The sequence below is a fragment of the Typopeltis vanoorti genome, chromosome 2 (genome assembly GCF_054136105.1).
Source record: "Typopeltis vanoorti isolate ZY-2024b chromosome 2, IOZ_Tvanoo_1.0, whole genome shotgun sequence".
Lineage (NCBI taxonomy): Eukaryota > Metazoa > Arthropoda > Arachnida > Uropygi > Thelyphonidae > Typopeltis > Typopeltis vanoorti.
In genome coordinates this window covers 123,281,872-123,570,229 of record NC_143550.1, presented here as the reverse complement: position 1 = coordinate 123,570,229, position 288,358 = coordinate 123,281,872, and the positions used below count along the sequence as shown (strand labels likewise).

The 288,358-nt window shown below is 36.1% G+C and overlaps 3 protein-coding genes across 11 annotated transcripts; 2 read left to right on the top strand and 1 right to left on the bottom strand.

Moving 5' to 3' along the window:
* The first annotated feature begins 11,755 nt into the window (after positions 1 to 11,755).
* sha (shavenoid) lies at positions 11,756 to 53,500 on the top strand. Its single transcript, XM_090402319.1, has 7 exons — positions 11,756 to 12,005; positions 23,507 to 23,617; positions 27,828 to 27,973; positions 37,885 to 38,020; positions 42,425 to 42,633; positions 48,966 to 49,049; positions 51,374 to 53,500. Exons 1-7 carry the CDS (start codon positions 11,756 to 11,758, stop codon positions 53,498 to 53,500), a joined length of 3,063 nt encoding a protein of 1,020 aa, XP_090258445.1.
* A 17,676-nt stretch (positions 53,501 to 71,176) lies between these two features.
* Positions 71,177 to 221,508, top strand: LOC150109403 (uncharacterized). Of its 7 annotated transcripts, none has more exons than XM_090412926.1 (8): positions 71,177 to 71,458; positions 93,784 to 93,858; positions 111,563 to 111,604; positions 122,269 to 122,399; positions 144,274 to 144,372; positions 166,693 to 166,827; positions 178,454 to 178,506; positions 217,494 to 221,508. In XM_090412926.1, the coding sequence occupies exons 1-8, from the start codon at positions 71,410 to 71,412 to the stop codon at positions 217,573 to 217,575; spliced, it is 666 nt and encodes a 221-aa protein (XP_090269052.1). In that variant the 5' UTR covers positions 71,177 to 71,409; the 3' UTR covers positions 217,576 to 221,508. The 7 variants fall into 7 exon arrangements, with proteins under 7 accessions (XP_090269052.1, XP_090269045.1, XP_090269038.1 ...); XM_090412919.1 differs by lacking the exon at positions 217,494 to 221,508 and adding an exon at positions 190,404 to 191,016; XM_090412912.1 differs by lacking the exon at positions 217,494 to 221,508 and adding an exon at positions 185,891 to 187,538.
* LOC150109402 (uncharacterized) lies at positions 215,007 to 265,738 on the bottom strand. Of its 3 annotated transcripts, XM_090412965.1 has the most exons (3): positions 265,600 to 265,738; positions 246,802 to 246,919; positions 215,007 to 216,525 (listed from the first exon to the last, which is right to left on the bottom strand). In XM_090412965.1, exon 3 carries the CDS (start codon positions 216,410 to 216,412, stop codon positions 215,858 to 215,860), a length of 555 nt encoding a protein of 184 aa, XP_090269091.1. In that variant the 5' UTR covers positions 216,413 to 216,525; positions 246,802 to 246,919; positions 265,600 to 265,738; the 3' UTR covers positions 215,007 to 215,857. The 3 variants fall into 3 exon arrangements, with proteins under 3 accessions (XP_090269091.1, XP_090269099.1, XP_090269107.1); XM_090412973.1 differs by lacking the exon at positions 246,802 to 246,919 and having other exon boundaries at positions 265,600 to 265,708; XM_090412981.1 differs by lacking the exons at positions 246,802 to 246,919; positions 265,600 to 265,738 and adding an exon at positions 246,178 to 246,791.
* Positions 265,739 to 288,358: the final 22,620 nt, after the last annotated feature.

The following is a 288,358-nucleotide window of genomic DNA, read 5'->3' as shown; positions in this document are numbered from 1 at the left end:
TTCATCTCATTTCATTTCATCTCTTGACAGATTCATGTCAGACATCGAGTATAAAAGAATGTTTAAACACTTCGACAATCAGACAACTCTATTTGTCATATTCCCAATTTCTAGGAGTAAGAGTAATCTTACAAGTAATTGCATATTATTCTTTTAAATAACCAATGGCTTTTCTTCCCTGGGGATTATTTCTTTTTGAAGGATATGGAACGAAGGGAAACACAGTTGTATTATTAGCAGTCTTGATTTTTCTCACCTTGCAACAGTTCTTTGCATTCGATGTAATTGATGCTTCTCTTCTTCTATAGCTTCTTTTCATCCACTGTTGAATATAGGACTTTCCCCTTAACTTTCCAGTTCATGTCAAACCTTTGTAGATTATCACCCCTCCCCCATCTTGTTCTTCTTCTCTTCACTCAGTGCTTAATTTTGACTATCTTTTGTCTGTTAGTCTTCGTGCAAATTGAGATGAACAGCCCATCTCAATTTATACGATTTACAGTACTTTATAATATTCTCAACTACAGTCACCTCTCTAATTTATTATTTCTAAGTTTTCCTTTTTATTATAGGAGCATTCTTCTCTCCAAGGCTGTTTTGGCCACTCGCAAAATATCTTTCTGTTTTTAGTCATTGTTTATGTCTCACTTCCATGGATAAATTTACACTGGTATAATGCAGATATTAGATAGCTTTCTTTTTTAAGCATAGAGGCAAATAAATCCCCTAACAGTTAGCAGACAGTCTTTGTATAGCCAATAAAATGCATCATCTAATGAGTAACTTTTATTATTCGATCAACAACATACGAGGGTTGTTTGAAAGGTTTGGTAAATTTCCAATAGACGGCGACACAATTCGTTCATTCATACCAGTGTCGTCACGTATCATCTTTTTCCATGACACCTGGCAAAATGTTAGCCACGTGCGACGCGTAGTTCTCGTTTGGCAAACATTTAAAACAGGGGTGAGGAACCTTTTTAGTATCAAGGACGAAAATTGCTAATTTAAAAACTTCCCCCGGGCGACTGGCAAATTTTAACTCTTATATATAATGTATGTAGTGTGCTGATGGACATACGCGTACATCAGCAAAGGGGCGAATTGAAATAGACTCGCGGGAGAAATTTCGCCCGCGGGCGAGGGGTTCTCCACCCCTGATTTAAAATGACCGTGTTCGCATTTTTCATAAAAATGGAGAAAAACGAGTTTCGTGCAGTGATAAAACACTTTTATTTGAAGAAGTGGACTGCCGCGCAGATCAAAGCCGAGTTAAATGCAGTTGATGGGAACTCTGCACCAGCATTAGACTTTATTTTTGAATAAATGAGTTTAACGTGGTCGTAAGTCCATCGAAGATGAAGCGCGCTCCGGACGCCCGACTGAGGTCACTACGAAGGAAATGATTGACAAAATCCATGTTATCGTTATGGAAGACCGCCGAGTGAAAGTGCGTGAGATTGTTGAGATTGTAGGCATCTCAACTGAATGGGTGTATAATATCCTGCACATAAAAGAAAAGACGTATGTATATATAAAAGACATATATATATGTCTTTTCTTTTATATTATATATATATATATATATATATATATATATATATATATATATATATATATATATATATATATATATATATATATATATATATATATATATATAAGTGTAGAAAGTATTTTACCTTGGGTATAATAAATGTTAAAAATACCAAGCTATTTTAAACCTGGTTTTACTCCATTTCCCAAGTAAGCAAACAGAGAAACAAGTCAAGTTTGCGCCTGCACGTATTGGAAGTCTAGCTGACCCTCAAAGTAGTGCAAGACCATTAATGCAAAAATTTATATTTTTGCATTAAGGGTAAATATTAAGTAGAATGAGCTCTGATCACTAATCTTAATATTTACCCTTAATGCAAAGCACATCTCCTGGAGGAGATGTATGATGTTTTGTATTAAAGGCAAGGGGCCACTACCCAGATCGGTTTAAAATAGCTTGGTATTTTTAACAATAATATATATATATATATATATATTATTGTATATATATATATATATATATTATATATAATATATATTATATATTATATATATATATATATTATTGTATATATATATATATATATTATAATATATATTATATATTATATATATATATATATTATATAATATATATATATATATATATATATATATATATATATATATATATATATATATTTTTTTTTTTTTTATATTGGGTATATTACATTCCAAGCTTTTGTCAGTCTGGATTTTGAAATCCCAGAGTATTTTAGCTTTTCGTTCTCAATCACTTTTTGGTCAACTTTATGCTTCCAATAGTCTTTAGATACTTTAAACCCGTACTTTTTACATAAATGCCAGTGAATTATCTTAGCTATATTATCATGCCTTTTACGGTACTCAATTTGACCGATTTTGCTACACCCACTTATAATGTGGTCTACCGTTTCTTTTTCTCTTTGCACAATCTACATTTACTGTATTCTTGAATTTTTTTGTAGTTTTGGCTTCGAAACATTGGTTTTAATGGCCTGTTCTTGTGTTGCAAAAATTACCGACTCTGTTTCTTTCTTTATAATATATATATAAATATATATATATATATATATATATATATATATATATATAAAAGGTTTAATGACTATTACCGAGAGAAAAGATGACAAGATATATTTAAAAAAAGATACTACTAGTTTACTAGTTTCGTTACATGATCATCCTCAGGTATCACATTCAAAGAAGTATATAAAAAATTACAGAGACTTAAAATTGTACTAACAGAACAAGTATAAAAAACAGTAGCGTATTTGAAAAAAATGCAAGTATGAGTTCCAAACAAACGAATACTACGCGCTGTCGCGAGTGCGCCAGTACTGAACAGAAGCAACGTGTGCGTCAGAGAGATTGTAACTCAGGCTGTTGTTGATATGAGAGGAATCTAGAGAAATTTCCCTAGATTCAACAATCTTTCTTTCGAGTTCATCGTAGCACACATGGATGTTAGCAGTTTGAGTCCAGTTTACAATGTGCTGGCGGCCTTCGTCTGAGTTAGCTGAAAAGAGAACGTGGCTAGAGAGAGCGCTAGCTCTAGTCCTGTTATAGGAGATATCTTTACGGTGTTCATCCAAACGTAGAAGGATGGATTTAGCAGTCTGTCCATAGTATGGCTTTCCGCAATCACATAAAATCTTGTATACTCCTGGAAACTGAGTAGGAAGATGTTTCTGTTTATGTTTGCTAAGTAATGAACGAAGTTTTGGAAGCGTAGTGAAGCACGTTTTGAAGTTGAATTTCTTGAGAATCTTTGCCAGTTTTGGTGAAAGAGAGCTGATTTAAGGCAAGGAGATGAAGGCTCTTGGGGAAGAGGGATCTTCAGAAGTAGTTGAGTGCCTGGGGGAAAGAAATTTGTCAATTTTCTTTGGAGAGAAACCATTGTTAATAAACGTTTTTTTAAGAAAACGGAGTTCATTTTCAATTTCAGTTTCTTCTGTAAGTAATGATTTGGCTCGGTGGGCTAAAGTGGAAATAATACCACATTTTTGTGGAGGATAATGATGGGAGGAAGCATGAAGGTATCTGTCAGTATGAGTAGGCTTTCTAAAAATTGAGATTTTAATGCTCTCAGCACATCTGGTAAGTTTGAAGTCTAAAAAGGGAAGGCAGTCATCTGATTCCAGTTCGAGAGTGAAAGAGATTTTTTCATGGCACTTGTTTAGGTAGTCCAAAAATAAATAGAGGTTATTGAAACCGTCTTCCCAGATGAGGAAAATATCATCAATATAGCGGTACCAGACTTTTGGTTTAAAGTGAAAGGAGTTAATAGCTTTTTCTTCAAATTCGTTGAGAAATATATCTGCAAGAATCGGAGAGAGTGGGATGCCCGTAGCCAGACCTGAGTTTTGTAAGTAGATCTTGTTATCATATTTGAAGTATCCTGACTTTATGTAATGGGAGAGAAGAGCAAAGAGGGATCGTAATCACAATTTCTAAAATCAAAGACATCAAACTTAAAAAAAACAGATTTAATGGCCAGTTTTGATATTGTTTCTCTCTTTACAAATGTTACTGCTCTAGAAGTCCTCGATCTTCTCAAGAACAAATTATGAAAAAAACTCTTTGATGTGTTCCCATCAAGATATTCCCATCGATGATAATGATATTCTAGCTAGTTTTGACATTATATCTTTATTTACTAACGTTCCTACGGACGAGGTACTTACATTACTACAGGACAAATTATCCAAAAAAATGTTCACTTTATTAAAGCATTGCATTCATTCTGGTTACTTCAGATATAAGGACTCCATTTACCAACAAAAACAAGGCCTGGCAATGGGCAACCCTTTGTCCCCAGTGCTAGCTAACATCTTCCTTGAAGACTTTGAAAAGAAAGCCATATCTTCCTTCTCATTTAAACCAAAAGTTTGGAAAAGATATGTTGATGATATATTCATTATTTGGAATCAAGGGCACACAGCTCTCACAGATTTTCTTCGTCATCTAAACATCCAACATCCTAATATAAAATTTACTGCTGATATAGAAAATAATAACTCTTTACCATTTTTGGATGTTATGCTTACACGATGCTCTGAAAGATTAAAAATCTCTATGTACAGAAAACCTACGCATACCAATAGACATCTGCATAATCTTTCTCATCATTTTCCACCACAAAAACTTGGAATTATATCTACCTTAGGACACAGAGCACGTTCTCTCTTAAATGAACAAGATGAACTACAAAAAGAAATGAATCACCTCACTCTTATTTTTAAACAAAATGGATACTCTGAAAAAACAATTAAGAAATTTCTTCTGAACCCTCCTAAGCAGTGCACAACAGAGACTATTAATTTTAAAGATAGCATCTCCATTCCATACATTAGCACAGTCTCTAAGAAAATAGCTAAAGTCCTTAAAAAATATAATATCAGGACCTTCTTCACCACACTTCCAAAAATCCGCTCTCTAATCAGCCATCCAAAACCTACTACTCATCACAACCTTAAGTACCCTGGAGTATATAAATTGTGGTGTGATTGCAATATCCCATACTTTGGTCAAACTAACAAATCTATTGAACAACGCATAGAAGAGCATAAGAGAGAGAGAGACATCTCATACAAAAGATCTCATGCAACTGCGTTATCCAGTCATGTTCTTTTTTCAAATAATCCTAATGATGACCAACAAAGCCACTCTGTATGCTGGAATAGATCAGAAAATATTTTTCGCTGTGAAGATGAGTTTGAAAGGAAAATCGTAGAATCAAGGGAAATCCTACTGAACCCGGTCCACTTAAATAATAATTTATAACATCCCAGATAGCCATGCTGCAGTTATTCAATATTGGCATTCACGTGAACTTGCATGCACAATTGCAACAAACAATGGCACGCCAGTTGGAACAACTTGAAAAATACAACGTTTTTATGTATCGATTATGTGAGGCAATTTGTACCTGTAATTTCCAGTTTGTTTAAATAATTCAATGTTTATTAGTATTCCTTTCCTTTATAAATACCTGAAGAAGGCTGCTATATGCCGAAACTAGTAGTATTTATCATTAAAATCTTTATATGTTATCGGTCTTGGAGTCATTAAATCTATTTTTTTCAAATGTATAACAACCGAGTAAAAGCTGATCGCCACATATATATATATATATATATATATATATATATATATATATATATATATATATATATATATATATATATATATATATATATATATATATATATATATATATATATATTCATTTATTTTCTGATTTTATGATTTCTGGACTGAAAAAAAAAGAAAAAAATGTGTGTATATATCATCATCATCATCATCAAATTCCTGCCATGTACCCTCAAGGGGTGTACAGGATATGATAGTACAACATGAAAAAAAATTACATCATTATTAATTTCCTATCTACAATTTTCCTCCAAATCAGTCTGTTACTTGTCAAGACTCCAACATTATCAGATCTTATATTTCTATCGTCTAAAGCATTTTGTACCGTATTAATCCACCTATTTCTTGGTCTTCCTCTGGGTCGTTTTGCTGCCAACCTGGCAGAGAACACTTGTTTAGCTAATCTTTCCTCGCCCATTCTGTTTAAGTGACCATACCACCTGAGATTAGCTCTGCTAACACATTCCTAGATGCTGACAATGTCAAGTTCTTTCCTAATATATATATATATAGAAACAATATGATATTCGGTTGCCAGCAGAAGTTTAGATATGATTTGAGGTCACCAAGGGAAGGTTATTTATGAAAGGAGAAAGCGGTTACGCATAAGAGCAGAGACTTGGGCACTTGCATTGCTAGGAAAGTCTGAAGAGAGAAATTTGTCTGTCCACTTACAAAGTGAGGCGAGTAGACCACAGGATGAGCAGTTTGGTAAGCAGGCCTCTATACTGACCCGATTACATGCCCTGGGCATGTTTAAAGTAACTTCAGTATCTTTTCAAATCTTCACATAGCACAAATAATCTTCTTGCAAGCGATGTTTTCTTGTGTCATTAACTAGATGTCAATTCGAATCAAACATGATAAATATCTTCATATTGCATGAAAAATTCTTTCATGAAAACATGAAAGGAATTTTTCGTGTTTTCTTATGAAAAAATTTTATAATTACAAAGTTGTTAATTGTAATTAATCTGCAAATTAATAAATAAATATTCATTTCTTCAATTTGAAAAATTTTACTTGGGTGTCTATTGATCCGAATTTCTTATTATTTTCAATACAAACTGAAAGTTTAAGATCTTCCGTAAAATTCACAGTGAATTTTTTTATTGAAAAATTCACTATTCACTATTTTATTTGAAAAATACGGAGGATTCCCCGTGGCGGAATGCTCTGTGGAAGGGAATAGAGTTGATTAATTTTATCTTAAATTTTATGCAATTATGAAAATGATGCAGTTCGCGACATCGACACATTTGACCAATTGTAGAGAATAATAATGACTATTACGTACACTGATAATTAGTTGTTCTTTCATATTTTGCCATTTTTCGAATTCCTTGACGCTCTGAGTTGTTTGACATTGTGGGTTTTGATTGTCAACGAAGTCAGTATTAGTAAAACCAAGAGACAAATAACCATCGCTATATTTACGAATTTTCCTTTTGACTCAGTTTTAGACGGATCTATTCCCCCTCAACAGACCGACAGTGCATTGTTCACCTCACGATGTACGTTTCATATGCTCCCGTCTGTATAACAAAAAGACAGACAAATGAATTCGAGGTGTAAACTGTAAAGATACACCAATATGTGGCATACACATGAACGCACATCGAGGTGCCACAATGCACTGTCGGTCTGTACAGACCGACAATGTAGACAGTCGGTCTGTATAGTCCGTGGTGGTACATCAGGATTTTTCATAATGTAAAATATTTGTTTTCAAAAATGAATCTCTTGCGGACCCCAGGGATTCCTTGACTACAGATTGGGAACCGACATCTATATAATTTGTTTACAATAATAATCTTAGTGTTTATTATTCATAAACACTAAGATTATTTTTTTTATCTGAAGGGTAGTTAACCGGTTTCATACAGAGCTAGCAATGCAGTCAAACTGACCAAAAGAACACACGCAGTTTTTATAGATATAATACACTTTCCTCAGGACCTTAGTTGCTTCGGCTGATAAATAAAAATAAAATAAATATCATTTTTATATAAAAAAGCAATGATTTTATTTTTTCGATTCTCTTTTCAAAAGAGAATATTATTATAAAACAGTCTCACATCTTTAAATTTGAAGAAAATATCGCTTCGAAAATGTCAACTGATTCTCGTATTCTTTTTTACTTAGTATGTCCCTATCGATATTTGATTCAGGATTTCATTAGCTATTATTCTGTTAGTGATTGGGTGTATTGAATAAGGGTGAAGGCTGGAATGCGTTTATAAAGTACGCGATCTAGGCAAACAGCTTTTTTTATATCATCAAAAAAAAATAGACATGGCAAGCGCGTGCTATCCTCCGTAACTTGTACCGACAGTTGATAGGGAAAAAATTCGCAAGGCCATCATAAGCGAAAAAGAATGGATATAAATGGACCACAACGCAGGAAGTTTGTTGGACGAATATGAGGTCAAGGCAGAAGTTGTAATGAACAGAATGCAAAATGAGTTTGTGGCGTTATTTGTTCAAATAAGACATATAAATGGTTACTTCTAGATAGGTTGGTATGAGTTAAGTGGGGGGAAAAATGGTACAGAATGCGTATGCGGGTCTATTACGGATACTCTTAAGTTTGCAGTAAGTAATGTTGTATTGTTCCATTATTTGGTGATAGAGTTCATTTACTGAGAATATTATCTCTCTTTCTCTCTCTCTCTCTCTCTCTCTCTCACACACACACACACACACACAAAGTATCAACAGTCTCGTGGCCTTAGTTGTTTTTGCCGTAATTTCAAGTAAGCAACCCCAGCCCAACACATTGTATCAAAACTAAGTTTTTAAATAGAAATGTGCCAGAACACTTCGTAAACTAATTCATTTTATTCTGTTCCCTCATTTCTTAAGTGTCATTTATGTAATTATGAAATCCTTTTTTTGTATGTTTTGCACAAATTATAAAAACAGCTTATAAGTTGTTTGGCTTTCTAACCTCTGTTCTTGAAAAAGCTCCTATAGAAGCATTCCATTAATACGAGTACTGATTCATGATGGCTACTAACATTATTTGACAAGTTCAGAAATCTTGGAGGGGTAGACATTTTTAGTATTTTTTTTAATCAATTTCTCTCAGACAAGTCTGAAATTTCCGTTTTTAAAGATACCTAAAAGGTTTCATTGAGTCTACATCAAGACGCATTAATCAATCTGTCTTCGAAGAAATTTCGCTAATAAAGTTCTATTTTTGTGGGAATTTACTTATTGTTATTTTCTTACACATTGCTATAACACCAAAGTTTTGAAGAAACGAACTCAACCATATCTCTTAAAATATTCAAAAACATTCATCAGTTACTGCGATTATTTATTATTTTTTTTTTTTTGAAAAAAGATCCTCATGTAGTATTTCAAACGTTTATTCTGTGTTATGTTACGATTATTATTTGTTAGATCTTTTCAAAGGTGATCAATGGTCCCTTGATTTATTAGATAATTTTTTGATAATTTTTTACAGAGAGAGAGAGAAAGAGAGTCGTTAAATTTTTGCCTGTTCACAACTGTCTAAATAATGGCCAATTAATGTAATAAACTGGTTATGGGCTCTGAAAACCCATATTAGTATAGTTCATTTGCCAACATCAGTCGCATAATGTAAGACCCACGAAATGCATTCCTATAAATTTTGAAAACATAAGATACGTTCAGAGGAATCCACATTAACCTTTAAGATTTTGTTACTAACTTATTCTACTTAGTGCTTTTAAGTTTCCTGAAAAATCACACTTGTAAATTATATATCTAGATATGTGAAAAAGGTTTTCGTTTGTTTGATTATTAGACGCATGTGATAGAGTGCTTCCGTGACAATTATTTTATTTATCGCAGACGTCAGTGGGCGAACCATCCACTTTCAGTAGTAAGATGCTTGCCACAACTTTCAAATATCCTTCATTCTTCGAACTTATGCAGCAAATATGCGAATCGCATTTTCAATCTATGTGTTTATATGAGTGACTGGAAGAAAAAGAAATGTAAACATAAGGGATCTGAATGTTTTGTTTTTTTATCTTGCAATTCGCGCTGAAAGCACATGTTAATAAACGTATAATTATGAGGAGAAGACACAATTATGAATCATACCCGTTCCTGTGGCTCCTGTGGAAATGTCGCCGATCCTCAAGCTACACAGAAATTTATAAATTTATTTGTTATCAAGTACGAGATTAAACTTGCTTTGTTCAGGATAAAATGTCCCACGAAAGGCCAGGGACCTATAGCACAATTACTGGTGACCTGAGGGACATTCTGGGATCTTGCTTTACAGACTAAAATGGACTTTTTCAGGTCTAATAAACAAAGCAGCGTCATACTAGGCGACGATATCAACTTAACGATTGAATAAAGCTCCCTTGTGAAATTTAGAATTCTAGAATTCTATTTTTAAATTAATGACTACAAAGCTTTTGCTAAATTTTTCAAAATATTTTACGCAACCTAACTTTTGCAAGAAGTTGAACATGTCTGACCTAAATGTTCTCATCACCTTTTCACCAATTAAGCGAAAGCTCTAAATACGACAGTTCCTTCACTAATTGTTTTCTAGACTAAAAATATCTGACTTCGCATCAGTAAATATTGCTACTAGTGCAAACTTTTTAATTCAAAAACACTGAATCATATATATATATATATATATATATATATATATATATATATATATATATATATATATATATATATATATATATATATATATATATATATATATATATATATATATATATATATATATATATACTGTATATATAAATTATTTTTATCAATTGTAATTAAGATTTTTATTGTATTCTCTGATCGTTAAATAATTTTATTGAGCCGAATTATATGAATTATAAAGAACTCAGGTAGTGATGATTTTCATCGCAGATGTGACACCACTCTCACTCTCAGCATCCTAAGTTATCAACTTTTTTTCCCCAAAAATGTATTAACAATTCAAAAAAATACATCCCAGTTAAGAAAGCGATAGATAGTTATTTTAAATCCGCAGTGTCCTACAACATGTCGCCCTGTGAGGTTTAAAACGAAATAAAATATAAAATAAAATAAATCGTATTTTATTATTGCTTTAAAGAACAGTTATTTTAATAAGCTACAGACAGGCGATGTCGACAATTTCAAATATTTTAAAAGAGAAAGCTTCTGAATTTAATACCATTCTCATACATTTCAAGGAATTAATTCAATATTATATTTTATTAGGAACGTGATAGTAGATATCTGCAAATTTAGAAAACATTAACAAATATTATACATAAAGAATTCAAAACTGTAAAATATTAGGAGTAAAATTTATACTGGAATCACCAAATAGTTTTCAAAAATATGGATTATATGTTAATCCGCATAATGCTCACATTTCTGGGTTTGAGCTGAAAATTATTTTCCGTATTGTTTTTCCTTGTTCTCATTAAAGAAAAAAAAATTGCAGCTGTTACAACACTACAATATTTGAATGCCTAAATAATGAGTTTTCGACGGATTCCTTTAAGAAGTTTCTTTGGGTTTTAAAAACCCTTCATTGTTGCCGCATTGACATAAAATCATTGACATCTCCACCTTCAGCAAGAATTTTGGAATTTGATTATTGAGTATGACAGCAATGTAGCATGATAGTTATACTATTAAAGTTCAGAAAGCAACGAGAATACACAAATCCTAAATAAATAAATAAATAATCAATACCTCATTGAGTCCAAGATTAACTTTGTTTTCTATCCAGTTTTCTATTAAGGTTATATCATGTTTTGTTTATTTATTTTGCAGAAAACAATGAAACAGAGAGCCCTAAACATTTAGGAATGCTTCTGCGTGGAATATTTTCATGTCGATTTGAAGAAAACTGGAAAATATCACATTTCGAACTTCCCCGTGTAGATGAGATCAATGGAACTTGTTACATGAGTCCCATAATCACGTGTCTTTGTGTTTCACCTCTTGTTGCGATGAACCATCGGATGTGGAACGAGTCAATCACTCTGTTTACCAAACAGAGGCAACGAAGTTGGTCGTTCATCCAGCTACTGACATGCTGGCTTTAGGTGTTGTTATCATCTGGACCGTGGTCCATGCGATTCAGGAGGAATACATTACCGATGTCACCAGAGACAGCTATGGGGACATATTCACCATCTCTAAGGATTTTTGCAATACTACAGTGTGCCAGAGGACATCTCAGCTAGCAGTGTCTCTGCCAGGAGATCCGTGTCGATGTCAATGTGTTCCTTCACATCGCGTCTTCAGAAATGACTACAGAGAGTGCGTCAAAGATATTCGTGGTAAGCTAGACCAATCTTATTTCATTATTGTGTAGAAAAAAATACAACTGAAAGAGTGGTTGAAATGTCAGATAATAGTATAAAGGGTTAGGGTTAGGCACCATGAGATGACAGGAGTTGTATACCATACTCTCTTCCCCGATGCCAAGTAAAATCATTGATAGTCATGAGCCAGCTATCTGTGATTAACAAAGACTGGAGACTGGCTGCCTCCATCCTTCCACCTAAGTTTCTAAAAGTTAGAACTAAAATGGCCTGTCTACTCCCTTCGGAGAAAAAAAAGCGTTAGCAGGTTTATTTATTCTGTTATTTATATTATTTTTATTCAATTTTATTCAAATAAATGATAAATACACATTTATGTTTGTTAAGAAATTACAGAAAATATAACGAAGATACTGAACCGTTGGGACTTTTATGATTAGGTAATAAATATAAAATTTTGTATTTTCTCATTGAAACTTTATCATATCTCTGTTACAAATCAACAAAGAAAGAAATGCGCAGTTTAATAACAATATAAGGACTTTGATCGTTCTTTCATAATCAGAAGAAGTCGATTGCAAAAAGAACTTCCAAAGGAGATATCAGGCAGTTATTTTAGTTGCCTTATAGAATAGATATCGAGAAGTTCACCATTATTAAAGGTAATACGTTAAAATTCAAAAATACACAAGCTATTATCACCTTCATTTATTTTATGTTTCAAAAGCCTCTGAAATGGGTGTATCCAATTTATTGTATAAAATTTCATTATTAATCACCAGTACGTAAATCATTAATAATGATATATTTATTAAAAGGGAATCAATATTAAATTTAGGAGGCATATCTAAAAAACAGATCAACGATAAACAAAGCCTGTTTCTTTGGTATTTACTAGTAAATACCAAAATTTACATACAACGCAAATTTTTGCCTTGTATGTAAATTACAATAAAATATTTCCAAGCAGATAAAATATTTTTATGGAAAAGATCAATAAAAATTAAGTCAAAATCCAGATATTGTTATTAATATTATAATAATGTACACTTACCTGTAACATTTTATTATATCCACTCCTCATCCAGACTGAAACACGTCCAATTTATATAATTTACACGCCTAATCCTAATACTACACTTGCACAATTCCTAAACCTTCGTGGAAAAAGGCGAGATATTATGCCAAAGTAGAACCTCTGTAGCTCAGTCAGTATAGACGAAGCCCTTTGGTCGGAAGGACCTGGGTTCGATTCCCGTCAGAGATGTGAGGAACCTTTATCAGGTCTCTTTCGACTAAAGGTGAGTTAGCCGGTCCTCATAAAAGAGGTATGGATTTTTTTCACCCGGAAACTCGGGTTTTTTGGTCCCCCAGAACAGGGAAACCGGCTCCGTGAACACATGATTACAGTCAAGAATACGTCCCAGCCATATGCCAGTCCCGAGCCCGGATACAATTGCGGGGCTGGGGAAAGCAATGGTGAACTACCCTGTAAAAATATCACCAGGAATACTTTGTGGGCAATGCGTACAAAGTCACCTACGTTCGGAAACGACTGAAAGGGAAAATCAGAATTCTTAAAAGTATTCTATTGAAATACAAGCACGATGGAAATCACAAAACCACGAGAATGTGATGAAAAGAAGACGTAGAAAGAAACTGCAAAACCGACTTATTCTAAGATGATAGTATTAGAAATCTACTGTATATAAACCGATTGACTCATTACTCAGATTCCTGGTTCTTCTAACATAAATGAAGAATGTGTAAACATAATCAAATTAATAAAAGGTTCTTGGGACAAAAAAAATCAAGAGAAAACAGGACTAAAAATTTGGAAAGGTGAAATAGCGACAGCTATAAAAGAAAAACGAAATGCTCACAAGCTACACTTGCAGAAACAAAAATCAGAATCATTAGAAACTTACAGAACTAAAAGAAATACAGTAAAACCCCAAAGTTACGCGGTAGGTGGGACCTACAAAAAGCGCCTAAGTCGAATTCGCGTAACTCAGGGTATAATTTTGCATGCAATTTATATATACAAACATACAATTGGTACCAAAGATTTACAAAAACACCTATACTTTTTAAGAAATATAATCAAAATTGTAGTTTTTCGTACAAAAAAAAAAGAAAGTTTTGTTGTCGATGGTTTCATAAAATCTAATAGATTCATCTGAAGGCATAATGTCTTTTTCTTGTCACGCAAAATTTCTTCATAGCAAGCTAATGATTTTTTTATTCCTTCCTTGTGGCTACAATTCGTTCCTCGTTAGAATCTATGTCCTCCAAAATCTGTAAACCTTTCTTTTATGATTGTTCTTACTGTGAATTCCTGTAGATCGAACTTCTTTGCTAGCTCACAGATTTTCATTCCTCCTTCAAAATCCTTAATAATGTTGAGTTTTGTTTCCAAAGTCAATGTTTTTATTTTCTTGCTAGCAGTAGAAGAATCGGACTTGCTTCTTTTGGATGACATTATTATTTTTTATGTGATATAATTTTTATCAAGAACATAACATTAAACAATCGCAAGGTTTGTAGACTATAAAAATCGTGTATGAATGGAGACCGCGCGAAACACATCAGTGCTTGTTCACAGCATGTGCGACACTGGAGAATGCGTCCGGCGCCTGAAAGATAGTGGTAAGGCATGAAGCTGGACGGGAATACGTACATATAAGAAACCGCGTAACTCCGAAATCGCGTAAGTCGGGGTATGACTGTATTGCAAAAAAAAAAAAATCCTGTAAGGAAAGCTCACCTTATTGAGATAGATTTATTAGTAATTTTGAAAATGGTTTAGAATGGACATCAAAGCACTGCTTATAAATTAATGAAATATTTGAATAAATTAGAAAAAGATATCGCAGAAATTTCAGGAATCTGAATAGAAGAATGGATACAACTATGGTACAATCTATCCCTCATTAAAGAAGAAATAAAAAATCAAAATTTGAATAATACAAGAATAGGTTTATTGGAGATGATGGAATTAGATGCTTTACCTACAACAAAAAGTAGGTGGAGTAGAAAAAAATGAAATTTCTTCAGAGTTACTTAAATATAGTGATATCCCTTTTAAAGTAAGATTCTTCAAGCTGTTATATATATGCTGAATTACCTGCAAAATACCAAGAATGGGGAAAAAAAAGTTAAAATGATATAAGCTTTTAAGAAGGAAGATAGAAGTTTATGTGAAAATTACAGAGTATGAACTTAGTAAATACATCCTGTAAATTATATAGTACGATTTTAAATAAAAGAGTCTACTATTGCTGATAGTTTGTTATTTGAGGAAGAGACTTCATTTAGGTCGAAATTGCATTGATGATATATTTACTCTAAAACAAATCACAGAAAGAGGATGAAAATTTAATTTACACACTCATTTGGCATTTATAGACTATGAAAACCTTTGATCGAGTTAATAGACAATAATTGTGAAATATAATAGAAGACCGAGGCCATCCAAAATATTTATTAAATGCCATGCATAGTAGCAGAAAAAGCAACTATATATATATGTGTGTGTGTGTGTGTGTGTGTGTGTGTGTGTGTGTGTGTGTGTGTGTGTGTGTGTGTGTGTGTGTGTGTGTGTGTGTGTGTGATGACCTGATAAGGCAGTGGATAGCTATAGTAAATCCAGGCATAAATATCAATCAACATACAACAGTATACACAATGTTTTTAGCAGAAGATCAAGAAATCATGCAAAAATCAGTAAAGGACCTTCAAAAAAACTGTTTACCTACCACTTAGAGCAAAAAAAAAAAAAAAAAATTAGTGAATATAATTTACAAATTAAAGAAAACTAAAATTATGGCATTCTGGAGTAAATATTTCATACTAACTAAATAGTAATTGAAAACGAAACACTGCAACAAGTAACACATTTTCAATATTTAGGATGTGATATAGTATTTGATATAGATAATGATGTACATAACAAATTACACCATTTTCAAGAAATGTGTAGCATTATAATTATAAGACGAACAAGAAATGACAAAAAGAAAGGAATCTCAATTAAAAATTTATTAAGTCGTAGCAAGACCAACGATATTATATGCTTCGGAAAGTCGGATAGAGAGGCGTGGAAAAAAGATGAATGTATAATACATGCAATTGAAATGAAATTTCTTGGAGCAGTTAAAGGATTTATAACAATGGATATCATACAAAATGATAGATATGGGCAATAAATATAAAATAAAAAAAAACATCAAACTAATTGAAGAGAATATATACAATGAATAGAAGAGGAAAGACCCCAAAGGAAGTAATAAAATATAAACTTGAACGGAAAAGATATAGAAAGACCTAGAAAGAGAATGAAAGTAGAATTCTTTACGAAAATGACGAAACAGGCTTATAGTATACGTTCTGAAAGAAGAAGTTAAAGATCGGGGTGCCTTTATTCAGTTATGGATGCATATATCGCTAAAACTAAGGAACATTTACACATTTGCAGCGTTCTATTTCTTTGCTAAATTAAACAAAAAAAAAATATTAAAACTAAATCCCGACAAAATTATTAAACCTACAACATAAATGAAAATATGCACATTTGAACTGCAGGTTCCGTTAAGCTTTGCTAAATAAATATATATGTCTATATTTCTAAACTTGTCCAAAATATGGGGAGCATCCAAATCATCGATAATTTTAAGTAAAGCAATCACAGTATTTCGATTCGAAAGCAACTGCCGTCCTGTAAGAGCCAAATGCCATTAAGTGTTTGCCAACTTTATTGCTTTCATCCTTGGGATTCACTAAAAATTTGTTTTGGATATTGTTCAAATTCTGAATTAATTAATTAATAGGAGGGACAGAATACCCTCCTATTAATAGGAGCCTCCCTGTAAGATACAGCAATATAGCTTTCCTATTTTCAGGATTTGATCACGTGAAGACATAAGTCGAAATCCAATTAACTTTTTCCTTCCAATTATTATGGCTTTATTATTGTCATTTAATTTTTCATTATTGTTGAAAAAACTACAAACACTCAATATTAGATGATTTACTTTTCATCATGAGTTATTCATCAGACTTGTATAGCTGTTTATTTTACTTATTAATATTTTTCTTCAATTTCATAAATTTAATTATTTATATTTGGTGTCTTTCGTTTGCAAATGTTTTCTTCTTACTGCTGTTTGCTATATACAAAAATATTTCTAAATGTCTCTCTTCACACATGCGTCTGCATCTCATACTTTCATGACGCCACAGTCATATTCAAGTCAGCCTCCTTTGATTTCTTTTGTGTATTTCTAGCTATTTATATTTATTTCCACCACTATATTTTTAATTTGATAATTTACTTTTATCACAATGTGTTATATTTTTTATTTTCAATACTTAGTAAACTAAAGCTATAGGAACGAATGATTCAAATTTTATGAGTAATTCAATAGTTTGATGACATGAAACGCTTTGGATTGTGAAGAGTAAATTATCTTTTATCGATCATATAACACACTAGCGGAATTTTAGTGTTTCATTTTAAGAAACATATCAAGCTTCCCAAAGAATCGCTGCTTTTAATATTCGTAATTTGTCTGGAAAACTAAGGAAAATGAATTGCGAATATTAACATGATTATTAGATGAAAAGAAAAAAAGAAAGAAAAAAAAACAGGAATCTAAAAGTGGAAAAAGAATATAAATTATAACATTGTGAATGAGAGCCAAAAAAGAGATTAGTGGTAAGAGTAAAGATAACAAATATTGAATATTACTGGGTTCGAAACTGGTGAGATTCTAATCCAGTAATATTCAATATTCGGCCCCAAATCCCGCCGCAGACATGGATGTCTGTGAATGCCTTTAGAGAGGACATACTTTTCATCGCCTGTGTGAGACCACAATTCTACTTATTGGAGGCCTGAAGTGGATTCCAATAATCAGACTAGTGATCAATGTTAGGTCTCTAAGCCATATTGATATTTTAATTATCACGGCTTACTTCCAAGCACTCCCGGAATTACCAAACTCGAGGCCCGATTGGGATCATTAGTGCATCTGGAATATATGCTATTAAACAGTCTTCCTCTTGTGCCTTATCCATCTATTTGGGGTCGGCTTTTTATATGATGCGACTTTACGCGTGCAATCTCAACCGACTTGTCGCAGATCCTGACGTTGGAGGTGGTGGTGGGGAAGGGTTTTATTTTAAGTCTGTAGAAGTGTGTTCACGGCGACGGTTTGCCTGTTCTGAGGGACGAAAACCCCGAGTTTTCGGGAGAAAAACCTCCATATGAGACCGGCTAACTCACCTTTCGTCGAAAGAGACCAGATAAAGGTTCCTCACATCATGGACGGGGAATCGAACCCAGGTGTTTCCGACCAAAGGGCTTCATCTATACTGACTGAGCTACGGAGGTTCTTATATGCTATTAAACAATATTAAACAATTAAATAATATATTTGCTGATTATATTTTTACAAAAATGAAAAAAAAAAAAAAAAGAAGAAGAAACTAATTGTTCAGCAAAATCTTCCAAAATTTTATCAAATTTAAAATTTCATTCTTTGGTATCCGATTGGGCCCAATAAGTCGAATCAGGTCTGCTCTACCCAAATTTCTTTTTCTTTTTTCCCCCTCATTTTTGTAAAAGTATAATCACTAAATATATTATTTTAATATTCTTTAATAGCATACTGTATAAGAGCCTCTTTAGCTCGGTCGGTATTGACGAAGTCCTGACTCCAGCGTTTTTTCTTCTGTGACAATGTACAAATTTTCCGTAGGATGCATTCTGCAAAACAAAACAAAACACTGCATTGCTCATGCAATAAAAATGCAGTACAGTTAATGAGCATGTATTCCATCACCTGGCGTATAGATTTGCTTTGTGCTGTAGTTTGCAAAAATGAATCTATATGCTGGGAGATTGTTTTCTTCAGGAAGGTAAAACTATACTTTTCTAAAGTAAACCTCCCATCTCCGCATGAGACCAACTAACTCACCTTCAATTAAATAATATATTTGCCTTCAATAAGAGTCCTTATAAACCTCTTTCGCGTTATAGGCCGGATTTGAACACTGTTATGTTCCACGAACGCTGTCACCAACTACTAAACCACGGAAGTGCAAGTAATAGAAAAATCTAATAAAAAATCTATGGGAAAAAAAAGTGTTTAAAAGTTTACCGAGTACGCTGGCGTTGAATTTCCTCTGATTAATATCAATTGATAGGAGGACAGAGGCTTTTGCAGTGAAGGTAAAATGTAAAATGTAATTTGTGAATCTTTCCTTTTACAGGAAAATATTACAATATTTCCCCCTCAGATTATCTGAAGGGAAATCAAAGGAAATGCGATGCGGTTCCTGCACACTACCACACTGCAGATGCAAGCGATATGATTAGACAATCAACGAGATATCATTGAAGAAAAGAGACTAGCGACATCTACTGATAAAAACAATAACAACCCTGGAAAAGGAGTAAAGAAAAAAAAGAAGGCAAGACCTAGCAATAGCATTTAAAACATCTTAAGAGTTATATCAAAGAAATGAAAGAGCGATGAAGAAATAATGCAGAGGTAAAATATTTTGAGAACTAAAAATCGAAGAATAGAAATCCTAAATTTTAAATATGTAGGAACACCGGTGGAAAAACGAAAGATGTCATTTAAGTATAAAGAGCTAATAAGCTTCATTTCGGCAATGAAAACATTACTTAAATTTAGGGGATATTAAATCCCACATAGTTTTAAAACCGAATAAGAAACTCAAAGATAGGAATCAGAGAGTTTCTTGCCGATATAGTAAACTATAAAGTATCGGCGATACTAGCGTTAGCCAATGCAAGTGATCCTAGTACGTAGTTCAATACCGGACGACTCGTTGCAAAGGTGGGGGAAGTTCAGATCGCTATTCTTAGGTATTTTCCATAATGTAAATAGTTGCACCTGTTTGGAAAACTCGTTAGCAGAGTACATAAGTTCTTTTCGCTATACACTTTGGTATTAGGTCTAGCTACTCACTGATGAAGCCTCAAAAAGGCTGAAACCGGTCTGGGTAGTGACCTCCCTCCATAATGTAATAACAGCATACATTTCCTAGGAAATGTGTTTTTACATTATGGAAACTACCTAAGAATAGCGATCTGAACTTCCCCCACCTTTGCAACGAGTCGTCCAGTATTGTACTACGTACTAGGATCACTTGCATTGGCTAACGCTAGTGTCGCCGATACTTTATAGTTTACTATATTCGGCAAGAAACTCTCTGATTCCTATCTTTGAGTTTCTTATTCGGTTTTAAAACTATGTGGGATTTAATATCCCCTAAATTTAAGAAAGATGTCATTCTTATGAAAACTGTCGCACTAACTGAAAATAATAAGAGGAAATACAAATGAAGTGAAATAAATAGTGCATTTTTTTCTTTCTATTTAGGAAGATAAAAAACAAACAAACTTTATTCCTCTCTAATCGTAAACTATGTGTCATGGTTTCCTTTCTTCAGATTACTCCCGCAAAGCCGAAGTATCGCAAATCTGTACTTTCTTCCACGCATTTTCTCCTAAATAAATAAATGGTCTTCCCTCACTGATTACAAATCCTAACAATTGCTTTACTGATGATATTACACTCCGTTTCTCTTTCTCTTTTGACAAACCTTGTGATGTTCAAATATTCCAAACTTCATAATCTCCATAACAAAGGCTGTAAAACTTTGATCTCCTTGCCATTCTCCAGTGGGACAACGATAATCTTCTTCAATACTACCAAAACGCAATCCTACGATATTTCTTTCAGTACGATCTCACTTCGCATCCATTTATCTTGATAATTCTCAAATTTCTAAATAATATTAGGTTTCCCTTATCGGAATGATTTAGATCCGTAGCCTTTCCTGACACAACTCATCACACCCACAGTCTATAGCTTCTAAAATGCAGATACCCTTTTCTGCATAAGACGTCACTTCTCACTTGTACAATTGTTTCCTATACAAATCACTCCGCTCGACTTTTGTTTATTGTTCGCACGTTTTTGGGATGGTGCACCAAAAATCTAAAAATGCTTAATATTATAACTTGATATTATCTAGAAGAGAGAAATTCAGTTCATTGGTCATAGATCACTATGACCAATAGATCGCCCCCTCTTCCTAAGGTATTTTTATTAACAATGTCTGGTGAACTGTCCACTATTACACTTCTACTTTCTTCTAAGGCTCAAAAACGCGAGCAATTGATAGTTAATTTCTATTTACTGTTTAGTTCCGAACCTACTACTCTACTCTTGCATTTCATCTGCTATAGTTCTTTGGAATAATCTTCCTTCGCAGTTTTCCTCAAAGACTTTGACCGCTAGCTGTTCAAGAAACATCCACACATTCTTGCTTTCACCTTAACCTCTTGCCCCAACATATGGCACTGACCTGATGTGGATTTTGAAGATATGGAAGCATTTTTTTCCCGCAATTTATTTCGTATCATGCATACAGTTCCTTATTCTCTCCCTTACGTGATTTTCTAATGTCATGCGGAAACTAGAAAAACATAAAGTTGAAGGTTAGTTAATTTTTCCATTGTATGAAATGCAGCAAATGGGGAAAAAATGGGAAGGCGAACCCATGAAATAGAAAAAACTTATAGGAGTTATTAATTTATTACTTAATTAATGCTGCTTTAACCATATATCAGGAATGATTAGCCAAAGATTCACAAGCCATGTATTGGCCTTATGCATTTGTCTTAATGCCTCCGTAGCGTAATTGGAAGAACGACGGTATGTTGCGCCCTTCGATTGGAATAGACCTAAGTTCGATTCTCGTAGTAACGAAAGGAATCTTTATGTGGATTTTTCCAAACGAAGGTGAGTTAGCCGATCTCATACGGTGGCAGCAGGGTTTTTTCTCCCGGAAATTCGGGTTTTTCATCCCTCATACAGACAAATCGGCCCTTCAGAACACACGCAATTTACAGACAAAAAATACTTGTGGTGGTGGTGGTGGGCGGTAGAATGGCGTTGATGGAGATGATTGGTAGTAGAGGTTCGGTGTAGTGGTGGAGACAGTTGTATAGTGGGTGTCCTCCCGCGATGAGTCTTCGAACTTCTTGGAGTCCGAAGACTCATCGCGAATAATAATAATAATAATAATAATTTCGAATGTCTGAAAAACGAGCTAGAAAATGAAAGATCACAGAAAACTCTGAAATACGGGAAGCAATACGAAATTATTGAAAAAAAAGAAATGTGAGAATGAAAATTGTTAATAAATATTAACCTATGGGAAATGAACGCCATTATCATTTTCTTTAATAATAAAATCTTCAAATTCAAATCTGTTTAAGTTGTTCTTTATAATTATGGAGGAAGTTGCCATCTTTAATGCAGGAAAATAGTCATATAATTCTTTACTCATTAACTGGTATGTATGAAGTAACGGTTGGCTACCCTTGCCTCAAGTCATTTCTATAATAAGTTTTAGTAAGTGTTAAAATCTCATATTTTATCACCTACAATATGATTAAATATTTAATTAATTGTTGAATAATTAAACAGTTTATGCACTTAAATCTTCATATTTTTGTAATGAATATTAGTATGGTTTGTTATCGGAAATTTCACCCAAAGACCACAGAATTAAGCCCTCATACTGGGGCACCCACACACCCACACACAAATTATTATTTATTTGTTTTGTATAATCACTGTAAACGGTCAAAAACTAACATAGTCGAAACGTTGTTGATCATCTCGGAGTAGCTAAGAATCATTCGATAACTCTTAGGGCTGTTAACTGCTGTTTTCACCGACTATGGATCTCTACTTCAGATTCATAATGTGCAGCAGAAAGATAAATGGTAAAAGAACTCCACCACTGTACTCGTATGAAACCGGTTAACTCATACCGGCGAAATGATATTAAATAATTAATAATACTCCTTTAAACTTCGAATTTCATATAATAACGCTAATAAAAATTCTTTTTTATACAAAAATTAGAATAAAAACGCTGCGTGATTCTACACTAGAATCACGCAGTATTGTGCAGCAATATTTTCTTCAGAGAGCATTCATTTATTTCTAGAATAATGCTCGTTAATATCTTATATAAATCTTAAATTCAAATCGAACATTCAGAGATTCGATGGGCAACACCTGAACTGGAAAATCATTGGAATGACATTCCTTTTCTTGTAATATTGAGCACTGTCACGTTGAAACATGGGGATGGTTTCTTGTTGGGTTAAGAAAGATCGTATTGTATACTAAGGCGGATTTCTTTTACGATGTGTGGCGGCCATCACCGCTGGTTGCAATACAAGAAAACAGTCATCATGGACGTTGAATTCACCTAGTAATCATATCAATCATATTTCAAGTGCAGCTGTGCGGTTCGTTTTCTACTGAAAACAAAATTGTGCATTTTGAAAAGCGATACAGATGATAGGTTCGGTGCTGATTGAGATGTTATACTTTTATGAAACATTTATCTCATTCATTTCATAACAGGTTATATAATTTTCATTTCTTTGTTACTAGAATGTGCAGTAATGGTTTTTGTCCGCCCTTTCGGTTTGGAAGCTATCCCTTTGGTATCTTTGCCCACTGCAGGACAGCTGGTGTATCCCGAAGCTCATCTGTCTCTTCCTGGTAAGTTCACGCTTTTCACCTTCTCCACATCCGTTTTCGTGTGAAGAAAGAAAAAAAAAAGTATTTTCTATTTCAGTCTAAAATGGTTGCTTAATATTCGAAGATAATCATAACAAATAATTTATATATAGAAATTATTTTATGCAGAACAGCAAAAATTTCACTCGCTTTGTGATGAAGACAGGTAGACATTCACTCCTTATCCTTCAATCTATTTCATATGTCGTTTCATAAAATCACTTAGATTTCAAGTAGTGAAACATTATTTCTTTTAGTCTTTGCTCAGGCGCCCTGGAGAGCGTCATCGAGACAATGTTTCTTACAACGTGTAAGACGGTATTGATGTTCCGTGTCGTGAACATCAACACCGTCTTGAAATGAAATTATGATCAATTTAGATATCTCCGTTGCGAAACCTCAGCTTCAATTTAATTCATTAGTTCGCCCAGAGCAGAATTTATTACTAGCGAATATTGAAGAAGCACGCTTGTCATTTTGAAGCAGTATAATCTAATCGAAAATTGTTGGCCATGCATGCAGAACAGTTCTCTCATTGATTGCCTCAAGGGTAGATGTTATTTGTGTCTTCATGAAAATCTTGAGTTTTAAAATGTATGAGATATTTTATCGCTACCAGCACGATATGCGTAAACGAAATCGAATTAAAGTATCACATCCAAATGTTCGTTTTTTATACCGTTTCTAGATAGCGCATATACTTCTTAAAGAAACTGTATTTGTTTAAAATTACTGTATCTCGTTATTATCAGATTTCTAGGTATCTCCTATTTATGTTTTTTTTAATATATATGTTTACATTTTTATAGTATATTTGGAATCATCATTTGCTTCAAAAATTTAGGCCTTATAGCCAGTGGTGAGCTATGGAAATTTTAACAAAGGGCTCGCATCGTCGAGCAAAAATAAAAAAAAAAAAAAAGAAAAAGGCCTAACTTAGTCCTTATAATACTTATATTGCGACTTTGTAGAGCTTCTGACAGATATGATAATTCCTGTAGGATATCAATCATTAATGCCAGATCTTTTAAAAATTCCAAATTGAGAAGTCAGTTTAAAAAGCCCTTATTTATCGTTCGATGCAAAATGCTTTCTGGGTAATTTCTCCACAAAGCAAGAGCCGTTCGTAAACTGCAAGCTGCCCATCGTGGTCCAAACACACGGTCGATCTTTAAAATTTCGATACCAAGGTCTTTTGCAATCGTATTTAATTCGCGTTGATTTTTTGGTGATTGATGATAAAAAGCATATAATTTATCCATAAATATTTCAAAATGATTTATTTCTTTAATTTGTTTTATCGAATCGTCTAATGCTAAGTGTAAACGATGAAAAAAAAATTATTTTATTTTTTATTACTGGTTCTTGGTTTAATTCTTTCGTTATTTCCTCATTTCCATTCTGATCAAATAGGATATATTTCGCTGTGTTTCTCATTACATAAATCATAAACTTTTAATCTAGTATCTCTTCCAAATAAGTTTAAGCACAAAATGTATTATAACCTGCTATTTTTGTAATTGGCATATTTATGTTCTTTTTCGCTTTTATATGCAATCATGCATCCTAAATAAGTAAATGAAGTAATTCCAAAATATTATTATTTATTAGTATTTTAGTATTTTTTTTCTGCCTAGGTCCTGATCTTTAAGAGATGTTTTCAAGCAATTTTTTGCTATATATATATATATGTGTGTGTGTGTGTGTGTGTGTATGTGTGTGTGTGTGTGTGTGTGTATGTGTGTGTGTGTGTGTGTGGCAGACTGGCCAGCAGAGAAGAAAATCTTTTACATATTAAAAATTATGCTATTTTAACATACCTTAAGATTAAGCTATGAAATGCAAAACAGCTATGAATCCTAAACTATGGAATGTTCCATAGTTTAAGATTCTGATAAATTAAACAAATTTGAACTTCCCATACTAAATATTTGTAGAGTATAGAAATATTCACATTTGCTTTACAGACCATAGCAGATACATGTTTCACGTATCAAAAGTGTATAAAACACACTTTTGAAACGTGACTTTTTGGACTTTTTTAAATGGTCCATTTATTTATGATATTATAATTAGCGCTTCTTCTAATTGAACATTCCATGAATCATTGAGAACGAAACTGTAAAGCTTATAAGATTTCAAAAGCGATCTCAGTCAGACAGTTACTGCTGCTGCTCTGTGCTTCATTAAGTAGCTTCCTTCTAGAATAACCAGATAAATCGCCTTATCCTGATATTAATAATGCTGCCACTGGTGACCAGTGGCAGCATTATTATTAATATCAAGTCCCTTATGGGGTTAATTAAACCAAATTGAATTGGCATTGTCCTTATTTTTTTACTCATCTTAATTTTATTTATTAGATAACAATGGAAGACAGAGTTTTGAGTATTCATATAGTTAAAAATAATCTTAGAATAATCGAAATAATAGGGGGAACTTCATGGAAAATACATGATGATAGCTCTATTACTTGAAATTAGTAGTCCACAATTCTACACTTGTTTAAATGGACTATCTATTTTCAGAAGGGTTATGTAGCTCTGTCGAAATGACATTTGTATCCATTGTAGTGCTAGACTTCCTAAGCAAATACTGTTCTAAGTTAGTGGACCTTTTTCTAAACCTTTCTTCGACCGATTCCCGAGCTATTCAATCTCTGGTACATGCAAGTAAGGTTTTTTTCAAAGCTGAAAATTGATCGGGTTTTTAATCCTAAAACTCAAGAAGATCGACCATAGAACTCATCCTATTTCAGAATATTATATACAGTGTTAAGGTTAGGGACCACGAGTTGTCAGCAGTTGTCTTCATACTGTCTCTCTCTCTCTCTCTCTCTCTCTCTCTCTCTCTCTCTCTCTCTCTCTCTCTCTCTCTTCTCCAAATGCCATTTAAAATTAAACACGGAGTACGTGTTTCGGGGATATATATCACTCGGTGAACTAACTACTCCTTGAATCGTTTCAGTTACTTTAATACCTTATAAAGAAACTTCATAAATCTCTCAATAGGTTTCATCCATTGCAATGTAACACACACACACGCACGCACGCACGCACGCACGCACACACACACACACACACACACACGCACGCACGCACGCACACACACACACACACACACACACACACACACACGGTGTCGCAACTGTTTCCAAGGATTTTATTCACTGAACATCAATTTCATTTCACTCTGTACACTTTTTATGCGGCAAGCATTTCATGACATAGTTTTACATGACTTGAGTATTGCTCAAAAAGTGTTGTTCTAGTTTGGCTATGATATTCTGTGCCACTGAATAGCTAATCTCTATATTTCACCCAGAGACAACCTGTCACTGTTACGAATGTTACTATGCTACATGATTGATATAAACCATACCATTGTTTATATCTAAATGCACAGCCGCTGATTTTCAACGTTGATGTTTTATGTCAATGTTTTCACAACTTTCAGCATGTACTCTTCTTCCTAAATTCTTCATCTTCAACGGGAAGGCTTGCACTTCCTCTTTTCCATAATGTTTTCCTTACATTCCCTGTCCTCCTTTTATTTTTATTATTTTTATATACCAAAAACTACATTAACATGTTCGACGCTACTCATTATATAAATAAATCAGCGATCAGTCAAGTTCTACTCTTAAAGACCGACTATCAACTATCAGAGATAGTGATAGTCGGTCTGAAACGGTGTAAGACCTGTCGATTTTCTCGAATTGCGGTGGTAAAATTCAGTTTCAAGATACGTGAAACCTACCTCCCAGTGTCAAAGATCGACCTAACTCGAGAACAGGTCGAAGAAAGGCGTAAAAAAAGTTCCTCTAGTCGGCGACTACAACGAAATGAATGTTCTTCTTCTTCTTCAGGCGCCTCGTGCAATGAATGCAAACGTCTTTTCCACAGGGCTAAACAGCTCTTCATAATTACATATCATCAAATTTCTTATTTCATTAAATGTCATCAAATCATTATTTTCCTTAATACAAATTTATCAATAATAATATTTGTCACTAATATCAATTTATCAATGGAACTAAAAAAAAACATTATGAAAGTTTATTACATTACATACGTTTTTGAATGCGTTTGTTTCCTATTCGTATTTCCTGATCTTTTAAAAACATCCATCAGTTAATTTCTTAAAGTATTCCACAAATAATATAAAAGGTATTTTTCATTTCCATTTACAGGGGAAGGAGAAAATGCATTGTCTAATATGTTGTGTAACATCACAGTTACAGAACATATGACGTCCAAGGGATGGATACCAATAGTGAAAGAGGAAGGAGGTCCAATGTTTGAATTGTATCAGGATAGAGGAAAAATTTTTATTCAGGTAAAGTCAAAATGTTAGTTTTAAACATACATTTCATCATCATCATCATCATCATCAAATTCCTGATATATTCCTTCAAGGGGATGTACAGTATATTACAGGGGAATATACTGTACATACTGAATATACTGAGTCTTGACAGGAAACAGATTGATTTGGAGGAAAATTGTATTACATGAAGAATTTACATCATAATTTCTAACTTCCTATCTACAATTTTCCTCCAAATCAATCTGTTTCCTGTCAAGACTCCAACATTATCAGATCTTATATTTCTATCTTCTAAGGCACTTTTTACTGTATCGATCCATCTATATCTTGGTCTTTCTCAATCAATGTCATTTTCCTGCCAACCTGGCAGAGAACACTTGTTTTGCTAATCTTACCTCTCCCATTTTGTTTAAGGGGCCATAGCACCTGAGATTAGCTCTGCTAACGCATTCCTGACAGTATCAGGTTCTTTCCTAATATCCTAGTTTTTAATATGATATTGCCATTGATGCCATCTGTTCACGCCTCTAATCTTTCTTAAGACTCTCATATCTGCGGTCTCTAGTCTTTGGTCAAATGTTTTACTTCTAACCTAGCTTTCAGATCCATAAGTTAAAATTGGTTTGAACACTGTCTTATATACATCTAGTTTAGTGTGTTGGCTAATTTCTCTCTCATTCCATATAAATTTATCCAGTTGACTTCCTACCAGCTTTGTTGATTCCGTTGTCTATTTCCATATTTAATTACCATCTTCACTAAAAATCGTGCCTAAGTAGCTGAAATGTTTTACTTGTTCTATAGGTTCTCCATTCACAATGCATTTGATATTTTCAATATTTCTGCCTATTTTCATTCTCTTTGTCTTTTTAATGCTGACCTTCATACCATATCTATTACAACAGTTATTCATTTTGGTCAGGGAATCTTGCAGACTTGTAGCGGATTTATTTAGAAGTATAATATCATCCGCACAAAGCAAAGAGCTGACATTAACATCTCCAATTTTGATATCAGGTTTAATACCACCTTCCTTCATAACGTGATCCATATAGATAATGAATAACAGAGGGGATAATGTACATCCTTGTCTCACACCAGATTTAACATTAAACCATCTTCCTGTACTTCCTTCAATTCTAACTGCTGACCCACAACTCAAATAAAGACGAAGTATTGCTTGATATAATGCCCCATTGACACAATATAACTGTAGCCTTGTGAATATCTTCTCTCTTCTCTCTTGGCACCTTGTCACAAGATTTTCCAGATCTACAAAACTTAAATACAGATCTTTGTTATATTCCCATGATTTCTCAACTATCCGGCAAAAAGTGTAAATCTGATCCTCCCAGCCTCTATTTGGACTGAATCTAGCTTGTTCTTCACCAAGCTTCACTTCCACAATACTTCTCAACCGTTTCTCAAGTATACTTATTATTATTATTATTATTATTATCATTATTATTTGACACCTCCAGGGAGTGCAAAGGCTCATCGAGGGTGGGCACCTGCTCCACAGCTCTGTCTCCATCACTCAATTCACCGACCGACCGCAACTACACCAACGCCATCTACCGCCGACCACCATCACTATTTTTCCACAGACAATCACACACATCCATGTCCACGGGATTCGAACCCGCAACCTTTTGACTGGAGAGCGGATATGCTAACCACTCGGCCAGCCAGACCGGCTAATGCATATATTTACTTGCATATATCTTACCAGGAACACTCAGTAGAGAAATACCTCTATAATTCTGACTTTCAGTTTTATTTCCCTTTATATATATATGGGTAGTATGAGATCTTTACTCCAATCATCTGGATTTTGTCCCTCTGTGCAGGCCTTCTGAAGTATGCAGTGCAGCCGCTATAAGACTTTTATACCTCCATACGTGAGCATTTCTGGTCGAATATCATCTACTCCTGCTGACGTTTTACATTTCAGAGTTTTGATGGCTTTTCTACTTCAAGTATGGAAATGTATTCCTGACTGCATGCCTGTTGAGTGCTTTTGACCACTGTGCTGTCATCGCTGCTTGTATCATTTAGCAATTTTTCGAAGTAATTGCTAAATACTGTAAGGATATCTATTCCTTCAGTTTTCATGTCACCTTTATCATCTCTAATTCCTTTTACAGCACACTTTCCTCCATTTCTGAGCTTCCTCAACAACCTCCAGAATAGCTTGCTACCTTCTTGATATTTATTTTCTATATCCTTGCCAAAGCTACTAAGTCCTCCCATGACTTTTGTGTAGCTAGTTTTGCACAGTATTTAGCTTGTTACATTTCTTTCTGTATTCTCTAAGAGCACAAGTCGACTTATTTGCCAGGAACTTTTGATATGCTTTCTTATTTTCTTTCACTGCCTCTTTAACTTCCTGTGTCCACTATAGAGTTCTCATTATTCTATCCTTACAGACAACCTCACCACATGCCTCTCAGGCTAAATCAATCAGTGTTTTCTTGAGGGCTTGCCACTGAATCTCCAAGGTTTGGTTCCTGTTCTCAAACTCTTTCATTTTTTATTTCAATCATGTTTGTGTATTTTAGTCTACAGTTCACATCTGAGAGCTGCTCAACTTTTATTCGTTTTAAAACTTTCTTACATGTTCTTCTTTTCAATATGAAATTCAGTTTTATCCTGCTTAAGACTAAATGGTGATCACTTCCAATTTCAAATCCTCTGTACACTCTGGTGTCCTGCACCAGAGAGAAAACATCATTATCAACAATAATATAGTCAATGATACTTTTTTTATTCTTTGCCTCTTCTCTCCATGTGAATTTGTGCACATTTTTATGTTGGAACATGGAGTTAGTAATAACCAGTCCATGTCCTGAGCAGAAATCCAAAAAGTATTTGCCATTATTATTAGCTTTGCTCTTTTCTCCAAATTTTTCCAAAATATTTTTTTTATGTCTGACAATCATTTCCTACTCTGCTATTTAGATCCCCAACAAGGACCAACTTTTCATTTTTAATTGTGTCAGTTGCTTTTTTAAAACCTCAAAAAATTCCTCCGCTTCTACCTTAGGAGAACCTTCTGTGGGACCATAGGCACAAATAAGTCTCATTGTCTAGTTCCCCATTCTGATATTTGCCCACATCACTTTACTTGAGACTGACTGCCATTCAAGAAGATTAGCCTCGTATTTAGTGTTGAATACTATGGCTACTCCTTCTTTTCCTTGATTGTCATTGCCTGAACATTTTGTATTTATTGTTCAGAAAGTTCTCACCAGTTTTTGTCTTTTTTTGTTTCAGTCACCCCAATTATGTCGATCTGGTACTTATCTAATTCCTCAGCTAGCTGCATTTCTTTGCCATTCAGGCTTCTCGTGTCGATAGTACCGATCTTCAATTCTGGTGATATTGAGTTGGGGTGTGTTTTAGGAATTGTTTCACTAGCTGACTTTTCGCTGTTCGCCCTGGTTCCCTGGGGGCCTTGTTTAACCGGGAGACGCCCCAGCCGGCATGAAATTCTGTCATGTTGTACCATCAGTTTTTATTTTGGTTTAAGCCAATAAGAATACAATTTGGTCGGATAAATCACAAATTGCCAGCCCATCCTTGTTCATTCAGTATCCAGGTAGACATAATAACCTAAGTATACCTATAAATAAACATAGTATACCTAACAACTTAACAGGGTGTACTACGAGAAGGTGAGGACTGGACATTAGGTCAGAAGCCCTGATCGATTCTTCGCATTCCTTTGAAGGCTATGTAGAGGTCTCCTCTCAGTTATATAGCTTTGACCCTTAAGCACCCCCTATATTCCTACATTCCACTTACAAGTGAAAATTTTCTGTAAAACAATAAAAATGAATATTTTTATTGTTTCACTCTGATATAAGTAATACTTTTTAATACATTAAAAAAGTATTACTTTCCTTTTGCAATAGATTGTAATTTATGTGGGTATAAGATAACAAATAAGTGGTCTATCCATGTCGTTTTAGGTTATGTCATCTTGTTGGTATAAGATACATCACCAAAAATCAAATGCCAGCAACATTACGAGCTGATGGAAATGCATGCGTGTAGCTCTGTCAAGAAATACACACAGAAGGAACTAAACGGTGTTCAGAAAGCTTGGTCCTTGAAAATCTCAAGCACCAAGATATGGAAACGATCAGCCAGGCGTACAGAGAGTCAACAGGGATTCAGAAATGCTGCACTCAGCAGTTGTGAAAAGACAGCTACACGTGCAAGTTATTTGAATCATCTCGTTCAAAGTGTTATTTTCCTCATTACTATTGTTGTTGTCATTGTGGTCGTCACCACAGGACCATCACGTAATCAAGAAACTCCTCATGGAAAGTCTGCTCCAGGTCGCTCAAGTTGATCATGCAATACTTTAAAATAATTCACTCTCTGCACATTCCTATCTTCTTAAGCAATGCATTCCATACTCTCGCCACTCTCTATGCCAAATTTTTTTTCTCTCCTCCCTTGTCTAATTTTAGGGATGGCTCGTTCGTTGCAATGTCTCCCCCCCCCCGAAGTTTAACTCCCTGTTGACAATCAACTCAAGATTCGTAGTCTTCTCTAGCTACCGTAATATAATACCACCAACAGAATACACAACTTCTATCCCTGAATCGCCAATTTTAAAATCTTAAATATAGTAAGATTTTAAACTTGTCTTAGCAATGTCTCAACATATGCAAACAGCTGCATTATTCTATGTCAATCCATTCACAACATCATTAACATAAAAAATAAATAGTAACGACCTCCGTACTGAAAACCCTGGGGAATCCCACTTTATTCTCTTCCTCTTTTTTCACCCGACAAATAATTTAGAGGAAAGCTGTCAATGGGAAATTATTAATAAATGTAAATTTATCATGTGCAGCATCATCGTATCCTGTGTACCTCTCGAGGGTGCATCATCATCACTGAATTTTTAAACGTCATACGACGTACATCATCATCATCCTTAAATTTCATGTATCAGGAATTCGATGATAATGCTTAATAATTTAATTTGAAAGAGTTTTCTAAGAAGTGACTAAAGTACTAAAAAATGCTAAATATCAATGAAAATATAAACCGTGGACACAATTAATACAGTAATGAAATTCATATTTTGCATAAAGGTGAAACTCCCAGTGACTCGAAAATCCATATGTTCTTTAATTCATTATTTAACTGTACAATCATTTATTCATCGTATTAAATTAAACTGACGAGGTGTCAGCGTCACTAAATCGCCGTTTTAGGAAGATATACATACCAATCACTATATTAAAAACTTTTCGATTCTCTTCAATTTCGTGCACATAGTTCAGGAGATATGGGTCGGGAGCACCTTCATTAAATACTTCGGTTAATTGCTGCACACAGGAAGTTCTGTTTGTCCGTACAAGACTTCTCATACCAAGGTGATCTCGTTGCTGACAGATTGTCTTAGGACCACAGTTAAGCCTCTTAGACAGTAATGTGTGTTATTTTTCCGCTGATTAAAAACCCATGATATCTCACCTTTTGAGAAACCAATCAGCTCTGCTGTTTTCAGCATGAACACATGATGAAGCGAGTGTTCTAGGCAACTATTTACCAAATGTTTTGCACATATACGCTGCGTAAGTTTACGTACATCTGCATAAAGATTTCTAATTCAGTGGCCAGTATGCGTAGGTTGACTTAGGTCGTGGGATAAAGGAACGAAACCGTTATAAAGGTCAAAACGATAAATGGAATTGCAGAACTCAGTTATTTCATTATCCCAGATAGACTGAAAATCCCGCATTCCCACCAAAATTAGAACTCTCTCCAGATTTTTAACATCTAGTACCCTTGATCAACCGTATTGTATGCCAATACTGAATTACAAATGAATAAAGCTTAATTTTGAAATAAGCTGATATCAGGCATGATAATCAACTCAAGATAAACTATAAAAAATGTCAACAAAATTAAAATACATCGATATGTTGTTGTTGTTATATGCCATCCAGTTCTTTTCGACTCTTAACGATCTTGTGAACAAAGGTTCCATCCAACTCGGCCTCTTGTCTTTTCTTTTAGCAATTGTAAGTTCAAGTTGATAAGTTCCTTTATGTTGCACATCCAACTCTTATGCGGTCTTCTTCTCCTTCTCATGCCCTCAATCTTCCCCAGCATAACTGCGTTTTCCAATGATTCATCTGCTCGCATATGTCAAAAACAGATTACCTGCTGTTTAGCGATCATCGCCTCTAAGGAACATCCTGTCTTTATACCCTTTAAAACCTTCTTATTAGTCATGGGATTCTTACAGTTCATGGGATTCTTAACAGTCTCCTCCACGCCCATAATTCAAACGAATCCTCCATGACTATCCTTATTTTAATTACCAATGGAAACATTTAGTGAGGATTTTTATATTTTGTAATTTAAAAATGACAGCGATTAACCGAAAATGTTTAACTTAAAAGAATGGTTAAACATTAAAATGAAAAGTTTCTTCAAACGAACTTCTCATTTTAATTTTTAACCATTAAAACTTTTTCATTTATAAAACTATTTTCAACGATCTCTATTTTATCTCCCTCTGTCATAAATTCATCTAAATTACCAGAAGCTATCACTTTTGTTTTGCTGATGTTTAAATTAAGCTCGACTTTGTTGCTTTCCTTCTTAACGAATAGAACCAACCGCTCTGAATTCTCAGTTGAATGAAAGACTGATCCAGAACATAAATATTGGGTTAAGGGATATTACATCCCATATTGTTTCTTAGCCGAATAAGAAACTCAAAGAGTTTCATGCTGCATATAGAAACTATATAAAGTTCGGCGATTCCAAGCGTAAGCAAATACCTGGAAAGCAGCACCTGATCCATTTAGGTAGTGCAAACTGAGGCAACTCGTAGAAAGGGTGGAGCAAGCTCCAATCACTATTCTTGGTATTTACCCATAATGTGAACTTAGCTTCTAGGAGCTGTATTACTGTTCAACATTATGAGAGGAGGTCACCCAGACCGGTTTCAACCTTTTTTGAGGTCTCATCAGTGAGTAGGTAGACCTAGTTAATACCAAGTTTGTAGCGAACAGAACTTACATCCCTTCTATGAGAATTGCCAAGAAGGTGTCTTAATAAATTATTAATTATATGAAGAGCCAAACGCTTCAATTCGGCGACATGAACTTATTTAAGTTAAGGGATATTGCATCCCATATTGTTTCTTAGCCGAATAAGAAACACACTTTCTTGGCGATTCTCATAGAAGGGATGTAAGTTCTGTTCGCTACAAACTTGGTATTAACTAGGTCTACCTACTCACTGATGAGACCTCAAAAAAGGTTGAAATCGGTCTGGGTAGTGACCTCCTCTCATAATGTTGAACAGTAATACAGCTCCTAGGAGCGAAGTTCACATTATGGGTAAATACCAAGAATAGTGATTGGAGCTTGCTCCACCCTTTCTATGGGTTGCCTCAGTTTGCACTACCTAAATGGATCAGGTGCTGCTTTCCAGGTATTTGCTTACGCTTGGAATCGCCGAACTTTATATAGTTTCTATATTCGGCATGAAACTCTTTGAGTTTCTTATTCGGCTAAGAAACAATATGGGATGTAATATCCCTTAACTTAAACAAGTTATATATCGCCGAATTGAAGCCTTTGGCTCTTCATATAATTAATAATAAATGTTGGGTTTTGTTTTTTTATATCAATCACACACATCACAAATCATAGAGAGAGAGAGAGAGAGAGAGAGAGAGAGAAAGAATCTGTTAACATATTTCTTGAAACTGAGATTTTATTCATTCAGAAAAACGATATGTGGAAGCCTGTTTCAAAGCACGGATGTAGATGTTGACCAATACCGTGTTCTTATATGATTAAAGAAATAGAAGTGGCCAGTTTGGATGAGCAACGTCCATGAAAGTATCTAAAAATGTATAATGCATAAACAGAGAGGAGAGCCTCTGATAAAATGAATGGAGGGAGGCTGTGTGAAAGAGAATTCACCTATTAGACAGGTTATCAAAGGATTCTTAGGGAGTTTTGAGTGCACCACCCCAAATTGTGAGTAGTAAATAAACTATTCTAAAATCGTTCAGATTTGAGATTTATAAAATGTTAGGAATTGAGCAGGAGAGTAGTGTTTTGAATTAGAAAAAAATTTTAGAGGGCTGATGAAGTTATGGATGTGATTGTTTATGCCAGGATAAGCTACATGTGAAAGTTAGCCCAAGAGAGAGAGAGAAAAGACAGATCTTGCCTGGAAATCGAAATATTATCAAACATAGGGTCTTTCTTCAGGATAGTAAGAAAATATCGTGTTTTGATAGCATTGAAATTCGCTAGATTATCGATTATTGAAAATGGTGAGGAGATTAGTATTTAAGACAATGGTTATGATAGATCTTGAAGCTGGAATCATTTGAGTAATACAAGGTTTGTCCAATGACGAACAGGAATGAGAGCACCCATCAGCAAAAATATGGATAGGACTCTAGGTTAGAGGGAGAGGGAGAGGTCATTGTGTTATAGAAGGAAGAACGTGAGCGAGAGCACGCTGTGGGTGATCCAGCATTGATGGAAAAATCTGATGAGAGGAATCTATCTACCATGACATGTAATGAACGACCAGAGAGGAAGCCGACAATCCAGTCACAAATAGGAGAGAGAAAGGTAGAACATAAGAAGGTAAGTTGGTAACAATGCCTTTACAGACTCAATCAAATGCCTTGAAAATATCGAGAAAAACCACGTGAGTTTCTCTAAATATTTCCACGACCTGCGTCCGAATGTTAGCAAGGAGGTCTACTGTAGAACGAGACTGGCCGAATCCATTTTGGCGATTGCTAATTAGCTGATGGATTTCCAGACAGTGAAGAATTTGGCAATTAATGACATTCATTACTTTTGAGAGTATATCTAGGTGAGGACAATGGGACTGGAGCTTGACGGCTGGCTTTTATCTCCCCTTTTAGGATACAACGCTTGCTTCGATGCTATTGTCAATTCAGGAACACAAGTTTTTAGTACAGCTAGAGGGATATTTTACTTTTTCATATAACTCTCCACAGGGAGTATCCGGACTCTGGTCCAAACTTGGTCCAGATAGTTTCCCCTGAATGCTGCTCAGTGGCACACTCAGGATTTAATCTTGGGGGGAGGGGGGTGAGTTGAGTAGACGATTTGAGAATACACAGTACGCATCGCATACGACCTATGACTGAGCATCTGCAATGATCGCTAATTCATAAGTAGTATAGAAATAGAAGACTCGACACAACATAAATAAAAAAATGAATTTTAATTAGGAAAAGATTTTTGGAAAATTTTCTAGTGCTTTTTTCCCTTTTTTGTTTTGGGGGACAGGGCCCCTTCCCCCCTCCTTGGTGCGCCACTGATGCTGCTATACGGGAACTTCATCCAGGCAATCGGACAGAACAGACAACAGCAACAGCAGATTATTCACTTGTTCATCAGGATGCATTAACCAATCAATTCGATCCTGTGTACTACTAGCAGCCGGTCTGAGGAAACTGCTTTACTGTTTTACCTTCGAAAGCAGGAAGCTCTAACTTCTTGGTTAATTTATTACGGGGTGTTTAACATGCCCAGCAAAGCCATCACCTGCACTGCATAAGAGAAGAAACGAGGAACACAATCCGAAGACTGTACTGTACAGACAATAAAAGTTATCTTCTGTGTTACCATCATAATTTATTATGCCCATCTGTTATTATTTAAAATATCCTAATATCTTTCATCAGAATATCATTTCCATAATTATATTTCCATCTAATTGATATAATGCAAACTATCTATTTTTACTATTGTGGACTGAGCTTCATATTTGTATACTAATTTAACAGTGTGTGTGCGTGTGTGTTAATTTTTAGAAAATTATGCTTATCGAGTAGTCCCTATATTTAATTTTATTTCTGTTGTGATTTTCAGTGGCTTGGAAGTGAAAAAGATCGTCATCGACTTCAACATCAGTTCATCTTAATCCGAGTACGATGTCGAAGACCAGATGCAATTCCTTACGAAGCCTGCATTTCTTTACGTGTAGGATGGGTGTCAGGAATGACAGGTACTAAATAAATCAAAAGTTTTTTTTTTTTTTGCTTGTATATAATTCTAATTCCATATAACCAGAGTGGAGTAACTACCATACAGTCAAATTCCACAATCTGGAGAATCGTACAGCCCATGAAGGATTAATAAATGTATATATTTCAAATGAATTCTTGTTTGAAATCTGATATTACGTACTTTATATCAGGTTATTTATAATAAAATTTGGGCGTTTAGATGTCTTAGTAGGGTTTATTTTTTCTCTGAAAGCAATTTGGATTGTTGAACGCAGTACATACAAATAAATACCAGCTGGGACGGAAAACGTCATCTCTTAATTTCTTCTCTAGCACGTCTTAGGAATGAATACACTCAGCCTCAATGATGGTGAGGTAAAAACTGGCAGCCTACCGATTTCCATAATATCACAGTGAAATGAAAAAGCGCCACTCGTCCGCTTACGAAATGAAAAGGCTTTAGAGTATATATTCATGTCTTAATCCTTACATACATACATACATCTTCAAGGCTCACCTTTCCTAATTGGGTTGTGGGGGGCAACAGCTGCAAGAGGAACTTCCAATGGTCACGATCCTCTGCCACCAAGCTCAGGTGTTCTGGTTTGATTCCCAAACGTGTCCACCCAAGGTTTTGGATATAATCTATCCAGCGAGTCCTTGGCCTTCCACCCTCTGGCTTGGCAAAGAGGGTCTGCTGAGGGAGCCTCTCTTGTGGCATTCTGACAAGGTGCCCGTACCAACGTAACTGTGATCTCTCAACACGGAGAAGCAGCGGTTGAGTATTGAGGGTTTCCCGAATTGCAGAGTTTCTGACTCTGTCGAGTCTTGTCAGCCCCGCAACCCCTCGAAGGAACCTCATTGCAGCCGCTTGGATTCGTGTCCACATTCTTTCGGTCATTACCCAACACTCATGACCATAGGTGAGGATGAGGACATAGACTGTATTGAAGACAGCCAGCTTTGCCTTCTGGCTTAACTACCGGTTCAGTACTACCGAACGGCCAAGCTCCCGCAATATTGAGCTTGCTAAGCCAATTCAAGTATCTTGCTCTCCGTCCCATTTTCCATTATTCGTGAATATGGACCCAAGGTATTTAAACTTCACCACCTGCCTCATTGGGACTCCACTTACATGTAGAGTGCACTGGGATGGTTGTCTTGAAACCACATGTTTCCGTTTTGGCCACACTTATCTTCATTCCAGCATCTGCACAAACAGCTACAAACTTATCCGTGGTCCGCTGGAGGTCATCTGTGGAAGAGCTAAGCAGAACTAGGTCATCTGCAAAAAAAATGACCAATGCTATATTTTCCAATTCTGACACACTCACTGCCTCGGCTATGCCTATCAATCCAGTCCATAAATATTATGAAAAGGAGGGGTGACAGAACACACCCTTGGCGGAGGCCAACAGAGACTGTGAAATGTTCAGACTTTGTGCTGTTTACCCTGACACAAAACTCTGGGCATTCATACAGGTACTTGATGCCAGCTAATAGTTGTCCATCCACTCCATACACATGTACTACTTCCCAAAGCTTATCCCGAGGAATCCGATCATATGCCTTCTCCAAGTCCACAAAACATGTGTAGACATTCTTGGCATATTCCCAAGATTTCTCAAAGACTTGTCTTAAAGTGAAGATTTGGTCAGTAGTGCTTCTACCAGGACGAAAGCCACATTGTTCTTCCTGGAACATTGACTCAACCATGCTCCTGCACCGTCTTTCCAAGCACCTAGCATACACTTTCCCAGGCAGGCTGAGCAGAGAGATGCCACGATAGTTACTGCAATCCTTCTGGTCTCCCTTCTTGAAGACGTATTATTATGCCTGTCTGCCATTGCTTTGGTGCTCGCCCAGATATCCAAGCAGCCTGACACACTCGAGTTAGCCAGAGAACACCGTCTCGATTTAAGGCTTTTAGCATTTCGGGCAGAATTTCATCATCGCCAACAGCCTTGCCCGATTTTAGCGATTTTATGCTAAATGGACCTCTTCTGCTGTGAGACTAGTCATTGCCCCGATCTGCACCTCTTGGAAGTCCACAACTGCTGGACCACCCGGGTTAAGAAGGCTCTCAACGTATTCCCTCCATCTGTGGAGGATATCATTCTCGGTTGTTAAAAGTGCATCATCGGATGCCTTAATTGCCCTTGCTGTGCACGGTTTCCTCCCTCGAAGGCGGAAGATGGTCTGCCAGAATACTTTGTCTGCATTTGCATAGGATGAGTCTAATCTATCTCCAAAGGATTCCCAAGCCTTCTGATTTGCTGTCTACTTCCTCAGCGGCAGTAAAGACAGCATACCGCAGGAAAAGGCTGAGGCTTTTCGTGCGGTCACCTGAGATGCGTTTGCGGATACCGCAAACGCATCTCAGGTAACCTGGAGGAAATGTCATATGCAAAATTCTTCCTCACAGCCTCATTTTCCAGTGCCTCCCATTTCACCTGGTATAGCTGTTTAGGCCTACCAGCGTTGATGGTAGTATCTGGTTTCTGAAGCCGTAGAGTGCACACAACAAGGTGGTGGTCAGTTGACAGTTCTTCCCCTCTTCTCACACGAACGTCCAACACTGAGGAAAATAGGTCTGCTGAGACTATAAAGAAGTCAATCAGAGACCTTTGTTCTAGAGCATCCCTGTACCAGGTATACTTATGGACTTCTCGGTGCTGGAAGAAGGTATTCATTATGCACATGCTATTAGTACAGCAGAAGTCTAATAATTTCAACCCATTCGCGTTAAGGTCAGGGGCACCGTTCCTCCCGACCACACCCCCTCCATGTCTGGTTATCTGTTCGACATGTGCATTGAAGTCACCCATTAGCAGGACTGATTCCATGTCTGCCACCCTGTCAAAAGCAGCATCCATTTCCTCTAGGAAGGCAGAGTATTCTGATTCCAGATTAGGTGCATAAGCTTGCACCACAGCCAAATTATGGATTTTCATCTGAAGCCTTAACGCACATACCCCCCCCCCCTAATGGGATCCACACAGCAACATAGTCTGACAGCTGGGGGCTTGTGAGTATCCTCACACCCGCCTGAGCAGATATTGTCGGGCTCACACCAGAGTTGTAGAGCTTCCACCTCTTCCCCTCTTCTCACACGAACGTCCAACACTGAGGAAAATAGGTCTGCTGAGACTATATTTCTTCGACCAAGTTCCAGAGCCTCTTCTCTTGGTCGAAGAAAGCCCGACTAAGTCTAGCCGGTAGCGCTTGGCTTCCTTGACCAGTTCCAACTCCTTCCCTGTCTGAGAGAAGATGTACCAGTTGCCTAAAGCCCTAATCTGGTGCCGTTGTCGTTGCCATTTCCGTTCTTTTGCAGAATCATTTCTTTGCGCTGCCTCTAAACACCTCCCCAAACGAGTAGCGGGTCAAATGATGGAGTTTCCTCTAGCAGAGTGCTGAGGAGTGGTGTCTAAGGGAGACTGTAACATATTTTTCGAACGGGTCCCTCTGCCTAAAACCTGAACGCGTCCCTTGGTAACCTTCGTCTTAATCGTTCTCTTGACAAAAAAAAAAAAAAAATTAGAATTACGTTCAACTAACGTTCATCATTAAGTTATTTTTGTCTATTATTCTTACTTGTAAAAACTCCGCGCGGTTAGCTTAGTGGCTTTGCGCTTCGCAACCATATGCCTGGGGAAGGAGTGTCCTGGGTTCGATTCCCGTTGCTGACGTGAGGAGCTTAAGGATCTTCCTCAGCCATAGCCAAGTTAGCCGGTCTTGGGCGTGGACAGCAGGGTTTTTCCCCCAGTTTATCTAGGGTTTTTAATTCCGCAAGCAGGCAAACCGGCCCCGCGAATACACACACAGATCTACAGCCATAAATACCAAACCCCCATGAGGAGGCTCAACTCGCCCCAATAGGGACGGGAGAGGGGGGGGGGAAAGGGAGGAAACTCCATATGAATAAATAAAAAAACTTGTAAAAAGGCGTTGAAATCTGCACCATTCTTGTTCAATGGTTAGATAAGTTGGGTACTCTGGTCTGGAAGCTAGACGCAGTTTTTGCTGCTTCTTAACTCTATTAGGTTGTAATATCTAAAGAATACAAATAAATAATAGAAGAAATCCTAAGTATTTCATATTTCTGGCTAAATAACTATTGATTGTCAATTCAAATATTTACCGACGGATGGAAATATCCACTGTCCTAGGTGGTAGATAGAGATTTTCGTAGCCTGTTGAGAAATTAAATATAACCGTTATCTACTATATTCATTAGAAATCAAAGGATTTACTGTGATTACTAATTACAATTAAAAGGATCATTTAATGTATATTTGTATTTTGTATGTCGTATGATTAGTAAAGAACACATGTATTGAGCATATATAGTACTTCATGAACATTTCACTAAAAACATATTTTTCTCCCCTTTCTCTCCTTAGGTTCTGAAAGTTATTTTAGTCAGATGTCGTTGAGTAAGAGGCAAGATATTCTAATCATTGGATTGTGCCTTGGAATCATGGGTGTGGTGTACATTATGGGACTGCTTATCTATGTCAAAGTGCGACGTTCCAAGAGATGCATTGTGAACAGGTTACCAGAATATGGAAACTTGCGTTCTGGCCAAGATACATTTCAGGGACATTGCAAGGTTGGTTGAACTAAAGAGGTAGCATAATAAGTAATTGCGAATAGAAATCCAGATAAAATGAGGAGAAGAATTTTTTTTATGTTTCTCCCACCCACGAAGGATTCTAAACTTATAGTACATTACAACACTACAGTGGTGGACTAAGGATTTTTTCTATTTTTATTAATTTTATTATTTTTGTATATTTTGTATATAATCCGAAAATCCTTCTCTAGAGACCTAACATGAACCTTTCTTCAAGCCACATCAGGCGTCCAATAATGAAAGTGGTGGTATCACATCAAGCAACGAAATTCACCTCCCATCTAAAGACAAAAATACATATCCACAGTGGAATTCGAACTCGGGGCCTGTTAGTTAGATAGGGAATACGTCCTACTCAGGACCACGATATTAGAAATGTTGGAAAAATCTTAGTTTCTATAACAGAAGTGAAATCATCAGAAGAACAGCATCGTGCATAGCAAATGGAGGATTCCTAAGTAGTCAAATGTCCGAACTTTTTGTCCATAGAATACGAAACCAAAATGGGTTTCGCTGTACTCAATGTTGAAATCACTGAAATATGCAAGGTAAAAAGGATCTCAAAGCCGAGACCAAAAATGATAATTGTTACTAGATAGTGTCAAGGGATACAAGCTCCCTACCTCTGGAAGATATAAATACCGTAGCCTAGTCTTCTAGGTTTGGGATTGGACATAAAACTAACCATCTCCACACTAAAATCTCCTGTGCTTTGAAACCTTAAGAAAAGAAAAACAGACACTGTGATAGGTGAGGAATTTTCTGAAGGAGGCCAGGACAAAGTGATAAGATTGACCAAAGATGATCAATCAGGAAACGCTGTCGGATATACGCTCTGTGCTATCTTTACGGTTTATCTTCTTTTTATCATTTTGAAACTGGAAAATTAGTTTTTGAAACGTATTCGGAATACAATCACTTATGTTTGTATCTCTGACATTGTATAAAATATCAACCTCTCTCTGTCTTCTCTTTTCAGTTGTAACACGGTGGTTTGTGGATGTTTTTAGGTGGAAGCTGAATCCGGTGTGATCTCATCACTCTCTTATTTGATACCTGAGGTGGATCAAAAGGTTACCGGATTACTAACACGCAACCCCTCACAGAGCTGATATATAAAGCACTGTAGGTTTTCGACCTTGTGATTGCCATAATAATAATAATAAATAAATGTATAATGCATTCTTCCCTTTCGTATATCAATGTGCATCATATTTACATATATGCAGCATTTATTTAACGAGTACAAACAAAAATGAAGTACAAAATAATGGGTAAATAGAGGGAGATTTCCACGTCATCGGACTTCCCAGAATTCTGAGCACGAGAATTTCCTAGAATTTAGAACTTGGCGAGTTTCGGACTTACATTTAGCTCAAACAGTACACCGGCATCCTTAGAACCAAAATTTAGTGTAGGAGAAGTTGCGCTTAGGATGAATTCACACACGACATACACATTGTATACGGGTAAATGCACAGAACTTCCTTTGGAATTCTTTACCAAACTGAACATTATTGTAGCAATTAAATCATCAGTGATGGAATATAACCGGTAAGTTTGTGCGTGAATTTTGGTAAGTGCCTACTTATCAAATATTTATTATAGTCCATTGGATAGTTTTAGTTTCGGACTGGACTTCGTAAAGAATATCAAAATGACATGACGTTTTGCAATGGTAAATAGTTACCGTTTCATTTGGGATATCTTCCGCCCAGAAACATTGATCGTAGTTATCCACGAGATGCATATAGATCCATATGCTCTTACGCAGAGCCGGCGCTAGGGTCTTTGTAGCCCGCATGCAATTTCTATCTAAGCGCCCCTGTAACGATCCGGGCATGTGTGGTTCTTTTACGATAATCTTCTTTCACTACGCGTTATTTCCGCTTCATGCCGCGTGTTACTTAGATGCGACTTCATGTTAGTACCACTCCCAACCGACGGGTCGCCTGGTCTGCCGCTGGGGAGGGGGGATATATTTTTGACCGCAGAGGCGTATGTCACTGGGCCGGTTTGCCTGCTTGCAGGATGAAAAACGCCAGATAAACTGGTGGAAAAACCCTACTGCCGGCGGCCCAAGACCGGCTAACTTGGCTATGCCTGAGGAAGATCCTCGAAATTCCTCACGTCTTCGACGGGAATCGAACCTGGGACACTCCTTTCCCAGGCATGGTTGCGAAGCGCAAGCCACTAGGCTAATTGCGCGGACTGGTTCTTTTACGATAATAAAAATTTAAATCATTTGAAATTTCTTAAATAAATTTTGATAGAACAGCCACACGTTGGTTCGCTAAATGTAACGAACAAGGGGGTGTTGACTAGGCAGGATAATCGTTAAAAATCCGAATATTCAAAAAATTCTCAAAAGTTAAAGCAAATTTTGATATAGGCACTTCACTTTAATCGTTGAATATAATGATAGAGGGATTATAGAATTCTCACCGATCCGAATCGCTAACAAAATTAAAATGAATTTTAATTAAAGTTAAAATTTATTTGAACTAAAGTTTAAAAAGTTCTTGCATTTTACAAGTTACTAAATTCTTAGTAACTTGTAAAAAGTTTTTAATAATTTTTATAAGTGGAACTATCTTTTAGGAAAATAAAAGAAACTCAAGATAGATGAGAAAATAAGAAAAGAATTCAGAAATAATTAGAACATTTAATATAAGTATTCAAAAAATAACACATTTACAGAATAACAGAAAATATATTAAATTGTATAAATATACTTGAAATTTTTTAAATTAAATTTTTAGGGTTTTTGATTTCATATTCACAAAATTAGAAATAATGGTCTTAACGTCTAATTCCGCACATACATCATTTTCAATACAAACTAACAAGCTTTTTTTGGCATACTTGTTCTTAAGTAGGTTTTAATCAATTTCAATTTGGAAAAGGAACGTTCACCGCTCGCTACACTAACAGGTAAGGTTAATAGTATTCTTAAAGCAATTGAAAAGTTATGGAAAGATGAATTATTGGACACAATAAAATTAAGAATATCGAAAGGGTTTTGAATATTTAAATTATCCTTCCGAAAAATATCCCGGAAAGCACATAACTCGTCATATAGATCTATTGCATTTACGTCTTTGTTTGTCGCCGTCCTTCAAGAGAATCTCTAAATCGTCACAATTTTTTCGTAAATCTTCGTTATTAATTTGTAGTAATCTATACAAGAAATTGAAATTATCAGAATATGTTTTTAGTTGTTCAAAACGTTCTATAACGAACACATTGCAACGTCTAGAAGTGTATAAAACACATTCACTCTAAATTTATCTTCTGGCGATTGTGGTGTTTCGTCATGATACTCGTAGTCAAATTGTCGTGTCTTCTTTCGTCGTCGAACTTCCGTATCAGTTTTAAATTCTTGTTCTCCATTCACCTCTTCACTCAGTTCTTTTGCCGTTTTTAGAACTTCTTTAAATTTTGTATCTGATCGATACGCTTGTAAGAATATTTTTAAGTTTTCGATAGATTCTAAAGCTAGTGTAATGTTCATATTTTTGTCTTGAAGCATTTTACTCACAGGGTTTATTCTGTTAAGTAAATCATGCCAAGTTATAAGAGAGGAAATAAATTTTTACTCCTTTATTTTAGCACATAATGTTTGTGCTTCATGCTGAGTTTCTTTATGAAAATTTTCATTATTTAAAATTTCAAAGAGTGCATCGTAAATTTCTCCTAACTGATATCGTTGAGGGCGGATTGCATTAATTTTACTTTCCCATCGCGTTTCTGATGGCTGTTTCAATGCTAAATTTTTTACGAACTTTAAAAGGATTGCCCACGTTTGTGAGAGAATAAAAAGAAATTGTATATTTCTTGAATAATTGCAAAGAAACTAATTGTATCTCCATTCACTTTGGTTGCATCGTTAATGATTAAATTTAGAGTATAAGCAGCACATGGCACGTAAAAAGCTCGAGGATGTTTGTTCAAAAGCAAATTTTGGAGCCCATATTTTTTCTCTTTCATATTTGCCCCTTTGTCATACCCTTGACCTCTCATGTCTTCAATGAGAATGTTCCATTTTTCCAGTTGTTCCATTATTGTTGCACTTAAACCACGTCCCGTGGAATCTGATATATCTGCAAAACCTAAAACGTTTTCCCTGCTCTTGACAATTCCATTGTCACAGGAAACAAAGCGAATAATAATAGTCATTTGTTCTGTTTTACTTGTATCAGGTGTGCAGTCTAAAATTATGGAATAATATTTAGATTTTCGAATTGATAATAAAATTGTATCCCTGATTGGGTTACTTAAAGTTTCCAATATTTCATTTTGACTGTCTTTACTCAAATAGTGTACTCTACTGTTTCGTTGTAGGGCCCTTTCAACATGATTTTCCATAACGGAATCAAACTTCGCAAACAGTTCGAGTAATTTTAAAAAATTGCCGTTATTCCTTTTATATAATTTATCAGATGATCCGCGAAAAGCTAAATTTTGGCTACCAAGGAATTTTATAATTTCAATCAAGCCTTCTAAAACACTCGTCCAATGTTTCTTTTCCATTTCATACATGCTTTGAGTCTGGCAATCAATAGTAGTTTTGTTTTTTAAATGTTTATCAAGTTCCTTCCATTTTAAGAAATTTTTCATGTGAGTTAAACTAGTCTCGTGTCTATGCAAAGTCGTACTTACATTTCTCCAATCGTTATAACCTTCTACAAGACTACTTGATTCAATAGGTTCAAAAAGTTTACAACAAAAGCAAAAAACAGAATTTAAAGTTTCTGATAAATGAGCCGTGTTCTTGACACGAGCTCCTCGTTTCCCATTTTTCTATTATAATACGTGTCGCCAAATTTACGACCATATGTATTTCTGGGATATATTATTTTTCTTTTGAACAGGCCCCATTTCAATTAAAACAACTCGTAATTTTTCATCAATATTTCTCCATTCACCTGGATCTTCTAAATTTACAGAGACTAACAATGTGTTAGTTTCGTGATCAACTACAACTAAATCTTCTGTTTTTCACTTAAATTATGCGTGCGTCTTGTTATCTTGTTCAATAGTTGCAATAGTATTTTATGCAAACTGAATGATGTGCACGGTTCTTCAACTCTGATTTCTGATGTATCGAGTTGGTTACAATCTGCATCAGAATATTTTAATATTTTAACAGATTTATTGAACCCCAGTTTGTTTCTTAATATCTGCTTCTTTCGCAGCATGACGCTTACGATTTTGTTACGATTTAACTTTTTTAAAATTTTTGATTCCATTTCTATTTTATACCCACAAGAAATTATTACACAACACGACACAGAAACTAAATAATAGTCCGCACTGCGCTACTGTCAGTAGCCTACTGAGATGCGTACCACATGACTGGTTAACTAGCAACAAATGTTTTGTACGAAAATTCGTTTCTGCGCATAAAAACCGTTCACCGTTTCACTTTAGATAGACTGCAGTAGACACAACATTCTGCAGGCAAGCATTTAGCCTGCTCTCACTGCAAAATTGTAAGCTCTCACTGCAAAATTGTAAATAGCCGGCTGATCAAAGAGGCGGCAATATACAATTTTTTAAAATTTTTATTCGGTGTATCCGGCCTTATTTATTTTAATATGGATCATTGTAAAAAATTTTTGTTTTTATGATAAAAATTTTGTTTCTTAAAAATGAACTTATGAACCGTGCTCCGGCGGCGGCAGCGGCGCCCCCTTCGTAGCGGTGCCCGCATGCACCGCCTACTCTGAATGCCCGCTTCTGCCGGCCCTGTTCTTACGGCGTATACTCTGACACATAATCATGATTAATCATGATTCTAGTGAGGATTTAATGTCTAAATCCTTCACAAATTGGCTCTCAGAGATCTCATATAATTGCCCAACTTACTTTTGAGAACAGTGTCTATAATGAACTTAGTACAGACGATGATAGTGTACTAATCTCACCACATATCAGGAATGAAAAAAAGTAAAAGATATTACTCAGAATTTCTTCTTGCTACCAAAATGAACCCGTAATGTGTTTTTTTTTTCTTTCTTACGAGCTAATGTCTAATCGAAAAACTTTATTTATGTGCATGAAGCAGAACTAACAATAATGAGTATTTTATTGAATTTCAATTGAATATTGCTTTGTCTTCTCCTCTTCTCTTCTCTTCTCTTCTCTTCTCTTCTCTTCTCTTCTCTTCTCTTCTCTTCTCTTCTCTTCTCTTCTCTTCTCTTCTCTTCTCTTCTTTTCTTTCTTTCGCTACTTGTGTATTGTGTGTTATAATTCATTGCGGCATGCTAGTAGTACCCAAATATTATTTAATTTTACTCTTCCAGAGGGATGTGAATAATCTTACAAACGAAAAAGAAAATGGAAGGCTAAGTTGCGATGGGACATCAGAAGACACAAATAGACAAAAGGTAAAAGTGGATTTTAGAATATATTTTAAAATATCAAATGATTTTGCTTCTTGATCATTTGCATATTTAAATTTCAATGAAATGTTCTCGTGAGATACGTGAATCAGTACCGTGATTAGAACTATTTTCATACGAATACTGCAGAAACAGAACACGAATTATACAAATTAATTATTAATAAGCCAAATTAATAATTTGGCTTATTAATTAACTGAATTTTTATAAGGAAACTTATAAAAATTGCTTCAATTTCCAAGGTCATACCGTACGCGAGTGATTATTCAATCTATACAGCAGTATCGTGAATGGACAAAAGGTCGAGGAAAATAAGAAACTTAACAACGGACCTGAAGATTTGGATTACATTTCTTAGGAAATATCTAAGAAAGAAAATTATTCCAAACTAGAATATTAAAAAAATGGGCCAAAAGGAAGAATTTTTTTCTGTAGGTTCGGAGTTGAAGTGTGAAGGCGAACGTTCTGCATAGTTTTAACGGATTTAGAGGTTCCATTTACTTGCTAATTCTGATGAACAGTTACCATGGAAATATTTGTGGAAAATGTAAGCAGCAGAAACTTAAACATCAGTGCGAAAATGAGCGGAATAAAATGGTGAAAGAGGAGATCGTTGCACAACCTAACTTCCTTGCTCTGTGCTGAGTCAAGTTTTTAGGAAGCTCTCATAGGTACCACCCCAAAAGTGAAAATAGTATTTATTGAATGGACGGGTTTGTTTGTATAGGTTTAGTAGCTGTTCAGAGATAAAGTAACGTCTTGAGCGAAAAAGAAACCTAATTTGCTGGGTACTGAGAAGGTGAGACCGGATCATCGTTATTCCAAGGAGAGAAATCTCATCTTGTCCAGAGATCTGAATTCTGAGAAGAGATCTGTTTTTATGGGAAATAAGAGAGGAATGAAGTTTTCTAGCATTGCAATTTAGTAAGTTTATCAGAGCCCTACTGAAGAATGGTTTGAAGATCGGAATTACCAATTCTTGAAATTGAGGTTCTTGAAGTTTTTTTTGTTGTTGGTTTGTCAATACCTAGTTGCAAGGTATTGTGAAATGAAATGAGAAAGAGAGGCATAATGTTCTCACCACCAACAAAAGTATGGACTGGATTTGCAAGCCACTGGAGATGGTTATTAATACATATCGAAGGAAAGCAGTAGGTGAAAAACGGAGCTCTGTGGAATCCTACCATTTGCTGCAAAGGTTGCAAATAAAGATCCTTCCTCCATCGCATATAACGTTCTTCTAGACTGAAAGTTGAACTCAGTTGCATTAGTCAGATGACAGACAATACAATGAAAGCTTATGATTAAATTCTTTAAATTATCAAGCGCAATCACTTGATATTCCCCAAACTTTCTTATAGTATTTGTCCAAATGGACGATATTTAATTGAGAGACTTCCATGTTAATAGAAGGTGATTGTAAATAGTTTTCTCTATTACTTTAAAAGGAACTGAAGTGGCAACATAGAGAGAATTTTCTCTCCAAGGGGTATCGTAGAACCGAACGGAGATACGGAGAAATACCAGATAAGGAAAATTTATCACATTGCCTCCACTACTTACTTATTTACTTACTTGCTTATCCTCTTCGTGCCTTCTCATGGCACAAAAGGCCAAGATCCGGTGTCTTCCCGGATACCGCTGTCTGAACCACTAGTTCGGCTTCTCTCCAGCTTTTCCAACCAGCATTTCTTCTTTCTTTTTTCTGTCATTCTCTGTCAAGTTAATTTAGGCTTTTTCCTTTTCCTTCCGAGATCCATGTCAAAGCCACTGAAGGAATCTTTCTGCTGTCCATTCTCAGTATGTGTCCAAACCGTTTCCATCATCTACGTTTTTTTTTTATTCCATCGGGGAAATTAGATATATGGGGATACTGCACAGTTAGCTTATATAAGTCATCGTTGTCATAGGTTGGGGCCAAAATATGTTTAATAATTTACGCAGACATTTTGTTTGAAAACTTTTTAATTTAGCATCTGTTTTTGGGTCAGTTTCCAGGTTTCTGATCCATATAATAATACGGCCTTAACATTACTACTGGAGATCTTTATTTTTGCTTTATTATGATTATGTCAAGATTTCCATAAATTATTTAATTTTCTCAAAGCATTATTAGCTTTTGTCAGTCTTTGCATTATATCAAAACTATATCACAGCATAATTTTGATCTTGTAACTGTGACAGAGGATTCCATTTAATTCCTCTTCTTGCACCTGTAAGTTTTTCTCACAATTTTCTCAAATTTAGCATATAGCCGAAGTTGATTATTGATAATGGCAAATATCTAATGGCAGATTTCTGTTTTTCAGATGCTTATGGAAGGAAATGCAGCTAATCTCTTCAAATTTAGGAATCACCATCAACAAGAGGAAGATTTTGTGCAATACAGTATTACTCAACAGGGTAATCAACGATTTCAAAAATCCATATATGAAGGTGAAGGCAGCATCCCTGTATATCCTAGTCGTGGAAGGTTAAAATTTAATCTTGGTCCAGAATATTTTCAACCGGATATGCTCCTAGAACCTCCTCCTGCTGCAATTGAATTTTTACTGAGACTTCGAGAATCTGTCGCGTGTGCCAGAAGACGAGTTCGCAGTTATCGGTATCATCCAACTCTGGCGACTATTCCCGAGGAAGCTTTCTTTAACCACAAAAAATCGGATAAAAGTAATCTAGTTGGAAATATTAAAGATATGGAAGAAATTCTTTGGCACATTATCTCCGTGTCAGAGAATGTTGATAATCAACCAGCAGAAGCAATCCATCCATCCATGAGCCCTTTTTCTGAAACGATGATGGTAGAACCATTTGTAGATCCTCCACAACCTCCACCAAGGAGATTTCGAGGTAGAAGAAAAGCAAGAAAATTTTCTCGACGAGCTGAATCGATTTATCAAAAAAACTCGCAAAAACTTTTAGCTATTGATGCAGCTGAAAACACACCTTCAGAATGGCCAAAAAGTAATAATGTACCCAATGTTGAACCGAGGGATAATTTGTCGAAGTTCGATGTGTTTCGTCTTGATCTTTACGAGAAACTTCAACAGCAACATATTTCTAAACTTTTACCGTGCAGTGACCACCTTCCAGTATTAGAAGCTAAAGAAGATGAAGAGAGAGAAGAGTTTGATTCAGTCTTCAACGAAAAGATGTCTGAATCAGAAGAACGAAATGATACGGTCAAAAAAGATGCTGATATATCAGAAGTAGAGTTTACTATAGCTCCTAAGATATCCAGAAGACAACTAATAAACAGACTTCAAGATGATAATGATGATCTAGTTCAATTAACAATGGACGTCACTCCTGGGTATACAAGTCGCTATGATAACTACCATAGTTCCAGTTGGATTACTAATGACCTCATGTCAAGATTAACCTCTGGAGACCAAACATTAGAAAATAAATTAAAATCGAATAATTACAACGACGATAGTGGAAAAACGCTATTTACTGTTAAAAATGTCTTAACTTGTAAATGTGGTTTAAAAGCATTCTGTCTTCTTGCTTACTTCAGGGACTTAGTTCTTCCAATGAGTCAGAATTTCTCCAATACAGATACCAAATATGGCCATGGCATCAACCTCAGAGAACTGAACAACGAAAGTTATCAAGATGAGGATTCTGCTAGTCATAATGAAAATGACAACGAATCAGAATCACAAGAAAAGTTGGTGTTGAACTGCGGCAGTTTCAACAACTGTAATTCGTTGCGTTTTCTAAGCCCAGAATTATTAAGTGTCCTCGAACAATATGCAGGTACGCTGACACTTGAACAAATATCGGAGTTCATTAACAATGGACAATCAGAAAGCGAAGAAGAAATCACTGAATCGGAATCGCTTGAGACAGATAGTCCACAAGAAGCAACCGAAAGCAGTGAAGATGATGTGCAGGCTCGCAATTCCTCAGGAACAACAGACACCGTTTCGGTTAACGAGTCGGAAGTCACACTTGGTGCTAAAAGTATTCCAAATCATCCCAAAGAAGAAACATTTAAAAATTGCTTGCAGAAAGACCGAAAGATAAATCCAGTTGCAGATGGTACCTTGGCGATCAATGACAGCTGGAGTATCCGGGCAAGGAAAAACCTGGACCTCACGGAAAATTTGAAAGCAGCGGATTGGCAGCATGTCTGCAAAAGGTATAAATTTATTGAAAATGGTGACGTGGTAAAAAACGGTAAGGAATCTGACGAGTATGAAAATAATTCAGAAAATAAAGATTTCTGTGCGCGCCAAAATGGATTGACGAACGGAACTCATTGTGCCGACGTGAGTCTGACATTCACCCAAAAATCACCAAATATTTCACAAAAGCAACCAGAACTGTTATGCAATAAGCCTCAGGAAACTTCCGCAATACTCAAAGTTAATGAAAATTCCATTGCTAGTAATGGTGGATTAGATGGAGTAGTTTTTACTAGTATGTAATAAATTTTCATGAGTACTAACATGCATAATAAAGAACAAAGTACTAACTGTACCGTTAATATGTTATATTACATTTTTAATACAGTCATTAATACATGAAATGCACAATAATAATTACTAGTCCAGCCTGCCATCGGCAGGCTAGACTAGTTATTCTTATTAGATGAATAATTAGGAATAATTGCGTTATTGTTTATATCTGGAGTTTAAATTGAAACCTGAAAACTCTGAACGGAATATAATTTTTCGTTGATTTTCATGTCTAGGATTTCAGATCCTCATATATAATATATAACCCTTATATATATATATATATATATATATATATATATATATATATATATATATATATATATATATATATATATATATATATATATATATATATATATATATATATATATATATATATATATATATATATATATATATATATATATATATATATATATATATATATATATATATATATATATATATATATATATATGTAAATTAATGTTTTTAGTGTACTTCACTGTACTCTGATACCTCAAGAAAAATTGGAACATCAGTTTTACAGAGAAATACAAGACATATTATATTTACAATTAACAAATGATAATTATTGCTCATGAAGAAAATGTAAATACAGAATGGTCACCCTTAACGTTTGATGATCTACAAGCGTAAGATGCGTATCTTATACTTGTATCGTATTCATGATATTTACTACTTTTGAAGAAAGCAATTAAAAAAAAAGAAGAAAGAAACATGAAAAATGTTACTGATTATCTGATTATTTATAAAAACTCAAGTAGAACATTGAATAAGATAAACGATGAAATTAGCGTCTCAACATGCTATATCACAATGAACAGTAACGCCACCAATTATTATTCGTGCATTAATATAATATAATATAAATCCGCTAATGCCTTTTATTCCCTTATAGCAGTGATTCTCAACCTATGGAGCGCTCCCCTTCTGGGGGCGCGAAATATCTAAAGGGGGACGTGAAGAAAGTGGAAATCAAAGGAAAATCTGAAACAAAATGAAACTGCATATGATGGTGATACATTGGAAATTGACACTCTTAGTTCTCTTTTTATATTTAACTGAGATCTATATTTTGTTTTTAAGGCAGCCACTGCAGAAAACCCCATTTCACAAAGATAAACTGTTGGAAATGGCAAAAGTTCTTGACTTTAGTTTAGAAAATTCATCATCAACACCGGCCCAAAAATTCAAACAGCGATTTAGATGCAAATTGTATTTTGATTTCGCCGCTTGACGTGAATTCTAAAAATTGTTCCCCTTCTTCAATTGAGAAATCTTCAAGAGGTAATTTGAAATGGGGTTTCTAACCCACTCGTATACATTGCCATTATGTTATTGTTCGGTTATAAAATAGTTTCTAAAATGCTTTGTCAACATTATTTTCAATAGTTACAAATAAAACTTTCATGTGTTGCTTTTCTGCCTTGTAGGTTTTGATAAATTCATCCATATTTGCAAACATTTCTCATTTTTGTTGCTTTATTTTTTTGTTCCATTACTCAAGTTTTTTTACAAAAAGCATTCACTTTCTCACTCATCTCTAAGATATGCGTATTTTTTCCATGGCGTTGCAGGTTTAATATATTTAGTTTCTCCAATATGTTCACCAAGTAGCCCAATTTCATCACAAATAAGTGATCTCTAAACTTCTCTTCCTCTTCATGATTTTCCTCTTCCAAGAAGATTGCTATTTCGTCTCTTAATTCGTAAACACGCTGAATGTTCCGCTCCATCCATGTCTTTGCTAAGTTCAGAAAACAGTCTTGATTTTAAGGGTCTCATTTGTATATAATTCACTTCGGTTATAAACTGTTGTTAACACAGTGTTTAGACCAGGACTCATTTCCTTTGCAGCAAGCGCTTCTCTATGAATCACACATTGTGTCTAAATACATTGTGGGGATTTTTCCCTCACAAGGGCTTGTAAACTTTTGAACCTTCCAGACATAACTCGAGCACCATCAGTGCAAATTCCCACACAATTTTCCACTGTATGCTACCTTGCATATAAAATCGTTCAATATTTTGAAGAATTCAGGTGCTGTGGTTCTTCTTTCTATTTATTTACAAAATAATAACTCTTGAACTGCCGATAATCCATCACAAAATCGAACATAAGCAATTAAATGACAATCCTTGTTGCTATATGTTGCCTCGTCAAGCTCAATTGAAAATAATTGGTCACAAGGATTCGACAAAAGTTATTTCTGTATATCTTCACATATATCACCAATAAGCGCAACAGTATCATTTGATAGAGGTATGCACTGTAGTTGTTTAGTAAAACTTTAACCAAGCATATTTTCCACAATATCAATCGCAGCTAGCAGAATTAGGTCTTCTCCGATAGTGTGTGGCTTTATGCACCTAGCTATTTCATATGCAACTTTGTAAGAAGCTAGTAAAGCTTTCTCATTTAAAGATAAAGCTTTCTTAATGCTAGATTTTTGCTTTTCAAAACATTTCAGTTTGGTAGCAAAGACCTCTCGAGGTTTGTTAACATACTCCTTATGAAGTGTTTCCAAACGTCTTAAGTTTATTTGGCGGCTGATAGCCGCCAAAATTTTCGAACAAATAACACACAGTAGTCTTTCTTCGTCATTTACTTCAGTTTTTGTAAAACCGAAATCTAAACATTCTGCTGCATACTTTTTTGATTTTACTTTCGGAGTAATATTCTGTGAACCCGAATTTGTTGACGTCGACGCTCCACAGTCGTCAGATACCCGCTTATATCCAATTAAAAATTTATCCACTTTTCTACACTAGAAAAGATTGTTTTTATCGCAGTCGTTGCTAATTGGAGTAAAATAATGCTGACCATCGACTTCTCACTGTTGGTCACTGCCGTCTTGCCATTTCAAGCCTTCTTCATACTCGCAGAAACATTTCCAGAACATTCGAGATCCCGTGATGAAATCGCGAATGTTTCCGCAAAGCCAATACAATTCGACGATCTGTGCAGTGATTCCAGATCTATATAATTTTCGAAAGATTTGATGACGTATTTAAATTTGTATGAATATTTAAACATTTTAATTGATTCCTAGTTTGTTTTTTTTTTGCTAACTTTTATGGGTTTTTTCAGTGTCTCAACACAAGAATTGCAATGGGGGGGGGGGGAGCGCCATAAAAACTAATATTAAAAAATGGGGAATACCTGAAAAAAAGTTGAGAAACACTGCCTTATAGGAAGTACAGGAGGTTGCTTTAGCAGTATCGTTTGGAAAGTGAGGGGAGGGTGGAACTCAATCACCACCGGTAGCCAATGAAAGATAGCTAGTCCAAGACTATCTTTCAAGACTAATAGAATATAACATAATCGTGGAATTATATGGTCTTTTATTTCTACAATTTAACTATTTGGAAATTGGCTGGCAGCGATTTCAACCCTTAGACCATCCAAATACCTCATCATATGGCTATTAATGATTTTCCAGGCATCGAGTGAGCATATGGGAGACAAGTGCTTCTTCTCGTGATCCTAAACACAATGGCACTGTTGTCCAGAATATTGTGAATTCTAAGGTCATTTTTTTAGATGATGCAGAATTAAAATCTGAAAATAACAAGTGAAAAACCTACTTGCCTGTTCCTGATATCTACTAACTCGGAAACCAGCCGAAAAGAAGCCTAGAAAGAGTTTCCTTAGTTTGTTACTACAACTGAATCTGTAATAGTCTTTCTGCAGGAGATCTACAATTATGACCAAAAATGTTGCTGCGAGTCGACGCAAACGTTTGGATTAGGAGAAGGTAAACAAAATAATTTCAGCCTGATGACTATTGAATTTCGTGTTGGAGATACCAGCATTTAACATTTGCAGGATTATCGAGAAATCAGCCTGATAACTACAGAATGGCATTACCAGCATATTATTCTTTCAAAAATTTCGATACGTTTGTGTTGAAAGCAGCTTTAAATTGATTGTTGGATACAACACAGCTACAGCTAAAATAAGTAATTATTTGTTTACTTATTTCGTATCGCGTCCCGAGATTGTATAGCTACCTACTTCTTGAGAAGGCACTGTCCAGCTAATAACATAAAATAATTAATAGAATGTGAGGTTCAAAATGTGGTAAAAGGCAGTAAAAGCAAATAGTAGTAGAAGGCAGCAGATGTAGCATGCAGTAGAAGGAACAGAAGAAACGGCAAGAAAGGAAAATATGGTATCCTTTCTTTCCTTCTATTCTCTTTCTGCCAAGCGAAAAGAGTTTTATTTTTCTTCAATTTACAGGAGAGAAAACATAGGAGGAGGGAAAAAAAGTGCATACCTGGAAGTTGCGTCAAAGTGTGATTAGCAAAGAATGTGGATACTATTTTATGCTAATGGCGAGTAGCCAATGAATGGAATAGTTTTCCAGAAATGGTGGTGACCACTCACCATGACGAACAGAATACCTTACCAAATTACTGCACTGATTTTCATATTTGGCGACAGAAGTAAATTGTCGTATGGATACACTAGTATGGATAAGAGAATGACTGTCTAAATGCCTCACATTGTGCAGCATTTCTAAACAAACTAAAAATATTAATAATATACGCGTTGAATCAGCAGAAAAGGGAACGAAAATTGAAACGTTCGCGATTTCTAAATGTTATCAATAAAGTACTTTCGTTTTGTTTTAATTTTCTTACTTGTGCTACAGTCACTCGATTAATTATGTTAATAAAATGTTTTTTTAAAAAAGAAAAAAGATTTAGTTTGAAGGGAGAAGTCTATGTAGCCCTGTGAAAACGGCGCTTGCATCCATATCGCTAGACTGCCTAAAAAAAAAACAGTTTAATTCTAGTCACTGACTTGTGCAGCTTTTCTATGTCGCCGGTTCCCAGTTGTTTGATTTTTGGCATGGTTTGTCTCCCAGAAACAGGTATATCATCCAAGTCAGTAACTGACTTGGATGATTATACTCTTGCAAAGTGGTAACTCGGTAACCCAACTATTTTGCGTGCTTCTGTCACTCACTACAATCAGCATTTAGCGTTATCCTTCCATACTCATTCTTCCTCCCATTTGTCAAATAACGAACTCTTTCTCAGCTAATTTCTTCTCACAATCTAATTGTGGCGTCCTTACCATGATGCTCCCCTCTTTTGCCTGAACCTTTGTACTGTTCGTGAGCTTGCTAGTAACATTTTTGTAGTTCCTGCTTAATGATACTACTCATCTAACTCTTACCTGGTTAATCCTCTGGACCTTGGGTATACAATCTGATATTGGTTCCTCCTATTTTTAGCTATCTCCTAAGTTTGTCATAATCACCTGTTTGTGGTTCCAAATATAGCCCTTCTTGACTGAAAATGCAATTGAGGGATTGCAATTAATAATATTACTGATACACATTTTGCAATCTCACAAACTCTTCCATATTGTAGGCAATGTAGCCAACTGGGTTATGGATAGATCTTATTCTATGACCAAATCCAACATTCTATTATCCCATGTATCCTCCATCACATGTTTCTTCAACTAATTATCTCTCAACAGGTGTATAAATTCCATTACTTGCTTGCCATGCAGTCTTTCCTCCTACGAACCTGTCTCCATAGTTAAAGTTTCCCATAATAATTACTGGACTTGCATTCATTGTACCTTATACGGCCTTGAGGAAAGCCTAAGCAAAGAGACCTGAGTTCACCACAAAATTATTTTGAAAGCTGAGGACTATCTCCAAACCCAAGTAAAACTGTTGTTTCTCCTTTCCATCTAAATTACATTAAATACCACGAGGCTCACAGAAAATTAAAAATAAACTTCTGCAACAGGATCCTAATCCATGAAAGTAACCCTTGCTATCCGAGTGTCGCACTTGACCGTAGTCTAGTGGAAACTAAGTGAAAGATATCTGCTATGAACAACTTCATAAACAAGCTGAAGTTGGGGCTGTAATGTCTCGCCTCTTAGAATTGCAGTCCTGGCTCTGGTTTTCCATGTTGCGGAATATTTTTCGCCATTTCGGAGCCAAAGTAACCAAATGACTCTCGTGGGCACATAGTTTAACATAATAATGAGAACGATCTCTGGTACCTTCAGATCTACTCCTCTCCCATGGTTATCGCTTCTTATTCACATCACTCCTCCATGCACTAGAAAAAATGAATCTACCATCAAAGAAATAAAGAAAATCAGAAATAACATGTACCTTCCTATACGTCAAGATATCTCTCCAGCTTGCAGCCTTACCTCTAGATCTCCCACATGGCTTGTGGGAGATATGGAGATAATGAAATACCAGATGATGACAACTGTGTTTAGTCGTCAAAACTTTTCCATTACCGATATAAAAACTTTTCATTATTTAAAAGCTTATTAATTATCTCAAGTTTATGATCTTTAATATTTTTAGCATACGAAAAGTCACCATCTGCAACTTTGTCAAGACACGTGTCATCTAAACATATGATATTCGCTCCGCGCATTCGCCAGTAGGCAGAAATAAGCAGCGGCAAATGTATTAATGTTGTGGACTGTGTTTTGTTTTGCTCGATTTTTTTGCTGTAAGTGTGAATTATAAAGGTAATTTAATTTAGGCATATAATAAAATGTTGATTTTTGAGCATATAAAAAATTCATAAAAGAATATCTTTAATTTTATCTTCTTTTATTGTGCTTTAATCAAGTAAAGCGACTATGAGATTGTGCACTGTAATAACTTGATATTTGAAAAACTTGAAAAAACGTATGATCTTTATAAAAAAAATAAAAATAAATAAATAAATAAAAATCAGAATTATCGTTTACTTTTTTACTGATGTTAAAAATTGCGTCTTTAAATTGTGTAGTTGTATGTGGCAGCTAGAATTACACTTAAAGGCAAATAGAAATATCCATAATATCAACAGGGTAGAAGTAAAAATTCCGTCACTAATTTTTAAATTCATTCAATCTTACATGACTTACAATAATCACTCTTACAATATTCTTTGACTTTACCGCTCTAGTGTGATTTTTGATTATTTCAAAAGGTTCTCCCAATACTTAAAAGACACCAAATAATAATATGTTCCCCAAAATTTCGATTGGCACATGAGAAAATTTTGCATCAAGGATCACGATTTTGGCACGGTTGAAAATGATATCCACCCCTGTCCTAACCTATGGCAGCAACTAACTGTATAATTTAGCTATTAGTCTTAATCGCACTCATCTGCTGTCATCAGTATTTCTTCCACATCCTATCTTCTCTATCCTCCCCGAAAATACTAAACACTTCATATACTATCTCTGTAACTTCATCATCTAGTATTAGCCAACTCTTATTAATGCCTATAACTTTTGGCAAGGTTTCACTAACCAAACACTCCTCCCTCTTGTTCCTGATGCTCTTGGCATTAGTATATAGAAACTGTGGCAACTCCCCTCCCCTCCACTTTTACATCTTGAACTGATTACGACATTCGATATTGTTGCTTGAGAGATTGGCTTCCCAAATGTTTTAATCATTCTTGTGCTCACTTGCATCATGGGTGCCTTGACACCACACACACACACACACACACACACACTCATCCACATCTACCCTAACTGCTTTGGTTTTCCTTACTTTGCACTTTTGGATTCTCAGTGAACACAGCGCTGTCTATAGACCGAACAATGGATACATTTCAATGCAGTCCGTCAGCATTATATAAATTCTTCTGTCCAAATTCAAACATAGGTCCACAACCTATTCTCATTAATCTGCACAAGAAAAAGATGAATAAATATTATTCATCTTTTTCTTATGTTATCTGTTAATGGCACATGTATCTCTAAAACAACGTCCGCTATTAACGTCCCCCTCCTCGGGGTGATTCTGTTATATTGAGAGGGTTGAAGACTTGCATTGAAGACCCTCTTTACTTTCGCGTCTTCCAATAACTCACCATCCTCCCTCATACAACTCTTCACGCGTTTCAGATCGCTACTGCCAGCTAAAAGAATTAATTCATTCACTTTATCTTTTTCCATCCTGACAGTATCAGTAATATTATTCATTTTCGCACCAAGTAAAAAAAGATTTTACCAAAACTTTCATTAAGTACTCCTCTGACCATAGAATCACCGTACAGCATTTTCTTCTTACTCTATTTCTAACGTTTATTCGTACAATCTTGTTTCTTCCCTGGGATTTCTTGCATTTTTTTCTCTTCTCGGCTATTTAATCTCTTGACGTGTTTGTAATCTTTCAATTTCGAGATATGTCCTGTGAAGGAATATACATAAGTACAGTATATCGTTATTGGGTCCTCTTAGTTCTCCTGACCTTCAACATACTTGCTAACCAGTTTCACTTTCCTTCCATAAATCCTTCAACTTTCTTGACGTATACATATCACCCCCCCCCCCACACACACACTGCTATGAACAAAATCACACGAATTCAATTCACACACAAGGACGTCTTGGCCCCATTGTTGTCCCGCGCATTGACGGCATACCGACATTATCTACTTTAAACAAATATACTGCTTGAAGATAAGTCAATGGACACCATAGTGTGATGAACATACAGCCATGGTGCCCAAGTTAATAAGATGTAGAACATCCTTTTGCTGAGATGACCGCAACAATTCTGCAGGGCATACTTTCCACAAGCGTATGACAGCAGTCAATGGTAATTTTGGACTATTCCTCCTGTAGGTATGTAATGAGGACCTGGACGATTGTGGAGCGGATGCCCTTTGACCCTACCCTGCGCTCCAGTTCATCCCATAGATGTCCAATAGGGTTGAGATCAGAGCTCTGTGGAGGTCAGCTAATTGTGGTGGCATTCATATCTACAAATGATACAGTTACAGCAGCAGCCATATGACATTGTGAAAGAGATAAATTATCACTTGCTGAAAGAGACAATGGTCAGTTACGCAGAAATGCCATAAAGTAAAAAGACACTGCATTGTCCAGAATATTCAGATACCTCTCCGACTTCAGTGTTCGTGGCAACACAAACAGAGGACCGTGGCCAAACCAGGAAAAACAGGAGCATACTTTCACCTCCGAATTTCATAGTTGGGATTACGGAATCAGGTAAGAGACTTTCAACAGACATCCGACACACCCACCCTCATCCATCGGTTTGGTAGACGTAGCGTGATTCGTCGCTCCATAACACAGCTTTCCAAGCTTCCACGTCTCACTGTACACGTTCTTTGCACCAGTTAAGACGACGCTTGGTTCGGATAACGTGGGGTTTGCATATTGCGGTCCTACCATGGAAGTCAATGTTGTGAGTCTCAGTTCTGAATGTCTTCATTAAGTTCATATTGGTATCACTGATTGTTGACCTGGGATGATTCAATTTGTCAACAATTTGGCAAACGTACTGGCCTACAATATGACATCCTATCACAATACCTCTTTCAAACTTCATCAATTTGGTTCAAACATTAGGCCCGGGCATAGCTGCAGACTTGGAAGCATCATATTCCTACAATTTATACTGGCTATAACCACGTAACTTGTTACATGGTACAATGCACCTTGCCCATGTGGGTGTCTGTTGACTTCTTTCAAAGCAATATATACAAGTTTTACATAAATGTATTTAACTTAGTATATCGCACACCATATAAGACAACAAAGTAAAGTGAATTAATTTAATATTATTACCTATTTTTTTAAAAACACTTATATTTCCGCAGCGTTAATCACACACCTACATATACTATACACCAGCCTTGTTGGCTGAGTGGTTAGCATACCTGCTCTCCAACCAACAGGTCGCGGATTCGAATCCCGCCGTGGGCATGGATGTTTGTGATTGTCTTTTGGTGGGAGATGAATTTCAATGCCCAGTGTGAGACCACTGCCCAGTTTATTGGAGGCCTAAAATAGTTTCATGTTTGGTCTCTAGAGCCGGGGTTCAGGTAAATGTAAATAAATATAATATAAATAATCTATCTATATATAAACGTGATAAAAATTGCATACACTTCTGATGACACAGTGACTATATTATTATCATTATAATTATTATTACGGGCTACTCCAAGGAGGAACGCCCTAAACATTATGTCAAGAACTATCCAACATTTGCACAGCATCTATCACACTTTGCTTCGAACTCATTTACAGTCATGGCACCAACCACAGACTCCGGCAACCTGTTCCACTCATTCACCACTCTCCAAGAAACAAATTTAGTCCCAAAACCCCTGCTAACTATATTTTTGCTCACTTTCCAAATATGGTCCCTAGTTCTCCCACCACGTCTTGTTTAGAAAATTTTCCCTCTGTATTAATCTTGTAAAACCCTTCAGTAATTTGTAGGTCTCAAACACATCACTCCTTTTCTGTCTGTCAACCAATTTCTGTAACTCATAAATCTTCCACCTCTCCTCGTAAAGTTCATTCCATAGTCCTGATACCAGCCTCTTGGTCACTCGCGATCGGATCCTCTAACCTCTTCCTCAAGAAACTCTGGTGACTAGATCTGCGTGCAGTAGTCAAGATGATGTCTTACCAATGCTTGTCTCTGCTTTTCATGATATCCTTCAGTAAATGAGCTGCCTTAATTACTTTTGCAATATGCCCTCTAAACTTTAATTCCATAGGCACTAATATCCCCCAAATCCTTGGCTTCATCAATTTTCAATTCCTTTGATGGAACTGTACTCCAGTTTCATCAATGTCGTATACAGCTGGTAATCTCTTCATTTCAAAATGCATAACCTTACACTTTGCCACATTAAACTGTCATTCATTCTTCTTTGCTCACACTGCCAGTCTCTCCAAATCATCCTGAAAAGTTTAACGTTATCTGTAATAACTATTGCTCTATTTAATTTGCCATCATCGGCAAACAATTGAATAGTTCTTCTCAGATTATTTTCTATATCGTTAATGTACAAATGAAATACCAGCGGCCCAAGAACAGAGCCTGTGGCACACCACTGGTCAAAACTCTACTCTATTCAAGAATAGAGTAAACTACTCTGATATCTACTCTGTATACCTAGGGTCCGAACAGTAAAACAAGTAGGGAGTAATTAGAAGAAACACACGTATAAACCACAGTGAAAATTATTTAATTGTAAATATTTCATCCTAAGTATCTTAGGACATCATCAATACAGTATTTAAACAAAAATTAGGAATAATATACAGTTAGGGCGCATGATTACAATAGAATCTCATGAAAACGTGCATAAAAGTGCTAAAGTAGTACAAAAAAAAAAAAAAAAAAAAAAAAACGTAATTATTTAACACAGTTTTGTATGATAATTTTCCATACTTTAGGAATAGTAAGAACGTCGTTGCGGTTTAGGTTTGGTCTGTGTAGTAGGGCTTCAGAACTTTCTTTGTATAAACGTACATGTTTAAATAAAGATCTATGTAAAAGTTTAGCCTTTTCCCAATGGATCCTATGGTTTGGATTTTCAATTCCGTGTTGAGAGAGGCCAGATTTCTGCGGTTTAAGAAGACGAATGTGGTCTTGATGTTCCGAGATGCATTTCTGAACAGACCTACCTGTCTGTCCAAAGTAAGATACTTTTCATGAGCATGGAATCTCATAAACACCAGGTAACATCAAGGGTGAGAATTTGTCCTTAGGAGAAGGTAATAAGTTGTAAATTTGGTTGATCGGTTTGTAAGTAGTGGCAAAATTGTATTTCTTCATAATTTTAGAAAGACGTTCTGAGATGCCTTTAACGTAAGGTATGGGAATCCTATGCACTTCTTCCTGTCTGGTTTAATGTATGCAGAAGTGACTGATGATTTTTTGAGTTGTTTTGGGATTATATCCATTTAGGATGGCTGTATTTTTGATAACTTCTAATTCCTGGTTTAAAGATTCTTCAGAGGAGCAGAATTTGTGTGCTCTGGAAACTAGTAATTTAACAATGCCAGATTTCTGAGATGGATGATGAGCAGAAGAATTGTGAATGTAGGAATTAAAATTTCCAGGAATTAGAAGTTATCAAAAATACAGCCATCCTAAATGGATATAATCCCAAAACAACTAAAAAAATCATCAGGCACTTCTGCATACATCAAACCAGACAGGAAGAAGTGCATAGGATTCCCATACCTTACGTTAAAGGCATCTCAGAACGTCTTTCTAAAATTATGAAGAAATACAATTTTGCCACTACTTACAAACCGATCAACCAAATTTACAACTTATTACCTTCTCCTAAGGACAAATTCTCACCCTTGATGTTACCTGGTGTTTATGAGATTCCATGCTCATGCAAATTATCTTACTTTGGACAGACAGGTAGGTCTGTTCAGAAACGCATCTCGGAACATCAAGACCACATTCGTCTTCTTAAACCGCAGAAATCTGGCCTCTCTCAACACGGAATTGAAAATCCAAACCATAGGATCCATTGGGAAAAGGCTAAACTTTTACATAGATCTATATTTAAACATGAACGTTTATACAAAGAAAGTTCTGAAGCCCTACTACACAGACTAAACCTAAACCGCAACGACATTCTTACTATTCCTAAAGTATGGGAAATTATCACACAAAACTGTGTTAAATAATTAACGTTCTTTTTTTTTTTTTGTACTACTTTAGCACGTTATGCACGTTTTCATGAGATTCTATTGTAATCATGCGCCCTAACTGTATATTATTCCTAATTTTTGTTTAAATACTGTACTGATGATGTCCTAAGATACTTAGGATGAAATATTTACAATTAAATAATTTTCACTGTGGTTTATACGTGTGTTTCTTCTAATTATGAACATCACAGGTTTCGTTATTTAAAAAAGTAGGGGGTAAATGGATGAATAACACAATTAAGCTTGAGCTGCAAAAAAAGGAACAACTGTTGAGGGAATTTAAAGAAAGGGGTTACCTGCAGGCATACGAACGGTATAAAGTGCAGGCCAGAAGGGTAACGAGTGTGGTAAAAAAAGCGAAAGAAAACTAGCTATGCAAGCTAAAGAGAATCCCAAACAGTTCTTTCAATAGCAAGCAAAAAAAAAAAAACTGTACACGGCAAAATGATTTTAAGGAATGACGATGGTAAGGAGGTCACTGAATCAGTCGATATAGTGGAGTTACTGAGCGCGCACTTTGCAAAAGTATATCATCCAAGTGGTGACATTGAAAAAATGAAGGAAACATTAGTTTATACGAGAATTCTGATGAATGAAGTGGAGGTGAATAGTCTATTACAGAACCTTAATGTGAATACATCTGTGGGATTGGATGGTATATCGGCACGGGTCTTGCGTAAAGCGGCTAAGGAATTGTCAGTGCCCTTGACCATTTTGTTTAATTTGAGCCTCGGGTCTGGGTCAGTCCCAAGGGGGTGGAAAGAGGGGAAAATAGTTCCACTGCATAAAGGTGGTTCCAAGGCTGCTGTTGAAAATTACCGGCCAACCAGCATAACAGGAATCATTATCAAGGTCTTGGAGAAAATAGTCAAGAGGAAAATACAAGATTGGACAGATGAAAATGGGATAATGTAATGGGGACAGCATGGTTTTGTGAAGGGTAGGTCATGCCTCAGTAACTTGCTCACGTATTATAACACAGTGACGGCTGAACTGGATAAGGGTAATGGGTTTACAGTGATTCTACTGGACCTTGCTAAGGCCTTTGACAGGATACCACATGGAATGCTAATCAGTAAATTGCAGCATATGGGGATGGATATCGGGTCGGTAAGATTGATATGAGGGTGGTTGACAGAGAGATATCAGAGAGTGGTTTATTCAGGAGTAGAGTCCACAAGACGGCCTATGACTATTGGTGTGCCACAAGGATCTGTTCTTGGACCACTGCTGTTTAATTTGTTCATTAATGATATAGGAAAGGATCTGAGAGGAACAGTTCATTTGTTTGAGGATGATGCGAAGTTGGGTAGGACAACAGTGAATGCAGATGATGTGAAAATCTTGCAGGATGACTTGGATAGATTGGAGTTCTGGGCTAAGGAGAATAGATGTCAATTTAATGTGACAAAATGTAAGGTTATGCATTTTGGGGTGAAAAGATTAGCAGCAGTATACCACATTGGTGGAACTGTACTCCAGGAGATTGATGAGGCCAGGGACTTGGGAGTGTTGGTGGTTAGGGAGATGAAGTTTAGGGGGCACATTTACAAAAGTAGCTAAATCAGCTCATCTACTCACTTGGTTGTTGAAAATTACCTTGACGAGCAGAGACAAGCAAGTTATTGTTCCTCTGTACCGAGCCTTGATAAGACCTCATCTCGATTATTGTGCCCAGATTTGGTCACCTCGGTTCCTTCTTGATGGGGAGGAGGTGGAGAGGATCCAGAGGCGAGTGACTAAGATGATAGCAGGTCTATGGAATGAACCATATGAGAACAGGTTGAAGATTTGTGGGTTGCAGAAACTAGTTGATATGCGGAAAAGGGGAGATATGATTGAGACATTCAAATTGCTAAAGGGAATCTATAGGATTAATTCAGAGGATATTTTTGAGATCAGGACTGGTGGTGGGAGAACTAGGGAACACCTATGGAAGCTGGGCAAGAGTGTGGTTAGCAGGGGTGTTAGAGCTGGTTTCTTTACTTTTAGAGTGGTAAATGAGTGGAATAAGCTGCCAGAGTCTGTTGTGGGTGCTATGACGGTGAGCGAGTACAAGGCAAGGTATGATAGACACTGTGAGAATTTCGTATAGTTGTGTGGACATGATGTTTAGGGCCTCCCTCGATGAGTCTAAGGACTCCCTGGAGTCGCCCGAAATAATAATAATAATAATAATAATCTTTCCATCAAAAGCCTGCTTATCAACTTCACCAACTTTATTTCCATCCTCATTATCTGCAATTTATTGATTCGTGCGATATCATGTCAAAATCCCTTGCAAAATCTAGCATTAGCACTGTAAACCCATTACCTTTGTCCAACTCAACTGTGACTGTATCTTGAAACGTGAGCAAGTTACTGAGGCATGACCTACCCTTCACAAAGCCATGTTGCCTCTCATATAGTATCCCATTTCTATCCATTCCTATATTTTTCTCTTGCTCAACTTCTTTAGTACCTTGACAACTCCTAATATGCTGATTGGTTTGCTATCTTGAAGCCTATCCAGGGCCAAGACTTTGGTTAAACAATGTCGTCAAAGGTACTGCAAATTCCCTAGCACTTCATTATAAAACGTGAGCTGGTATACCATCTTATCTCATAGCTGTATTCACATTAAGGTTGTGTAATATGCTATGCACCTCCATTTACCTCAGTTCCCATACAAGCCTTTGCCTCTCTTGCTACTGCAATATCTCTACCTGAATGTACTATTGCAAAGTGTTCACTTAGTAAGTCTATTATTTCGTCTGATTCACTTACCTCCCTATCATCGGCATTCATTAAAATCATTCTGCCATAAACATTCTTTCTTTTACTCACAGCATATCAAAAGAACTGTTTGGGATTCTCTTTAGCCTGCATTGCCAATTTCCTTTCATATTCTGCTTTTGCCTTTCTTACCACGCTGGTTACCTTACTGGCTTGTGCTTTGTACTGCTCATGTGCCTGCTGGTCACCTTTTTCATTGAATTCCCTCCATATTTTTTTCTTCTAACTCCAGCTTAATGATAGTATTCATCCATTAAACTCCCACTTGATTTATTCTACTGACTCTAGGTGTGCAGTCTGCCATTACTTCCCTCAAACACTTCTTTATCACTTCCCATGCACTATCAACATCCACTCCTTGCAGTTTCACATGCCATGGCACTGATTCAAGCAATCTCATAAGCTTGTCATAATTACCAGCCTTGTAATTCTACATATGCCCCCCCCCCCCTTTAACTGATATTTCCACATATTTAGCCATTTCCCAGGTCAAGACCATACGATAACTTTCACCAACTGGTGGCAATGTGGTCATGTTGGATATAAACAAGTTCTCTGATGCAAATCCTAGATTTAGCACTCTCACACCCCTAGTACATTCCATCACATGCTGCCTCAGGTAAGTATTCCTTAGCAGCTGCATAAATTACATTTCCTTCTTCCCGTGCAGCATCCAACTATTTTGTTTTGCTGGCCACCAGATAGCCTAATGTGATATTTTCACTGGCCCGCAGTTGAACGTCTACTCTCTTTAGTTGCAGTTCATTGGCTATCATCAATAAAACTCTTCCCCTATTATTTTCTCTCTACCCTCCCTGAACCTATACCAGTCACATTCTATCCCACTAACTATATCATCTTCTGTCGGCTATGTCTCACTAGTGCCAATAACCTTTGGCCTCAACTAACCAATGAATTAACCAATTCCAAAAACTGTTCCTCCTTGTTCAGAATGTTCCTGGCATTATTGCACATAGAGTGCAAAAAACCATTAGGGCCACCTCCATCCTGACGCTTTATACTAAATATCCCATTCTTGTCTGTTGCCAGCGGGACTAACTTATGCATTTCATGCAAGTTCTTAGACGCAACTGCTTCACTGGTATCTGTGTACCCGTTCAACAGCTTCCCTCCACTAAAAGCGCCAGTTTTGCTGATTCTACAATCTACTTCATCCAACAACACTTTTTCCAGACTCTGAACACCAAATCCATTCAGATACAAAATCTTTCTTGTATAAGCCTTTCGGAGAACTTATTTTCTCTCTATTTTTCTCTAAGAACTCTTATTCAGAGAACTCTAGCTGGTAGTGGTACTTAGTGAAAAAAAAAAAAAAAAAAGAAAAAAATACTAAGAATATATCAAAAGGTAGAACGCGCTTTAAAAAAAAAAAGTTTTAGGCTTAAGCTTTATTAGTTTTTGATATTAGCACCTGGATATAAAATTTTATTTATTTTATTTTATAAACAGACAGACTGAAAAATAGGCACTTTCGACGGTCACCAACTTTGTAAAACAACAAACGCATGATAACATCAATGACGTTAGACCGGCAGAAGAAATTATCGAATAGCATCGACAATTATTAGCATCAATGGGGATTGTTGGATTCTAGTAACAGATTAAGGGACGTTCTTCTTCTCTTTTCTTTTTTACTCCACAACACAACTAAAGAAGAAGGGGGAAAAAAACAGCCCTCAAACACATACGTGCAAAAAAAATATTAATTAGGATTACAAAATATGAGATGCCAGCATTAACTTGTTATATTCTCCGTCTCTGTTCTATCCACACTGACTAGAAATTTCCCTTAATTTTCTGGCGATGACATGAGAAGACTTCCAAACCAGGTTATAAAACAGTTATTACTAAAGAACAGTTTTCTTCTTTCTTTCTTATTTTTTTTTTTTTAAATATAATAGTGGGTATTTTATCGAATGTGTTTGCGATGGTTGAAATAGTAGTCTGAATATGTCCACTTACCTCAAAATAACAAATCGTACCTTGCTCTCTTCCAAAAACGATTTCATGCCCAAACGAAAGTAGAAAAATAAAACCTTTGGTTTTAATCCAGAATATTTCAGTATTGGCATCACTGTTACTAACAGAACAAAACTGCTAATTGTAAAATTGCAGGCTTCGAAATCACGACCCTTTTTTACATGTGTAAATAATAGGTTTCATTTAATAATTCCTTGTTTTTGATATTAGCACCAAGTGGAAATTATGGTATAATATCCGTAATATTAACAAAAAAAAAAAAAGGGGAATTATCGGAGCATGATTGGTTTCTAAATAAAAATAACTGCTTGATTTTGTGCACTTTGAACTGTTTGACAACTGTGAAATGTGTTTCATTTCATCTCCTGTAACATTTGTGTGATTTAATCCTGCTGCCGTCGTATTTTGTTTATACTAGTTCATAATTGTTATCAGTCGTGCACTGACAAATAAAACAGGAATTTGTAGAGAAATATAGTGCGAAGTGCGCATTCAGTGTTACTATAAGAAAGCTTGTTAACCGTCTTAAGCAGAGAAAGGGTTAAAAGATTTTATGGGATCTATAAGATTTTAATTATAGTTAGCGAAAATGGACGACGAGCAGTTATGTTTTACAGTGCTACAACTTTCAGACAGCGGTATGTTTTGGATGTATAGGTAAAATTAGTATGTGGAATTTAACTCCCGAACTCACTGCGCTGCTGAAACGTCAATGGCGTTGCGGAAATGATCGGAGGTTCCCCCCCAACACACGAACGCATTATATGCAACCCCCCCCTCCAGATGTATGTGGTCGAGAAAGACAAACGATTCTTTAAACTCTTAATGAATTCAGTGGAGAAATTTATATATATGGAGAAAATATGGGTACCAATAATTATACCAGTAACTAGGAAAGCTGTATACTTCCTGTCTTCATTTATTTGTAACCGGTTATAATATTTTCTTTTGTGGAATGTAATCATGGGAGACATGCAAGGATAGTAACAGACATATTTATTACATTAACATTTATGCAATACTTTTTTGTCCCATAATGTCCAAATTTGGATCCCGTTGTGGACTCATTCATTACTCCATTTGCCTGTTATCTCTCATTATGACACTCAGATACTTTGGATTCAATTATTATGTAACACCTCCATGGACTCATCACATGAGGGCAATCTACTCCACCCTAACCACCAGATTATCTCTTCTTTTTTAGAAAGTTTTATTTTAGTGTTAAAAACTGAACTGTTCGAGAATTAATAATACTTTACAAAAAATACTTCACTTTTTAAATCTACTTGTGTTACCACAATCCCAAACATTATTTGAATTAATATAACAAGCACATGTAAAAGCTGCAAGTAACACCCCCATCTCTGGAAAATTCGTGGCATTCTAAAACATTAAAAAAAAAAGGTCAGTGATATAGATACAAAGATTTACAAATTATAATAAATGAACTGACATTGTACATGTACATCATGTTTTGATATTCTTCAAGTTTAATTTGGTGACCTTCAACATTTGTTAGTCATATTTTGAGAAGTCATGGCAACTCATATTGTGGAGTTTACATATTTGCACAGGTAATATGATATATAATTTGACTAATGAATTAGTTTCTTTGCATTTTCTCTCTGTAGGGAATTAAGATGCCTTTTTGAGCTAAAAAGAGAATTTCTGTTTTCTGTTACTTTTTAATGTCAAAAAAATTAGAACACACACACACAAATGTTCAGCCATGAGAACGTCAACCTTGTAAAGTGATAGTGAAAGCAGTATTTGCCTTATTCCTTTAACAACGGAGCTGTTGTTTAAAGAATAAGGGAAATAAAAAAAACCATATGATGAGCCTTTAGGTAATTAGGGCATTATCTGTCTTATTTCCTAAATAAAGAAGCTGGCCTGGTTGGCCGAGTGGTTAGCGTATTCACTCTCCAGCCAAAAGGCTGCAGGTTCGAATCCTGCCATTGGCACGGATGTTTGTGATTGTCTGTGAAAATAATAGTGGTGGAGAGTAGATGGGGTTGGTGTAGATGAGGCGGTCTGTGGATGAGGTTGAGTGGTGGAGACAGTGAATTGTAGAGTAGGCGCCCTCCCTCGATGAGTCTTAGGACCACCTGGAGGTGTCAAATAATAATAAGAAAATTCAGAGCAAATTGTTTTATTACAATAAATCTGGACTATTTTTTTTTTCAATAATAAATGTACAATGAATATTCTTTTTACTTTTAGGCAGCACTCGCATAATGTACTTTTTCATGACATAATAATAATAATAATCTGTGGTATTTACAGGACCTTAAGGCCCACAGCCTACCTAGATTGGTTTTCATAATTATAATTTTAGGATAAGGTGGATTAGTCTTATGCCAAATATATATTTTGGTGTGTAAGGTGTGTTTATTTTCCTAGCCAGTTTGTCTGGTTGTGGGATGAAAAAACCTCATTTTATGTGGTTAGATGGTCTCTATATGAGACCATCTAACTCACCTTCATCTGAAAAGTTCTGAAAAAGGTTCTTGCTCTGGGTAGGATTTGAACCTAGGTCTTCAAAGGACTTCATTGAAACTGACTGAAATTTGGAGACTCCCTTTTTGATGACATAATATTGTCTGAATAGGACATACAACAATGAGTTATAGTCAAACTTTAAAAAATACCAATACAGTATTTCTAATCAAAATAGTATCTGTAATTACTGCTGATTCAGATTTCAGTAATTTCAGATTAAGCTACAATCTGAAATCTGAATGATTGGAATGCCTTGCCTGAGAGGGTGGTGTCTACAGAGAATTTGAGTGTGTTTAAGGTGCGGTATGATGACCTGTGTATATGACAAAAGGACTTCCTAGATGAGTCTTTGACTTTGATCTGTAATTACTGCTGATTCAGATTTCAGTAATTTCAGATTAAGCTACAATCTGAAATCTGAACGATTGGAATGCCTTGCCTGAGAGGGTGGTGTCTACAGAGAATTTGACTGTGTTTAAGGTGCGGTATGATGACCTGTGTATATGACAAAAGGACTTCCTAGATGAGTTTTTGACTTCATGGGGACTGAGGGTAATAATAATAATTATAGGTACTGCATGAATAATGGATCGTCCAGGATGAGTCTTCTGACTCCGTGGAGATACCTGTACGATAATAATAGTAACTTGGCGAGAAGTTATATGCATTAATAAGACTTGGCTGATGGAAGATGATATAATTAAAGAGTTAGAATGTGAGAGTTATGATATTTTCTGGGAGGACAGAGAGAAGAGGATGAGGGAAGGAGTACATCTAATGAAAGAAATGCAGCCAAAAAGAGCAGCATGTTGCAGATGACAATGCATTTGAGATTATCTAGTGTGAGATAGAGGTCAAAGACAAAATATGCAATCAGTTGCAGCTATAGGTCAGGCAGTGCAAAGGAAGATGTGGATGACATGCATTGGCAAGTTAGCACGGTGATTGCAGGCTGAGTGATGATTATGGGAATGTCAAACAAACAGATATAGTAACAAAGAAATAATTGGAACATCTGTAATGGAGGGACAGAGGGCTTGAAAGTAATGGATCTGGTGATTGCATCAGAGGATTTGTCTATTCCCTAGGTAGCCACTTTGCCTCTGACTGGGGAAAGTAGTCGTGCAGCCATGACTCAGGAGGTTATTAAATGTGAAATATTCAGTTAAGAAAGGGGTATGCATGCAAAGATGAGTCTTTGGACTCCCTGGAGGTGTCAAATAATAATAATAATAACTACAGGTCAGGTGATTATGGTGTTATATCCCCGTTTTTCTCTCTTATTTACTGTTTATATCTTTAATCTGGCTTTTACTTTACTTTAACATTATACTTTAAGTTTTGTATCTCTTTTTCTCAGACTTTGGTTGCCGGCAAATTTGTATTAATTAAAGGCTGCGCCAGCCGGCAACTAAATTCTGATACACTATCTAAAATACTTAAAAAAAATTGTAGGGATCAAGATATATGCAGTCGTGGTCCCCAATTCTCATATCACTATTGGTTTCCCCTTTAAATGCATGGTACGAAATTTTCCAAACGGTAATTCAAATCCGCAGAAGATATGACAAACTCAATTGATTATGTAAAAAGAAACACATTTATTATTTCACAAAGACATGTATACATGTTATTTAAATTCTTAACCTTAAAAGAATCTTGGTTCCTTTTTCTTAATAAATCACAATTCAAAACTTCTGTACAAATTCTCTTACTGGACATAAATTCCTCACTTCTATACATATATCTATCTTCAGACTCTCACAATTAAGTTACCTGATAACATCATACATGAAACATTACATATAAACATTAGACAATTCAATAAATCTGACATGTAATTCTCTAGGACAATAATACTTAATTCTACTTAATTCTCTCCCCCAAAATATCTGTTAACACTTAACTACTTTCTGAACGTATGACAATACTTTTCTTAAATCACTTAAACAGTCTGGAGCTGGGCCTCCTGTTCGGCTGGAGCCTAATATGTTTTCTTCTTAACAGTAGACACAAGTGTCCAAATTGCAGACTGTTCCTATGGCACAATACGTAAATAGCATGTGTTCTTAACTCCTGTTTCTTTACTCCAGGGATACTTTAATCCTACATTAATATAAGAAAATCTTTGCTTACCGTTCTTGCTTTGACTAGGTATTCTGATCTGTTCACCATACCTCCTCTGATGGCGGGCTTTGTTCCTTTGTTCCACGAACCGAAAGCACTCATATATAGATTTGTACGCTGACGTGGATTTCATCAGCGGCTCTTTCTCCTTATGTGTTTGAACACATTGTAGTTGCAGCTTTGACCGATGTAATATGCATAGCAGGGGGAGATCCTTGCTACACGTGGTGCAAGCTCTACATAGTTCTCCTACGGGAAACTTGGTGCCGACGAACCTCGGAGACCAGACACCAGAGATAAGAGATAAGAGCCAAGAGATAAGAGAGCGATTCGAACTCCCGCCGAAACTTTTATACTCCGAAGCAGCTCCCTCACTCGCCGGTGTTGTCACGCATACGGCAGCAGCCGATTGGACGCCGTGGCTACAAACTGTCTTTACATGCCTTAAACTTGTACTTAGCTTATACATATTTATTTGTTAATACTACATGGCTTTCTACTTTAATTCATTCACAATTACTATCTCAATAAACTTATGGGCTATCTTAACAATGTTTGGAATTTACACATTTGGATGTTTACATTTTCTTAGGGCATTATACGGTACACTTCCCATCAGGAGGCATAAACATGTCCTTATTCCTTCCTTCTGAGGTAACGTTAATGTTGGGCGGGAAAAAGGATGACTCGTCACTTTTTATGACACAACAATGGCAAACTTTGAAGTCATAATCATCTGCTCAGTATTGCATGGGAGCAGAAAGTCTGAAGGAAGCATTATCAGACTCAGGATCAGAAGAATAAATCAGATAGGAGTTAAATGGATGAACAGTATTATCAGACACAGGCTACAAAAAATGTTTTGGAAGGTATGTTAAGGAGAAAGGATCAGGTAGCTCATGAGCAGTGCAGTGCACAGGCAAGAAGTGGGACAAGCTTGGCAAAGGAACTAAAATCAGATTATGAAAGGAAGTTAACCAAACAGGCTAAAAGAAATCCCAAAGCGTCCTTTCGTAATTTATGAATAAAAGTAAGAATGACTATGGAAGAAACTTGAATGATGTTGGCAGTAGGGAAACAGGTGCAGGATACTGCAGAACCTTAATGCAAATATGAGCATGGGATTAGATTGGATATTGGACCATGTATTATGAGAATGTGCAGGGAACTTGGTGTTGCCTCTGACTGGGCTATTTAGCACAGCTCTGGTAAGATCCCAAGGGAATGGAAGAAGGAAAAAAATAGTTTGGTTGCATAAAGGAAGCCCATGACAGAAATAGCAGGATGATGAATGGCTCTGGAGTGGTGGTAAAGTTATCAGAGAAGTTTGTCAAAGACAGAAATCAGGAATGATTGGGAAGGATGTGATACCATGTGTGAAGCAGCATGGCTTTGTCAAGGATAGGTCATGTCTTAGTAATTTACATACTTTTTGATATGAGAGTGATAACTGATTTGGATAATGGCTGTCTAATGACAATGCTGAACTTTGCAAAACCATTCATCAGGATAATGTCTGTTGAATTCCTTTACAAAGGACCTCCATTACAAAACTGCAGTAAATAGGGATGGATATGAAGCTGGCGATATGAATATGAGAATGGCTGATGGACAGATAAAAAAGAGTAGTATATTGAAGACTGGAATTCAGAACACAGATGACTAGCAGTGTGCTGCATAACTTTCAACTTGGGCTTTTATTTAATTTGTACATTCATGATATAGAAAGTGATCTAAAGAAAAATATCTAGTTGTTTATTGGTGATACAAAATTGAGTAAAGTGATACATAGTCAGGATTATATAGAGCTTGCGTCTGCATGGTTAGCCGAGTGGTTATGCACTTTGCAACCATATGCCTGGGAAAGGAGTGTCCAGAGTTCAATTCTGTCGTCGACGTGAGGAGCTTAAGGATCTTTCTCAGACGTAGCCAAGTTAGCCGGTCTTGGGCATGGAGAGCAGGGTTTTTCTCCCCAGTTTATCAGGGGTTTTTCCTCCTGCAAGCAGGCAAACCAGCCCTGTGAACACACTCAGCTACAGACATAGGGCACACTGGCGGAACAGGTACAGCTTAGAAGGGCTAAAGATAGCTCTGTAACAGGCCACTAGGCGTAATACCTGAAGGGAAGAAGAAGAATATAGTTTGCAGAATGATGATATAAATAAACTGATCAAGGATCGTGAGTTCTAGATCTGATAATTTCATCAGAGGATGTAATTGTGAGAGGGGGTTTCACACTTTCCTCCAGTTAGCGAAAGTGATCACCTGTGTTGTGGCTAGTCATATTCAGACTTTTGTGAGGAAAGGATATATGTGGAATTATAAGGCTGGTGATTGTGACAAGCTTAGGAGAGCTTAGATCTATAACATGGAATGAGGAGTTGAGTGATAAGGAAATAAATGCTGCATGGCAACTGACAAAGAAATACATGGTATTGATTTTTGATTACAGAGTGCGTGATTATTATGTTTTCTAAAGGATTATCAGAGTGATTGGTGCTATAAATTAGTGATTGATTGAAAATGAAAAGACATCTGATTACTAATAGTGGAGCACAAGGTAAGACTTTGATTTTGATGCAATTTAATTGCTACTGCTTAGCGTATTTAGCCAATGCATGGTATTGCTGGCAGTCCTTTGCGGCTGCAGGATTTCTACTAGCGCTCACACACAATTAAATCGATATGAGCGTGCCTGACCTAGACGTCATCATTGATTTGCTTGATAAAGAGCCCACTCTTATACTCATTAATAAACTCCAAAAGAAGTTTAAGCTGAAATGGCCTACTAGCATGATCGACCCCGACATCATTATTGAGTCACTCAATAAAGGGCTAGCACTCACTTTTGTCAAAAAACTTCTCAAAAAATTTGAATGAGATTGGCCCAGCTACTTAAACTTATATTCTTCACCTGAGGTCGATGATGAGGAAAATGAAGACTCTCCTCAAATGGAGGAAAAACTCAATCTAGTTGTCTCTGCCTCTAATCCTTCTGATCAAGGAGAGATCAAGCTCGTAAGAAGCAAAAAACTCTCGCTGCTGAGCCAACAAATGATGTTGGTATGGATGAGGATGCTCCCATTTCAGATCCCTCTGCCTCCCCCAATGAAAAAGTGCCACCGATTATCCTAAGGGAAAAGCAGAGATGGACAACACTAAAAACCACCATGGCCAATCTATAACTACAAATTTTAGCCAATTTATAACTTACAAATAAGTTATAGATTAGCTAAAAATGTAGATGAGAGCATAAAAATTCAGCCTGCCACGGTGGCTGATTATAGAAATCTTACAAAGGAGCTGAACGCAAGAGGAACACAATATCACACATTTTCACTTGCCTCTGAAAAAAATCTGAAAGTTGTCCTACGAGGAGTCTCTGAGGATATTGACACAGATGAAATAGTTACTGACCTCAACTTACAGGATCTACCTCCCATAAAGGTCACTAGAATGTTCAGATCAAATAAGACACCTATGTCTCTAGTCTTAGTAGAGATTCATAATATTTACAAAGAAATCTAAAATCAATCTGTAGACTTAAAATCACCCCAGAACCATTGAGAAAGAGAGCATCTTCTGGGCAGTGCCACAGATGCCAAAAATTTGGCCATGCCCAGAAGCTATGCAAAGCCCAGTAGAGATGCCCAAAATGTGGCGAGAATCACCCCACAAACACCTGCACTAAGCCAAAATCCACCCCAGCTGAGTGCGCTAATTGTGGCGGTCCTCACCCTGCTAATTATAGAGGGTATATACATCACCCCCAAAACAGATGGAACGATCCAAATAATCAATCTACCTCATCATCTAGTGCAAGAGTTTCTGAAGTTCAGGCTCCTCAGTCCTCCAGGAGTGAGAACATGACAACAGGTGCTCGCCCACCATTAACTCCTCTCAAATCAGATTTAGGCATAGTTCACTCAGATGCTGGAAATAGTCAAAAACTTAGAAAAGCAGTGCAGTCCATCTTATGATAACCTGAACTTCAATCATATTTATAAAATCCACCACCACGTCAGATACATACTAAAACAGTGTGATACTTGTACCAGCCAACTCACACCTACTTCTCCAGCCGAAATCTACGACATTGTACAAAATTTAAAAAATAAAAAAGCTCCTGGACCCGACGGCATCCCAAATAAAGTTATTAAATTGCTATCCCGAAAGGCCATTGTACATCAACAATAATAAATGCCATGCTTAGATTAAAATACTTTCCCTATGCTTGGAAGTTGGCAGATGTGGTCCCTATTTATAAACCTGGTAAGGACACACACAGCTGCCACAAAGTTATCGCCCCATGAGTCTTATTTCCAATTTGGGCAAAATTGCTGAAAGAGTCATTCTCTCCAAAATTCAAGTTTCTGTTAACAAGCTAAATATCCTACCTATAGAGCAGTTTGGTTTTCGCAAACTCCACAGCACTACTCAACAGATCCATAGACTAGTTGAATACATTACCACCAGCTTCAACTGGCACCAATACACGGAGCAGTCTTTCTTGACTTAGAAAAGGCCTTTGATAAATTATGGCACTTTGGATTCCTATACAAGTTGATTTTAGCTGGCATTCCACTGGATCTGATCCACCTCATTAAGTCCTTTCTTTCTGGAAGACACATGCAAGTTAAACTAAATGGGGCGGTATCTACCCAGCGGTGGATCTTGGCTGGAGTGCCTCAAGGATCCCTCCTGGCATGCCGATACTTTTCTTGATTTACATGGCGGACATCCCGCATAACCCGACGTCATCTATCATTGCCGACGATACAGCAATACTGGCCAGATCTCTTAAACCGCATCTTGTTTCAAAGAAACTACAAGATAACCTGCTGAAACTGGAACATTGGTTCTCCAATTGGAGACTGCAAGTAAACCCTCAAAAAAGCAGTGCTCTTCTGTTCACAAAAAATTCAACATCTTCCAAAGAAGACATCTTTCTATTTAACATCAGGATTCCCTGGAAAACAGAAGCCAAATATCTAGGCGTTCTGCTAGATACAAAACTAACCTCATACAAAATCCTTATGTTCAAAGGCATCAAAAGTCATAGCACAGCTTTACCCTCTTATCAATAGGAACAGCAAACTAGATATTAAAATCAAATTGCTCCTCAATCAGTTGATGATTCATCCCATTATCACTTATGCGTCCCTTGCCTGGAGCCATACTTCAAGCTCAAATATCCTTAAACTGCAAAGACTGCAAAACAAATGCTTACGCATGATTTTAAATGCACCATGGTACATTAGAAATGTTCAACTTCATCGAGACACAAATATCCCTTATATCTACTCTTTCCTACAATCTCTCGCAGTAAAGTTCTTCTCAAAATTGTCTTCACATCCAAATGAACTAGTTCAACAAGCAGCAAATTATGATGAATCGGAATTATGCAAATATAGATGACCTAAGACCATCCTAGTTCCCTTCCAAGATCTATAATTTGCCCAACTTGGGCTGAGCATGTAGCTCAAAAATGTTTCCCTACACAGTAACCTATCAGATAGCAGGGATTAAAAGCATTATGCTTTACCCTTATAGACAGTAGCATTCTGCAAAGAGATGCATAACAGTATCAATGTGTGAATGTATTCCAAAGGCTAAAAGGCTGAATAAGGTGGGTGTAAAATGGATAAATGTGGAGCTTAAACATGATATCTGGAAAAAGAAGGTACATACTTTGGAAGAAGTACAAGATGAATAATGGTAATAATCAGTTATATGAAGAGTATAAAGAACAAGCCAGGAAAGTGACTCAGTTAGTAAGGAGAACAAAAGTAGAGTATGAACAGAAATTGACAAATCAAGCAAAGAAAAACCTAGAGAGGGTTTTTTAGATATGGGGCAAGTAGAAGAAAGAATGATCATGGTAAGATGATGTTAATGGATGAAAGTGGTAGAATGGTAACTGCTGCAGAAGACATTGTAGGTATTCAGTGATCAATTTATAAGGGTGTTTCATCCTGATCAGGGTGGAATCATGAGAAACTTAAGTGTAGAGGATGGCTTAACTGTGAGCAAGCAGGAGGTATTTGAGGAAATAATTAAATTTGATGACAGTAAGGTGATAGGATTTGATGATATATTACCACTTATCTTAAGGGAATGTTCCAGGGAATTGGCAGTAGCATCGGCATGCCTGTTTAATAAAAGTCTTGCAACAGCACAGGTTCCAAGGGAGTGGAAGGAGGGTAAAATTGTTCCACTGCATAAAGGTGGTGATAAGGCTGTAGCTTCAAATTATAGGCTAATCTGCATATCTAGAGTTGTGGTGAAGGTACTGGAGAGATTGGGGAGAGGTAGGATGTTTTACTAACTTATGTACTATAACAAGGTGACAAATACCTTTGTCAGGGAAGATACATGTACAGTGGTGTACTTGGATTTTGCAGAAGCTTTTGATAGACTGCCATGCGACAAGTTGTTAAATAAATTGAAACAGATGGGATTGGATACAGACTTCTGAGTTGGATCAATGACTGGCTGTCAATAGTTATCAGAAAGTTGTATATGGGGTGCCGTACACCCAAAAGAGAAAGGTCATAGTGTTGTACCACAGAGGTCAGTTTTTGGGACCAGTGTTGTTCAATTTGAATGTTAATGATATTAATGATAATTAATGAATTAATGTTAGCATATCCACTCTCTAGCCAAAAGGCTGCGGGTTCGAATCCTGCCGTGGGCATGGATGTTTGTGATAGTCTGTAGAAATACTAGTGTTAGTGGTCAGCGGCAGATGCCGTTTGTGTAGTTGCGGTCAGCTGGTGGATGAGTGATGGAAACAGAGTTGTAGAGCAGGTGCCCTCCCTCGATGAGTCCCTGGACTCCCTGGAGGTGTCGTGTAATAATAGTAAAAGGACATCTCCTTGCGGACATGTATAATGCTATGCATTAAGGGAAGGGCCACTACCCAGACCAGTTTCGACCTTTATTGAGGAGACCTCAATAAGGTCTGGCTCCCACTGACGTCTCGTCAGTGGGAGCCAGACCCTGAGGTAGTGATACCAAGGAATAACGAATAACATTTCTGGCTAGATGGGTGAAGCAAAAATTGCTTTTCATATTCCCCTTTGTCTGTGATGAAAGAACTTTGAATGGCGTGTTTGTGAGCTATATACTCACCCATTGAGGGCAGTGAAATTAGCTGTGTTCAGCTGAACTTAAGATAGACTTTGGTCTTTTATATTTGTAACTTTCCGCTTCATTATATTCTGAGGCTTCCTTGATTAACGGGTTAGGATGAATTTTTGTCTTGGTAAAGAACTTCTAAGCTAGATTTAGGAGAAGGGAAGAGATATAAGGGATATTAACTTCTCTATGGATCTGGGTGTTTCTTATAAACCAAGGGGCATCCAGAATCATCCTCAGGCACTTATTCTATAATCTCTGAAGTTTCAGAATGTTAATATTCGTGGTGTAGCTCCATGCGGGGGATGCGTAAGTGATGACCGGTCGAATTACCATCTTGTAAATTGTTAATTTTGTTTGCGTGTCCAGTTTACTTTGTCTGTTGATCATAGGGTAGAGCTGTGCTAAGACTTTGGATGTCTTCGAGGTAATGTAACTTATATGTTTGCTGAATAGGAGTTTACTATCAAGAATCACTCCAAGATATTTAACTTCAGTCTGCCATGGAATCTTTACTCCAAATAAATAAATGTCCTCCATAGTATGGATTTTCTTTGTAGTAAACAGTATGGCTGAGCTTTTCTGGGGGTTAACTTGGATCCTCCAGTCTGCCATCCACTTTTCCAAAATGCGTATGCTGGTTTGAAGTCTTTTAGTTGCCAGTTTTGGGCTCAGAGATCTTGCCATCAGTGCAGTATCATCTGCATATAATGCAGTGAATGTTGTTCTTGGGTTCAGAGGGATGTCCGCTATGTAGATTGAGAACAGGAGAGGGACCAGAAGAGATCCCTGAGGTACGGCTGCCAAGATTCTGCGTCTGGTCGAAACCGTTTTGCCGACCCTGACCTGCATATATCTGTCTTTCAGGTAAGAGTGTATTATTTTTTATTAACTTGATTGGCAAGTTAAATTTCATCAGTTTGTAGAGAAGGCCTTGATGCCATACTTTGTCAAACGCCTTCTCTGTGTCGATGAAGATGGCAGCTGTATTGAGTTTCCAGTTATAACCTTTAGTAATGATTTCTACCAGCCGGTGTACTTGTTGAGCTGTACTATGGGCCTTACGGAAGCCGAACTGTTCATTAGGCAAAATTCCTAACTTATCTGTTTCTGCTTAGAATCTTGAGAGGATCACTTTCTCTGTCACCTTTCTGAGGCTGGACAATAGGCTTATGGGTCTGTAGCTTTCGGGAAGATGAGGATTTTTTCCTTGCTTCTTCAATGGCATGATGGTGGCTGTTCCCCATGTAGGGAAATGCTGGAATATAAAGATGGCATTTGTAATGTTGACGAGATGGACTGTGGCCTTTCTTGGGAGTGGTTTTACTATTCTGTTAGTTATGCCATCTGGTCCTGGAGCTTTTTTACTGTTTAGATGGGAGATGATATTTATCATTTCTGCTGGGTTTATGGGAGTGATATGTTTGGAGTTAACAATGTTCTGTCTTAAGGTTGTGCTAACATGACAATGAATCTTGTACATAAGGTTGATATTTAGATTTGTATAAGATGGATTGCGCTGAGATTCAAGGTTATCTACTAGTATTTCAGCTTTCTCTTCATCTTTGTGAACTGTCTCTTTCTTGGTTTGTATAGGGGGTATTGAGTTGCTTTTTGGTGCAGATCGCTCTTAAGAATTTCCATACAGAATGATCTTCAGTATTGATGTTAGTTAATTTGGTTTCCCATTGATGGTTTCTGTTTTTTTTGAAGAGCTTCCCAGACCTGCCTGTTTAGATTGTTCAATACTGTTTTGTCTTGTGGGACTCTGGTATTGTGGTATCTCTTTCTGGCTCTATTTTTTGCTCTGATTAGCTCCATGATTTCTTCAGGGATACGGTTGGTTGGATGGAAGACAATGGATTGTCTGACTGATTCTACTGCTTTCTGAATTTGTAGAGTTAGGTTATTTACTGCTGAGTCTATCTCTTCCTTTTTACTGATGTTGGGCATGGGACCAATATGATCGGGAAGAACCTTGGCTAACTTGTCCCATGATATGAATGTGTGCAGAGGAGAGAATTGATCTGTGAACCTAGATTAAGCACTATGGGACTGTGGTCAGAAGATAATTCGTTAACTGATTCCAATTTGAATTGGTATCTTATATTTTTAAAGATGACAATGTCTAGTACATCCAAGCTACTTGAAGGGCTTGGTAGGACCGGCCACAACAACAGAGTTGAGCATTGCAAAGTTGAATAGTGTGTGGCCTTTGGTGTTAGTTGAAGAGCTGTACCAAGCTGTGTGTTTTAAGTTGAGGTCGCTTGCTATTATTATGGAGTCATTTGGACCAAGTATGGAGCCCAGATCTGTTGTCAGCAGAGGAATGCTCGGAGGATTATAAGCAGCATAGATCTTGAGACTCCCAGCATTGCAGGTATGTACCTCCACACCGGTCACCTCCAGGTGTACTGTTTGGGGCTTGTCTATTGTATTATGATTCAAATAACTCTTAATATATATGGCTGTACCTCCACCTCTTGTGCCGATTCTATCATTTCTGTATATAGTGTATCTATTACTGCTAAAGTGCAGAAATCAGTTATTCTACAGATTATCTAGGTATTGTGCAGATTAACTAGGGTGATCTGTTAAAGTGACAAAAATTGTTTCATTTCTCAAATTACCTAGGTAATCTGCAAATTACCTAGATAATCTGCACATTACCTACTAGGCACTCGTTAAAGTGAAAATGAGATCTTTGCTGGAACAACAGCAACGTTTCTGTACGCTTAAATTAACATAATGTTATTTATTTATTTTTTGATATCTAAAGAATCAAGTTAATACAATCAAACAATCAACAAATTAGTTGATAGAATCAATCATCAATCAATTAAAAAACTATAATACAAAGAATCAAACGGTTTAAAATATTATTACAATTAAGGAAATGAATTTGCAAAACATATGACACTGGCGAAACCAAACTAAAAGTGGAGGGAGAGGTGGAGCGCCCTCTAAGGGCAGTAGTAGGTGGCCTGGAATGTAAGGTGGGATCTCTGGTGATGAGTGTTTCCCAAATCTTCGGAAGCTTAATGCAACCGTATTTATTAAGATTTGGTTGGTTTCTGAGAGCTGCTGCTGCTTCTAAGAAAAGTCTCTCTTTCTTGAATTTTCTGTGGTGGAGCATGGTGGTTTTCCTCCATGATACTCTGTGGGTGGAGTCCAAAACATGGTCAGCCAAGCCTGAATGGCCATAGTTGTGTTTAACGATGTAAGACTTGTGTTCCTCCAGGCGGATGGATGCTGATCTGCCTGTCTGTCCAAAGTACGCCAGCTTACAGGAACAGGGTACTTTGTAAACTCCAGGCAGAGAGAGAGAGAGGTGGGAGCTGATCTTTCGTAGAACGGATAAGGGTAGCAAGTTTGTGGTAGGGCTTATATGCTGTGTGTAGGTTGTACTTTTTTAGTATCTTGGCTATTTTTTCCGAAGTGCATGGATGTAGGGTATGGTGATGGCATTTTTAAAATCTTGTTGACGAGAAGGACAGGGAATGGGGGAGGAACTGATTATTTTTTTGATACTTTGTTCGCTGTAGCCACTGGAGAGGAAAGTTCTGTGTATGTGGTTAAGCTCAGTAGTGAGGGCGGTTCCACTGGAACAAAGATTGTGGGCTCTCTTGGCAAGAGTTTTGAGGGGCCACCTACTACCGCCCTTAGAGGGCGCTCCACCTGGATAGGACTCTGGTGTCACCCACGTGGTTGGGCTTAGTATTGTAAGTTTTTGTGTGCATGTTACATTAATTGTTTTTGTAATCCCCGTAGATGTCCTAGTGACTAGGACGAAATATAGGAAGTATTAAATTCTATTTTAATTCTTTTTGAGTGTTGTAAAAAATCCATTAAGCCTCCAACATGATTACTAACTTTTTATAATAGAATAATGGTTGAGTTGGATAAAGGAAGTGGCTAAGAGTGATGATTTTGCAAAGCATTTGACAGAATACCACATGGAACTCTGTTATGCAAATTAGAACAAATGATGATGGATATGACACTAGTTAAATGGATAAGAGGATAGCTGCTAGACAGATATCAAAAAGTGGTATATGGAGAGACAAAAACAGGTGACCAATGGTGTGCCACAAGGTTTAGTGCTTGGACCACTGCTATTTAATTTGTACATAAATGATATAGTAAATAATCTGAAAGTAAATATTCAGTTCTTTATGTATATTATTTCTGGGAAAACTCCCATGTTACTCCTCTTAATAAACTATTATAATTATGGCTATTTTGTCTGCTTCAGTTTAGGAGTGCCCCTGTTTAAATGTCATTGGCTATTTACTCACGGATTCTTAGGGCATTGTAGATGTAAATTTACCAAAAAGTATATGTAGCATAAGGAAGAGAAATTTACACATACCTTTTTCTGGGTGTTGCGGCTTTTCTTCTTTCTGCGATGTCCAAAAACTACTGAGTGTGTGGAGGGGGAGGTAGTCAATTTGGGAGAATTAAAATAGAAAAACCCGTTTTTTTTTCAGTAATATATATATAGACATATATATTATATTATTATATTATATAGGGTAGGAAAGGGTGAAAGGGTTAATTTTTTATATGGGAGGGGAGAAGGGGAAAAGGGGGTTGACGGGGTGTGGTCCGTTTCGACTATTCTTGGTCGGCATCTGAACACATTGGGAAAGTGGATGCTATGTGGACCCGACCTGACATCCATTCTTTTTATAATTTCTTCTGTATTAATCTGAGAGAATCCCTTTACTAACTTGAAGGTCTCTATCATATCTCATCGTTTCCTCCTATCCACCAACTTCTGTAATTCACATTCTCTCAAACGCTCCTCATAACCAACAATCCAGAGGATTGATTATTCTTCTTTGGACCATCTCTAGTGTTTCCACATCACAATGAAATTAGATGACCAAATCTGGTCTGACCAATGCCTTATATAGATGTACCACCACCACCACCACCTCCTTATCCCTACATGTCAATGTACTTTTTATCATAGCATCAGTATGATGTGCAGTCTTTGCAACACATGCGATGTGCCCTCAGAACTTTCGTCCACTGTCCACCACCACTGCAAGATTCTGAATCTCATCCACTTCCTGAAATACAGCTCCACCAATACAGTATGTAGCCTTTTACCTCTATATCCTAAAGTGTAACACCTTGCATTTATTAACATTAAAACTGTAACCTCACTCATTTGTCATAGCCAAAAGTCTATTCAAATCTTCCTGTAGAGAATTAACATCATCACTACTCCTCATAATTCTACCTAACTTTGTATCATTGGCAAACATTTGAAGATCCACAGTCAATCCACATAAAATATCATTAACAAACAAGTTAAACAGTAGGGGCCCAAGAACAGAACACTGAGGAATGCCACTGGTCACCTTCCTTTTCGGAGACACAGCTCCATCATACACAACTTGTTGGTATTGGTCAGAGCCAAGCTCTGATCCATCTAACCAATATAATATCTATTCTTATCTTCTGCAGCTTGTACACCAACTTATCATGTGGTAATCTATGCTTTTGCAAAAGTCCAAAAATATTACTGTATATGATTCTCCTTTATCCAATACATTCGTCACCTTATCACAAAACATAAGCAGATTGCTAAAACAAGACCTACCCTTCACAAACCCATGCTGACTGTCATAGAGAATATGTTCATCAACCCAATCCTGTATTCTATTTCTAGCTAATTTTTCCAACACTTTATCACAACTCCAGATATACAAACCGGTCTATAATTGGAAACGTGTGTTCCCGAACCATGCTTGTAGAGAGGTATTATTTTGCTTTCTTTCCACTCCTTAGGAACCTTACCCAGTGCAAGACTCTCATTAAATAACCAGAACAAGGGCATGGCTATCTGTTTTGCATATTCTTTAAAAATATGTGGTGATATGTCATCCATTTCCACAGCTTTATTAACATCTAATTCGAGCAACACTTGATACACCACCGATTCTTTCACCTTTAATTTTCCCAATTCTTGCTTCCCTTCTACATGTTGCACAGCATCATTCACACCGCTATGATATACAATGATGAAGTGTTTGTTAAATAATTCCACTATATCATTTGCAATGGTTACTCTCCTACCATAGCTATTCACCAGTAGCAACCTCCAATAATTATTTTTCCTCTTGCTTGCTACATAGTAGAAAAATTCCCTTGGATTTGCTTTGACCTGGCTCGCCAATCTCCTTTCATATTCTACTTTTTTCTTTTTTAACCATGCATGTCACTTTTCTGCCTACACTTTATGTTCTTCATGTATCTATTCACTGTAAACTGTTTTGTACTTCCTCCATAACAACTTTTTTTTGTAACACTGCTTGCTTGATTTCACCATTCATTCATCCATCTCACTGTATTTATTCACTTAACTCTTGATATGCAGTTATGCACTGCTTGTGTTAGATACTGCCTTATCATTTCCCATGCACTTTTCAACATCTTTTCTACATGATTCTTCAACCCAATGTATTGATGCTAGTTGACTACAGAGCTTCTGATAATCACCCACCTTATAGCTCCACATATAGACCTTCCTGGTGACTACTTTTTCCTGTTTGACTACCTTCCAAACCATAACTCATGATCACTTTCATCAACAGATGGCCATGCTGATACCTCATTCACAACCACATCCTGTGAGATATCACCAAATCTAACACCAACAGACCTCGTGTTGATTTCATCACATGCTGCTTTAGAGAGTTATCCTGCAGAAACTCAACAAATTCACTCACCTTGTTGCTATACACTCTCTCTCTCTCTCTCTTTCTCTCTTGTTTCCAATCCATATTTCTATAATTAAAATCTCACATTAGGATAATTTTCCTTTTACTTGCTCAACTAATTTGTCTAAACATTTCATAATCAATACTTGCCACATTCCCTGGCCTATATAACAATATCCCATTAGATATGCTATTCTATTGATCTTAACTTCATGCCAAACAGCTTCAAAATATTCACATTTACTACTATTTACTACTTGAAAACTCTTGAAGGACATCAATCAATGCTACAAACTCAGCCCCTTTATTTCTGATACTCTGTATGTTAGTGTACAAGCATAACAGTTCCCCACTCTTTGACGCCATCAATCCTTTACCAATGATTACTCTTAGGTAAAGGGTTAAAATGTGAAATATTTTAACTATCTACATGTGTAGGCATATAATCCTGCATCAAATTACCCTCTATTTCATGATGCAAAGCACACCTCCTTTTGGATATAAATATTACTATGCATTATGAGAAAGGTTATCACCTAGACTGTTTGGGCCTTTATTGAGGTGTCATTCAGTGGGAGTTAGACCTGTGGAGATATTGAGAATTCAGTCTATTGCAAAAGTCATATTTTCCATATACAAGTAAGTTAATGTCACCATTTTTCTACTGAAAATCACTCTGATCCCTTTGACGTTTTTCCTTGAAACTTGATTTCTTGCAATCCAACTTTCTTAATAGTGAAGTACACAAATCCAGCTGTCTACCTTTTTTCAATTCCACTGACCATGTTAGGAGCTGAAATATTTGCTGTAATGAACAACCTAAAACAAATTGTTCATCTAACAATCCTCTCCACTCACCCAACATGTAGATCTTTTCTTAACAGTTCTTCCTGGTACACTGTTGAGGTGATCTGTCCTCTTGGTAATTCAAGTCATAATGAATGCAAATTAGGAAGCTCTTCAAGACTTTAACTCCATCTTTCCATGTTCAGATTACTGTTTCTGCCCTCCAGATACACGCTGTGATCATATTACAGAAATCTGAACAATATCCAAACAGTAGTTTTTCAGGAAGTGTGTTATGGTAGCTCAAGTTATTTAAAAAAGCATATCATAAGCAGTTTGAGACAAAAAAAACTCTAGATTCATATGCTACCTCGAACTGCAAAACAGCAATTAATAAAGCTGTCTGATTTTGAAAGAGCTAAATAGGAGATTCTCGTAGACAGGCTTATACGTTGGTTATGCATTTCTAAATCACTTAGGGAATTGAAACAACGTAGATCCGAATATAAATTAAATTATACTTTAATAAATATTTCCGATATTTCGGCAATGTCACATTGCCATTTTCAAAAGGAACTTACAAAAAGGCAGTTGCACACAGGCACTAACAATACAGTAACTGAGAATGAAGATATGAAGCTATTGTTCTCCTAGAAGTCCTGATGGTGCCCTCTGGCGGGCTAAGTAGGTGTTCTTGGCCGTTGGGCTGAAGGTCTGCTGATGTATGCCTCCCAAATTCAGTCGCATACAACCAAATTTGTTGAGGTTTGGAGAGTTTCTTAGGGCAGAGGCTGATTCCATAAATAATCTTTCGAATTTATATTTGCTCTGGTGTATTACTGTAGCTTTCTTCCACCGTATTCTGTGGCGAGTATCCAGAGCATGGTTTGCAAGACCAGAATGGCTATACTTGTAAAACCGGATGTAGTCCTTGTGTTCAGAAATTCTGATATTCGCTGTCCTGCCTGTTTGGCCAAGTACGACAATTTACAACTGCAAGGGACCTGGTATACACCAGGTAGGTCTAGGGGAAGTGGTTGGTTTTTGGTAGAGCGGATAAGGGATGCCAATTTTCTGTAAGGCCTGTAACAGGAGGTGAGGTCATGTTTTTTTAGAATTTTGGTAATTTTTTCTGAGGTGCCTCGGATGTAGGGAATGGTGATGGATTTAGAGTAATCTTTTTTGTGGAGGGGGGGGGAGGGGGGCTGTGGTTTGTAGGTTTTAATATTTTTTGGATTTTTTGGGGGGGGGTAGCCATTGGCTGAGAAAGTGTTGAGGATGTGATTTAGTTCAGTGTTAAGGGCTATGTCGTTAGAACAGATTAGTTTAGCCCTGTTGTATAGTGTTTTTACCACTCCATATTGTTGTGAGGGGGGGGGGGATTGTTGGTGGATGTATCTGCCTGTATGAGCGGGTTTTCTGTAAACTGAGAAAACCAAAGTTCCATCAGGCTGGCGGGTGACTAGTGTGTCTAGGAAAGGGAGGCAGTTGTTTTCCTCTTTTTCCAGGGTGAACTTGATTCTGGCGTGTTGGTTGTTTAAATGTGTAAGGAAGGAGAGGAGTGTTTCAGAGCCTTGTGGCCAAATAGCAAACACATCATCAACGTAGCGAAGCCATATGGTTGGTTTTTGTGGGGCAGAGGCTAAGGCTTTTTCCTCAAAGGTCTCCATAAAGAAATTGGCCAAGGGTGGGGAGAGTGGTGAGCCCATGGCTGTCCCCTCTATTTGTTTGTAGAATTTTCCCTGCCAAACGAAATAGCCTGAGTTCATTGTGAACTGAAATAGGGCTGAGATATTGGGAGAAAATTTAGCTTGGATTAGCTCTAAAGTTTCCTTGAGTGGGACATTTGTGAATAAGGAGGAGACGTCGAAGCTGACCATTATGTCAGTATGTTGGAGTGTAAGGTTTTCTATGCTGGCTTTGAAGTGGGCTGAGTTTTTTATGTGTGATGGTGTGTTGCGAGTATAGTGTGTGAGCTCTTTGGCCAAATGTTTAGCTAATTTGTATGTGGGGGAATCAATGCCATCCACTATGGGACGTAATGGCACATTTTCTTTATGTATTTTTGGGAGTCCGTAAATACGGGGGGGGGGGGGGGGTATAGAGTTAAACGGTTTTAATCTGTTGGTAACTTCTACAGGCCATCACACCCTTGGCCAATTTCTTTATGGAGACCTTTGAGGAAAAAGCCTTAGCCTCTGCCCCACAAAAACCAACCATATGGCTTCGCTACGTTAATGATGTGTTCGCTATTTGGCCACATGGCTCTGAAACACTCCTCTCCTTCCTTACACACTTAAACAACCAACACGCCAGAATCGAGTTCACCCTGGAAAAAGAGGAAAACAACTGCCTCCCTTTCCTAGACACACTAGTCACCCGCCAGCCTGATGGAACTTTGGTTGTACAAGTATAGCCATTCTGGTCTTGCAGACCATGCTCTGGATACTCGCCACAGAATACGGTGGAAGAAAGCTACAGTAATACACCGGAGCAAATATAAATTCGAAAGATTATTTATGGAATCAGCCTCTGCCCTAAGAAACTCTCCAAACCTCAACAAATTTGGTTGTATGCGACTGCCCCAATTTTGGGAGGCATACATCAGCAGACCTTCAGCCAAACGGCCAAGAATGCCTACTTAGCCCGCCAGAGGGCACCATCAGGACTTCTAGGAGAACGATAGCTTCATATCTTCATTCTCAGTTACTGTATTGCTAGTGCCTGTGTGCAACTGCCTTTTTGTAAGTTCCTTTTGAAAATGGCAATGTGACATTGCCGAAATATCGGAAATATTTATTAAAGTATAATTTAATTTATATTCGGATCTACGTTGTTTCAATTCCCTAAGTGATTTAGAAATAAATAGGAGATGTCTCTTGCACAAATAGGCATCATGCTTTCTGGTCCCTTGCAAAGGCCATTTAGGTGCAGTTTCTGTCTATCTCTGCTCACATATGCAATTGGACTTGAAGCCAGGTGAAAAATTTTAAGTTTATTATTATTATCATCATCATCATCATCATCATCATCATCCCAAGACCCCATGGAGTCAAAGACTCATCTAGAAGGGCCTTTTGTCAAACACACATCATACCGCACTTTAAACACACTCAAATTCTTTGCAGACACCACACTCTCAGGCAAGGCATTCCAATCATTCGCAACTCTGCATGCAAAAAATCTGCATCTCACTACCCTGCTCACACCCTTCTTATACAGCTTCCAGGGATGACTTCTGGTTTTTTTCCCCTGATCTCCCACCATTTTCTGTAAAAGCTCTCCAGCTCTTTAAGTCTTCTTATATAGTTAAAACATTTGTTTGAAATGTAAATGTGTAAGCATTTGTTTGCTTTTATTGTGTGAAATCAATAATTTAAACATTTGAAGTGAAAACATATTAGAGAAATATTTTTTGCACAGATGTATTCAAAGAAATATTTTTGGAGTATGGTGTTTTAATAAATCAAGAATATGGAAGTAAAACTAATTTTCTCAGTTATCCCCCCCTCTCCTTTTTTTAAAGAAGAGATGCAGTTATTGAGAAATTAATACAGTAATATAGTTTATTTTATTCAATTTTATAGTTACCTACTATTATAATAGTTGCACAGTTTAAAAAAAGCCAATTTAAAATTAAAAATTATTTTTTTCGGTTTTGACGTTCTTAGCTTTTCCAACTGGAGGATTTTCTCACAGTGCAGGAGTTGAAGCTGCTGTGTTCAGATCTTATATTTCAGATGGTGGTGAGTATATTTTGTTATATTAAGGAAACTATTGTGCAAGAATGAATTGGGAAATGTAGAAAAGTAATAATTAATAAATAAACTACTCAAAATTACAAGGGGTGTTCTGAAATAGCTCCCAATCCAGGAGAGATGTGTCAGTGAATAAAAAAACAAAAAAACAGGATAGTTTGAAGTCTCTCATTTATTTTCAATACTATTGTTCAACATAATCTCCCTCCATTTCAATACATTTTCTCCACTGCATAATGAACAAGAGGTCATCCCTGGAAGATCTGTAAAGGAGGGTGTGAGCAAAGGAGTGAAAAGTAGTTTTGTTGTTGTTTTCATGGAGAGTGATGAATGATTGAAATAGCTAAGTCTAATACCTTTCAAAACTGTTGTAGTAAAACTCTTCAGGTTGTTTTCAGAACCATTTATTCACTTCTGTTTTGACCTGATGGATACTCTTGAGATATATCTTCAATTTAGGAAATAACCAGAAGCCTGATGGAGCCAAGTTCAGGCTGTAGGTTCCACAACATCATATCCAGTCTCTTCAACAGCTGTTCTTCATGATTAATTATTAATTGTTTAATAGTTTTGTGAAATAATTTCTTATTTGCCTTTATTTCTTGAGTGAGTGAGTGGAGTGTAATGTAATGTGTGTGTTAGAGGAGAATTTTCATTTTAGGGTTATAATGATGGACCAGCTCTCAACTCCAGTCATGATTTTGTGAAGAAAATTCCCAGTTTCATCTGTTTGATTTTGCTAGTCAACTAATGCACACAACATACACACTTTATTGTGGTCCAATTCTGTAATGATTTAGTTGACTCATGCTAATTCAGTGTTCAGTTTCAGTGCTAGTGATCTTGATCTCTGATGTATTCACCAGTTTTCTCTGAATAACTGTTCAGATGATTTCTGCTTTTGGATATTATCAGTTGTGGTTTTTGACCACCCACTTCATAATCATTCATTAATATGAAGTTTATCATCACTGTTTCTTGTTCTTCATAGTCAACACTTACATTACTCACATCTGCATTTGCTTTGCGATCACATTGTAATTGGCAACGAATTTCAACAGCAGTCATATTTTTAAGCATCAAAAATTTTATTACTGCATGCAGTTTTAAAAGGCTCATCCAGTGTATACACAATAACATGACAAATACAACTTTGATTGTACATCAATGTATATTAAACTGCAGTGGAAGGGTGAAGGAACACAACAGGACTAGACATGTTTTTGCAAGTGTAGGTGTGAAACTTGTGAACTACTTAAGAGGCAGGATTTATCTAATGATGTAATACAAGAGGAAGTTGTTCTTGATATTTTAACTGATATGACATTTCACTTGATGATGTTGAAAGTAGGAATGATAGATTTCCTTTGGTAAGTAAGTAGTTGTATGTCAGGGTTAATGAATCCACTTTTGATTGGGAAGAGTACCTCCTAACTGCAAATTTGCAAGAGTTATTTCAACTCATTGGGATGGTTCATCACTAAGGTGGAGATTTATAGACCAGCTAGTCTTGTTAGTGTTGTAGGCCAAGTAATTAAAAAGTTAATTAGGAATTGCATCCATGATATCCTGATTGGCTGCTGAAGAACAGGGATATTAGTTATTACAAACCTGCTTACTTTTTTTATGAAAAGTTGAAGCAAGCAGACCAAAGTATTGGCTGCGATACAATTTGTTTGAATTTCATTGCTTCTCACAAGAACCTGCAGACTGAAATACACCAAATATACTGATAGTTACTTGATGACATGAGTGAGAAATTGATTGACAAACTCTTTAAGGGACATTTTCCAAGAGCCAGATGGTTAAGGGCAGAATACCGTAGAGTTTGTTCAGTGTTTGGGCCCTTGTTTAATATATTCATAAATGATCTAGGTTCAAATATTAAAAGTAAGATATTTCTCTTTACTGATGATGTGAAGCCAGGTAGAGTACTTAATTTTTCAGAAGATTTAATTTATTTACAGGATGACACTGGGAAAGTGGATATTAAAATGCGATGTGAAAAATGCAAATTATAAGTGTATGCAATTTTATAAGAAGATAGATGGATATAATTTGAATAGACAGCCTTTAGAAAGAGTTAATGAATATGAGGGTATTTTGGTTGATAGAGAATCGTATTGGCGAGATGACTAGTAAAGCTCAGCAAATTATAAATTTATTAAAAGAAGCTTCACTTGTAAGAAGAAAGGAAGTTTTGATACTGTTTTACAAACTTATGGTCAGAACAATATTGAATTTTGACACAACGTTAGTTATCCAGATTTTTAATGGATGTCAAAAGAATCGAAGTATTTAGAGATGATTCATGGAAAGATTGCATCATCGTCATAATTATGAGCAGGGCTCCAAAAATACGACTTTAATCTACTAGCCACAAAAAAAAAAAAAAAAAAAAAAAATTTACTCACTTAAGTCCACTTTATATAAATATTGTTATAGATGATGTTTTAAAAAAAAACAAAAAAACTAAATGTCATGTTGACAAAACAAAGTAATGCATTCTTTAATTCTCTCATTACATGTAATTATACAGAAATATGCTTTTCTTTAATGTGGGTTTAAATCAGTGGTGTAGCTAGAGCTTTTTCCGCCCGGGGCGGTTCCTGAGTTTGCCACCTCCTCTCAACACACACGCCAAAAATACTACAAAAAGTCAAAACGGCGTATAGGGAAATAAATTAAAACACTGTGTTTATTTTTGAAGTAAAACTTTAATTTCAACATTCTAAAATGTTATTTATTTTTCTTTTCTGTTAGCAAAATCGTCAATGACATTTGCGATGTCTATTTCATAATAATGTTGGTAATTCTTATTCAGTTTTATTTAGAAAAACTCTTCTCACAAATAGCAACACTCACAGCAATTGTGAGGAAAATTCGCAGTAGTATTACAATATTTGGATATGAGTTCTCAAGAATGTATTTTAGAATTAACTGCAAAAGTTCAAAAAGGTTCAAAGTGCCCCCCGCTAGCTATGCCTCTGGTTTAAATGTATACGATAACACAGCTCATCACAACTCAGTTTGGATTTTCTTTCATTTATTGTTTGTTTATAATATGTGCCAATATTGTATAAATTGTAGATTAATTATTGCAGTGAGATATTTGAGTGTGGAATGTGTGTTTGGATGAATTTTCAGGTGATATATTATCATAAATTCATTCCCTTTGGTAACGCACTGATACAACATGGCAGTGAAAGGCAAATCATCGTAAGTCTGCGTAAGAGACAAATAAAGTAGACAGTGTGGATTTCTCAAAAATGGTACAGAGCCGTGAATTTTATATGCGTGCATGGGAAGATGTCATTGCAGATGTTTAAGAGAAAAGAACAAGTGTGGGTATGCAGAAAATGTGATATTCTGATCGCATTTCCTGCATGAGGCTTGCTAAAATATGAGTTTAAATATGAGTAGGGAATATGGTGTCATAACTGACATGGCAGTTGAAGATTGTGCGAATCTTCAGTGTGTGTGTGTGTGTGTGTGTGTGTGTGTGTGTTTGTGGAAATGATAGTACAGAAAAAAGTTTCATTGATGATAAAGTGGGTGAAAATTTATACCACATTAAAAAACAGAGTGCAGTTAACAGTAAAGTGGCGAGTGGGATTGACACTGAACAGGTGTGTGTTACTCGCAATAAAATAAGTGAATAATAGTGAACAAAGGACACAAGATTTTAAAGCGAAGTTGTTGAAGATGAGGTGGATGCAAAGTGAAATGAAGAGAATTGTAAATATATATGAAGAGAAGAAGACAAAAACAAATGATGTTGATATGGAAATGGTAACATAAGATTCACAGGTGGTGTTGTAAACAATAAGATGCACAAGGTTTGTGTTCCTGGAGGTAAAATGAAGTGATTGAGGCATTTGATATGAGGACTAAGCTAACAAAGGAGTTGCTATGATAGTAGCGACAAATGACTTTATTGGGAACAAAGAGAATGTAAGATTAGATATCAGGAGGTTGTTGAGAAGGATAAAAGATAACAATGTAATACGAAAAGTGATCAGTGTATTGCCCAGATATGACAGTGATGAGATGAGATGAGGCGGAGAGCAATAATTATGAATATGTTAACAGAAATGTGGGAAGAGAAAGGAGTGCAGTTTGTTAATGTGTGGAATGAGTTTGAAGGAAGAATTGAACTATATAAGAGTGATGGACTGCATTTGAATGGTTTTGGTGTGAGTCATTTGGAGAGACTGTTACTGCTGGAAGGGACAGTAATGAGATCAGTGCAGAGACTGAATCTGAGCAAGTAAGAAGTGACATGAAAGAGCAGGAGGGTAAGGAAGGAGAGAAGAGATTGAAGTGTTATGAATGAAGAAGTGGGTAGCACGAGTGTATAGAACAAACAGGGAAACGGGAAGACTCAGAGTTGACAGGGGAACGCGGCGTGAGAAAGGTTGATGCTCCCAGAGGATGTGAATGTGTGTGGGTGTGTAGAAAAAAAAGGAATGGGGGGATGACCTGAGATGTGGAGAGAGCAGTTGGATTTGATGAATGCTCTGAAATGAGTAAAGAGAAAAAGAAATGGCTCAAGAAAAGCATGGAGAAGTTACATCTGATAAGTTGTATCAGTGAACCTTGTTATAAATCCAGGAATGAGATGTTGTGTTTGTATATGAATGCTAGAAGTATCAAAAAATAGGGAAATGAAATGGTTGCATTGATTGTGTTTGATCACCTAAAAATTTTAGGAATAAGTGAGACATGGTTGGATAAGGTTAATATCCTGACAGGAAAAGAGATGGAAGGGTATGATATATTTCATGAAGATAGTAAAGGGAGGTGGAGCGCGCTATTGATGATAGAAAAAAAGTTATATCCATACGAGGCAGAGATGCAAGGGGAAAATAGTGGTAATGGTTTTGAGGCAGTATAGTGTGTGAAAGTGATTACCTGGATGATTGCCAATCATGTTAGGACTTCTGTGAGGAAAGATATATGTGGAACTACAAGGCTGGTGATTATGAGAAGCTCAGGAGATAGCTTCCAGCTGTAGCATGGAATGAAGAGTTGGGTGATATTCAAGAACTATCTAGTAGAATTAATATCTAAATATTCCAAAGGTAGAAGGTTAAATAAGGTAGGTATGAAATGGATGAATGAAGAAATTAATCATGCCATATAGAGGAAAAAAAGCATTATAGGGGCAACAAAAGATGAATGGTAATACAGGCAGCCCTTGGTTTACGCCTCACTTCCGCTCCTGAAAAAACGGGCATAAACCGAATCGGCGTAAAACTAACCCAATTTTAATGGGAGGTACAAAGTTATGTTCCATGCAGTCAAAAAATATGCACATAAAGTATGTGTAACATTATTATATTTAAAGCTTTGATAATACATACATATATATTTGTTAAAATAAAATTATTAATAACGAAAACAAAACAAAATTATATACAAAAAAATATGGAACCTCGAAAAGGTATTACATATTTCTATTTTGAAGTTCCTGGTTTCGGATCATCTGCATTTTTTTTGAAAAAAGTATTCAGTGTTAACTGCCTAGATTTTCTTTTCTTTCTTTAAGGAGTTCAGTGTAAGGTTGAATAGATGCGATTACACTCCTTTTTACGTTTGCTCTCCATTCCCAATTGTGGTCCATTTCGTAGAGTTCATTAGTCAATGTCACTATGCTTGCAAGGATGCGCTGTAAATCGGCTGTTTTTATATCTCTCAGAGGACCTTCATTTTCTTTCTCCTCCTTTGAATGTTGACTTAATTGTTCGGCTATTTCTTTTAAGTCTTCATTGGAAAGCTGTTTATCATGGCTCTCCAAGACTTCTGTCACATCTTCAGCTGTAATATCGTCCAATCCCACCTCCCGCGCAAGCTTGGTAACGTCTTCAATAACATTCTCCTCTTGCTCTAATTCCTCGAAGTTGTGCATAAATATTGGAAGAAGTTTTTGCCATGCTCCTTTTAAACACTTTGCTGACACTTCGTTCCAAGCTGCCTTGATGTTGTTAATGCCCTTCAAAATATCGAATGACTGCCATTTTTCTTTAATAGTTTTTCCTGAAGTGTCCAACACTCTTACCATTTCCATAAATGTTATATGGAGGTAATAGGCTTTGAAGATTGATATAATCCCCTGATCCATCGGTTGAAAAGCGATGTTGTGTTTGGGGGCATGTAAACAACCTTGACATCCAATGGTGTTCTTACTTCAGCAAGGTTTTGAGGATGTCCAGGGGCATTATCCAGAGAAGCAATGCCTTGGCTGGCAAATCATTTTCTTTACACAAGTGAAGCACGGTAGGACAGAAATAATTTGTGTACCAATCTATAAAAACATCTTGTGTAACCCAAGTTTTCTTATAGATTGGTACACCAACATTGGTTTAAGCTTCAAAGTTCCGGAGACATTTGCACCCACAAAAAGCGTAAGTCTATCTTTTGCAGCTTTAAAACCTGGAGCGGAACGTTCTTCACAGGAAATGAAGGTGCATGATGGCAATTTTTTCCAGTACAGTCCAGTCTCATCAACATTAAAAATGAGATCAGGAAGATAACTTCCTTGTTCTACACAGTCTTGAAATTCTTTAGGAAAAGCAGCTGCTGCCACAACATCTGCACTTGCTGCCTCAACACGTAATTTGACACTATGGCACTTACTTCATCTGCACTTGCTGCAGATGCTGTGGCATCAACAACATCTGCACTTGCTGCCTCAACACGTAATTTGACACTATGGCACTTACTTCTCATGAACCAATCTTTGCTTCTTAAAAATGTTTCTTCTCCTCCATCTGTCTTTTTAAGATCCTCAAAAATTGTTTTTGCTTTGTCAGTTATAACAGCTTGCGTCAGAGGAATGCTTTTCTGATTCAAGTCATCCATCCATAATGATAATAATTTTTCCATTTTTTACGCAGTTTATCCTTGCTATAACTTACATGTTTTGCATTTAGTATTACCGTAGATTGTTGTGCAGACCGTTTTATTCTATCTGCATTTTTCATAATTGTAGTACCAGTCTATGGAGGTAAGTTCATGCTTCTACAGACATTAGCACGTGTCTGCCCATCTTCCATTCTTCGAATCACCTCCATCTTCTTTTTAAGTGCGTTGATTTCCTTCCCTTTTTAACACCAAGTTCTGCATACTTTTCTGCACTTCTTTTATTAGACATGGTATGTAATTACGTACTTTATCAATTTAAATACGTATGTATGTAAAAAAAAAAATTAAATAGAACAATTAGGTAGATTCAGCAGTAAAACTAAGTTTGATACATATACGTCGTAGTAGCTCGGTAAACATTCAAACACTAGAGCGCCTGCTAGCATCGTTTCTCAGTCAGACCACACTACAATAAGAAAGTACGGCGCAGGCATCCGGCGTTATTGTGAATTGCCGTAAATTGAACCATCGTAAACCGAGGGATGCCTGTACTCAATTCATGAGGAGTACTAAAAACAGGCAAGGAGGGTTATTTGGTTGGTAAGGATAGCAAAAATGCAGTATGAGCAGCAGTTAGCTAAGGAAGTCAACAAAACACTAGCAAGTTATTTTGATTTGTAGCCAGCAAAAAAACAAAAACAACAAAGAATGAACGATTATGGTAGGATAATACTGACTGGATAAAATGGTATAAAGACAACTGCTGCAGAGAATATAGTCAAGATATTTAATGTGCAGTTCATAAAGTCTTTCATCCTTATGAATGTGACATCATGGAGAGTTGGAGGAGGAAAAAGTGACTTAGTGAGGAAGAGGTGTATGGGAAATTGAGCAAACCTGATGTTAATAAGTCTGTTCGACCTGATATATCACCATGTTTTTTAAAGGAATGTGACAGGGAGTTGATATCTGCCTTGGCATATCTGTTTAATATGAGTCTTACATTGGGTAAAGTTCCAAAAGAGTGGAAGAAGACAAGATTGTACTGCTTCATAAAGGAGATGAAAGAATTTAAGCATCAAATTATAGGCCAATCTGTGTGTCAGGTGTTGTGATAAGTGTTGGAAACACAGCTGAGAATCAGGATCCAGAATTGGGTTGACATCAGTGGTATTATCTTTGATGGACAGCATGGATTTGGTAATTTTAGTAATCTGCTAACTTATTACAATAAGATGACAGCAGCATTAGATGTTGGAGATGCGTACACAGTAGTATATTTAGACTTCGCAAAGGCTTTGGTAGATTACTACATAAGTTGATGGTCAAACTAGAGCAGATGAAGTCAGATATTAGACTAGTGCATTGGATTGGAGATTGGCTGTCTGATAGGTATCAACAAGTTGTCATGAGGAAGTAATATCCCAGAAGAGGAAAGTCACTAATTGTGTGCCTCAGAGGTGTATGGAGAGTTGTGAATGATTGGAATGCATTGCCTGAGAGCATGGGATCTGCAGAGAATTTGAATGTGTTTAAGGTGTGGTATGATGAGCTGTGTGTGTGACAAAAGGGACCTCCTAGATGAGCCTCTGACTCTATGGGGTCTTCCCCCATTCATGTTTAGCCTCCTATCCAGGAGGTTGACTAACATGATGTGACTTATGGTTAACTAGGGACATAACGACATATTCTTCGGTTTGCCTGTAATGAGGGACAAAAAAACCCTAGTTTCAAGGTGAAGAAACCATCTAACGCCATATGAGACTGGCTAAATCACCTTTAGTCAAAAGAGACCAGATGAAGGTTCCTCATGTCATGGACAGGAATCGAACACAGGTCTTTATACAGTTTTACACATTATGTAAAAATGTTTAAGTATGTAATTACACTAAGCTAATTTATGTTGTGAAATACATTAAACAGGCTAAGTGGAGATGGGCTGGCCATATTGCACGTTGCAGTGATGGGAGTGGACTAGAAAAACAACAGAGTGGAGACCAATGGATGGAGCAAGACAAAGAGGAAGACCGAGAAGAAGGTGGAGGAATGAACTGGAACAAATTGCAGGAGTGAGATGGATGGGAGAGGTAGAAAACCGAGTGGTCTGGAATATCATGGGGGAGATCTTCGTCCAGGAGTGAACAGAACCAAAAGGTTGAAGAAGAAGAATTCATGTTGTGAGCTGTGAAAATAAGCTTATGACAATACTATATTATGATTGTTCACCTATTTTATGAAGAATAAAATGTATAGATGTACTATGCTATTTAATTAGATGTTGTCAATTTTGTTTTTGTAATGACTAATCTATTTTTTAATGGAATTATATTGCGAGAAGAGTACAGTTATTTTTTTTAAATAATAGATTGCCTCTTACATATGTTGTGTGTACTGTTTTTCCATGATGGACCATGTTCTCAGTCTAGGTTTCTCCAGGTTGCAAAGATACTAACTTACTCTATCCTGATCCAATCTCCTCCATTTCATTCCAATTGACTTTAATATAGGAAACTCCTATATCCTAGGTAGTCTACCAGGTTTTCTTTTTATGTGCCTGGGATACCAGTCTGTTATCCTTGAAATCCATCTGTTGTCTTGAATGCATGTTAAATGTCCTGCCCATCTTTTTTTTTTGTTGTTGTTGTTATTAATATCTTCTAACCACACCTTCAAATCCAGAATTTTTCCTTATTTCACTGTGTCATATATGATCTTTCTTACTTATATTACAGACTTCTTTCTGTTGTCCTTGGTTGATATGCCATGTATCGACAGACTAGCACAATGAGTGTAGGCAGAACAATTATTATGGGAGACTTTATAAGGACATCGATTGGAGGGGAGGAAAGGGGGAATAGCAAGATGGAAGTGGGATTTATACATTTGCAAACAGATAATTGCATGAAACAATGTGTTATAGAGGGGGACAAGGGGGGTTGAGAGTGCTGAATCAACTTCCCAGAACAAGACTGCATGGGGAGAGTGACCATGCAGTCTTGTTCTGGGAAGTTGGCAAACATATGGAGTTCTTTGCCAAGAAAGGGCTGATGTTCGTCTATAAGGCTGGTGATTATAAGAGACTCAGGATTCATCTTGGAACAGTGCCATGGTTTGAGAAGCTACAAGAAATGTCAGTAGTGCATGGCAAATGGTCAGAGATTGCTTGAGAGTAGCAGTATCGGAGTAGCAAATGTCAGGAGTATAAACTAAGTTGGAATTAAGTAAATGATTAGGGATATAAAGCAAGAGATGCAAAATTGAAAACATTGTGGAGGAAATATAAAGAAAAAAGTGATCAGCATACCCATGAGCAGTACAAAGTGCAAGCAAGAAGGATGACTAGTATGGTAAGGAAGACCAAATTTTTCATAGTGTAGCAAGTAAGAGTCAAAATGATATTGTAGAATGACTTTAAACAATGCTCATGGTAGAAAGGTGACTGAACCAAAGGAAATAGTTGAGTTGCTTGAGTGATCATTTTGTATCATCCACGTTGTGGTTTTACAGTTGCTGATGTTAAAGTGGTGCATATCAACATTCAAGTAGATGAACAGGAGGTGTTCAGCATATTAAAAAATATGAATGTGAACACAGTAGTGGGATTGGAAGAGAATTGTCATTGCCTCTGATGAAGTTGTTCAATCTAAGTCTCAGCTCTGGCAGGGTTCCAAGAGAGTGGAAAGAGCATAAGACAGTACCATTGCATAAAGATGGCTCCAAGACAGAGGTAGCAAACTACAGACCAATTAATATATCAGAAGGGGTTGTTAAAATATTGGAAAAATTGGTGAAAGGTAAAATCCAACGGTGGTGGATAAGGATACAGTGCCCTATAGTGGGCAGTATGGCTTAGTAAATGGTAGGTCCTATCTTAGTAACTTATTCACATTTTATAATAAAGTGACAACAGAATTGCATAAGCGTATGTGAATACCACGTGGAAAACTATTACAAAAACTGGAGCAAATAGGAAGATATGGGGCTAGTAGCATAGATAGAGGGATGGCTGATGGACAGACACCAGAGAGTAGTATATGGTGGTGTGGAGTCTAGGAGAATGATGACTAGTGGAGTACCTCAGGGTTTGGTACTAGGGCCACTACTCTTTAATTTGTATATCTATGACACAGGAAAAGATTTAAGAGGAGATATTCAGTTGTTTGCTGATGATGCAAAACTGGAGAGAGCAATAGTTGATAAAGGTGATGTAGATATCCTGCAGGATCATTTAAATAAATTGACATCATGGGCGAAAGATAATGATTGTTAATTTAATGTTGCAAAATGTAAGCTTATGCACTTCGGGTGAAAAAGGTTGCATATGGTGTATCATATTGATGGTATTGGATTGTAGGAATTTGATGAGGCTAGGGATAATTATTATTATTATTATTACATGACATCTCCAGTGAGTCCAAAGACTCATCGAGTGAGAGCACCTATTCCACAACTCTCCATCTACACCAATCCACCAACTACTTTCATCACCAACACCATCTATTGCCGACCACCACCACTAGTATTTTTACACAAATATCCATGCCCACAGCGGGATTCGAACCCGCAGCCTTTTGGCTGGAGAGAAGATACGCTAACCACTCGGCCAACCAAGCCGGCAATAATGGTGGACAAAGAGTTGAAGTTTACAGTGCATATTGCAAACAATGGTAAAATAGCTCCAAGGATCACTTGAATGTTGAAAAACATGCTAACAAATAAAGATAGGGAAGTTATTATTCCTCTTTATAAGGATAATATGATTTGGCCATATCTTGACTACTACATACAGATTTGGTCACCTGAGTTTCTTGGAGACCAGGAGGTGGATGAGAGGATTCTGAGAAGAGTGACCAAGATGGTGACAGGTTTTATAAAATTGATGCAAGTGAAATTTTTCAATATATGACAAACAGAGAACTAGGGACCATCTATGGAAGTTGTTGTTATTATTATTATTATTATTACAGGTATCTCTATGGAGTCAGTAGACTCATCGCGGGAGATGAGTCTATCAAAACTATCAAAACAATATCTATCATATCTCTTCTTGAATTCATTTACAGACAAAGAACTCACAACTGAGTCAGTCAATGCATTCCACTCCCATCCTCCAGGCAAAAAGCCTTGTATCACACCCTTGTTAACCACACTTTTCCTTAATTTCCAGGTTCTTCCATCACTATCACACAGCAAAAACATTTCCCCTGCATCAATGTTATAAAAACCTTTTAGTAATTTAAATGTTTCTATCATATCCCCTCTTTTCTGCCTATCAACCAAGTTATGTAAGAGTGTGGTTAGTAGGGGTGTTCAGACCAGATTTGTTGCTTTGAAAGTGGTGAGTGAGTGGAATGGATTGCCAGAATTGGTTGTGAGTTCCCTGATGGTGAATATATTCGAGAAGAGGTATAATAGGATTTATGTGTATGATGGTTGATTTGGGTCTCCCACGATGAGCTTCCTAACTCCATAGAGATGCCGTAAAATAATAATAATAACATTAGGCTTTGTTCTTCCTTTTTTTTGTTGTGTTTCATGTCTCACTGCTGTAGGTCATTGTTGGTTATATATTTTCCATGTTTTATTTTTTACATAATCTGGAAACCCTGTTATAAGTACCAAACAGAATTTTTTAAGCAATTTCAGGCTTCCAATAAACAGGGCAGTGGTCTCATGCCAGATGACAAAAAAAATTCATCTCCCTCCTAAAGATACTCACAAATGTCAATGCCCACAGTAGGATTAAAATCCTCAGCCTGTAGTTGGAAATTGATATGCTAACTAATTGATAACTAAGCCAGCAGTATAAAGATTATTTTTAATAATCCTGTTTATTAAAAGTTATAACTTTTAATATTATATATTAAAAGTTATTACTAACTTTTAATATATATAGCAAGAATTTGTATTTTGAAAAATTAGACTGGCAAGAAAATCCTTACTTATTATATTATTTAAAGTTGATTTTTTTTTAAAATTTTATTATTTTATACACAGTATGTATAACGGACTGAAATGCTCTTTTCCCACATTAAAATTATATTTCATGCAGTTGAATCTCGCTATATCAAACACCATTATAGTGAACTCACTGTAAAAAAACTATCAAAATCTTATAGTCAAAATGTTATTCTAAAGCAGTGTTTCTCAAACTTCAGATATCTGTGTACCCCTTCTTAAATTTTCATTATTTCCAAGTACCCCTTATCAAAATAATAATAATAAATAAAAAAGTATAAAAGTATAAATAATTTCCGTTGTATAAGACTCTGATCAGACCACATGTAGACTATTGTTCTCAGATTTGGTCCCCAGGATTTGAAGGGGATAAATTAACTGTGGAAAGAGTATAAAGGCGGATAACAAAGATGGTTTCAGGACTGTACAATGTTAATTATGAGGATCGGCTGAGGGAATGCGGACTGCAGAGTTTGGTGGATAGAAGACAGAGAGGTGATATGATTGAGACTTTTAAACTGTTGAATGGTGGTTACAGGGTTGACACTGGGGAGTTCTTTTGCTTGGTTGAACAGAGGGAAGTAGTGATGACAAGAGGCCATCCCTGGAAGTTACGAAAGGAAACCATGAGCAAGAGGGTGAGGAGTGGTTTCTTTGCATGGAGGGTGATTGAACCATGGAATGCATTGCCTGATGGAGTGGTGAGAGTGAGAACAGTCAATGAGTTTAAGGATTGGTATGATAGACTTTGTGTTTCTTAGAAGGGACCTCCCCTCAATGAGTCTTGATAGACTTTGTGTTTCTTAGGAAGGACCTCCTACGATGAGTCTTTTGACTCCATGGAGGCCTGGATGATAATAATAATTTCATTGTAAATGTCTATTTTATTTGAATTTAGATGTACATGTAAACAAAAAAAATATGATTTATTTTTAATAGAACAAAATTTATAAAGGTACTATAAATTTCTACTTAATTTGAATAATTTATCATCAATGAAAGGGATACAATATCAACGTTTTCTTATTGCTTACAGCTACTTGTATCTGCTATATTACTCTCTTTTGTACATTTTATAAATCCAGTCTTTAATCAATGATCCATACTTAAGAATAGGAAAGCTAAAAAAATCACCGTATTTACTCAGATATTACTCGCATTTTTTCCCAAACTTAAAGCAAAAAAATCGGGATGCAAGATATATGCGGGGATTTTTGGAAATTAAAGTTTTCAGAAAAAAACTGAAAATGGGTATGACTTACCAAGAAGCTCCTGTTCGCCATCATTACTTCCGGCCTTGAGAGCAGTTTCCTTCTATGCATCATCAAAGTCATCTACCCAAATAACATCATCTTCTTTCCCATTATTTCAAGAAAAAATTACCAGTAATTTACAAGACTTAAGATACGTAATGAACAATCCTTCACAACTCCATAATGCAATTGGAAGAATGACGGTACGTTGCGTCCTTCGATTGGAATAGGCCTAAGTTCGATTCTCGTCATGACGGGAGGAATCTTTATCTGGACGATTTTTGATCGAAGGTGAGTTAGCTGATCTCATATGGTGGTAGCAGGGTTTTTTCCTCCCGGAAACTCTTGTTTTTCATCCCGCATACAGACAAATCGGCCCTTCAGAACACATGCAATTTACAGACATAGAATATTAGTTGTGGTGGTGGAGGTGGGCGGTAGATGGCGTTGATGGAGATGATTCATAGTAGAAGTTCGGAATAGTGGCTGAGACAGTTGTAGGTGTCCTCCTGCAATGAGTCTTCGGACTCCTTGGAGGTGTCAGGAATAATAAAAAAAAAAAAGTGAAAGCAGAGATCCTAACGGACAGCAATGGTAGGACAGTAGAGACAGAGCAGCTATGAAGACATGCATATGATTGGTGCCAGTAGATTAAATCCTGTCACTCAGGATTTAATCTGGGGGGGGGGGTTGAGTAGATGATTTGAGAATACACACTACGCATCGCATACGACTTATGACTGAGCATCTGCAATGATTGCTAATTCATAAGTAGTATAGAAATAGAAGACACGACACAACAAATTTTAAAAAAGAATTTTAATTAGGAAAAGATTTTTGGAAAATTTTCTACTGTTGTTTTTCCTTTTCTTTGGAGGGCTAGGCCCTTTGTCCCCCCCCCCTGCTGCATGTACCACTGATTGGTGCGGAATTAACAAAAGATCGCACGACCCAAAGATAAAAGCAAGCCGACAATTGAGTTGGCTCTCATTTCAAAAAATTGAGTTGAAATGTTAATTCTCTTCGACCGAACTCCATAATACCTAAAAACACATTCACTATATATTTCTTAGTTTTAACACGTTCACGACTGGATGGTGCCAAACAAAACCATATGTTGCACTAGCAATGTATGGTTTTGCTTGAGTCTATACAGCAGTTTCTGTGGGAAGGGACATGTGATTCATTAGTTAGTGCTGTTTTTATCTTAGTTGTCTCTAATTGCACTATTTGTTGAGAAATATATTACACAGCCTGGAAAATGTCTCTGTACTCTTATTCAGGGACATAATAAAACTATCGTATTTTTCGATAGATAATGCACATCCCCAACATTTTCATCACTCCTTTTGATGTATAGATACGTTATCTATACATCAAAAGGAGTGATGAAAATGTTGGGGATGCGCATTATCTATCGCATGTGCCAACTAGCGGTAGAGTTTGGAAGTACAGACAGAGAATGGAGGAATTCTTTAAAAGCACGTGCGTTGCTAGTAGCAGTGGTCGATTTTTTACATTATTCCGTACATCCTGTTTTAAAATATTTCATGAGGTAAATCATTATTTGTTTATATTTTGTTATTAGATCTGAATTACCCATGGAAGACAGAAATACTTCTCGGAGAAAATCCTACACAGCGCAGCTCAAGCTTGAAGTGGTAGAAGTAGCAAAGGAAAAGGGGAATCGTGAAGCTGGTAGATTGTTCAGTGTTGGAGAAAGTAGTGTTCATGAATGGTGAAAGGCTGAAACAGTCCTGAAATGTTTACATATGAGGAAATGTGCTATGAGGTTTAGAAGGTGCTTGTGGCCAACCATAGAAAAAAAACTGTTTGATTGGGTTGTTAGAGAAAGAGCTAAAGGTATGAGAATATCTACTCTCTGTGTGTTGCATGAATCGAAAAGAATTGCACAAAACGATAATATAAAGGATTTCAACACCTACCCATCTTAGGTTTTTGGATATATGAAGAGAAACAATTTAAGTGTGCGCTCCTCCATTAGTGTTGGACAAAATTTGCTGTGTGACCGGAAAGCAAAAGTAGCTAAATTTCGTTTGTTTCTGAGAGAAAACTTGTGTGGGGTTGATGCTTGTCACTTTGAGAATATGGATGAGGTTCCCGTAAGTTTTGACTTGCCTAGTTCTAGGACTGTGAATATGAATGGAGCAAAAGAGGTTTCAGTTGCTACAGCAGGGCACGAAAGGTCTAACTTTACTGTGGTTCTCTGCGTGACTGCAGATTGTTCCAAACTGCCACCGATGGTGATTTTCAAACACCAAACAAAAATTTTTAACGCAATTGATTCTTTCAATATTGAGTCTTATGAAGAATTTTTTGAATTTATATTTTTAACCAAATTATGCACGTTTTGAATTTCCTCTTTTTATGTATACTGTATTTGTGATTCATGCCGACAATACAGTACGTACTGTACAGTATAAAAAAGCAAACGTGAACACACAATAAATCAAAATAGCCCTCCAGTATAACGGTACAATCGACAGTATGAAAAAAATATTGTACTATAATAATAATAAAATAAATAATAATAGTTAAAATATTAATTATTAAATAAAAATAATAGTACATAAAATAATAATACACAATAAATAAAAAAATTTTTTTTTTCAAACCGCAGTTCGGATTACTGGAGGGTTCGGACTAAAGAGGTTTGGATTAGCGAGATATCACTGTATATATTAAATTATATCATGTATGATTTTTTTACTCAAATTGCGAGTTACTGTAGAGCGATAGTAACTCACTCCCTGTGGTAAACAACACGTCCTCCGCAACAGCTACTATACTGCAGATGCATGAAAAACAAGTACTGTATTTTTTGATAGATAATGCAGCTCAGAGAAGAAGTATTCGAAAAAAAGTTTCGCTTCCAAGAGGCAAAAGAAAATGAGTGACTTTTTTTTACAAAGAAATAAAAAACTTTTTTTGTTATTTTGTAAAACTTTTTTTTGTGTTGTGTACAAGAAATTTATATTTTTTATGCAAATTAAGTACTACACTCTGATTTAATTTTATTAAATCAGAATCCTCAACAATACAGGTACATACAAATTAAATTTTTTACTAAAATAAACTTGTGTACTGTATTATTTTTTTTGTTTTACATTACAGTACAGTAGCTTTTTTTTCTATCAGTTACTTCATTTATTTACAGAATTAAATTCATGTACCATTAGAATCTGATTATTTTTGTCTTAAATGCTAGTTATTGTTTCCTCTTGGAGGAAAATCCGCTAATTCGAACGTGCACGGTTTTTATTAGTTCGGATTAGCGAAATACTATTGTATATATTTTCCTCAATATATATAATTTATTAAGAAATATATACGTTTAAATTAATTCTTTTTTTCTTAGTAATGATTCCGTGCGTTAATGATGCATAGCCAAAAATTGCCACGTACCCCCCCGGGGGTATGCGTAACCTTGAGAAACACTGTTCTAAAGGAAATTCGCTATAGTAGACTGTGCACTATAACAAACTGTTATTCTTCTATTATAGTGAGAATTAAGTGCATTATATTTTAAAAATTTAGTTATTACCATAAATAATTAACACTTTAAAATATGTACTTATAATAGTTTCTTCTAGGAGATTTCAAAAAGTTTACTATTAGTTGTTTAGAGAATGCAGGTAAGTTACAGTTCTCTCTCTCTCTCTCTCTCTTTCTTTCATATTTGAAAATTTAATTTAAACATACATGATTATTATTAAATTATATTATTATATAATTGCATTATACAAAGACATTTTCAGCTTAAAATATGGTGCCTCTTTAGCGCAAGCGGAAAAACAGCAGAATATTGTACCCTTCGATTGGAAAAGACCTGGATTCAATTCTTGTCGTGATGAGGGGAATCCTTATATGGGTTTTTACAATTGAAGATGAGTTAGCCGATCTCATACCGGAATAGCAGGTTTTTTTTTCTGCCAGAAACTTGGATTTATCATCCTGCGTACAGATAAATCAGCCTTCAGAACATGCGTAATTTACAGACAAAAAATACTGTGGATGGTGCTAATGGGCAGTAGATGACAGTAGTAGTAGTGTCTTAGTAGGAGAATTAAGTAGTAATGGAGAGGGTGAGATGTATTTAGTGAGGCAGGGTAGAGTGCCCCTCCTGCAATGAGTCCTCGGATTCCCTGGAGGTGTCACATAATAATAATAATAATAAACAAAAAGTATGAAGGCATAAAAAATAATAATTAAATGTGGAATTACTAACACTGCCTATCACAAGCAACTTTTGCTAATTACTGGACAGGTTTTACATAAAACATGAAGAATATATTTGTTATGTAAGGAGGAAATCAAATTTTTTTCTACTTTTTTTTTTAAAAAAAACACGCAAGGAAAATCAACGGTATTTATGAAAGGGAATTGAAGTTCTATTGCAATCGCACATTTTTTATCTGAAAAAAATGGAATGTGATTTATATATAAATGTACCCAGTAAATCAACTGCAATTATGTGGGAGTACTAGCTTCAGAGCAGGAAGTGAATGGCAGCTAAGTGGATCACTTGCAGTTCTTTCCCCCATTGAGGAGACATCCTCTTCTCCACATGAGGAGCTCATTAGCATCGTTCATTCGGATGTGGGAGGAAGGGTGAGAATACCATTCGCTGCTTATAACTTTAACTAATATGAAAAATATAGAAAAAAATAATTTTTTGGTATGAATAATCATCATCATCATCATCAAATTCCTTCCATGTACCTTCAAGGGGTGTAAGGATATGACAGTACTACATGAAAAAATTACATCATTACTAACTTCCTATCTACAATTTTCCTCCAAATCAGTCTGTTAATTGTCAAGACTCCAACATTATCAGATCTTATATTTCTATCGTCTAAGACACTTTGTACCGTATCAATCCACCTATATCTTGGTCTTCCTCTGGGTCGTTTTCCTGCCAACCTGGCAGAGAACGCTTGTTTTGCTAATCTATCCTCTCCCATTCTATTTAAGTGACCATACCACCTGAGATTAGCTCTGCTAACGCATTCCTGGATGCTGACAATGTCAAGTTCTTTCCTAATATCCTCATTTTTAATATGATATTGCCATTGATGCCATCTGTTCACGCCTCTAATCTTTCTCAGCACTCTCATATCTGTGGTCTCTAGTCTTTGGTCAAGTGTTTTACTTCTGACCAGCTCTCAGATCCATAAGTTAAAACTAGTTTGAACACTGTCTTGTATACAGCTAATTTAGTGTTCCGACTAATTTCTCTCTTATTCCATATGAATTTATTCAATTGAGTTCCCACCATACCAGCTTTGCTGATTCTGTTGTCTATTTCTATATTTAATTTACCATCTTCAGTAAAAATCGTGCCTAAGTAACTGAAATGTTTTACTTGTTCCACAGGTTCTCCATTCACAACGCAGTTGACATTTTCAATGATTCTGCCTATTTTCATTGTCTTTGTCTTTTTATTGCTGACCTTCATACCATATCTATTACAACAGCTATTCAATTTAGTCAGAGAATCTTGCAGACTTGTAGCGGATTTATTTAGAAGTATAACATCATCCGCATAAAGCAAAGAGCTGACATTAACATCTCCAATTTTGATATCAGGTTTAATACCACTTTCCTTCATAATGTGATCCATATAGATAATGAATAACAGAGGGGATAATGTATATCCTTGTCTCACACCAGATTTAACATTAAACCATCTTCCTGTACTTCCTTCAATTCTAACTGCTGACTTACAACTCAAATAAAGACTAAGTATTGCTTGATATAATGCCTCATTGACACCATATAACTGCAGCGTATTGAATAGCTTCTCTCTTGGCACCTTGTCATATGCCTTTTCCAAATCGACAAAACTTAAATACAGATCTTTGTTATATTCTCATGCTTTCTGAACTATTTGTCGTAAAATGAAGATCTGATCCTGACAGCCTCTATTTGGCCTGAATCCAGCTTGTTCTTCACCAAGCTTTTCTTCCACAATTCTTCTCAACCGTTTCTCAAGTATACTTGCATAGATCTTGCCAGGAACACTCAGTAGGGAAATACCTCTGTAATTCTCACATTCAGTTTTATTTCCCTTTTTATATATGGGTACTATGAGAGCTCTACTCCAATCATCGGGAATTCGTCCCTCAGTCCAGGCTTTCTGAACTATGCAGTGCAGCCACTGTAAGACTTTTATACCACCATACTTCAGCATTTCTGGTCGAATATCATCTACTCCTGCTACCTTTCCACGTTTCAAGCCTTTGATGGTTTTTTCTACTTCAAGTATGGATATGTATTCCTGACTGCATGCCTGGTCAGTGTTTTTTATCACTGTGCTGTCATCACTGCTTGTTTCATTTAGCAGTTTTTCAAAGTAATTACTCCATACTTCAAGGATATCTTTTTCTCCTGTTTTCATGTCACCTTTATCATCTCTAACTCCTTTTACAGCACTCTTTCCTCTATTCCTAAGCTTCTTCAACAACCTCCAGAATATTTTGCCACCTTCTTGATATTTATTTTCTATATTCTTGCCAAAGTCCTCCCATGAGTTTTGTTTAGCTAGTTTTACACACTGTTTAGCTTTCTTACATTTGTCTTTGTATTCTGTAAGAGTAAAAGCTGACCTATTTGCCAGGAACTTTTGATATGCTTTCTTCTTTTCCTTCACTGCCTCTTTAACTTCCTATGTCCACCAGGGAGTTCTGATTTATTTTATCCTTGCACACAACCTCACCACATGCCTCTCTGGCAGAATCAATCAATGTTTTCTTCAGAGTTTGCCACTGAATCTCCAAGGTTTGATTCCTGTTCTCAAACTCTTTCATTTTCTTTTCAATAATCTTTCTGTATTTTAGTCTACAGTTCACATCTGAGAGCTGCTCAACTTTTATTCGCTTTAAAACTTTCTTACATGTTATTCTTTTCAATATGAAATTCAATTTTATCCTGCTCAAGACTAAATAGTGATCGCTTCCAATTTCAAATCCTCTGTACACTCTGGTGTCCTGCACCAGGGAGAAAACATCACTATCAACAATAACATAGTTAATGAGACTTTTCTTATTCCTATCCTCTTCTCTCTATGTGAATTTGTGCACATTTTTATGTTGGAACATGGTGTTAGTTATAACCAGTCCATGTCCTGAGCAGAAATCCAACAGATATTTGCCATTATTATTAGCTTTGCTCTTTTCTCCAAATTTTCCCAAAATATTTTTATATGTCTCGCAATCATTTCCTACTCTGCTATTTAGATCCCCAACAAGGACCAACTTTTCCTTTTTCATTGTGTCAGTTGCTTTTTCTAAAGCCTCAAAAAATTCCTCCACTTCTACCTTAGTAGAAGCTTCTGTGGGACCATAGGCACAAATAAGTCTCATTGTCCAGTTCCCCATTCTCATATTTGCCCACATTACTCTACTTGAGACTGACTGCCATTCAAGAAGATTAGCCTCATATTTTGTGTTGAATACTATGGCTACTCCTTCTTTTCCTTGATTGTCATTGCCTGAATATAACATTTTGTATTTATTGCTCAGAAAGATCTCACCAGTTTGGTCTTTTTTGTTTCAGTCACCCCTATTATGTCGATCTGGTACTTATCTAATTCCTCAGCTAGCTCCATTTCTTTGGCATTCAGGCTTCTTACGTTGATAGTACCGATCTTTAACTCTGGTGATGTTGAGTTGGGGTTTGTTTTCAGATTTGTTCCAGTAGCTGACTTTTCGCTGTTCGCCCTGGTTCCCTGGCGAAAACAACGGGGGCCTTGTTTAACCGGGCGACGCCCCAGCCGGCATGAAATTTTGTCATGTTGTACCATAATTTTTTATTTTGGTTTAACCAATAAGAATACAATTTGGTCGGCTAAATCCCAAATTGCCAGCCCATCCTCGTTCGTTCTGTATCAAAGTAGATACCCAACAGGGTGCACCACGAGAAGGTGAGGATTGGACATTAGGTCAGAAGCCCTGGTCGGTTCTCCGCATTCCTTTAAAGGCTATGTGGAGGTCTCCTCTCAGTTATACAGCTTTGACCCTTTAGCACCCCTGTTATGAATAAGCTTAACTTAAAGTTTACATATAGACACAAAATATCAAGTGATATTTTGTACCCAATTAGTAGGTGCCTATGAATTCTGAATGAATGAAGATTATGGTTAGCATTTTGTGATTTAGCAAACAATATTGTATTCTTTATGAGCTTAAACCAAAAGACAATGATGGTACAAGATGAAATGTCATACTAGCTGGGATATCACATTTTCAATGTAAACAATGAAAAGTCGATTACTTGGAAAACAGACTCAAACTACTCACCATCATCATAAGAGTACTACTTCTTTTCCATTGAAGTATCAATGGAAAAGAAGTAGAACCTGCAGAAGAATTAAAGTACCAAGTCACCATCATTGGTGTTAATGAAAAAAAAAAAAGACAAAAACAGTTGAGATTCTTCTAAAAAATCAACTACAAGCTCTAACTAGGTAATGATAATCAGGAAAAGTAAGGAGTAACAACAGTATTCCATCTTTCTGAGAAGAACAGAATTTCTGAGAATTCTACTTCTTTTCTGTTGCTGGTGCATATCTTGAATTCTTTTAACTTTTCACAAATTGCATTGGTTCACTGATGAAAACATCAAGAACCCTGTTTACCCAGTTCATGCCACCAGACAACATGACATTTCATTAGTACAATCACTGTCTTTTGATTTAAGCCCATAAAGAAAATAATCAGTATCAGCTATAGCCATGATACTGTTGATCTGTCATTGTGTAGCCATTTCCTTTATTTATTTCATCTGTCTAAAACACGAATTACTTGTTACAAATCTGCCCACTATAGAGTATCATATTCCTATCCACCCATTCCTGAATTCTACCTTTAACCAACTTTTCCAATACTTTAATCTCCACTGTAATTTGCTATTTCTGTCTTGTAATCTCCTTTATATAATGGAACTATCTTATCCTCTTTCTGTCCCCTTGGAACCTTGCCAGTGCTGAACATTAGATTAATGAACTTCATCAGGAACACTTCCTATTCTCTGGCACATTCTCATAGTACATAGCCAAAATGATATCCAGTCCTACTGTTCTATTCACGTTAATAGTTTTCAATATGCTAAGCAATCTCCATTTCATTTGTCTCAATTCTCATATAAGTCTGTCAGATCAGCAGCTGCAAAGTCTCCATCTAAATGATAAACCCTTTCAAAGTGATCACTTAGTAAATCAACTATTTCTTCTGTTTCTGTTACTTTCTTTCCATTAACACTGGTGAAAATTATTCTTTCGTGATTGTAGCAATATAACCAGTTGCCACTGGATATATTGCTATTTGTCCATTTAACTCTCACTTAGTTTATCATCCTGACTCTGAGAATGCAGTCTGATATTAGCTCCCTCAAATGATCCTTGACGATTTACCATGTACTACTGACATTCTTTCCTTGCAGCTTCTTATTCATACCATTGCTTGAAGATTCTTCCTACGTTTATCATAATCACCATCTTTGTAGTTCAGCATATGACTGTGAATTTTACATGTTGAGGCATGTCCAAGAACAAGACTGCATGGTCACTTTCTCCAAATGGAGACAGAATGTCCACCTTGGTTATGGACATATCTGATGCTATTACCAGATTCAGCACTCTCAAACTCCTTGTCCTCTCCATCACATGCTGTGACAGATAATCCATTTCTTTTTGTATACCCCTGGCTTTTAACAGCAACCAACAATATATTTTTGTCCTGTTGGTCTCTGTCTTGCACTAGATAGCATGAACCATTTCCATCAGTCTTAAAATTCTCCTTAATTTCTATTTTTGTTTAATATCTCTCCTCCTGTTTATTCCTTCCCTCTATCTTCCCTGAAAATATCATACCCACTTACATTGTACTACAATAACTATATCATCTTTTGTCAACCAGGCTCATTGATACCAGTAAATTTTGGCCAAATCAAGCTGACCTTTGCCAAAAACTCCTTCCCTTTATTTCAATTTCATTTTAACATCCCCTTGGATCCATAATTACTCTTATGTGATGTAATTACCACCACATTCAGATTCAGAACCTAGGAAACTGTATACCTGGTATTTTGTGACCATTTCTACACTCTCACGCATTTGTCCCAGGAATGGCTAGACACATGCTTGACTGCATCATCCCTAATAATTTATCTGCTTTTGCATCTCTTACCTCTCACCAAACAACACTTTCTCCAACATCTAACCCAAAATCATCCAACAAGACATACAATAAAATGAATATCAGATGCTTGGCATAGAAGGAAGGAGCAGGCATTAGAATTAGTGGTTGTGGTAGGCACAAATGACTTGACTAGCAAGACAAAGAATGTGGAAAGGGATTTGAAGAAGTTTTTGCAGGAAGAGAACAATAATAGTGTCATTGGGAAAGGTTAGTTTGTTGCCCAGATAGGACAATAGTGAACTGAGAAGGAGAGCATATGAATGACAGAATGGCTGAATAGTGTCAGGCAGAGAGTATTCAATTTGTGAATGTATGGAATGAATTCGAAGGAAAATTAGAATACTTCAAAGCTGATGGATTGCATATGAATGGGTTTGGTTTTGGTCATTTGGATCAATTGTTGTTTAATAAGGGTGCATACGAAATTAGTACCACTAAGAGTTGGAGAGAGAGGGTGAGAAGCAGGTTGTGAAAGGACAGGAAGAGGATGGATACAAAAGTGAGGAAGTGATTATAGACGAGAAAAGTGATGCAGTGCAAAATGGTGAGCAGGGCTGGCCTTCTCTATAAAGGGGCCCAGGTGCAAGAAACCTTTTGGGACCCTAAAATATTTTTCAAAGGTAAAAATTAAAGGATTCGAAATAAATGTATTGTAAAACCTCTTACCTGCAAATGATTTTGGCACAGGAAAACAAAAAAAAACAAATTCGAAATATAATACATTTCCGCAAATGTGTACTGACTGTGCCCACTCAATCGTGGAGCTCGGGTGCATTGCACCCATCGTACCCCTGAGATGGCCAGCCCTGATGGTGAGGATCATAAGAATATAAATGAAATTCAGATTAAGGATCAGGGAAATGGGGATGATCAGAATGAAGAGAGAAATGTACTGTAGCAGAGAGAGTAAACAGGGTTTGTATTGATGGGATACCCTCAAAGAATGGAGAATTGTTATGCTCATATAGTAATGTACAGATTATCAGAAATAAAGAGGCTGAGTTTGTGGCATTGATTGAATCAGCATGCCCAAAGATAATTGGGATAAGTGAAACTTGGTTGACTGAGGATGATATAATGTCAGGAATTGAAATGTATTGATGGGATACCCTCAAAGAATGGAGAATTGTTATGCTCATATAGTAATGTACAGATTATCAGAAATAAAGAGGCTGAGTTTGTGGCATTGATTGAATCAGCATGCCCAAAGATAATTGGGATAAGTGAAACTTGGTTGACTGAGGATGATATACTGTCAGGAATTGAAATGGTAGAATACAGAATTTTACGAAAGGATAGGAAAATCAAGAGAGGAGGGGGGGGTATTGTTAATGGTAGCAGAGGAATTGTGTCCTTCAAGAGTCAAAGTGGACAATAGTAGGACATGAAGATTTTGGAGCTGTTTGGTGTAAAGTTGAGATCAATAGAATAGTATGTCTAATAGGCAGCTATAGGCCAGGGAATGGAGAGTATTGATTGTGAACTGTTTAGACAAATGAGTTGGGCAAGTAAAAGGAAGATGATCCTAATGGAAGACTTTAATTATAGGAATGTGGATTGGAAAGAAGAGATAGTGTATAGCAACAAGGAGAATGAATTTGTTGGTAATATTCTTGCAGGATGTTGTTGTGAATGAAGTATCAACACTGCCACCTCTTGGTGAAAATGATCATGAGGTATTGGTTTCAAAGATAGTCAAATAGGAAAAAGTGGTTATCAAGAAAGTCTGTATGTGGAACTATAAGGTGGTATCAGAAGCTTCATAGTCAACTAGCATCAACACATTGGAAAAATTGTATAGAAAAGATGTTCACAATGCATGGGAAATAATAAAGAAGTATGTTACACAAGCAGTGCATAACTGCATATCAAGAGTTAAGCAAATAAATAGAGTAGGAGTGAGATGGATGAATGAACAGCGAAATCAAGCAAGCAGTGTTACAAAAAAAGTTGTTATGGAGGAAATACAAGAGAGTTTGCAGTGAACAGATGCATGAAGAATATAAAGTGTAGGCCAGAAAAGTGACAAGCATGGTTAAAAAAGAAAACGCAGAATATGAGAGGTGATTGGCCAGTCAGGTCAAAGCTAATTCAAGGGAATTTTTCTGTAATGTGCAAAGCAAGAGAAAAAATAATTATGGGAGGTTGCTGTTGGCGAATAGCTACTATGGTAGGAGAGTAACCATAGTAAATGATATGGTGGAATTATTTAATGAACATTTCATCAGTGTCTATCATGGTGGTGTGAATAATGCTGTGCAACATGTAGAAGGGAGGCAAGAATTGGGAGAATTAAAAGTGAAAGAATCGGAAATGTACCAAGTGTTGCTTGGATTAAATGTTAATAAGGCTATGGGAATGGATGACATATCACCATGTATTTTTAATGAATGTGCAAAATGGTTAGCCATGCCCTTGTCCTGGCTATTTAATGAGAGTCTTGCAGTGGATAAAGTTCTTAAGGAGTGGAAAGAAGGCAAAATAATATCTCTCCACAAGCATGGTTTGAGAACACAAGTTTCCAATTATAGACTGGTCTGTATATCTGCAGTTGTGATCAAAGTGTTGGAAAAATTAGTTAGAAATAGAATATAGGATTGATGAACATAGTATTCTCTATGACAGTCAGCATGAGTTTGTGAAGGGTAGGTCTTGTTTTAGCAATCTGCTTATGTTTTGTAATAAGGTGATGAATGTGTTCTTGACTTTGCAAAAGCATTCAATAGATTACCACATGATAAATTGGCACACAAGCTGCAGAGAATAGAAATAGATAGTATATTGGTTACATAGATTGGAGGTTGACTCTCTGAACAATACCAGCAAGTTGTGTATGATGAAGCTGTCTCTTCAAAAAGGAAGGTACCCTGTGATATGCCTCAGGGTTTTGTTCTTGGGCCCCCTACTGTTTAACTTGTTTTTTAATGATATTTCATATGGACTGACTGAGGATCTGCAAATGTTTGCAAATGATGCAAATTTAGATAGATTTATCAGAAGCAGTGCTGATGTTAATTCTCTACAGGAATAGACTTTTAGTTTGGACAAATGAGTGGGGTGAGTTTTAATGTTAATAAATGCAAGGTGTTACACTTTGGGATACAGAGATATAAGGCTACCACTGTATTGGTGGATGAAATTTGGAATTTTGGAGTGATGTGGACAGAAATTCCGAAGGCACATCACACATGTTGCAAAGATTGCACATTGTATTGCTGCTATGATAAAAAGTACATTGACATGTAGGTGGTGGTGGTGCATCTATATAAGGCATTGATCAGACCGCATATGGACTGTTGTGCTCAGATTTGGTCAAATAGTTTTCATTGTGATTTGGAAACACTAGAGTGGGTCAACGATGAATAACCAAAGTGATATCGGGACTCTTCAAGTTAGTTAAGGGGTTCTCTCAGATTAATACAGAAGAAATTATAAAAAGAGTGGATGTTAAGATGGAAAGAACAAGAGGTCATCCCTGGAAGTTATATAAAGATGTGAAGAATGATGTGAGTAGATTTTTTATGTGGAGAGTTTTGTTAGTGAGTGGAATGCATTGCATAAGTGCATTGTTAGTGCAGGTAGTGTAAATAACTTCAAAGCTCATTATGATAGACATGTTGCTGGTTTTGTGGGCCTACCATGGTGAGTCTGGTGACTCCATGGAAGTTACCAGATAATAATAATAATAATAAGATCAAAAGAAAAATCTGAGAATGTGAGATGCTATTAACCCCTGTACCATTGAATATAAAGCTTAGAATTAATCTTTTTGAATTTTTACTTGCTGTGACCAGTCAAATACATAAACAAGTGCACACCAACATGCACAACAGTGGGCACAAGCTCACAAATAATTTGAATTACCAGAATCCAATATAATGCCATGTTTGTTGTCACCATGCTAATCTTTTGGGGTTTGTAAGTTTGATTCTTGATTTTTTTTTCTCCCCACTTGCCGAAGGCCTACATAATTAGGGTGAAACTAGTAGTATTCTTAATAAAAAAATTATCCTATGTTTACAGGTTGTAGTCATATGAACATTTCTATAAATATTTATATATGTACATGAATTTATATATAAAAGTATCTTTTCCAGGGTCTTTATGTCTGCCTTATCTGAAAGAGGCTTATACAATGTCATCACATTTAGATAGCCTGTGTGCTTTAGATAATCAATTTAATTGCTGTATGGTGAACCATGTTGCTAGAAGGGCAAGTATACAGCAAGTAAGCGAAAAATATAATAATGCTTATTTCAAAATTAAAACTTTTTATTTGAAATATTTAAGTTTGTCACATAAAGAATGACAGTAACAAAAATGAAAAATGGTCCATGTAAATAATCATGTTTCTTATATAAGCAAAGTGGATATTAGATCCAGCAAAGACTCTGGCAGCTTATTCCACTCATTCACCACTCTCCAAGTAAAAAACCTAGCTCTAACACCCTTGCTAACCACACTCTTGCCCAGCTTTCATTTATGGGCCCTAGTCCTCCCACCACCAGTCCTATTCTCAAAAATATCTTCTGAATTAATCTTATAGAAACCCTTCAGTAATTTGAATGTCTCAATCATATCACCCCTTTTCTGCCTATCAACCAATTTCTGCAACCCACAAATCTTCAACCTGTTCTTATAAGGTTCATTCCATAGACCTGCTATCATCTTGGTCACTCGTCTCTGGATCCTCTCTACCTCCTCCCCATCAAGAAGAAACCCTGTCGCCCATATCTGGGCACAGTAGTCTAGATGGGGTCTTATCAAGGCTCAATACGGAGGAACAATAACCTGTTTGTCTCTGCTCAGCAACCAAGTGATTTGATGAGCTGATTTAGCCACTTTTGCAATGTGTCCCCTAAACTTCAACTCCCTATCCACCAACACTCCCAAATCCCTGGCCTCGTCAATCTCCTGGAGTATGGTTCCACCAATGTGATATACTGCTGCTAATCTTTTCACCCCAAAATGCATAACCTTACACTTTGCCACATTAAATTGACATCCATTCTCCTTAGACCAGTCCTCCAAACTATCCAAATCATCTTGCAAAATTTTGACGTTATGTGCACTCACTATTGCTCTACCCAACTTTCCAGTATCAGCAAATAAATGAACAATTCCTTTCAGATCCTTTCCTATATCATTAATGAACAAATTGAAAAGTAGTGGTCCAAGAACAGAACCCTGCGGCACACCACTAGTCGCAGGCTGTATTTTGGACTCTACTCCTGAATAAACCACTCTCTGATATCTCTCCATCAACCACCCTCCTATCCATCTCACTAACCCTATATCTATCCCCATATGCTGCAGTTTACTGATTAGAATTCCATGTGTACCTGTCAAAGGCCTTAGCAAAGTCCAGTAGAATCACTGTAAACCCATTACCCTTATCCAGTTCAGCCGTCACTGTGTTATAAAACCTGAGCAAGTTACTGAAGATATGATCTACCCTTCACAAAACCATGCTGTCCCCCATACAGTATCCCATTTTCATCTATCCAATCCTGTATTCTCCTCGATTATTTTCTCCAAGACCTTGACGATTCCTGATATGCTGATCGGTCAGTAATTTACAACAGCAGTCTTGGGACCGCCTTTATGCAGTGAAACTATTTTCCCCTCTTTCCACCCCCTCAGGACTAACCTAGACCCGAGACTCAGATTAAACAAAATGGTCAAGGGCACCGACAATTCTTTAGCTGCTTCACGTACAACACAAGCTGGTATACAATCCAATCCCACAGATGTATTGACATTGAGGTTTTGTAATAGACTATTCACCTCCACTTCATTCACCATAATTCCTGTATAAGCTATTGGTTCATTCATTCTTGCAATGTCACCATCTGGATGATATACTCTTGCAAAGTGCTCGCTCAGTAATTCAACTATATCAACTGATTCGGTTACCTCCCTACCATCGGCATTCTTTAAAATCATTCTACCATATAAATTTTTTCTTTTACTTGCCACATATCGAAAAAACTGTTTGGGATTCTCTTTAGCCTTCATGACTAATGTTCTTTCATAATCCGCTTTTGCTTTTCTTACCACACTCGTTACCTTCTGGCCTGCGCTTTATACCGTTCACGTGCCTGCCAGTCACCTTTCTCCTTAAATTCCCTCCATAGTTGTTTCTTTTTTTGCAGCTCAAGCTTAATGGTGTTATTCATCCATTTAAACCCTACTTGATTTATTATTCAGACTCTAGGTATACAGTTCAGCCATTGCCTCATGCAAACACTTCTTAACCACTTCCCATGCACTATCAACATCCAGCCCTTGCAGTTTTACATGCCATGGCACTGAACCAATCAAACTCTTAAGCTTGTCATACTTACCAACCCGATAATTCCACATGTACCCTGTCTTAATTGTAAATTCCACACCTTTAGCCACCTCCCAAGTCAAGACCCTATGATCACTCTCACCAATTGGTGGCAATGTGGTCATATTAAGTACAGCCAAATTCTCAGATGCAATTACTAGGTCAAGCACTCTCTGACCCCTAATATTTTCCATTACATGCTGTCGCAGATAGTTATCCCTTAATAATCGCATAAAATCCAATTCCTTCCTCCCATGTGTCCTCTTCTCCTCCTTCCAATCAATGTTACCATAGAACATAATAATTATGGGAGATTGAAATTTCCCACAATAATTACCCTCCTTCCACTCATTTCTTCTATTTGCTTATGCATACTACTCCACCATCTATTCCATCACCTGGTCTATAGCAGTACCCAACTGTATATTTTGTTCTGCTAATCTCAATCTCACAAGAATCAAATGTGCTCTTTTCTCTATCCTGCAGTTCCACTTCTATTCTCCTTGGCTGTAGCTCATCAGCTATCATCAATAACAGCAGATGAGTCTTTGACTCCATGAGGTCTTGGGGGTAATAATAATAATAACACCCTTCCCCCATTATATTCTCCCTGTCACTCCTGAACACACCATACCCCTCACATTCTATCCCACTAGCTATATCATCTTCTGTCAGCCATGTTTTGCTAATGCCAATAACCTGTGGCCTGGAAGTGCCAACCAAGGCCAAAAATTCATCCTTCTTGTTCCTAATACTTCTGGCATTAGTATACATGAATTTCAGAAGCCCATTTGTCCTATCCCTATTTTGATGCCCTATACTAACTATCCCATGATTGAACTGCCCACTCAGTCTCCAAAAAGTTAGATAGGGCTAAAATCTGCCTCGCCTACTCCCTGTATATATGGAAATAAAAAGGCATTAGCTGATTTCTTAAAAAGGGAGCCTGTGTAGCTCAGTGGATGTGGCGTTTGTACACCATGGTGCTTGGCCGCACGAAGGAAGACTTGTTTTCGAGTCTAGTCGACGACTAGAGGAAATTTTTCTAAGCCTTTTTTCAACCAGTTCCCAAGTTAGTCGATCTCTGGCACGGGCAAGCGGGTTTTTTCTCCCAGAAACTCGGTTTTTCATCCTGTAAACTCAAGAAAATCGACCATAGAACCCATATTATTTTAGACATTAAATACTAGTGTTAGGAACCATGAGATGGCGGCACCTGTAGAGCCGTCTCTCTTCACTGCGTGCCACTTAATTAGTGATAGCCTTGGGCCAGCTATCTCTGATTGAGTACCAGTGGAGATTGAACTGCCCACTCAGTCTCCAAAAAGTTAGATAGGGCTAAAAATGGCCTCGCCTACTCCCTGTATATATGGGAATAAAACGGCATTAGCTGATTTATTTTTCTGATACTAACTATCCCATTCTGATTTGTTGTCCTTCGTACTGGCTTGGGCATATTACACACATTCATACACTCAACTGTCTCCCTAAAGTCTGCATATCTACTTCCTCTTCCCCTTAATAACTAGTTTCCCTGATTCTGCACTTCCACTTCATTCAACAACATTTTTTCAAGTCTCCATACACCAAATCCATTCAAATGTAAACCATCCATCTTATATAAATCCTTTCACCCATCGAACTCACTCCACACATCCACAAATTCCACACCACTGCTCCTGCATAATCTGCACATAAAGTCATTAGCAATTTTGGTCCTCCTCCTATACTCTTCACTGTCATACCGTGGAAACAGACTCACCATGCTAACTCTCTCTCTCTCTTCTCTTTTGCTACCTCAAGCAATTCCTTCAAATCCTCTCTCATAGCCATTTTGTCTCCTTTCAAATCATTTGTTCCTGCTACCACTATCAATTCTTTCACCCTCTGCTTTTGCATTCAAATTGACTTGCTTACATCCTTAACGTTCGTACCAGATTGGTACGATTTTGTTAAACTCTCATCTATCACACCTCTTACTAATGAATCTCCGTACAACAATCGCTCTTTCATTTTGTTTACACTCACTATCATATTCTTATTCTTCTTATCATACTTTTGCCGTTTATTATTTGGTACGCTTGGTAAACATTTTTGCCAATGCTCCAGCTGCCGATTTGCCCTGTATATTGCTCGGCATAACTGTGAGATCTCACTCATTGCATCTGTCTCATCATTTTTATTATCCATTAATTCATTCATTCGTTCTGTATGTTTATCCTCATTCTCACTTTCAACACTTTCTGGTACTACCTCGCAAATAATATCACTATTCATACCTCGCATATCACTATTTTCTACATTCTCACTTTCAACAATGATATCACGACCTGAAACACTCTTTAAATCCTCGCATTCCTTACACTTTCTGCACACATTCACTCCACTATTGTTGTCTAACCAGACTCCAACCACTCTCCTCATAGCATATATTTTACAAATGGTACGCTGAATAAAATCCTTTAAATTAAAATTTTTAGACAAAGATGGCGACCTGGACGTCATTGTATTCCTCCTTATCAGCGCCATGTGCACAAATAATCGTATCCATCAAATTACTAATTGAAACAACTCAGAAAACACACAAAAATCACCCAGACACACTAAGATATGAAAAGTAAATAATACTACGTAAGATTCAAGCAAATTTACCAATTATTACTTAAAATAATACTTATCTGTTCAGGAGCTCTCTACAAACACTATATAATACTGTTGATTAATATCATTGATTTTTGCAACAGTCATCAGTTAGTATTATTTGTGCATTCATTCAGGTTGTCCTCAGTTGCATCACTGATGCATATGAATTTGTTGAATATGATTTCATATTCAATTTGCAGAATCTAGTGAACAGGAGAAGGAAAGGGGAGGGACAGAAGATATGATTGAAACAACTTATCAATTACCAGATTAATGTGGATTAGGTGTTTCCTAGAATAAAGAAAACCTACTCCTCATTCACTCTCTGGTGTAACCAGAGAGTGAATGAGGAGTAGGTTTTGCACGAAAAGTGGTAACTGATTGGAATGCATTGTCTGGTTGTTGTGAGTATGAACACAGTAATTGCATTTAAAACACAGTATGATCAGCTGTGTGAGTGACTGTGGGACCTCCCAACAAATGAATCTTTGACTCCGTTTAGGTTTGATAATGATGATAAATCTTAGTAAGGATTCCATATACAGTACAATCACAGTGTTTAATTCCTCCACCATCACCAAATAAAAAAATGATGTAGACCTTTCACTAATTTAGTTATGTGTGATGTAACCATTGTACTTTTTTTTCCAGTGTTTGTAGTATTTACCTTTATAATTTCATTTGAGGAATGGGGGTCACAGTAATTGTTGATTTTGGGTTTACACAATAGGTTTCTTAACTCCAAGATTTTATTTTTATTATGTATTATTTTCCAGATGTCTCCAAAGTCGGAAGACTCAATGAAGAAAGTCAGACACTCTTAGACCACATTATCTGTCATACCTTGCCTTGAAAACATTCAATGTTGAAGTGCTCACAACCCACTCTGGCAGAACATTCCATTAAGTCACTACTTGACATGCACAAAATCTCTTGAAGTGAAAAGGAGATTTTGTGCATGTCAAGCATCTTCTTTTCACTTCCTTAACTGATCTTCATGCAGTTTCCAGAAATAACCTCTCATTCTCTCTTTCTCACTACCTAATTATTATTCTGTACAATAATTCCTGCATATCTACTTTAAAAGGTTCCTCTCACCAACTTTGTTTCAGTCATATAATCTTTTCTCTTCCTTTCTGCAGTGCTCCGCAAACTACATTTTCTTAATCTGTACTCGTATTGTAACATTCCAGTCATGAGAAAGTTTTAGTTACTTACCTCTGTTCTCTCTCCATTTTTTTCCTTATTGCCCAGATATCTAGACAACCAGAGACTTATTATTATATGGACACACTCCATGGAGTTCAAAGACTCATCATGGAACACCCTAACTATACGATATCTGTCATACATGGAGAAAGTTTTTTTTCACTTGGTTGAAATTATATTCAACTTGCCAAGAAAGTATATTCTTGTTTTTTCCTTTATCCAAGTGTAAGCAAAGTTTACATGTGAAGTATCACTGCTGGGCTGCTTGTATAGAGACTAATGACTTCACATTAATTGCCTTTTTATTCCATAATGCTTAGCATTATACATGTCTGAAAGGGTGTGTGTGTGTGTGTGTGTGTGTGTGCTTTGCATTATGGGAAGTGCCACTACCCAGATTGGTTTCAACTTTTCTGAGGGACTGTTAAAGTGCAAGAGTACTTCTCCAAAAACTCTGAGTGATCTACAAGTTCACTGCAAATTTCACTGAGTGACCCTAAAGAAACTATAAATTCATTACTCCTGACCTGAATTCCTCCAGGACAGGAACTCAGCATTGGCTCCACTGAATGATAGGAAAAAACCCATCACTGAGCAGAACCGCTCTACTCCCGAGGAATCAAGTGAGCCCGAAGACGAACATTATTAAACACCATCAGTGGGAACCAGACACAGAGGAGATGCCAGAATTGGAGTAATGAAGAAGTCATATGTTTCGACACAGGTATTGAAAAGGTGTATCAACTTATTATTAAAATACTGTAGATTAGAGATAGATGTACAAAGATTTTTTTTTCACTTGGTTATAAAATAAATTAAATTTGCCAAGAAATTATATTCTTATTTTATTCTTTATCCAAATGTAACAAACAAAGTTTGCATGTGAAGTATCTTCATTTAGTATTCCATTATGCAAAGCACACTATATAAAGGAACCGAAGATGGAAACATGCTTAGATAATGATCAGAGAAATGATCTTAGGATTACTTCTGCCTTCCTCTTCTCAATGTGGTAACCAACCTATCAATCCTGAAACAGCTAGAGAATTGAGTTTCATCAAAACTGGTTCATTCAATCTTGATGAAACTCCATATTTAAGATTTTTGCGGGGGAAAACTGGCGAGCAGTTTTAATGTTTATTAAAATCAGAATAACAATAACTAAAATTTTATATGAGAACTAACATGCAGTTTTTTGCACTCACAACCTCTAAAGGCAATCCATTCCAGTCACGTACTACTCTGAGAGAAAAATCTAGCTCTCACTCCTCTTCTTACTGCATTCATCCTCACCTTCCATGGATGCTCTCCATTCTCTCCCCACCCTGGATAAAATGAAAAATTCCATTCAAGGTTCATTTCAACATTGCAATTATCCTCTGAGTTGTATCTGCATTTGCTATAATTATCTTGAACTTCAACTTCCTATCCACTAAAACTCCTAGAGTCCTAGTCTGATCAGTTTCTTTTAGCATAATCTCACCAGTATAACGTAACATAACACGGGATATCTCATTACACCAGAGTGTATAACTTGACATTTGCTTACATTAAATTGATAGCCATTTTCACATGCCCACAATTTTAGCATATTCAAATCATTCTGCAAGTACTGCATTTCTGACCTATCTGTATTTGCATCATCAGCAAACATCTGTATGCCATCTGTCAAATCCTTCCCAATGTCATTAATGTAAAGACTGGTGTAATAACAATGGACCGATCTCTGTGAATCTGCAAGATTTAAGGTTACTAGTCACTCAGTCATCCATGCTAATATTTTATAATCAGATACTTTATTCTTCAATTTATTATTATTAGTATTATCTGATATTTTTATGCCACCATTATTATTAAGATTAGGATGGTTAATCAAAATTTCACAGGTTTCTTTAAATTTCCATTCATACCAAATTTTTGTATGATGTAACGAACCTGTGAAATTTTGATTAACCATCCTAATCTTAATAATAATGGTGGTATAAAAATCCCAAGAATTTGGATGGCACATCTTCACTCCACTTTATTCTTCAAGTTTTCTGCCAAACCCAGACTTTAGGACTTTAAGCAATTATTTCAGCTTTTATTGGCCACCATCCACATTGATTTGTTTTAATTTATATGAATACTTATATGAGTAACTTTTGTGTGAACATGTTTCTCTTTAGCTTAATTTATTTTTATAATCAAATAGATAATAAAAGACGGGCACGTGGCGGTGAATTTGAGCTGTGCAGAAGAAAGTGATTTTTAATCGGTGAATAGTCCGTTTTTTTCCCGTTTTTATACGTTTTTGAGTGCTGAATTGTTTCTCTGAATACGAGTGTACTTCAGTGGTTGTTTTTCGGAAGTTAGTTGCTGTCGCGATATAATATATGTTGGTACCGTCAGAATCGAACGCGTAACGGTGGAAGACAAAACGAAGCTAAGTTACTTTGTATTTAGTTATATTTCATTTTATTTAATTATATTAGTACTTAAATGTTCTGATGTTTGTACTTTTTTCCCCTCTTATTTATTAATTGAATAATTATTAAGGATTACGCTACTCGGCAGTAAGGAATGATGGTGGATTCAGCAGCAGTCGCAAGTGACGTAACGCCAAGTCCTCCGCCATTTAAGAACTCGATTATTAGCAATATCATAAGGGACTTTGTGGCATGCAGTACTTGCGGCATGTATGCTTCTAAGGAATTACATATGTGGTTTGTTAAAGAGAGTGGAGAGCGTATGTGCGCAAAATGCAGGCAGTTGGAGGAAATAACTACATTAGATATATCGATATCCGACTTTGTTGCTCCAGGAACGGAGAATGAATGTAGGAAGACGAGTAGTATGATAGGAGAGAATGAGAAAATAATGGTTGATAGTGTGGAAGGTGTGAGTGACTGTGGAAGTTTAGGAGATGGTTTTGTTTGGGAGAGTGAATTTAGATTAAGAGTGACTGACCTGCAGCGGGAGATAGATGAGTTGAAAGAGGAGGTGGAATGTCTAGTGAATGAGAGCAGAAGTATGAAAGATAAGATTAGGAGAATGGAAGAGATGAATGCAAGGCGAATCAGAGTAGGAGAGAGAGAGAATTTAAGGAGTATGAGTGAGAGGTATGGGGGTGCTAGAAGAGGAGAGATTGGAAACAGTAGAAGAGAAGGAATGAGAGAGAGGTATGGGAATGCTAGCAGACGAGAGGATGAAAACAGTAGGAGAGACGGAATGAGAGAGAGATATGGAAGTGCTAGAAGAGGAGAGAATGGAAACGGTAGGAGAGATGGAATGAGAGAGAGGTATGGGAATGCTAGAAGACGAGCGGATGGAAACAGTAGTAGGAGAGACAGAATGAGAGAGGGATATGGAAGTGCTAGAAGTGGAGAAAATGGAAACAGTAGGAGAGAGGGAATGAGAGAGATGTATGGGAGTGCTAGAAGAGGAGAGAATGGAAACAGTAGAAGAGAGAGGTATGGGAATGAAAGAAGAGGAGAGAATGGAAACAATAGGAGCGATGGAATGGTAAGAGGTATAATGTATGGTGACTCAATGATCCGTGGTGTTCAGGATAGGATGCGTGAGGAGTGTTTGCCAGGAGGAACAATAGAAAGGGTGGCTATGGCAATTAAGAGAAGTGAAAGGGTGGATGAGATGATTGTGATGGTAGGAACGAATGACTTGAGTGGTAATGTAAGTCGGGCAGCGAGAGATATGAGATTTTTGCTTGAGACTGTACGGAAGAAGACAGAGAGAGGAAAAATAGTGTGCGTGTTGCCTAGGTATGATAATGATGAGCTGAGCAGAAGAGCGGTGATATTGAATGGCATAATAGCGAGAATGTGTGACAAGAGAGGACTGGTATATGTGGATGCTTGGAGTGCGTTTGAGGAAAGAGAGGAGTTGTTTGCGAGAGACCGTTTGCATTTGAATGAGGAAGGACGTAGGCATCTGGAGAGATTGCTGTTATGAACGAGTCAGTATGTCCCAGGGAGGATGATAGCAGGGGTGGCCTCTTGTGGGAATGGATACTTGGGAGAAGGGAGACAATGTCAGGTAAGACTGAGCCCAGTGGAGTCTAGAAGGGATAATGCTGGGTATAGAAACAATGGCATTTATATGCTGTATACTAATGCCAGGAGTATCCGGAATAAGGGAGAGGAATTGGTGGCGCAGATAGCATCAGCCTGGCCAAAAATTATTGCGATCACTGAGATGTGGTTGACAGAATTGGATATAAAAACAGGAATAGAAGTCACTGGGTATAGCATTTTTCGCCAGGATAGGAGGGGAAAGCGTGGTGGTGGGGTGCTGCTTATGATAAGTGATGACCTATGTCCTCTAAGAGTGGAGAATTTGGAAGGTAGTGAGACAAATGATTTTGAGAGCGTATGGTGTGAGGTAGAGGTAGGCAAGACAGGATATTTAGTGGGGTGTTGCTACAGACCCAGGAGCACAGAGGATGGGGACCAGGAGATGTTTAGACAGCTAAGTTTGGCAAGTGCAAGAAGAATGATTGTTATGGGAGATTTTAACTTCAGTAGTATAAATTGGAGAGAGGAAGATGCATGTAACAATAGGGGAATGGAATTTTTGGAATTCTTGAGGGACAAATGTCTTAGGCAACATGTAACAGAGGGAACAAGAGGTTCAAAAATTTTGGATTTGGTTATAGCATCAGAAGAGTTGATAATAACTGAGTTGACGTCTCTCCCACCAGTTGGAGAGAGTGACCATATGGTTTTGACTTGGAAAATGAATAGACATGCAGGAGTATCAAAGAGACGGGAACTTATGTGGAATTATAAGGCAGGTGATTATAATAGTCTTAGACGTCAACTTCGGGAAGTTTCATGGAGGGAGGAATTGGAAGGCCGGGATATCACCAGTGCGTGGGAAATTGTGAAAGAATATTTGTTATCAGCAATGGTAAGTTGTATACCACGAGTGAAGAAGAGGGCGCAATTTGGAGTAAAGTGGATGACAAACAATATTAAATAGGAATTGCATGCGAAAAAGAGGCTATGGAAGAGATATAATGAGACAGGTGATGAGATGCATGAGGAATATAAGACACAGGCCAGAAGAGTGACTCGTGTGGTAAGGAAAGCGAAACTGGAATATGAGAGGAGATTGGCCCTAAGATCCAAAGAAAATCCTAGGGAATTTTTTAGCTATGTGGCCAGTAGGAGGAGAAATGACTGTGGAAGAATGATATTGTGGGATAAAAATGGGAATAGAGTGACTGATGCAGAGGACATAGTGGAATTGTTCAATGAACACTTTATTGGAGTATTTCATCCTAGAGGAGTCAGTTTTAATGCTAGAGGGATAGGACTGGTACGAGGTCTGGAGGTACAGGAGGAGAGTGTGTTTCAGATACTGAGTACTCTGGATGTCAGTAAAGCTGTGGGACTGGATGGTATTTCGCCACGAGTTTTGAGAGAATGTGCTAGGGAATTGACAATACCTTTAACGTGGCTTTTCAATGAAAGTCTGGCTTTGGCAAAGGTGCCCAGGGAATGGAAGGAAGGTAAGATAGTGCCATTGCATAAGGGTGGTAACAGACTGGAAGTGTCTAATTATAGGCCAGTCTGTGTGTCATCAGTAGTTGTTAAGATCTTGGAGAAAGTAGTGAGGGACCGTGTACAGCATTGGGCAGATGAGGGTAATGTTATCTGTGAGAATCAACATGGATTTGTGAAAGGACGCTCTTGTTTTAGCAATATGCTAGCCTTTTATAATAAAGTTACAAGAGCATTAGATGAGGGAAAGGCATATACTGCAATTTTCTTAGACTTGGCGAAGGCATTTGACAGGGTGCCACATGATAAGCTGATATTTAAGTTGCAGCACATGGGTCTGGATGTCAGATTGGTCAACTGGATTCAGGATTGGCTGTCTGATAGGTATCAGAGAGTTGTGTATGGTGGAGCAGTTTCCAGGAGGCAGAGGGTTACAAGTGGGGTCCCACAGGGCTCAGTACTAGGACCTATATTGTTTAACCTTTATATCAATGACATAGCCAGTGGATTGCAGGGGGATATTCAGTTGTTTGCGGATGATGCGAAGCTTGGAAGGATTATTAGTAATAGTGCAGATGTGGTAGCCCTGCAAGAGGATTTAAATAAGCTAGATAGATGGGCAAATGAATGGGGGTGTCAGTTTAATGCAGCAAAATGTAAGGTCTTGAGGTTTGGGAAACATCGATGGGATGCTGCATACTCTATGGGAGGAGTTATACTGGAGGAAGTAGGGGAGACAAGAGATCTGGGGTTGATGATTGATAGAAACCTGAAGTTTAGGGGACATATTGCAAAGGTGGTGAAGGTAACACAGAGGATTGCTGCTATTATGAGAAGGACACTGACCTGCAGAGATAAGAGGGTTATCATTCCGTTGTATAAGTCTCTGATCAGACCACACTTGGACTATTGTTCTCAGATTTGGTCCCCAGGATTTGAATGGGATAAATTAACCGTGGAAAGGATACAAAGACGGATGACAAAGATGGTTTCAGGACTGTACAAGGATAGTTATGAGGATCGGCTGAGAGAATGTGGACTGCAGAGTTTGGTGGATAGAAGAAGGAGAGGTGATATGATTGAGACTTTTAAACTGTTGAGAGGTGGTTACAGGGTTGACACTGGGGAGTTCTTTCGCTTGGTTGATCAGCGGGAAGGAGTGATGACAAGAGGCCATCCCTGGAAGTTACGAAAGGAAACTGTGAGCAAGAGGGTAAGGAGTGGTTTCTTTGTGTGGAGGGTGGTTGAGCCGTGGAATGCATTGCCTGATGGAGTGGTGGGAGCGAGAACGGTCAGTGGGTTTAAGGAGTGGTATGATAAACTTTGTGTTTCTCAGGGGGGGACTTCCCCTCGATGAGTCTTGACAGACTTTATGTCTTAGAAAGGACCTCCCTCGATGAGTCTTTTGACTCCTTGGAGGCCTGAATAATAATAATAATAATAATAATAATAACAGGATTCTAGCTTTGCAGTAAGTTTTTTTTTTTTTCCCCATCAGAGATCAGGCCAATAGTTTTAACAGTTGGTTGACCAAATCAATGTAACTTTAACATACCATTTAGATTGTATTTCAGCTTGTTTCTTCGTATATATGTGTTTGCTCCAAATGATGACCTTCATGTGAAAGTTGAAATGTCAAATGATTATTTTGGTTTATATTAAACTTAAGTTTTACTCTAACACGGTAGTTGTTTCTACAATTTTTATGATGAATTCTGATCACCGTTAACCATGAAGGAAAGGATGATAAAGATGAATGGTTTTCATCTTGGTTATGCAGCTGGTGAAGAGGTGGAAATGTGTGCTTTGGGTTTGGACCTTTTGTCCAAGGAGGAAAAAGAGAAAATTCTTGACCTTGTGTAGAACTTTTGTTAAAAATAAAAAATTGAATATTTTATTACATATCTAATTATAAGAATAGACCAGGTGATAATTTGTTATTCTATATACAAATGCATCAGAAACAAAGGGGTGAGTTCATTGTTTTATTGAATTCCTTGTGGTCTAAAATTGCTGGCATTAGTGAAACCTGGTTTTCAGAATCAGATCTTGTAACTGGGATTGAGCGTAAATTATTATTATTATTATTATGTGACACCTCCAGGGAGTCCAAAGACTCATCGAGGGAGAATGTGCCAACAGCATCGAACGATTGATCTCCTTCCAACTACTAACCGCGCTCAAACTTGCTTAACTTTTTGCGTGAGCCATTAGTAGCAGAGGCTCTACCAATCGACCAACCTTTGCTGGCTAAAGGGTGTACTATTTTTAGAAATGGTAGAAGGGGATGGGGGAGAGTACTTCTAATGATATTAGACATTTTAAGTCCATTTAAGATAGAAATGCAAGAAAACAATGATGGTAATAATGTCCTATATAGCAATGAGTTTGAGGCTATCTGGTGTGAAATGGAGGCTAACAGAATGAAATATATGGTGGGGTGTTGTTACAGATTCGGCAGCTCAATTGCAGAGAACAATGAAATGCATTGCCATTTCAGCTATGAGTACTAAATGAGTGATCATTATGGGTGACTTTAATTACACTGGCCAACAAAAAAAATTTTTTTTTTCCTGCTGATTATGATCTGACACTTGTTTTTTACTAATTTGGGTGCGCTGATTTCAAATATCAAACCCATTTTTCTCTACCACGTCAGGTTTTTCCTCTATGGCATTTTCTTTTTGCTAATTTGTAAGTTTTTGATAGTTTTAAGGAGGCAGTACTATTTAGAGGATCAAAAAAATCGATTTTTTAATATTATTTTCTGAAAGTATGTACTATTAAAAATCTGTTCCTAACTTTTTATCAAGAAATTCGAAAAATTCCCGAAGATATAGCCTATTATTCAAAGTGGTGCGCAGATCAGAATCGGAGCGCTCACCGCTCTCGCTTGTTAGTAAACGAATAAATGCGTAAGAACCTGCAACGGCACGTACTGGCACTTTGAATGCGAGAGAGGCCAATAACCGACCTAATACATTTAGGTGATGAAAAGTAGGCTATGACAACTGCCTAAAACAAATGAATGCTATATGCATCATAGCGGACAAAGAACGATCGAAATCATTCGATCGTTAATCGATCGTGAAAGTATGATGAGCGCTTATAACATTTCAATAAAGTCTCTGGTTTTTTTTGTCTTGTTAATTGCATGTTAGTCGGCAGTGAAGAAAATACATCATGTCTACTACTCGAAATTGTGTCAATAGTGTAGATTCCTTCTGCTACATTTGTGGCAGTTTTACTGTTCCCAGTCAGAGGACAAATATCACTGATTTCATTAAGAAAGTCTACTTTGTATACTTTGATGTAAAAATTGCAGATCAGGACAAGTCATGGGCTCCAAATAAAGTGTGTAAGTCATGTGTAGAAAATTTACGACAGTGGAGCAAGAGAAAACGCCAAAAATTAGCTTTTGGCATTCCGATGATTTGGAGTGAACCGAAAAATCACGTGGATGATTGCTATTTTTGTTTAGTTCAGACTTCTGGTTATAATAAGAAGAATAAGAAAAAAATTGTGTATCCAAATCTCGACTCAGCAATTCGGCCAGTTGTTCATTCCAATGAAATAGTCGTGCCAATTTATAAAGGACTTCCTTTACTTGAGAATGGGCATGATCGGGATATGCCAGATGTTCTTGAGGAGCAAGACCCGGATGTTGATTTAGACAATGAAAATTTAATTTCTAGTTCTGGATTGCAACGTTTTACTCAAGCGGAATTGAATGACTTAGTAAGAGATTTGGGCCTATTAAAGGAATCATCGGAATTGTTAGCTTCAAGATTAAATGAAAAAAACTTACTGGAGCAAGATACGAAGATAACTTTTTATCGTAGCAGGGAAAGTAATCTTGTACAATATTTTAAACACGAGTGTAGGTTTGGTTACTGTAACAATATGTCAGGTTTACTAACTGAAATGAGTGTTGTACAATATCATCCAAACGAGTGGCGTTTATATATCGACAGTTCAAGCAGAAGTCTCAAGTGTGTCTTACTATACAATGGGAATGTATATGGCTCAATTCCTATTGGCTATTCAGTCCACTTAAAGGAAACATATGAGGACATTAAAAAGGTTCTGAAGTTATTAAAATATACAGACCATAACTGGGTCATCTGTGTGGATCTTAAAATGGTGAACTTTTTACTTGGCTTTCAAAGAGGATATACAAAGTTTCTGTGTTTTCTATGCTTCTGGGATAGTCGAGCTAGAAACCAACACTGGAGGCAGAAACATTGGCCTCTTAGAATATCCTTAGTTGTTGGAGAACAGAATGTTATAAATCAACCTTAATCGACAGAGAAAAAATCATTTTTCCACCTCTACACATCAAACTAGGTCTTATGAAGCAGTATGTTAAAGCTTTCGATTTACAAGGTGACTGTTTCCAATACATATGTGAAACATTTCCACGACTTAGTTATGAAAAAATTAAAGCCGGTGTATTTGATGGACCGCAAATTAGAACTTTAATGAGAGACCCAAATTTCATCAACTCTATGAACGAAATTGATAATTTCGTTCATAGAGTTGATAAAGTTGAACCGAGAATTTAGGTGCTGTAAGCGATGAACGAGGCGAAAGATTTCATCAAGACTTAAAAACTATGGAAGATCGGTACCAAGGAAGATGGGATTCTCACATGATGGCCGACTACTGTTGGAGTATTCAAAGGGATTGCCAAAACAGAACACACAGCAGAAATTGCTACAAACAAAAATTTATTCCCTGAAACTCTTGTGTAAGTAAAATTGTTATTTTTTTTATAAATATTCTTGTAATTTTTAATGAATATTGTTAAGTAGTTATGTATCTAATTATCGGCCTCTCTCGCATTCAAAGCGCCAGTACGTGCCGTTGCAGGTTCTTACTCATTTATTCATTTACTAACAAGCGAGAGTGGTGAGTGCTCCGATTCTGATCTGTACACCGCTTTGAATAATACGCTATATCTTTGGGAATTTTTCGAATTTCTTGATAAAAAGTTAGGAACAGATTTTTAAAAGTACATACTTTCAGAAAAGAATATTAAAAAAGCGATTTTTTTGATCCTCTAAATAGTACTGCCTCCTTAAAACTATCAAAAACTTACAAATTAGCAAAAAGAAAATGCCATAGAGGAAAAACCTGACGTGATAGAGAAAAATGGGTTTGATATTTGAAATCAGCGCACCCAAATTAGTAAAAAACAAGTGTCAGATCATAATCAGCAGAAATTGTGTTGGACTGTGTTATCCAAACATTGATTGGGTAGACTAGAAATCTCCTGATAAGAATGAAAAATAATTTTATTGAATTGTTGCGAGACAACTTTCTCAAGCAGCAGATGAAAGAACTCGAGGTGAAAGAGTGTTAGATTTGTTCATAGCATCAGAAGGGATTTCTTAAGAATATAACCATTTTACTGCCAGTTGGTGACAGTGATCATGCCATGCTTTCTTGGGAAGTATCTAATTATATCGATGTTCCTATCAGAACAGGTTATATGCTGAGCTATAAAAGCTGTAAATTATGATCAACTTAAGAGAATACTATCTTGGGTCCCATGGTATCAGTTACTGAATGGGAAAAAAACAGAAATGGATGGAAATTTATAAAAAGTGCTTAAATGAGGCAATATATGAATGTATCCCTAGAATTCGAATAATAAATAGGGTGGGAGTGAAATGGATGTGCAACCTTATGTAAGAGATCCATTAGAAGATGATGTGGAAAGAATATTGTGAGAATAAGAGTGAGAGGAGTTATGAAATATATAAGGCACAAGCCAGAAAAGCAAACCAGTTATGCAGAAAGCTAAATCAGACTATGAAAACAAATGTAAGGTGGTGGTGTACTTCAGGGTTCAGTTCTTAGGCCATTGTTGTTCAGTCTATACATTAATCACATAAGAGAGAGTCTAACAGGAGATATGCAGTAGTTTGCCAATGGTGCGAAGATAGGCAGGGCAATCAGGGATGCTACTTATATCCAGCACTTATAGAATGATTTCAATAGGCTGGAAATTTGGGCAAACAAAATTATCTATCAGTTTAATTGTGGTAAGTGTGAAGTTATGCACTTCGGCATAATGAGTTTTCTAGCAGCATTTTATATTAGCAGGATTATGCTACAAGAAACTGATAAGGCTAGGGATCTTGGTATAATGGTGCACAGGAATTTGAAGTTCAAAGTTCACATAGCAAAAATTGTAAATGCAACTCAGGGGATAATTGCAATGTTGAAGTGAACCTTGGAATGTGAGGATATGAAAGTCATTTTGCCTCTTTATGAGGCCTTGATAAGACCACACCTGGACTATCGTATGCAGATTTGGTCTCCCAAGTTCCAAGTGCATAAAGAAATTGTGGAAAGAGTGCAAAGAAGTGTTACAAAGATTATATCAGGATTATGGGATTTAGATTATGAGAACAGATTTCAAGCATGTGGATTACAGACTAATTAACATGAGAAAGAGGAATGATATGATAGAAGTCTATAAACTTCTGAATGGGTGTTATGGGATATCGTCTGATGAAATTTTTAGTTATAAAGTGGTGAGAGAACACGGGGGCAGGGGCATTCATGGTCAAAAAAAGAGTAAGAGTTGAGTTTTTCTCTCCACATTTTTCTCTCCATTCTTTCCACATCATCAAAAAGATGATGTGGAAAGATTATTGCTTGCATAAGGATGATGTCAGTTGCGATAATTATATTATAAGCAGAAGGCCAGAAGAGTCACAAGTGTTGTACGGAAAGCCTAAGTCCAAGTATGAAAAGAAACTAGCTCTGCAAGTTAAAATAATTCTATCATTATACTGCAAGTAAAAGAAAGAATGAATTTGATAGAATAACTCTACTGAATGCAGATGATATGTTGCTGACTGATGCAGAAGTGACTGTTCAACTAATGAGCAATCATTTTGCTAAAAGCTATCAACCTTGTATATGCAACATTAAACTCACTGGTACCTCTTCACTATATGAGGAAACTTATGTGGATGAGGAGGAAATACTAGAGCTGTTGCAGAAACTGAATAAGAATTCTGCAATAGAAACTGATGGGATATCAACACAGATGCTAAAAGAGTATTCAGCTGGACTGGCTATTTCCTTGACCAGGCTATATAATTTGAGTCTCAGAACAGGAAAAATTCTGCAGTGGAAGGAATGTATAGTAATCCCATTGCACAAGGATGGTGCAAAAACTGATGTATCCAACTATTGATCAATCAGTATCTCAGGAGTGGTGGTGGTGAAGATTTTGGAAAAGTTGGTTAGGGCTCGCATTCAGAAATGGGTGATGACAGAGAATCTCTACTTTGCAATGAAGAGTGTGGGTTTACTAAGGGAAAGTCATATTTTTGCAACTTGCTCACATTCTATAATAATGTTACCACTGAGTTAGACAAGGGGAATGGATACACCATGATACTTTTGGATTTTGCTAAGGTTTTTGACAGAATACAGCATGGAATACTGTTGCATAAATTGGAGACTATGAGATTGGATTATAAACTATTGGCACAGATAAGAGTATGGCTGACTGACAGATATCAAAAAGTGGAATATGGGAGTGTGAGAATCTGCAAGATTTAAGGTAACCAGTGATGTATCACAGAGATCAATCCTTGGTCTACTGTTATTCAATCTGTACATTAATGAAATTGGGAAGAATCTGATGGGCAATATACAACTATTTGCTGATGATGCAGAGATAGGTAGGATAATCAGGAATGTTGCTGATGTGCAGTACTTACAGAATGATTTGAATAGGCTGGAATTGTGGGGTTGTGAAAATGGTTGTCATTTCAATGTTAATAAATGTCAAGCTATGCACTTTGGCATGAGTAGATATCCAATGTCATATTATATTGGTGGGATTATGCTTGAAGAAACTGATGAGGCTAGGGATCTTGGAGTTTTAGTAGACAGGAAGTTGAAGTTCAAGGGTCATAAAAATTTATAATTTTTATTGTAAAAATTGTAAATTTTTATGACCCTTGAAGGATCATAGCAAAAATTGTCAGTGAACTCAGAGAATGATGTCAGTGCTGAAATGAACCTTGACATATAAAGATCTTTTTCTTCCTTTTACATATTAGGCCTAGTGGCCTATTACAGAGCTGTCCTTAACCCTTCCAAACCGTACCCATCTTGAGGATAAGGTGGTTAGCCCTATGCCTCCCAGTGTATCCTATGTCTGTAGATGCATGTGTTCACAGGGCCAGTTTACCTGTTCTGGGTGATGAAAAACCCAAGTTTCTGGGTAAAAAAAGCCCTTATCTCCTTATGAGACTGGCTAACTCACCTTTCATCGAAAGAGACCAGATAAAAGTTCCCCGCATCACTGACAGGAATCGAACCAAGGTCTTTCTGACCAAAAGACTTTGTCTATACTGACTGAGCTATGGAGACTCTACATGTAAAGATAAGGAAGTCAATTTGCCTCTTTACAAGGCCTTGATAAGACCTCACTTGGACTATTGCATGCAGGTCTGGTTTCCATGGTGATTCTGATACAGTGGCGAGAGTGTAAAAAATGATATCAGGATTGTGGAATACAGATTATGAAGACAGATTGAGAATTTGTAGGCTGCAGACACTAGCAAGCAACAGAAAGAGGGGTGATATGATTAACAATACTGAATTTTTCATGTTATGGAGGGTGGGGAAAGAACGCGAGGAAGTTGAGAATGGAAACTGTCAAGAAGAGGGATTTAGGGCTAGATTTTTCTCTCATAGAGCAGTGTGTGATTAGAATGGATTGCCATTGGATGTTGTGGGTGCAAGTAGCGTGAAGAATTCAAGAACAGGTATGACAGCTGGTGTGAATAGAATGGCCTCCCTTGATAAGTTCCTGTCTCCCTGGAGGTCTCTCTTAATAATAATAATAATCCACCAATATAATACACCACTGAACATCTCAACACACCAAAGTAAATAGCATTACATTTACTGACATTGAACTAGAAAATTTTCTCACTTGTTCATAATACTCTTTAATCCTTTATCCAAGTGAAAGCGAAACAAAGTTTGTATATGAAGTATCTTCACGATGGGACTATTTGTATATAGAGGCTAATGAATTCACATCAATTGCCTTACCCATGAATGGTTTCAGCCAGTCATGGGTAAGGCAATACCCATGGCTGAAACTACCCAGACTGGTTTCAACCTTTATTGAAGTCTCATCAGTTGAAGCCAGACCCAGGACAGTACAAAGATTGAATTAATGTAGAAGTCATATATTGCCAACATATAAGTAGTGGAAAGGTGTATCACCTTTTTATTGAAATTTTTAATTCACGTGCAAACTCTGTTTGCTTATATTTGGTTATAGGATTAAACAGTAATATAATTTCTTGGCTAGTATAATATATTTGAGGGCATTTCTCCTGTTCTCTATTTTCACACATATTTTCTTCAATAAAACTGCACTAGCCTGACCACTTTGTCATGTCAAAAACAATAATCACTTTTGTATAATGATTTTTCTATTATCACCTTATGAGATGCTATTGCCAAATTTAATACATGTTGACCCCATCTCATGTTATGTTAAGTAGTATTCTCTAAGCAGCCCAAGGAACATTTATTACTCATGCATGCTGTTTCCTGCTTCCAGTCAATGCTTTCATTGTTAAAATAGTCCATAATTATCATCTGCTTATTACTCACTAATTCCATTTGTTTAAACATTTCTGAATCACTTCTCTCCACATTTTCCAGCCTATAGGAATATCCCACCAAATATCTAACATTTCTGCTTACCTCAGTCTCACAATAAACAGCCTCAAAACCATTATCGTTACTGCTTTCTTGACCTTCCATTTCAGAGTATTTAACTTTTCTGAGATCATCAATAATACCCATAAATGCCATATCAATCATCCATGTCTCACTAGCATTAATTATTAACAATTCCAATTATTTAGCAATTTTATGTGAAATGTTTTATAGATCTGATTGAGAAATATCCATGAAAATGTGTCATATTTATTTGCAGTAATATTCAGACTTTGTAACATTCTTGAATTGCATGATTGTGTGCATTAATTTCGAATAGTGTATATTAAGTAAATTAGTATTCTACTTATTGTACCATGAAGATTTTATCCAATTTAGAGTGAGATAATGAGCAACCCTTAGCATTTTCCTTGAAATAGATGTGCCAGCTTTTGTTGTGATGATGTAGGGAATACTAAGGATTTTATGGTTCAACATGTTAAATATATTATTGTTTGAGTGAACCTCTCACGATGAGTCTGCTGATTCCATGGAGGTTGGTGTGATAATAATGATAAATATATTATTAGTAAAATTCAGGAGATGCTTTCTGCAGTACAGATAAAATAAGAACATAGGATTAATTCTGAGAAGCCTTGATGCTAATAATCAAATATCTTTGTTTTTTTTTTTAGGGAAGATCTATGGCATCAAGTTCAAATCAAATATTTTCTGTGCCTGCAATAAAAGAATTGCAAAAAAAAATTAATGAGAAGAAAATGCATGGACACCAGGTATATTATCTAAATGTACTATTCATGGAAATGCATATTTTCATACATATTATTATATTTACTCTCACAAATATTTTTGACCTCTTAAGATAAATCATAAAACACCTTTTGCTTCCATTTAAGAAATATTAATCATGTAGTCTGCAATTTATGTAAATTGTAAACTAAAGGACTGTCTGATTTCATATTGATAATAATCATTAGCCAATAATAGAATTTGTGATTTGTATTTATTATTATAAATTTAGAATTACTGTGCTGAAAATTTTATTGAGTGGTAATTGAGATAGCTTTTGATAATTTGAAGAGCATGTAATTCACATCTCCATTTCACTTTAAGAAATGGAGATGTGAATCTCCATTTCTTAAGAAATTTTAAGAAATTCAGAAACAGAATAAATAAAAATGGGAGCAATAATATGATGAGTATGTAGGTTTTTTCCAACCAAAAAACAAATGTGACAAAAGATAACTAACACTGGGTTTAATAGGTTGGGAGAGATATTTAATTAAACCAACTAGTTTTGACACATGCTAGTGGCTTCTTTTGGTTTAGGAAGAACAAAAAAATATACAATAAGTGGTAAATATAGAAGACAGAAATATAACATTGGAGTATTGGCTTATAACAGATTTAATTTGTAAAAAAATTGTTTATAGGGACTAATAATATATTAGAATAAAAACCTACATTTTTTCAACTTTGAATTATTAATTGAAATTATGTTATACTATATTGTGGCCGAGTTTGGTGGATATGACTGAGACATTTGAACTGTTAAAAGATAATTAAAGGATTGACACTGGGGAGATTGTTCATATAGTAGAACAAGGAACCCTGTGCAAGGATGACGCGCAAATTCGTGAAGCAAAGCGCCTACGTTATGCAGTTGGAAGAACGATGATACATTGCGCTCTTCAATTGGAAAAGGCCAAAGTTCGATTCTCGTCATGACGAGAGGAATCTTTATATGGACGATTTTTCAATCGAAGGTGAGTTAGCCGATCTCATACGGAGGTAGCAGGGTGTTTTTCTCCCGGAAACTCGGTTTTTTCATCCCACATACAGACAAATTGGTCCATCAGAACACACTCAATTTACAGACAAAAAAAATACTAGCTGTGGTGGTGGTAGTGGCCAGTAGATGGCACTGACGTTGAATGATTGGTATTAGAGGTTCGGTGTGGTAAGTGGTGGAGACGGAGCATTGTTGTAAATAGGTGTCCTCCCACGATGAGTCTTCAGACTCCTTGGAGGTGTCATGAATAATAAAATAATAATAATAACCATCCCTGGAAGATGCTAAAACAAGGTGTGAGTAAGAGAGTGAGAACTGGCTGTTTTGCATAGGTAAAGACAAAAGTAAATAGGTTGGACCATAGTTAATCCGTTACCTGATATGGTGGTGAACATACAGATGGTATGTAGATTTAAGGAACTGTATGATAGACTGGGTTGTCTAGGATAGAATTTCAGCAATGAGTTTTACAATTACATGGAGGTCCTGTATAATAATAATAATAATTTAGAACCATATATAAAATGCATTTTAAAAAATCCATTTACTTAAAGAATATGAAATAGATAAAATAAAATGTGATTTATAATGGCAATGTTTTCATTAGTCTCCATAGCTCAGTCGATATAGACGAAGCCCTTTGGTTGGAACGCCTTGGGTTCAATTCCCGTCAATGATGTAAGGAATCTTTATCTGGTCTCTTTTGACTAAAAGTGATTTAGCCAGTCTCGTACAGAGGCAGAGAGTTTTTCACCCAGAAACTCAGGTTTTTTTTGTCCCTCAGGACAGGCAAACTGGCCCCGTGAACACACATCTACAGACATAAGACACTTCTTGAATAAGGATTAACCAACCTATTCTATAGGATTTCAGTTTCGAATGCCTACACAGCAAAGTGTGGGTCTACATGTGAGCATAAATCAAAATGAATGTTTTCATTACAAAGAAATTATGGGAATAAAAGAAGTATCTGTATTTAAGTTTTCTAGATCTGGAAAAGGCATATGAAAAAGTGTCAAGAGAAAAGTATTCAAAATGCTACAAATATATGGTATAAATGGAACATTACATTGAGCAATACATAATCTTACTTAAATTACGGGGATATTAAATCCCGCCTAGTTTTAAAACCGAATAAGAAACTCAAAGATCGGAATCAGAGAGTTTCTTGCCGAATATAGTAAACTATAAAGATATATCTTTTTAGTTTACTATATTCGGCAAGAAACTCTCTGATTCCGATCTTTGAGTTTCTTATTCGGTTTTAAAACTAGGCGGGATTTAATATCCCCTTAATTATAGTTTACTATATTCGGCAAGAAACTCTCTGATTCCGATCTTTGAGTTTCTTATTCGGTTTTAAAACTAGGCGGGATTTAATATCCCCTTAATTTAAGTAATGTTTTCATTGCCGAAATGAAGCTTATTAGCTCTTTATACTTAAGTAAATACATAATCTATATTTGAGATGTATCCATATTCAGAAAGTACACCAAATAAAGGATGTGAGAACATAGCAGCACTTGCAAATCTCAAACCACTTTAAGATACATGATTTCTATCTGAACATACGATCCAACACTTGTCAGGGGAAGCTGCAATAAGAAGCCATGTAGACAGTCTCTTGTACAGAGTGGGGATGCATATGTGGGTTTGTACCCCATTTCCAAGAGTAATTATGTTTTATGAGCGTAAGGTGTGGCGTTGTAAGAGAGTGGGCATGGACATTTATGTTATATTATTATTATTATGTGATACCTCCAAGCAGTCCAAAGACTCATCGAGGGAGGGCACTTACTCTACAACTCTCTGTCTCCACCTCTCGAATCACCAATTACAGCAAACTGCATCATCTACTGCCCACCACCACTAGTATTTGGACAGACAATCACAAACATCCATACCTACAGTGGGATTTGAACCCGCAGCCTTTTGGCTGGAGAGTGGATATACTAACCACTCAGCTAGCCAGGCTAGCAGTGAAGGAAATTTAAATCACTAATTCCATCTGTTTAAACATTTCAGAATCACTTCCCCTCCACATTTTTCAGCCTGTAGTAATACCCCACCTAACATTCCTGCTTACCTCAGTCTCACAATAAACAGCCTCAAAACCATTATCATTACTGCTTTCTTGACCTGCCATTTCAGAGGACTTAACTCTTCTGAGATTATCAATAATACCCAATTCCCAAAAAGCCATATCCTTTTGCATTATTTTCCTGTCAATTTCAATCAGCCATGTCTCACTGGCACTAATTATTCATTATCTCTACTCTCCTTCTCAATTTCTCAAGTCTTTATCAACATTCTTCTTTTTCACCAAGTCATTCATGCCCACTACTACCACTAATTCTGATACCGACTCTTTCCTTCTCTGAAAAGCATTAATTGTTTATTTCAATATTCCACCTGGAAAATGTTTTGTGCACTTTATTGGGGTGGCACTAGCATCGCTAGTGAATGTGGTGGTCATGTTGAGCTATGCTAGAAAAAGTGTTTTTAAATTAAAGTATAGTGTGGCTTTTTGTCTCAAATTGTGCCAGCTGTTGTGCTTCGGTTTGGATACAAGTGTCCTTCAGTGGTGTTATTGTTGAAACTTGGTTGTATATATAACTGATGTTTATTGCTCTACTTCAGCGTCTAAAGATGGCATCCAACAAGAGACATACGTCAGCGGCTTGGAGAATTCCTATACGAAAGTCTGGCTCTCTGCCTTGGATTTTTTGCAGTGGATGCATTGTGCAAACTGCTATATGTATGCGCCGAAGAATGTGAAGGATCTGTAGACTGTTTGGCTAAATGAGAAGAATGAAAATGTCGACGTATGTGAGAGGTGTCAGGATAGACTGGACCGATTAGGAATGGAAACAAAGTGGAAGAGCTTTGGCAGGATTTCGTGAAAATGAAAAGTGACCTTCATCTCCTGCAAGAGGAATTGGAAGTGCTCAGTAAGGAGGTTCTGGAAATTAAAATTGAGTTAAATGTGTTGAATAGAGAAATTAGGACTATGGAGATTACTTTAGCTGAAGTAACTAGAACAGGATTAAGTAAAGGAAAGTCTTTGGTGAATTATGAAATAATAAATAGTATGGGAGTGATTTGGAGTCAACATAATGAAAGCACAAGAGGTCTAGGAGAAATGAGATGTCATGAAAGTGAGGGAGTAAGTAAAAGAGCATTGAGGGAAAGTAATGAAACTGAGAGTCATGCTGAATTGTGTAGAAAATGAGTGATGCTTGTTTGGATTTGAATGAAGTCATGAGTGGTACAATATATGGTAATTCTATGATTAAGGGTATGGAGAGCAGTATGCCTGAGGAGTGCTTATGCTCATATAGTGTGTATGCTCACTCGTTTTGACAATTATGAGTTAAGTAGATGAGCGATGATAATGAATGATCTGATTGCAAGAATGTGCAAAAAAAGAGATCTGGAATTTTTTGATGTCTGGAGTGTATTTGAAGGCAAAAGCTAGCTGTATGCAAGAGATGGGTTGCATCTGAACATGGAAGGTTATAAGCGATTGAAGAAGTTACTGTTTTCTGAACAAGTTGAAATAATTTGGCAGGGAAACTAAAATTGAAAAGGTTGAGTGTAAGAGGGAGAAACTTATGCAGTGTATATATATTTGTTGATCCTTATTCGCTAAATAAATTGCAGAATAGAGTAAATAAAAATCAGCATGGGACTACTGAAATTAGTAGAATGTATATCAATTCTAAAGCTGGTACAAGAACTAAAGAGAATCTGCAATTTTTGTATACTAATGCAAGAAGCATTCGAAATAAAAGGGAAGAATTTTTTTTTTAGTCAGTGCAATCTCACCAGAAGTTGTAGGCATTAGTGAAACTTGGCTGTCAGCAGAAGATGTGGTTACTGGAATTGAATGTGATGGATACAGTATTTTCAGGGAGGATAGAGAAGATAGAATGGAGGGAGGAGTACTGTTGATGTTAGCTGAGTTGCAGCCAAAGAAAGTAGTATATCAAGAGGATAGACATGTGAATGATAGTTCATTTGAGGTGGTCTGGTGTGAAATAGTGACCAATGCAACCAAATATACTGTTGGTTGCTGCTATAGGCCAGAAGGTACAGGGGATGATATTGAATTCATGCATCAGCAAATAATTGCAGGGTTAGTGATTATTATGGGGGATTTTAATTATGGTGATATCAATTGGAAGGAGGAAATATCACGTGGCAAAAAGGAAATGGAATTCATACACCTTCTAAGAGATAATTACATAACTTGAAGGGACGTGGTATGAGAGTGTTGGACCTAGTCATTGGTTCAGAGGACATATGCATAAGTAAGGTGTCCTCGTTACCTCCAATTGGTGAGAGCGATCATGTGGTATTGACTTGGGAGGTTACAAAATTTGTGGATTTCTCTCTTAACAAGGGGTATATATGGGTGCTGATGGTATTGAGGTGATGACCAATTCAGATGTAATAGTAGAGTTACTGAGTGATCACTTTTCAAAGGTCTATTACCCAAGTGAGGATATCTCTGTACCTGTAGCAATAACTAATGTGAGAATTGAAGTTAATAAATCAGAGGTACTTAGTATATTGCAGAATTTAAATGCCAACACTGCTGTAGGTTTAAATGAAATATCAGCTTGGGTGTTGTGTGAATGTGCAAAGGAATTGTCAACGCCTCTTACTTGGTTATTTAACTTAAGTTTTGAACTCTGGTATGGTCCCTAGGGAGTGGAGGGAAGGCAAAGTAGTTCCTTTGCATAAAGGTGGCTCTAAGACTGTGGTAGTTAATTACAGACCAATCACCATCTTGGGTGTGGTGACAAAAGTATAGGAAACCTTTCTTTTAGTATTGCACACTGATCAGCATTCGTTTTAGAAATTATAGACTTTACAACCGTGTTATAAATAAATCTTTTAATTTCAAGACGTTTCGACCTCCACATTAAGGTCATCATCTGGAATATATACAACTATACAAGGACAAGCTGAGTTACATTTCACAGCAAGCTAAAGAAACAATGATTTGATCACTGGTTATTCTACTGGCATGACCTCTAGTGAAAAAAAAAAAAGATAAAATTACAAATTAATTAATTATTTAGAAACTACATCAAAGTAAATTCTATTTAAGATCACATGAGAAAAACATTCTTTCTTATAGATACATAGTTTTCTTACAGTAATGATGATGTCCTATTTTTAACATTACAATTGTTATTTTAGATTTAGGATTATCTACAGTCCTGTTTATAGTTAACTCCTAGAGAGAAAGGTTCCATGGGTAGAATATTTGCCTTCCATATGCTTGGGATTTTTAGACCATCATTATTGTTCAGATTGGGGTGGTTGATAAGAATCTCACAGACTTCCTTAAATTTGCGTTCATACCATGTTTTAGTGTGATGTAAACAACTGGTGCTTTTCCAGTCAATTCTATGTAAAGTGTTCAGGACATGATCAGAAAGGCCAGCTTCACTATAGTTATTATATCTAATGTGTCATTTATATTCCTTTTGGTTGATAGGAATTGTGCGTCCTGTTTCCCCTATATATGGTATATTATAGGTGCAATAAATACGGTATACTCCAGGGTGGTTCTTTGGATGAGTTGAGTAAGCTTTTTAATTTTGCAGGAGGTTTAAAGGTGGCTTTGAAGTTGTAGTTTTGTAGTATTCTGTTTATTTTATCTAGATGTCTCCCTTTAATGTAAGGAATTGTTATAGTTTTATTGTAGTCTAGTTTATCTTTGTTTTTTATTGAGGTCTTGTAGAGAATTTTGTTAATAGTGTTTTGACTGTAACCATTTTTTAGAAAAGTATTGCTGATAACTTTAAATTCGTCATTCAGCGCATGTTCGTTGGAGCAGAATCTGCACTACAAAAATACAACCTCAAAGTCACCTTTAAACCTCCTGCAAAATTAAAAAGCTTACTCAACTCATCCAAAGACCCACTCCCTCTGCTGGCCCACCTTGGAGTATACCATATTTATTGCACCTGTAATATATCATATATAGGGGAAACAGGATGCACAATTCCTATCAGACAAAAGGAACATAAATGACACATTAAATATAATAACTATGGTGAAGCTGGCCTTTCTGATCATGCTCTGAACACTTTACATAGAATTGACTGGAAAAGCACCAGTTGTTTACATCACACCAAAACATGGTATGAACGCAAATTTAAGGAAGCCTGTGAGATTCTTATCAACCACCCCAATCTGAACAATAATGATGGTCTAAAAATCCCAAGCATATGGAAGACACACATATTCTACCCACGGAACCTTTCTCTCAAGGAGTTAACTATAAACAGGATTGTAGATAACTTGTCTTGATGACGAGGCCATCCCTGGAAGTTATGAAAGGAAACCGTGAGCAAGAGGGCGAGAAGTGATTTCTTTGCATGGAGGGTGGTTGAACCATGGAATGCATTGCCTGATGGAGTGGTGAGAGCAAGAATGGTCAATGAGTTTAAGGAGTGGTATGATACACTTTGTGTTTCTTTGGGAGGTCCTCCCACAATGAGTCTTTTGACTCCATGGAGGCCTGGATGATAATAATAATAATAATAATAATAATAATAATAATAATCCTAAATCTAAAATAACAATTGTAATGTTAAAAATAAACCATCATCGTTAAGAAAACAATCTATCTATAAGAAAGAATGTTTTTCTCATGTTATCTTAAATAGAATTTAGCTTTGATGTAGTTTCTAAATAATTAATTAATTTGTAATTTTATCTGTTTTTTTTTTTTTTTTTTCACTAGAGGTCATGCCAGTAGAATAACCGGTGATCAAATCATTGTTTCTTTAGCTTACTGTGTGAAATGTAACTAGGCTTGTCCTTGCATATTTGTATATACTCCAGATCTTAATATGAAGGTCGAAACGTCGGGAAATTAAAAGATTTATTTATAACACGGTCGTAAAGTCCATAATTTCTAAAATTAAAAGTATTGGAAAAGTTGGTTAAAGACAGAATTCAATAATGGGTGGATCAGAATGTGATACTGTATAGGGGCCAACATGGTTTTGTTAAAGTTCAATCTTGCCTTAGTAATCTATTAACTTTTTATAATAGAATGACATTTGAGTTGGACAGAGGAAATGGCTACAGTGGTACTTCTGGATTTTGCTAAGGCTTTTGGCAGGATATCCCATGGAATACTGTTGCGCGAAATGGAGCAGATTGGGGATGGTTACTAAACTGGTGATATGGATAAGATAATAGCTCAGGGAGAGAGACCAGAAAGTGGTGTATGGAGGAGCAGAGTCCAGGATGAGGTAAGTGACCAGTGGTATGCCTCAGGGTTCTGTGCTTCAGCCATTATTGTTTAATTTGTACATAAGTTAGGTAGCACAATAAAAAATCAACCTGATGTTGAGAGTTTGCAGGATGATTTAAATTAGCTGGCAAAATGGGCAAAAGGTAATGGATGTCAGTTCAATGTGGAAAAGTGTAAAGTTATGCATTTTGGTATTAAAAGATTACCAGCTGTGTACTCCAAGAGATTGATGAGGTTAGGGACTTGGTGATGTTGGTGGTTAGGGAGATGAAGCTCAGAGAACACATTGCTAAGGTGTCCAAGATTGCACATAGGATTACTTGGTTATTGAAGAACACACATCCAGAAATAAAGAGGTTATTATTCCTCTTTATAAGGCATTGATACTTCCACATTTGGATTACTGTGCTCAAGTCTGGTCACCTGGATTCCTTGGGGATGAGGGGGTTGTGGAGAGGGTTCAGAGGAGAGTGACCAAGTTGGTGAGTGATGTAAAAAATGCTCCTTTCATTGATAGATTGAGAGCTTGTGGATTGCAGAGGTTGGTTGATAGGTGGAGAAGAGGGGATATGATAGAAACATTTAAATTACTAAAAGGTTTTTATAAGGTTGATGCAGGGGAAATATTTCAGCTGTGTGAAAGTAATGGAAGAACAAGAGGTCATCCCTGGAAGTTGAGGAAAAGTGTAGTTAACAAGGGTTTGAGAATGAGGTTTTTGCCTGGAGGGCAGTGAATGAGTGGAATGTATTGCCTGACTCAGTGTGAGTTCTTCGTCTGTAAATGAATTCAAGAAGAGATATGATAGATATTGTTTTGATAGTTTGGGTCTCCCGTGATGAGTCTACTGACTCCATGGAGATATACGTAATAATAATAATTATTAGTTATCACAACACCTCTAATGATCAAGTCCTCATATAGATGATATGATTATCCTTTGACTCTTATTTTGTAATATTAATTTCCTCTTTCTCATTCCCATTTGCCAGTCTCTTCTTTAAGTGTTTAATTTTATTTTCCATATGCTTCATTTCACTTTCCATTTTCACCAACTCTTGCTTAAACTCTTCTACTATGATTCTGACTTTAGCTCCCATTTCAAAACACTTTAACCTATCATCACACTTTTCATGCACATTAACGCTTTCCTTCTTTTTGTTCACTCTAACAGTCCATAAATCTTTCATATTTTTCAGTATATACATTGAAACATTTCTCACAATGCATCCACTGAGAAAAATCCAGAGCAGAACTCAATTTTCATGGCAGAGCTTTTCGTGCTACACACACTTTAATGATGCCATTTTCGTGTAAAGTGAAAATCTGATCCGGAGAATCTCTGTTTTCTCTTAATCTGAATGACTCTTCTGTAAGCTTCCTTTCCACAATTTTACTTAGCCTCTTTTTAAGTATACTTTTATAATTCTTACCTGGAATACTTAGTAGGGAAATTCATCTGTAATTCACACATTCAATTTTTTTTTTTTTTTTTTCATTTTTATAGATGGATACTATGGGAACTGGAATTTGACCTTCTGAATTATGCAGTGTACACTGGAAAACTTTTATACCAACATATTTGAACATTTCTGGTTAAATATCATCTATTCCAGCTGCCTTTTCACCCTTCGAAATTTTTTCTACCTCAAGTATATGTATATTCTTGCACACTGTCTACTATTTGTTACTGCTTGTTTCACTTAACAGTCTTTCAAAGTAATTACTGTATCCATCTAGAATATCTTTATTTTCAGTTTTCATGTCACCTTTATCATCTGATTCCTTTGAAAGCACTCTTTCCTCCATTTCTAAGTTTTTTTCGATAGCTTGATATTTGTCTTCTATATTCTTAATAGAGAAGCAATAAAGCATACAATTTGATTGGCTAAGTCCTATATTGCCAGTTAGTCTTCTATCGTTCATGGGAGTGCACCATGCAGAAGTGAGCATTTGACATGAAGGCAGAAGTCCCAGTTAGTTCTTCATATTTCTTAAAGGCTATGTGGAAGTCTCCTTCCCATTCACTGTCATTATCATATTGATATTGGTTTTAATGTGTTATGTAAGGCTTGGTGAGATAGCTGGAAAACTTGCTCCAGATATGGATAAGCCACAGCTTAGAGGTGACATGAATAGGACAGAAATAAGAGGAATGAAATTCTTGCATTGATCAAGTCATTTGTCCAAAAGTTTTTGGTATAAGTGAAACATTGTTGGATGAGAATGATATCCTTATAGGAAAAGAGAGAAGTATGATGTTTTTCATGATAAGATAGGAATGGAGGAGTGGGGGTGCAGTTGATGATTGCAGAGGAATTATGCCAGCATAAGTTGGCACAATTCCTCTGCAATGTAGGAAATAACTAGTGGTTGTATAATAGTTTTGAGGTAGTATGGTGTGAAGTGGAAATGGATGGGCAGAGATAATTAATCAGATGCTACTAGAAGCCTGTAAATGTGGAATGTTTAGGCAAATTGACTAGCAAAAAAAAGAAGGGTGATCATTATGGGCAGGGTTTTAATTATAGTGATCTAAATTGGAATGAACTGGTTCCATTTAGAAAACAAGTAAAATTCTCAAAGTTTTGAGGGATAACCTGAGGTATGCAACTGAGGAAACATGAGGATCAAAAGTCTGGGATTTGTATCATTTCATCAGAGCATGTTATTATAAATGTGATATCAAGTCTCTCTCCATTTGGGGAAAGTGACTCTGAGGCAATCATTTTCATGATGATTAGATATAAGAGGACGTCTGTGAGAAAAGAATATATGTGGAACTACAAAGCCAAGGACTTGCGTTATGTAAAACTCGGAAGACATCTGAGCTATAAAAATAGCAGAGAATGAGGAGTTAGATGAAATGAAATCAGTGATGCTTGGGTAATTGTCAAGAACTATTTAAAACAATAATTTATGGATATATTCTAAAGGTCAAGAGGTTAAATAAGGTAGAGGTAAAATGGATGAATCAAGAGATTAAGCATGCAGTATAGAAAATGATGACATCATTATGAAGCCAATATAATATAATAATCAGTTAAATGCAAAGTATAAAGAGTAGGTTAGAAAAGTGACTCAACGGGTAAAAGCAAAAGTGCAATATAAGCAGCTAGCAAAGCCAAGAAAAATCCCAGAGACCAATTTTCATGTGTGACTTGTAGAAGAAAGAATCATTGTAGGAGGATGATTCTTAGTTGGTGAACATGATAGACTGGTAACCAGTAGAAGTTGTAAACCTCTTAGACATTTACTACCATGAGTAATCTAAGAGTTAGATAATTTGATTCCTCTGTTCTAGACACCAAACCTGCTACTTTTTCAAGCCACTAATTTCCAGTAAGCAGGGTAGCAGTTGCATGCTGAACAACAAAAAATCATCTACCACGTAAGGATCTAAACAAACATTCATGCTACAAACATGAGGATCAAAAGTCTGGGATTTATAGGGTAAGCTGCAGTGAGACTATCTCCTTGGCTAACTAGCTAGTGGGGTTGTGTGAAATGTTCTCGGCCTTGACAGTCCTCAGCCTATAGATGGCAACACTATCGGCAAGATTTTTTTTTTTCTAAGTTGGTACATCTGTCATAAGTATCCATGTGAAATTGCAAGTCATTCTATCAAGTAGCTTGTTTTATACAGTTGTCTGAAGCAAAAGTGTTGTCTGTATCCCTTGAAATTGATAAAATTGAGTATCGTGCAGTTATAAAATTTTTTGTAAAAGAAGGTTTAACGCGAAAAGAAATTCATTCGAAGTTCATAAATGTTTGTGGGCACTCTTCTCCTTCGTTTTCGACAATTAAGAAATAGACTGCCGAGTTTAAACGTGGCCATACCAGCCTTGAAGATGATCCACGTGAAGGACACCCAAAAAGTGTAACAACTTTAGAAATCATTGGTAAAGTGTATGATATGGTATTGGATGACCAATACCCTATCAAAGTCTGTGAAATTGCTGAGACTATAGGCATTTCAAAAGAATGTGTAGGATATATTTTGCATGAAGAATTGCATATGGAAAAGCTTTGCGCAAGATGGGTGCCAGATCAAAAACGCACTCGCATGAAAATCTCCGAACAGTGCTTGGAGCATTTTAACAAGAATGAAAAAACTGATTTTGTGTGTCGATTTATTACTATGGATGAAACTTGGATTCACCATTACCCACCAGAATCCAAACAGCAGTCAAAACAGTGGACAGAAGCCAATTGTTCAATGCCAAAGAAGACAAAGTTGGTTCCATTAACAGGAAAAGTCATGGCATCGGTGTTTGGGAATACTAAAGGCATTTTGTTTATTAATTATCTTGAAAAGGATAAAACAATAAATGAGGAATATTATTCTGATCTTTTAACCAGATTAGATGAAATTCGTGAAAAAAGACCTTGTTTGCAGAAGAAAAAATCATCTTTCATCAGGACAATGCACCTACTCACAAAGGTGTTTTGGCAATGGGAAAATTAAGGGATCTGCACCATGAATTGTTGGAACATCCACCCTATTCCCCAGATTTGGCTCCCTCTGACTTCTGTCTCTTCCCAAAACTAAAACTCTTCCTTGCTGGTCAGTGTTTTTCTTTGAATCAAGAGGTGATTGCAGCTGTAGAGGGGTATTTTGCATCTCTTACTGAGAACCACTACAGGGATGGGATAATGGTGCTGGAGCATTGATGGAATAAATGTATTAGTCTTAAGCGAGATTATGTTGAAAAATAAAAATAATTTTGAAATTATAAATTCATTTTTTCATTGTTAAGCCAAGAACTTTTCAGACCACCCTCATAGACCAGCAATTCATAAACATAGGAGATTATGGAATTGACTGTGCTGTCTTAGCATGGACCAAGTTTAATAAGCCACATTACTTACTCCTAATAGGCTGTTATTTCTAATGTATAATAGAGAATTGCATAGGAAGGGACTAAGTGTGAGTTGTCCCGTCTTATTCAATTCCCTCTAGTTTTTTTGTCACGCAAGAATTATTGCTGTTATACTTCAAGGATGATAGCAGAAATGTCACTAGAATGAACAGAAAAAAAGGGCAGTGCAACAGTGAGAAAAAATAATTATGAATATTATTAAAAATTAATGTTCTTAGTATTTTGTACTGAATAGCCAACTTGAGGAAGTTGTTGCAGCAGGTAAAGAAGAAGAATAGTGCTGTTGGGAAAGTCTTAGGCGTGTTGCCCAGATATGATAACAGTGAATTGAGAAGGAGAGTGGAGATAATGAATAGTAACATAGCTGACTGAGTTGTGTGAGGCAAAGGAGGTTTACTCCACAGATTTACAAGCACAAATGAACAGATTGTATAGCAGAAGGAAGATGGATATGTGGTTGAAGATGTGATTGCAGCAGCACAAGGTGATGGAATGCATAAAGGTGAGGATGAGACAGGTAAGAATGGAAATCACAGTCAGAATCAGAGAAACGGGAGTGGTCAAACAAAAGAGAGAGGTGTAGTATAGCAGCTAGAATTGAGAATGTTGGTGCTGGTAGAATTGCTTCAAACACACAGCGATTGTTATGTTTACACACAAATGTAACGAGTATTTGAAACAAGAGAGCTGAGTTTGTGGTATTGATTGAGACAGTATACCCAAAAGTAATTGGAATAAGTGAAACTTAGTTGTCTCAGGAGGATGTGATGTCAGGAATAGAATTAGAAGGATATATAATGTTCCGGAAGGACAGAGATGTGAAAAGAGAATGGGGAGTGCTGTTAATGATTGCAGAGGAATTATGTCGGCAAAGTGTGGAAGTTCATAGTGCATGCACAGATTTTGAATCTGTGTGGTGGGAATTTTAAATAAACAGGTTAGAATATCTGATAGGATGCTGTTATAGGCCAGGGAATGCAAAGCATGTTGATTGTGAAATGTTTAGGCAAATTAGTTGGGCATATAAAAGAAGGTGATTCTGATGGGAATTACAGGAATATAGACTGGAAGGAGGAAATAGTGTATGGGAACAGGGAGAACGAGTTTGTGGAATTTCTGAGAGATAAGTATCTTAAGCAGCATGTGATTAAAGCAACTAGAGGCTTTAATGTTTTGGATTTGGTGATAACTTCACAAGATGTAGTTGTTAATGAGGTGTTTACACTGCTGCCGGTTAGTGAGAGTGATCATGAGGTACTTGTTTGGTAATAAGTATCTTAAGCAGCACATGATTAAAGCAACTAGAGGCTTTAATGTTTTGGATTTGGTGATAACTTCACAAGATGTAGTTGTTAATGAGGTGTTTACACTGCTGCCGGTTAGTGAGAGTGATCATGAGGTACTTGTTTGGGAAGTGATGAAACAAGAAAGGTCGCTGCCAAAAAAATGGATACTTTATACTTCCATGTGGAAGTGTAAAGCAGGTGACTATAGGAAGCTCTGTAGTCAGTTAGCATCAGTACGTTGGGTAGATGAGCTGAGCGAAAAAGATGTTGACAATAGAAACTCACAAGGCATTATCTGACAGCATACTTAGGGTTAAGCGAGTAAATAGAGTGGGAGTGAAATGGATGAACAGCGAAATCAAGCAAGCTGTGCTGGAAAAGAAAATGTTATGGAGGAAGTACAAGGCAGTTGGTGGAGATCAGATCCATTAAGAGTATAAAGTGCAGGCTAGAAAGATGATGAACATGGTAAAGAAAGAAAAGGTGCAATATGAGAGGAGATTGGCTGGTCAGGCCAAGGATAACTCAAGGGAATTTTTCTGCTACATGGCATGCAAGAGGAAGAATAATTATGCCAGCCTAACATTGGTGGATAGTCATGGCAGCAGACTAACAGCACTTTATCAGCATATATCATACTGGTATAAATGATCTGGTACAATATAAAGAAGAGGCAAATATTTGAGAATTGCAAGTGAAAGAAACAGAGGTGTATCAGATGTTGGTTGGGTTAGATGTGAATAAGTCTGTGGGAATGGATGACATACCACCACGTATTCTTGAGAAATGTGCACCACAGCTGGTTATGCCCTTGACCTGGTTATTTAATGAAAGTCTTGCAGTGGGTAGGGTTCTTAAAGAGTGGAAAGAAGGCAAAATAGTACCACTCCACAAGCATGTTTTTAAGACAGAAGTCTCCAACTATAGGCCAGTCTGTATAACTGCAGTTGTGGTCAAGGTGTTCGAGACATTCGTAAGGAATAGAACACAGAAGTGGGTTGATGGACATAGCATTCTTTATGATGGTTAGCATGGATTTATAAAGGGTAGGTCCTGTTTTAGTAATTTACTTGCATTTTATGATAAGGTGATGAGTGTGTTAGATAAGGGAGAATCATCATCATCAAATTCCTGACATGTACCCTCAATGAGTGTACAGGATATGATAGCACTACATGAAAAATTTACATCATTACTAACTTCCTATCTACAATTTTCCTCCAAATTAGTCTGTTACTTGTCAAGACTCCAACATTATCAGATCTTATATTTCTATCGTCTAAGGCACGATAGAAATATAAGATAAACGATCCATATCTTCCTCAAGATATGGGTCGTTTTACTGCCAACCTGGCAGAGAACACTTGTTATGCTAATCTTTCCTCACCCATTCTGTTTAAGTGACCATACCACCTGAGATTAGCTCTGCTAACGCATTCCTGGATGCTGACAATGTCAAGTTCTTTCCTAATATCCTCGTTTTTAATATGATATTGCCATTGATGCCATCTGTTCACGCCTCTAATCTTTCTCAGGACTCTCATATATGCAGTCTCTAGTCTTTGGTCAAGTGTTTTACTTCTGACCCAGCTCTCAGATCCATAAGTTAAAACTGGTTTGAACACTGACTTGTATACAGCCTAATTTAGTGTTCCGACTAATTTCCCTCTTATTCAATATGAATTTATTCAATTCACTTCCTACCATACCAGTTCGTTGATTCTGTTGTCTATTTCAATATTTAATTTACCATCGTCACTAAAAATCGTGCCTAAGTAGTTGAAATGTTTTTACTTGTTCCACAGATTCTCCATTCACAATGCAGTTGACATTTTCAACGATTCTACCTATTTTCATTGTCTTTGTCTTTTTATTGCTGACCTTCATACCATATCTGTTACAACACTTACTCAATTTAGTCACGGAATCTTGCACACTTGTAGTGGATTTATTTAGAAGTATAACATTGTCCACATAAAGCAAAGAGCTGACATTAACATCTCCAATTCTGATATCATGTTTAATACCACTTTCCTTCCTAATGTGATCCATATAGATGATGAATAACAGAGGGGATAGTGTACATACTTGTCTGACACCAGATTTAACATTAAACCATGTTCTTGTACTTCGTTCAATTCTAACTGCTGATTTACAACTCAAATAAAGACTAAGTATTGCTTGATATAATGCCCCATTGACACCATATAACTGTAGCGTATTGATTAGCTTCTCTCTTGGCACCTTGTCATATGCCTTTTCCAAATCGACAAAACTTAAATACAGATCTTTGTTATATTCTCATGCTTTCTCAACTATTTGTCGTAAAGTGAAGATCTGATCCTGACAGCCTCTATTTAGCAATCTAGCTTTCATATTTGTAGATTTAGGGACTCAAAAACACACGTGTTGAACAGATTATTTTATTAATTACAAATAAAATAAAACTTGACGTTTCGACTTCTATATCGAGGTCATCATCGGAAGAATACAACTGTATACAGAACCAAGCTACATGCTCGTGCTTTCTATACCAGTAAACTAAATCTACGTCGTTAATAAATCTTTTTTCTAGCCTGACCTCTAGTGATAGAAAAGAAAAACAAAAATAAATAAAGAAATAAAATTATAAAAAAAAAAAAAAAAAAATTCGATTCGTTAATAAAGAAACACGTATCTTCAGCTTACCGTAGAGGCTGCACTGCTTGTGGGTCACATCTCCATGGATTATGATGATTCTTTCTTTTAGGTTTAAACGGTGATCAGCACTCATATTTGTAGATTTAGGGACTCAAAGTACGTGGGCCCTTTTTGCCCACGTACTCCGCTCCGGATATTTCGTATGGCAAAACGATTTTTACCTTCAAAAAGAAGGTACAGCCATTGGCTCACCACTTTCTCCCCCAATAGCTAACTTTTATATGGAAGACTTTGAGCAACGTGCTCTAGAGATAGCATGTCTAAAGCCCAAAATTTGGCTCAGATACGTCGACGATATTTTCGCCATTTGGCCCCACGGCCGCGAAGCTCTAAATACATTCCTTAGCCACCTAAACAAACAACACAAACGTATCCAATTCACCATTGAAATGGAAAAAAACGACTCTCTTCCTTTCCTAGACACACTTGTCACACGTCTTCCCTCTGGCTGTCTCTCCTTCTCAGTTTACCGCAAACCTACACACACAGGCCAATACATACACAAAAATTCTTACCACCACCCAACACAAAAATTAGGTGTCATAAGCACCCTTAAACACAGAGCCCTAACTATTTGTTCGAATGAACAGGCTCTAAACCAAGAATACAAAATCATCAACCAAACATTTATCAAAAATGGATACAATAAAAAAACTATTCACAAGATCCTCCATAAAGATACCAGTAAGAACAAAAAAGATTTCAAGAATGCTATTGCCATTCCTTATGTTAGAGGCATTTCTGAAAAAATAGACAGAACACTTCGCAAATACAACATTAAAACCACCTTTAAACCCCCAAATAAGCTAAGACACCTACTCAGTTCCTCTAAAGATCCTCTTCCACACCTAGCACACCCAGGGGTATACAAAATACACTGCACATGTAACATACCATACATAGGGGAAACAGGGCGAACTATCCCAATCAGACAAGACGAACACAAACGACACATTAAATACCTCCACTTCGGTAAAACAGGCCTTTCTGGCCATGCACTCCAAACATACCATAGAATTGACTGGAAAAATACCAAGTCCCTACACAGCACCAAAACCTGGTTTGAGAGAAAATTTAAAGAGTCTTGTGAAATGCTCAAACACAACTCAAATCTCAACAAAAATGATGGCCTCACCATTTCAAGAATGTGGAGGACCGATCTACAACCTGTATAACATCCTAAACTAGCATTAGAAAAATTCCCACTACAAGAAGACAACTTGGTGACTTGGTGAAGTGTTTAGAACATTCAATAGCAACTGAAAGAAATCATTTTGTAACTATCCAGAATATTAATACATGAGGACTCTAACAGTTTATTGTAGTTGCATTTATCTATTTATAATATATATATATATATATAATTTTTTTTTTTTTTTTTTTTATAATTTTATTTCTTTATTTATTTATTTTTGTTTTTCTTTTCTATCACTAGAGGTCAGGTTAGAAAAAAGATTTATTAACTACGTAGATTTAGTTTACTGGTATAGAAAGCATGAGCATGTAGCTTGGTTCTGTATACAGTTGTATTCTTCCGATGATGACCTCGATATAGAGGTCGAAACGTCAAGTTTTATTTTATTTTAATTAATAAAATAATCTGTTCAACATGTGTGTTTTTGAGTCCCTAAATCTACAAATATGAGTGCTGATCACCGTATAACCCTAAAAGATAGCAATCTAGCTTGTTCTTCACCAAGCTTCTCTTCCACAATTCTTCTCAACCATTTCTCAAGTATACTTGCATAAATCTTGCCAGGAACACTCAGTAGGGAAATACCTCTGTAATTCTCACATTCAGTTTTATTTCCCTTGTTATATATGGGTTCTATGAGAGCTCTACTCCATCATCAGGAATTTGTCCCTTTGTCCAGGCCTTTTGAACTATGCGGTGCAGCCACTATAAGACTTTTACACCACCATACTTCAGCATTTCTGGTCAAATAAATTTCTGCTACCTTTCCACATTTCAAGCCTTTGATGGCTTTTTCTACTTCACGTATGGATATGTATTCCTGACTGTATGCCTGCTGAGTGTTTTTTACCACTGTGCTATCACTGCTTGTTTCATTTAGCAATTTTTCAAAGTAATTACTCCATACTGCAAGGATATCTATTTCTTCAGTTTTCATGTCACCTTTATCATCTCTAATTCCTTTTACAGCACTCTTTCCTCCATTTTTAAACTTATTCAACAACCTCCAGAATATTTTGCCACCTTCTTGATATTTATTTTCTATATTCTTGCCAAAGTCCTCCCATGACTTTTGTTTAGCTAGTTTTACAGTGTTTTAGCATTCTTGCATTTGTCTCTGTATTCTCTAAGAGCACAAGCTGACTTATTTGCCAGGAACTTTTGATATGCTTTCTTCTTTTCTTTCACTGCCTCTTTAACTTCCTGTGTCCACCATGGAGTTCTGATTTTTCTATCCTTGCAGACAACCTCACTACATGCCTCTCTGGCTGAATCAATCAGGGTTTTCTTCAATGCTTGCCACTGAATTTCCAAGGTTTGGTTCCTGTTCTCAAACTCTTTCATTTTTTCTTCAATAATCTTTGTGTATTTTAGTATACAGTTCACATCTGAGAGCTGCTCAATTTTTATTCGTTTTAAAACTTTCTTACATGTTATTCTTTTCAATATGAAATTCAATTTTATCCTGCTCAAGACTAAATAGTGATCACTTCCAATTTCAAATCCTCTGTACACTCTGATGTCCTGCACCAGGGAGAAAACATCACTATCAACAATAACATAGTCAATGAGACTTTTCTTATTTCTAGCCTCTTCTCTCCATGTGAATTTATGCACATTTGTGCACATTAACATGGTGTTAGTTATAACCAGTCCATGTCCTGAGCAGAAATCCAACAGATATTTGCCATTATTATTAGCTTTGCTCTTTTCTCCGACTTTTCCCAAAATATTTTTGTATGTCTGACAATCATTTCCTACTCTGCTATTTAGATCCCCAACAAGGACCAACTTTTCGTTTTTCATTGTGTCAGTTGCTTTCTCTAAAGCATTAAAAAATTCCTCCACTTCTACATTAGTAGAACCTTCTGTGGGACCATAGGCACAAATAAGTCTCATTGTCCAGTTCCCCATTCTCATATTTTCCCACATCACTCTACTTGAAACTGCCTGCCATTCAAGAAGATGAGCCTTGTATTTTGTGTTGAATACTATGGCTACTCCTTTTCCTTGATTGTGATTGCCTGAATATAACATTTTGTATTTATTGCTCAGAAAGATCTTACCAGTTTTTGTCTTTTTTGTTTCAGTCACCCCTATTATGTCAATCTGGCACTTATCTAATTCCTCAGCTAGCTCCATTTCTTTGCCATTCAAGCTTCTTATGTTGATAGTGCCAATCTTTAACTCTGGTGATGTTGAGTTGGTGTGTGCTTTCAGATTTGATTCGGTAGATGACTTTTCGCTGTTTGCCCTGGTTCCTTGGCGAAAACAATGGGGACCTTGTTTAACCAGGCAACGCCCCAGCCAGCATGAAATTTTGTCATGTTGTACCATCATTTTGTATATTGGCTTAAGCCAATAAGAATACAATTTGGTCAGCTAAATCCCAAATTGTCAGCCCATCCTCGTTCGTTCAGTATCCAGGTAGATACCCAACTGGGTGCACCACAAGAAGGTGAGGATTGGACATTAGGTCAGAAGCCCTGGTCAGTTTTCCGCATTCCTTCGAAGGCTATATGGAGGTCTCCTCTGTTATTCAGCTTTGACCCTTAAGCATTCTGGGGAGAATCATATACTGTGATATTCTTAGACTTTGCAAAAGTGTTTGATAGATTACCACATGATGAGTTGGTGTACAATCTGCAGAGGATGTGAATAGATAGTATATTGGTTGATGGATCAGAGATTGGCTCTGAATGATACCAGCAGGTTGTGTATGATGGAGCAGTGTCTCAAAAAAGAAGGGTAACCAGTGGTGTGCCCCAGAGTTCTGTTTTGGGCCCTGCTGTTTAACTTGTTTGTAAAAGATATATCATGTGGACTGATTGGGGATCTTCAGTTATTTGCTGATGATGCAAAGTTGGGAAGAATTATAAGTAGCATTGTGGATGCTGAATCCCTTCAGGAAGATTTGAATAGACTTTTTACTTGGACAAAAGAGTGGGGGTTGTAGTTTTAATATTAATAAGTGCAAGGTGTTGCATTTTGGAGTGCAGAAATATGAGGCTGGGTACTATATCAATGGCACCATACTGCAGGAAGTGGATGAGATTAGAGATTTGGGAGTGAGATGGTTGACAGTAGACTGAAATTTAGAGGGCATATTGCTAGTGTTGCAAAGGTTGCACATTGTTGTGCTGCTATGATAAGTACTCTGACATGCAAGGATAAGGAAGTGGTTGTGCCACTGTATAAGGCACTGGTCAGACCATACTTGGACTATTGTGCTTAGATCTGGTCACCTGGTTTTCAATGTGATGTGGAGACATTGGAGAAAGTCCAGAGGCAAGTGACTAAGACAATATCAGGAATTTGGAATGCTGGCTATGGAGAGAGGTTGAAGAAGTGTGGATTGCAAAATTTGGTGGATAGGAGGAAGAGAGATGATATGATAGAGACGTTTAAGTTAGTGAGAGGATTTTATCAGGTTAATCCAGAGTGGATTATAAAAAAAGTAGAAAAACCAAAAGTCATTCCTGGAAGTTATGTAAAAGTGTAGTGAAGAAGGGTGTGAGGAGTAGATTTTTTACATGGAGAATTGTCAGTGAATGGAATGCATTACCAGAATGTGTTGTTAATGCAAGGAGTGTTAAGGATTTAAAATTCTATATGATAAATATAGATGTTGTTGATAAATGTTGTCAGTTGAATGAACCTCCCACGATGAGCCTGTCCCCTCCATGGAGGGTGTAATAATAATAATACAGTTTTAACTGTAAAAAAAAAAAAAAGTGACACCTCCAAGAACTCATTGTATGAAGGCACTCATTCCACACAACTGACTATCTCCACTATTTAATCCTTTATCAACCTACAGTGATCCTTACATTTCACATTTAGTTTAATAGGATTTAATCTAAGAATTACTAAAAAGTAACTAAAAGTAATATTACCAAAACTATGCATGCTATTTGATAAATATTTATTTAAAAAATATTCTTTGTAATTCAGGTAGTTATTTTTGGAGCTGTGTGTGCTTATTTGGGAATACCTGAACATCTTACTATGAGTATGTATATGTTTGGTGTTCTTCGTACAGTCAGCACAGGTATGGTTCGCCTGGGAAAATTAATAGGAGCAATGGAAGTAAGTACTATATGTTCTGTTGTGTTGCCTATTAAATCTTTCAATATCAATTTGGAGAAGAAAAAAGGGATAATAGTTATTTTTTTATATATACTATATGTCAGTTTCCAGTTATGGCTAATCATCAGTTATTTATGAGGTGAAATACATTTGAATGTCTTTCACACATTCAGTTTCTGCTTGCATTTTCTTCAGATATTCCATGATCATTGTTCATCAGAACTGGCATCAGCATTTCCCTCCCTCTTCTCTAAATCTATTAAAATATGTGCAGCAGCTATTCAGTACTCCTTTGCAGTTCAATCCGAACCTATAGAAGAAATCTTTATTTGAAAGTACTTATAAATGTTCACCATGTACTAGACAGGATTTAAGGATTCATCATTATCCAACTATATTACTGTAGCAATGTGTGTGTGTTTAGCCACTAGCATACAGAAATCCATTTCTGTAATTAAAGGAGTGAAAGTTGTGCATGAGCATGTTTACCTTAACCACAAGAGATTTTACATAGCTATCAAAGAAAGTTCAGAGAGACCTGAAAGGTGTTATCTAATTAGTGCAACTTAAAATATGTTATATAAATATTAAAATATAAAAAGAAGTTATGTAGTCTCCAGCCAAATAGGGTTTGTCAGGATCAGCCTTCTACTTGTAGGTTGTTCAGAATGCTGTTATTCTGAAAAACTCTGCAGATTGCTACAGCTATATGGTATAAATTGGATGCTACAACTTGAAATATATATATATATATATATATATATCTTATACTTAGGCTATTGGTCAGCATTTAAATTGAAGGAGGTACAGGAAATGGTCTGATGTAAAATCAGACCATTTCTGGCACCAGTGATTTGAAAGGCAAGACATATGCAGTGACAGAAGATATGAAAGAGTTGCTGATAGAAGCAAAAAAGAAGAGTAAGAAAGTAGACGGTGGATCTGCTGCCTTTGTATCTTAGGAGTGAATTGAGAAGATAGGCCCTGATTGCTAATGAGTCAATGAGATGATTGTCCAGGAGGAATGGTGTGTAGTTTATATATATGTATGGAGTGAATTTGATGGATGAAAAGACTAGTATATGCCTGATTTATTATATTTCTTTGAATGGTTTGAAGTTAGATGTTTCATGAGAATGTTGTTCAGTGAGAGGTTGGAACTGCAGAATCAGGGAAAGAACAACTCGGAGAGGGGGGGGGGTCAAGTGTGGGTTCAGCCGCCCCTGGGGTAGATGGGTGTATGGAAACGATTATGCAATGCCGAATGCAGTTTCAAATCTGAATGGGTTGGTGATGACATTACACAAGAGTAACTGTGTGTCCAAGGGAATGTTGAAGTATCAAAAATAAAAGAGAGGAATTTTTGGCCAAGCCAAGCATTTGGTCAGCTTGGCTTAGCTTGGTCAAAAATTATGTGCATCAGTGAGACCTGGTTACAGAAAACGATACGGTCACAGAGGGCAGAATATAAGTATTTTATTTTCAGGAAGAATAGAGGGAATATGAAAGGAGGAGGAGGAGGGGTATTGCTGATGATAGTTGAACTTGAACCAACAAAAATAAAAGTTAAGGATTTTAGGTCTGAGAGAGATGGTTCATTTGGGGTTATCTTGTGCATGGTGCAAGGGAGTGGCCAATAGGACAAAATATATTTGTACTATATATTGGTTGCCATTATAGAGGAACTCCACAGGAAGATGTGTATGGCATGCAAAATTGAGAGATAAGCATTAGTGCAGGCCTGACAATTATTAAGGGAGACTTCAACTATGGTGACATAGATTGGAAAGAGGAAAGGGTACAGGGCAAGATGGAAGTAGAATTTATATATTTACTAGGGGATAATTAGCTGAAATAGTGTGTCTTGGAGGGGGATCAAAGTTTTGAGAGTGCTGGATCTAGTGATAGCATCAGAAGATATATCCATAACTTCATTCCTGGAAAGGGACAATACAGTCTTGTTCTGGGAAGTTCTAAACACATGGAATTTTCTGTTAAGAAAGGATTTATATTGAACCATAAAGCTGGTCAGTAGTGCATTGGAAGTAGTCAGGGTGTGTTTGTGTTTGAGAGAAGCAGTATCAGACGGTATACCCAAGATCAGAAAGATAAACCAAGCAGGGATTAAATGGATTAATAGTAATATTAATCCATTTAATTTACAGGAGCTGTAAAAAAAAAAAAAAAAGAACATTTTGGAAGGAATATAAAGACAAGTGATCAGCATGCTCATAAAGCACAGGACAAGAAGAGTAACTGGTATAGTAAGGAAGGCTAAATTTAGGTGAGAATGCCAAAGTAAATCTAAAAGTTTTATTTTGCTATGCAGTGAGTATGAGGCAAAATGATTATGGAGATAACTTTGATCAGTGCTGATGGTAGAAGTGGAAGAAGCTGAAGAAATAGTTGAGTTGCTGAGTGATCACTTTTCAAGGGCATTATCAGGCAGAGACTTTGCACTTGATGATATGACAAAGACTGATTTGAGAATTGATGCAGACAAACTGGAGGTGCTCAGCATATTGGAAACTGTCAGTGTGAATACAGCAGTGGGATTGGATGGCATGTCAGCCTGTGTGTGTGTGTTATGAGAATGTGCAAGAGAATTGGAAGTGCCTCTGATGAAGTTGTTTAATCTAAGCCTCAGCTCCAGCAAGGTTTCAAGAGAGTAAGACAGTGTCATTCATAATGGAGACCCCCAAGACAGAAATAGCAAATTACAGTGGTGGTTCAAGTATTGGAAAATTTGGTTAAAGATAAGATTTAGGAATAGGTGGATAGGAATATTATACTCTAATAGATGCAGTACAGCTTTGTAAAAGATAGGACTTAATAATTTATTTACATTTTATAATAAAGCAATAAAGGAAATGGCTACACCATAATACTGCATGGAAAACTATTACATGAGTTGGAACAAATGGGAATGGATGTGAAGCTGGTAGCATGGATTGGGGGGGGGGAGTGGCTTGACAGATAAACACAAGAAAGTAGCATATCGTAGAGTTGAATCTAGAAGAATAAGTGTAACCAGTGGAGTTCCTCAAGCCTCTGTACTTGGACCACTATCCTTAATTTGTATATTAATGATGTAGGGCATGATGTATATTAATGATGTAGGGCATGATTTAAAAGGAGGATATTCACTTGTTTCCTGACAATGTAAAATTGGAAAGGGCAATAATTGATAAAGTGATGCAGATATCCTTCAGGATAATTTAAATAAATTGGCATTGTGAGTGAAAGGTAATGTTAATTTAATTGACAACCATTTAGGATTGAAACTGATCTGGGTAGTGACCCTGCCATAGTGGCTCTTCTCATAATCTTCTCTTTTTATAGCATTATACATGTCCAAAAGAGAGTGTGCTTTGCATTATGGTATACTAATGCAGTTGATGTGAAGTCATTGGCCTCTATATACAAGTAGCCCAGTTGTGAAGGTACTTCATGTGTAAATTTTGTTTGCTTACACTGGGATAAAGGATTAAACCAAAAATATAAAGTCTTGGCATCTTTAATTTATAACCAAGTGAAAAAAATTTCAACTTCTGCCATCATCTTGGACACTCATCTCTAAATCCTCTTCCTTATCCCTCAAGAAATCCAGGTAACCAAATCTGTGAGGTAGGTAGTCCAGATGTGGCCATATCAAAGCTTTATACAGAGAAATAATAACCTCCATATCTCATTTGTTAATGCATTGAACAATAATTTATCATTATTACATGAACACCTCCATGAACTAACTCATGGGAGACCTAAACTATCAACACAATATCTATCATAGCTTTCCTTGAAACCATTAACAGACAGAGCAATCACAACTGACACAGGCTTTCCATTCACTGACCACTCTCCAAGCAAAAAATCTAGTCTTCATGCCCTTGCTAACTACACTCTTGCCCAACTTTCAGGAATGGCCTCTTGTTCTGCCTCCTCTAGCCAAGTGCTGAAAGTCCTATAAAATCCTTTAAGCAACTTAAATGTTTATATCATATCCCCCTTTTTTGCCTATCAACCAACTTTTACAATCCACAAACCCTCAATCTATCCTCATAGGGAGTGTTCCACAGACTACTCACCATCATGGTCACTCACCTCTGGATCCACTCCACCATTTCATCATCCCCAAGAAACCTAGGTGACTAGACCTGAGCACAGTAATTGAGATGTGGTTCTATCAAGGCTTTATAAAGAGGAATGATAACTCCCTTATCTCTGCTTGTTAGTGTTTTCTTCAATAACCAAGTAATGCTGTGAGGTATCCTGGCTACTTTAACAATATACCCTCTAAACACCAACTCTCTCTCGCTCTACTATCCTCAAATCCCCTGGCCTTATCAATTTCCTGTACAGTTCCCTTAATGTGGTACAAAGCTTGTAATCTTGGCATTCCAAAATGCATAATAACTTTCTACATTAAATTGATATCCATTATGTTTTGCCCATACTCATGTAAATCATCGCCTATTATCCTACACAACTTGCCATCATCAGTAAATAACCGATATCTCCCTTTAAATAATTATTTCTTATATCATTTATGTTCAAATTAAAATTAAACAGCAGGGGTCCAAGCACAGGGCCCTATAGCACACCACTAGTCTCCTGGATTCTGCTTCTCCATATATATATATACACACACACACACTACTTTTTGGTATCTGTCTATCAGCCACCCTTTTATCCATATTCACCAGTTTCGTATCCATCCCCTAGCCATTCCCTTTATATAAATCAGCTGTCACTCTATTAATTTGATGAATTGATTATTGATTTATTATAAATTTGATGAACTATTCACTTTTCCAGAATGACTTCTAAACTTCAGCTTCCTGTCCATAGTTACCCCCCACCCCTCTGAATCCTAGCCTCATCAGTTCCCTGCAATCCAGTTGTGGCAGTGTAGTATACATTGTATTTTTTTTTTTATCCAAAAATATCACGTTAAACTGACAACTATTTTCTTTCTCCATCCTGCTGCATCAACTTTATTAACTAATTCTCTACCAAGTTTTGTATCATCAGCAAACAACTGGATATTTCCTCCCAAATTATTTACATTATTAATGCACAAATTAAATAACAGCACTCAAGTACAGAGCTGTGCAGCACATAGCTGGTCACTCACCTTCTCCTGGATTCAGCTTCTTCATATACTTTGTCTGCCCACTAGCTACACTCTTATCCATATCGCCAGCTTCATACCAATTTTTATTTGCTCCAATTTACAAATTGGAGCAAATAAAAATTGGTTATGGAACTGTTATATATAACAGTTCCATGTGGCATCCTGTCAAATGTCTTTCAAAGGCCAACAATATCATGTAGCTGTTTCTTATATAAAACTCAAATATCACTTTATTTTAAAAAAGTGAGTAAATTACTAATGTAAGGAAACTACCTACTCATTTAAAAAACTACCTATCTCCCACATAGTCATTTTCTCATCCACCATATCTGAATTCTTCCTTAACCAACTTCTCTAATAACTTAACCACCACTTCCTAGATACTGATAGGTCAGTAATTTGCTACTTGTCTTTGAGCCTCCTTTATGCAATTGAACTATTTTTCCCTCTTTCCACTTCCTTGGGACCTTATTGGGTCAAAGGTGCTGCTGCTGGTACCCTTGCACATTCTTATAATAGAGAAGCCAAATTCACATCAATGTACTATAACATCTTAAGCACCTTCAGTTCATCTACTTCAATTCTTACATCAGTCCCTGATGCATCTGACATTGCAATATCTCTTAGTGTCATCCTTGCAGAATAATGGATATCAACCATTATTTCTGCTTTTCTTCACCTTTCTGCCATCAGCTCTCATTAAAGTTACCCTTTGGTAGTCATTTTTCCTTTTACTTGCCACACACTGCAAAGAATTCTTTGGGATTTTGACCTACTCAGCAAATTTCCTCTCATAATTTGATTTTGTCACAGTGACAAAATCAAATTACCAGAGGAAAAACATAACACTGTTTGCTATAGAAGATGATTTAACATGAATTGAACTTTCAGATATTTACTTCTGAGTAACTAGGTTTCATATAAACATATTTAAACCAGTGTGCAAAGGAACTATCACAGTTATTGTTATAATCTTACAGATGCTGAATATTCATTCCTCATGTCACACATCAATTCCATAAACTAATTCATCCCAGATCCTTTGTAATATATCAACGTTAATGGTTAAAATGGCTACTATTATACATTCCTTCATTTCCTGAAGTCTGCCTGGAAAAGGTAGTTCTTGAAGTAGACCCAACATTAGAAATCATGTGATGTGTTATGATGTGGCCAATCTTTCAGAAATTAATCCATGTTTTGAACAGAATGCCCAATCCAGAAGTATGGTAGATGTTTGTTAAGGAACCTACTGACCCTGTGACGAAAGTAACTCAGACCCCCATCCTGCTTGTAAATGAAGTCTGAATATTCCTGTAGTTCTCATCAGTATGTCCAGATACCGGATCCCTGTCACTGTGTTCTCTAGAAAAAAAAAAGAATGAACCAAAGACCTGTGCATAATTATGACACAAAAAAACTTCAGGTGAGTCCCTTTCGTTTTCAATCATGTGGATTTTCAAAGTCTGCATGGACATTATGGTGCTTCGCTTTCCCACTTGAATGTAATGTAGCCTCATCACTGAACATGAAGCAATTTGCATAGTTATCTTCATTTTTCCATGCGACTCTGAATAGTGAAGTTTTATTATTTCACTTTAATTTCCTTCTTCAGGGCCTGTAGCAGTTGCAAGAAGTTTCATCTTCAACCACCTATGGAGAATGTGCAAAACCATGGAGTGAGGGATACCTATCATAGGTAGCCGTCCTTATCAATTTCCTAATACTTTGTTAACAGTGACACAAAAGTGATTCATGGCTTCCTCAGACACATGTGGCTGCCTTATTAAGACCTGGTGGAGGCTAGTTGTATCAAATCAAAGACATAATGATTTTTGCTTTGTAGTCACAGAACCACATTTAGCAAACTCCAACACAAAATGCTTTCTCCTGTTGTGTCAATCAAAATGATAAATAGTGGGGTTCCTCTGTTCCTTACGGATCTTGAATTTAAGAGGCATTGGCATTTTAAATTAAGGGGGGAAAAAAAGACGAGATCTTGAATTTTATTTTGTCTTTAGTCAGTTTTTTTTTAATTTAATTCAGCATTATTATGTTTTATATTTTTTTAGGAGCCTCTATAGCTCGGTATAGACAAGCCCTTTGATTGAAAAGTCCTGGGTTCAAATCCTGTCTACAATGTGAGGAACCTTTATTACATTTTTCCAATCAAATGGTGAGCTAGCCAGTCTCATACAGAGGTAGGTTTTTTTTTTTTTTTTGCTACCTCTTCCAGAAACTCTGGTTTTTCATCCCTCAGAACAGGCAGACTAGACCTGTAAACATAGTTCTATAGACATAAAATACTTACTCCTAAGAGGGATGCAGCAGAGGAATGGCAACCCAGCTGCATGAAATTCCTTATCAGGGGATTCAACCCATCTTGGATGGAAGAGAAAGGGATGGATGCATATTTTTCTCTGCTTTAATTTTTTAATATTATTGTTTCTTGTATGTTTTTTTTAAAAACTCTATTTTTAGCAGACTCCTTTTTATACGTAGAATTATTGCTTAATGATGATATACACCATAAATTAAAGATACCAAGAAATTATAGAAATTATATACTTGGTTTAATCCTTTATCCAAGTGTAAACAAACAAGTTTGTGCCTGAACTTTTTTAGTACTGGGGCAACTCATATATAGAAGATTATGACTTCACATCACTTGCCTTAGTATTCCATAAAGCAAAGCAGATATCCTTATGAGTATATATATAAAATGCTATGGATTATAGGAAGGGTCACTACCCAGACTGGTTTCAACCTTTATTGAGGTCTCATCAGTGGGAGCCAGAACCAGAGGCGATACCAAGGTTGAAGTAATGCATAAGTCATATTTTCATATATGAGTTGCCAAAAGGTGTCGCACCTTATTATTAAAATACTCTGGATGATATACACCATTCAATTTGCCTTTGATATTTTGCTTTATTTCATGGTGGAATTGGAAATGAGGTACAAAATCTGTAACTGTATTAGTTTGGGTATATTCAGTGTTTGGACCACTCTAGTCCATTCCTCCCCTGCCAGTGGTGCAGCAAGAGCAAATCAGCAAGTGTTTCACCTCTGTTTAGAGGAAAGTGAAAGAATGATAGTAGCTTGTGGCTAAAACCAATGAGCTCTACAGTTTTCATTCCAAGTAAGGGATTCCCATTCTTAGTGACATACTAATGGAACTGAGCTTGCCACCTGGAATGGATCTTTCTGGCACAAGTTTGAGTCCATAGTAACTCCATCCAGTTGTTTTCCAGCACTCTTTGCTGCACGATGTCCTTTTTTTTTTATAGGTATTCCCATGGCCACTGGCATTTCTCTAATCATGTATGAACATGACCAGCAGCTCATCTTATCAAACCAATTTCTCCTCCTTTGTTTCCCACACCTGCTGTTTGGGACAGACTACCATACTGTTTTTCCCACAGATTATAATCCATGTCTTCAAGAAACATCAATTTCCTTTCAACAACAAATTCCTTTCTTCTTTTAACCACTTGCCCGTACATGGCACTGTTGTCATAGGTCTTGGGAAATCTTGTGTGTAAGGCTGATATATATATATAAACCAGTTTAATGAAGTAGCACCCATAAATATATCAGTAGGATGAAACCAAGAATATAATTTCTTGGCATCTTTAATTTATAGTACAGGGTGATTCTAAATTATTATTTGGGTTTCCTTGGCCTATAATTTTCAAACTGGAAATAACAACAAAACTGCTTACAGAATATGAAAAGTAACTCAAAAAGTTTTATTTGGCAATGCTGTACTTGCTGCATTGATGTCTGGGAGATAATATGACATCATACTTCAAAATGGTGACTCTTCGAGAGAAAGCAATGTGCGTACTTTGGTTTTTCGAAACAAAGTCTGTTATCACAATGCAACATGGTTACAGAACAGTATGGCAAACATCTGCTTTCAGATAATGCTATCTGATGGTTAAAGCAATTTCAAGAGACTGTTAGTAGTCAGCACCAAAAAGATTCTCCCTTCTCAGGAAGATGGTAATCAAATCCAGGAAGCATTTTATCGAAGCCCACAAAAAACTATCAAGACGAGCTTCTTTGCAGTTTGATCCACAAACGAATGCTACAGTTGTTCTTAACCATCTTCAACTCCCTGTCTACAAACTGCAGATTGTGCAGGCTTTAGAGCAGGACAATAAACCCTACCATTTCCAATTTGCCCGAGACATTTTGCCAAAATGTCGAAGCCAATGAAAATTACATTCAGTGATGGATATTTAATGATGAAACAACGTTTCACATATCAGAGAGAGAGATAAATCTTCATAACTGCACAATATGTGATCAGAAAACCCTCATGCCATTTGAGTATTCGAAAGAGATAGTCCAAAGGTGAATGTCTGGTGTGCTTTGTCATGTTTGGAGGCCCCTTTTCTTTGCAGAAAAAACAGTGACAGTTCTTCCAACTAGGGTAACAGATACAGCTACAGCTGTATCTGTTACCCTAGTTGGAAGAACAGCCAAATGTGGTGTTCCAGCAAGATGGAGCACTGTCACATTGAACTCATTGTCTGAGAATTTCTTGACATGCATTTTCCTGGGTGCTGGGTTGGATATGGTGGATCAATGCCGTGGCCTCTGTGCTCACCCGATATTATACCACTTGATTTCTTCCTGTGGAGATACATGAAGGACACTGTTTGCCAGAACCCTGTGACCTCCCTAGATGAAGACCAGAATTGTTGCTGCGATAAAAACAGCTTGGATGTCTTACATGCCATGAAAGGTGCATGTTGAAGTTGTTTAGCATTCTGCAGTATTGATTCTATAGGTAATAAAACTTTGAGTTACACTTTCATATTCTGCAAGAGTTTTATTTTGTTGTTTCTGGTTTGAAGATTATAATAAGCTACAGATATTCTGACCATAACTTAGAATCACCCTATATAACCAAGTGAAAAAACTTTCAATAAATATATATAGTTGTATCATCAAGCTTTAAACCTTTTCAGGCTTGACCATAGTCAACTATCACTGTAGTAAAACATAAGAACTGCAGGAATAGATTTTCTAGTGCATAATTTGCTATAATGAATTTTCTTTAGCATAGTATGTGCTTATAGAACTATGGTTGCAACTTTTCAACAGTTTTTTTCTTTAAATAATGAATGAGTTTGTTACAACAGTGTTTACTGTAGTGGGAGTCAATCATATTTTATTTTACTGAAAATAAAATAGAATGAGAAATAGGGATTCACATCATCCATTATTTGGACATTGTTTAAATCAACAGACAAAAATTCTATTTACATCAAAAATTCCCTGGTGGTATTTGTATATATAGCTTCTTGAAAGGTATATTTATTCATGGTATAGTTAAATCTGAATGGTTTTTGTTCCATGAATATGAGGCAACATATTTAAAACACAATTTTATATAGCTTCTTGAAAGGTACCGTATTTTCCGGTGTATAAGACGCACTTTTTACCTTAAAAATGGGGTGCGTCTTATATAATGAAGGTAAAGATTGTTTCCTCTTTTCAAAGTCATATGCACTCCCTTTTATGTTCCAAGATCTTTGTAGGCAGTTAATGGTGCAATCAAATTGATGTGACCTTCACGTGACTTCTAGCGCGTCATTGGCTAAGAACGGGGAGTCCCTATTCAAGTTTCATAATATCTTATCCGAGAAATCAGTTACCGATGTTTATCAGTATTGAGTTGACGTGTTGAGATATTTTGTGTTCAGTTTGATGTTTCCCCGTAGATTTTAGTGATGGAAAAAAACAGGCGACATTCATATTCTTCAAGTTACAAATTGCAGGTTGTAAAATATGCAGAAGAACACAAGAATAGGGAAGCTGAAAGACATTTTGGATCTCCGCCTACAGAAAAAATGATTAGAACTTGGCGTGGTCATGAGATTTTGTACAATTTGCGTAATGAAAAGCGTACGGAATGTGGAAAAATTGTGAAGTGGCCAGAACTAGAGACTGAAGTTTTGAAATGGTGCAAGAAAATCGGCAAAATGGCATTGCCATTTCAACAAAAATGATTCGAACACATGCAGTCAAAGTAGCCTGTGAGCGTAAAATTAAAGGTGGTGCATCATGGTGTTACCGTTTCATGAAATGCAGTGGACTTTGTATGCACACAAAAACAAAAATCAGTCAAAAAATGCCAAAAGAATATTTTTTCATAAATATGTGATTCAACATCGAAAAAATTACAATTTTGAAATGGTTTAAAGTTTAGATTTTTTCCAGAAAATTGTATTAAATTTCTTGGGTGCATCTTATACACTGGAAAATACGGTATATTTATTCATGGCATAGTTAAATCTGAATGGTTTTTTGTTCCATGAATATGAGGCAATATATTTAAAACACATAATTTTAAAAAGTCCAATTATATGAAATAGAATAGCAAAAAAATTGACATGCGATCATTTTTTTCCCTCCTAAATCTCCTTAACAGTAGAAGAGACTAGTTGAACTCTGTTAATTCACCTTATTTTTCAGGCACAGTACCTGCAATATGAATTTCAAAAGCTTCTGATTGATATAATAAAAAAGTAAGTATTAAGAGATTTGAAGTCTTACTAACAGTTTCAAAGAGATTTAGAAGATAGTAATTCCTAATTGATGATACACATAGCACCTGTGTCTCGTTTACCTATATGGTGGTATATGAACAATTAAAGTAGCGGCTTACTATTTTGAAAATTATTTTAGTTGTGTCAAATTCAGGTAATCGTGAAATGTATATATCATCTGTGTATTTAGGCTTAGGTGTTGGTTGAAGCTCATGATAAGATTTAACAGCACAGTGAAAGAATTGGTTTATTAGTTCTGAATTTTGTTACAGACATAATCTGGGATACAAACAATATAAAAAAAATACATGGAGGATCCATGAAGTGCGCCTTGCAACCATATGCCTGGGGAAGGAGTGTCCTAGGTTTGATTCCCGTCGGTGACGTGAGGAGCTGAAGGATCTTTCTCAGCCATAGCCAAGTTAGCCGGTCTTGGGTGTGGACAGTAGGTTTATCCTGGGGTTTTTCATCCCACAAAGCAGGCAAACTGGCCTTGAACTCAACACTACGGACATAGGATACACTGGGGTGTAGGGATGACCACCTCCTCCTGTGAACGGTTTGAGGTCCGATGATTAACAAACCCTCGACACCGCAAGGTAAAAGGATGATGAGATATTAGACTGTAAGTTAAAGTCCTAAGAGGAGCATCCTCTGTAGGCCAGTGGTATGCAGCCTCAGCTGTTGGGCAAAAGATCCAAGAATCAGTTTACTAAATCTAGGGAATTTTCATATACCTATATTAAAATTTGGTATTTTTTTTTTTAAATCTGCTGCTGATTCCAAAATATAGTTGGAACTTTAATAATATAATGTTGTACTGCTTTCAAACCATATTTGAAACTAGCTGCTCTTATCCACTCCCCTGAAGATCAGCTCTCATCCCCCCATCTCTCAGTTCTAGATGTATACAAGGCTTCTTTGTTCTTGCAACCATAACAGTTGCTATTTATCCTATTATGGTCAAACTAGAGGATCTGCTACAACAGTCTTGAAGAAGATAAGACACACACTACTTGGAAAGAAATCCTTGGAAGTTCCACATCTTATTAAGGTGGATACCATGGCTGTGTAAGAAACATACAACCATGGGCACCCACCTTAATAAGAAGTAGGAATTCCTTTCACTGCAATGACTGCAGCAATCTTATGGGGCATACTTTTCACAAGCGTAAGATAGCAATAAATGGGAATTTTGGACCATTCTTCCTGTAGACATGTAATGAGGTCCAGGACTGTTGTGGGGGCAGACGTCCCTTGACCTCACCAATTGCTCCAATTCATACCATAGATGTTCAGTAGGATTGAGATCAGAGCTCTGTAGGTGGCATTCATATCTACAAAAATAGATACTGCATGTTTTATCTACTATAAAACATGCAGTTACAGAGCAGCCTTATGGTACGATGTATTATCTTGCTGAAAGAAGCAATTGTCTATTTCATAGGAAGTATTTTCATTGTCCAGAATGTTCAGATATCTCTCTGAGTTCAATGTTCATGACACTACAAACAGAGGTCTGAGGCCAAACCAGAAAAAACAAAACAGAAAAAACAATAGCATCATACTGCCACCTCCAATTTCATAGTTGGGGGTTACGCACTCTGGTAAGAGACGTTCACTAGGTACCTGCCATATCTATACCCATTCATCTGCTCGGCAGAGGGTGTAGTATGATTTGTTGCTCCATAACACAGCTTCCAAAGCTTCCACATACTACTCTACATGCTCTTTGCACCACTAAAGATAATAACTGCATGCTGGTTTGGGTAATGAGGAGCTTGCATATTGCAGTCCTACCATGAAAACCCATGTTGTGAGCTTCATTTTCTGAATGTTTCTATGCAGCTGTAGCATCCCCATGGTCACGTTTGATGAGTGTGGTGGGTTGTCCACTGCAGGTAGTACTTGCAGTGGACTCCCTGCACTTCCATCTCAGTATGGTATCACTGATTGTTGACGTGGGATGACTCAATTTGTCAAGAATTTGCTGACCAGCTAAGTCTGGAACATAGTACCTATCACAACTCCTCATTCAAACTCTGAGTTCTCATGTAACAGTCATTTCACACAGATACAGTTGCACTGACTTAGAAGCATTATATATACTGGCTACAAAATATTAAGATTTAATGCATTGAATGAAAGAAGTAAACACAGTTTAATGGTTTCAATATTTCATCTCTTTCACAAGACATCATCTGGGATGCAACACATGACATTGCATGGCACAATGCACCTTGCCCATGGTGGCTTCCACAACTTCTTTCTAACCGTGTACATCCATTGGCACAATTATATGCACACTTTGCACAAAATTAAATAGGGAAAAAAAAACTTATGCTTCACTGCAGCAAAATACAAACATGATAGGTTTTTTTTTTTTTTTTTTTTTGAATTAACATCAGTGTTAAAGAGAAGAAAAAAAAACTAACCAAATCTTAATAAATATGGGCATACAAAACTTCAGGATTTGGGAAACAATTCTTAGATCTGTCTGAAAACACCCATTTAAAGGCTGCCTCTCTTAGGACGTCAGGCTTATAGTCTAATATCTTTCACTTAGTTCCTGTGTTGTTTTGCATATGTTATTACAGTTCTCATATTGCATTCCAGATGATGTCTTGTGAAGGAGATGAAATATTGAAACCATTAAACCTGTGTTTACTGCTTTCATTCAGTGCATTAAATCTTAATATATTCTTGTACACCAAATGCATATTCCACAGACAGTATATTTTCTAACTAGGCAGGAGCCACACGAAAAAATTCCAGTTTTATGTGTTACTATTCATGATTAAATATAAATATTAAAGCTTCTTTTTACTTGAAGATCTTCCAGAACTCCAAACATCATTCCTGATAATAAATATGTACAAAAACTTAAATACAAATACAGTAGATGCCACTTATTGTGATCACTTTGAGATGGTTGCTTTTCAATAACAATAACCAAAGGATATAAAAAATTGCATCATTCATTTCAATTTATTGTTCTGAACATTATTTAATTTATTGTTATAAACAACTTTTTAATAAGCAACAACATATAATTTACTTTAAAAACTTGTCTAGTGTTATCTGTTGTGTCTTCGAATATAGTAGTTCATGAATAAATTGCTCATACTCATAATGCCTTTCGAAGTTTGTCACTCTATGTTGCACACCGTGACAAAGTATTCATAGAGCCTCTTGCATCTAGTAGGCATTGGTTGGAGGAGCTTCTAAAATTTGTTCTTCTATATACTTGTATTATCTGTTTTTTAGGTTCACTTTCTTCTGTTAGTTTAAAGTTCTCATCGGAAACAGCTTGACATATTCCCAACAATGTCATCAATATCCAACCAATTTTCAAATTCTTCTTTTGACATACTGTCGGGGTTTTATCAAAAATTTCATTTGTAAGATATTCAAATTCTTTGGAAGAAGGAGCTTCAGAGTTTGTCTTAAAAAATCCACCTTTTTGGAACCAGTTTTCAGTAGTCTTCTCTGAGACTTGCTTCCATGACATTACTACCAAATGCAATGCATCAAGAAGGGAAATCTTTTTTGCAATTGCGCTTGCATCAGCTATAATTCTCGCATGAACTTCCCTGCAATAATAAGCTTTAAAACTTATATGATGCCTTGGTGTCACATGGTTGAATTAACGATATAGTGTTTGAAGGCAAGAAAATTACTTTGATGTTCTTTAACGATAAATTGTGTGCGCATTACAGTTGTCTACTAACAAGACAATTTTTGCTTTAAGATCCCACTTAATCAGTTGTTGAAAATGTCATTAGTCATCCAAGCATTTGCACTAGAACAGTAGTCAACAGGCAAACTTTTGACACCTTTAAAACACCGAGAACTTTTACATTTTCCAATCACTAGGAGCTCTCATTTCTCACCTTTCATATTAGTACAACGAAAACCTGTCACTTGCTCTTTTGAAGATTTAAATCCTTTAGTACTTTCATTTTTAACAAAAGTATGCTCAGGCATTTCACAAAAATAGTCCTGTTTCGTCTGCATTGTAAATATCCTCAGAAGGAGAATATTCAGCAATAATTTTTGGCCACAGTCTTAATCCATGAATCAGCTGATAAAAAAAATCAGCACTTTTTTTTTCTTCACCATGAATATGCTTGTACACAATATTTTCTCATTGTTAAATATTTCATAGAAATTGTTAAATTTCCACCTGTTAAATCATCCATCAGTTGCAATGAAATATTCTTTGCCCATTGTTTTTACAACTTCTGCTTTTTAATGCATCAAAGGGCTATTAATTGAAGCATTCTTTTCATGAACGTTACTAAATCAAATTTTTAATGCCGATTCATCTTGAGTAGCCTTACCAGATTGGGCTCTCTTCCGATACATGTTCTCATTAGTAAAAGCTGAAATATCAATGTTTGATCTGTTTTTTTTAAGATCTTACAACAAGAGTGGTTGTGAAATTTTTAAATGTACAGCCACACTAACGCTGACTCATTTTGGGCAACTTATCATACACTCCAAAATTCTTTGTTTTACTTGAAAAGATAAATCTACATCTTTTACTTGCTTCTGCCATAATACTAAGGACTGTTTTAACAAACACTTGTCAAATTCACTTTCACTTACTGAAAGAGCACGAAAATAAACTCAAAAAATCACAAACTATTTATACCCTCACCCCTCTGTGCCTGGAAGATATAAGATTTACAGAAGAATAAGATTTAAAGGAAGATTAACAAAAAAAAAAAAAGTTAAATTTCAACAAATGTTTTTTTGTCTTCTCCAGATTAGCAGGGTTTTTTCTCCCAGAAACTCTAGTTTTTCATCTCACATACAGACAAATCGGCCCTTCAGAACACACGCAATTTACAGACAAAAAATACTAGCTGTGATGGTGGGCAGTAGATGGCGCTGATGTAGATAATTGGTAGTAGAGGTTCGGCGTAGTGGTGGAGACAGAGTTGTGCAGTGGGTGCCACGAATAATAATAATAATTAACCCTTATCTCTTACAATTCTGAGACACAAAAGGTTAAACATTCAAGGATATTGATAACAATAACTGGAACTTTGATTATAATAGATGGATTATTTTAAATTCATTTTAAACAATGTGTTTTGGGACTGACTGATTTTGATAATAATAGCCGATTGATATTATCAATCGGATCACAATAAGCAGATTCTACTGTATAAATTAAATAGCAAATGTGAAATACAGAAAAGAGACACAAGCAGTCTCATTTTATTTATTTATATATATATATATATTGCTTGGTTGCCCAACAGAACATCAAAGTAAAGCAGAACAAATGCCTATAAAAATATGGAAATGATTAGATGCAATTTGTGCTTAACTCTGCTTGTTTTTCTCTCCTCACACTTCATGGCTTCAGATGCAAACACAGTTAACATATTGGAAGCCCCATGGTTTACCAATATATCTATCCAACTTATACCACACTGAAATTATGATCTCATTTAATCCTTTATCTAAGTGTAAGCAAATAAAGTTCATGTGTGAAGTATCTTTACTCATACAGAGAGGCTGTTGACCTCGCATCAATTTTACTACTTATATAGAAAATATATGCCTTGGATTAATACATATATAGTCATATATGCATTAATCAAACCTTAGTATCTTCCTGGGTCTGGCTCCCACTGGTGAGACCTTAATACACCAGTCTGGTTATTGACCCTTCCCATAATGCATAGTAATATGCAGTTGACCCTTGAACAACGCTGGAGGGGAGGAGCGTGCAACCCCCACGTTCAAAATCCGCATATAACTTTTGACTCCCCAAACACTTTACTAATAGTCTACTGATGCTTACCGATAATATAAACAGTCCATTAATACATATTTTGTATGGTATGTATGTATTGGGGTAAGGGATAATTTCCTTACTGGGAATTATTCCAGGGTAAAAATATGCACAATACATCTCTAATACGGAGATTTAGCCTCTCCTTTACCAAGACTGCACTGTGTGGCCAAGAGTCACATCCTTCCAGAGATATCCCCATTTTCACAGAACAATGTGGATCTAGACTGGAAAGTTGAAAAATATTCCAGAGGAAGGCAATGGCAAACCACCTCTGTTCTTGCCTTGCCAAGAACATTCTATGAACATGCCAAAAATGAAAAAGTATGATATGGTGTTGGATGATAAGACCCCCCCCCCAGGCCTGAAGATATCAACATGCAACTGGGAAAGAACAGAGGGCTTCCACAAGTAGAACCAGTATTATGATGTATTCAGGTCAAACCCAGAAGAAAGCTTGGTTGCAGATGTTGCTGGTTGGAAAAGGTAGGCTCCCTGTTTCACAAGAACCCACAACATTGGAACTGTGAATGTTAGAAGTATGAACCAAGGTAAGCTGGAAATAATAAAGATAGAATGGAGTGCAAGAAGCTGGATATATTGGGAATAAGTGAACTTAGATGGACAGGAATGGGCCATTTTCAGTCAGGGGAATATATGGTGTATTACTCAGGAGATGAGACGAGTCATAAAAATGGAGTATCTTTCTTACTCAGGAAAAAGATGGCTAATCCAGTGATTGACAGAATCATTTCTCTCAGAGTCAGTGGACATCCAATGAATATGATCATCATCATCATGCAGGTTTATGCACCCACTACAGAGGCACCTGAAGACATAGAAGAATTTTATGGCGAGTTACAAGAAGTGATGGATGCAACACCAAAGCAAAATTTATGGCTACTTATCGGAGATTGGAATGCAAAGGTGGGAGGAACAAGGAATAACAGATCGTTTTGGTTTAGGTATTCATAACACTGCAGGGAAGAGACTAGTTGAATCGTGCAGAGAATTCTGTTTGTTGCTAACACCTGCTTTAAACAACACAAACAGAGACTGTAAACCTTATAGACAATACAGAAATCAAATTGACTGCATACTTGCAGAAAGAATATGGACAAGTGCAATTCAGTCTCTCAAGACTTTTTCCAGGTGCAGACTGTGCAACAGACATGAATTATTAGTAGCTACAATACATTTGAAACCGCAAAAGACTGCAGTTTCAAATCCAGACGTGGGCATATTTATGAATATCCGTGAAAATACTAGTGGTGGTGGACAGTAGATGGCATTGGTTTAGATGATGCGTTTGGTGGACGAGGTTGAGTAATGGAGACTGAGAGTTGTAGAATAGGTGCCCTCCCTCGATGAGTCTTGGACTCCCTGGAGATGTCAAATAATAATAATAATAAATAATAATATCAGCTGAATACAATATTAGTACGAGGTCTGAAAAGTTCTTGGCTTAACAATGAAAAAATGAATTTATAATTTCAAAATTATTTTTATTTTTCAACATAATCTACCTTAAGACTAATACATTTATTCCAGCAATGATACCACTCTACAGCTGCAATCACCTCTTGATTCGAAGAAAAATGCTGACAGCGATGAAGAGTTGGAGCTTTGGGAAGAGAGAATTCAGAGAGAACCAAATCTGTGGCAATAGGGTGGATGTTCCAACAATTCATAGTGCAGATCCCTTAATTTTCTCATTGTCAAATCACCTTTTTGGGCAGGTGCAGTGTCCTGGTGAAAAATGTTTTTTTTTCTTCTGCAAACCGGGTCTTTACTCATGAATTTTTTCGTCTAGTCTGGTTAAAAGATCGGAATAATATTCTCTGGTTGTTGTTTTACCATTTTCAAGATAATTAATAAACCAAATGCCTTTAGCATCCCAAAACACCAATGCTGTGACCTTTCTGCTGGTGTGTAATCGTGAATTAAAGTCTCATCCATAGTAATAAATCGACGCACAAAATCGGTTTTATTCTTGTTAAAATGCTCCAAGCACACTATTCAGAGATTTTCATGTGAGTGCATTTTTGATCTGCTGTGAGCAAGCGTGGCACCCATCTTGTGCAAAGCTTTTTCATTTGCAATTCTTCATGCAAAATATATCCTACACGTCCTTTTGAAATGCCTATATTCTCATTAATTTCGCACACATTGACTTGCCAGTCATCCAATATCATATCATGCACTTCATCAATAATTTCTGGTATTGATACACATGAAGGACATCCAAAAAGTGTAACCTCTTCAAGGCTGGTATGGCCATTTAAACTCAGCAGCCCATTTCTTAATTGTCGAAAAAGAATGAGAAGAGTGCTCATAAACGTTTATGAGCTTTGAATGAATTTCTTCTCGCGTTAAACCTTCTTTTACAAAGAATTTTATAACTGCACAATACTCAATTTTATCCATTTCAAGGGATACAGACAACACTTTTGCTTCAGACAGCTGTATAAAACAAACTGCTTGATAGAATGATTTGCAATTTCACATGGATACTTATGACCGATGTACCAACTTAGAAAAAAATAATTGTGCCGATGGTGTTGCCATCTATGGGCAAGGCTGAGAACTTTTCTGACCACCCTTGTATACAGAATGGATTCAACATATTCAATTAGTGAAAGTAAATTATACTTGACAAATTATATTCTTGTTTAATCCTTTACGCAAGTGGGTAAACAAAACTTCTTTGCACATAGAGTATCTTTACAATTAGTCCACTTGTATATATATATATATATATAGAACACTGTTGACCTTCACGGATTGTCTCACTACTTATACCATATTTACTCTAATATAACTTGCACTTTTTCCCAAAACAAATTAAAGTTAAAAAATCGTGGTGCGAGATATATCTGGAGATTATCAGAAACTAAAGTTTTTCAGCGAAAATCTAAATCGATGTTTATAATTAAATCCTCAATAATTATAAACTTCAATTTAGATTACTCATAATTTATACTTGCTCACATTTATAAAATGAATGCATTTAAATTTTAATTATCAACCTTATTTATGTGATTGGCCACTCACCTTCATGTGATATATATATATATTTGGATATTTTGTGACAATGCTTCTGTAATTAAATTAATTATTTCTGGCAAAATCATGTCCCAAGCTCTCAAAACCCAGTTGTACAACAGTTCTAATGAGTCTCTTATTCTCCCCCCCCCCGTGCAATCCAAAATCAAGAAGAATTTAATGTTCCCACTTCCACATTTCCTCTGTGGTTGCATTCATCATTATGCATATGATGGGTGCAGTATTAACAAAAGATTGCGCACCTCAACAACAATTGAGTTGAAATGCTGATTTTCTTCTTCACCCAAATTCCAAAATATCAGAAACTGCCATAACAACATTCACTATCTCTAAGTATTCACTATCTCTTTTTTAAAGAGATAGTGAATAGTGTTAATCGAAAAAAGAAATTTAAGCGTATCACATATTTGTGTGTGCAAATATGTGATACGCTTAAATTTCTTTTTTCGTAAAGGAAATCGGGGATGTGAGGGCAAGTTATATTCAAGTAAATACGGTACACCATTTTGCTACCTACCTGTTTATGGAAAATGACTTATGCTTTGATTTCATCATATCTCCAAGGATCTTAAGTTAAGCAAACTTAACACCCAATCCTTTGAGCTGTTGCTCAAAGGATTGGGTGTTAAGAGGAAAGCTTATAAAGAGGAAATTATCCCTCTTTATAAGCTTTGTTACACTCACATCTATACTAGCATGTACGTATTTTGTTGCACAGGTTTCTTGAAGATGTGAAAGTAGCGGAGAGAGGATTTGGAAGCGCATGGTTTGTGAAATTCCTTCCTGCAAAGATAAATTAAACTTTGTAAGCCTTTCTGGATTAAAAAGTTCAGTCAATAGGAGGAAAAGAGGGGATAAGATAGAAATATATAAGTTACTAAAGGGGGTTATAGAGTAGATCCTGAAGAAACCTTTCAATACATGAATAGATGAAAGAGAAGCTGATCCTCATGAAGTTGTGTAACAGTGTAATGGCAAGGTAAAGAACTTTTTTTTTTTTTTTTGCTTTGACTGGTCAATGGGGATTGCCAGAAGCAGTTGCGTGTGCTTTGTCAGTAAATGAATTTAAGGGGTATGATACGCTTTGTGTGAATAATGATTAGTGTGGGCCTCCCATGGCAAGTCTTTGAATTCCATGAAGATATCCATATAATAAAACTTGAACCATCCTGCAGCAACAAATGTATGAACTACACCACCTATAAGACATCACCGAACAGTTTTCTAATAATTGTGGAACGTGATATAAATACATGATCAGATATTATGGTTGATTCCTTAAATCTAATTATAGTAATTAAATCGCAACGGATTCAGGTAGATTGAATCGATGCAATACTGGTTTTTAACTTAGTTTTTCCATAATTTTCAAATAATGTTCATCTTTGCTCATTTTTTTTTTTTTTTAATTATAAACTATAGGACTCTTGGCTTTTGAGCTTAATAGCATGTATTTACATGTCATAATTAGTTTACAGAATTTTATTAATTGTATAAATCTAGTTTAATTGCCATAATAATTCACTTTGGAAATGATCTGGACAGATATCAGTGTTGCATTAAATAATTTACATAAATAAATCTATTAATTACCTTTGCTTGCCATTGCAACATATTAATTATGAAGCATTGGGTAGTAAATTACTAGAACCATTATACCTGGTCTAGCCATAAATACTGTTACAACTTGAAAGCACATAAACCTTTAATCTATTAGTAAATCATTTACAGCTTTCAGCACATACAAATCACATATATAATGTGTACATAGCAGCATTCAATATTCGAAACATCCCGTTTTGTCTTCATGCATGTCCAAAATCTGTGAGGCCACATATTCATGGCAACATGCCGAACATCCAGCAGAAATGCTGCCACTGCTCACTCCAAATCCACCTTCAAGCTGGAAATGCTTGGGTGTCATTTCTTGCAGACTACTCTTTCTCTCAAACTCTGACCACCATTTGAAGTCCAACAGCTTAAGGTCGGGCACATTCGCTTCCAACTACTGTTGCGTGGTCCTCACCTTGTATGTATGGGCTGATCCACTGCCTACTGTGAAACAAGGTGTGTTGTTCAGGCCCTGTGCCACAGGTTTTCCAGCATGGTGTCTTGATACACTTTGCAAAGGTTTTGATCCCTTTCTCACAGAAATGCATCTTGGATATTCCCGATATGTCACCCCCCCCCCCAATCCCACCAAACCATCACTGATGTAGGATAATGACCTCTCTCTGAATCTTGGGTGCTATGGCATGTGCTCTTTAACTATTCAGGACATATACCCAGTTGTTTTGGCAGTTAAATGATTCTTCAATGATGAAAACTTCTCATTTGTGAAGAGAAGTGCCTTTGATTTTATCACCCTCTGCCACATCAGTTGTGGTAGTAGGAAGTGTCCAGTAGAATGATGATAGGCTCTCATCCCAGGGCATCAGTTAGTATATGTGACATCATTCTCTGTAAAATGTTCATCTCTCACAACATCACTTCCTGCTTCTCACAGGATTATGGCAGAGGTATGCCTTCACACCCTCACAAACTGTTGCATCCTAATACAGCGTGGTTGACTGATTTTCTTCACTGGTCAGATACATCTGTATCATTATAACATTTAATAGTCTGATACACAAACATCCCAAGTGTTTTTAGCGTGTGGAAAATAACAGGTGGCTGCATCCCAACCTTGTGGAGTGCTATTACAGCTATATGGCTCTTATAATCTCTCCACTGCATGTTAACCTGTATAGCTAGACGACTATACCGATAAACACACAATTGTTGGCTGTGCACAGCGCCACTAATATATAACCAGGCTAATGCAATTCTGTGAGCAGCACATGAAAGCTGCCAAAGTTGTAACAGTATTTATGGCAGGACTGTGTATATATACATATACAGAGAAAAAAAAAAATTATACATCACATCTTTTGCATTTTATGACTGCAGTTTGGCATATTATTCCTTGATTCAGATCTGTCAAATTATTTCATTCTAGAAACCAGAACAGAACAATAGAAGATGCCTGCATCTCCTTTCCCCTTGTAGACATTTTACAAAATTCACATGATACTATGTTTATCCGATTATTCTGTTCATAATTTGAGAAGAGTTTTTAGGTACTATTATTACTCTAGCAAAAAAAATAAACAAGATTAGCTGATATTTGTTAAAGAAACCCACCAGAATATTGGTAGTCAGGTAACAATCTCAAATATTTTTAATATGAGATTAAAATAAATTTGCTGTATGCAATTAATGCAGTTATTTTTTATATTATTATGTAAACTGTTCAATTATGATTTTGATTTTTCTTTCTGAAATTACAGTTCTTATTTGAATAATATTAATAGGTATCTGTGTAAAGCAAGGTTGGCACCACTGAAATGAATAATTTTAGTATGTGAAAAAAAAATAAAGTTTTTCTTTTTGATTAGAACGAAATCTGCCAGTTTCGCTGCATCTTTTATTCTATTCTAAATGTATAACTTATATAGCTCAAATAGCTAGCTATATGTGGGGGGTGGGAGGTCTGAAAGCAATGTCCCTGTTGCGATAGTTGCCACCCAAAAAGAGATATTCAGTGAAAATAAAAAAAAAAATAATAATAACAGATGCTTGAAGTCTACTTTATTTTCATACACTGTTTCTCAACATAATCTTCTTCCTCTTCAATTCATTTACTCCTTGGTGCAACAAGATTTATTTCAAAACTGCAGGATAAAATTTATTTGATTTTGGAACAATTTTCTCACACCTTTTCGTTGTCATATTCATTATTATTCATACCCTTAAAATGCGTCTCTTCATTTAAGAAATAACCAGAAGTTAGATGGAGCAAAGTCCAGGCTGTAAGAAGGATGTTCCATCACTTCAAATCTGATCTCTTTAACAGCTGTTTAAGTAACACTTAACATGTGGTCTCTCATTTGCTGCAAAAGACTGCTACTCCTCAAACACAATTTGTTGTTTTGACTTTCTTGAGGTCTTTACACAACTGTGTAAATTTACTGTTATCCTTTTTTACTACACATCCCTGTTGAATGACACCTTTGCTGTCTCAAAAGACAGCATGCACTTTCCAGCAAAAGAATCAGTTTTTTGGTCCTTGGAGAAATACAGGTGATCATCCACAGACTGAATTTTCATTCTGAGGTTAATGATGGGCTCAGATTTCATCCCCACACCAAAGAACAGGTAATATTGAAGAATCAATAAATTTTTGGTCTCATCTGTTTCGCTTCATTAGTCAAGTGCTGCAGCACCCAACATGTGCTTTATTGTATCCACATTTTGTAATGATTTGGTTGATTTGTCTAATAAATGTTTCATTTCACTACTAGTGATATCTAACTTATTCACCAATTTTTTCTGATTAATTGATTAGTTTTATGGAAATTAACTGTAATCAAATGGTGAATTTCAATAGTACCCAAAATTTCTTGCATCAGAAATTTGATTGCTGTTCACTGTGTGCTGTTTTATAGGCAGAGTGGGATGCTGGAGTTCTGGTTTTGCATTACACGTGTTATGCCAAACCAGAACTCCAGCATCCCACTCTGCCTCCAAAACAGCACACACACACTAGAAGCAAAATCACCAAGCAATCCAAATGTGACTCTAAAGGGCCTAGTGTAACAAACTTGCCTTCTTCTCAAATAGCAGTCATCTTATGGTCCTCACAAAGGCCACTGAGTAAACTTCCGTTTATCCACGTTTCCATCCCTCTTCTGCATCAAGATGATACCACTATAGCATTGTCTAAAGACAAGACTGACCTCCAGGCATCATTTTCTCCTCCAACTCCTACACTGACGATTAGGATATCCTAGCATTAACTAAGGTTGCCTCCTCTTGTCAGAAAGATATCAAAAGAATCTGCATGGCTTGATTACCAGTAAATCTTTTGGTCCTGATCGTATCCTACCCAAATTGTGCCTATAACTAACACCCATCCTGTATCATTTCTACAATCTCTCATACTCAAGCTTGCATCTCCCCTTCAACATGGGAACTAGCCTATATCCAACCAATCCCAAAGAAATGAGATAAAAGCCATCCATCCAATTATTGTCCATTTGCACTCATTTCAATTCTAGTGAAATTAATGGAAAAAAGTCATTAATAATCACCACCTAGAAGCAAACTAGCTAATGACACCAATATGGGTTCTACCACTCTCAGTCCACAGCATATCTCTGTGCTAACATCTCTTGTTATGGAAAGGTTTGGTGAAATCTGTATGGTCACTGTAGCTATTTACAAGACTTTTGATTGGGTCTTGTACAAAGAGCTGCTTACCAAATTACCATTTTACTGTCTATCACTCATCCTTTGCAGCTGGATTGCTAGTTTCTTCTCTGGTCATTCACAGCATTTCGCAATGGATGGTAGCCTTTCTTTAGATTTTTCCACTAATGCCAGAGTAATCGCCTCCCCATAGAGATATACTTTTGTCCATGCTCTCTGCTTTTTGTAAAGGACCTATCCTATCTCCAGTTTTGTTGATGACAATACTCCATTTGTCTTTTTCATTTGGAAAACTTTGCAGCATCCAAATGGCCTAAGCTAGATGCTCTTCCATAATCACTGCGCTAAACAGTAATTTCTTTGCTTATATCTCTGAGATGAGGATCACCTTGTCAACTTTAATGTCACCAAAACAATCTTACCTTATTTCACAAAAACTATGAGATAAATATCCAGATCTCCAAAGAAATTCACATCTCTGGCATAACTTTCCCTGCATCAAAAAATACTAGGTGTGCTTTTCCGTTCAACATCTATCCAGAGGGCAGTTTTGTTAATTAGTGAACTTTCTTTCACAAATCACTCTGGCCATTATCTCACAGATGCTCTCTACCTCTTCTACAGGTATTTTCATGGAAACTGGTTTGCTGAAATGGCAGACTCCATTTCTCTACTTTCCCTCAAACCCATAAACACACAAACAGCTGCTGGACAAGGATGAAAAGCATGAATACTCTGGAACAGTCTTCCCCCAGTATCACAAGTTGAACAATCCTTAGTTGTTCAAAAAAACATGGGTTCTTACTTGACCAGACATCCACTATTATGTTATAGGCTTTTGCAACTTTTCATGTGTGGGACTGCTAAAAGCTACTGTGTTGCAAAAAATTCACACATCATTGGAATTTTGGACTTTATATTTTGCTTTTTTTTTTTTTTTTAATGAAGTGGGATTCTAAAGACAATCTGCAATAAAAGGTGACTGGCTGACATCCTATTTCTATATATATATATATTTGCTTACTTCCATACAACTGAATAAATAAACGAAAAAAAATTTTCAATACCTGAAGTAGCATATAATTTACATGAAACTAGGGCTCTAGAAATATGCCTTATTCTAATTATGAAGTTGAAAATTTATAAATTTTGAACATGCAATTTTCATATTATCCTCAAAATTGATGGCATACATTACACCAGTGATTCTTAACTGTGGGGGGGGGGGATTTATAGAATGTTTCTAGTTTTTAAAATTTTGACATCTCTTAAAATAATTATTTGCTGCTTATTTTACTTTGTTTCAAACTCTTATTGTTTTGTATTAGTAATCTGAATTATGCAGTTTAATGCAGTAGTTTCTTTTGTGGTGGCGCCACAAGTCGACTTTATGCTGCTGACAACACTGCAAGTCGTGACATCTGTCTACTGATGCATGAATGTGATAGAAGTGATTCTCTGAAGTTTTAAACAATACAAGTTTAAATACATAGAATTTAACGTTGTTAAGTGCTACTTGAGTGCAATTACTTTCTGAAACTTTCAGTGCTGTAATACTGATTTATTATTTCTTAAAATTCACTCCCTTATAAAATGAGCAAACAAAGAACATTATTTGATTTCCTGAATATAAATGCATCTAGTAGTTCGAAAAGAACACGTGAAAATAGTGATAGTGATAATTCCACAGATGATGGAAATGTGTGTGAAACAGAAAATAATGCCAGTTGTAAATGTCAAAAAATAAGTAAAGTAAACAAAGGAATTATGATACAAGTCATAAAATTCAGATTTATTAGTGTAGAAATGGATGAAATTCAAAAACCACAATGTGTTGTTTGTGGTGTAGTCCTCTCAAATGAATATCTGAAACCAAATAAATTAAGAAGGGGCATTTAGAAACGAAACATCAGCAATATAAAGATAAACTAGAAGAGTTTTTTGTAAGAAAAAAGGATGAACTGAAAAATCAGAAGTCCTTCATGAATGCAATAACTGTTAGAAATAAACCATTATTTAAAGCTTCGTTTATAACAGCTTTGCATATTGAAAAGTCAAAGAAACCGTTTACGATAGGCAAAAGTTTATTGAAGCCATGCATGATTAATATTTGTGAGGAACTATCTAGAATATCAGAGGCTAATAAAATCAAAGAAATACTTATGGCGAAAGATATTATTTGTCATAAAACACGCAATTTACAGACAAAAAAATACTAGCTGTGGTGGTAGGCAGTAGATTGCGCTGAAGTTGATGATTGGTAGTAGAGGTTCGGTGTGTGGTGGAGACAGAGTTGTACAATAGGTGTCCTCCCATGACGAGTCTTCGGACTCCTTGGAGGTGTCACGAATAATAACAATAGAGCTACACTGATTGCGGACAATCTCCACGGAGTATTAAAAATTCTCCATGACATCACTACATATTTTCACTACAAATAGATGAAACAACTGATGCTTCCAACAAGAGTTTCTGTTTGGGATATGTGCGATATATTGACCATAATAAAGAACCGTTTTGTTTAGAATTAGAAACTGATACAACAAGTGAAAGTATATTTAACAAAATAAATTCATTTTTCACATCCAATAACTTACTGTGGCAAAACTGTCAGAATCTGTACACATGGTGCAGCCACTATGTCAGGTCGTCATATCTGTGTTGTCTCTCGAATAAAGCAAACTGCAAATTCTAATATAATGGTTACTCATTGTTTCATACACAGAATACAACTAGCTTCTAATGAAATGAGTCTGGAATTACACGAAGTAATCATGATTGCTGTAAAAGTTATAAATTTTATAAAAGGAAATGCTCTTAATTCATGACTTTTCTGTTCTTTTTGAAGAAGTTGGTGCCAATCATACATCACTTCTACTTCATACAGAAACTAGATGGCTGTAGAGAGGGAAAATTCTTTCTCGTTTATTAGAATTAAAAACAGAAGTCTAAATATTTTTAAATGATAAAAAATCCAGCCTTGCCATTTTTCGATGAGAAAAACTGGATTGCAAAACTTTTATATTTGGCAAATATTTTCTCTATTGTGAATCAGCTAAATTTATTTTTACAAGGAAATCAGTTTAACATTTTTACTATGCTAGGTAAAATAAAGGCAGTGAAAATAAAACTGCATAGATGGATTCAAAGAGTATATTCAGATGTTTTTGAAATGTTTCCGAATTATTCGCAAATGATTTCAGACTACAAGTAAATTCTTTAATTATATTCATCTCCAGAGATTAATTTAAAAGTTTGATAAATATTTTCTAAATAATGAACTTGACTGTAGAAAATTGTGGATTCAAGATCCATATAATAACTGCAAAAATACAAATTTCTCACTAACTGATGACGACACACCACTGGAATTGACAAAGGATTTAAGTCTGATCTCCGTTTTCAAGAAGAAAAATTTGGTCCAAATTTGGATACATATCCAGAGGGAATATCTGCACCTATTTACTATTGCCATTCAAAATGTGTTGGCTTTTGTTTCTACATATTTGTGTGAAAAGGGATTTTCCACAATGGTAAATATTAAAACTAAATTGACTCCGAATAGATTCATGCATGTGAATAGCATTAGGTAACACAATTGAAGCAAGAATAGACAAATTAGTAGAGAGTGTTCAACTCGTTAAAATACATTTAAGTAAAGTTGAATTCGGTTTTCTGATTTTTTTGCCATTATAGTCAGTATGTAAAACCATTATTTAAAAAGAAAGTTTAATTATTATTATGTTACTACAAACTAGGGGGCCGTGAAAATATTTTAGGATACTTAGGAGGCCACGACTACTAAAAGATTAAGAACCACTGCATTACATTATTGTACAGTTTTTTTCCCTAAAGAACCAATTTGTTTAAATCCATTCAGTTGCAAGCCAATGTTTTTCTTTCCTTCAAACATTAGAGCCTAGAAAGAATCCTATCCTTCCCTTAGTACAGGTTGAGTCCCCTCACCCCTAATGAGGGGCCTATGATGAATTAATGGAGCCAGCTCGTCACTCCTCTGCTGCATCCCCTAAGGGCAATATTCGTGACTGTAATCCATGTGTGTTCACAAGATTGGTTTGCCTATTCTGGGGGACGAAAAACTAAAGTTTCCGGGTGAAAAAACCCTCTACCTCTGTATGAGACTGGCTGACTCACCTTTCGTCAAAAGAGACAGATAAAGGTTCCTGACGGGAATTGAACCCTTTCTAACCAAAGGGCTTCATCTATACCAACTAAGCTATGGAGAAAGAATCGGTAGTAATTAAAGTCTGAGATGCACCATGTTACAAAAATTATAGACATTTGAATGTTTCACAAACACTTCATTCTCATATAGCTCAATAGACCTTTTGTCAAAATTACAGATGTCACTCTCTTGGTTAAACTTTCCACTAAATGTTGATGTTGATTAAAAAGATAAGCATTTTGGCTCATTCTTCTTCCAAAAGGCCATTCAGTTTTCTGTAGTGGTTCATCATGAACCACTACAGAAAATGTTGGTTCATCATGTGGTTCATCATGAATGTGGTTCATCTTCAATGACACCTAACACTCCCCAAAGGGGGAGTGTTAGATGTCATTGAAGATGAACCACATTGCCATAGTTCTTGCAAAATGATATGGCATTATCATGCTGCAAGGACTCGCAGTGTAGATAACACAGAATTGTTCATAGTATCAATATAATGTTTGGCATTCATTTTTCTAGCCACTATTAAGGAGTCTTAGTTAACTTTTAAACCATCTAACATTTTAAACTATATGTAACAATTAGTTACGTATAACACTATTTCCACTTAACTAATTGTTTAGCATAAATTCATTTGTCACTGGTACACTGTATTTGAGAAACATGGGAATGTTGATGTTTGCAACTAAAAATTAGCGATATTAAAAATATTACATTATTAAATACCGCAAACTGCATATGCTTTTAAGCTGTTTTCATTATTTCAGAAAACAAGTATTTAATGACATTTTGTAAAGGCTTTTCAGCACTTCTTAGACTGCTGTGCAAGCAACACAGAATCCTCAAATGGACCATATTAGCCTGCAGTTTATACATCTATGCACCATTTATTAAGTGGCTCTAACATGGCTAGTAGATATCATTCACACATTTGGCTCTCTGCATGAAACTGAAATCAAGCAGCTCCCGATGCTTGATTTCAGTTTCCTAATCTCTGGTATTCACCAAAAGGGCTTTGACAATACCAGTGAATATTTTCACTGTAAGATGATATCTTCCTAGTTGGAGGAAATGCCTACAAGCAGAGGATGACTTTAACTGTCTAGTGAAACACCACTACCTTGATCACTAGGAAGAGACCTGAACTGGCTGCCATGTTTGGTCCCCAGAGTAGGGGTTCTCCCAATCTTCTAACATCCTAGGGGAGGGGGAGTTAAATTCAAAAATTTAGTGCTCCAGGTTGGACAATGGGCTAACAACCCATTTGCAGAAAACTACTGCTTGTTAAGGAATCTGGAAAGAAAAAGCCTCAAACTGGACAGACCAAACAGGTACAACTCAAAAAATAATTACTGGATTATGATTTTGGGGCATAGAATACAAGAACATTATAAGACAAGACACTCATTTTATAAGACACTTAAAGCACTCACATTAGAAATCCATTAATATAAATTAAAATTAGTGACAGTATGGGAGACACGACGGACTGGAAAACAGAAATCAAAAATATTAGAAAATATAAAATTTTTTGAACCGAGAAAGAATCAAGCAGACATGAATTTGGAGTAACGTTTATAGTAGATAGTGTTAGATCTGAAACGGGCGACCTCGTTCTAAATGATGTCACCTTTCCAGAGTCTAACAGAAGATATCCATTAAATGAGCATACTTATAATTTTGGCACAATTTAACTATGTCTTAAAAGAAATAACAACTGGCAAATTAGAATAAGAACTGTTTGTATTGTAGTTAGTGTGTTTATACTTTATTGTAACTGTAAGTCAAACAAAAAGGGCTCACATGAGAGTGATTATCAGCAAATTTCTACACGTGAAAGAATGCCAATAATTCGGTAAGAAGGGGCAAATGTCGCCCAATACTACAATAGCAGCATAAGCATCCGTGGGTGCTACCTCTGAGAAAACATCAAGACGCATGCATTCCCGGAATTGGAAAGCCATATGAGGAACGGTGAAGTCACCCAGTCGGGGACGAATTGAAAGGAGAAATCAAACTTGGAAAGGTGGCACTCATGGGGAGCGTATAAAACCTGCAACACAGAATTGAACCCCCCCGTTTTGTTTGTTCCTGTATTCTCACTGTGTGCTTCGAGTGGTCATCGTGTTTCAGTTCTTATCTTTAAGAGCTGATCTTTGAGAAATCCCAGTATGGCACCGCCACAGAACACAGCAAACTTTGAGTGCAGGCTGTCGGGTAAGAAATAGCATCGACGTAAATCCTCAATAAAGAAACTGAGCACCCAATCCAGGGAGAGCACGTGATTCCCACGTGGCAACAGAACCAAGGCAGCCAGAACCTCGCAAGAAGGAAGAACGGAGAAAATCCCGAAGGAACCTAAGATAGAGTAGATAAGTACTTTTACATATTCTAGTCCTTTAGAGAACTTGACTAACAGAAACGGAAGAAAGTGTATCTCGAATTTATGATAAGGATAAGCATGAAGGATTATTATGTATATATGACTCTATACCATTAAAATTGAATGCTGAGAACTATTAACTTACTAGAGATTCTGTTGTGACCTACTCGAGGGAGATCAATAACGTGCCAAATACCTAACTGGTTCCCATAGTTGTAAACCAAATATTTGATAAGTTGAAGGAATAGTGTTGTAAAGATTAAGAAATTCATGTTTATCTAAGAATGAGAGAGTGAGAGAAACGTTAGAGTTTTAACCTAGCATTCATATCAATTTTTGTAATTAATTATGAATTCATTAAATTTGTATGTTACCCTTCATAAAAATATGAACCTGGTGATCATATACGTGCACGGGGACATCCTAAGTAAGAAAGGAAAAGAGGCACGACTGCAAACAGACTTGAAAACCCACGGCTTCTGATTTCAAGCGAATTATATTAGTAGCATCTGATACTCTATAACCATCCTAGGCTGAGTTTGATTCTATCCTTAAAGTCCAGGCTGGCACAGGAATAAATTTGTTTGAGCAAATGTGGATGACTTATAGAGATCATGGAATAGGTATTTTCTGGGGGCCCAAAATTTAGAGATTGCCAGATTAGCAGTAAGATCATATACTCAAATGTTAGGCAGACAATTTAGGGATATACAAGAGTCAAAGATAGCAGACAGAGGCCAACTTATATATTAAGGTAAAGGAAAGAATAGTGACCACTAAATCAAATAGCATTGGTCAACAGGGAGATAATACCAGACATAACAACAGACAAAAAGAAGGGTGCTTAAGGGTCAAAGCTGTATAACTGAGAGGAGACCTCCACATAGCCTTTAAAGGAATGCAGAGAACCAACCAGGGCTTCTGACCTAATCTCAAATCCTCACCTTCTTGTGGTGCACCCTGTTGGGTATCTACTTTGATACTGAACGAACGAGGATGGGCTGGCAATTTCGGATTTAGCCGACCAAATTGGATTCTTATTGGTTAAACCAAAATAAAAAATTATGGTACAACATGACAGAATTTCATGCCGGCTGGGGTGTCGCCCGGTTAAACAAGGCCCCCGTTGTTTTCGCCAGGGAACCAGGGCGAACAGCGAAAAGTCAGCTACTGGAACAAATCTGAAAACAAACCCCAACTCAACATCACTAGAGTTAAAGATCAGTACTATCAACGTAAGAAGCCTGAATGGCAAAGAAATGGAGCTAGCTGAGGAATTAGATAAGTACCAGATCGACATAATAGGGGTGACAAACAAAAAAGACAAAAACTGGCTAGATCTTTCTGAACAATAAGTACAAAATGTTATATTCAGGCAATGACAATCAAGGAAAAGAAGGAGTAGCCATAATACTCAACACAAAATACGATTCTAATCTTCTTGAATGGCAGTCAGTCTCAAGTAGAGTAATGTGGGCAAATATGAGAATGGGGAACTGGACAATGAGACTTATTTGTGCCTATGGTCCCACAGAAGGTTCTACTAAGGTAGAAGCGGAGGAATTTTTGGAGGCTTTAGAAAAAGCAACTGACACAATGAAAAAGGAAAAGTTGGTCCTTTTTGGGGATCTAAATAGCAGAGTAGGAAATGATTGTGAGACATACAAAAATATTTTAGGAAAATTTGGAGAAAAGAGCAAAGCTAATAATAATGGTAAATATCTGTTGGATTTCTGCTCAGGACATGGACTGGTTATTACTAACACCATGTTCCAACATAAAAATGTGCACAAATTCACGTGGAGAGAAGAGGCTAAAAATAAGAAAAGTCTCATTGACTATGTTATTGTTGATAGTGATGTTTTCTCCCTGGTGCAGGACACCAGAGTGTACAGAGGATTTGAAATTGGAAGTGATCACTATTTAGTCTTGAGCAGGATAAAATTGAATTTCATATTGAAAAGAATAACATGTAAGAAAATTTTAAAGCGAATAAAAGTTGAGCAGCTCTCAGATGTGAACTGTAGACTAAAATACACAAAGATTATTGAAGAAAAAATGAAAGAGTTTGAGAACAGGAATCAAATCTTGGAGATTCAGTGGCAAACTCTGAAGAAAACATTGATTGATTCAGCCAGAGAGGCATGTGGTGAGGTTGTCTGCAAGGATAGAAAAATTAGAACTCCATGGTGGATGCAGGAAGTTAAAGAGGCAGTGAAGGAAAAGAAAAAAGCATATCAAAAGTTTCTGGCAAATAAGTCAGCTTGTGCTCTTAGAGAATACAGAGACAAATGCAAGAATGCTAAACACTGTGTAAAACTAGCTAAACAAAAGTCATGGGAGGACTTTGGCAAGAATATAGAAAATAAATATCAAGAAGGTGTCAAAATATTCTGGATGTTGTTGAAGAAGCTTAGGAATGGAGGAAAGAGTGCTGTAAAAGGAGTTAGAGATGATAAAGGTGACATGAAAACGGAAGAAAAGGATATCCTTGAAGTATGGAGTAATTACTTTGAAAAACTGCTAAATAAAAGAAGCAGTGATGACAGCACAGTGGTAAAAAACACTGAACAGACAGGAATACATATCCATACTTGAAGTAGAAAAAGCCATCAAAGGCTTAAAATGTGGAAAGGCAGCAGGAGTGGATGATATTCGACAAGAAATGCTGAAGTATGGTGGTTTAAAGTCTTACAGTGGCTGCACTGCACAGTTCAGAAAGCCTGGATAGAGAGATGAATTCCCGATGATTGGAGTAGAGCTCTCATAGTACCCATATATAGAAAGGGAAATAAAACAATGTGAGAATTACAGAGGTATTTCCCTACTAAGTGTTCCTGCCAAGATCTATGTAAGTATACTTGAGAAACGATTGAGAAGAATTGTGGAAGAAAAGCTTGGTGAAGAACAAGCTGGATTCAGGCCAAATAGAGGCTGTCAGGATCAGATCTTCACTTTACGACAAATAGTCGAAAAAGCATGGGAATATAACAAAGATCTGTATTTAAGTTTTGTCGATTTGGAAAAGGCATATGACAAGGTGCCAAGAGAGAAGCTATTCAGTACGCTAAAGTTATATGGTGTCAATGGGGCATTATATCAAGCAATACAGTCTTTATTTGAGTTGTAAGACAGCAGTTAGAATTGAAGGAAGTACAGGAAGATGGTTTAATGTTAAATCTGGTGTCAGACAAGTATGTACACTATCCCCTCTGTTATTCATCATCTATATGGATCACATTATGAAGGAAAGTGGTATTAAACACGATATCAAAATTGGAGATGTTAATGTCAGCTCTTTGCTTTATGCGGATGATGTTATACTTCTAAATAAATCCGCTACAAGTCTGCAAGATTCTCTGACTAAATTGAATAACTGTTGTAATAGATATGGTATGAAGGTCAGTAATAAAAATACAAAGACAATGAAAATAGGCAGAATCATTGAAAACGTCAACTGTGTTGTGAATGGAGAACCTGTGGAACAAGTGAACAAGTGAAACATTTCAGCTACTTAGGCACGATTTTTACTGAAGATGGTAAATCAAATATAGAAAGAGACAACAGAATCAGCAAAGCTGGTATGGTGGGAAGTCAATTGAATAAATTCATATGGAATAAGAGAGAAATTAGTCGGAACACTAAATTAGCTGTATACAAGACAGTGTTCAAACCAGTTTTAACTTATGGATCTGAGAGCTGGGTCAGAAGTAAAACACTTGGCCAAAGACTAGAGACCGCAGATATGAGAGTCCTGCGAAAGATTAGAGGCGTGAACAGATGGCATCAATCAATATCATATTAAAAACCTGGATATTAGGAAAGAAATTGACATTGTCAGCATCCAGGAATGCATTAGCAGAGCGAATCTCAGGTGGTATGGTCACTTAAATAGAATGGGAGAGAAAAGATTAGCAAAACAAGCGTTCTCTGCCAGGTTGGCAGGAAAACGACCCAGAGGAAGACCAAGATATAGGTGGATTGATACGGTACAAAGTGTCTTAGACGATAGAAATATAAGATCTGATAATGTTGGAGTCTTGACAAGTAACAGACTGATTTGGAGGAAAATTGTAGATAGGAAGTTAGTAATGATGTAATTTTTTCATGTATTACTATCATATCCTGTACACCCCTTGAGGGTACATGGCAGGAAATTGATGATGAGAATGTTTTAGATTTTAGACATGTGAATGAAAGATTATGCACAATAAGAATCAGAACAAAATGCTTTAATTTATGGATTACAAATCTCATAAATCAACATAAGAAAAAGATTATATGCAAAACAGGATTTCTTTATAATGGAGAGGTTGTATGATTCAGCACCATCGAATGACATGAAAATGATTGGAGATTTCAATGCCAAGGTTGGACAGGAAGATATTTATAGAGGAACTATTGGAAAACATAACATTTTCATGTAATACTATCATTATATTCTGAACAGTACACTCTGCTGATAATATATGACAGGAATTTGATGATGGTAAAAATATGATTATATCTTCTACATGTTTTCATTGAAACCATCCACAGAAAGACATATCCCCAGATGATACAACATTTAATCATATGCTTATAGAAAAAAGATTATCAAGCATTATGGACGTAAGATCATATAGAGAGTTCGCTGTGATTCAGATAATTATCTTGTCAAGATTAAATATAGGTGCAGAATCTCAATGAAAAAATAAAGAAATGAAAAAGCACTGAAGTTTAACTTGCAGAATGAAGTTAAAACTAATTTACCTCATGAAAATTATGGGAACAATTACCATGTTAGAGTAAAACTTTAATTTAATATATTTAATATAAACCAAAACAAACATTCAACATTTCGACTTTCACATTAAAGTCATCATCTGGAATATACACATATACAAAGAAACAAGCTGCATTACAATTCTACATGGTATGCCAAAGTTAGTGATCAACCATTAAAACTATTGGCCTGACACCTCTGGTGGAAAAAAAAAAACAACCTTACTACATCAAAGCTGGAGTCCTGTTATTATTATTATCTATTAGATTACAAAATTAAATTAAGCTGGAGAGCAACATGTTCACACAAAAAAATTACTTATATAAGCATACATATAAATTACAACAAACCAGTATGGATAGTGGCCGGGGAACTTGGTTGAATATGGATAATCGCCTGTGAGATGCGGTGATTAATGATTAATACCCTTGGAGGGTAATGGATGGCAATGCTGTAGCTAGTGAAGTTCTTACGGAGGCTCGGCTATTGCTGTTACCCTCCTGCCATGATCAGAGCTTTAATAGCTCAATAACACCTTATACCTACACTGTCCTCTACAGATAACGGGGAAGATGAAAAGCTCTTGCTTCGCCCCTTTAAGCCAGTCCTTATAAGGACTATTTATATAAGGATAGTGGCCAATAAAACCTGAAAAATTGCTTAGAGTCCTAAAGTTGGGATTTGCTGGAAAACTAAGTGGGCTGGAATGTGTGTCATCTAAATTCTCTCAGCCCACTTAGTTTTCCAGCAAACCCTGACTGGGACTCTAAGCAATTTTTAGCTTTTATTGGCCACTATCCATACTGGTTTGTTGTAATTTATATGTATGCTTATATAAGTAATTTTTTTGTGTGAACATGTTGCTCTCCAGCTTAATTTAATTTTGTAATCTAATAGATAATAATAATAAGGACTCTAGCTTTGATGTAGTAAGGTTGTTTTTTTTTCCACCAGAGGTCAGGCGAATAGTTTTAATGGTTGCTCAGTAACTTACCATGTAGAATTGTAGTGTGCTTGCTTTATATATGTGTATACGCCAGATGATGACCTTAATATGAAGGTCAAAACATCCAGTGTTTATTTTGGTTTATATTAAACTAAAGTTTTACTCATAATGCAGTAGTTGTTTCTGTAATTTTCATGATGTATTCTGATCACCGTGTAAACATTAAGAAAAGAATTAAAACTAATTTCCAAAACAAAAAAAAAGCAGTTTTGTAATCTAATAGATAATAATAATAAGGACTCTAGCTTTGATGTAGTAAGGTTGTTTTTTTTTCCACCAGAGGTCAGGCGAATAGTTTTAATGGTTGCTCAGTAACTTACCATGTAGAATTGTAGTGTGCTTGCTTTATATATGTGTATACGCCAGATGATGACCTTAATATGAAGGTCAAAACATCCAGTGTTTATTTTGGTTTATATTAAACTAAAGTTTTACTCATAATGCAGTAGTTGTTTCTGTAATTTTCATGATGTATTCTGATCACCGTGTAAACATTAAGAAAAGAATTAAAACTAATTTCCAAAACAAAAAAAAAGCAGTTTACCCCCCCTAAAAAATAAATAAATAAAATTTAATAATATATAAATATATATAGAATATAGAAAGAAGCTGGACATACATTAAACTAAACAATGGATTCTGATACTGCATAAGAAACTGGGATACAAAAATAAGCAAAAGAAAAGAGATTGCATTGATGAAGAATGTTCTCTAAGCAGTAAAATAAAAAGAAATAAAGCATACAAAGAAATTACTGCATGACCACAGGATTGAAGATAGTAAATATTAAGAACTGAGATTGAGGTATATGAAAGTCAATGGAAGAAAATACAAGCCCTAGTGAAATGACATGCACAATAGAATAAAAAATGAATAAGAGCAATCTTAAACAAGCTTGCAATTACAAAAAAAAAAATTACAATTATAATACAGTTACACAAATTAAATCAGAATAAAAAGCCTGGGCTTATATATATATATATATGCAGTGGAGAAGAAATTTGTCAGGAAGTTTTTCCACTTGATTATACTATAAATTAAAGATACCAAGAAGTTATATACTTGGTTTAATCCTATATCCAATTGTAAGCAAACAAGTTTGCACCTGAACTATTTTCAGGACTGGGGCAACTCATATATAGAAGCTTATGACTTCACATCACTTGCCTTAGTATCTCATAATGCAAAACACATATCCTTACGGGTATGTATAATGCCATGCATTATGGGAAGGGTCACTACCCAGACTGGTTTCGACCTTTATTGAGGTCTCATCAGCGTGAGCCAGACCAGGAGGTGATACCAAGGTTTGAAGTAATGCAGAAGTCATATTTTCATATATGAGTTGCCAAAAGATGCCACACTTTATTATTAAAATACTCTGGATTAGACATAGTCGGAAGTTTTTCCACTTGGTTATACAATAAATTAAAGATACCAAGAAATTATATACTTTAATCCTTTATCCAAGTGTAAACAAACAAGTTTGCGACTGGACTATTTTCAGAACTGGGGCAACTCGTATACAGAATATTATGACTTCACATCATATTGACGAGACCTCAATAAAAGTCAAAACTGCTCTGCGTAGTGACCTTCCCATAATTTGAAAATATGAATGTGTACCTGCTTTCTACTTGAAATCGTCAGTTATACAAATTGCCAAACTTGATTCGTCTGTATTTGCGGTTGTAATCTTCAGAAATAGCGTTTGTCCTTAGGTTATGGACACCAGTATATTTATGGGTAATTATTACTAGCCAACCAAATGAGATAGTGGAAATGCAGAATCAAATAAAGAGAGGAAATCAGACTTTCTGTTCTCTCTTATGTGTACTCACTTCAAAAAATATTCATTGGAAGACTCAAATAAAAATATACAAATCAATAATTCGTCCAGTCATTATCTACAGATGTGAAACCTGGATATTTATAGTGAAGGTGGAGAATTTGATTTTGGATTTTGAAATGAAAATATTTGGCTCATTGAATGGCAATGGGTCTCTGGAGGATCAGATACAACTACAAGTTATATCAAGCGGTGGGTTGGACATGTTTTTCGTATGGAAAATGATAGTATTCTTAAGAAGACAAATAGTAAAGTTCTTGGTAAAAAGACCAAAAGGAAAACTTAAAATAAAATGGACAGACACCATTAGTCAAGATAGCAACATTATTATTATTATTGTTCCGGGAAACTCCAAGGAGTCGACACTCATCGAGGGAGGCCCTAACATCATGTCAAGAACAACTATTCAACATTCACACAGTATCTATCATACCTTGCCTTGGACTCATTCACGGTCGTAGCACCCACAACAGACTCTGGAAGCTTATTCCACTCATTTACCACTCTCCAAGTAAAGAACCTAGCTCTAACACCCTTGTCAACCACGCTCTTGCCCAGCTTCCATGCATGGCCCCTAGTCCTCCCACCACCAGTCATATTTTCAAAAATATCTTCTGGATCAATCTTATAAAAACCCTTCAGTAATTTGAATGTCTCAATCATATCACCCCTCCTTCGCCTATCGTCCAATTTCTGCAACCCACAAATCTTCAACCTATTCTCATAAGGTTCATTCCACAGACCTGCTATCATCTTGGTCACTCGTCTCTGGACCCTCTCCACTTCCTCCCCATCACGAAGAAACCCTGGTGCCCATAGCTGGGCAGAGAAGTTCAGATGGGGTCTTATCAAGGCTCGATACAGAGGAACAACAACTTGTTCGTCTCTGCATGTTAAAGTATTTTTCAGAAGCCAAGTGATTTGGTGAGCTGTTTTAGTTACTTTTGCAATGTGCCCCCCCTAAACTTCAACTCCCTATCCACCAACACTCCCAAATCCCTGGCCTCATCAATCTCCTGGAGTATGGTTCCGCCAATGCGATATACTGCTGCTATTCTTTTCACCCCAAAGTGCATAACCTTACACTTTGCCACATTAAATTGACATCCATTTTTCCTAGCCCAGTCCTCCAAACTATCCAAATCATCCTGTAAAATTTTGACATCCTGTGCACTCACAATTGCTCTACCCAACTTTGCATCATCAGCAAACAAGTGAACACTTCCTCTCAGATCCTTTCCAATATCATTGATGAACAAATTGAAAAGCAGTGGTCCAAGAACAGAGCCCTGTGGCACTCCACTAGTCACAAGACGTCTTTTAGACTCCACTCCTGAATAAACCACTCTTTGATATCTCTCCTTCAACCACCCTCTTATCCATCTCTCCAACCCTATATCTATACCCATCTGCTCCAGTTTACTGATTAGGGTTCCATGTGGTATCCTATCAAAGGCCTTGGCAAGGTCCAGTAGTATCACTGTAAACCCATTACCCCTATCCAGTTCAGCCGTCACTGTGTTATAAAACGTGAGCAAGTTACTGAGGCATGATCTACCCTTCACAAAACCATGTTGTCCCCCATACAATATCCCATTTTCATCTATCCAATCCTGTATTCTTTTCTTGACTAATTTCTCTAAGACCTTGACAATGATTCCTGATATGCTAATCGGTCGGTAATTTACAACAGCAGTCTTGGAACCACCTTTATGCAGTGGAACTATTTTCCCCTCTTTCCACCCGCTCGGGACTAACCCAGACCCGAGACTCAAATTAAACAAAATGGTCAAGGGTACTGACAATTCTTTAGCTGCTTCTCGTACAGCACGAGCTGGTATACCATCCAATCCCACAGATGTATTGACATTGAGGTTATGCAATAGACTACTCACCTCCACTTCATTAACCACAATTCCCATATAATCTACTGGTTTATTCATTTCTGCAATGTCACCACCTGGATGATATACTTTTGCAAAGTGCTCACTCAGTAACTCAACTATCTCAACTGATTCAGTTACCTCCCTACCATCGGCATTCTTTAAAATCAATCTGCCATGTACATTTTTCCTTTTACTTGCTACATATCTAAAAAACTGTTTAGGATTCTCTTTAGCCTGCATGGCCAATGTTCTTTCGTAATCCTTTTTTGCTTTTCTTACCACACTCGTCACCCTTCTGGCCTGCGCTTTATACCATTCATGTGCCTGCCGGTCACCCTTCTCCTTAAATTCCCTCCATAGTTGTTTCTTTTTTTGCAACTCAAGCTTAATGGTGTTATTCATCCATTTAACCCCTACTTGATTTATTATTCGGACTCTAGGTATACAGTCAGCCATTGCTTCATGCAAGCACTTCTTAACTACCTCCCATGCACTATCAACTTCTAGTCCTTGCAGTTGTACATGCCATGGCACTGAACCAATCAAACTCCTAAGCTTGTCATACTTTCCAGCCCGATAATTCCACATGTACCCTGTCTTAATTGAAAATTCTACACCTTTAGCCACCTCCCAAGTTAAGACCCTATGATCACTCTCACCGATTGGTGGCAATGTGGTCATATTTGTTACAGCCAAATCCTCAGATGTAATTACTAGGTCAAGCACTCTCTGATCCCTAGTATTTTCCATTACATGCTGTCGCAGATAGTTATCCCTTAATAACCGCATAAAATCCAGTTCCTTCCTCCCGTGTGTCCTCTCCTCACTCCAATCAATGCGACCATAGTTGAAATCTCCCATAATAATCACCCTCCTTCCACCCATTTCTTCTATTTGCTTGTGCATACTGTCACCACCATCTTTTCCATCACCTGGTCTATAGCAGCACCCAATTGTATATTTAGTTCTGCTAGCCACAATCTCACACCAAATGGCCTCAAATGTGCTCTTTTCTCTATCCTGCAATTCAACTTCTATTCTCCTTGGCTGGAGCTCATCAGCTATCATCAACAATACTCCTCCCCCCATTTTATTCTCTCTGTCATTCCTGAACACACTATACCCATCACATTCAATCCCACTAGTTATATCATCTACAGTCAGCCATGTTTCACTAATACCTATAACCTGTGGTCTGGAAGTGCCAACCATGGCCAAAAACTCTTCCTTCTTGTTCCTAATACTCCTAGTATTAGTGTACATGAATTTAAGACCCCCATTAGCCCCAACCCTACCTTGATGCCTTATATTAACTATCCCACTCAGATTTGTTGTCCTTATTTGCTCTGGCATATTATATTCATTCTTACATTCAACTGCCTCCATAAGGACTGTATCTCTACTCCTCCCCCTTAACAAATCTAGTTTCCCTGAATTTGCACATCCACTACATTCAGCAACACTTTCTCAAGTCTTCTTACACTGTAACCATTCAAATGCAAGCCATCCATCTTATATAGATCCTTTCGCCCATCAAACTCACTCCACACATCCACAAATTCCACACCACTCGTCATACATAACCCATGCATAAAGTCATTTGCAATTATAGCCCTCCTTTTAAACATTTCACTGTCATACCGTGGCAAAAGACTAATCATTCTAACTCTCTCACTCTTTTCTTTTGCTACCTCAAACAATTCATTCAGGTCTTCTATCATTTCCATTTTATCTCCTTTCAAATCATTCGTACCTGCCACAACAATCATTTCTTTCACCCTTTCCTTTTGCTCTCTAATAGACTCAGTTACGTCCTTTATGGTCGCACCAGGTTGGTACGATTTTGTCAAATCCTCTACTAATACACCTCGTACTAACGAGGCTCCATACAGCACTCTATCCTTCGTTTTGTTCATGTTCACATTCATACGTCTATTTTTCCTGTCATACCTTTTATTATTGGTTGGTTCATTCAGTCTACTTTTGTTCATGCACTCTAGCTGCTGTTTTGCTCTTTCTATCGCACTATTCAACAACGCGATCTCACTCAATGCATCTATCTCATCTTTTTTGTTCTCTGAGAAACCATTTATACTATCATTCACACTTTCTACATTCACACTCTCACAATTTTCATGTACAACCTTGCCGTTTCTTGTCATATCCCTATTTCCTTCATCATATTATAGTCTGCCCACAGTTGAGAGAACTGTAGCTAACGTAGTGCCAAAAAGAGTCAATTAATGCTGAAGAGGAGAAAATAAAGGATGTACAAATTTGTCACCAACACGCAAAATCATGTGCTTTATATGCAAAATTTTCCAACTGGTATACAAGGAAAATAGTTACAACTTTAAAAACTAGAATGTTCATAAAAGAAAAGCTAATTTTCCGACGTGTAATAATAAACACTCATCCAACAAAACGTTGATTACCCTATTATCAGAATGAATTCGCCTTTTGCTGTGCAAGTGTCAAGGTTTCTCTCATTTGTGGTTGAACTATACACTGTCCAAACTAGAGAAGTAAAGTTTGAGACAAGGTTGGAAGGAACAGATCAAGAGTCAAATGCTCAATATGGGCTGTAAAGGTCAAAAGAAGTGTCTTCTAACATGCAGTGCAAGTGATACCTTCAAAAGGTATGGCAGACATACTGTGGAACTCCAGAATCTCTCTCAATCTTCAAGGGTACAGTAGTAAAGCAGTTCCACAGGATGGCTGCCAGTTAGTATTCAGGACTAAATCTGATTGTAACACATTTAGGAAGCTTCCTAATCAGCTGCGTAATCTCACTGTAATTATGGCTGGAAGGAGACCATGCAGTGGTATGCAGGGCTGCTAGTGCCATATTATGGCATAGAAACTGCATGCTCTCTGTATGGGCAACGTGTCTAAGAATCTCCTCCCCAACAGCTTCTCTGCTCTTTTTCTCACCTCTGAAATAATAACATGACAGTAAATCAAAATATAACATCACTATGGTTAAAACAACAAACCTCTCTAAAAAAACTGACTTAAGATTTGTGTTTCATTATGTATCATTCATCTACTATCTCTTCCAATTCTGAAAATCATTCTGACCTCTGACTTATCCTTGAGCTTGATTTCTTGCAATCCAACTAACCTAATGGTGAAATAATCTCTTTCTTGGCAACATTAATGTCTTGAAATTTGTGTAAGTAATGATCTAAAACCAAATTGTTCATTTCTCAACCAGAACACCTGAAAAATCCTTTCCACTTGCCCAATATTTTGGATGTTTTCTTAATCAGTTCCCTTCACAAACATTGCTGAGGTGTCCTCTCCTCTTGGTAATTCAGATTGCAATCTCATCCAAGATTTATCTCTACTGGAATGTCCTCCCCTTAGCCACTCACAAATATCCTTTGATACCACAATGCCAAGTGGAGAAACCTTTGAAATCCTTTCCATGGTCAAACTATTGTTTCATTCTTCAGATCCAGATAACTGTTGTAATCCTGTTACAGAAACCATCCATGTTAGAATGTGGGCCATCCATCCTTCCTCACTCTTCAAAATTCCCACCTACTGTCCAAGCCATGATTCTCTCAAAAACACATATCATAAGAGGCACAAGACAAAAACTCCAGCTTCATTCATTCACTACTTACATTGATGACTGTAACACAATCAACGGAAGTAGGTCTAAATATAGAAACTCACTTACTGGGCTAACAGCAGTCATGCCTTCTGTTACTTGCAAAAGCTGTTGATCAGTTTCTGTCTACCTGCACTCCAGCCCAGATGGCAGTATCACATCACCTAAACTCTTGACATTCTTCTCTTCTGGCACCTGCATGGATGACCAAGATAACTCGTTCCTTTGCTTTGCATTGTACTACCTTCTGCTACAAAGACATCAGAAGAATCTTGAATATAAATACAATACAAAAAATATATATATATATAAAAGGCTTTTGATCTTGATGGTATAGCATTATTGTAACCCAAAAGACATACTCCTAGCTCACTCCTGTTTTTTATCATCTTTACAAGTATTATACTCAGCTGATATCTACTCTATACAGAAGCAAGCTCACACCTTTATATTTATATATATATATATGACTACTACTATTAACTCGGGGTTGGGATATGTTCATTTTTAATATTAACTGACTTAAAACCCGAGAATTATAACAAAATGAGATTTGAAAACGCAACGTTTCGTCGAGATTGACTTCATCAGGCATTAAGAACATAGAAAGATATTAAAAGACACTGAAAATAACATTGAGACACTCTAAAGCTATACAATTATAAAGTTATAATATTCGACTGTGAATTACAGTTATTATGAACTTGAGCTATAGTCTGTGTTAAAGTTCTATTGTTGTACACTTGTGCGTGTGTGGAACCACGCAATCTCCAGTATCTGATAGTATAGCTGAGATTATTGTTCATATGAAGCGGGTCCAAGTGATTTCTTTTGACTCCACAATGCGGCGTTCCACCTCATCATGGCAAATGTGTAGGTTTGAAGTTATTGCCCAATTTACTTCATGTTGGCGGCTTTCGTTGTTCGTGTTTATTGAAAACAGGACATGGCCCGACAGAGCAGTTGCTCTGGTTCTCTTATAAGCAATATCTCTCTGGTGCTTCTCGAGACGTAGTAGGATAGATTTCTCCGTTTGCCCACAGTAAGGCTTTCCGCACTCACATGTGACCTTGTATACACTTGGGAATTGTAGAAGGTTGTGAGATTGTTTATAGTTGTTGAAACGTGATCTTATTTTTGGCAGAGTCGAGAAGCACGTTTGTATGTTAAACTTCTTTAGGATTCTACTCAGCTTTTTGGATAGCGTGCTGTTATATGTCAAGACGATATGACCTTTGGAGTCATCCTGTGTCTCTACGTTGCTACGTTGACGGTGGGATAATTGCTTGTTAATACTTTTTAAAGAGTAGCCATTGTTTTTAAAGGTCCATTTAAGATGTTGTAGTTCTTTTTTTAGTTCTTCTTCTATTTATATATATATATATATATAAATCAGTCCTGCATAGTAGAGGCCACAAGGCCTATAGCAAATAAATGCTGTGTATGGGCTGTTGTCAGGAGCAGAGTAATCTGTTGATATTCTTAAAGAGCTGTTTGGGAAATACTTCATGGGAAAATGATGTTCTACAGAACTGAGATAGATGGAATTAAAAGATAAACAAGAGTAGCAGATTTGATGAGTTGCAGTTGACCACTACCATGAGTTGTTATATGCATATTTCTGTACATGTTTCTCTATCATGTATGAATAAATAATGAAGTAATATACTCCAGGACAGTGGTCCCACTGAAGTGCAAGCTTTTGATTAACAGAAGTTACTTTTTGCCCATTTTGCTTTTTGTTAGTCTTCATGGCTGTTGTTTTAAGGACAATGTTTGGCAAAAACATGAAACAAATGGAATAAAAAAAAAAAAGAATATTAGAAATGTTTTTGGACTAGAAAGTGTCGAAGAAATGCTTGTGAGTTTTTGAAGTGGTTTGGACACATGAGAAAGAATTCCAAGAATACATGAAATGAAAAGATGAGGAGAAGGCCAAGAAGAAGACCACAGAAAAGGTGAAGAGAGAGAAATAAAGAGCTTTGAATCTGCCTGAATTCATAGTTTGTTGGAGCAACTGATAAAGAGCTGTCTTGCCTCCATTTGAGTGAAAGATCACGTAGTTGGAAAGTTGAAAATCAAGTTGGAAATGTACATGTGAAACTAAAAGCATGTGATGATAGAAGGCAGAGAGGTAGTTGCTGGCATAAATGGTCAAAGAAGCTGCTATACTCTTTATAAGAATATAATTGTTCAAACATCACTATATATACTGTTTAAATAAAAAAATTTTTTTGTTTTATAGTGTGTTTTATTATCATTAAATTTTTGTTATGTATCTATACATAAAAATAAAGTATTAAGTTTATTTTAAAAAGTACATATATATCAATTGAATGTCACAGAACCTAACTCCCTATACAAATGTTAACCTTGGCTTAAACGATTTTCATTTGCACAGTACTTTTACAGATTCAATTTTCTGTGTAAATTGATGGTTAGGTATAATGAATATCTGGGATTTCAATGTTATGGTTCCTACTCACACAGTTTTGGAAACATTTCATCTCTCTCTCTCTCTCTCTCTCTCTAAAATTAGAAAAATATTCAATTTGAATATCTACATGAAAAATAATAAGCCAATTTTTCTTTCTTGATATATCCTTCAATGTATAAAAATGCATTTTAATAATATTAATATGGAACAAACCATCTTCAAACTTATTTACACATTTATTGTGCAATCTCTGATCAATTTACAAATTTAACATACTCTTCTTAACTTTCTACAAAAACAACAAATTAAAGTTTTCCGGGTGCACAAAATGTTCTATTACAATTTCGACCATTGGATTTTGCTAACTGTATTGAATACAAACAGTTTATTTTTTTAAATATATATATTGGTACACGTCGCTATCATACATGCACTTTTAAAAGTAATCACTTATATTGTAATATTTCAATAAGCATGGGAAGAGAACAGCACCAATATGAAGATAAAATGAAATACACTTTTCCTCCCAGAATAGTGTAAACATTAATTTTAAAGTCATAAACGTTATAGCATTTAAACAACAAAACAGCAACCGATTTATGTACTGGAACATACCAATACTTATTAGCCACTGTATACTTTTCTACTTTTTGAAATATTACAACATTAAAAGAAAAGTGCTTTTGAACAGGATTAATATATTTTAGGAACTTAATACATTTGATGAATCCTTTCAAATGCAACATCAGAATGCTTTTTCCAACTAACTTTTTACAAAACAAATTCCAAATAATATGCACATGTGCGATGTGCTTGTATATTTACATATATATACACAAACACAAACACACATCCTCTTTTGGCAACTTTTATCCCTATTTTACTATGCTGATATAAAAATAGTTTTCACACAACAAATCAAACTTTCACTACCAACTACTCTTTACAAAATCTTCAAGAAGAAACTTTTCCTATCACAGACCATATCCATTCAACAAAACCTGGGGACTAGTACAGAAGGCACAAGATTTTACATTACTCCAATCTATACAAACAGGTTTTGCAGATTTAGGATTTTGAAGAATGAGTCTGGAGGTAGTTCTTTAGTGAAAAGAGTGCTGCTGCAGAAATTGCAGAATCCTGTACCCATGTTTCTGCTTTTTCATCTTCCATTGGTTGAGCTTCACCATCTGAATCTTCTTCATGCAGTGTTTCCGAGATGCTATCCTCCTCATCTTCATTTCCAGACTGAGCTAAAAGATTAGTCAGAAATTGACTCAGTGCAGACATGGCATTAGTAGCTACTGCAGAATCCTTATACCACTGGCAAGCAGTGTCCAGGTCAGGAACAGAAGCATCAACAACTACGACCTCCTGAGGTTGGGGAACCAATACTACAACACTATTAGTTAACCAACTGATACCTTCAGAAGGAAGATCAGCAACAATCACTGGACTCTCCAATCCAACAGACTTACCTTGTTCAATAACTAACACTTCAGTTACAGGCACAGCAACGTGTACTTGTCCCAGCTGTGCATTTGTGGCATCTAAAATATAGGTAATTTCTCCTGTTGGGCTAAGAGCCACAATTTTGGGGGATATGTTTGTTGACATCCCCATAATGTTTAGCTACCTGATAATGAAAATCTAGTAATTGGTGTAAGAAATGTAATGTCAAGAAATATGGTAAAATTTCAGGTTCTTCTTTTTTGATGATTAGCACAGGAATGCCCCTATAAAGAAGTGAACAAGCATTAATTTACAGACTTAACACATTACATGTTCTTTACCTAGAGTTTAAAAAAAAAATTTTTTAATCAGCCAACATACTTTATTTAATGATTAAAAATAAAGAAATTAAAACAAGTTTCTAATATTTCGGAGCTAAATTACATCAATGCATAAGAGAAATGAATTAATACTGCTGTTAGAAGCCATTTGTACAGAATTTCCAACTACTTTTCAACCCAACAAGCATGTTGGGTTATCAGCAATTTAATAAGCAAACACAACTAAGAAATGTGGGCATGCATGCCCATTCTATTCTAATCAGTTGGTATCAAAAAATGTGAGTTGGTGATTTGTGTGCAATAAGAATTTAAGCAAATCAGGCAAATTCACCTGATAGTACATGTATTGAGTAGTGTTAATGAATTTAAAGAAACCGATAATATTGAGTAACTTAAATTTACAGGATACCCAAGACTGTGAATATCCATTTCCTGAATGGTGATCTCATTAAAAAAAAATCCTGGTCTCCTTCCCTGCACTCTCAACCTTATACTCATAGTTTTCTTTTTCCCCTCCTGTGAGGTTACCCATTATGTATACCCATTATTTAAAAAAAAATAACGGGTATATATATCAAAAGTAATTTCAATACAAGGGTTTACAACACAATTTTACATTATAGTTAAGAGTGACTGCAGAAATATTGGGGCACATGTGACAAGGACTGAGTTATTCTTTCCAATTAGAAGAAATATGCCACTTCCAACTGCAACACAGAGCATTCTCTCCAAACCTAAATAAATTTATGTATTATCTTTATTCTTTTCCATGTGATATTATGATTTACCAAACTGACTTGCATGTTATAAGAAACTAGTGTATTAATGAAATAAAAACAGTACTTAATTAGAAATTTCATAAATTATTATTTTAATTCTGTTATTCACAAAGATTAATTTGTATTGTTTAGAATTCCTGCAGACAAATTGGAACACAAAGTCATTGCAGGTAAAGGTTTTGATTATTTCTGTATATTGCCAAGTTCAGACTGAACCCAGCACACTCCTAATGGGTATTATATATTTGGGTCATATGGAATGTTAGCTGTGATGTATATATAAGAAATAGGTCAAGGATTTCGATCCCATGTGATAAGTCAACAAAACATCATTCACTGGATGGCCAGGTAAAAAAAATATGAATGGAAAGATGAGGAGAAAAATTTGGAAACCCACAGAAGCTATTTCTGTTTAAAACTGTCTGATGTGAAAAATTCCAGAATGGATAACATAACTATATATGACGAAAATATGTCGATTTTAATGGAATGTCTGAAAGCAAGCATGTCAAAGCCTTCATTACTATTTAAAGAAGTTTTGTCAATAATGGAACCAAAATAAATTGAAAAATCACTTTGCCAATTTATTTAAGTCATAAAATAGTTTCATCCCAATAAGTCAAATTCTGGGAGTTCAGCATGATGTAGCTTAAATCATATTAATGAACTCAGTGTCCCAAACAGTCATGTCATTAAACTTTTTTTTTTTTAATCTGGCTGCTTGTGAGGTTATTGCTGATGAGTTCTAAGTAGAAAAACACTGCGGAGTTTCCAAAATTAAACATTCACACATGTACCACATTAAAAAAATATTTATTTTACAAATATTTCATCTTATATATTGTAAGACACCATATCAGTGAGAGCAAAGAATGATGGTAAGGAATTTGAACAATAAACAATGCAGTGCATCTACCAAAACTGAATCTCTCTGTACAATCAGCTGCACATTTAAGTTAAAACTATTGAGCATAAATTTCCCAAACTTTTGGGATAGTATAGCAATCATTATGATTAATGTTTGGTCTATGAAGTAGAACTTCAGTACTTTCTTTGAATAGCCTTTCATATCTGTACACAGATTTGTGTAAAAGCTTTGTGTTTTTCCATAGGGTCATATGGTTTAAACTTTCAATTCCATGCTATGCTAAGCCTGATTTGGGCAGTTTGATGTGCTGGATGATTTTACAAATATTTTGTCTTACAAGACAAATTATTTGTAAAATAAATATTTTTTTTACTGTGGCACACGTGTGAATGTTTAATTTGATATTCTAGATGTCTGGATATCTCTGTGGAATCACAAAACTCATAATGGAAGACACATTAACCTTTATACACACAATACATAGAATATTATACCTTTCCTTAACTCATTACCTTAACATGGCACATTCAAAACTACTTCTGATAATCCACTCCAACTCTCCAAGCAAAAAATCTAGTAACTATGCCCATACACAACTTTGAGTGACCTATGGAATTATACAAAAAACTTATGCAGTTCTCTATATAATTACTTTGAGAGACTTCAATAAAACAAGCAGTGACATCACAGTTGTAGAAAATATCAAGAGGAATGAAATCAAGAGTATACATCAATATTTGAGGCAAAAAAATCCATCAAAAACCTGAAACATGGAAAGATAGCTGAAGCAGATAATATTCAACCAGAAATGTTTAAATATGGGAGATATAAAAGTTTTCCAGCGACTACCCTATACAATTTAGAAAGTTTGGTCAAGGAGCAAAATTCCAGATGATTAAGAGTGGAGTGATCTCACAGTGTCCATCATATAAAAAAAAAAAAAAAAAAAAAGAGAATAAAACTGAATGCAAGAATTAGAGAAATTTCCCTGCTGAGTGTTCCAAGTAAGATTTATACAAGCATACTGAGAAAAGGCAAAGAAAAATTGTGGAAGGGAAACTTGAATAAGCTGGGTTCAGGCCAAACAGAGGTGGTCAGAATTAGATTTTTACTTTTTAGACAAATAGGGAATATAACAAAGATCAGTAGTCATACCCTGACTTACGCGAATCCGGAGTTACACGATTTCTTATATGTACGTATTCCCTTCACGCCTCACCACTAGTCATATCTTTCAGGCGCCAGCTGCATTCGCCAGTGTTGCACATGCTGTGAACAAGCACTGTGTTTTGCGCGGTCTCCATTCATACACGATTTTTATAGTCTACAAACCTTACGATTGTTTAATGTTATGTTCTTGATAAAAATTTTATCACATAAAAAATAATAATGTCATTCAAAAGAAGCAAGTCCGATTCTTCTACTGCTAGCAAGAAAAGAAAAACATTGACTTTGGAAACCAAACTCAACATTATTAAGGATTTTGAAGGTGGAATGAAAATTTATGAGCTAGCAAAGAAGTTCAATCTACAGGAATCCACAATAAGAACAATCATAAAAGAAAGGTTTACAGATTTTGGAGGACATAGATTCTAATGAGGAACAAATTGTAGCCACAAGGAAAGGAATAAAAAAATCATTAGCTTGCTATGAAGAAATTTTGCGTGACAAGAAAAAGACATTATGCCGTCAGACGAATCTATTAGATTTTATGAAACCATCGACATCGAAATAATTTTCTTTTTTTTTTTTATGTATGAAAAACTACAATTATGATTATATTTCTTAAAAAGTATATGTGTTTTTGTAAACCTTTGGTCTCAATTGTATGTTTGTATATATAAATTACACGCAAAATTATACCCAGTTACGCGAATTCGACTTATGTGCTTTTTGTTGGTCCCACCTACCGCGTAACTTTGAGGTTTTACTGTATTTAATATAATTTCTGGAAAAATGTGATAAGGTGCCAAGAGAAAAAGCTGTTCAAATTGCCACAATTATATGGTGTAAATGAGACATTATATTGGGCAATACATAGTTGATATACGACTTGTAAGTCAGCAGTTAGAACTGAAGGAGGTACAGGAAGATGGTTTGATGTTCAATCATGCATGAGACAAGGGCCCACACACTATCTCCACTATTATTCAATCATTTTTATGGTTCATATTATGAAAGAAATGTGACATCAGACCTGATATCAAAATTGGAGATATTCAACTCAACTCTTTACTTTATGCATATGATGTTATACTCCTAAATAAATCCAATACAAGTCTGCAGGATTCCTTAACTGCAGCAATGAAAATAAACAGGAACATTGAAATCATGAACTGCATCTCAAATGGAGAACCAATAAAACAAGCATTCATTATTAAAAAATTATGGAAACAACCACCATGTTATAGTAAAACTTCAGTTTAATATAAACCAAAATAATCGCTTGACATTTCAACTTTCCTTGGAAGCTGAGAATGAGGACTAGATTTTTCTCTCATAGGGTGGTGCTAGGAAAGAACTTGACATTGTCAGCATCCAGGAATGCGTTAGCAGAGCTAATCTCAGGTGGTATGGTCACTTAAATAGAATGGGAGAGGAAAGATTAGCAAAACAAGTGTTCTCTGCCAGGTTGGCAGGAAAACGACCCAGAGGAAGACTAAGATATAGGTGGATTGATATGGTACAAAGTGCCTTAGAGGATAGAAATATAAGATCTGATAATGTTGGAGTCTTGACAAGTAACAGACTGATTTGGAGGAAAATTGTAGATAGGAAGTTAGTAATGATGTAATTTTTTCATGCAGTACTGTCATATCCTGTACACCCCTTGAGGGTACATGGCAGGAATTTGATGATGATGAGAGTGGTGCGTGGTTGGAATAGATTGTCATCAGACGTTGTGAGTGCAAGCAGCGTGAATGAATTCAAGGATAAGTATGATACGTGTAGTATGCGGCCTCTCTTAATAATAATATCAAGATCTGGAGTACATACAAGTAACAAGCTGTCACAATCTAAAAAGGATGCCAAACTCATCCTAATTTGGTCAACCATTAACACTACTGTCCTGACCTCTGATGAAAAAAAACTTCATTTACATTAAAGGTAGTTATTTATTACAAATCATTAAGAGATATATTAAACATAAACAAAAGTGTCCAATGACCACTATTAAGCCTGTCACTTTTTGGCCATCAGACACTTCACAAAAACTTGGAGTCATCAACACCTTCAAAAACAGAGCTATAACAATTTGCTCTGATGAGCAAGCTCTTAAACAAGTATTATAAATTATTAACAGCACATTTATAAACAGTGGCCAGAGCAAGAATACCATCAATAAAATTCTTCATAAAACTTCACTAAAAATGCAAATAACATAGATTACAGTAAAACAATAACTCCCATACATTAAAGGGTTATCAGACAAAAAGAATCCTATACCATAACAATCTTAATGCTACTTTTAAACTACTATAAAATTAAAAAACATTCAACTCCTTCAGAGGGCCTCTCCCTCCTTTGGTCCACTCTAGGGTATACAGAATCCATTGCACATGTAACTTCTCTTATATCGGTGAACTCTATGCACAATTCCAATATGAGTGGAGGAGGAAAAAAAAGCCAACACCCTGCACTAAAATGATTTGGAAAGGTACCTGTTCCTTACATCATACAAAAACCTGGTATGAACAAATTCAAGGAACCCTGTGAAATTTTGATCAACCATCCTAATCTAAACAATAATGGTGGCATAAAAAATCCCAAGGATTGCAGATTCAGCCCATGTAATTTAGTTCTCCAGCAAACCCTCGCTTTAGGACTCTGAGCAATAACTTCAGCCTTTACTGGCTATCAGCTATACTCTGTTTTGTTCTAAGTTATCTGTGAGTAATTATGTGAGAGCACATTGCTCTCTAGCTTAATAACAATATTTTAATAATGTTTAATATTTTGTTGAAGAACTTCAACAAAAATAGTTGAGGATTTTAGGTCTGAGAGAAATGATTCACTTGAGACTATCTGGTGCAAGATAAAGGCAAACACGACAAAGTATATTGTTAGTCATGGCTAGACCAGAAGGTCCAAAGGAAGATGTGGATACTATGCATCGGAAGATTAGCAACAACGAGTGCAGGCCAAACAATTATTATGGGGAAACTTCAACTATAAGAACAGATCAGAGTGAGAAAAGGGGGCATGGCAAGACAGCAATTATAAGTTCCATTTCCAAGGGATAATTACCTAAAACAGCATGTAGTGGAAGGAGCCAATTTGATAATGCTTTATCTGGTAAGAAAACCAGAAGAAATATCCATAAGGTAAACACTCTGCCTCCAATCCAAGGAAGTGAATATGCAGTCTTGTTCTGGGAGGCTGCTAAACATGGAATTCTCTATGGAGAAAAAGTTTACATTGAACCCTAAAGCTGGTAATTATGACAGCCTTAGGAGGCAACTTGGAGTAGTTCCATGGCTTAAGAAGCTACAAGGAAAGAAAGTCAGTACTATGTGGGAAGTAGTCAGTGATTGAGAGAAGCAAGTTTAGTTGATAGGGAGAAAAGAGGGGACATGATAGATGATGACCCTATATAAAGGAGTTCTATAAGACTGACACAAAGAAATTTTTCAATACATATGAATAGAGAACTAAGGATCACTCCTGGAAGTCGTATGAAAATATGGTTAATAAACATGTACAGACCAGATTTTTTTTGTTTAGAAAGTGTTGAATGCATGGAATGGATTACCAGAATTAGTTGTGGTATCCAGACAGTGAATGAGTTTAAGGAGAGGTATGATAGGCAAGATGTGTATAAAAGTTAGTGTGGGGTCACCCACAAATCTCTGGCTCAATGGAAATACCATATATAATAATTATTTTTTTTTATTTTCATTCAAGTGGAACTATTTTCAATTAATAATTAATCCATATCAGGGTTTAAAAAAGCGCATCTTTTTTTTTTATTATTATTCCATGTAGCTATGCATGCTGAAATAATTTACCACTAATTACGGACTAAATTTGGATTATGACACATAGACTAGTGGAGTATGATAAGCATTCAGATCAGCATTACAGAGGTTAGCATTACACATCTCAACAGAAAAATCCCATAAGTACTATTTTAGATTTTAAAACAATATTACCAGCTCTCACACCATCCTGAGCATTCATTTTTCAAATATAATTCATGAAAGATAAAAACTTCATAAAACTGAAGTACAGAATATATGCTAATTAAATTTTTTTGCAACTCTTATGTATTATTATGGGTTGTCTATGGGTCTTATATATACACAGTGGTATCTCGCTAATCCGAACCCTCCAGTAATCCGAACTGTGATTTGAAAGAAAAAAGTTTTATTACATATTATTATTTTGTGTACTATTATTTTTATTTAATAATTATTATTTTAACTATTATTATTACAGTACAGTATTTTTTTCATACTGTCGATTGTGCAGTTATACCGGAGGCCTATTTTGATTTAATTATGTGTTCACATTTGCTTTTTTATACTGTACAGTACGTACTGCATTGTCAGCATGAATCACAAATATACATAAAAAGAGGAAATTCAAAACGTGCATAATTTGATGAAAAATATAAATCCAGATGTTACGGAACGGATTACAGGCAGAACCGAAAGTGAATTCGAAATCAAATCAGATGCTGAAATTATAAATATGACACTACAGAATGAATTAGAAGACGATGAAAAACTCGAAGAAAAAAAAGTAAAACATGAAGAGGCAGCTGACAGTTTTACGTGTATAGAATGGGCTAAGCAGAATGATACACCATTCCATAAAATTTTGTTGCTAATGCAGCTCCGAGAAGAAGCATTCGAAAAAAGTTTAACTTCCAAGAAGCAAAAGAAAATCGGTGACTTTTTTACAAAGAAATAAAAAACATTTTTTTGTGTTATTTTGTGAAACTTTGGAGGTGAAAAATGTTGCCTGAGAGCTCACTCCAAAATGTCCCATAAATGTTCTACAGGATTTAAGTCTGCTGATTGGGATTGCCATGGCAGATAGGACATCTCATGTTCTGCAAACCACCAAGTGATGATATTTGTTCAATGAATGGAAGCATTATCCTGTAGAAAACATGGCTTTTAAGAGAAGAGTGTGTCAACATGAGATGAAGATGATCACTTATGATTGAAAGATAATGTGTAGCATCCACTCTGCCTTCCAATAAAATAAGTGGACCCAAATCATGCTGTGAGAATGCACTTCAGACCATTACGGAACCACCAAAACATTTCACAGATGGAAACAAGCACTCTGGCTGGTAAACTTCCTTTGGTTGATGCCACACATGTATTCATCCATTTGCAGTGTGACTGTAGATTCATTGGACCACATCACATTCCTCCAATGTTCTGGAGTAAATCAAAGGCTTGTGTAAGGTAACCCAACCATGATATCCAACTCTGTGTAGTTTCCAGTGCAAAGTTTTTGTTGAAATGAGTTTCTCATGGTACAGTGCATTAATGCTCGAATGTCCCTCTTTGGCAGTAAATGCTTTCATCCACTATTGCATTTCACTGATGATGTTTGTCTCGTTGACTGCCATGCTGGCATAACCTCAGAATTTGTTCCTCAACTAACATATGCAGTTTCAGCTGTTCTGATCACAGATGCACTGCCAGTCTGGCTCCAACAATCACACCCATTTCAAAGTCACTGAGGCCTTGTCTGGATTCCATTCTAGCATGCAATAAATGGTGCCAGGCTTCCGTTTGTCTTTATATACACACACATCCTTAGGAATGTTGGAAGTATATTTGCATACCAACTGCATCTGGGTTTGGTGCATCGTAGGTGCTAAATTGCAACTACCACTAGCTCTGTGTTGCCATATTTTTGTCCATTACCTGTAAACTAGCGTACTATAGGTTTTATAATACATTAATATGTGGTCCATAACCTTTTGTGGGAAGGAGCCACCTAAAAATAAATTAAAATCTTGCAGCAACACAAAGATGTTAAACAGTAAAACGCTATCTGCAGCAAAACACTGTCAAGATACATCTTTATAATGCTTATAAATTGACATTATGCCTGTGTAAATGTCTTTCTCTCAAGCATTGAAACTGCAGCCAATAAACTGAATAAACAGAAGTGTCAATAAAATAAATATACTGTTTAAATTAAAATTGCAACATAAATGGTAACATAAAATTAATTTAAATCACTGTGACACCTGATTTTCAGTCAATTTTTAGGCTTTCCAGCTGTTTAATCAGTTATAATGATCATTTGCTACAACATTAATCCCAACAACTGTCAATTCTCATAACAGGCTTCTACTGTATTATAAATATTATAAACCTAATTTGTGTCAGGATATTCATCTTAGCATTTTAATAGTATTGCACCATACCAAAATAAATAAAAGATCAATTTATTAACTGGCATATATTTCATAATTTATTAACATATAATAAATTATGAAACATAATTTATATTTCACTGGATTTCAAACCAGCATCTTGAGAATGCAACTACTTGTAACAATTCAAAAGCAACACTGAATACAGAAAATAATTCAGGCTGCAACCATACAAAGACCTGAAAGTCCTCATTTAGTGTCCCCAATATATAAACAGTCCCCCCCCCCCCCGCCGCCTACCCAGTGTTGAGCTGGAGTTGAGATTAGGAGTGTTTCACAAAGCTGATGCTGACTAAAAATATTCTAACTTAACTTCTGTATAGCATGCTGATTTTATTTTATCTAATCCTATGTGAAGTGTTCAAAGCATGGTCTACCAATCTTCTGCCCTACTATAATTGAGGGCGACAATTTATATCTTGGGTTCCTGTCTGGCCAAGTTACAGTTATGGCACACTTTACACACACACACACAGATGTGAAAGAGGAGGATAGAGTTTATCTTTTAGTGAGCAGGTCAGGACTGCTAGTTTGAAGTGTGGTTTGAATATGGTGTAAAGGTTACATTTTATTAGCTATATTTTCAGATGTATCCCAGATATATAAGATAAGAGTAGTAATGCTACTAGTCTTGTGTTTGGGAAGGCAGGAAGACATTCAAAGGACCACACCTCAGAACCTTTAAAAAGCTTTTTGGATTTTTGGTCTAAAACCAGTGGCCAAAAAAAAAGTGTAGCAAAATTGTGTTTTGTGGCAAGAGTTGCATCACTAGAACAAATAACTTCAGGCTCTATCAATAAAGTGATAGAGCCCGAAGTTCAAAATTTTGAAGATCTCATATGTTGGGAAAGATGATGGTGTAACTGTTTATGCAAGTATCTTTCAGTGTATGTGTTTTGGGTTTCTATATATTGAACAAAATAGTGAACCATTTGAAAGACATGTGATTAGTGCATCCAGAAAGGACAGACAATTATTTGATGAATTTCTAATGTAAAGTGTATTTTAAGAATGTTGGCTGTTTAAGATGAAAGAATCTGAAGTATTTGAAAGATCAGCTATGGATGACAGAAAATTCATCATCCACAGCCAGACTAAAGGTTAAAAAGTACTGGCTAAATTTGCTCTCCAAAGCAACTACTATTTTGTTATGTAAAGCACCCAGAGCATTAGAGTTACTTTCAAACCTTAAATCTGGTTGATATGCTTGGTCACGTGGACAAGATACTTTAGATTATTTTTTTAACTCATCTAAACAGACATTCTAAATACAATCCACATTAGAAAAAGTCAAACAACTACCTTTTCGTCTTTTAAATGATTTATCTTTTTCTATCTATAGAAAGCCAACACACACACCACACACACACACACACACTTCTGGAGATGCAGCTTTTGCCATAGAACTCAACTACTCTTGCCACACTGTTTTTAGCTAATGGCTACAGTCCGTTTTACAAAACATTAAAATACATGCTTTCCCTCTCCAAGCACAAGAGACCAAAGCACTACTATTCTTATCCCACATATCCCAAGTGCATGTGAAAAGAAGCTAAAGCCCTAAAGAAACCCTCACCATGTTCAAATCAGACTAGCAATCCTAATCAACTCACAAAGGATAAACGCCATCTGCATCCTGGAATTCTCTGTGGCTAACTTGGCATACAGGAAAATTAACTACCATCATTATGACAAGTCAGGACTGGCAGACTTTGGACACTTCTTACTTCTTCACACAGGATTAAATGAAAGAAAGCCAGTGTGCTACACAAAAGTCATTTTTTAAAGTCTACAACTCTGAACTCTCTTAATCTCAACTTCAAACCAACAATCCTCTAATCCAGCAAATCAGACTATCAATCCTAATCAACTCACAAAGGATAAACTCCATCTGCTTTCACATCCTGGATTTCTCTGTGACTAACTTGGCATACAGGAAAATTAACTACCATCATTATGGCAAGTCAGGACTGGCAGACTTTGGACACTTCTTACTTCTTCACACAGGATTAAATGGAAGAAAGCCAGTGTGCTACACAAAAGTCATTTTTTAAAGTCTACAACTCTGAACTCTCTTAATCTCAACTTCAAGCCAACAATCCTCTAATCCAAAATTTCTCAACCTTTTGCCCTTGCAGAACCCTTGAAATAATATCCTAGGGAACCCCCCCTACATAATTATTACATATCATTGTTAGTATCTTTCTTTATTATTTATGAATTTAAAGATCATGGGGAAAACAAATAATAAGTGCTATAATAACTTTATCGTTTATTTGTAATTTTCAAAATAATAAGATAAATCAAAGTAAAATGTTATATAAACAAAAATATGTGCCAAAGAATTGTTATTTGAAACAAATATGAATAATAAAGTTTAATTTTCTAATGTGAAACCTGTGCTTATCTTTTGGTACACAAATACTTAATTCGGGTTCGGATTTTAGATAAACAAACACAAATTTCATCTTCAACAGAAAGGAGACTATTTCTGTCTTTCCTCTTAATACTTGTCAAACAAGAAAAGCTTGCTCACACATGCAAGACGTTGAAAACTGCAGCAATATATTTATTGCTTTCCTATGAATAGTAGGATACCCTTCTTTAACAGAAATCTCCCAGGGATAGGTCAGTAAATCTCATCTTGAATGTACGATCAGATTGCTGCCCCACAAAGTTCTTCCTCTTCTCTTAAAGTCAAGTTTTCAGGATGAGCAGAAGATTCCGAGTATGGATCTCTCACCCAATCATACATTTGTGTTGGAAGGGACGGAAAATAATGTTCAATTTTTATCATCCAGGTGGGTTACAATAAGACTTGAAATTTGATATCATTCTTTACTTTTAATCCCCAACTAAACGCACAATTTGTAACGATATAACTACTAAACTGATGAAATAATAAAAATCGATTGCTCAAACTATCAACTGCAACCTGAAATAAAGGAGTAACCTTCCCAAAAATGACGATCACTGTAAAGTGGAATTTAGCCGAGAAGACATACAAACTTTTCATATTAATGAAGGAATACGTACCTACATGCTAGAAAACACATAGGATTGATAAGAAACTGGCTGCACTTCTCACATTTCTTGCCTGCACCGACTCATAAACGACACTGGCTAGCGCAAGAATTAGCTCCAGTTGACGTATGATAAGTGGATCACAGACAGCATTGCTTCGCATCCAAGTGGGAGCTAATACAACTAACACAAACTCGAATTTATTCCTTTCAGAGAACGTTTATTATTTTCTTACACTGTTTAAGTTATTTATTTGCCACTGCTATTCATTATTATTTCTCACAAAACCCCAGTTGAGAAACGCTTCTCTAATCCATACTATGTATAGATTAGACAATTAATATGTATGAGGGTGGTCTGAAACGTTCTTGGCCTAACAAAAACTAATTTATTTCAAAATTTTTATTTTTCAACATAATCTCCCTTAAGATTTAATACATTTATTCCAGCGATGCTTCAGCATCATTATCCCGTCCCTGTAGTGGTTCTCAGTAAGATCTGCAAAATACCACTCTACAGCTCCAATCACCTCTTGATTCAAAGAAAAACACTGACCAACAAGGAAGAGTTTTTAGTTTTGGGAAGAGACAGAAGTCAGAAGGAGCCAAATCTGGAGAATAGAAGGTGGGTGTTCCAGCAATTCATAGTGCAGAACACTTAATTTTCCAATTGCCAAAACACCTTTGTGGGCAGGTGCATTGTCCTGATGAAAGATGATTTTTTCTTCTGCAAACTAGGTCTTTTCTCACAAATTTTGTCTAGTCTGGTTAAAAGACCAGAATAATATTCATTTTATTGTTTTACCCTTTTCAAGATAATTAATAAACAAAATGCCTTTAGCAACCCAGAACGCCGATGCCATGACTTTGCTGCAGATGGAACTGACTTTGTCTTTTTTGGTGCTGAACAATTGCCTTCTGTTCACTGTTTTGACTGCTATTTGAATTCTGGTGTGTAATGGTGAATCCAAGTCTCATCCATAGTAATAAATTGACGGCGAAAATTAGTTTTATTCTTGTTAAAACGCTCCAAGCACTGTTCAGAGATTTTCATGCGAGTGTGGTTTTGATCTGCTGTGAGCAAGCGCAGCACCCATCTTGCACAAAACTTTTTCATATGCAATTCTTCATGCAAAATATATCCTAGACGTTCTTTTGAAATGCCTATAGTCTCAGCAATTTCATGCACTTTGACTCGCCAGTCATCCAATACCATATCGTGTGCACCTGATCAATGATTTCTGGTGTTGTTACACTCTTTGGACATCCTTCAAGTAGATCATCTTCAAGGTTGGTACAGCCATGTTTAATTTTGGCAGCCCATTTCTTAATTGTCGAAAACGAAGGAGAAGAGTGCCCATAACTTTTATGATCTTCGAATGAATTTCTTTTTAGCATTAAACTTTCTTTTACAAAGAATTTTAAATCCGCATGATACTCAATTTTATCCATTTCAAGGAATACAGACAACACTTTTGCTTCAGACAGCTGTATATGAATGACTTGCAATTTCACATGGATGCTTATGACAGATGTACCAACTTAGGAAAAAAAAAAGTTTTTTTACCCTTTTGGCATTAATTTAATTAAAGAAATAAGTAAGTTATAAGTAAGTAAGGGGTGCTTAAGGGTCAAAGCTGTATAACTGAGAGGAGACCTCCACATAGCCTTTAAAGGAATGCGGAGAACCGACCAGGGCTTCTGACCTAATGTCCAATCCTAACCTTCTCGTGGTGCACCCTGTTGGGTATCTACTTGGATACTGAACGAACGAGGATGGGCTGGCAATTTGGGATTTAGCCCACCAAATTGTATTCTTATTGGTTAAACCAAAATAAAAAATGATGGTACAACATGACAAAATTTCATGCCGGCTGGGGTGTCGCCCGGTTAAACAAGGCCCCCGTTGTTTTCGCCAGGGAACCAGGGCGAACAGCGAAAAGTCAGCTACTGGAACAAATCTGAAAACAAGCCTCGACTCAACATCACCAGAGTTAAAGATCGGTACTATCAACGTAAGAGCCTGAATGCCAAAGAAATGGAGCTAGCTGAGGAATTAGATAAGTACCAGATCGACATAATAGGTGACTGAAACAAAAAAGACCAAAACTGGTGACATCTTTCTGAGCAATAAATACAAAATGTTATATTCAAGCAATGACAATCAAGGAAAAGGAGTAGCCAAAGTATTCAACACAAAATATGCGGCTAATCTTCTTGAATGGCAGTCGGTCTCAAGTAGAGTAATGTGGACAAATATGAGAATGGGGAACTGGACAATGAGACTTATTTGTGCCTATGGTCCCACAGAAGGTTCTACTAAGGTAGAAGTGGAGGAATTTTTGGAGGCTTTAGAAAAAAGCAACTGACACAATGAAAAAGGAAAAGTTGGTCCTTGTTAGGGATCTAAATAGCAGAGTAGGAAATGATTGTGAGACATACAAAAATGTTTTGGGAAAATTTGGTGAAAAGAGCAAAGCTAATAATAATTGCAAATACTGTTGGATTTCTGCTCAGGACATGGACTGGTTATTACTAACACCATGTTCCAACATAAAAATGTGCACAAATTCACATGGAGAGAAGAGGAAAGGAATAAGAAAATTCTCATTGACTATGTTATTGTTGATAGTGATGTTTTCTCCCTGGTGCAGAACACCAGAGTGTACAGAGGATTTGAAATTAGAAGTGATCACTATTTAGTCTTGAGCAGGATAAAATTGAATTTCATATTGAAAAGAATAACACGTATGAAAGTTTTAAAGCGAATAAAAGTTGAGCAGCTCTCAGATGTGAACTGTAGACTAAAATACACAAAGATTATTGAAAAAAAAAATGAAAGAGGTTTCAGAACAGGAATCAAACCTTGGAGATTCAGTGGCAAATCTGCCAGTGAGACATGTGGTGAGGTTGTCTGCAAGGATAAAAAAATCAGAACTCCGTGGTGGACACAGGAAGTTAAAGAGGCAGTGAAGGAAAAGAAGAAAGCATATCAAAAGTTCCTGTCAAATAAGTCAGCTTGTGCTCTTAGAGAATATAGAGACAAATGCAAGAATGCTAAACATTGTGTAAAACTAGCAAAACAAAAGTCATGGGAGGACTTTGGCAAGAATATAGAAAATAAATATCAAGAAGGTGGCAAAATATTCTGGAAGTTGTTGAGGAAGCTTAGGAATGGATTAAAGAGTGCTGTAAAAGGAGTTAGAGATGATAAAGGTGACATGAAAACGGTAGAAAAAGATATCCTCGAAGTACGGAGTAATTACTTTGAAAAACTGCTAAATGAAACAAGCAGTGATGACAGCACACTGGTAAAAAACACCGACCAGGCATGCAGTCAGGAATACATATCTATAATCGAAGTAGAAAAAGCAATCAAAGGCTTGAAATGTAGAAAGGCAGCAGGAGTAGATGATATTCAACCAGAAATGCTGAAATATGGTGGTATAAGACTCTTACAGTGGCTGCACTGCATAGTTCAGAAAGCCTGGTTAGAGGGACAAATTCCCGATGATTGGAGTAGAGCTCTCATAGTACCCATATATAAAAAGGGAAATAAAACAATGTCAGATTTACAGAGGTATTTCCCGACTGAGTGTTCCTGGCAAGATCTATGCAAGTATACTTGAGAAACGGTTGAGAAGAATTGTGGAAGAAAAGCTTGGTGAAGAACAAGCTGGATTCAGGCCAAATAGAGGCTGTCAGGATCAGATCTTCACTTTACGACAAATAGTCGAGAAAGCATGGGAATATAACAAAGATTTGTATTTAAGTTTTGTCGATTTGGAAAAGGCATATGACAAGGTGCCAAGAGAGAAGCTATTCAATACGCTGCAGTTATATGGTGTCAATGGGGCATTATATCAAGCTATACTTAGTCTTTATTTGAGTTGTAAGTCAGCAGTTAGAATTGAAGGAAGTACAGGAAGATGGTTTAATGTTAAATGTGGTGTGAGACAAGGATGTACATTATCCCCTCTGTTATTCATTATCTATATGGATCACATTATGAAGGAAAGTGGTATTAAACATGATATCAAAACTGGAGATGTTAATGTCAGCTCTTTGCTTTATGCGGATGATGTTATACTTCTAAATAAATCTGCTACAAGTCTGCAAGATTCTCTGACTAAATTGAATAACTGTTGTAATAGATATGGTATGAAGGTCAGCAATAAAAAGACAAAGACAATGAAAATAGGCAGAATCATTGAAAATGTCAACTGCGTTGTGAATGGAGAACCTGTGGAACATGTAAAACATTTCAGCTACTTATATTTGTAGATTTAGGGACACAAAACACACATGTTGAACAGATTATTTTATTAATTACTAATAAAATAAAACTTGACGTTTCGACCTCTATATCGAGGTCATCATCGGAAGAATACAACTGTATAAGGAACCAAGCTACATGCTCATGTCGTGTATATCGGAAAACTAAATGTACGTAGTTAATAAATCATTTTTCCTAGCCTGACCTCTAGTGATAAAAAATAAATAAAATAAAAATTAAAAAAATAAAATAAAATAAAATAAATTAATTTAAAATAAATTTAAAAAAAATAAATAAATAAAAATATATATATATATTATAAATCAATGAATACAACTACAATAAACTGCTAAAGTCCTCTTGTATTAATATTCTTCTGGATAGTTCTGATTGTTATAAAATGATTTCTTTCAGTTGCTGTTGAATGTTCCAAACACTTCACCAGGTTATCTTCTTGTAGTGGGATTTTTCTAAGGCTAGTTTAGGCTGTTATACAGGTTGTAGATGGGTCCTCCACATTCTTGAAATGGTTAGGCCATCATTTTTGTTGAGAATTGGATTGTGTTTGAGCATCTCACATGACTCTTTAAATTTTCTCTCAAACCAAGTTTTGGTGCAGTGTAGGGATTTGGTATTTTTCCAGTCAATTCTGTGGTATGTTTGGAGTGCATCGGTCAGAAAGGCCAGTTTTACCAAAATGGAGGTATTTAATGTGTCGTTTGTGTTCGTCTTGTCTGATTGGGATAGTTCGCCCTGTTTCCCCTATGTATGGTATGTTGCATGTGCATTGTATTTTGTATACCCCTGGGTGTGCTAGGTGTGGAAGAGGATCTTTAGAAGAACTGAGTAGGTGTCTTAACTTATGTGGGGGTTTAAAGGTGGTTTTAATGTTGTATTTGCGAAGTGTTCTGTCTATTTTTTCAGAAATGCCTCTAACATAAGGAATGGCAATAGCATTCTTGAAATCTTTTTTGTTCTTACTGGTATCTTTATGGAGGATCTTGTGAATAGTTTTTTTACTGTATCCATTTTTGATAAATGTTTGGTTGATGATCTTGTATTCCTGGTTTAGAGCCTGTTCATTAGAACAAATAGTTAGGGCTCTGTGTTTAAGGGTGCTTATGATACCTAGTTTGTGTTGGGTGGTGGTAAGAATTTTTGTGTATGTATTGGCCTGTGCGTGTAGGTTTGCGGTAAACTGAGAAGGAGAGACAGCCAGAGGGAAGACGTGTGACAAGTGTGTCTAGGAAAGGACAGGCTCTAAATAAATGTTTGGTTGATGATCTTGTATTCCTGGTTTAGAGTCTGTCCTTTCCTAGACACACTTGTCACACATCTTCCCTCTGGCTGTCTCTCCTTCTCAGTTTACCGCAAACCTACACGCATCTTGAAATCTTCTTGAAATCTTTTTTGTTCTTACTGGTATCTTTATGGAGGATCTTGTGAATAGTTTTTTTACTGTATCCATTTTTGATAAATGTTTGGTTGATGATCTTGCATTCCTGGTTTAGAGCCTGTTCATTAGAACAAATAGTTAGGGCTCTGTGTTTAAGGGTGCTTATGATACCTAGTTTTTGTGTTGGGTGGTGGTAAGAATTTTTGTGTATGTATTGGCCTGTGCGTGTAGGTTTGCGGTAAACTGAGAAGGAGAGACAGCCAGAGGGAAGACGTGTGGCAAGTGTGTCTAGGAAAGGACAGGCTCTAAATAAATGTTTGGTTGATGATCTTGTATTCCTGGTTTAGAGCCTGTCCTTTCCTAGACACACTTGCCACACATCTGCCCTCTGGCTGTCTCTCCTTCTCAGTTTACCGCAAACCTACACGCACAGGCCAATACATACACAAAAATTCTGACCACGCACTCCAAACATACCACAGTATTGACTGGAAAAATACCAAATCCCTATACCGCACCAAAACCTGGTTTGAGAGAAAATTTAAAGAGTCATGTGAGATGCTCAAACACAACCCAAATCTCAACAAAAATGATGGCCTAACCATTTCAAGAATGCGGAGGACCCATCTACAACCTGTATAACAACCTAAACTAGCCTTAGAAAAATCCCACTACAAGAAGACAACCTGGTGAAGTGTTTGGAACATTCAACAGCAACTGAAAGAAATCATTTTATAACAATCAGAACTATCCAGAAGAATATTAATACATGAGGACTTTAGCAGTTTATTGTAGTTGTATTCATTGATTTATAATATATATATATATTTTTTTTTTTTTTATTATTTTAAAAAAAAAATTTTTTAATTAATTTTATTTCATTTTATTTTTTTATTTCTTTTATTTTATTTTTTTAATTTTTATTTTATTTATTTTTTATCACTAGAGGTCAGGCTAGGAAAAAGGATTTATTAACTACGTAGATTTAGTTTTCCGATATACACGGCATGAGCATGTAGCTTGGTTCCTTATACAGTTGTATTCTTCTGATGATGACCTCGATATAGAGGTCGAAACGTCAAGTTTTATTTTATTGGTAATTAATAAAATAATCTGTTCAACACATGTGTTTTGTGTCCCTAAATCTACAAATATGAGTGCTGATCACCGTGTAACCTTAAAAGAAAGCTACTTAGGCACGATTTTTACTGAAGATGGTAAATTAAATATAGAAATAGACAAGAGAATCAGCAAAGCTGGTATGGTGGGAAGTCAATTGAATAAATTCATATGGAATAAGAGAGAAATTAGTCGGAACACTAAATTAGCTGTATACAAGACAGTGTTCAAACCAGTTTTAACTTATGGATCTGAGAGCTGGGTCAGAAGTTAAACACTTGGCCAAAGACTAGAGACCTCAGATATGATAGTCCTGAGAAAGATTATAGGCGTGAACAGATGGCATCAATTGCAATATCATATTAAAAACCAGGATATTAGGAAAGAACTTGACATTGTCAGTATCCAGGAATGCATTAGCAGAACTAATTTCAGGTGGATATGGCCACTTAAACCGAATGGGCGAGGAAAGATTAGCAAAACAAGTGTTCTCTGCCAGGTTGTCAGCAAAACGACCCAGAGGAAGACCAAGATATAGGTGGATTGATACGGTACAAAGTGCCTTAGATGATAGAAATATAAGATCTGATAATGTTCGAGTCTTGACGAGTAACAGACTGATTTGGAGGAAAATTGTAGATAGGAAGTTAATGATGTAATTTTTTTTCATGTAGTACTATCATATCCTGTACACTCATTGGAAGGTACATGTCAGGAATTTGATGATGATGATAAGTAAGTTAAATTAATCTTTATTATTCACTATTTGGATTGTGTAATGTTGAAAAAGCAGAGATTAATGTCATCCTAATAGTTAATCCTGTCCACAAGTTAGGATAACAATGCTAATTCTATTCACACAATCTGTAAACTGCGTATGTTTTCCAGTCAGTTTATTTTGTAGAGGGAGGATCCCTTTTTTTTTTCATGTGGCTCCCACCCAGAAAAGATTATTAGAAACCTATAGTACATTTGTTTCGTGGGTGAGCTAAAGATTTCCCCCTTGCATTTATATCAATTTTACATGTATTTTGTATTTAAAAAAAAAAAAAAAATACATTGTTAAGAAGCCATAGTCCATAGCTCTAGACACCAAACATGGAATTTCAAGTCTTAAAGTGGTCTCACACCAATTCATTTCCTACCCAAAGACAATCACCAATCAACAGGCTGTGGGTTTAAAAGCAGATACACTAATCATTAGGCCAACCTTATCTCTGGTTAATAAGTCTTTATAAATGTTCTTTGTATTTTTATATAAAATTTGAACTTAGGTCTATGCTACAAAAATGCTTTCTGTCATTTTATTTTTATTTTTTTATTATTTTTTTTTTTTTGTGGTAAAAACTTGTTAACACTAGATTTGAAGACTTGTAGATTGTACTCTTTCGAAAACATAAAAGATAGGAATAAAGATGAAGAAAAATTTGTTCTATGAGTTTGCAGATGAACTGCAAAGAGATGGCAAATAGTGTGTGTGTGTTTTAATAGATTTAGAATAGGGTGAGGAAACCAATGCCAATTCTAATAGCGTGAATTAGTGATGGATCATTAATCTTCCACTGCTCTTGTCTGTAATGAATCAAGTATATGTAAGTACAATCAGAGAAATGTTATTAGGATCAGAAGACATTTAATTTGGCATCATTCCCAAGGATTCTGCGGCTAATATTAGTAATCCCATGCTCTGTGAGGCCCAATTTGTTCCATTTCTTTAAGGGAAATGTAGAATTGGTGTTCAGAAAGGTGGCGTATAGAAACAGATTGGCCTGTTGTCCAAAGTAGAATAACTTGCAGTTGCATGGGACTGAATAGAATCCAGGTATCAGTAGAGATGGAATTTTATCTTTTGGAGATGGCATCAATGAGCTAATTGAATTTATAGGCTTAAAAGTTGTGGAAATATTAAATTTCTTTAAGGTGCAAGAAATGCATTCTAAAATGCCTTTAATGTATAGGATGACAATTCTGTCTTCTCTTTTCCATTGTTTTGGAGTTGTAACCATTAAGAATAGCAGTTTCTTTAAATGTAGAAATTTCTTTTTGAAATAGATTAGACAAAGAAAACAGATAATATGAGCTGGAAAGGCGTTTAATAATGTCATACTTTCTTCAGTTAAGAGAGAAAGAAAATTTGAAAGAAACATACAAAATTTCAGAGTTTCTTTCAAATATCCTTTCTCTCTTAACTGGACATTCCTTTCTTATATTAAAAATACAAGCACCGTATCTCAAACTAAATATCTGAGACTTCATTCTATACATTTACTAGTAAGCACTGATATAGTGTCATTTTTTTGAAATTTTTTTTTTTTTACAAATGTTCCTCTAGCTTACACTCTAAAATTTTTATCATCTAAATTTCCATCAGATATTCTAGACCTCTTCATGTTTATCATGTATTCTGGATATTTTAGCTGGAATGAAAAGCCTTTAACAAATTTAGAGTATCAGCATCCCTCACAAAAGTATGGCATTATTAAATGCCCTCTATCCAAAGCTGCGCATCTGTTCTTTGACTAATCTATTTCAGAAAAAATTTCTACAATTAAAGAAACTGCCATTCTCAATTGTTACAATCCCAAAAGAGTAGAGAAGATTACTAACCATTTTTTCCCATCCTCTATTAAAAAAACATATGGAATTGCCATCCCATAACATTAAAGCCATTTCTTGCACTTTAAAGAAGTTTAATATTTCCACAACTTTTGAACTTATAAATTCAATTAGCTTACTGATATCATCTCTAAAAGGTAAAATACCATCTCTACTGATACATGGATTATATTCAGTCCCATGCAACTGCAAGTTATTCTAGTTTGGTTAATCAAGCTAATATGTTTTATATGGCTTTCCAAACACCAATCTTACATTTCCATTAAGAAACAGAACAAATTAAGCCTCGAAGAACATGGGATTACTAATGCTAAACACAGGATCCCTTGGAATGATGACTACATAAGCATTCCTATAAATATGAGCATCTCTTTAAAGAGCATTCCAAAGTATTTCAGCATTACCAAATCTCAACCTTAATGATGGACGCTATGCCAAAAATCTGGGAAATTATTAAGAACTATACTGTTTAATTATATATATTTTAATAATCATATGCACACACTTCAATATAATATTTTTACTTCACTGTCTCAACAATTGCATATAAGGAGAGATTCCATTCTCCATGTACCTTTATTGTTTATTTTTTTTTTTTCTTAATTTCAGATTGTTTTACACTAATGATATGTGAATTGAAATATTTGTAATTAATCCATCTTAAATATTTTCAATTGTGTATGTGTTTAGTAAAGAAAAAAAAAATTCAGAATAATTTTTTCTTCTTTACTAAATCTTTCCGTATTATACCTATGATACACAAATGAATTTTCAAATATTCTCTTTTGTTCTTAGATTTTTTCCTACTTTCATTATCAGAAATACAAATTTATACCATAAGTTTGCATTTTTATACTAGCCTTAATCAGTAATAAAGACATTTATTTCCCCTAAAGTATCCTCAAGGAATTAGATGTGACACTGTCATAGTCGAACTTATTTCATTATCAGCTGTTCTGCCAACATTTCCCCTCTGAATCCCTATTATAACTCCCTAAGGTAGATATAGCAAACTTTATACTATATGATGATACATGTATAATTTAGTTAAATAGAAATATATCTTTATATTATCTTACAGCTCTGTGGTGCATTCTGGAGCAACATTTGTCATTTGATTAGAAAGAAATCTGAGTTGAAATCCTATTTAGGGCACAATGAACATATATAAGAGCTAATGACAAGTCGATCAATATCGTACATCAAGATAGCAGAAAGGGTTCCTTCCCCTATATGCAAAAAATACACAAATTGGACAGAAAGCACACGAATGACAAACTATAGACACATACACACAGAGAGGGAGAGACTTAACTGACATATCTTAAATCATTAGTTTTAAGAAAGCCACCACACTATTTGGCTATAATAAGCCAGGTAACATAAATGGGTGAATTAAATATGAGATTAATGTTTGATCAACTCTGGGTTTTAACTAACAGCAAAAATGTATGACAGTAATTTTCCCATATATCCATTTTTGCTAATTGTAGATGAGTTTGGATGTGGCTTATTTAAAAACTACCTACCTGAAATTATGCTCTTTATTAGCTGTCACTGAAATTCACAAAGGATAATTATTTTGCAAAGTCATGAATTAAATCTGCATTAAAGTAATTAAAGCATGATAAGTAAAATAGTAATATGCTTGCAAGCCACGAGACACACCAGCTTATTGAAAAAAAAGATAAGGAACTAAAAACACACTGTCCAGAATGTTAGAAAATATGAATAAGAATAAAAACTATCAGAGAAAATTTCATTGAGGGTATATAAAATCGAAGAAAGCTACCCCCCCACCGTCAAGATTCACTACAAATTAAATGTCATTAGCACAAAGAGAAGAATAAATTTTAAGCAAAGACTGGAATGAAATGTTTTTTTTTCCTTCTAAATATGAATCCCACACTCTTTAAATGCTGTTAGCCAATGGTACATTGGTACATTAATAAAAATGCCATGAATGGGTAAGGGTTAGACAATCCAGAAATCCTGCTCTAGAGAAAACAAAAACATGAAAACTTTTCCAAGTCACTATAGGCCTCCAATATTAGCAGGATGGTGGTCTCACACCACTCAGTGAAATTCATCCATTACCTAGATATTCACCAAAACATCCATGCCTGCAGGAATCTGAACCTACAGCCTGCTGAATGACAGCGGATATCTGAAGATCAAGCAGAGAATTTAACTTTAACTGCACTTTATCACAATAATTCAAGAGGGAGTGAAATCAAGTTTATCTTGCCAAATTTTTGCTGATATAGTTTATAATGAACTTGATAGATTTGTAATAAATAAATTGGCACCTTTTGTTTTACAGAAAGTGCTGATAAAATCAGCATACACAACAGCCAAGATGAAAGTGAGCAGAAATATAAAGCACTTATTAAGAGGAAGATGTAATTATCTTACTAAGTCCCACTAAGTAAAAATATTAATGAAATTATCAAGAAAAGCCTTTTTTTTAAAAATCCAATTTTAGCTCTTTCTGACAGATATTTAAAGTTGCATTTAATTTCAATCCCATAGATTTCTCTCTCTCTTTATCTAGCTATGAAGCCCTCCACCAAATTCTATCAGTGATAACTGAACTGACTAAAAACAGGCAAAGGAAAAGTCACAATTCCTCTTTCAATGTTGACACTGAACACTTATGTGTATCCATATGCACAAGATATTCAGTGATTTGCATGTAAAAAAGGAAGGAGTTAAAAAAAAACTGATGATTCTAGATAAACAACTCCATAATGAGCAGAAAATAATGGGAAGCCAGTGAAGCAATGCAAGTATACTACCACAAGATCAACAATACTTTTTTTTTTTTAAATAAAAAACTTAACAATTGCAGAAAGCTTGATGAAAATTCTGTCATCACCAATCAGTACATTCTACTTTTTTCTAGAAAAGAGATCAACAGTATTAACTTCTGACATGGGCAATTAAAAGAAATATTCGATTTCATAAGCTTTGAATATATTAATTCAGTTTAATTCATTCATTTCTTTAACCCTTTCACTGCCAATTTAATTTCAAGAAAAATTTTCTTAGCCATTTCAGGAACACGTATTTTTAAAGTTTCTGGGCCACAAAAAATTTTCAATCCTTTTAATAACACCTATGCCAACAACAGAATCTACTTCTACAAACTTCCAGTTTCAGCAGTGAATGTGTTAAGGAAACAAATAAAACTGAAAATTTTTGATAAACTATACATGTTTTGCCGATTTTAAAACAGGCTTATGCAAAAACATTTCCCAATCTATAATCAAAGACCAATATCATAGGATTTACATTCATTCTGAGAAATCCCTATGAATATTTTTAGAAATAAATGCATTACAATCTACCCATTGAAGGTATTTCTAATAATATAGTTATACAAAAAACTGTTTTATACAAACTGTTTCAGGTTCTAAAATACTTAGAAACTGGATAATCAATTACAGTGGCTCAACCAGTTTCAATATTAAACTGGAGAGGAGGGGAAAAAAAAAGCCGATTTCTGACTCATCCAAACACTTTATTACAAGGATAAGATTTATCCTTTGGAATTGTAATTCTAATCAGTATAAACTAATTAATGTTAGAAAAACAGTAATATATCCTATCAAAACTGGGTAACAAACAAGCATCATTCTGCATTCTTAATCTCCAAGAATACATTTTACCTCACACACCCTCATGAAAACCTATGAAAATAATTTTCAGAATTCAACACTATGTTGTTTTATTATCATTATTGTATGGGTGCCTCCATTGAGTCCAAAGATTCATTGCAGGAGACCCAAACAATCCACACAATCTATCAAACCTCTCCTTGAACCCATTAACAAAGTACTAACAACTGATGCTGACAATCCATTCCACTCAATTCACAATTCTCCAAGCAAAAAATCTAGTTCTCATTCCCCTACTACAGTGCTTCCCAAACTGTGGGCTGTGGCCACCTTGGGGGCCGTGAAATAATGAAAACAAATGTAAAATGTTTTAAGACTCAGTAGATTTTTTTAAATCTTAAAAGAAATGTATTAAATTTTTATTTTTTGTCCTTTTTTTATATTTTAATGGAAAAAATCACACATCGGTGTTGGTTCACGAATTTTGCTTCTTGTGTATTTCAGCGCTTAATGAATATTAGTAAATATATGCTTATTCATATGATTCATTTCAAAGATATTGATAAGAAGCACAAAAAAGCTTACAAACATAAAATCTCGAATATAAATTATATTGAATATAAATACAATACATATTATAATAATATATGTCTATAGAACATTTCTGTTAAGGTTGCAGAAAACTAGCCGTTTGGCTTTTCATCTTAGTTATAATATATGTCTACATTGCGATTTTTTTTTCCGATGGGGGCTGCGAAATATTTTAATTTTTTCAAAGGGGGCCTTAGCATCCATAAGTTTGGGAAGCACTGCCCTACTACCCATACCTTTATTCAACTTCCAGGGATTACCTCTTGTTCAGGCTCCCCTCTAGCCAAGTGCTGAAAAATTTCCCCTGCACCAATATACTATAAAATCCTTTAAGCAACTTAAATATTTCTATCATATTCCCTCTTTTCCTCCTATCAACCAACTTCTGCAATCCCCCCCCCCTCAATCTATCCTCATAGGGAACATTCCACAGACCAGTTACCATCATGGCTGCTCACCTCTGAATCTTCTCCACTGCTTCCTCATGCCCAAGAAACCTAGGAGACCAGACCTGAGCACAGTAATCAATAACAACTGCCTTATCTCTACTTGTTAGTGTGTTCTTCAATAGCCAAATGACCTTATGGGCTACCTTAGCAACCATAGCAATATGTCATCTAAACAGTCATCTACCAGCACCCCTAAATCTCTGGCCTTCATTTCCTGGAGTACAGATCCATCAATGTGGTACACAGCTTGTAATCTATTTATATCAAAATGCATAACTTTACATTTCTCCACATTAAACTGACACCCATTATCTTTTGCCCATACTCACAGCCTATTTAAAATTGTCCTGCACACTCTCCACATCACACCTTAACTATTACTCTACCTAATTTTGCATCATCAGCATAAAACTGAATATTTCCTTTCAGATTATTTCCTATATCATTTATGTACAAATTAAACAGTAGTAGTCCCAGCACTGAACCTCACACCACACCACTAGTCACCTGTTTTCACTTTGATTCTGTCCCTCCATATACTACTTTTTGATATCTGTCCAGCAGCTACCTTCTTATTTTTCCACATAACCAGTGTCATATCTATTCCCATTTGTTCTTATTTGCATAACACTTTCATGTGGTATTCTGTCAAATGCCTTTGCAAAATCCAGCAAAATCATTGTATAGTCATTTCCTTTATTCAATTCACCTGTCTCTATTATAAAAAGTTAGACAATTACTAAGGCATCACTAACCCTTCACAAAGCCATGTTGCCCCCTCATACAGCATAATTTTTATCCACCCATTCTTGAATTCTCTTTTTGACCAATTTTTTCAACACTTTTACTACCACATCTGGGATAGTGATTGGTCTATAATTTGCTACTGCAGTCTTAGAACCTCTCTTATGCAAGGAAACTATTTTGCCATCTCTCTCCACTGCCTTGGAACTCTACCATAGCTGAGATTTAAATTAAAAAGCCTCGCCAGAGACATTGCCAGTTCACTTGCACATTCTCACAAAACCCTAGTTGATATCCCATCTAATCCCACAGCTGTATTTACATCGAGATTCTACAATATCCCAAGAACCTCAAATTAATCCACCTCTGTTCCTGCATTACTGTCTGTCACAATACGTTAAAGCAGAACCTAACTAGGATGATATACCCTTTCAAAGTGGTCATTCAGTAACTATTTTATCTGCTTCTGTCTCCTTGTGACCGTCATCATCACTCATTGAGGTTAATCTTTCACAGTCATTCTTTCTCTTACTTGCCACATAAAGAAAAAACTCTTTGGGATTTTCGTTGGCCTGCTTAGCTAGTTTCTTCTTGTTCTATGATTTTGCCTTCTTTACCATACTGAACACTTTTCTTGCTGACCCTTATACTGTTCATGAGTTTGCTGGTCACCTTTCTCCTTATATACCATCTACAGCATTTTCTTTTTTCTGAAACTCATGCTTAATGACATCACTCATCCATCTAACTCCTACCCTCCTTACCCTAGGTATACAATTTAATATAGCTTCCTCTAGATGCCCCTTAACTATCTCCCATTCAATACTAACATCCTTCCCTTGCAGTGTTTTTATGCCATGGCACAGATTAAGCTTCCTCCTATGCTTGTCATAATGTCTGCCTTGTAGTTCCACATATACTACCTTCTTGACAGAGTATTCCTTGTTTTTTACCATCTCACATGTTAAGACTGCATGGTCACTTTCCCCCAATCATATGCAAAGTGGCTACCTTAGTTACAGATAGCTCTTCTGATCCTGTAACTAGTTCCAATACTCTTGCACACTGAGTTCCCTCCATCACATGCTGCCTCAAGTAATTATCTCTCAGTAGGTGTAGCGATTCCATTTCCTTCCTGCCACATGATGTTTCTTCCTTCCAGTCTATATCTCCATAGTTGAAGTCCCCCATAATAATCACTTGACCTGTACTCATTGTATAATTTGTTGATGCATGGCTTCCAGATCATCCGTGGAACCCCTTGTCCTATAGCAACAACCAACTGTATATTTGATCTTGCTGGCCTTGATTTCACACCAGACCACTTCAAATGAAAACCAACCTCCCACCTCTCCTATTCTTTTTGGCTGCAATTCATCTGACATCATCTGCAGTACTCCCCCCTCCTCCCATCCCATCTCTATCTTTCCTGAAAATACTAAACTCTTCACATTCTATCCCTGTAACAACATCATCTGCTGTTAGGCAAGTCGCCAAAAACTCCCTCCCTCTCTTGTTCCTGATACTTCTAGCATTAGTATATAGAAACTGCAGCATCATTTTAGGCCACAACCACCTTAACTTCCTGAATTGGCTACCCTATCCAACATTTTTGCTTGATAGACTAAATTCCACACTTGGTCATTCTCGCACTCACTCCTCTTATGGGTGCTTTATCATAAGAGGAGCGAGTGTGAGAACAAACCCTTCGCATAAACTCTCCTGTTCCACTCTAATTACTTAAGTTCTCCTGAATTTGCACTTCAGCATGCTCAGTGAACAAAAGATCTCTGTAGACCCACACTATCAAAACACCATTTAGACAGTCCATGGGCATTATACAAATCCTTCTTTCCATCAAACACAGATCCACAAATCTTACATCATTCCTTCTGCACAACCTATATAGTTGATTCATTGTTTCCATACTGCTTTGATTTTCAATGGATGTTAAACAAGTATAACTAAAAATCTATCTACTCGATATTTTTAACTATCCCAAATTTTTTCAGTAATATTTTACATGTTATAAAAACAAAATATAGAAATGAATTAATATGAACCAAATTTAAAACAATAGCTGTAAAAGATTAATTATAAATATTATAAAAATGACTATCAAGCCCACAATAGCAGATGGAATTACACAGCCAAAATGACAAAAGAAGTTTATCAAATTTCATATATTCTAAAAAATAAAAAAAAATTGGAGGTGGAGCAAGTAGAACAAAACTCTTATTGCTAATATCATTAATCATAAACCTTAAACATGAGTGAATTTTAATATTGAACTTTTTTTTTTCTCACATTAGATATTTATCTGAAATATGGTCACATAATTAAAGAACCTTATAAATGTCTGAAACATATATATGTTCACTTAATACAACTCTCAAGTAGTATGGTACTTGTGTATACACAAGTACCATACTACTTACAAGTAAGTCAAGGGCATCTGTTTCTGATAAGACATCAGCAAGGCCATCAACCAGAAGTATCTGGCAGGTCAACAATCTTTATATGCTAAAAAATTAACATGTAATTCAATGATGATAAAAGAAAATGCTCAAAACACATACACTCAATGCTTCAAATCAGAGTTGATTTTCTAGAAAATGCAATCATTAAACCAGTAAGCATACACAACTGATGGTAATTACTTAAAACTGCATAATAAGAATATATGGAATAAAAACTTTCACCAACCTTCCAAATTCTGCTCTACTAAACTCATCTCCAACTACAGCAACAGGTGATCTTTGACATACTGCTTTTTGATACCTAACAAAGTGTTCTAATATAACTTTAAATTTTTAAGTTATGTATATTTCATTTATATATTTTCAGTTTTGCATGTTGCATTCGTGAATTGAATGCATTTATATATTTGTATAATTATATTTATTTAAACCATGAATAAATATTGTATTTACAATATTTATTCATTTACAAATTATGATTTAATATTAGGTAAATTACTTTTGATGTGGACTGTGTGTATTTCTGGGATGGGTTTAACTGAAATCTATTATTTAAATTTTTCATGCCAAAAAATCCGTCTCAAATAGTTTCACAAAAGGGTACTGCAATATATGTATCTGCAGGTTCCAGCATAATAAAAAATTATGATTTGTAATTATGGTATGCCAGTCCATATTCAGTTAGGACAAAATTCATTTCATATCTATCATTTTCTTTACATTTATATACACCCTTTAATATATATTATCTTTGTGCCAAAAATAGACAAGATGTACTGATTTTATTAAAGTTCTTGCACTTAAATGAAATAATGTTGTCTTCATATGTGAATTCAAAAACCTGTCTGACCTGTTAGTCTGAAGATCATCATATAATACCTGATGGTTTCACATAATAGAGGTAAAGAACACTCGTTCTTCTGATAGTTTTTGGATTCACTTTTCATCAGATAGTTCTTGCAAATAATCTACAACAGATATTGTATATTTTATGAACATTATATTTAAAGCAAACAAGTATGCATGAAAAATGCAAAAACACTAAATTAAAAACATTGGCTACATTTGTTGAAAGTTTATTTTTCACTTGGTTAGAATATAATAAATTTAGTTTAATCCTTTATCCAAGTGTGAGCAAACAAAGTTTGCACCTGAAGTATCTTCAGGACTGGGGTAAGGTGGTACAACACCAGGGCAACTCCTTGCAAAGGTGGAGCAAGCTACCAACACTCCTATCTCAGTATCTCCCAAATGCAAAACACATCTCCTTGCAGATATGTCTATTCTCTAAATCCAGAGTAATTTATTAAAAATGTGGCACACCATTTGGCAACTCCTATAGGTAGAGATGACTTTGCTAATGCTTCTGGCTGGTATCTCCACTTGGGCCTGGCTCCCACTGAAGAGACCTCAATAAAGGTCGAAACTAGTCTGGGTAGTGGCCCTTCCCTTAATGCATAACATTAGGCATATCCGCAAGGAGATGTGTTTTGCATTTGGGAGATACTAAGATAGGAGTGTTGGTAGCTTGCTCCACCTTTGCAAGGAGTCGCCCTGGTGTTGTACCACCTTACCCCAGTCCTGAAGATACTTTCATGCGCAAACTTTGTTTGCTCACACTTGGATAAAGGATTAAACTAAATTTATTATTGGCTACATTTGTTAACTTCCAAGCTCTCCCTCCACAGTAGACTAAGGCTGTAATACCCAAGTTCTCTTTCTTACTGCACTTTAATAGTGACATAGCTACAATTTGTTTCTGCCATGCTTTTTGGCATGCTGGTTGAGGTTTTAGAAAGTTAATTAAGAACAGGATACAGGATTCAAATGATGGACTTTATTTTTTTATGAAGATATAAACTTTCATTGGATCCTTTGGGATCCTGAGAAATTTCGTTACCAAGGTTGGTCAATTGGTAGAGCCTCCGCTACTTATGGCTCATGCAAAAAGTTAAGCAAATTTGAGTGCAGTTAGTAGTTGGAAGGGGTTCAATCGTTCGATGCTGTTGGCACACTCTCCCTCGATGAGTCTTTGGACTCCCTGGAGGTGTCAAATAATAATAATAATTTCCTGGAAGCCTTGTAAGGTTTCATAGCATGGTAGCTATACCTATGCTTGAACAAACTGAGCACTCAAGATTTAATCTGGGGGGGGGAGCACTCATGATTTAATCTTGGTGGGGGGGGAGTGCAAGCTGAGTAGACGATTCGAGAATACACACTACGCATTGCATGCGACCTATGACTGAGCATCTCCAGTGATCGGCAAACGAAGTAGCGACCGAACACTACTTCGTTCGCCTCGCGTTCACAGAGACCAGGATTCCAGAAAGCTATAGGGCAGTATTTCTCAATATTTTTTGGATCATGCCCCACCTCAACATCTCCAAGATTTTGATCCCCCCCCACAGCATAATAATCAGCCAAATTCTCTGAAAAAGTATAGTATAAATATGTACGTGTAAATTTTCTAATTGCCCCACGTTGAGAAACACTGCTATAGAGTATTCCCACCTTATGTGCCCGCTAATTCATAAGTAGTATAGAAACAGAAAGCACGACACAACATAAATTTTTAAAAAAATTAATTTTAATTAGGAAAAGATTTTTGGAAAATTTTCTAGTGTTTTTTTTTCTCCTTTTTCTTTTGGGCCCCCTCCCTGTGTGTGTGTGTGTGCCAATGATCTGCGGGGTATGATTTTGTTCAAAGGCGTGAACTGTTATTCCTGTTTTCCCTGTACTTTGTATATCTATTTCTCTTTTTGAAGTTCGTTTTTTAGTGTTTAAATGTTCTGGAATAGGGATGTTAGTCACAGAAGTGTTCTTGTAGTCTTGCCCATAAAGACCTGATTGTAGAATCTGTGTAGGTGATATCACAGTTTTTTTTGGCAGGGAAATTTGTAGACTATGTTGTGGTGTTATAATATTTCTTTGTGTGTGTGTGAGAGATTTAGTGGGTTTTAGAAGATTTGGCAATTTTTAGTTTGTGGTGAATAAAAGTTTGTAGACAGTATATTTGAAGATGTATTTGCAGGCTTTGTATATGTTCTGGATGTATGGCAGTTTGATAACTGTTTTTGTGTTGGGAAGTTTGTTTTGGTTGTTGGAATGTTTTGATGGGTTTTTGCTGTCCTGTTTGCATAATTTATTAGTTGTGTGAGATAGTTGCAATTTTTACAAATCTGTGTTAGTTTTTTCATTTCTGTGTTGAGATAATTATAGTTAGTTGAAAACTTTTATGCATTTATCAATTGTGATAGGATAACCGATTTTTTAACATAATATGGATGGTATGAGTAGAAATGGAGGTAGTTTCCAATATGCGTGGGTTTGTGGAATATTTTTGTGACTATTTTGTTGTTTTTTTTCTGATTAATGTCAAGTTTAAGAAATTGATGGATTTGTTCTGTTCGGTTTCTATGGTGAATTTTAGTCTGTTGCTGTAACTGTTTTAGGGACGCTTGTAAGGTGATGTGTGTGTGTGTGTGTAGGTTCTCTAATGCACAGAATATCATCTATGTGTTAATTTTGTACGAGTGTAGAGTGGGGGTCTTCTGTGAGTAGTGTGTGTGTGTTTGATGTCTAATGTTCTGAGAACGTCCACGTTAGTGTATTATGAAGCTACATCCAATGAAGTGAGGATATATTCCTGGGATAGGGTTATGCTATTTATTTTTTTGAAAAGGTCGTCCGTATTTTGAGAAGTGTCGCTACGAATTTCGATAAAGGTGCTGTGATGGTGTTTTTGTAGGAGTTTTCATTGTGGTTTTGTCTATCTTGTTTTGATTTTTTAGGGCGTGTAGGGTACTGTCGATTTGTTTTATGAGGTTGGGGTGGGGTCAATTTGGATTTTTTGGTAGGTGTGTTGGTCGTTTAAGAATAGCTCTTATTTTGTTGTGGTAATCGGTTTGGTTTGTGATGACTACTGCATCCCCTATGTCAGCTTTTGTGATCATTATGTTCAGGTTCCTTTTTAATGATAATATGGCTTTTTGTAAGTTGGGAGTAATGTTTGGTTTTATTATTAATTATTTTACTATTTATGATGTTTACTTTGTGAAATATTGTTTCTTTGTTTCGGTCATTCCCTAATTTTACTTGGATTTCAATAATATCTTTGTTTTGAATATATTTTGGGATACAGCAAAGTTTAATCCTTTGTTCAGGATGATGATTTTGTCAGGTGTGAGGTTGTGATGTGATAGATTGATGATGGAATTGCTTTGTGTGGGTTGCAAGGCGGTAATATCCGAAGGGTTGGAAGCTGCGCATTTGTCGTATTGGGTGTTTGATTTGTCAGAACATAGGAGTGCAGGTGGTGCGGGGTTTTTCATTTTGTCCATCTTGAAAATGAAATTTTCAAGATGGACAAAACAAGATGGTTTTGTCCATCTCTTGTTTTGATTTTTTAGGGCGTGTAGGGTGCTGTTGATTTGTTTTATGAGGTCGGGGGTGGAGTCAATTTAGATTTTTTGGTAGGTGTATTAGTTGTTTAAGATAGCTGTTATTTTGTTGTGGTAATCGGTTTGGTTTGTGATGCCTACTGCATCCCCTTTGTCAGCTTTTGTGATTATTATGTTCGGGTTCCATCCCTATTCCAGAGCATTTAAACACTAAAAAACACAACATCAAAAAGAAAAATAGAATACAAAGTACAATGAAAACAGAAATAGCAGTTCACACCCTTGATAGTTGCGATTTTTTAAAAATTGCAACTATCCCACACAACTAATAAATCATGCCAACAGGACAGCAATAACCCATCAAAACAACCCAACAACCAAAACAAACTTCCAACACAAAAAAGTTATCAAACTGCCATACATCTAGAACATATACAAAGCCTGCAAATACATCCTCAAACATACTGTCTACAAACTTTTATTCACCACAAACTAAAAATTCCCAAATCTTCTAAAACCCACTAAATCTCACACACACACACACAGAAATATTATAACACCACAACACAGTCTACAAATTTCCCTGCCAAAAAAAACTGTGATATCACCTACACAGATTCTACAATCAGGTCTTTATGGGCAAGACTACAAGAACACATCCGTGACTGCAACATCCCTATTCCAGAACATTTAAACACTAAAAAATACAACATCAAAAAGAAAAATAGAATACAAAGTACAGAGAAAACAGAAATAGCAGTTCACACCCTTGAACAAAAACATACCCTGCAAATCGACAAGGCCATCATAATAGACAGACAAGATAAGGAAATAACGCTTGGAATATCAGAAACGATAGACATAAAATGTGATGAGAACTCAATCAATGTCCACCGACCCTACATAATCTCCGCGTGTTGAAAGCTTCACAACATAAAAATTAGGTCACAACACTGACCAACAGGCGATAACACAAACACTTCAAAGGCAGAAACACCAAGTCGACACAACATAGCATCCACTTCCTCCATGAGTTTAGATGATGACCCACACAGTCAAAACGGCTTGCACCCCATCAACCCTCTGCCCAGTCCGCTTTTCCCATAAACTCTTCCCCTTCCTCTAAAAAAACAGTTGCTATTTTTCAGCCCTCTTTTTCCCACCCTACAAAAAAAGCGCTCCGCCCACCCTTAAAAATAATATATGTATATTATATTATACAAAAACCCACGTTTTTTCAAATTAAGTCCCCCCCCCACTTCCCTTTCAACACCATAACAGCAGAAGTATGCACATCACAGAAAGAAGACAGGCAACAACATCCAAGAAAAGGTATGTGCGAATTTTCTTCTATTATGCTACATATATTTGTCTCTAAAATACATCTGCAATGCCCTAAGAATTCTTGAGTAAAAAGCCAATGACATTAAAACAGGGACACTCTTAAACAAAAGCAGGCAAAATAGCCATAAAAATAATAGTTTTAAGAGAAGTAACGTGGGAGTTTTCCCAGAAATAATACCAATGATAGTCTTATTTGCAAAGATAGCTGAAGAGATTAACAAATGCATTGGCATAAATTGAAGGAAATGGAGGCTGAAAAATTGGTTTAGATAGAGGTCTGACCAAGAGATGAGTTGTAAACAGAAGAGCAGGTCTCAGAAAAGAGGGATGTAAACCGAGGCAATATAGGATTGTGTCTTTGAACTAAAAGATAAAACTTAGATGTATTCTGTATTTGGCCTATCTTTAATGATATTATGGGATAAAAGAATGTTTGGGATTACATGAAAGTAGCTAAGGTATATGCTCTATTATGTCTGTTAACTGCACACATTCTCTGTCAAAAGGCATTTCAAATGCACCACAGAGTTAACTCCAGTCCATCATATATATGTCAAATGCATGTTCTATTTCATCCTATAGGAGAAAAACCCTGCTACCTTTATGAGACCAGTTAACTCACCTCTGATTGGAATATCCTTATAGATGTTCCTTGTGTACTTTCTCCAAAATCAGTTTCTAAATTTTAAGAACATACAAAATCTATGCTTGTAAAACTGCAAAAGTTTAGAGAATTTAGTTATCAGAAATTCCTTAAATCAAAAATTAATAAATGTAAAATGGAGTAGAGGATCAATTATGCAGAAGCTACTGAGAAAGGGAATATAATAGAGAAGATATAAAGAACAAAGTATCCATCACTCAGTGACACAAGGAGTATAAAACATAGGCCACAGAGGTGATGTGTACTGAGAAAGGACTAATTGCCATGTGAAAGGAGATTGGCTGAGGCAACAAAACAAAATCCTAGAGAATTCTAGTCATGTGGCTAGCAGAAAAAAGGGACAATATAGAAGATGGCCTTTCACTACTACATCAAACTTGAGTCTTTCCAATTCCAATCAAAGGGTTTTGTCCTTCTATTTATGCTATGGAGGCACTTGACAGAATACTCATGGACATTTCTTTTATAGCTTCAGCAGAGTAGTAAAAGAAATGACCATGAGTATTCTGTCAAGTGCCTCCATAGCACAAATGGAAGGACAAAACACATGCCCTTTGATTGGAAAGACTCACGTTTGATGTCTGTCAATAGAAAAGGAATTATTTTTTCAACTGGAAGTGAGTTAGCTGATTCCATATGGAGGTAGCATAGTTCCCCCCCCCTGGAAACTCAGGTTTTTCATCTTACATAGTCAAATCAGGTAGACAACATATACAATTAAGACAAAAAAAAAAACAGACAGAAAAGTATGAATAAATAGAAAATAATAAAGAATGATAATTCTTTCTGAGAAAGAATTATCATTTCTCTCTGAGAGGATCTGAATACAGTAATAACATACACAGATGAAAGGATGTGAATTCAGTAATGCCAAATGCAAGACTGTACATTAGAATGCAGAGATTAAAACCAGAATTATTCTATCAGTGGAATTGTGTGACAAGTAGAATAGGTGCAAGCTCTGAGGGTAACAGCAGACAGTGAAATGAAGGATGTACATAAAGACAACATAAAGTAATGTAATAATAAAAACAATGAAAAGAAAGCATTTGTTCCGTTATATAAAACACTAGTCAGATCATACCTGACTATCTTACATAGATTTAACCAACTGGATTTCAAAGGAGCAGATAAGGAAACTCTGGACAAAGTTCAGACTGGTTTGATTATTTCAACTGCAAAGTAAATAAGATTACAAGCTACGAGTTGAAATCCAGAGAATATAGTGGCCAGAACAAGCCATATTCAAAACAGGAAACATTCAAAACTCAAATTCTTCACTGAGAATGTCCTGCAATTACTTAACTTTGCTCAAGACCAAATAAAACTTTACCATGCCATTTCAGGCCTCCAATAAGAGGAATGGTGGTCTCATACCATGTGATGAAATTCATATACCAACATCCAAGCACACGGTGGGTACGTGTCATGTGCACTTTGGCTGAAAGAGAGCATGGGGAGAAACCTAGTATAAGGAATTTTTAGTGGAAAGAACTAGTTAGCCTCAAATTGAAATAGCAAAATTTCCTTCCTAAAAGAACACACAAATCTGGAGAACATATACAATTAACACACAAAAATACATTTAACTCAAAGATGTTTTGTATCGTTGCAAAGCACGTAGCGTAGTGGCTATGCGCTTCACAACCACCTGGGAAGAGTGTCCTGGGTTCGATTCCTGTCGCTGAGGTGAGGAGCTTAAGGATCTTTCTCAGACATAGCCAAGTTAGTCAGTATTGGGAGTGGACAGCAGGGTTTTTCTTCCCAGTTTATCTGGGGTTTTTCCTCCCACAAGCAGGCAAACCAGCCCTGCGAACATAAGAGCTACAGCCACAGGATATACCGGGAGGCATGGGCTAGTCACCTTATCCTCAGGTTGGGTATGACTTAGAAGGGCTTAAGTTAGATCTACATATTAGGCCTACTGGTCTAATACGTAGAAGATGATGTTTTGTAAGCCAGAAATGTGAAACTTGTCAGAAACAAGAAAATGAAGTAATGGAAGTTAATGCTGAAAGCTATTAAACAAAGTGCTGTAGTGAATGGAGCTCTGGGTTTAAATTATACTGAAAGAAATGTGAAAAAGTATAATATAATTGAGGTGATTGAAAGTAGTTAGGGCACAATGAACATATATAAGAGCTTTTCAACTAATGACAACTCAATCAATATCTTACATTAAGATGGTAGAAAGGGTTCCTTCCCCTATGCCAGTTGATGTTGGATACAGGAAGAGGTGTATGCAAAAGTTAAATCAACAGACTAAGATAGCAAGAATGATCAGTAGTGAGGATGAAAGTGCAACCAACCTGGTAGAGATAGCAAAGAGAAGCAAGAAAGTAATTCAAGACATGAAAGCAGAGTTGATGAAGATAAGGCAATTGCAGAGTGAAATGAGGAGAATAACAGGTAGAAGAGAGAGAGAGAGAGAGGGGTGGAATAAAAGATGGCAGTGTGGAAGAGGTGTCCAATTGTTCAAGAGTGGCCATGTATAGGGATTCAATTATTAGAGATAGGGTAAATGAGTAGGTGCATAAGGTTTGCTTTCCAGAAGGGGGGGGGGGGGTAGATTGAACAGAGCGACTGAAGCACTAAAAATGAGGAAGAAACGAGCAAAAGATTTGGTAGTTAGCACAAATGATCTGGATGGCAACAAGGATAGTAAAAGATAATAGTGTGGTAGTAAAGGTAGTCAGTGTGTTGCCTAGGCATGATAGTGATGAGTTCAGACAGCAAGCAAGGATTATGAATGGGATGCTAGCAGAATTGTATGAAGAAAAAGAATTCTGTGAACATGTGAGAGACAGATGGTGCAATATAAAAGAGATGGGCTACATTTAAATGGATTTGGTATGAGCCAATTGGAAAACTGTTGCTGAAAGAGAAAATGACTAAAGTGAGGAAGAAAGATGATAGACATGATGTGGAAGAATAGGAAAGTAAGGTAGGAGAATGTGTGAATACAGAGATGAACAGCATTTGATATTGGATACAGGAAGGGATGTGTGTGTAGAAAGGATTGGGATGATGAGGGAAACAAACAGTTCTTAGGAGAAGTGTAATAAGATCAGTGATGATAGAGAAGAGTGGCCAAAGTGTATGGGGGAAAGATATGGATGAATCTGAGGGATGGGATTGGCAAGACTTGGCATAGGACTAGAAATGAGGTAGCAAGTACAAATGCAGCAATATTTGAAATAAAGGAAGAGAAACTGTAGCATTAAAATAGTATATTTGCCCCAAAATTGTTGAAATAAATGAGATATGGTAAAATGACTGTGATATTCTGACGTGATATTCGTGACCGTGATATTCGTGAGGAATAGAGATGGATGGATACAATATTTTTCATGAGGATATGCAGGACAGAAGGAGTTATCCCCATCTAAGATGGAGATGAAAAGAGCAAAGAGTCACAGTGGTTTGGAAGCTATATGGTATGCAGTGGAGGCAAACAGAATGAAATATGTAGTTGGGTGTTGCTATAGACATGGTGATGTGGAGGGCAGTGAGAAAGAAATGTATAGGCAAATCAGTCTAGCTAATAAGAAAAGGGTGTCATTATGGGTGATTTTAATTATGGTAATATAGACAGGAATGAAGAGACAGCATCTGGAGGCAAAGAGAATGAATTTAGTTTTGGGGGGACAATTATCTGAGAAAGTACGTAACAGATGATAAATGAGGACTAAAGGTCTTGGATTAATTATCTCATCAGAGGATGTTATTGTAAATTAGGTGTTAAATCTCCCTCTAGTTGGTGACAGTGACCAAGAATTAATTACTTGGAGTGGTAGCCATGTGAGAACTTCATGAGAAAGAGATATGTGAAACTATAAGACTAGTGATTATGACAAGCTCAGGAGACACAGCTTGCAGCTATATCACGGAATGAAGAATTGGAAGAAAAGGAGATCAGTGCAGCTTGGGATCTGTTCAGGAACTGTCTGCCAGAGGCAATGTCCGAATGCATTCCAAATGTCCAGAGATCAAATAAGGTGAGTGTGAAATGGATGAAAGAAAAGATAAAGCATGCACTTTGAAAGAAGGCATTATGGATGCAGCAAGAGATGGGTGGTGGTAATAATCAGTTGCATGAGTACAAAGAGCAGGCAAGACAGATAACTCATTGGGATAAGGGCAGCAAAAGTACATTAGCAACAGTTAGCTAATGAAGCCAAAAGAAATCCTAGGGAGTTTTTTTTTTTTTTTTTTTGAAACGTGGCCAGTGGAAGAAAGAATGATTATGGAAAGATGATACTGGTTGAAGACAATGGTAGAATAATAACCACTGAAGATGATATAGTAGAGATGTTAAACGAGCAGTTCATAAAGGTGTTTCATCCTTGTGAAATTAACATCATGCAGAACTTGAAAGCAGTGGGGAGGAAGGAGGGATCGCTGATGGAGAGTGAGGTGGATGTACGAGTAATTGAGTAAACTGGTGTTAATAAAGCCATAAGACTTGATGGTATATCGCTGCCTGTCTTGAGAGAAGGTTCCAAGGAGTTACCTCTTTAACATGAGTCTTAGATTTGCCAAAGTACAAAGGAATGGAAAGAGGGCAAAATTGTTCTGCTTCATAAAAGGAGAGTGATAAGACTAAGGCTTCGAATTACAGGCCAATCGTTTGTCTAGATCTGTGGCAAAGGTGTTAGAGAGGCTAGTGAGGACAAAGATTCAGAATTGGATTAACAACATTCTCTTTGATGGACAGCATGGGTTTGCCTAAAGGAAGCTCGTGTTTTAGCACCTACTTACTATAACAAGCTGACGTGTACTGGACAAAGGGAATTCAGACACAGTGATATATTTAGATTTTGTTAAAGCTTTTGACAGATTGCCACATGACATGCTGGGGTTGGATAGTATATTAGTACACTGTGCTAGAGATTGGCTGTCTGATCAAAGGTCTTGGATTGATTATCTCATCAGAGGATGCTATTGTAAACGAGGTGTTAAATCTCCCCCCAGTTGGAGGGAGATTTAACACCTCATATGAGCAAGTTGTGTATGAGGTAGTGATATCCCAAAAGAGGAAAGTCACTAGTGGTGTGCCAAGGGTATGTTTTGTGTCTGTTGCTGTTTAATTTGTATGTAAATGATACTGGGAAGGGCTTGAATAGTAATATGCAGTTTGCAGATAATGCAAAGTTGGGAAGAACTAGAAAGAGTAGAATGGATATTGTAGTCTTGCAAACTGGACTTTCTGCAGTTCAATGTAGAAAAGTGTAAGGCTTTAAAATTTGGAAAGCATAGATGGATGATGCAAAGTATAAAATTGGTGGGGATATCTTAGAGGAGGTGGAGGAGATGAGGAAGTGTCGGTGGATAAGAACCTGAAATTTTAGGAACATTTTGCTTAAATTGTGAAGACAGCATAGAGCATTATGCCAATGATGTGGAGAATAGATTCTAATGTTTCTTACCTGCCACATTGCTAAATGCCAAGATGCAAACATGCTGCAAGCACCACATGCTACTACATACACATAATACATGTATTAGTAAACTGTTTATGGCAGCTGCCATTATTGAAACAGTATGGAAAATACTGACAAGGTATACTAAAACAATACATTAAACAACAAAAACCTCAAAATATCCACAGTCAATAATGACCTAAATAAACAAGACCCTTAAATTTAAAACAAATTCTAGTAATTTATGTTGAAACTTACCTTTTTAATTAATATTTAAAGATAGGAGAAAAGAATAAAAAAATAACCCATTTTGTGAAAGAAAATGTGATCAAATTAACAATAAAAAAATAAAAAAAACTATACAAGTCAAACCTTAAGTCTGGTATAAATTCCACAAGGAAACTATTAACACATTATTTTAATGAGTTTAAACCTCTACTAGGTTTGTGTAAATTACAGTACACTTCATCAGCAGGGTGAAATAAAAGAATACAGTGACCAAGTTAAACAAGCAAATTAATGGAAACAGTAACAGAATATCTGAAAAAAACTAATAATGGTGAGCACATGCAATTCACATTGTATTATGATAGCTAGTTACATGATAAGAAGAGTATAAAATCTGTGTGGACCGAGTTTTTGATGAAAGATAACCAAACCTGATGTAGGGTCATAACTTATTTCTCGATGCATTCATGTAATGTTTTTAATATTTACGATTACTCTTTTTGAATGCTCTGACAAAAACTGTAGTCAATGTAGGCCATTTTTATATGCTGCCATAGTACTTGATGTTTTGTATCTGTTTTATGTGCTGTAGTCCTGATCAGTGTTTCTTTTTTCCCTCCCCACATCCTTGAAATGCTCTAACATGCATATCTACTGAATGGCCATCTACCATACACAATAAAAATTGCTGGTGTGGTTGGTTGAGTGATTCGCATACCCACTCTCCAACCAACAGGTTGCAGGTTTGAATCCCACTGTAGGCAGGATGTTTGCAATTGTCTTTAGATGGAAGATGAATTTCATTGTCCAGTGTGAGACCACTGCCCCACTTATTGGAGGCCTGAAGTAGCCTGAAAAATTTCCATGTTTGGTCTCTAGAGCTGGGTTTCCAGACTATGTAAAAAATATAGAAAAATAGAAAAAAATATCCTGCCCATCCATGATACAAATGTACTAATAACTTTTCATGGGTGGGAACCACATAAAAATTACACACATACAAGTAATCTTGTTATTCCTGGTTTGAGTTGTGAATGCTGAGGTTTTGAAGATTGAAAGAGACTTCAGATTTTGTTTAGGGAGGAGAAAGACTAATTCCTTGTCGATGCAACATTCTTCTTATCTTGTTCACAACAGATCATACGTAAGGAAAGGAGGGATACTACTGCTCCTCTAAATTATTTTTTGTGTCTATCTATTTATCTAGGAAACTTGTTTAGAATGCTCTCAGCCATTTTTTTATTATTATTATAACCATTTTTGGAAAGTGAGCCAGAGGTTATTCCAGAACAAATTCTGCAAACAGAAAGATCTAACAATTGACTTATCATAGTGAAGAATTTATGGAGACAACACACATGTTAGAATAATCACTTTACTTAACATTAAGCAAGTAGCAATGTTTCAACCTCTGTATTGAGGTCATCATCATCAGGAAAACAAATATATGTACAATATACAAGCTATATGCCACTACACTATCAGCATCATCGTATGTTACGCTTTGGTGCAGGCCTACGCATTTTATCACGTAAGCTTCCGTAACCAATAATCCTGTGGAATAGGTTGGTTGCTCTTCATTCCCGGTAGTATCCCATGTCTGTTGAAGCATGTGTGTTCACAGGCCAGTTTGCCTGCTTTGCGGGAGGAAAAACCCAAAGATAAACTGGGGAAAAAACCCTGCTGTCCATGCCCAAGACCAGCTAACTTAGCTAGGGCTGAGGAAGATCCTTAAACTCCTCACATCACTGACGGGGGGCTAACTGCGCTGCACTATACAAAAGTAAAATGAATCTAAATGTTTGTTAACCATTTATGCTAGTCTGACCTGTGAGAAAAAAAAAATTTTCCTCATGATGACTTCAATACAGGAAAGAGGTTGAAACGTCGATTGTTACTTGTTTAATGTTAAGTAAAGTAATCATTCTAACGTGTGTTATGTCTCCATAAATTCTTCACTATGAATGCTAACCGCTGTCTAACTTTAAAAGAAAGAATTGACTTGTCACTTTCTCTGCTTTTAGCTTACCACTTCATGGCTGAGAACATTTTTGGAAAAACAGGCCCTAGGGAATTACAAACTTAAACTTTGGCAATGATATGTGAGTGATGCGTTCATCATATGATCCAGCCTAGCTCTTCAAATGAACTACAAGACTGTTGTTCATCTTAACATTCATTCCTGCATTAAGTTAATCATCTAATCAGAAAAGTGATCCCCAAACAAAATAAACTTACTATTCAGCCCATAAAACACATGCATATGGGAAGCAGTTCCACCATTATCTGTTGCAAAAAAATGGTATATAAAAGCTCTTTGAGACAGGGCATAACATTTTCTATACTGTTGGAAATGCTATATGCCCTGTAGAGTATACATCCTATACTCTATAGAGAAGCCAAGAACTCTAATACCTCAGTCTAATCCTTCTAGAAAATGGTTGAGAACATTCTAAAAAGGGAGTCTCATACACAAATAGAAAAAACAAGAATATAGAGGAGCAGCATCCCTCTCTTACATGTCTATCATGGACAAGATGAAAAGAATATTGCAATCAATAAGGAACATCTTCCTACTAAACAAAATCTGGACTCTCTCTTTTGACCTCAAAACCTCCCCACTCATATCTCAAACCAGAAGTACATAACAGATGGGTTCATCAAAAGTGATATTCATGTCAGAGCATATGGGACTAGCAGCACCTACAAACAAAACATCAAGTGCTATGACAGCATGCGACAATGGCATACAATGACTACATTTTTAAAAAAAATATTCTGCATTATTGTTTTCATTAATTGGCTTCTTTAACTCGGTCGTGTTTTTTTTTTCCATTCTCCCAGTGAAGTGTGCTATATATAACCGACTGTTTTATTCAGATTTCTTATAAGTGAATGATTATCATGAAACTAATTCCTTCCCTTATGACCATCAAAAGCCTCAGTCAACATTTCAGACATTTGGGAAATACCAAACTTACATAATCACTCTTTAAGAATCCTCTTATCCCATGTTCCTTTTATGATCTCCTTTCAAAAAACTTGCCAAACAGTTTTGTGCTATTTCACACCAAGATTAAAACATTATCCCTGTTGAAAGTCATCCTACCTGTGTGTGTATATTGTGTGTGTGTGTGCGTGTGTGTGTGTGTGTGTGTGTGTGTGTGTGTGTTTGTTTTTCCTTTTATTCTTTCCTTCATTTTATTGTTTCAATTATTTGCTTTTTTCCCCCTTGGCTTTATTGCACTTTAATTTCAGGGTTTTTTTCTCTTATGACTAATCTGATTACTATTATTCCTCATCCAAAAAATATATATTTGAGTTAATTTTCTTCACAAATGCATGAGTGATACAAATGTAATTCTTCTGTGTGCTGTCAATCCAGGTTTCTCCTTAATTGCAAACATCTCCAAGAGTGAAAGTCTCTTGAAAGAAACTATTGATTGCTTCATTTATATCAAATGTAAAAGAACAAAACAAAAGGAAAACACATAACCCTATTTATGAACAACCTTTTTCAAAAAAAAAGTTAATTCAATATTTTATTATTATTATGTGACCCAAGGAAGGCACTCTGCTAAGCACATCTAACTGTCTCCGCTACTATTAATTCTCCTAATACACACAACTACCATCAATGCCATCTACTGGCCATTACTGCTACCAATAAGTTTTTTTTTTTTTTTTTTCCCTGTGAATCGAGTATTCCAGGCCGATTTGCCTGTACAATTTTAACAAGATCAAATCTAATATTAGTTGTTGGAAATTTTTCCACTTGGTTATACTATAGATTAAAGATACCAAGAAATTATATTCTTGGTTTAATCCTTTATCCGAGTGTAAGCAAACAAAGTTTGTGCCTGAAGTATTATCAGGACTGGGCAACTCGTATAAAGAAGCTAATGACTTCACATCACTTGCCTTTGTATCCCATAATGTAAAGCGCATATCCTTGCGAACATGTATAATGCTATGCATTATGGGAAGGGTTGCTACCCAGATTGGTTTCGACCTTTATTGAGGTCTAATCAGTGGGAGCCAGACTCAGAGGTGATACCAAGGGTGAAGTAGTGCAGAAGTAATATGACGCACAAACTCTGTTTGCTTACACTTGAATAAAGGATTAAACCAAGAATATAATTTATTTATATCCTTAATTTATAGCATAACCAATGGGAAAAATTTCCAACAACTATCTCTAATCCAGAGTATTGTAATAATAAAGTGTGAAACCTTTTGGTTTTGGTACTCGTATATGGAAATATGATTATATGGAAACCACTACCAAAAGTGTGTGTAATTTATAGACGAGTTCTTCATGGGCTATCTTCTCTCCTATGACTAATTCACATCCAGTGCTTTGTGAGGTGTTACAACTATTGTACAAAAGACCTTTAATTTTGATCTTCACTGTGCTAGTTTACCAGCCACATTGGAATTAAGGGAAATGCAGCTGCAAGATCAGCTCATACTTGTCCATGTACTGTTTGACAGTACCATTATACAGACTATAGACATCTTATAAACTGTCTATAAAAAAGCTAATTGCCCAGTGGAGTCATCATAGCAGGAAGCACTGACAAACAAATTCCAATGATATTAAGCCTGAAATTAAGCACTGACAGTCTAGTCAACATAGAAACAGAAGAGAGAAAGTTGTTCTTGCTAGGCTCTTTACAGGTCACACTCATCTTATGCATTCTTATTTACTGAGGGCTGATGACCCACCTATGTACAAAAAATACCACATGCTCTTACCTTTGTCACATAACGATGAAGTGTCAGCACTTCACACAAGGGGAATGAAATTTCTCCTATTTGGCTGAGCCATATACACTCTGACAGATGTTATCAAACTACAAATTGCATGACATTTTTAACTTTTTACAAAATATTAATTTAGACAAACACATTTGATTGTAAATTCTATTTGTGTGTGTATATATATATATATATATATTATACACACAGCAATGTTTAACTCAATTTTTTGTACATACATATTATTTACTAATTTATCCCTTTATAACTATTTATTAATACCTTTTGTACTGCTGTAACCTTTTGCTATGATGAAATATAACCATAACAAAAATATTGGTGCAAGGTGCTCTCCTTGCACCAATAAATCAACCTTTTCATCATGTAAAATATTTGAGTATATAATTACACTAAACTAATTGATATAATGTAGTAATGGCTGCATGAGACTGCCCAAATTTGGGAAGCCTGCATCATGAGAACATCAACTCAACAGCCAAGACAACCCAATTTAGCCCACTAGGGTGCACTTTAGGACTTGAGGAACAAAGTTAATTCCTCTCTTCTGCCTCATTTACTCCTTGTTAGTGCCTGCATGCACATATCATAGTTTTATGTTCCCATGAAGATGGCAACATAACATTGCCAAAATATAGGAAGTATCGATTAAAGTTTTCTTTTAATTAATATTTAGTATACGTTGTAATTTCCTGAAATAATTTAGTAGTCATGTGTTACCGACACATAAGCTTATCTACAAAAATATCTACAAGAGTTAATAGTCGTAGTATTGGCATAAGCTTATTTTCACAACTGCATACCTAACTTAAGGGTTAAATAAGGTATTAGGATAAGAATATAGATTTGTCTTATTTTGTATTACAGCTGGCAGTGAAAAATGAAAATTAGTCTTGTTAAATTTATTTTTTTTTTTAACAGTAGTTCTGATATTTAAAAGAATCGTGATGACTTGCACGTTCATTTCAAAAAAATTAATCTGCAGGACAGACGTAGGTTCATAACAAAAGGTGAGAGATTAATAGTGCCATCTGTTGTCATAGATTGGAATTACTTTATATTTTATAAACAGTATAGTGATGCATATCTTTGAGGATGTCTGCATGCAAACTTAACAGTCTATAAAGGAATTAAGCACCTCTGTAGCACAACTGAAGAAAGTGCCCTTTGATTGAAAAGACCTGAGTTCGATCCTCATTGTGATGAGAGAAATCTTTATATGGGCTTTTTCAATTGAAAAAGTTAGCTAAGTAAGCTCCTGGAAACTTGGATTTTTCATCCTACACACACACAAATTGGCCAAGAGAACACATACACAATTTACTAATATAATTTGCTAATATACTGGGAAGTGTTCATAACGTGAAAAAGTTTCTCTGTGATACTCTTTAACAGCAAAAAAATGCTGTTGGCAGTGATGGGCAGTAGTACAGGTGTGTAGTTGGAGGACTAAGTAGGGAAGATGGAGAGTTGTGTGGAGTGGTGTGCTTTCCCATAATGAGTTCTAGAACTACTTGGAGGTATCACGTAATAATAGTAATCTCCTGGTTAAAAATTATTGAATTCAGTAGAAGCTACCAATGAGATGTTTTAAAATGAAAAAAAAAATAAATAAATAAATAAATCATGCAAAGAAAATAAGGCAATATATTTGAGAATTCAGAATGAGGATGAAAATTCCCTTGCTACTTGTGTCTGACAACTCGCCCATGGATTTCTGGAGCTCTGCCTATAAGTAAGGTGGCTAGTATTGTTACTTATTTTTAAGACAAGATAAGAAATGACTGAATCCGGCATTTTTAATAAACTTCAACTTTAGGTCACTGAAGTATTTATGATGAAAAAAAATATATATCTGAAAGTGACCATTTAAGTTTTTACTTTCGGTGTTTTGAGATCGATTTCACGGGAAATTTGACACAGCAAAATCGTTAACTTGCGCTGCTTGAAAAAATACGGATAACTTTCCGGTTTGAGCATGGCAATTACTAAACTGCCATGCGCAAGTTTGGCTTTCATCAAATCATGTTTTTATTAAAATGGCAAATTTGCAGTATCCTTGCAATATCTGAGAAATCATCTAACAACAAAATTGAAATAATACAATCTTAAAGAAAACAAGTTCTGCATGTTTACGAAGCGTTTTAAATGTGAGTGCGCTAATAAGCAGCAAGGGTGAGCACGCTGAATCACGTTACAAATATGTTCTACATTTAAAAAAAAAAATCCCCTTATGGGGCATCAATTTATAATTCAACCATGGGTCGGAATAAATGAAAAACAACATTGCACTATAAATGGGTGTTGATGTCACGTGGTGATTTTACACGACGTAGGAACGATGTTCAAGAGTATCACAGAGAAACTTTTTCACGTTATGAACACTTCCCAGTATATTAGCATTTTTATGTCCATTTGGAAAGTTTCAGGGGAATGATCCATTCTGCACTAATACCTTTCTTATAATACGGTGTAGGCACAATGCGCTTCTAAACACAATTTTGATTTTCTAGAAAATATAATCAGGCTATTACTACAGTAACTGCTATTTAACCTTATCTGTTCGTATATTAATTTCTGCACAAAATGGAATTTTGAGCAGAAATTTTATATAATGAAAATTGTAGAAATGGGTTGCGCACTAGCATAGCGAATCGAAAGTGAATTATGATTGAACGTGTGCTGGGAGATGAGCATGCAGAGTACAAATAAAAATGTCGACTCTCAGCGACATTTAAAAAATACAACCGTTTTCACTATTGGAATAGTTACGGTACAGAAGACATCAAAAGCATGCTATCACTCACCTAATATCATTCGCCTAAAAAATTCTTTATAAATTGCATCTGAGTGTGACTGCCAATGCATTCAAGAAAATTTAAAAGGTATTCTGTTTCGTAACGAACACAACCTCCACACGTCTATTCAACTTATGATCAAGTCGTCACGTTAGAACGTCCTCTATATTCCAAAATAATGCGTAAATCATATATCAATTTATAAATTGTACACTACATTTTTTTCTCTTTGTTTTCGCCTTATTCAGTGACACATTGACAATGTAATAAATGAAATAATGGTACAGAATGTAAATTTTAACTGATGCGCTACAGTTATTGCATGTACCTGTGGCCCAATCAGTCCAATTGTGGAAAATATTGATTCTCCGATTTACAAACTCTTCAAGTTTCTACCTAAGCTCTTATGTAATCACATTAGAAAATTCTTAGCGTACATTAAAAATTCTATAGGCACTTCATATCTCTGAGAAGGGGCATATCCACTGAAAAGTCAGTATGGGATGACTTGTTAAAAGAATAACTTTTCAAAAAAAAAAAAAAAAAGTTGAAATTATTACAACGCTATGTATACTTTGGATACTTCCTAGATGAAAATAAAATTTATTAACAAAATTCTGGGTTTTTCCACTTTTTCCACCAAGGGCACTTTCCACTGTCAGTGCCCTTGCTAACTTATACGTGAAGACAGATTTCTTACCACAGCCCAATATAAATCTCACTTTTGAAATGTGCTTTGGATGACTGTTTCAGAATTGGAAATGATGAAGAACCAGAACTTGTAGCATTTCTATATTTTATATTTATATTCCCGACATAGAACATACAGCTTATGAAAATAGCAGCATCCTTGTCTATTATTATCATTATTATTATCAGACCTCTATGTAATCAAAGGACTTATCGCGGGAGATTCCACTGTCGCACGCAGTTTATTATGCCACGCCTTAAATATATTCACCCTCCTCACACTTACCATACTCTTGGGCAATGCATTCAATCACTAATCACCTCTCCATGCAAAAAACCTGATCCTCATCCCCTTGCTCATACTCTCCTTATACAGTTTCCAGGGATGACCTCTTCTTCTCTCCCTGTCTTCAACCATTCTGAGCAAAATCACCTCCATATTAACCTGGCAAAAAAACAACAACAACAACAACATTATTTTATTTTATTTTATTTTTTGGCCCCTGAGATTTTAGTCCTTGTTTACAATCACTCCCTGATCTCTTATCTTCTTACCACCAACAAGATATTTTCAAGAAAAATATCTTCAATTTATTTCAGAATCCTTCAAAATATTTTCAATAAATTCAAGAAAAACTTTATAAACAAATGACTTTTCACCGTGAACCATGAAATTAATTGCCTGTCATGTATGCACTAGGCGCTCACGGGATTTAATCTTGAGGAGGGGCCAAGGTCAGAGAGAGAGAGAGAGAGAGAGAGAGAGAGAGAATGAAAGCTTTCCTAAAAACCTGGAGTATAGACATATTTCGCCATATGCACTCACAATCCACTTCGCCAGTGACAATACCAATCGACACAAATTTTGCACCATCTTCTCTCAGCTCACCAATGTCTCTTCTTTAGCAAACAGAAAACAGGGCTAATAACTCTACTAAGTATATAAATTTGAAGCCAATATGATGTACCATGAACCGAAACAAAAGAACAACAACAAAACAAGTTTCATAAACAAAAGAACATATCAGAAACATAGTCTACACAAACATGAACTCCACAGCATCTTCGTGTTTACGTTTGGAATACCCGAAAATATAGCAGCAAGATAAATAATACAAAGAGGAAGAGAAAAATGCTTCATTGCAATTTGTTCTAATTAATACACACAATATAAATCTTGATGATGATTTATCCTTTCGGTCGTTTTCGTACATAGGTGACTCTGTAGGTTTCCTGAGATTTTTACAGGGTAGTTCACCATTGCTTTCCCCAATCCTCCCTCCACAAATTTTATCCGGGTTCGGGACCAGCATATGGCTGGGATTAGGGACGCACCGGCCATATGTGCAATGTGTGCGATGCACACCAGCACCAGGATAGTAAAGGCGTCAAAGAGGAGGAAATACTTTAAAAAAACGTTTTTATAAAGTGATTTTTTTATTGGGGGCGCCAACTAAAGTTTTGCACACAGGCGCCGGACACTACTGGCACGCCCCTGGCTGAGATGTATTCATACTGTAATCTATGTATGCCCACCAGGCGGGTTTGCCTGTTCTGGGAGACGATAAACCCGAGTTTCTGGATGAAAAACTTCCTCCCACCTTATGAGACTGGCTCACAGAAAACAGGGCTAGTAACCTTCACCTTCTTTCTTCTTCTTCTTTCACCTTCCATCGAAAATGACCAGATAAAGGTTCCTCATGTCACTGACGCGATCGAACCCAAGTCTTTCCGACTAAAGGGCTTCGTCTATACTGACTAACCTACAGAGGTTTTAGTATAAATCTTAGCTTCAATTCATTCACATTTTTCAGTATATGATAACAAATAGAAATATTCACATAAATGAATATGCAAACTAATACACACACCTAAATCTTTATCTATGTGATTTGATACTTTAGCAGAAAAATATTGATATATCATTCTTTATCTATCATGTCCTCTACTGCCAACGAGATATTTCTACCATAAAACCTTATAAACAAAGGACTCTGACAAGTAATTAAAGCAAGATTATACAAAAGGAGAAATGCTGTAAAGTAAATAACATGCTTTAGTGTACACTGTACTAAGTTTTGGAGACAACAGGAAGTCAATCTATACCGTTAGTCAATCAGAGATAAGTGGCACAAATTATCAATGACTTCAAACGGTATCCGTGAAGAGAGTACGTCAGACAACTGCCATGGAATGGTGGTCCTAATGCTAACACAATATATTAGTTTGAAATCGTGTGGATTCTATAAATTTTTTTTCTTGAATTGCGATATAAAAATCCGAGTTTCAGGAGAAAAACCATATTTGCCCATGTCAGAGATCATCGACACTAGCGGGAGGCTAATTGTAAAATCTTGCATAGATGGATTTTGCACAACAATTCCTTATATGCCGATTTTACTAGAAAACTAAAATCCATACAAAATACTTGTGGTTAATAAGATAATTTTTTTTGTTAATGTAGTATGGAAATAATTTAGAGTAAACTGTTAAATATTGTCACCGCCAAATTTCTGTAAAGAACAAAGAGAGTTAAGTGTAAGCTTGATTGTAACAAAGGAAAGTTCCAGACAAAGAAATATTCCAGATGGATTAACTTATGACCTAAGGCAATCACTATCGCGAAGGTCAAGTATGTACGGGGCTTCCCGCCTTAACACAACGACGAAAGAGGTGGCGGGTGCAGACCCATGAAACACCCAAGGGAATCAAATCGGTGGCAGTTCCAAGGTCGAAGGAAGAGAATAAAAAGGGGAGGGATCGATAGATCGAGGCTCCCTTTCTCGCAGCTAGTTAACGAGCAGGCTCGCTCTTTCTAGTTGGTAGCTTAGGCGCACACTTTTTGGTTTGTGTAATCGCCTATACCCAAACGCTGTTCTGGCTCTAGGTTCCAGTCCTAAATGCAAGGAATTCCTGTATGTCTTGCCGATTCAAGGTCCACGTACTGCCAACAGACGTCCGGAAGTAAAAGAATGCTCGATTTAGAGAACGACGATCAGTTCCGGACTTCCAGCCACCAAGTTTCCTAAAGGTCTCCATTGATGAAATGTCTTCGATATCGTAAACGGCGCCCGGTAGTGAGCTATATCGGAAGGTAAAAGATGAAGATAACGATCTAAAGGATCTACTAATGCACTCTAGATGACTAAAAAGTAAGACCTTGTATAGGAATTTTCTTGAAGTGAAATTTGTGGCAGAATTTACTATTGTATTGAAATTTTGTTAGAGTTAAAAACAGTAATAAGGACTCTAAGTCATGAATTAAATTTTTGTGAAATATCCTGCTGACTTGTGTGTGTTAAGATAGAGTTAATATACTGTATTTCACAGTTTAGAGTGCGTGATATAATTTAATGTCTGAATTAAAATTTGACGTAGTATGCACAAGTCTGTTTTAGTGTATGAATAATTTGTAGGAATAATTAGTGCATTAGACCAATTGTTTAAAGGAGAATTGTAAAGCTAGGTTGATTAATTGGAATACAGGCTAATAGTGTTGAAAGGTATAGAGCCTGAGAGGTTTTGAATGTTTAGTTAACTTTTAATGTACATTCAATTAGCATGAATGAATTGTTTGGTTAGTCAAATAATTTGCCTGATTCCCATATGCCAATACACTGCTCATAAAACTCAAATCTGTGTGACCTTGAGTAATAAGTAGCCACGACTATTACATAGAAATTTTGCGTTACTGGATTTAGTAAAAAGTACAAGAGAAAAATTCCGTGCGTGGTTTTCTTTGGAAGAATATTTAATTTCTATCTCTAAATCCTGATGGTGCAGTTAATACAAACAAATAAATTTTCAGAATTCTAAATAGAAAAACGCCAGCGGTTTATACAAAGAAATTGGCTCCAGCCAATTTCTTTGTCTAAAAGAAATTGGCTGGAGCCAATTCAACCTCTCATTCAACTCTAACCCTCTCCTTGAGGCAAGAAGAGGGGGGGGGGAGTAGAGTTGAATGAGAGGTTTAAAAATGAGACACTAATTCAAGCAACGTATTTAGAGCTCGGAGTTATGACTGCATATCAAGTAGAGTACTTAAGTTTAAGTAAAGTAAAATATTGAGTATACAACTTTTGAACAAGTACAAAAACAATAAGAGCAATTTTTCAAAGGCACAAACGACATCGTTTTTTACATTATCGATTATGAATGCAAAAGCCTTTTCTGCAAGGTTGTGCAGTTCTTATTTAGTTTAGTTTAGTTGTAAAATATCATTTAGTTGAAATACTATTTAGTTAAACTTATATCTTTAAAACTAAATTGAATATTTGTTTCGCAATAACGTTAGATCAGAAGAATTATTATTATATATTCCATTCTAATCGTTTCTCAAAGTGTGGTACGCTTATCCCCGGGGGTACGCGAAAGGTCGTTAGGGGGAATGTGGCAAATTTTCGGCTATGCATAATTAAAGGAGTCATTATATTTTTCAGCAAACAGTGCAATTAGAGATAACCGGGATAAAAACGGCACTAACTAATAAATTACATTCCCCCCAACAGAAATTGCTCTATAGACCAAGCAAAACCATATGTTGCCCGTGGAACATATGGTTTTGCTTGACACTACCCCATCGTTAACGTGTTAAAACTAAGAAATATATAGTGAATGTGTTTCAGATATTATGGAATTCGGTTGAAGGGAATTAACATTTCAACTCAACTGTTGAAATGCTAATTTCTCTTTGGTGCTCGATCTTTTCTTAATACCGCGCCAATCATATGCAGTTCTTCGCTGCTCTACATATCTCAAGTCTTGTAAATTACTGGTAATTTTTGCTTGAAATAATGGGAAAGAAGATGACGCTATTTGGGTAGATGACTTTGACGATGCACACAAAGAAACTGTTTCCCTCAATGAGTCTGTCGACTCTTTGGAGTTGCCCGAGATAATAATAATATATTCGAGTAAATACGGTAATTTTTTTTATCTTTCAAATTCTTATGTATGGATCATTGGTTAAAGATTGGATTTATAAAACCCCCAAAAGAGAGCAATATAGCAAATACAAGTAGCTGTAAGCAACAAGAGAATATTGATATTGCATCTGAATCAAATGAAATTGATAATAGTGTATCGTCTGGCATCTCTAGAGAACCAACTAGGAAGAGGATGAAAACTCTTCATAAGTATGATATGAATTACTTGAAATTTGGATTTTCATGGACGGTAAATGAAGAGGAACCTATTCCAAATTTTGTTTTATTAAAATAAATCATATTTTTTGTTTACATGAACATATAAATTCAAATAAAATAGATATTTAATTTTTAATTAATTTTTTCGTTTTTAATTAATTAATTTATTTTTTAAAATAATAAAATTGTTAATTAATTAATTAGGGGGTACTTGATAATAATGAAAATTTAAGAAGGGGTACGCGGATATCAGAAGTTTGAGAAACACTGCACTAGAGTAACTTTATCATTGCATTTTTTTAGAGACTCCTGAGATAGGCAACCTTTTGTACAAAAAAAAAAAAAAAAATTTGCTAACGCCTTTTTATTCCCGTATATATAGGGAGTAAAAAAAAAGTAGGCGAGGCCGTTTTAGCCCTATTTAACTTTTTGGAGACTGAGTGGGCAGTTCAATCTCCACTGTTACCCAATCAGAGATAGCTGGCCCAAGGCTATCACTGATTAAGCAGCACGCAGTGAAGAAAGACGGCTCTACAGGTACCGCCATCTCGTGGTTCCTAACCTTAACACTTGTATTTAATGTCTGAAATAATGTGGGTTCTACGGTTGATTTTCTTGAGTTTACGGGACGAAAAACCCGAGTTTCCGGGAGAAAAAACCGCTTGCCTGTGCCAGTGATCGACTAATTCGCATTATCGATTCAAGCAGGTAACTAGAGGAATTTGTTCGAAGCTTTTTCCTCGGGGTTGCCGAGTTAGTTTAACACAAGCACGTTGGGTTTTTCAGCTTTTCAAAACTCAGGATATTAATACCACGATTAAAACATAATCAACTACAGCATTCACACTATTCCAGACAATAATATAAGTACTACTCTGTCCTCTAAGTATTATGAAATCATCAATAGCTGTGTGCTACGCTATTAGTGATCTCTAATGGTTAGGTCAGTTGTCTATCTTACAAAAATTAGGACAAACAGTTCTGCCTTCTCCCATTAGGACTAAAAAATGTCAGAACCTCTAACATTTGCAGGACCAGGGATAAGTGTACAGAAGATCCATACATCATATATCTAAATATTTAAAAGTTATACATTAAGATAACCAAAAGTTAAATAAAATAAGTCTATCCGTGCTGCAGTGCAATTTGGGAATAACTGTCCTAAACCATAATACTGTATATGTCTGTAATAGTGTGAATTTTAGAGTCGATGTTTTTGCGATATGCTATTTGAAATCCGAGGGGAAAATTCCTACTTATTAGTGCCAAAGATCAAGAAAGTCGAGAAATGGGGACAAGATGCTTACAAAAAGTTTCTCTAGTTGATGACTAGAAAGGAACTCATGTACTTCTTCATATAGCCTATCACTACTGATGCAAATACCATTTCTATAGGTACTTCATAAATGTTTATATTTCTATTTAAGGAAAAGTCTCATTATTGAAAAAATAAGCATTTTAATGGCCACTAGACTAGATTTCATCACTTTCCTAATCCAAGTTATCCATCTTTTCTCTCAAACCATAGTTTTAAGACACTCGAGTGGTTGTTCTTAACATTTCAAGATATTTGGCGTTATCTGGTATAAAGACTACTTATCAAACCACTACTTCGTGGTCGTTCATGTAATTGTATTTGACCTCTTTCATCCTCCCAAGATTATTACTGTCAATGGAATAGTATAGTTCATTTTTATATATGCTCTTTCTCTTTTAGGTAAATAATTTTGTCTCACTGATCTCTGATCCTCTCATAGTTTTCCAATGGCAGCAGACACCATTTTTTTCTATTCTTGTTTAACTTTATAGTATTAGAGTCCTCTTACAATTCTCCTATAACAGGATGCCAATCTCAGTGCTAGGAAGGACATAGTCATATTTCTTGAAAGAAGTTTCTCATTTCCTTCCGTTTACTTTTGATAATATCTAGAATTCTAACGAGATAATTCTCTTATTGGGGGTTTTCTGAAAACGTTTTAAAACTAATTTAGTTGTTTTACATTATATAGATATAAGAATATCTCTTGCCTGCAGATTAGCAAGGAAATATGCATGTTTATAAACTTATTGAAGAATAAAGATAGCAAATGATTTGTATTTTATCTCGTTATTCAAGCGATGAGATATCAGAATTATGCTTTAATCAAACCTTGTTCTTGTCTGAACGATATATTGTGTCATACTAACATCTTTTAGTGCGATAGGGTATAAGGGGGGACCGAAAAGTAATCAATTATTTTTAATAGGTCATTATAACACATAAATTATTATTAAATTTGATTTTTATTTAAATATTAGCATTACTTTTCTATTTAAAAAATCTGTTTTTTTTATTTTAGATTATTATTTTTTTAATATGGATATGGCGGACTTTAAAGTTGAAGAGCACCATTTACGTCACTGTATGCTGTTTTTGTTTCACCAAGGAAAGAATGCTACCGAGGCTACCAAAATCATTTGCTCAACTTATGGAGACGTATTGAAGGTTAACAAATGTCAACGATGGCTTAGGAATTTGCAGAAAAAAATTGATCTCTCTGATCGTCCTCGATCTGGAAGATCTCTTACTCTAGATGACAATGTTCTTAAGACTCTTGTTGAATCAGATCCAAAACAAACCATATAAGAATTAGCAGAGAAACTTAATTCATCATGGTCAACTGTCCAAAAGCACTTACATAAGAGTGACAAGGTTCTTAAACAGGGTGTATGGGTACCGCATGAACTGTCAGAAAACAGTAAAGCACAGAGACGGGCGATTTGCAATTCATTGTTGACCAGACAACAAAATGACCCCTTTTTGGAACGAATCGTAACTGGTGACGAAAAATGGGTGCTGTATAAGAATAATAAACGCAAAACAGTGGTCTCCTCCAAATTAAACTGCAATTCCAACACCTAAAGATGGACTTCATCCACAAAAGGTTCTGTTGTGCGTTTGGTGGGATATTCATGGAATTATTCATTACGAACTCATCGAACAAGGTAAGACTATCACAGCAGCCATCTACTGTGAACAACTAGAGCGACTACATCAAGCATTTTTAATCAAACGTCCTGCGCTTGTGAATCGAGAAGGGGTAATATTACAGCAAGATAATGGAAAAACCACATTCTGCAAGAATGACTCAAGAAACAATTAGGCAGTTAGGATGGGAACTTCTACCACATCCTCCATATTCTCCGGATATTGCCCCTAGTGACTATCACTTATTCAGGTCCTTAGAACACAGCATAAGAAATAAAACCTTCCGTTCGCAAGATGATGTCCAAAGGAGTTTGATATCATTTTTTGCGTCCAAAGAAAAAACTTTTTTCAAAAAAGGAATTCTAAACTTAGTGGATCGTTGGAATAAGGTTATAATTAACGATGGCGATTATAGAATTGAATAATGTTAATTTGTTCTTTAATAAAGTTTATATTAAAAATGTATTTCAAAAAAACTGATTACTTTCCAGTCCCCCTGTATATAGGTGCATCCAGGGTATACACGTTAGGCTCTAGACCACCGTACAAGAAGCGAATTTCGGAGTAGAGCGAATCACTCCCCCCCCCACCACCACATGGTTATAGCCGAATGTAATAATGGTTTATAACGTGTTTTTAAGCAGTCATATATATACAGTATATACAGGGTGTTCGGGATAAATTTGACAGTTTCGTAAGGAAAAAGAAAATCTTCTTTGTCTCTATTAAATTTAATGAATTGACAAAAAAACATTACAGGCAGAGTTAATTACAATACTATCAACAAGATTTACTCAAAATAACCACCATTAGCATCGATCACAGCTTCAATTCTGCTTCGGAACCTCGAACAAGCTGATGCTACAGTCTCCCTGGGAAGGGCCGCAAAAACTGTTTTAATTTTATCCATTAACTGGGCTTTTGTATTACTGGAAGTGCGATTGGTGTCTTTTTCAACTGCGCCCCATACAAAATAATCCATGGGGTTAAGGTCTGGGGAGTTTGGAGGCCAAACATTTGGACTGGTGAAGTCGTAGAAATTTTCAGACAACCATTTTTGACTTTTCCCAGAGGTGTGGCAAGGGGCCGAATCCTGCTGCCATACATACGGCCTACCATTGGCTACCCTTGTTATCCAGGGCTTGACTACAGTTAGCAACTCCACGAACAAAGCCCGAATTCCAATGCCAGGGTTCTTCAACACCTGTTCCTGCAGATTTGCGAGGAATTCTGCTGTACGAACGCAATCAGATCGTCTGCTAGGGATCTTTCTTCTTGCTACATCCTCGTAGTCACCATTGCAAGTCTCTAGTTCATGCCTGATTGTTTTTACTGTATTCAGGGAGCATTGGGCAGCAGTCGTAATATCCTTATTTTGATGGCGGGCACGAATCATCATGATACAAGTTATTCTCTTCCATGATTCAGGTGGGTTCCAGCTATTCATCCTTTCTGACATCTTGTATATGAATGAAGAAGGGTCCAAACTTTTAAATGAAGAGAAGTGTGTGTTAATACATGTAACTTACGAAAAAATATAATTAATTATGTAGGTCAAATTTATCCCGAACACCCTGTATGTGCTCAATTGACAAATATTTTTTATATAAATCCTGTGGATATTAAATCCAGCATTATTTCAAAGCCAAATGTAGAAACTATGAAAGGTTGATAAAAAAGTTGACCAGAGAGCTTACGGGAATAGACTCGCCAGCATTCACGAGTTACCGTAGTGCGGACCACTTAGAAGACATGAGCTCTTGCCCAGGCATCCGTATATTCGCCTTCAATTGGACCATTTTGATAAGTATTCACTGGCCTGACAGCTGTTTCGAAATGGTTGGTTGGTTCTCCTCAGAGACCAGGCAATGTACAAGTAAAAAACCTCTCTAAAAATTAGGCGATCCCCAGGCCACTCCCGAGTGATCGTCTAACTCAACGGTGGTTCTACTCAATGACAGGCTTGCCCTACCTCTGAGCAGAACCACGCATATTCCAGGAGGAAAACATCCACCGACATGACCCTGATAGAGGCTACACCAAAAAAAAAACACTTACCCCCAGAGACTCAAATTGCTCTCTCAAGGAAAACCCAAAATCTTAAGCTCCTCTCAGCAGAAGCCAGACCCAGAAGAAATCCTAAGATAGCAAAAACTCGCATTCAGTATTTGACATTCTCATTCACAATATCAAACGTCATATAGTAGGATTATGCTAGAAGAAACTGAACAGGCTGGGGATATTGGAGTTTTAATTGACAGTAAGTTCAAGGGGCATATATATAGCAAATATTGTAAATATAACTCAGAGGTTAATTGTAATGCTGAAACTAACTTTGATGAGTAAAGATAAGTTATTTTACCTCTTTACAGGCTTTGATAAGATTTCACTTGAACTGCTGTGCACAGGTTTGGTCTCCTGGTCCATGGTGATTCTAATATAGTTGAGAGTAGAAATGAATGTTAAAAATGATATCAGGATTGTGGAATACCGATTATGAGAATTTGTCGATTGCAGACACAAGCAAACAGGAGAAAGAGTGGAATGACAAGATTAAACATACAAACTTCTGAAAGGATTATACAGGATTTCAGTATTTCAAAAAATGAAAAGAGAATTTTCATTTTTGGTGGGCAGAGAAAGGACAAGAAGGCATCCTTGAAAGTTGAGAATGAATGCTGTCAAGGAGAGGTGGGGTGAGAGCTATATTTTTCTTTCATAAAGTGGTGTGTGACTGGAATGGATTACCACTGGATGTTGTGTATGCAAGTAGTGTGAATGAATTGAACAAGTATGACAACAGGTGAAGGTAGTATGTGGCCTCCCTTAGTGAGTCCCTTGACTCCCTGGAAATTTCCCTTAATAATAATTCACAAAAACTGTGCATCGGTTGATTACCTCACCATGAAAACTATCATATGAGCAAAATGCATCATCATATAAATGGGCATTGGTCATAATGAAAGTTTTGTAAGGCAGGTTATGACTAACCTCCTTACAACATTGACTATTACAATACAGTCATTTCTTGGCACAATTACATGCTTTCATTTGTTTTGTACATAAGGAGAAGAAGTGCAAGTATATGTGTAGTGTAGTGTAGAACTATTTTGAAGCTTAACAGGATGAGAATAGTATTTTGTTTATAATGAGGGCATTACTGAATGAATGAACTGTAGTCATTTTATCTTTTCAAATCAGAGGCTACTACTACTACTAGATTTGTCACAGGGTTTGAGCCTTTTCCACTGAAGACACCACTTTGCACTTGTACAGCAGTTAATCCTACAAACCTCAAATTCTATTTGTGGAATGCTGTCACACTTGGGGTTCTACACTCAATCATTTAAAATGTGGTGTGAAAATCCTCAGTTTGCAAAAAGGGAAACTCTACTTATCCATGAAAGTCTTCTAAAAATTTCCTGTAGGATTACTAATTATATAAAGAGCCAAAGGCTGCAATTCGGCGACATGAACTTATTTAAGTTAAGGGATATTACATCCCATATTGTTTCTTAGCCAAATAAGAAACTCAAAGAGTTTCATGCCGAATATAGAAACTATATAAAGGTTGGTGATTCCAAGCATAAGCAAATACCTGGACAGTGCAACACCTGACCCATTTGGTAGTGCAAACTGAGGAAACTCATAGTAAGGGTGGAGCAAGCTCCGATCACTATTCTTGGTATTTACTCATAATGTGAACTTAGCTACTATGAGCTGTATTACTGTTCTACATTATGAGAGGTCACTACCAGGTATTTGCTTACGCTTGGAATAGCCGAACTTTATATAGTTTCTGTATTCGGCATGAAACTCTTTGAGTTTCTTATTTGGCTAAGAAACAATATGGAATATAATATCCCTTAACTTAAATAAGTTCTTGTCGCCGAATTGAAGACTTCGGCTCTTCATATAATTAGTAATTTACTAGGACACCTTCTTGGCAATTCTCGTAGAAGGGATGTAAACAGGGCCGGCGGAAGCGGACATGCGGTGCATGCGGGCGCCGCTACGAAGGGGGCGTCGCCGCCGGGGCACTGTTCATAAGTTAATTTTTAAGAAACAAAATTTTTATCATGAAAACAAAAAATTTTAGAATGATCAATATTAAAATAAATAAGGCCGGATACACCGAATAAAAATTTAAAAAAATTGTATATTGCCGCCTCTTTGATCAGCCGGCTGTTTACAATTTTGCAGCGAGAGCAGGCTAAATGCTTTCCTGCAGAGTTGTGTCTACTACAATCTATCTAAAGTGAAACGGTGAACGGTTTTTATGTGCAGAAACGAATTTTCGCACAAAACATTTGTTGCTAGTTAACCAGTCATATGATACGCATCTCAGTAGGCTACTCACAGTAGCGCAGTGCAGACTATTATTTCGTCTCTGTGTCGTGTTGTGTAATAATTTCTTGTGGGTATAAAATAGAAATGGAATCAAAAATTTAAAAAAAGTAATCCGGTGCACAAAATCGTAAGCGTCAAGCTGCGAAAGAAGCAGATATTAAGAAACTGGGGATATTAATGCAGATATTAAGAAAACACACTGGGGCTCTTAATAAATTTGTTAATATATTAAAATATTCTGATGCAGATTGTAACCAACTCGATACATCAGAAATCAGAGTTGAAGAACCGTGCACATCATCCAGTTTGCATGAAAACACTACTATTGCAACTACTGAACAATTTAGAAAGATCTGTAAATTTAGAAGATCCAGGTGAATGGGGAAATACTGATGAAAAATTACGAGTTGTTTTAATTAAAATGGGTCCTGTTCAAAAGAAATATATAATATATCCCAGAGATACATATGGTCATAAATTTGGCAACACTTATTATAATAGAAAAATGGAAAACGGTGAGCTCGTGCCAAGAACATGGCTAATTTATTTCGAAACTTTAAATTCTGTTTTTTGCTTTTGTTGCAAATTTTTCGCACCTACCGAATCAAGTAGTCTTGTAGAAGGTTATAACGATTGGAGAAATGTAAGTAGAACTTTACATATACATGAGACTAGTTTAACTCACATGAAAAATTTCTTAAAATGGAAGGAACTTGATAAAAATTTAAAAAACAAAACTACTATTGATTGCCAGACTCAATGCATGTATGAAATGGAAAAGAAACATTTGACGAGTGTTTTAGAAGGCTTGATTGAAATTATAAAATTCCTTGGTAGCCAAAATTTAGCTTTTCGCGGATCATCTGATAAATTATATGAAAGGAATAACGGCAATTTTTTAAAATTAGTCGAACTGTTTGCGAAGTTTGATCCCGTTATGGAAAATCATGTTGAAAAGACCCTACAACGAAACTATAGAGTACACTATTTGAGTAAAGACAGTCAAAATGAAATATTGGAAACTTTAAGCAACGCAATCAGGGATACAATTTTATTATCAATTCGAAAATCTAAATATTATTCCATATTTACATTCTTATACATCTATATTATTTATATTTATATATCTATATTATTCCACTCTATAAGGCATTAATAAGGCCGCATTTGGATTATTGTGCACAGATCTGATCGCCAGGATTTCTTGGTGATGCGGAAGTGGTGGAGAGGATTCAGAGGCGGGTTACAAAAATTGTTGCAGGTCTGTGGGATGTTCCCTATGACGACAGATTGATGATCTGTGGGCTCCAAAAACTAGCTGATAGACGTAGGAGAGGTTATATGATAGAGGTATTTAAATTGTTAAAGGGATTTTACAGGATTGATACTGATGATATTCTTAAGACCAGTGCGGGATGTGAGAGAACGAGGAGCCATCCCTGGAGATTGTGTAAGAGTGTGGTTAACAAGGGTGTCAGGACTAGATTTTTTACTTGGAGGGTTGTGAATGGATCGAATGCTTTGCCAGAGGTGGTTGTGAATACTTCCACTGTGAATGAATTTAAGGAGAGGTATGACAGGTATTGTGTAAATAATGGTTAGTGTGTCAATGTCGGGTCTCCCGCGATGAGTCTTTTGACTGCATGAAGACACCGTTAAAATAATAATAATAATTTTAGACTGCACACTTGATGTAAGTAAAACAGAACAAATGACCATTATTATTCGCTTCGTTTCGTGTGACAATGGAATTGTCAAGATCAGGAAAAACCTTTTAGGTTTTGAAGATATATCAGATTCCACAGGACGTGGTTTATGTGGAACAATTGGAAAAATGGAACATTCCCATTGAAGACATGCGAGGTCAAGGGTATGACAATGGGGCAAATATGAAAGGGAAAAAATATGGGCTACAAAATTTGCTTTTGAACAAAAATCATCGAGCTTTTTACGTGCCATGTGCTGCTCATGCTCTAAATTTAATTATTAACGATGGCCAAAGTGAATGCAGATACAATTAGATTCTTTGCAATTATTCAAGAAATATACAATTTCTTTTCATTCTCTTACAAACGTTGGGCAATCCTTTAAAAGGATTGCTCAACGTTTGTAAGAGAATGAAATGTCCTTCATGCTGAGTTCGTAAAAAAATTAACATTGAAACAGTCATCAGAAACGCGATGGGAAAGTAAAATTAATGCAATCCGCTCTCTACGATATCAGTCAGGAGAAATTTACGATGCACTTTTTGAAATTTTAAATAATGAAAATTTTAATAAAGAAACTCAGCAGGAAGTACAAACATTATATGCTAAAATAAAGGACTACAAATTTATTTGCTCTCTTATAACTGAGCATGATTTACTTAACAGAATAAACCTTGTGAGTAAAATGCTTCAAGACAAAAATATGAACATTACACTTGCTTTAGAAGCTATCGAAAACTTAAAAATATTCTTACAAGAGTATCGATCAGATACAAATTTTAAAGAAGTTCTAAAACGGCAAAAGAACTGAGTGAAGAGGTGGACGGAGAACAAGAATTTAAAACTGGTACGGAAGTCCGACGACGAAAGAAGACACGACAATTTGACTACGCGTATCATGAAAACGCCACAATCGCTAGAAGATACATTTAGAGTGAATGTGTTTTATACACTTCTAGACGTTGCAATGTGTTCGTTAATAGAACGTTTTGAACAACTAAAAACATATTATGATAATTTCAATATCTTGTATAGATTACTACAATTTAATAACGAAGATTTACGAAAAAATTGTGACGATTTAGAGATTCTCTTGAAGGACGGCGACAATAAAGACGTAAATGCAATAGAACTATGTGACGAGTTATGTGCTTTCCGGGATATTTTTTGGAAGGATAATTTAAATATTCAAAACCATTTCCATATTCTTAATTTTATTGTGTCCAATAATTTATCTTTCCCTAACTTTTTAATTACTTTAAGAATACTATTAACCTTATCTGTTAGTGTAGCGAGCGGTGAACTCTCCTTTTCCAAGTTTAAATTAATATTAAAACCTACTTAAGAACAAATATGTCACAAAAAAGGCTTGTTAGTTTGGCGTTAATAGTTATTGAAAAAATGATATATGTGCGGAATTAGACGTTAAGACCATTATTTCTAATTTTGTGAATATGAAATCAAAAACCCTAAAATTTTAATTAATAAATTTCAAGTATATTTATGTAATTTAATTTTTTTTTCTGTTATTCTTAAGATGTTATTTTCAAAAAAATCAACTAATGCCTTTTATTCCCTAATAGGGAGTAGGCGAGGCCTTTATACCCTATCTAGCTTTTGGAGTCTGAGTGGGCAGTTCAATCTCCACCGGTAGCCAATCAGAGATACCTGGCCCATGTCTATCACTAATTATAGCAGCCACCGATGAAGAGGCTGGCAAACAAGTGCTGCTATCTCTTGGTACCTTACCCTAACAAGATAGGTCACTGTCTGAAATAATGTGGGTACTACGGTCGATTTTCTTGAGTTTATGGGACGAAAAACTCGAGTTTCTGGGAGGAAAAACCCGCTTATCTGTGCCAGAAATCGACTAACTCGGGAACCTGTCGAAGATAGGCTTAGAAAAAGTTCCTCCAGTCAGCGACTATACTAGAACCTAGGTCTAACTTCAAGCGGCCAAGTGCAGAGGACGCAAGCGTCACTTCCATTGAGCTACATAGGCCTACTGATATTATTTTTTGAATATTATGTTAAATGTTCTAATTATTTCTGAATTATTTTCTTATTTATCTTGAGTTTCTTTTATTTTCCTAAAAAATAGTTCCACTTATAAAAATTATTAAAAAATTTTTACAAGTTACTAAGAATTTAGTAACTTGCAAAATGCAAGAATTTTTTAACCTTAGTTCAAATAAATTTTAACTTTAATTAAAATTCATTCTAATTTTGTTAGCGATTCGGGTCGGTGAGAAGGCCATAATCCCTGTATCATTATATTCAACGATTAAAGTGAAGTAGCTTTATCAAAATTTGCTTTAACTTTTGAAAATTTTTTGAATATTCAGGTTTTTAACGATTATCCTGCCTAATCACAACCCCGGTTCGTTACATTTAGCGAATCAACGTGTGGCCGTTCTGTCAAAATTTACTTAAGAAATTTGAAATAATTAAAATTTTTATTATCGTAAAAGAACCACACACGTCTGGATCGTTACAGGGGCGCTTAGGTAGACATTGCATGCGGGCGACAAAGACCGGCTCTGGATGTAAGTTCTGTTCGCTACAAACTTGGCATTAACTAGGTCTACCTACTCACTGTTGAGACCTCAATAAAGGTTGAAACCGGTGTGTAGTGACCTTCTCTCATAATGTAGAACAGTAATACAGTCCTAGGAGCTAAGTTCACATTATGAGTAAATACCAAGAATAGTGATCAGAGCTTGCTCCACCCTTATATGAGTTGCCTCAGTTTGCACTAACAAATGGTGTTGCACTGTCCGGGTATTTGCTTACGCTTGGAATTGTCGAACTTTATATAGTTTCTATATATTCGGCATGAAACTCTGAGTTTCTTATTTGGCTAAGAAACAATATGGGATGTAATATCCCTTAACTTAAATAATTTCCTATAGGAAGTGACTAGAATCAAACCTAGAAACTGTCTTTCTTTGGGCAGTGTAGTGCTATGAATATAAAATGCAATTTCCACGGGGCTACACAGGCCTAATAATATGCAGTATTTCCTTTAGCATGTTTTCAGTACGAAATTTTAATCACAATGTTCTTTTATTTTTTTAATGTCATTTTTTAAAGAAAATACTGCATATTTGAAGAGAAATACATTAACATTAATCCATCTGGACAGTTCACTGGAAACAATATGTTGACAAATGTTAATTATTAATAATTCATTTGCCAGCAATGAAAGTATTTCCATTCACACCTGTTCTTTCTCTCCCTTAGTTATGGTGGCAGCGAGAAAGGTCCGATTCCATCGACGTGAAGTGTTAGATTACTAAAAGATGTAAATCTGTGAACTGACATTACCACGACATGAACCACATGAGGGAAAGAATAATCTGAATAAAAATGCTTTCTTCTTCTTTCACTATTAAGTCCATACGCTTGTAGTGCTGTGTTTAAGATTATTCCACCATACTTACCTTGGCCTTTCTATGCTTATGTTAATTCTTTAGTATCCAGTTTTGTATTTTTTTTTGTCCATCTGCTGTCCTCCTACATTCTTTCCATATGTTTTACCATTCTTTTATCAAAAAAAATCAACTAATGCGTTTTATTCCCTAATAGGGAGTAGGCGAGGCCTTTATACCCTATCTAGCTTTTGGAGTCTGAGTGGGCAGTTCAATCTCCACCGGTAGCCAATCAGAGATAGCTGGCCAATGTCTATCACTAATTATAGCAGCCGCCGATGAAGAGGCTGGCAAACAAGTGCTGCCATCTCTTGGTACCTAGCCCTAACAAGATATGTCACTGTCTGAAATAATGTGGGTACTACGGTCGATTTTCTTGAGTTTACGGGACGAAAAACCCGAGTTTCCGGGAGGAAAAACCCGCTTGCCTGTGCCAGAAATCGACTAACTCGGGAACCGGTCGAAGATAGGCTTAGAAAAAGTTCCTCCAGTCAGCGACTAGACTAGAAACTAGGTCTAACTTCAAGCGGCCAAGCGCAGAGGACGAAAGCGTCACTTCCACTCAGCTACACAGGCCTTCCATTCTTTTATATTGGATATAATTATTTATTGAGTGTATTTTAAAATTTTTCTCTGATCTGTGAATTCCAAATTTTGTTGCACACCATCAATTGTTCTTAATGTTTTTATCTGTGGTTTCATTTATCTACTTTTTTGTAGTTCCTGATGCATATAATAATACTGCTGACCACTCCTTTGTAGATTCAACTTTTTTTTCTTTAGCTATATATTCTAGTTCTTCCAGATGATGTTGTTGAGATATCCAGATATTCTACTGGTTTTCACTGCTTGTTTTTCTACTTTGTTTTGTATGATAATAGTTATTACAGTGGCGGCTCATCCATAAGTGCCGCAGGGCTGCAGCTCTTACGGATAAGCCGCCACCGGTTATTTAGTTCTATATTTTATCTTATTAACTTGTTCAAGTATTTTTTCATTGATTTCATTTATATCTTATGGGTCCCATAAGATGTAAATTAAAAACCGCTAGTAACTGCCATGGTTTTAGTATTTTTCTGTTATCTTCATATTTTCTTTGAAGCTGCCAAAGCGGATGTATTTAGTAATCTTTATAAATCTTCATTTTCTCCTAGTAAGATTATACAATATCACCAGCATATCTAATTGGTAATGTTTCATTTTTAATTTGTATTACACAATTTTCCATTTTGTTGACTTCTTTTATAATTTCATCCATTACTAAGATAAATAAGGCAGGATTTAAAGAGACAACTTATTTAATTCCTGCGATTATTTTAATTTCATCAGCCTATCCTGAATCTGTATTTATTAGAGAAATGCCGTATGTGTATATAAATTTTGCATCTACTGTAGATCTAGTTTTACTAAATCCTTGTTGCTCAATTCAATCAAATCATTCATTTGTAATCATTTTTCTAGATAATTTTATCATCAATTTCCTGAAATGTACCCTCAAGGAGACGTTCAGGTTACTATGACAGCACTACACAATTAAGTTTACATTGTTATTAATCTTCTATCAGCAATTTTCCTCCAAATTAGTCTATTTGTCAGTCCTCCAATACTGTTATATCTAACATTTTGTGCTTCTGAAGTACTTCTGAATAAATCCACCTAGACTTTGGTCTTCTTCTGGGTCTCTTTCCTGCCATCTTGGCATCAAACACTTGTTTTGCTAGTGTTTGATGCCAAGATGGTAGGAAATTGGCCATACCACCTTAGGTTAGCTTTGCCGACACATTTTTGAATGCTAACAATGTCACGTTCCCCTATATTTTCATTATTAATATGATTCTACTATTGGTGCAATTGGTTCACTCCCCCAATTTTTCTCAGAACCCTCATCTGTGGTCTCTAGTCTTTGATCAAGTGCTTTATTTCTAACCCAACTCTCAGATCCATAACTTAAAACTGGTCGAACACTATCTTGTACACTGCTAGTTTGGTGTTTTGTCTTCTTATTCCATATAAATTTATCCAACTGTACCATACCAGCTTTGCTTATTCTGTTGTCTATTTCCAGATTTAACTTGCCATCCTTGCTAAAATCTGTGCTTAAATAGCTGAAATATTTTACTTGTTCCATATGTTCTCGGTTCAGAATGCAGCTGAAGTTTTCCACATTCCTGCCTACTTTCATGCTTTTGGTCATTTTACTGCTAATTTTCATGCCAAATATGTGACAGCTGTTATTCGATTTAATCAGAGAATCCTGGAGACAGATGAGATGTGTTTAAGAGTATAACATCATGTGCATAAAGCAAAGAGCTAAGTTTGACATTTCCAATTCTAATATCAGGTCAAATGCCACTTTCTTTCATAATGTGATCTATATAGATTATGAATAAGACTGAAGATAATGTGCATGCATGTCTTACCCCTAATTTTACATTGAACCATCTTCTCGTATTTCCTTGAATTCTGACAACCTAAATATAGATTATGTATTGCTCTATATAATGTTCCATTTACCTTATATAATTGTAGTATACGGAAAAGCTTTTGACTCGCCACCTTGTCATATGCCAGGGGTGGTCAACCCGACCGGTCGATCGCGGAGCGATTTTTGGTCAATCTCTTGTGTATTTCTCCTTACTTACAAATTTAATTAAAACTGAAAACATATTTTATCTATCATTATTTTTAATTCGCTTTAAGTGTATTGCTATTGTTTATTTTTCGTTAAAATTGTCAAATCAGTAATTTTCTTATAAGTCCGGGTAAATGAATTAATTTGGATCAGTGGAAGTCAAACAGCGAGCCGAGTGAATACGATTATAAGCAAAGTGTAAAAACGCGATTGTAGCTTAAATATTCCAAAGCACATTACATCGATTTTTTTACTTAGGTTACGTCCCATGTGAATATTGTAAAAAAATAAACCTTGTCTCGGTATAGTTTGTATTAGATGTTTTTGTAAATAACTCTTTTGAAGCTAACTGTACATACTGCTTTAATAAGAATATGTTAGAGTGTTAAAAACAAAGGCAATGTTTTTGTCGCTGAAGCTATACATGGCGGCATTAGAAAGATTGTTATTGAAACTTGTATGTATGAGAAAGGCTTGCAGGCTCTAAGCGTAAACACTCCGAAGTCAGTCAGAAAGAGTTCAAACCACTTTCCGATGGGCGGCAACTTACAATCAAAAGAAAGCGGAGGAGAATAAAAGGCGTGTGAAACTTAAGATGAAAGACTCATACCGATTCTTTGGGGGTTGCCAAACTTCATGCAAGGTCTCAGAGGAAGTCTAATAAAAAGGATTGAAGCAAACAGAAGGGGTCCGGTTCCAGAATTGCTGTCAGAGAGGAGGCTGCTTGGTCCAGTCGCCGTCAGAGAGACTGCCCGGATCCATGTTGCTTGAAAGAGGAGTTTCCCGCTTCCAGAAAGGAGCTTCTCGGTTCGAGACGTCACTAGAGAGTAACTACTTCTAGGCCACAGACAAGGTTTCAAATTGCCGAAAGGAAGAGTTCCAATTGCCAGAGAAAAGTTTCCAGGTCAGGTTAATGTCAGACATTCACCAGTGTGTTGCGTTTTCATTACAATTTGATGAATCAAACGACTTCACTGATATTGCTCAGTTAATGGTATTTATTCGCATGGTATTTCAAGATTATTCAAGTAAAGAACTTTTGAAAATTATATCATTATTGGGAAGGACTAGGGGAGAAGACATTTTTTCGGCATTTGATGAATTTGTGAAACAACACAAACTTCCGCTTTTTAAACTTGTGTCTATTACTACTGATGGTGCTCCTGCACTGATAGGTAATAAATCAGGCTTCATTTCATTATGTAAAAACGATGACAAATATCCAGATTTTTTAACGTACCACTGTATTATTCACCAACAAGTACTGTGTAGTAAAAGATTAAACACAAAAGATGTTTTGGATATTACATTTAAAATTGTAAATTCTGTTAGAGGAAAAACTCTGTAACGGAGGTTATTTAAGCTACAGGCAGATGATGATAGGGAACTTCTGTTGTACAATAATGTTCGCTGGCTCAGCAGAAGTCAATTTTTAGAAAGATTTCTTGTATTAATTAACGATATAAAATTTTTTTCTTGATGAAAAAGGAGATATTTATCCACAATTGAGTGATAAAAGATGGTTATTACACTTATCATTTTTAGTCGATTTCTGTACGAAATTAAGCAATTTAAATTTAGAGTTACAAGGTAGAGATAAAAATTTAATTGACATGTTAAGTTCAATAAAACTTTCCAACAATACTTACTTTTATTAAAGAAAAATACAAATGACCACGAATTTAGACATCTCCCATATTTATTAAAATTTTTGAACAAAATCAAGAAATGCTTCTCTATGATTTAAAAGAATTTATTTGTGAAATAGAATTAGTTGAGGAAGAAATAAATTCAAGATTTAAAGATTTTAATAAAACTGAAATGATTGTATCTTTTATCAATAATCC

Bases quoted from the DNA above. Each gene is read 5' to 3' on its own strand.
- sha (XM_090402319.1), top strand. From the start codon at position 11,756: ATGCTGGCTTTAGGTGTTGTTATCATCTGGACCGTGGTCCATGCGATT. The intron at 12,006-23,506 runs GTAAGCTAGACC...CTTTGTTACTAG, and splicing joins GTGCGTCAAAGATATTCGTG to AATGTGCAGTAATGGTTTTT. The intron at 38,021-42,424 runs GTACTAAATAAA...TTCTCTCCTTAG, and splicing joins ATGGGTGTCAGGAATGACAG to GTTCTGAAAGTTATTTTAGT.
- LOC150109403 (XM_090412912.1), top strand. From the start codon at position 71,410: ATGGACGACGAGCAGTTATGTTTTACAGTGCTACAACTTTCAGACAGC. The intron at 93,859-111,562 runs GTGAGTATATTT...AGTTTCTTCTAG, and splicing joins ATCTTATATTTCAGATGGTG to GAGATTTCAAAAAGTTTACT. The intron at 166,828-178,453 runs GTAAGTACTATA...CTTATTTTTCAG, and splicing joins AATTAATAGGAGCAATGGAA to GCACAGTACCTGCAATATGA.
- LOC150109402 (XM_090412965.1), bottom strand. From the start codon at position 216,412: ATGGGGATGTCAACAAACATATCCCCCAAAATTGTGGCTCTTAGCCCA.